Source organism: Coffea arabica, chromosome 4e (genome assembly GCF_036785885.1).
Source record: "Coffea arabica cultivar ET-39 chromosome 4e, Coffea Arabica ET-39 HiFi, whole genome shotgun sequence".
NCBI classification, from domain to species: Eukaryota; Viridiplantae; Streptophyta; class Magnoliopsida; order Gentianales; family Rubiaceae; genus Coffea; species Coffea arabica.
Window position 1 is genome coordinate 6677052 of NC_092317.1, and position 237086 is coordinate 6914137.

Below are 237086 nucleotides of genomic sequence, written 5' to 3' on the forward strand. Positions count from 1 at the left end.
GTCAGAACTATCCGAACTGTAAGAAGACATAAAAGGAAAGGGGGACTTACTGGTGAAAGGATGATCTAAGGATTGCCCGGGCTGACTCTGGGCTCTTAAGGCGGGGCGACCCGATGTGTTCTTGAAGAGAAAGGAATGAAGGAGCGAGCTGGGGAGTGAAGGAGCGAACTGAAGAAATGAGAGGAGGAGAGTGAAAATGACGCTTGGAGGACCCTATTTATAGGCAGCGACAGCGCGGGAAAACGAAGAGGCGCGCATTTATTCGAGCAGTTATGGGGAACCGTTCCTAACCGCCATAATTGGCCGAGGCGACGATTGAGGTGACAGACGCGAACTGACGCGACGGTTGCTTGCACCACTCTCTGACGGCGGGTCCCACAAGGAGCTGACATGACCTCCTAGAATTCGGCCTAGATTCACGCGCACGATCGATGACTCTAGACTTGAGGGGGGGCTAGTGTAGTGGGGCCCACGAACACGTCGGCCTGGCCCATAAGCTCGGCTGGTAGGAGGTTCCCGGCCCAGCAGGTCGGCTTGGATGGGCCGCGCGGGCTGCAGAGCCCAAGCACGCCTTAACTAAGCTATGGAGCCCTAGGGAGAGTTATGCTCCCATAAGGACTCCCTGTTCTACTAGGAGACTACTACCTGTGACTCTATAAATACCATGCGTGGGGAAAACACAAGGTACGCTATTCACAGCACAAGCACTACTCTTTACTTACGAATCTTCTTCTGACTTGATCGTCGGAGTTGCCACAGGGGACCTAGCCCCGCAGCTCGCCTGTGTGCAGGTCAGACCGCTCAGCTCGCCCTCCACGCATCTGGCCAGGTCGGACCTTCTCCTCGGCAGTCGCATCAGTAATAAAAAGAAAATGGAAAATATCTCATAGATTCCTATTGCAACCTAATTACCCAATAAGTGAAAAGCAGTAGCCCAAAACCTATTACCATCGTTGCCATTGTTGAATTCCAACCAAACGGATGGTTAGTTTTTCTTTTCATTTAATTTTCTTCTTTCAGATTTTACCATTGACTGAGAAGTTATTTTGAACATTCTTTTTGATCGAAAATGACATGAATTCTGTGGAGTCGCTTGATTAGCTATCAGTAGTCGTATTAGACTTTAATTCTAATGTACAATAACAAGAACCAAATTTTCTTGACAACAATCGTGCATTGGCCCCAGGTCCATCAATTATTTGCCAACAACTCTTTTGTCCACAATTGAACATCTCGGTTTGAATAGTTATTTCTGAGAGTTTTTTTTTTTTTAAATTGTACCGTAATAACTTTATTTGGAAGAGTGTATCGAAAATGAAAAATGCTTGAGAGTACGTTATACAAACAAGGCCCGCAACCGCCCATGTCAAAATTGGAAAAAAGCCATTTCAAGATGGTCTCTGTCAGGAACAACAGCTCTAGTCACCAGTGGAACTCGCGGTATTGGCCGTGCAATAGTGGAGGAGCTAGCTCAACTAGGCGCCACAGTCCACACTTTTGCGAGAAAAGAAGCAGACCTGATGAACGCTTGAATGAATTCGACATATGCATGCGATATCGGACGTGGAGATAACAAAGAAACCGCAAGTTATTCTTCTTTCCAGTCTCGCACCTAATTTCCATGCATATGAAATTTCAGATGCTCTTAAATTGCCTGCAACATTGACTGAGGTGAAGAAAAAGAAAAGATGGTTCTATAAGTATTCCCTTCCCGCACTAACTAGCTTTGCCGTATTGCCCGGAAACTTGGGATGCAGGTTACTTGCAGCATGGAAGCGCCAAATGGAACGGAACACAAATAACAGCAGCCGTATGTGTATGGGTACGGGAAGTTGGGAACCATAAATCGCCACTAGTCTACCAATTTTACTTCATGCCAAATTGTTCTTTCGATTGAATTGAACCTGGACTTAATTTTTGGTGAGTGGAGAAGTCTAACATCTTTATCTGAAGGGTTCTGCAAACCCATGGGGATTTGTGTGGTTTAACATTTGCGTTTGGAACGCTACTTCGTCTGAAAATGGTATGAATTTGTACGGCCAGCCGTTATTCTTTTCTTTCTTCTTTTCAAGCCATACAATTCCTCAGACAAGCCTAATGTTAATATACAACCAACTAAAATTTGTAAATTTTATCACTGGTGAATTGGTAGTAGTTTTGATTCAGTATTGCATATCAAACCTAAAAGGTAAATAAAGGCCTCGTTTTTATTTTTAGTTGTACATCAATTACAAAATTATTAGGACATCTCATGTATTCTTGAAAGATACTTTTTAACATATATGATTGAAAGGTCAATGAGAAAAAATGACTCTCTTGAGCATCTATGAGTTATGACATTTAATATTTTAAATTACATAAAAATTAGTTTTTTTTTATAAAACATAGGTCAATATTAGTAATCATCTCGTTGGAAATCGTCCAGCATGATTTACTTGACAAAGTAATATGCACTAATGGCAAAAAATACATTGAACATGTCACAGATATATTTAATCTGAAAAATCATAAGATTTAACAGAGCTACAAAATATAAAAGATTACTCTGTGAATCTCCAATTATCAAATCTGATCAATTGAATGAACTGCTTCATAGATATCTGTGTATGTCTATTCTCTCAAATCTGCTATCCAACAGGTTCAAACTCAAAACTGATGTTGAGATCTGACGAGAAGATCCAAGAAATTTTAGATCTAACATATAAATTTAAAGAAATTCTTAAACTTGAGAAAATAAATAAATAAATAAAAACTAAACAAAACTCTCATCAGGATAATTTAGAAGAGAAGAAAACTCTCACTAGAATAGTCTAGCCTGAGAGAGAAGAAAATTCTCACTAGAATACCTTAGAAGAGACTTTATTAAATAAAAATAAGAATAAAGAAATAGGAAGATAGAACAAAAGAAGAGAAAGGGGGACCTTGGTCCTATGGAGGAAGAAGAGTGGAGAGAAGATTGAGCGTAGAGAGGGGGGAGAGAGAAAGTTTAGGGTTGAGTAATTTAGTTTATTACATTAAAATTAGTTTTATAACATCGTTTATGTATTGCGTTTATTAATTCACTAGATACAATATGTTTAGGATGCAATTGTTTGTGATAACACTTGATTTTATTTTTATCATTCACCCGTTTGCACTAGTTTCCTTTTTCCTTTTTCACTGGAATATTTTCTTCCCAATTACTACAATTATAATTTTTTTTGTTGGCCAACACCTAGTACAAAATTTAATTACTCTTAAAAACTCTCATAGATTACATTTGTCCCACATCGGGGTTGGGGTTGGGTTTGGGTTGGGATATAAGTCCCTGGGATTGCCTCAAGAGTTGCCGGCTTTTGAGGTTAATTCTGGGATTAGGTTTATAAAACAACAAAAGTCTGATTCAGGCTGTTGAAAAAAAATAAAAACTCTCATAGATTGATAATTGCATGGTTCATATTGGCAAAATTTTTCATTTTAAATAATATTTTAGACAACCGAGGTAGGATGGCATACATTCCGTAATATAAAAAAACTTCAAAGTTCTAGATTACCTTAAATGGAATTTCTCACTTATAAAAGGACCTTTTTTTATTTTAATCATGGCAAATAGGAGGCATTATCAAGAAAAAATCATAATGAGAGTAAATTATGGAAGTGCATTAAATGGGTAATATTTTTCGAAAAGAAAATTACTCTGGCCAAAAACTCGAGGGAGTCAGACTAAAACCTTCATGGTGACCCCATCAATGTACTACAAGCAAAGCTTAGTTTTGGGGAAAATAATAAATTTAGTTACCACAGTCCACAGAGAAAGAGGATCTTGAAAACTTCAGCCTTCACTTTGGCACATTAAAGATACCGAACATATGATTATTATTCGTTATCTAGTAGCTTGTTGAGATGATAATTTGTCCCAAGTAATTATTCGTTATCGTGTGATGCGATGAAGCTGCAGGATATGTGTGTGTTTCTCATAATGCTCTCTAGTTATGATTATTTGTTTATTTCCTCTTAATTGTGCCCGATGTTTATTTCCTCTTAATTGTTGTGCTTAATAACATCTACATGTGAATTAATGTTACTACTAAATTAAATAATAAATATCATTGCAAAAGTTATTAGTTGAAATTATGATGCATTACTTTGACACCATACACTTTGCTTTTTCAAAATGAAAAAAAAAAAAAAAATTCTTAGAATGATTCCTTTGATACAAATGACACTACACAACCCACCCTAGATGTCAATTTCTTGGGTGAAATGTACTTTGCCTCGCTATAGCCACCAGATATGTCAATGGGCCAAATATTGTCCAAACCTAACTCGGATCAATTATGTTTTTTGTGATTTGCATTCATATTGCTCAATTCGAATCCGGTAAAAGAATCATTGATTTGCACAGAGTTTAATTTTATATAATTCATACTCAAAATCAGACCCAGACCTGAACCCAAATCCGAATCCGAATCCAACCCATATATAGGGATGGCAACGGGGCGGGGTTGGGACGGGGGAGGGGTCCCCCGCCCCCCGCCCCGTTGCCTATTAATTCCCCCCGACCCCCGCCCCGTTCCCCGTCTCCCACTCCCCCCGCCCCGCTTCCCCCGCGGGGTTAATAAAATTTTCCCCGCGAGATTAATAAAATTTTATTATAGTTAAATTTTAATAAATAATCAAGTACTAAAATATCAACACATCACCAAGTTATTATTCATTGTAATTTTACAATTGAAACTCATAAAAATAATCAAATAAAAGTTATTTGAATACAATCCAACATGATGAAATAAATACAACTAAAATAGTCTAAGTTTTCACTTTTGGTACAAATACAATCACTAATTCATTATTGTGTTTGTGCTTTTTTTTGAGAAAAAAGTGTTATTCTATTAAGTGTAATTAGAAATTTAGTATAAATGTATTAGTAAATTTAGTATAACTAATTAATAAATTCTATTAGTAGACATGTCTAATTATTCGTATCATTGATAATATCAATTATATTACATACACTAATATACATTATATAATATCATTATTATAAGTTTATAACTAATTAAATTACATATTATATATAATTGTATATATATATTTATTTATATATATAAACTTTTTTTTTGCGGGTGGCGGGGCGAGGGTATACTCCCCCGCCCCCCGCCCCATTACTAAACGAGGGGAAAAAATTCCCTCCCCCCCCCCCCCCCCCCCGCCCCGAGAGCCCCCCGTGGGGCGAGCACCTGCCCCATTGCCATCCCTACCCATATATGCATTACTCCCAGATTTTTTTTTTTTTTTTTTGCGAAATTTTGGGGATAAATTCTTGATAGCCTTTATTTCTTGAAATCCTTTAACTGTATTAAATTGTGAAACTGATCCGTTACAAAACTTACAAAACACCAAAAAGTGATTTCGTCCTCTCTTGATCCTTTTTAAGTAGTTTGTTACTGCGATTTGTCATTATTAATGTTACCACCAAAAGGTATGTAACGCAGGTTTGCAGCTCCCAACTCCTTTATAATCCTTGGCAAGATCTAGTCCACTACCAGTTTACCGAGCTCAATTCTATCAAGTGCCTGAGTTATCTAAACAAACTACATCAATCATGGCACTGACTAGAGAAAACACCTCAACTTCAAGGTGGTCTCTGTTAGGCAAGACAGCTCTTGTCACCGGTGGAACTCGCGGAATCGGACGCGCAATTGTGGAGGAGCTAGCTCAACTTGGTGCCACTGTCCACACTCTCGCAAGAAAAGAAGCAGAGCTAAATCAACTCTTACAAGAATGGTCCTCAAAGGGGTACAAGATCACTGGCTCCATCTGCGATGCATCCTCAAGAGAGCAAAGAATTGAGATCATCGAAAAGGTCTCTTCCCTCTTTGATGGAAAGCTTAATATCCTAGTAAATAATGTTGGAACAGGCGTGAGGAAGCCAGCTGAAGATTTTACAGCTGAGGAATATCATATGATTATGTCTATGAACCTCGAATCTTGCTTCCATCTCTCCCAACTTGCTTATCCTCTTCTGAAGTCATCTGAGAATGGAAACATCGTATTCATCTCCTCCGTTGCAGGTTTGGTAGGTCTGCAATATTCAGCTGTTTATTCAGCAACTAAAGCTGCAATGAATCAACTCACAAGGAATTTGGCTTGTGAATGGGCTAAAGATAACATTCGGGTCAATTCTGTTGCACCTTGGTTCATCAGAACCCCACTGGTGGAAGATTGGATTGGGGCTAATGACAACTTGAAGAAAATAGAATCAAGAACTCCCATGAGGCGAATTGGAGAGCCTGAAGAAGTTTCATCCCTCGTGGCATTCCTTTGTCTCCCTGCTGCTTCATACATCACTGGACAAGTTGTGCCTGTCGATGGAGGAATGACTGTGAATGGATGTCAATGGGATTAATGTATTAGGGATTTAATCATCAATAAGTTTCTTGCCAAACTGCCAATGCTTTTGTTGATCGTGTAATATAAACATGTTGCTTGTGTTATATGTATGTGTTTATCATAGTACTCGACTGGCATTATCAGATTAGTGTATGTGTTGCTTATTAAATTGCATTTATGTGTGTGTGTGTGTGTGGGTGTGTTGCTTGTTAATGACATTATTGTGTTCTCAACCACTTACTGCATTCTGATTTTAGATTGTTTTCCTTTTTGTCCAGAAAAGAAAAATAAAACCAGAAGCAATTGTTAACCCAGAGGGTAGTGTTGTAATCTTAATAATAGTTTAGGCACATATCTGTCAGCTTAGTCAATATAAGAGCCAGGTGGAGTGCCTAAAACTTTGTGTGGAGTGACAACAATATTTTTGCCATAATCTAAGTACACATGAGTATTATATGCGAAATTTGAGTTTTAATAAATCAATTCTACAAAATCAATTATAGAATCAGAAATAGTTGTTTTCTTCTTTTTTTTTAATAAAACAGAAAACAATATTATTAATAAACTAGTTGAAAATCATCCAACACGATTTACTTGACAAATACACTGCACTAATGACAAAAAATATATAAAACATGTCACAGATATACCTAATGTAAAAAATCTTTAAATTTAACAGAGTTATAAAATATAAAATAAATAATTGTCAATCAGAAGAAGTTGACAACATGCCCCAAAAATTAAACATGTCTGACCAACCTCCCTCCGTCCCTCCCTCCCTCCTTCCTAGACATGAGCTCCACATGGACATTGAGATGTTAAAAAAACCCATTATGACTTTTGGGTTGCACAAGCAATGGTCCATATGAATCCCATAAAATCCACCACTTTCACAGGTTTCAATTGGGGAAGAGAGGACTTCGGCCCGTCTGGGCAAGAAGCCCATGAATTACCTCCAAAGTGGATCCTTTGGAAATAGTACTTCACCCAGAGTTGTCGATGATCTCGCCGAAGACCTTATCAAGAAAAAAATATGACGAAAGTTTAGATTATACCACGTCCAATACTCCAATGTGGTGTGCAATTGCGATTGGCACCATCCCATTATAAAATCAGATAATTAATTGCTAATCCTTCCCACTATTTCTTGTCGTACTAGTTTGTACCCGGAGCTCCGCTAGAAGAGGAGAAATATCAAATCTGATCTTTTTTCAACCATGGAAAATAGTGGGACAAACCAGAGCTCAAGGTGGTCTCTGTTGGGAATGACGGCTCTGGTCACAGGCGGTTCTCGCGGGATAGGCCGCGCAATCGTGGAGGAACTAGCTGAACTAGGTGCAACAGTCCACACCTTTTCAAGAAACGAAGCAGAGCTCAATCAAGTCTTGCAGGAGTGGTCGTCAAAGGGATTCAAAGTCACTGGTTCAATCTGTGAAGCATCTTCAAGAGATCAAAGAAGCCAGCTCATGGAGAAGGTTTCCTCCACCTTCAATGGGAAGCTCAACATCCTGGTAAACAATGTTGGGACTTGCATAGGAAAGCCTGCAGCTGATTTTACTGCTGAAGAGTATAATCTGATTATGTCCACGAATCTTGAATCCGGTTACCATTTCTCCCAACTTGCTCATCCTCTCTTGAAAGCATCTGGGGTGGGAAATATTGTGTTCATTTCCTCTGTTGCAGGTCTAGTGAATGTGCAGTATTCATCTATTTATGGTGCAACTAAAGGTGCAATGAATCAACTGACGAGAAATTTGGCTTGTGAATGGGCTAAGGATAACATCCGCGTCAATTGTGTTGCTCCTTGGATGGTCAGAACATCCCTAGTGGAATTTGCCCTAAACGATGTGGAATTCTCAAGGAGAATTGAAGCAAGAACTCCAATGAGGCGCCCTGGAGAGCCAGAAGAAGTTTCAGCAGTGGTAGCTTTCCTTTGTCTTCCAGCTGCTTCCTATGTTACTGGACAGGTAATTGCTGTTGACGGAGGACTGACTGTTAATGGATTCGAGTAGAAGAATCAGGGCCATTCAGAGAAGCTTTTTTTTTTTTGAGAGTTTGAGATTATATGTGTTGTTATCAAGTTCTACTAGTCTTTGTCAATTTTTATTTTTTTTTTGGTTGATAAGGAATCCGCAATCACTATTCGAGAACATGCGCTGGGTAAATCCCGCAAGCCTTTGTCAACTTTGTTTTCACAGACAAAGCTATCTGTCATTATCGTCCGTTTGCAAATTGGAATTTACCGCAACACGTATAATGGGCCATAGTTTGTTCTGTAAGCAGACGGCCAGAAGCAACTGGTTGGAGTTTCGCCTTTGCATTTTAGGCAATTCTTGTAATTTTCTAATCTGTCATCATAGACGAAACTTTTCAAGGATTGGTCGACACTGGCCAAGATCTGCCTATTTGTTTATGGTTTATAACTTAACTTTTAGAGCCATTAGCATCCTCTTGTTTTATTCATTGGGGTGCTTCAATTTTTTTTTTTTTTTTTTTGCAACACAAGAGAGAGAGAGAGAGAGAGAGAGGGAGGTAGGAATTAAGAATTGTCGAGAGAACAGGAGTATTTAAATCCAAAATCTCTAATTTTTAGAGTCTCAGCGTAAACTACTAAATCAAAACCTCTTCAACTATTTAAGCTTTGGCGTTTAGTCGAAACATAAAAGCCAATCAAGGATGGTAAATCAATTTACAACCAATTCTGCAATCAATCCGGAACTTGTATTCAGATGTTTGAACTGCTAAGAAAGGATCATGTTTTGAATATCAAGAGCATTCAAAAATGTGTACTGTTAAAATGCTTATTTCAAGAGGATTAAATAATTTGTGATTTGCTAGATGGATTATATCCAACTGCATGATATGCTAGAAAGAAAAAGAAACATGTGACATTCTGTATTCTACAGTAGAGGCATTTCCACCTCAAAAAAAGCACCAAAAGATTTGTCATTTTATATAGTCCACACTAGGGGCATTTAAAATTCTTTTAAAAAAATCGATTAATCAGCCAATCCAATTTGAATGCGACATCAAACATCATTAAAATGGAATTGAATTAACTTCTAATTTTAAATTCTATAAAACAGTTTGGAAATAGATATTAAAATTCAATCTCTCAATTTCCCATTACCAATCGAATTACTAAATTTCATATTTTAATTAAATATTGTATACTTATTGATATATTAAATTACATATTAATGTATCAGTAAATAGTGTTATAATTTATAATTTGTGCTACTATACAAAAATGTGAGGTTAAAAACGTATTAATTAATATATTAATAATCTTTATATTGCTAATTACATATTAAATATACTTAATTAATCTACATTTGGAAATCCAGTTTAAAAGTTTGGATATTATGGAAATAGTGACTATCTATCCAATATCTAATTACCAATATCCAAATCTAGTTAGAGGATTTTTATTTTTGCACAATATGAAGGGACAGAGTAAGCTATTGAGCTCAATGAGCTGTCCAAAAATTTCTTCTGTTGACATCAAAGAAGGCCGGTTAGGCGGCCATAGAATGCATGTCCAAAATCTTACTGTCGTCGTACCAGTGATGCAGCACTTGTAAATAACAGGTCTCTTCCACAAACAAAACCTGTAAATTTTTTTAGAACCTTCAAATATGTACAGATCCACTACAAAGGAATTCAGATGCTTTGAATTCTTAGATACAAAGGTAGAATACATGACGAACCTAATCAATTGGCTCAGCAACATACAACAGCATTTTCCGTATCATACACAGGACAGGTTGAAATCGAAAACAAAATCTTTAGATAAGCTTACAAAAATATTGTTACCTCTTACCTGTTGCATCCGTCTTCATCTTCTTTATGGAGTCAAACAAGGACGAATGTTCTTGTCTGTTTGATTTTTTAGCAAATGGATTAGATGGACGATTGAAGCTTACAGGAATCTCTTCTGGCTGCTTCTTAACTGGATTTATTGCTTCTTTAACATCCTTCGCTTCGCCTGCATTCTTCACTTCCACTGTCTTCCCTACTCTCAAGGCTCGAGTTGGTTCAACTATGCCATTTCCAGCATTAGGAGGCTGCTCGGTTTTTTCCTCTTTTGGGAAGGAAGGGGTTGATGATCTTTGGGGTGGAAATGGTAAAACAGCTTTTTCTGTGCTGCTTTCTGGCAGACTAGGCCTTTGAAACACGTCATCCGCTTGGACAGGAGCATCGAATTTAAAGTTGCCATGGAGGACTGTGCTCCCCATTGCTTCATTTGACATTCTTTCCTGCAAGTAGGCCAAATGATGAAAATCAACATGAGAAAAACTATAATAGCTTTCCTTGGGGATTTAGTTCCAATGTTGCAATTTTTGGAATGTGCAGGATGACATTTAATAAATGTACTCCACCTCCAATATGGTACTAAAGCGTTCTGCCAGGTTTGGTAATTTTAGTGCGGTAACTAGCTTTATCGCCCCTTTTACTGATTTTTCCATCGAAAGAAGCTTCACAAGTTCAGTGGCTCTCACAAGCTTGTCACCTGATGAAAATAAAAGCAAGCAGCTGACTTGAAGATAATTTTGGAAAGCTTTTCTATTAATTCATATCAAATAACCCAATTTGCCTGGTGGAGAAAAGTTTCCACCCAAGCTGCCTCTAATGAAAGACTCACCATTGCAGCATGATGCAATAAGCCTCAAGATGCACCTATCAAGAGCTGCTTCAATAGTGAATGCCTCATCATCGATTGAAGCTGTGTCCCTGCCAGCAGCTGCATTTTCTTCAATTCTTTTCTGAATCTGAAACATTAGCCAGAAATTCATTGAGAGCTGAGCATTTTGTTTCTGTGGTTGAAATGAACTGATGGGGAGATTGAATACCAGAACAAAGAAACAAAATATTCTTACACACATGCAGACACTGTCATTTGATATTTAAAAAGTGTAATTTAGTCACACTACCTATAAATGGAAGCAGATCAAATGGACGCCTACAGTTTAGCAGATCAAATGGACGCCTACAGTTTAGTCATGGTACACTGAAGAAAGCACGAGACACATTAGGAAGAGTACCTGGTGCAGATGCATGTTATTCAATATAAATTCATTCTCCAGGTTTTCAGCTCCAAGGTCAGAAGCAGCAAGTGGAAATGAAAGATCTAACAGCGTGAGAATTGGTTTGGGAGTGGCCTGGGAGAGGTCAAGAGAAGGATAAAATCAAAATTTTGACATAATAGCAAAACATCAAGGAAATAAATTGCAGATCACCCCATACCTGTGGGAATGAATAAGGTGATTTGCAAACCACGCAAAACAGCTTTGTTGCGTTTAATCCAACAACCCAATAGTTTTCATCTGGCTTCTTCAATTTACTGGAACTACAGTTTTATAATTTTAAGTCAAACACACCATTCTAACATCTGTGGCCCATAGATAGTAATTCATATTTGAAGTATTCATACCTAAAAACTGGAAACCAACTTCCTCCATATTGATTTGTATAAACTCTCAAGACACCCTGAACATTCAATACAAAGATTGTTCAATTTGGATTAAATTGATTCTCAACGACAAATATTTTACAGCAAGGATGCTGGAAATAAGGTGCACCTTAGAATCAAAAGAACCAAGTTGGCCTTCTTCACTGAAACCAAACCACGTTAGGTATGATCCGGGAGTCAACGGAAGTCGCCCTCTGAGAGACTCTGTTGCACTACGAACGTTCAATACCCTGAACTCAAGCATCTGCTTGGCAAAATCATTACCATGAAACTCACGACCACTGTTGCAATGACATCATGCAACTAAACAAAAAGTCAAATTTGTACCTGTCCATCTGAGGGAAGTGCAGGAGAAGAATGTGTAACAACAGCAAGTTCATCCTTAAGTCCAACTAAGGTCACCACTGGTCCATCAAGTGAAAGGATATACCTCTACACATAATTGGAAGTAGAAAAAGATAATTTGTTGCAAGTTTTGATATCATAAAAGCACGAATTACCCTAGACATACTTAATGTGTAAAAAAAGGTGACACAGTAGAGTTGTTGAAGCATGAAGTTTGAAGCTAGCTGGCTCAAGTAGTGACAGACCTGCAAGCCACTGTCACTGAAGATACGAAGAAAATTAAGACTAGTAGCAGCAGCAACCCAAGTAGTTCCAAGAGCCACTGCCCTTACTTCTTCTTCTTCAAGTCTCATAGACCACTGAAGTTGAGGAAACGATATTAAATGTCACAGAAAAAGATAAAATTACTGACTGGGAGTGATGAGTGAAGAATAAGATGCAAGTAATAGTGTATACAAGTGAGGCACAAAGCATATTTACCTCACTATTACTGGCCCAGCTACTGAATGGGCGATACATAAGTGTGCTCATATTCTTCTCGCCCTTGCATGGATTTGCAAAAACACTTCCGTTCTCATTTAAAGATGCCATTGTGAAGCCAAAGTAATCAGTCATTGCAGGCACTCGAGGACCACTACTTGTATCATGAAAGTCAATCTGCAGTTGCATCATAGTTTAATGAACTGGTAGTGGAAATGACAACTGAAGCCCTTCACATGAATGATGCGCAAAACTATGTATCATGCAGAACCAGAAATTCAATACTGATCAGCACTTGTTAGCAATGCCACTAAACCACATTGGCAAACACACGATATCTAAACTAACAATTTACAAATATCAAAACAGAATTAATAATAACTCGTTTTTGCTTGATCATATGTGATGGTTGAGGGTGTGTAGCTGGTAACAGACTCCAAGAATAAATACTTTGACAAAATACCTCATCTACTAGACCACCATGAAATGTTACAAGAAGCATATTACTTCATGTTTATTGCACCAAACTGATTACAATCAAGTAACATATAAAGTCTTTGACCAGGAATTGTTTCAGTAGGTCTAATTGCAATCTTTCACTAGATAATTCAAGAATTGTATATAGATAATCTAGAGATTCTTCAGAATCAATTCCTAATAGCCCAAAGCTTCCTAATATTATTGCTTCATGTCTTTGTAGCAGTTGCAACAATTATTTGCAGCCACTGAAATGAAATTAAAAACTTTCAAAAAATAATAGATGCATCTGCTGATTTTTTTCATTTGGAGTTTTGTATGTTGTCATATTAGTACAAAGTGTGCAAAGTATTTTGTCTGTTAGCTATATGGTAACAATTAACAAAAACACCCTACTTTTGTCAGCAGTAATACATCGCAGCCAGAGGCGCAGAGTACAAAAGAGTTTATTACACCAAAAGATTGATAAAAAGAGAGAAATAGTAGTTAAAATCATGAGCTTCGAAATATAAACTGAAATACCTCTATGTGGGAATACCCATCATGATCCATTGAGGTCACACTGCCTAACATGTTATAACACAGGAAACGCCTTTTTCCAGGCTGCACAGGTGTAGCTCCGGGTTGAAAAGCTTCTTGCATTTTAGGTGCAGAATAGGTCATACTATTTTTTATTTCATGCTTCTCGTGATCAATGCTATCCTTTTTGCTTTTAGAAGCCTTTTTGTGAGATTCCACCTTTGGATGCAAATCCAACTCATCATTGATGTCTTCTCCCCAACTATCATCAAGTGTAGAATTTTTGCGCAACCTTTTTCTGCTTGATAATTCAGGTTCACCAAGACTGTCCTCACCAAGATCACTCAAACTACCAGATGCACTAGCTTCTTCCTCGTCTTCATCAAACAGAAGAAGGCCATTGGAACGCACATTGGGTATGTCTTCAGTTGGGGATTTCATTGATGATGGTACTGGTGATTCCCATACTCCATACTTTCCCTTACTGTCAATTACTGCCAAAGCATTACCATGTGGTTTCCAAGCCATACAAGATATCCTATCACTGAATTTCTGCCGATCAATGTCCTGCTTTTTGTCAACATCCCAAATGATAATCTGTCTATCTGAACCAGAGGTAGCCATGTATCGCCCATTAGGCGACCAGGACAAGAAACAAATTGGTTGCACATGATCACCTCTCAGTGAAAAAAGTTTTTCAGCAGTGTCCCTATCATACATCACCACATCGTTTTTCAAACCTGGGACAGCCAACAGGTCCCCATCTGGACTCCAGCTAAGCATATTCATAGCAGATTGATCAGAAAAAGTGGCAGGCGCTATGCCCTTGAGCGTGTTAAGTATTGTTCCAGGCTGGAGTTCCCAGTGTATGACAGTCCCTGTTGAATCAACTGAAGCAAAATATTCACTCTTAGGATCAAAAGCTAAGCCAGTAATAGATCCTTTATGCCCTTTAAGAACTCTTGCTATTGAACCATCAATTGTGTTGATAAGTTTGATCCCTTCATCATCACCAGCAGCTGCCAGCATGGTACCCGATTTATTGAAAGCAAGTGCCCGTATTGGCAATGTGAATCTAGTGATATTAGTCTCAAACTCCCCACCTGATTTACAAGAATCAGCCAAAACAGTAAAAACTTATAAAAATCTGGACAATAGATAAATTAGTTTAAATTAACTAAATTGCACTCAATTGAAGTTTCAGCTTTGCCGCCAACTATCCACCAAGATTTTTACTTTTCAATGAAGATACATAATTAAGGTGTGCGAATACAGCTGAAACAGAACTCCCATGTATTAACTGCTTAGTCCCAATGTAATTGAAACATTCATGTAGCTCGTTGGATAAAACGTGGAACTGACCTCAAGCAAAAAAAAAGGGACGCTCCTCCCTATTCCTGGTCCAAATCTTGAAGTTCAAATTAAATCATACAATTGCATATGAGATGAATCTTGCTGCTCTTGCTGAGAGCAGCAAGAATCATCCACAGTTAATACCAAAAACGCAGGAATATACAATCAAGATAACTTCCATAGTTCCATAAAGCCTGAACAGCATTGCCTTAGCTTATGCACATTTATTTTCAAGGATAATTAAAATTAACAGATTTTCAAAAAAATTCCCAAAATAAAATTGGCAATAATAGATCCCAAAGAAAACCATAACATTTCCCTAACCCTGGTGGGGCCAAGGAGGCCCTAAATGAGTTGTTCATTTTTGTTACCAGGAAATTTGTAGAGCTTAACGGAATGGTCAATAGATCCGGAAGCCAGGCAGGTGAAATTGGGGCTAAGAGCCAAAGCGGTGACGCCGTCGCGGTGGTGTTTGATAGATTTAGGGTTAACCGACGGAAATTGGGCGTCGTGAACCCAGATTGACGGATCGGAAGACGACGCCGTTACAATGCGGTCCCCCTGCTGGTCCCACAAAATCGAGCAGAATGAGTTGCCGCCATTTTCGCCGTTCTTGTGAGCTTCTCTGAGCTTAATAGTTCGGATCTTCATGGTCCGGTTTGATTTTTCCCCGGTCGGCTGTCTTCTTCTCACTTGGTTTTTTGGGTTTCTGTTGATATGAGAATTTTGGGAATTTCTTTCAGCGACTGAGGTAAAGGGTTTCGGGTTTGGCGGGAAAGTTTTGGAGGGTGAGGGGAAATTTGGATTTTTCCGCGGCACAATAAACTTTTGAGAATTTAACAAATGGGAGCTTCATTCTTGGCTATTTTTGAAAATATCCCTTTTTTTCCCTCTTTCTTCCCCTTGTTTATCTTTTTCCCACCATTTCTGGAATTTACATTTTTAGGATCGCTATGCTAAATGAGTTTAAGAAAAGGTAGACAAAATTGACATTCAAACTTGACTTTGTCACAATTATTGATAATAATTAGAATCCCAACTCATTGTTTATAAAAAAAATGAAAAAGATGTTCAAACTCGACTCAATTATAATTGTTGAGATGATTTATAATTTGAATTAAACCACCAACTTGTGCTCTCAAATTTATCTACTCAAAATGGGTGAAATAATCTTTACTTAACAATTTGTGAATCATTTTTTTCTCTTTTGTATTGAGACGATTTATAGTTTGAAATTCAATTACCAACTCATTATTTATTTAAAAAAAACGAAGAAGAACGATAAAGGTACTCAAACTTGACTCAATTTATAATTGTTGAGATGATTTATAATTGAATTAAACTACCAACTTGTGCTTTCAAATCTATCTACTAAAAATGGGCGACACAATCTTCACTTAACAATTTGTAAACCCTTTTTTCTTTATTTCCCTCCCTATATTAATTAAATCCCAAGATCTATGTGGACAAGTGCATTGATGATTAATTTTGGTCACTGCTGAGGCCACTATCTGTGTTTGGATAGTTTTTTTTAAAATATATATATATTCCGCTTGCATCATAAATATATTATCCAATCAAACTTTTTATATTTTCAATTATCTTTTTATCTCATATATATCACATCACAAAAAATACTATAATAATTACTCTGTCTTTATCTTTCCTTTTGTATTTCATTCGTAGTTAGTTGATGTAATTCTATTTCTAAGAACAAAATAATTTAGAAAAAGAACGATCAAAGATTGAAGCCCGAAGGCAAAAGAACAATGTATAGATTGAATGAGTGCCTGTGCAAGATACAAACTACTAATTGACATTCAGTAATACAATCAGCCGTAGGATAGACAGAACTCTCGTTGTAGTCCTGGCTCCTGAGTAATGTTTCTCCAGTAAAACACTCCAATTCACGCCCTATAAAGTTTATCCATGCACTAAAGCGCGGCTTTTTCTGAAGTACAAAATATAATGCATGGGCGTTGGATTGGCAAAAACTCATGATGCTTTAACCTCAATGGCCACTTCTCAAGGTTTAAACAACTTTACAATCAAACCCATTCAACAATCTACAGTAAAACTCTTTGTTCTAAACATGTGGCTGTGTCTCAATCTCCTGCTACCCCTTTCTCAAGGTTTCTGTCCTCCAGCCAACCTGGAAACCTCGCTTCATTCTAAAAGATTTGTCAAAAGAAAAAGATTCATGCGAAAGAGCAATAAAACGTTGTTGTGACTGTAAAAGTCGAGACATTTTTGGAAAACCAAACCCATTGACATGGCTTTCTTTAGACACTCCACGTTCCCATTAACTTCTTTTTGTGGAAAGAGTCTTATGACTACAAAAAGTCATTGCTAGTTTGACCATAACCACAGGGTTCAAACTTCAAACTGGAGCAGATTCTTTAAATCAGCTGAGGTTATTAATTAATTCAAAGCTGACTGACAAAAATACTTGCTTCCTGCCAGCATTACATGACTCCTGGAAGTATCCCATGTCTTAACTGTTAAAACTTAGCAGACTTGAAATAAAAATTCGCAAAGTAGAGATGTCATACACAGTCTATTTTGCAAGTAATAACAAAAAGGTTAAAGGAGAGATCTTTGGAGAATTTTATCTTATCCTCTGAATTTCTGATTCCACTCAAATAACTACATATATAGCAAAAGGCACCTGTTCGGCCTCCAAGGAAGTAGTAGTACCAATTGTCTAACCCTTTGTCTTTTTTTTTTTTTCTGGTTTATAAACACTAGTCATTGAAGCTGATGAGACTTTGATTTAATGATCGATTAAGGTTGAGTCCCCTCAAACATAAAGATTTTAAATTCAATTTCCCTTTCTTCCTCCTCCTCACATCTTAAATCCTACTCTTCCCTATTAGAAAAAAGTCCAAAAAAAAAGAAAGAAAGAAAAGTCATTGAAGCTAATATCTGCAAGATGAGCATTCATGCATGATTCAACAATATACACATTTTGATGGAAAACGTTTTCTTGAATACCAAGGTTGATGCCTGTGGGTGGCTTTCATGTGATGATGTCTAGAAAAGGCAAACAAACAGTCCCTTTTCTTGAAACCCTAAGTTTGAAAACAAAAAATCTCTAAAAAACCAAAAGCAACATTGATCAACTCGCTAGCTCCATGTGCCTTAAAATGTGGATACAAACTAACAATGGCAAAACCATAAAAAGCTTTGCTTTCCGTACTGAGGGGGGTACAAATCCTTAGACAGTTGATACTTTGAAAGTTAAACCAAGGAAAAGCACACAGCCACCGCCAGTAAGTTCATGCTAATCCCCATTCTCTTGTCTCTTTAACGGAAAAGCAATTCTCACTTCTCAATAGTTAAACATTTGAAAACGAAAAAGGAATACTTGCTTACCCCTGTTTTAGTCAAAATCAGTCATACTTGGAACTTGAAATCTAGTGACATATGGAACTAAATTTCTAAAAAATAAAAAACTAAGGAAAAACATAGTGATTCTTGTGTTTAGACTATAATGAAACGACAAATTACATGTACTTTGACCGGAGGGGAGCCAAATTTTCTTATTGTAGTCCTATTTATAACTTGGAGATTTCACTATCTTTGTTGCATGGGAGAAAATATAAAAACAAAAGTGTTCTTTTCACATTTTTGCCTTCAAAAGATCAAAAGCCACCAATTAAAAGTTAAAACATTTCTATCGAGAGCAAATTTCTTAATGTCGATTATTCAAGTTTTGGTTACTCAACCACAATTTGGAAAAGGACCGAAAGTGTTTTCTTGCGGTTTAGATTTGTGTGAACCGACGAATGAGCATGGCACTTTGCACCGGATGTGATTTATATATTCTTACTTTTGTCCTTTCCAATACTTGGAAACCTTTGATTTTGACTTCATTGCGTGAGAGAAAATTAGAAAACAAAAGTGCTACTTTTACATTTTTTGCTTCCAAAAAAATCCTCAATGTTTATTCACATTGTGGCTAACTAACCATAGGACAAGACTGATGATTTACCACGGTCACAATTTTAATGTCATACCAAATTTTTTCTCATATTACCATCATGTGCCAATTGTAATCCAAGACTATTGGCGTATCAAATCAAGGATCAGAAATTACTAAATTATTATTTAGTTGTATTTTAATCAAGTTAAGGTTTTAATAACTTTATTGGAATCAAGTTATGGTTGTTTTATTATTTAAAAATAAATATTTTTTAGAAAATTTCTCGCGAATATAAAACTTATTTACCAAGTCCTGTAGGGAGTCCCTATTCTAGTCATAAGTTGAAAAGAATGAAAGTTTGATAGATTTGTTATTATGGTATTATTGATATTATATCGTTGATTGTTCCTCTTCTTTTATACTTATTCTTATATGTATAAATTGCCTTTCCCACACACATTGATTATATGAAATTTCTCACCTATATCTTTTTGGTGAAATATTTTGGCATCTACAGAGACTAGAAAAGTTAATTGAAAGAGTAAATTTGATAATTAACACCGAGATTACTCTAACATTAAAATTTTACGCAAGACAAATTCTCCGGTGATGTGCCCACAATTTCCTATGTTGATGGAAGTGTGAAAATAAGGGATTCCGGCATAACGTGTCCAGACCAGTGGACATCGCAGGCAGACGAGTTTGAGTTGAAACTTGAAAAATGACACAAAAATCAAGGGCCACCCACTGATTTAAAGTTGGAGAGCTCGCCCTCGTGTTCGTAAACATAACTGTAAAGTTAAAACTGTTGTTTTAGATGATAGTAGTTAATTAGTAGTACTTAATAATAATCATCATGTGGCTAGTGATTCGATGCATTTTAGTTTACCACCTGCCTGCCCATGCATGTTCTTCAACGTTTCGATCTTCGTAATTACTCTGTTAAATGCAGAGTTCCCAATCACCAGGTTTTTGTTTTTACTAGTATTTGAATAATGGTAACTATCATGCTAGTGTATTCTGCAGTCAAAGGAGGAATTTCAATATTTAATTCGGTTTTCTTGTATGAGAAAAATAAAGAATTCTTTAGAGATTCATGTTCTATTCTATAACAGAAACGGTATAGTGTGAATTTTTTTGGTCAATATATAATGTGAATCATTTGAACAGGGCATTTGTACTTGGATAGATTTTTCCTTATTTTCCTTCTTTTTTTAATTCGGGGTAGAGGGCTTTCACTTAAAATCAAGTGTTCAATTGACATTTGTTAAAATAGAGTGTAAGCGATAATATTTTCAAAAAATAGCATTAAGTTGGGAAAGTGTATAAATAGAAAGAAGACAAAAATTAAAAGTGTGCATATTATATATGGGGTTACGAGTGATTTTAGTATGCTAAGTAGACATTCGCACGGATTAAGAACCGATGATTCCAATTTTTTTGAAAGGTGTAATCTAAATCGGCCCTTATAGAGATGGTTAGGGTTATGGTTCTTGAACCTCCGATTCCGGTTATGGTTTCGATTTCTTCTGATTATGGTTCCAATCCTTTTAGTTATGTTTAAAAACTTGTTGTTATAAATTTATTCTAAGAAAATAGGACAATGAATGTTAAAAAATTTTTTTATTGTATTATCTAGTGCAAGGAAAAAGAAAAGATGATGCAAAATTTGTGAAAAAGTATCTCATTGTTGATGAGATTAGATTGGTCTTGGATTTAAATTAGATATGAAGTATAAATTTACTAATGAAATGGGACAATGGGTTGTCGGGTTAGAATTGGAATTGCTAGTATTAGATGCTGATTATTGATATTAAACTCTAAATTGGCTAAATAGATTTAAGTAGCAAATGTTTTTTTTAGATGATTTGAACCGATTGTAAACCGTTAGTTTCGATTCCAATTTAAAATTTTGGTAAATTTGAACTTAAATCTTTAGTCACAGTTATGGTTCCGGTTCCAATTTCTAAAACCCAATTTCAATTCCTGTTCAATAAACCGCCAAATAAACTTCGATCCGATTCTAGTTCAAACTTAAACGGTGGCCACCTCTAAAACTAATGCCCTTAAAATAACCCTTCCACTTATGTTGTACACATGGATTGCTTTATTCCATGGAGTGATGGTTGAAGTAAATTTCTATAGGTCTTTCAATTGCTGTACAAATAACAAATATTCTTTAACAACTTAAACCCTCATTTCCCATGGATGTGTTACAAGATATTTACCAACTTCTCCTTGTTATAATCATGAGAATTCTACGGAAACTTTCATTGGACCGTTTTATTGGTGTCTTATTTGTTGCGAGTTGTAGTTCAAAATTATGTTATTCCTATTTGTCATACTGTAATTTAGTTGTCACTCTATGTTAGTTGTGATACTCTTGTTACCACACTAATACTCCACAAAAAAAAAAAAAAAATTTAATTATTTGCTTTTGATAATGAGAGTCTTTAGCTGTATTCAATCAAATTAAAATTTAACTGAAAAAAAGGGGAAATAAAAGAAGATTCTTGGCCACCAAGAACAATCTTTGTCATGCATGCATGGCGGCAGACAGGCCCAAAACACCCGTATCTTCCATTTCACAGGTCTTTCATCTAATATTGTGACTCAACAAAGAGAACCATATTCAACCTTTTAACTGTAACTTTGGATACTACAGTCTTTAGCTTATAAATTTGAGTTTCCCTAAGCACTGGTTCCTCTGAGTAACTACATTGTTTTTTAACCACGAATAAAAAAAAAAAGGTGCTTGTTGGAACCTTATCTTTGACTTGGTTTGGACTTCGGACTGTCTATAAAGCCAGAGTTCTTTCACATGCTTCCTCTCCGTTCTTTTTGCTCAACGACAACATCCAAAAAGCTAGAAAAGAAACAAGAAATGGTGTCAACAAGTTTCAGGCATTTTGTGCTTGCAATCATGGTCCTTCTGCTAGCCACGAAGGCTTGTGATGCAAATAGTGATGAAGGTATTTTTCCTCCTTGTCCTTCATTAATCTAATTTCCATTTATCAAGTTCTCTTGCACAAGAAAGTTTACGCATTTTTTTTCACTTTTTTTTGGCACTTTATAGGTTTCAAGAAAGTTGAAGCTGAGGCTGGAAATGGAATTATGCCGCCAGGAGGAAAAGAAATGCACAATGCAAAGGTAATTATTATACTAGAAATTGTTTTATGTCCAAATTTGGTTACTTGTTTAATTGTCTACAAGAAAATTTGGGTTTGGAACTTGTTGAACTTAGGATTCTATCATAATCTTTTTCAGGAAATTTACAACGCTGGTCCCAGAGTTGCTGCAGATACTAGTGGTAAATTTGGAGGAAGAAAAATGATGCTTGAGATAAAGGGATTGAGTAATGAAGTGAAGAAAGAGGAAACCAAGAAGACCAGTGAAGAAGCTTCAAAGATTTCAGGTGCAAGTTCCGTTGGAAATAGTAAGCATACATGGAAGGGGAAGTTGAGCATGCAAAGTAAATTGAGTAGTAGAAGTGTCAATCATCATTTGAAGGTTAACATGGGTGGTTTTATGGCTCTCAATGCCGATTATCATATGGCAAAAACGCATCCACCTAGGAATAACTGAGGATACTGAAGATACTGAGGATAGGGAAATTTTGCCTTTTATCCCCCTCATGTTGCAATTTTGTTGACAAATTAGTAGATGCAGTACCGATAGGAAATGAAAGTATACTTGTATGTATTTGCCAATAGAATTTTAACCCCTTCTCAAATTAATGAATTTTTTCTTCTCCTTCGCAAGATAATTCTTGTTGCACTTATGAAATGATAAAGGTTATCTCCAGCCTCTTTATTTCCTTGTAAACTCATGAATGGATCTTATATACTTAATTGCTTTCTTGAATGAAACTAAGGGGTAGAAATGGATGTCTTGATTGTCACTGCCACTGTGTGTGCCTCAATCTTACAAAGCAAAACATACAAAAAACAACAATAAAGGCATCACATGACTGCTTATCTATGCACCAAGTAGTATACAAGATGCATGTAGAGCTAAAAAGAGTTACCTATATTCAGCTGAAGTAGCTGTCTTGTTATCTGCAGGAAGAAATGACAGGAGCAAAAACTTAAAGAAGTCGGCTGAGCGTTCTTTAACACAATCTTATAACCAGGTTTCAATCCTTCCATCGTGCAGTATAAAATTATCCATGGTTTTGTGTTCTTTATATCTACGAACGATGCTCGTCTTCTTTTTCACATGAACGTCTTTGCAGTATGACAGAAGACATTTGAAGGCCAATTCCAAGAATGAAGCAAGCTCAGAGACTGCAGTGACAAGGCCAAGTGATCTCCCTAAACCTGACCAACTCTGCTCCCAAGAATGTGCAACTGACTCAATTAGTTGCAGCTCAAAATGCTCATCAGTATCTAAAAGTTCAGTTTCAAAGAAATCAGATCAAGATCAAGATTCATTTCAGAATCTTGACTCTGAAAAACTGCTGAAGGCTGCAAGTCAGATTGTAAATTTGATGAATAAAGACTACCGAGGAGATGGAGGTCCTCGTCACAGATCCCCAATTAATAATCGTGAGCCTTTGCATTGAGGAATACTAGTGTCAGTGTAACAATATGCCATAGATTGGCTATGTGCATCATCTATACACACACAACTAACCCAGTTTTGTTTAGCTAATCTAGGGGACAAATACGTAGAAGGATATATTATTGTTCTGTTTTTTATACCATGTAACCAAGGATAGAGTAGCAACTCTCAGTACCAGTTTTAGACATGAAATGGTGTTTTAGCTTCTTCTTTTTTCTGCCTTTGTATCCTTATCAGTAACGCAAAAGGTGGTATGTGTCTGAAAAGTTTTATCAATTGTAGCATCTGGAATTTGGGGTGACCCCAGTTGCAAATTATAATTCTGCTGAAAAATTTGCAGAAACTAAAGAGACATCAAGCAAAGCAGCAATGCAGATAGTAACAGAATATATATATATATGTATATATATACAGAAATAGACATCTGTCTTTCACTCCTACTTTACATATAGTTCAAGTAGGAGAAGCCCTATCAGCAATTGAAGATGCCAGTTAGACATTTCTGTTGGAACCATAAAAAGCTATCCACTCAAAAATTGCATGGCTGTAACAGATCAATAATTCAAAACCAACCTGCTGCTTTTAAGTATTGACATGCTTCGGCCTTCGTGAAATCTTTGCAACAGTCAAAGTTTCTCAAGCATGAACCATTTGAGACTAGATGAAATCCTGAGGAACAAGAGCAATATCCATACGAATATCAAGACCATGTCATGAAAATCCCTATGAAGTTTCAGCTTATTGAACAATTCCTCTAAATGTGACTTGAACAAACTTTACAACTCTGCCTGAACCCATGGTTTTCATGATTTGTTCTGTTATAACTGTATTAGAACTTAGAAGAGGGATATGAAGAATCACTATCCAAACTAGCCATCCTGTCCGATTTTGTTGTGCTGTTTGAATATTTCTCTTTGCGTTGCAACATCAGAACCCTACATGGCTAGATCCCTTTTACTGCCACAGCTAAGTACTTTCTTGGCCACGTCTAGGATAGGTGTTGTTTGCCCTGACATAGGCACGGGAAAGAGGAAATGATGTTCTCCATCGCCTTTGTAGTGGTATCCCTTTTCCAAGATATGGTGGGAATAGCTATGTTGTATCCAGTAGAGAGATTGCCTTTTGTTGTGGGGCAAATTTTTCTGAAGGATAGTGCTTATGCACGAAGTTATTCAAAGATTGATTTCCTAACATTCATGAAGGCCTAAGCACCTTTGTACATGAAAGCAGGTGCATTGCTATTCAATTTTTGGTGTAAGGAGCTGTTGTGATCCACACGGGCTAGGTCTCACAGTTTCAACAGGTACGGCATATCTTTGTTATCTTCAATTGCAGACAGGACCTTACTTGAACTGCTTAATTTCCCTTTCAAAGAAAATTATCTGTTCCAAGATGCTGTTACTAATGCATTGCTGCATTGCATGACTCATTCCTGGTAAGGGGAGATGCTCTTCTAGTCTCTTCAGTTTCTATGATGTTGCCACAGAATTACGAGTAGCAATCTGGGGTCAGTCTACATACATACCAGTTGCTACGGTTGACAACTTCTCATGAAGCATACAGACTTTTGCCTTACTGGATTGCAGGTTTCTCCTGATTCAATTCCAACAAATTAAAGTGAATCACGTTTACCCTGAAGCTAATGGAAGTCCTGATCTTTTGGCAAAAATGGGCATCACATTTCAAGCTGCTTTTGTAATATCTAATTGTTGCCCTTTGGATTTATGTAATGTGTTGGATGAAGCCTTTAGGGGTGTTCATTACTGATTCTCGAATAAGATGTCACTGGAATAGTGTAGTGAACTAGTGATTTCATGTCAACTGATTTATGTTGTAAATGTTGTTGAGACCAGCTCTGGAAAGGACTCGAGGATAGATAAATGGTCACTCTAATATTGACCCGAGTTGTCACGGTATATATATATATATATATATATATATATATAAAACAAAAATTTGAAAAAAAAAAAAACCTTCACATTGTTCTTATAATCATTATGAACCAGCACCAGCTTTGTGATCCTCCGGCCCAATAATAGAGTCATTTTTTTTCTTGTAATGCAACTTTTATGGAACACATGATAATCATTATGTTTAGATTGAACGATATTCATGAGTTTATATATGTACCTTTTGAATTCAAATATTCTAAAGATAAATGTGTATTGGGATTTTAAAAAGTTATTTTTTCAAATGACAAAAGTTAATAGTAAGTGTTAAATTTGAAATGATGAATCTTATTTTGAAATATTAATAAAGTGAAAACATGATATAACAATGGGACGAAATGAGCATTTTTTTTTTTATCGTATATTGATATAAAAACAACAAAGACAAAACAAAGGTCAAAAAACTTTGGCCATGATGAAGAAATATCGACTGTGTTTGTGTTTGGACAAGAGTTTATTGAAAATATATTCAATGTATATGAAACAAAAAAGTTATTAAAAACATAAAAGATATATTTAAAAATATAAATGTGATGCAAATAAAAAATTTTTATGTAAATCCCAATACACCCTATCCCTTTTTCTAAATCCAAAAAAAAAAAAGGAAAAGGAAAACAGGGGTGCTCTTTATCCCTTGACAAAGTTACACGCAACCACCGGAGTTATCAATGCCGTGTGCTCTCGTAGAGCGTAAGGCCTGACGTTAATTGTTGAGACTGGATCATGAAGCCTACAAGTTGTCCTCTTCTTCCGCCCCAAAAAAGAAAGATACCTAAAGGATATCTATTTGTCGTCTCCGGAGCGACCTCAACGCATCCAGATCATTTAACCCAAATCGGCACAATACTGCAATTACTAAGCTAAGCTTCAAGAGGGAGATGTCCATCTCACCGAACCAAAGCCCCCATGTTCTCCTCTTTCCATATCCTACCGCAGGCCATATTATCCCCCTTCTTGATTTGGCCAACTTGCTCCTCACCAAGGGCTTAACCATCACCATTTTAGTCACACTACCTAATCTTGCCCTGCTTGATCCCCTCCTCTCTACTCATCCTTCCACTTCTATACAGCCCTTGGTTCTCTCTTTGCCAGAACTCGTTAATTCCTCAGGCGTCAACCTCGCTACTCAACTTCGGGCGACTACCCAACTCCGCGACCCCGTCCTTGAGTGGTTCCAGTCCCAGCAATCACCCCCAGTTGCTATCATATCTGATTTCTTCCTAGGTTGGACCCATCACCTTGCAGCTCAGCTCGGCGTGCCCCGCGTCGTATTTTGGCCATCGGGTGCCCATCATGCTTTAATCTTGCACCATCTGTGGCATAACCTGTCGGAAAAAATCAGCTCCATGAATGAAGATTCTATGATTTCCTTCCCCAATCTTCCAAATTCACCGGCGTATCCTCTCTGGCAAGTCGCCCAAATTATCACTGAATCGAAACCAGGAGAGCCCAACTGGGAATTCTTCAGGGATAATTTCTTGTCCAATGCAAGAAGTTGGGGCATAATTATCAATTCCTTCAGGGAACTGGAAGATACTTACATAAATCTGGTGAAAACGGAAATTCGTCACGATGAGGTTTGGGCGATGGGGCCGTTAGTCTTATCTTCTTCTTCTACTGCTACTGCGGGTGACACGTCAGCATTGTCGAACCGTGGTGGGTCCAGTGCGGTCCCACTCGACGAGGTGATGACCTGGCTTGATGACAAGGCGGATGACTCAGTTGTCTACGTGTGCTTCGGGAGTCGTGCTGTATTGACGAGTCAGCAAACGGATGCCCTGGCGGCTGCACTCGAGTGCAGTGGAGTCCATTTCATATGGTGCGCGAGGGAAGCACCCCAGAATAAAGGCCAAGTGTCGAGTGTTGATCAGAACAGTGCATTATTGCCTATGGAGTATGAAGATCGTGTGGCTGGGAAGGGGTTGATAATCAGAGGCTGGGCTCCACAGGTGGCAATCCTCAAACACAGAGCAGTAGGTGCTTTCTTGACGCACTGTGGGTGGAATTCAGTGTTGGAAGGTGTAGCTACTGGGGTGGTCTTGCTTACGTGGCCAATGGGTGCTGACCAATTTGCAAATGCTGGACTATTGGTTGATGAGCTTGGTTTAGCAATTCCAGCATGTTTGGGTGGACCGAAGGTGGTTCCGGACTCGACCAAATTGGCTCAGGTTTTTGTGGAATCGGTGAGTTTGGGTGGTCAGCCTAAGAGGGCTAAAGTTGTAGAGATGCGGGATGCTGCCTCCAGAGCAGTCCAAAATGGAGGAAGCTCGAGTAAAGATTTGGATGCTTTAGTTGAGCATTTGAGGGACCTTAGGCAGGAAAAATCATGATTGTTTGTTTCTTCAGAACAGAAATATAATGAGGGATGAGGTGCTGTAACATGACGTAGAAAAAAAGAAAAAAATAAAGTGCTTAGCATGGTTCTTGAAATATGCATATTCGAATCTTGGGCATTAAATCCAACCTCTCATATCGTAGTTCTGCATTTGCCATGTTGTCAACCAAATTTCACCATACCACTTTAGCAGGGTCGTGCCAGAAACGCAAATTATGAGCTAGTACAAATCAAACCCAATCGGGTTTAATTTGAACTCAATCAAGTTTAGTGGAGTCTAATCAAGTTTAAAAATTTTTAATTTATATAATTTTAAATGAGGGACAAAATAGACATTTTATACTAATATGTGTGTTTTAAGCTCGATTGAACGCGACAAATTCTTGAACTTCACATATTAGGTTCAAATTTGACTCATCAAGCAGTTTTTCAAACTGTTCAAATTCAAGCTCGAATTTGATTAATGCAAGAGCAAACTCGTGAGTTATTTGATTAAAGTCGACTCATTTGCACCTGTAATCGGAGAATCAATAAATGTTAGTATGTGCGCTTGTATAGTTCGCCGCGCATAGGGACTCAAAGAGGAGAACTTTACTCAAAAAACGAAAATGAAAAAAACAGCTGGAGTTACTGGAGATGGAGGACACGACTTGAAGTTGAAGGAAGCCCATGACTAATTTGCAGGAGAAAACCTTCCAACAATAGAAGGGAATGACCAGTAACGGATGCTTTCCGTTTGTTGGAGTTCCGAGTATATCGTCGCTTCGGGCATGGCCCTGCTAATTACTGGTACTAATAAAAGTTTGGTTTGATAACGTGAAAAAAAAATGCAGAACTCCAATTCAAGTAGTTGGTTTTAAATGTTAATGCGGAAGATTTGAGTTCACCTAACTCACTCACCACTTGAAGTTTGAACGCATGCAATGCCTTTTCTTGAATGGTCCTCCCCTTATCAATTATCATGATTCTTGGCCAACTACCCAATACCTTCCAAACAATAATGTACCCAGGAATGCAAGTCCATGTGTAGATTGTACCATTCCATTTTGAAATGAATGCCGGGGATTGAATTTTGTCTGTCAACCGCACCTACACAAATGTCCTTTGAACTCAATTTATTGTTCCAATTCGTATAAAATAGCACAGCCAAACTTTCACTATAGTACCTACTATTGATGAATCCCATGCATTACATTAGGCTTGCAAAGACATGAATGATAATACTATTTTTTTTAGGTATAATCCACATGCGTTCGCATTCATTTTACGGTCTGCAACTAATTCTGTTCGAGCCGGGTTGGATCCTTTGTAGGAGAAAGCTCTCCCAATAAATTTCAAACTCGAGATCTCATGATTAAGTGATGCAAACTCCTTTCACTTGCATCAACATCCATTGGCATGAATGATAATACTGTATGATTATGTGTGCCATCGTCAATGCATTGTAAACAATGAGTCTGTTTGGACAAAGGAAATTTAGAAAAAAAAAATTTGCCTCACAAATTCCAATCACCTTTTTATCTTCCCAACCACCTTTTTATCTCACATACATCACATCACAAAAATACTACAGTAAATATCTCAAATAAATCATCCAAATAAACTCTTTTCCAAACAAACTCAATGTCTATAGCCCTATTAAGCCGGTTGAATCGATTTGAATAATAAATCACAAGTCATTCGATTCATTTAACGGTCTGAATTTAAAAACACATTGTATATGAAAAGACTTTTTAGTCGATCAAACATAAGAATCGATTAAGCAGACCATCTCCAAATTGATCAATATATTGGTTTCTCGTATTCACAAGATAACATACTATATATATAAATATATTAGTAATGTGAATCAGCCCACCTACCACACCAAATGGGTTCCCAAAATAGGGAGTAAACAATATTGTTGAAGGACGGTGTGAAATTGCTGCCCCGGTTTACGCTTCAAATAACCATGTAGTTTGGACTCCCTCCTCTTTTTTTTTTTTTTTTTTTTGTTTTTAATGCAGGGCTCATTATTGTTGTTGGAAAAGAGTTTCTTTAACACCAATATGATGCAAGCAAAAGTCTGCAACACAAAAGTATGACTAGTAGTACATAATTAGCCAAGCCACAACTATAAGAAATGCATAAGCAGAAACTAAATCATCAAATTCAATTGCAAGCCTGAGCTACAGTTAAACTCCATCTCGCCACATTTTCTGAAAGAATGTTTGATCAAAAACCAACTTTCAATACCGGCTTTTCCATGTCAACAACTTTGTCTCTTTGAAGCCTCTTCAGAAAAATGCAACGCCAGATTGTCCAAATTCTTGAACGAACTCCCACCTTCTTGTACGGCATCAAAAGCTGCCTTCTGCAACTCCTTGGCCCTTTTCCTCTCTTCTTGAAATCCACAGATAGCTTTAGCCAGAACACCTGCCAATTCATCCGAATCTGGCACATTTTCATCACCCTCACAAGCTCTAACCCCAACCTCAAGCTCATTGACAATCAAAGTAGCATTAGAATATTGATCAGCACCCATAGGCCAAGCCAACATAGGCACTCCAGCCCCAATTCCTTCGAGAACAGAATTCCACCCACAATGTGTCAAAAATGCACCAACTGCAGAATGCCTCAAAATCAAAACTTGTGGAGCCCAACCCTTAATCACAAGTCCCCTCCCAGCCACTCTTTCTTCAAATCCTGGTGGAATTAGACCATACTTTTCACTTTCCTCATGACCCTGCGTAGCTCCCTTAACAGACAAAATAAATTTCGCCCCGCTCTTCTCCAAACCCAAAGTCAAGGCCTCCATTTGCTCGTTTGTCAAAACAGCCTGACTCCCAAAACACACGTAAATCACGGAATGATCCTCCTCAATTTGATCCAGCCATGTTAAAATTTCACTAGCCGAAATTGAGCTTGCCCCGCCTCTCTCAGCCGGGCCAGATGCATCACCACTAGCACTAGGTGGCAACACTGGCCCCACAGACCACACCCTGGGATGCCCCAAAAAGTCCTTTAGATGATCCATATAAACCCCTTCCAGCTCGGAAACTGAATTGATCACCAACCCAAAACTGGCCATGTCCCCATCCAAATTTTCTTTAATAGTTTTCGATATGAGGTCAGTCTCATTATCGGCAAAACTACGATAAACAGGGGATAATTGCCACCAAGGATAAGATGGGCAATTTGGGACCGGAAGAGGAACATTTTCTTCATCGCTGGAGGGATCTTTCCTTTTTGGCATGTGACGCCAAAGAGAGTAAATAACAGACAAAGCCAAGCCACCAGAGGGAGAAAAAACGTACCCGGGAATACTCAGCTCATCAGCAAGCCGATTAGCCGAACCCAGGAACATATCAAAAATGATAGCTGTTGGTGGAGAAACATGATTCTTGAACCATTCTTTAAGGGGATTGTGGAGGTTTCTGAGGGTGTACATCATGGTCCGAAAACCCCCAACGGGGAGGTCCTTGACATTTTCAACACCAGGTGGGATGGAAGGGTGGGATGGAAATGGCAAAACAAGAGTTTGGATGGAGGGGTCCCTGCAGAGAAGAGGGTTTAAGAGAGGGAGGTTTTTCGGAGTGACTAAAATGGTAATGTCCAGGCCGCGGATGGATAATTGATGAGCCAAGTCTAGGAGGGGTAACATGTGGCCTTGGGCGGGGTAGGGGAAGATCAAGATGTGAGCTTTTTCCTGGGACATATTTTTGTTTTTTTGGGTTGATGAATGAAGAATGAGTTTCTGGTTAATTTTTGGTGCCGACAAGGAGATGGAGAAGAAAGTCTGGGGTGGGTGGCCTATTATTTTTCTCGTGCAAGATGGGAGATGAAATTGGGACAGGGATTTTTATTTTGTTTCATGTTAATCTTTGGTAAGATATACAAGACCGGCATATTGTCTCGAAGGGGACAAGGGGCAGGTGCAACCGTTCGTGCCGGTTGTATTCATTTTTCACAGCGCGTAACTTCCATTGCACACGATGTAACTTACTTTGCACACAACGTAATTTTACAACACTTTTTTACGGGCCCTACACATAGTGTGAAAATCGAATTACATGTTGTAATTTGAGCCGCACAAATTTTTGAGGCCACATCGTGACCGTGAACCTTCAGGACGGTTTGAGACAGAGGTCCAAGGACGGTTTGAAAGCAGCCGCCAACATATCGAATATTTGTTCGAGTTCCACTGACGTATATGTTTATGTAAGAGTCTTAAAATTTTATTGGAGAGGCCAAATTGCGGCTAATTGCTTAGAATATATGTAAAAAAAAAAAAAAAAATCACACAAATGTTTTTCTGATACACATTATTTCTCATTCTATACCTGCAGAACTAATTGTCAGAAACTCTGCAAAAAGTCAGTGGGTCAGTGGCCCACAATTTTTTTTTTATTAGCCTCTCCTCGACCCTGCTGACTGGACAAGGCTGGGGACAAGCGGTAAAAAAAAAAAAAAAAAATGGACCAGGGGTCAAATATATCCCATGAGGTTGCAATAATTTCAGCAATCAGAATGGTCCCCTCATGTCCAAAGCCAGAGGTTGCAATAATTTCACCTGACTGCTCATCAAAGGGGAACGAAGAGAATAAGAATAACCAGTCATGCATTTGTCAATGATATAGGCTCCGTTTGAATTAGTTATTTTTTGAGATATTTTTTAAAAATTTTACTGTAATTGTATATATGAAAAATTTTTACTATAAATTTTTTTGAATTGTTTTTAGAGGTATTTTTAAAATATATTTTTGAGTATTTTTATAATTTATAATTTTTTTAAAATTTTTTGAAATATATACTGGCACTGTTTCTATATATTAATATTTATTTATTTATATATATAATATTTTTTATTTCAATTTTGTTTTATAATATGTATATTAATATACATTAATATATATATTTATATATATGTAATATAATGTACATAATTGAAATATACATGTTAATATATATTAATATACATATTATAAAACAAAATTGAAATAAATATATTTATATAAATATATATAAATAAATATGTGAATGAATATATTTATATATGTATATAAATATAAATATAAATATATATATTTATAAATATATATGAATATATTTTAAACAAAATATTAATATTTATTTCAATTGATATAATATACATAATTGAAATATACATATTAATATATATATTAATATACATATTATGAAACAAAATTGAAATATACATATTAATATATATTAATATATATTAATATACATATTATGAAATAAATATATTTATATATTTTATTAATTTTATATATTTTATATATTTTATATATTTTTGTATATATATTTTATTAATTATATTTTTTGAAATAAATATAATTATAAATTTATATAAATATATATAAATAAATATATTTATATATTTACATAAATATATATATGTAAATATATTTATAAATATATACAAATATATTATAAACAAAATATATTAATATTTATATATAAATATATTTATTTATTTTTTGGTATATGTATTTTATTAATTTTATAAGTATATATATTTATTTTAAAAATATTAATATTTATTTTTGTATTAATATTTATATATATATATATATTTATTAAGCAAAATATATTTTTTTGTATATAATATTTATATATAAATATATATTTTATTATATTTTTTGTATATTTGGAGTTGTTTTTGATATATTGTTTGGATATGGTGTTGTTGGAGTTGTTTTTGTTTGTATATTACTGTAGTATTGTAGATGAAAAATAAGTATTTCAAAAACTCTCAAATTCAAACGGAGCCATAATTATTGTGTTCCTTCAAAAATTTACTTATATAACTCCCATCATAATTCATAACCCAATAAGATAATAAAGGTCTGGTCTTGTTTCTGGCAATGAGAAATAGATTATTGCAAGAGAGGCACATTAAATACCTGGTTGTCAGCTGCCCTGTAAAATTCAAGCAGAAAGCTTTCAGAAATTTTTTTTAAAAAATGATGGGGTGATAGATGAAAAGAATGGCACTGGAGAAAAAATAATGAATTTCAGTTCTTTATTATCTTCAAAGCAAAGAAAGTGCATGCCAAGTCATTTGAACACTTCTAAATTTTGCCAGTGTTCATAAAATGGTTGTGTTGTAAAAAATAACTTTGCACGTTGATAAAGACAGATACTTCCCTAGCTCTTTGCTCCAATTCCCACAACATTTCTCCTATACTCTCATGTTGAAGGCCCTTTTTTTTTAACCTCCTGTTCCAGCCATGTCCAGTCAGCACGGCTGGGGACAGGCTAATTAAAAAAAAAATTATGGGCCGCTGACCCACTGATTTTTTCAGAGTTTCTGACACGCCTGTCCCCATCCGTGTCCAGTCAGCACGGTTGGCGACAGGCTAATTAAAAAAAAATTGTGGGTCGTTGACCCACTGACTTTTTGCATAGTTTCTGACCAATGTTTTAAAACCTGAACCGTCAATTGAACCGGTGAGGTGAAAGGATCGAGATTCAACCGGTCGGACCGGTTCAACCTCGGTTCAATGAATTTTTTTAAAAATAATTTATATAAATATATATATGCACAAAATAAGACATGCAATGGACTAATTTAAAACTTTACATGGTGAAAAGTTCACTATTTTTGAATAATTTGGATTTTCAAAAATAAAATTTTTAAATTATAAGTTAAAACAAATAAATTTCATCTCAATTTCAATTATATCTACCAAAAAAATCTTAAATCCAACCCAAAAATATCACAATATTTTGAAATTATACAAAATTCACGTCTATGAGAATTTGATATTGTGAACTTAAATTTTAATTTACATCTTTGAGATTTAAAGATTGTAATTTAAAAAAGAAAGTTTGGAGTTCAAAAGAAGTTAAGAGAATTGAAAATAGAAATGCAAACTTGATAAGAAACAAAAAATGAGATAAAAGTGAGTGGTTGTGGCATTAAATAATTTGGGTTAAAGAAAAATAAATCTTTTTTAACTTTTTCCAATTTAATGGACAAAAACAAAATTAAAAGATAGAAGAAAACAAAGTTTAAAAAGTTTAAAATTATAATTATTGAGTTCGAATCTTGATAGAAGCATTTTGCAAAAAGTTTTAAAAAAGGAAACTCAAAAACCGGTTCAATCCGGTTCAACACGGTTCACCAGTTTTCACGGTTTTGACCGGGTTTGACCGGTTCTCTAGCAAAGTCAACCAAAGCATAGAACCGGACCGGTGTCATGGCCGATTCGTGGTTCAGCCGGTCGAACTGGCCGGTACGGTCCGATTTTCAAAACATTGGTTCTGACTCAGCACGGCTGGTATAGAATGAGAAATGGTGTGTGTCAAAAATACATTTGTGCGATGTTTTTTTTTTTTACATATATTCTAAGCCATTAGCCCAAATTCAGCCGCTTTTTATATCAAATTTACAATTTTTAAATATATGATGACTTGTACTATTATTATTAAAACTTATAGAAAATGTATATATGATGAAAAGTGTTTGATTTAGCTTTTTTTTGTTTTTATATTACTTATTAGAAAATTGGGTTTGGCTATCAGTAACTGAGTGGCCACGAGTGCTATTTTTATTTTTATTTGTTGGAAAATCGAAGTTAGTCCATAAAAATATGTAAATATAATGGGTGTAATACATGTTAATACAAGCATTCACATACTAAAATTAGGTATCATTTGAGCGCATTAACAACGGCAGACTGGTAACGAATAAGATATTGAGGTCATGTTTTAATCGCTTTTTTTACAGAAAATTTTTTATGTTTTTTGTGAACAAGTTTTTCAGAAAAATATTTATACTTTTTGTGAATATATTTTTTTAACCACCATTTTACTTTACATACGTCAAATCGTTAAAGTTAAATTTTTTATAAAAACTCTTAAAAATAAATAGCAATTCAAATTAGGCTCTAAAGCTTTTCCTTTAATGCCAAAAGACTGTGACTGGTTAACAAATTGAAATATTTAAAGTGAGAATGTAGCTAACTCAGTCGATGACCTCGACCTCGAGAGCTCGTGTTACGTTAGTCCTTCATATTTCAATAAGCAGCCGAATTCTTGAAGATTGTTTTTAAGTTCATTTGCTCACAATTTTCCTAGTTGAATTTATTTATTCCATATTTACCTTTCTCATTAGAATTTGATGTGAAAGATAATATTCTTTTACTACCAAAAAATCAGTAGTATTTTATGCCTTGTTTGGATTGTAATTTTCTAAAAAAAAAAATGTACACTTTTCGTGAACACATTTTTCAATTATCTTTTTATCGCATATATATAAAATTATTATAGTGTTTTTTCTATAAAAAAAACTCTTAAAAATAATAATACAATCGGGACCTTAGTTTGCAAAATTGCCACAACATATACAATGAGCACAAGATCAATCGGTCCACTTTTAGCTGTCTAATTTCTGTTTAAAAGAGTTGCAACTTACATGAGAGTAAGTTTTGTAAATTTGGAAGAATGAGACTTAAAAGTAAAATTGCAATCGTTTAAACAGCAGGTTTACAATTTTTTCCATTTACATCTGTAAGTTTCCGGTCATTAAACTGAATCACTAAACGATCCAACGGAATCACCCAGAAAAAAAAAATTAAATTGTGTAAACTTTTTCTTTCTCCCCTTCTTACAACAATTGGTACTGTCACTAACTGGAAAATGGGCTTACAATCATGATGACAGCAGTAGCACTGTGACAAAATTTTGGAAAATTGTTATTAGGGATGTAATCAAGTCGAACCAAATAATAGTATCGTGGTACTTGAGCTTGACTCAACACTAGGAAGGTACTATTCGAGATCGAGCAAGCAGTAGAAATGGAGCTCCAAGAACTGTTTGAAAACTCGAGATCGACTTGATTATGCTCGATTTTCTAGTGATTATGATCAAACTCGCGTCCTAAGATCCTTGTCCAATTCAAGAAATGCACAATTTTGTTTTTTACCTATTAAATTATTTTTTTCATGCGAAATGACTATATGACCTATAATTGTTTTAAAGTCATAGTCAATATTCTAGTAATTTATACAACTCTCAAATCTAAAGGACTAAAAATGTAATAATTAAATATTTGATTTTTAATTAATTACTTGATGCTCGGTAAGATTCGACGAATATTCGAGTCTAAAAAAATAATACTTGAATTCAAATCGAAATACTATCGAATCACTGGAACTCAGCTCGTACTCGGTTGAAGCTGAGTGCGAGTCAAGTTTTTGACCGAGTTTAATAATTTTAATTTCACAAGTAGTTTGAATCGATTACATGCCTAATTGTTATACAACTTAATAGTTGAATATATGGGAAAAAGAAGAATAAATGAATCTCGACCTTTAATTTGCTAGGCACCTAATGTTGCTAAACTCACACTCGAAAACATGTTTAATGGTTAATTCAAGTCAATCCTCCATGGTATACGAGGATTAGTTTTGGAAAATATTTCACAAAATTTTGACAATATATTTCCAAACACAAATTATCATATACATGTATGTATGTGTGAAAAAAGGAGTGCTGTAATTAATTGACATGCAAACTAAACATTAACAATCATATAAATGCATCCATACAAATTTATTACTTATCCTTTGCTTTTAGTCTTTTTTTTTTTGTCATCTTTTCAGTGCAACTTCCACTTCTTTTTTTTTATTTTAAGGAAAGTACTTTCTAATTTATACTTTTTTCCATATAAAACTGACGGAGTTTCATTTCTCTACCAAAAAGAAAAGAAAATAAAAGAAAGGAAAAAGGAATTATAATCTCAAATCTCTGTGCTTGTAGTGCAATTCCATACACAGCTGAAATGGCGACCGACTGCCAAGAAGATTCTGACTCCGAAAATCCCACCAAGCGCATCAAAACCCAAAGCCCAACCCCAGAAAATTCTTCCCCACCACCCCTTTTCAGCTCCAAAGGCAAAACCAAGCTCGAATTGGAAACAAATTGTTGTGGGATTTGCTTATCAGAAGCTGCTCGAGATGACAACAGTGTCAGCAGAGGCTATATTGATAGCTGCGACCATTATTTCTGCTTTGTTTGCATTATGGAATGGGCCAAGGTCGAATCCAAATGCCCTTTATGTAAACGTCGATTCTCCACCATTCGCCGCCCAGCTAAGCCTCCCATTTTCCCCGCAGACCGCCTCGTTCATGTCCCCGTGCGCGATCAGGTAGTGATGAAGGCGGAATTTCTTTTGGATGTGAATTTTTTCATATTTGGTATGGGTTGGTGAAAAAATGAAATGGGTTTTGATTATTTTAGAGAAATAAAGTCAAGAAATTGCTTTAGTCCTTGTGTAATTAAGGCTTTTCTTAAAATTTTGTTGATTGGCTGTTTTTTATTTTAATTTTGGTCATTGTTGTTTATGATGGTAATTTGGTGAGGATACCTTATGAAACTTTTCGAATTTGATCTTCACTGGATTAATGAAGAATTGGATATGGTGTAGTGATTGAGCGCATTCGTCGTAGTCTTCTACCAATAAAATCGATTTCAAATGACAAAGGGGGACTAAAATTTTAGTATGGTATCTACCTTTTACGTTTGAAGTTTGCAACGATTGTTATTGGGCTGAAGTAGATTGATTGTGGTCTTTTCATCTTCGTGTATATTTTGTTACTGCTTTTGAGCTGCACTGGATGAATTTATGGTCTAATCCTATAGGTGTACTATTACTACAAGAATGCTACAGTAGGTGGCAACTCCTCTAATGGTACTCGGATTTGTCTGCATGTAGGTGTACTATTACGACGGGAATGCTACAGTTGGACCACTTGATCCGTATTCAGAAGTCAAATGTAGCGTGTGTCAGAGCTCGGTCGACGACAGGCTCCTTCTCTTGTGTGATCTTTGTGACTCTGCGGCTCATACTTACTGTCTTGGTTTAGGTGCAACAGTTCCTGAGGGTGATTGGTTTTGCCATGATTGTACACTTTTGAGGGATGAACGTAACAAGAGTGAGATAGATTCTGTTAACAATAACAATGATGGAAATCCGCCAAGCTATGAACATGTATCAATATTTGATGTTGTGCGAGAACCTAAAACCAGATGTGTTGGAAGATCTTCTGAAAGTTGCTTGTCGGTTGATCAAGTTAGAGATCTGGAAACGAGATTGGGAGATAATGTGAACGTGTTGGATTCAAGGAGACAGGCAGACATTATGCAAGGCGCAGCTCAGCTGACTGGCAGAACATTGAGCAGATGCCGCAATGTCCATAATCGTATACAAGCATTGCGTGATAATTGGAACAGTTTTCGATCTGGATCCTTGAGCTTCTCATCCGGCAAAAGAAATTATCGTTGTAGTGCTGATAGGAAGCCTGAAATTGGTGTTGATTCAGTTCAACCAAGCTCAACATCTTCCTTGAGTTTGAAATCAAGACTGGATGATAGTAATCCTGGTGCAAGTCAGAACAAAGATTCCCGTGAAATAGACAGAGCTTGGAAAATGTTGGATATGGCGAAGTCAATAGAAAAAAGAAAGAGCACTAGTTGTCAATCGTCAAAATTTATAAGATGCAAGTATCATTCATCAGATAGCAAACAGAGGAGCTCTGAAAATCTTGGAGGCTTTAAGAAAGAACAGCGTCAAGATTGTCATTCTGTTTGGAAGGACAGCAATAAGCACAAGCCGTTGATGGTTGAAAGACAGAATTGTCATGACCAAGGGTTTGGAAATGATGGCATAGGTTTTGCAATTGCTCCTTTACCATTATACTATCAGTTGATATCCTCTCAGGATGTAAGGTGCCCCGTTCAACATGATGTTCCTCATGGAAATGTCAAAAAGCCATCTGAGAAAATATCACTTGGATCGACTTTTACTGTTTCTGATAGCTGTAGCAGGCCTATTTGCACTGGTTCTCCAGTTGAGCCTGCACCAGTGTCTTCAAATTTGGTTTGTCCCAGTGTTGAGCTTAACTTCCCTTCCTCTTGCAAGAAAGAACCTTGGGTACAGAAAGGAGAAAGGCAGAAATTTCCAGCTGACTCAAAGGCCAAGGAAAACTATGATGCCAAGAGTGAGATTCAATCTCTTGTCAAGCTCAACTTAAAGCTTCTAACGAAAGATAAAAAGTTAGGTATGACCAACATGCCTTTTCTTTATGTTGTACCGCTCTATTGGTAATTGTTACAAAAAAAAAAGAGAAAAGAATGTCCTGCTTTAAACGTTCTTCTTTTCGTAAAATTCATCGAGATTGACACTCCAGATTCAGAAGTTTACAAATTTGTTTTTGTAAAAGCACAAGAAATCTCATAATACTGCCGGAGCCAAGAGTCAGAGGTTGGGGTGGGGATGGAAGGATGGTGGTGAGCATTCATGTCAGCGACGAATGCAAATGCAATAATTTATATCCATCACTGAACTTAAAAAATTTCCAGATTCACAGTCTGTTCTCATGGTGATTTTTAAAATCTTCATAGGATAGAGGTAAGAACTTTATTTATCTAGTGGGAAATGTGAATGATGAAGGAAATTTGATCGATTAAACCTATTATTGGAGAGCATCCGATGGGTGTAATGTAAAAGATAAAGATGGTGTTATAAAAACCGGTGGTGAGAATGCAAGGCCAATTAATAAATTTGAGAATTTTCACTGGCCAAATTTGCAATTTTTCGAAGTGAGGTGGCTCCATTGACAACTGGACATTTCTTTTCTTCTAGTAAAAAACGTATGAGGAAACAACTGAGGTAATGGATGCAGCATTTGTGCTGCAAATGTTCTTATGCTGGATGGCAGCTTGATGACATATTGAACAACTGGTTCAAGCACATGTTTAACTTTGCCTTGATTAACCAGTCTCCTTTTAATTGCAGAGGCTAATGTTTTCAAGGAAGTTGCAAGGCTTGCCACCCACACCATCTTAGGTGCTTGCGGTCTGGAGCAGCCAAAGCACGGAATTCATCCCTCCCAAAGTTCTGTGTGCTGCCATGAAAAGGACAATCAACACTTCCGAAAATCTACTCTGATGCCTAATTCTTGCAGAGAATGTTTTTATGTGTTTGTAAAGGATGTGGTGAGTGCCATTATGTATGAGAGAATAAGGCATGTGAATACATAGTGACGAGACGTGAATCTTTGTACAAGTCCATTGGATGGTGATGCAGGGGAATGTTGTGCCCACCTTACCATCCAGCCATTTGAAGTCCGGGAGGTGCATTTTTACAGCTTCCTGGCTGTAAGTTTTAGGCATTCATTTGTCTGATCAAGTTGTATAAATTCATCCTCGACCAATTCTTATCATTTTTCCTGACAATGAAATGTATTAGGATCAAGGAGCTCATTTATTTAGTCAACTATAAAGAAGTAGCCATTTCAATCTCTCTTGCTTTTTATGAAATTGAATTCAAACGTGCGTAGCAAAGCCCATTGATGGTTGCATCTGATGCCCATGCATATAGATGGCAACCGACATGTTAAGAGAGCTAGTTTAGCGCAATTCTGGCTCATCTGGACCGATCCAGACCTTAGCGATTAAGTACGCAAGCAGAATAACAAGCCAGCCAACAAAATGATATATACGTACCTATAATTTTCATATTAGCCAGCCAACAAGCTGATATATACATAGCTGTAATTTTCATAGTAGTCAGCCAACAAGCTGATCGTTTCTTATGAACAGCTGATCGTTGATGCCTAATCCCAAAACTATTTACATCTTTTTCTCGCATCACTATTACAACGCTTCTTGATGTGAAGGCTCGGAATCCAACCCTAAAAAACAGATCTCAAGCTCTCACATGCTTCGAAAGGTTTGCTTCATCTTGTACTAACTACAACTATACATTCAGTATGTTTAAAGGTCATCTCAAGTCACTCACTCAAAACTCGCCTGCAGTTCCCTGCCTTTGCCTCTGTTTCAGTGCAATGCTTGACGATTTAAGATTAGCAAATGCAGATCCAAGAAGCTCCTGGAATTTAGAAAGAAATAGGATCCATTCTTCCTCACTTAGGTCTGCCAAATTGACAAAGCCAATTGTTATTGGAAGCAACTCTTTGCCACTTCTTCTTTGTGCACATGTAGTGCCAGCCAAACAAGCAAGTTTGGGTTTCTGCCTGCTACTTTTCACCAAGCCAATTTTCTTTAGAGACTTCGAAAGCTTTACAGCATTAGAAAAGTAGTTAAGATCCAGCTCATGTCCAGAGTAGTCTGTGCAAGTTCTCTCATCATGAATCTCAGCGTCTTCCTTTCCAAGGAACTGCAGTTTGGAAACAGCATTCAGGCCATTTACAGAGTTGCGCTGTAACAAAGATGGCAATTTGGGGGTTAAGTCTTCCTGTATTTCTTGGCAAAGGCTTGTATCCTCATTATCCATGTCAAACTGATACTCTTGATCTCTTAATTCATTATCAATAGGCAATGAAGCTTCTCTAAGTGTCCCCCTTGCCTCCAAGCAAACACTCTCGAGCTCACTTGGCTCTTCCCCATGACCACTGTACTCCCTAGACATCATCTCACCAATCTCAGCAAGACAGAGCCCAAACTTTGTTGCTTCCTTGAGGAAAGTAGTGCTAAGTACCAACATCCTAAGACATGCCTCTCGCATCATGGGCAACTCAGCACGCAGCATCTCACAATCACGAATAGGATCAAGGTTCCTTATATACTCTCGCTCTTCCTCAGAAAAGGGAATTGAAGCCTGTGGCCAGTGTATCCATTCAAAATATGGATCCTCCAAACCTTCTGGCAGGCAAAGGCCATGATCAATGGGGATGAGCTCAACTTGACCAAACTTTCCAAAACCATCAAGCTTCCTGACCAGAAGATTTCCTGCATGCCTGTCAGTGTTAAAAATCCTAACATCTAGTATACCGATCCTATGTACGGCAGAAACTGGAAAACTAGTGGTCCCAAGATCACTAGCATCAAAGTCATGGCGAACAAAATGCTGAAGAGACGCAATCTTGCTGACCACTCCCATATTGTGAGGCTTGTTCCCATTTACACAGTCATTTACGTTGAAAACTGAATGAGAAATCTTGACGAGAGCAGTAGGAGGCACATTTGCAAAGTGATCATAGTCCAAAAGATAGGCTGCCACTTCTCGATAACCTGTTTCTCCAACCCTCACAGACCACTTAAGGCCAGGCTGTCCAAGAGAATTCCCTGAGAACCCCTTGGGGTTATTTGGCGCAAAAGGCTCCTCATCAGTTGGCTTAACAATGGCAACAGATTCTCCTTTACAGTTTCGAAAATAATAAACACCTCCTAGTCCACTATTGACAGGAATTGGATCAACCCCACTCTTGATAGCCCTTACAATCTCTTTAACCACTTTACTTGTTCTACCAAAGCAATTAGACTGACCAAGAATCTCAACAATACCACTTTTATCTCTTCGTTGATCAGCCTTCCCAGTAGGTGATAGGCATGGAGTTGATGAGCTTCTATGCATCATGTTTCTGGTGAGAAGCAATGGGCAATCCTTTCGAACAGCTGTAAGATCATTGTTCAGTATCATATCTCCAAATGTCAAAGAGCTTCCATCAGTGGGAACATCAAGGGCAAGCTGCAACCTTTTCTTCACCATACTAGCATTGTCCCTACGATCCAGCTCCATTCCCAAAACATGGCCTCTTTCAGTTTGGACAAAGATACGCCTACGCGGGGAAGGGGGTAAGGACAGTTTTCCTTCAGTTGACTTATTCCCATGGCAGTTACTACTGCTAGGGCTGTTGCTGAGCATGTCAACAGCCATTTGTACTTGAACAGGACCATCCAACTTTGGAGACATGATTTTCAGCATTAAAGGCAGCAGTGAGGTGTTTGATCTTCTCTCTCAAGTAGATGCCAATTGAGTACGGATTGTAAAGCTAGACCCAAGGTTCAAACCAGTCTACCATTTATGATATTACATTGTATCATCTTCAGACTTGTATTTCAAGACACAAAGATATACACCACAGCTACATATATATTATGAAGGTCGCTACATAGTGGAATTTGCTTTTGGTTTATGACAACCCAAAGATCCAAAATCTGCAATGCAAAAGAAATTCGATTATGCCAAACTCAAATACACAAATGACTACCTTTTTAGCATCAAGATGCCTTTACATAAACGCATTTCCAGTATTATGAAACACAAACAGACAGAGAAACTGAATACACCAGGCAAAAACTCCCATTGACTCAAGAATGAAGAGAGTTTATTCCTTTTATTGGGTTAATTTGATATTATAAACTTTCATAATATACATGACCAGGTATATAAGTATCTCAAAGGCTTAGTAAATGTTACAACCACATGGCATTCATGATCAACAGAAATTCTTACTCGCATCCATTATGTAAGAAGATATTTCTGACTTCTTATTGACTAAAATTTGAATTCACGAAATTGATGCATCCTATTGTTGCTCCTGTCCTGGATGGAGAAACAGGATCAAGTATAAAGAGAAATCACATTCCATACAGAGAAGACATAAATATCATCTCAAGACTCTTACTTATCAATTTTAAAAGAACAAGCAAAACAGGAAACTACACAAGACACGTAACGCACAATATTTTATAGCTTCATCAAAATTTAAAAATTAAATTGAACAAAAGGAGTCATTAATAAATGCATAACATAAAAACAGGACAATACTAAATTTACTCTCGTTTCAAGACGCGATCTACTCAAGTTAGAGAACTACATACGGAGTTTCAAGAACCAAAAATTCGAAAGAAAATCAAACTTTTTTAACCTTTTCTCTTCCATTATTTTCCTTTCAATCTTTTAACTCGATCTCACAATTCATGTCCATTTTAAAAAAAATTTGTTCGACTATAATTCGCAATGCAGATAAAATTTCTCTAAACCTGCACAAATCTCCTAAGAAAACTTCAATTTTTCCAAAATTTCAAGTTGATCGGAAACTTAGAGGTCCTCTAATCATCATTCTACACTTCTACTTTCATTTTTCTTTTCTTTTCTTTTTTTAAACATTTTACAGAGCAAAAACTTCAGATAACTGTCAAGAACATCAAACATTTGACCAAAAAAAAAAGGAAATAATCAAGCAAATGAGCCAAACGAAAAAACAGAAAAGAACAAATTATGGACGAAAATCGGAGAATGTAATGGAAATGGCGAAAGCTCACAGGAGAGAGAAGATGATCACGGCCGCTGAAGAAAGAGACGACGAGGAAAATCAACGGCGGGGGATCATCCTGTTCATCAACATCATTATCGTCGTCAAAATCTTCAGAACCTGAGATCTTCTCTCTCTATATTTGTCCCATTTGGAGTAGACCAGCTTCACGCAAGTACTTTAAGGGTACCGGATCATGGGAACGTGTTTAACCGTGGCGGTAAAAACTACAGACTGGCGGTAAAAACTCCATTCCAGATAAGTCTGCACCCTCTTATCTTTTTTATTCAAATAAGCAAAAAGTAATTTACTACCACTAGTACTTTAAAGATTATCCATTCTACCCATATTATTGGAGTACATTTTTCAATGATTGTATATTATACATCTTTTTCTAAAAAAATTTATGAACAGATTCAATAAAATATCAATGAAAATATACTCCATTTTCTTTCAACAAGCTAGAACATCAAAATGAATCTAGTGAACCAGGAAGTAGTTTTGATCTTTTTCTATTTTTACTATTTTTTTATACTACATGAAATTCGAGTCTTTAGGTGACGTCGTACAAAATGTCCAAGTTCCGCTACGATTTCCGATAGGGGCTGGATCATTGGTAACCAGATTCGAATTTACTGTTGGGGTGAAAAAAAATTTTCTATGGGCAAAATACGCAAGGAAATTAAACAAAAAAAAAATTAACGATACGTGGTAATTGGAGGATGGTCGTTGGACTGGGGGCTCTTTCCTGGCACTTAAGACAGTGCCACTTGTTGCCCGCCACCTCCCATGACACACACTATCTGTCACTTTGTCAGTTGATTTGTCGAACAACAAACTTGACCCTTTGCAGTACTGATAAATAGTCCTCTCTAATTACTAAGTCAATAAGATAAGAAGATGCCAAAAAGGTGCAGACAAGTTTATACATGAGCAGAACATGACAAGGGTACTATTTCCAGATTACTCGGTTGTGAGTCCCTAATTTGGAGGTGCAAACCAACATAATCATGCTAGACAATTAGGACGTTTAAATTTGTTTGATTATTTTAATAAATTTAAAATTTTGATTTTGAGTTTATTTATTTTGCCGAACCAAGATTGAATGATTTCTTTTTTGTCGAATTTAAATGTTATTAAATATAAAACGCTATTCAAATTTATCTTGACCAGTTAACGAATTAAAATGGAATGAACTTTTAATAAATCGATATTAATTTAAGTATCGATTAGCCCTAATCCATTTTATGAAGTTGTTATTCACATAATCTCCAGAGAGAGTGAGTGTGTGTGTTCTTATTCATATAGACCCAGTAAGGCTTCATTCTTATGTTCTCATTGCTTCTGAGTATACACTGAAGAATCACACTTCACACTGTGAACCTATGCGAATTTAAAATAATAACCGAGTATTTGTCAAAATTTATATGTGTGCGTGTATTATAATTTTTATGATGAAAAATCGGACGTTAATTTGTTTATTGTGCACCCCAAAATGAGAAATCCAATTTGAACAAGGAAGGGCAAAAAATCAAATTACCCGATGAGCAAACAAGGGGAAAAGACAATGGGTGTGTTTGGACAGGAGATTATTTTTTAAAAAATTATTTCAAATAATATTGTAACATTTTTTTATAATGTGATATATATGTAATATAAAAAAGTAATTAGAAGTTTTGTTTATTATGAAAGTTGAGTAATATTTGAGATTTTTTTTTTTTTTGGCAAATTATGCTTATCAAATGGACCCAGTGACACCAATCCAAAACACACCATCCACCATTTAGGTTTAGTAGCTTGGAATCTTGGGCCACACTGCCTGGGTTACCCCACGGCCCATTACTCATTTGCACGGCACATAAATTTAGATAAGGTACCCACACGAAGCAAATAGGTGAGTGAAAGTAAAAATGGACCCAACTGAAATTGATGCCATTCCTCAGCCGCATCCCAAAATAGGCCTCACTTGCTATTATAGCTTATTATATAAGGGATCAAAAACCTAATGGATTTAAAAGAAGAAAAAAAATAGAATTCATGCTACAATCTTGATCCGGTTTTGTATGCATTGTTCAATGGTTGTGCTGTTTTGGATTCTTCAATGGTTGTGCTGTTTTGGATTCCTTTAGAATGACGAATTCTCCATACAGCTACTCATCAAAGTTTTCACAAAGTCTAGAGTCATTTATTCAAGCATGAGGGTATGAATCTAAGCTAAGTCCAACCACAAAAAACATACTTCCCTACTCCCTTTCCTCCTCTTTGACCTTACAACGAGGGACATCGATGAAGTGTCTTGACGGACTCAAAAGAGTCTCTACCAAAATAGTTCAAAAGTAATTCCTTGCATGAATGAGTTGTGGTCAAATGGGAATTTGAATTTCAACCGCATGGATAGAAATATTTTGGAAATGTGAAATATTATGTAGTTTTTTTAAAACTACGGGTACAATTGAGGATACACATGTGTTTAGGTACATTTATCGAAATGCCCTCATTTTGGTACATTTAAAACTTTGATTTATGCAGACATCTAGGTATTTCTGAAATATAGAATTATTTTAAAACTATTTTTGCATCAAGTACAACTCATATAAACTTATATGTTGGTATAATTATTGAAATGGTGTTGTAAACACATTTAATTGAAGTGTGGTTTTTGTTGTGCAATTAACACAAAAGACATATTAACACGTTTTTATAACTAACCGTTGGAAAATATTCTTTTGTTTGAAACAAGTTATGTTTGCTTTTGGACGATTTTCAACTAACATCTGTAGGGATCTTCTAGGAATGGTAAAATTATAAAAGTATTGATAAAATAAAATGTACAAGTACGTGTTGTAATTAGAATATACTATGATTGGATTTGGCATATATGATGATTATTTTTTTTTAAAATGTACCATTATTTGTTTAATAAAAAATCTTCTTTAATCACAAGTACCAAACACCCGCGCTATGCGCAAGCACTCCCCCTAATAATTTCAATAACAGTGACTATCGAGACATAATCAATCAACAGTATTGATAATCGTCTCTTTAATAATTACTGCTCAAAATTGACTCGACTCGACAGAATTAAGAAACTCACTCATCATCAATTTGTTAGACCTAACAAAAACCTCGTGGCCCAAGTTGGAGGTGCCCACCAAGAAACCAGAAAAAGCAAGAAGAAGAAGAAGGCAAAGTTAGCAAAGGAAAGGTAAATGGGGGGTGAAAGGTGACCCTTAGCAAAGTAGTTGTGGGACCACGTTACTCCTATAAGGACCAGCCAAAAGGCACGAGACTTGAAGCACGTGAGTTTGCCACGTGAGCATGGATTTTACAACGTCAAATGACCCATCAACCACACGTCATTTCCTCAACTAGTGCACATGGCCCCCCACGTCTATAGCCCTTTGCCCTTTGCTTGCTTTCGACGGGTTTCTTTTCTTGTTTTTTGTGTTTTTTTTTAATATATATATATTTTTCGTTTTGAGAAAAAAAAAAAGGAGGAAGAATAGGAGTGGGTCCCGTAATTTCCCTAATCCTAACCCCACGTGATGCCGTCACGAGAAAGAGAGCGACGCACCGATTAAGTCCGTCAAGCACGTGCCCTCACGTCCCCTCAATCTTCATTGGTTTTCTTGATGATGTCCTATGTCGGTGGAGCCCACCCCCTTAAGGCCCCCAAATTTTTTGGTCATTTGGGCCCATTTTACTGTCTTCGCCTTCTCTCTTGTTGCTCAAACTAGCCCCACCCCCACGTTGAGATCATTCGTTGGTGGAGAATGCAAAGATCAAGAGACGTAAAATGCCAGATCCAACTTTTTTGTTTTTGGTCCCAAAATCCAACTTTTTTTGTTACCAAAATCCAACTTTTTTATTACCAAAATCAACAGATGCATATTGCATTGACAATTTAGATGCATCTTATTTGCATTTACATTTTTTTCCCCTTGAATTCACTCCTTAATCAATCTTTTCTACGTTATCATTGTAATAAATATTTTGCATTGACAATTTAGATGCACGACACATACTAATAGTTATTTGAATTATAAATTCTCCTTTTGCATTTAAGATGAGCATCTAATCCCGCTCACATAACACAATCTCGCATTGATAGTATAAACAAAAAGGACTGATGTTTTGATTTTAACGTGTTTTACTAGATAATATGTTAACTTGGAGTAATTAGCAAAGTAGATTTATATTTAGGGTTCTTTTATTTAAGGCACAAGATAAAAAGTGAGTCAAGTACTTAGTTGTTTGCAAAAGTTTATATAATTTCTTGAGCTAAAGCTTGTAAAAGTTCATTTGAAATTTACAGTAGACTCACCGTCTATGTTTTGTGTGCTTGTTTAATACTGCGAGGGCACATAATAAAAATAACCTTACATTTATAGCAACGAGATTTATATATCCTTTCGCTTGTGAAAGTTGATCGTCATCTTTGTAGGAAAAGAAGATGCACAATTAGTTCATAAGATTTTCTTCCTCATTGAACTTCAATTGCAAGAAAATTAGTAGCTAGTCCTTTCTTAACGCAAATATCTTTAAAGAGGAGGCAGGGCTGCTCTTGTTCATAGAGTTGAACTAGACATGAGCCTGTTTGATAATAAGTTTTTGAATAACTTTAGTTACAGTAATTTTAAAAATTTATTAAAATTTTTAAATTATACATTTCAAAATATCTAAAAAATTATACACTTCAAAAATTTTTCTACAATTTCTATAGTAAACTACAGTAAAATTTTAGACAAACACTCAAAAAACTCATTTGCTAAACAGGACCATGATTTCGGAGCTCTATAACCTGGACACTTAACTCGCTGATAGGCTTGGCCAAACCATTTTTATTGGAGACAAAAGGTTTTGTCGATGTTTACCAAAAACAAAACATTCGACAGTGGCTTTGGGACTAGTTTGGCGATTGTAAGGAAAATCCAGTATCAAAGATTCCATTATTGTAAAGTATCAAACTTCCATTATTGTAAAGTATCAAACTTCCATTATTCCTAAGTGACTTCTGTAGTAATTTATCACTTTTGTACAAAGTTGGATGATACAATCACAAGAGTTCTAAATGCCATCTCTTCATTTCTGTAATGATTTAGTGTACCAAGAAGGCACTAAGAAAATTCTTGTCCTCCTCACACGCATATTAACAAATGTAGCTCAAAGATAAGTCGAATGGTATCATGATCTTTTTCGAATCAAAAGGTTCTTCGATTCCCATTTGGATTGCTATTTCTTGAAATTTTTGTAGAAAAATATATTGTAACAATTTAGTATACGTGAAATAAAAATATGATTGAAAAATATGTTCACGAAAACGTATAAATTTTGTGGAGGAGAGGGGGGAATGGCTTTTCAAACAAAACCTTAAAGCTTCAACGCACCGGCTTTGGATCAAAACTCCATCCCAAATTCATCAACAACCCAAAAAAATTTTTTTTTATTAAACTACCATGGCAAGGGCAAGTGATTGAACGTACAAGCTTCGTGTATTCTTTAGCGGATAAATTAAGAGCGCTCCTATTTTCAAATGTTTACCAAGAAAAAACAAAGGAGCAGCTAGCTACTTCAAATGCATTTCACAAATAGTATTAAGGTTTAAACTCTGCAAATAGATACTGCCATGGGATTCTCCACAAGAATGAAAACAGAACAAAAAGAAGAAAGTTCTGCAGTGGAAATGGAATTTGTGAAGAATATTTAGACACGTCACATGATGTTAAACATGCTCATGTACCATTCTTTTTATATTTGCCACGAAAATCAACTCGAAGAAGTAACAGCTGTTATTTATTCTTTGCAGACCAGACACTTCCAAAGATCATTATATGAATTTATTCTAACTGTGTATTAGCTTTGTCATTGTTCTAGTTTGGTCCTTTAATATCTCGAGCTGTATGTGTTTGGAATGAGACCTTCATGAAGACTTTGCCCATAACTTGCATCCAAAGATCAAACCTTTATATTTGTAGTCCGTGTTTTCGGATTTGACTCCTTTCCTGTAAAATCTCTTTGTTACTCACGATGCACGTCTCGATGCATGGCATGTTTTTATTTATTAATAAAAATTAGGATTAATCCAACTTAAAATGATCATCATGTTCCTTCCTAATAAATAAAAATAAATGTCATACATCTGCATGTGCATCGTGAGAAATAAAGAGAGAATTCACTGAAAAGGAGCCAAATTTCATGTTGTCATTATTAAAATTCCATGGTCATAATGTGATACATGATGCATTAATATTAATCACATTTAATTATATAAATAAAATCAATTTTCACTACTTTCTGGTTAGTAAATATTAAGAACTCTTCTTACTCATTTAGTAGGATATTGACATTGGTACACTACGTGCCACATTGTGTGAATTGATCGTTTCATATTTTTGATAAGAAAAAGACACCATCACTGCTCTACTTCTTAAGAAGTATATTTTGTTTTTTTCCAGCAACATATCCGAGGAAACTTTCATCGAACAGGACTCATGGGCCCTTCCTTGTTAGGGACATTTTTGTCATTTCATTCCTTCACTATAACCAACATTAACGACTTAGAAAAAGAGTTAACGCCGTTACCACAATACAGACACAGCCGGCAGATCACCGCCGTTACGTTAGCAGTTAGCACAGGAAATGCAAAGACAAGAGAGAGGGAGGCGGGGGTGGCGGAAGAGGAGGTGGTCCCCACCGCACGCGAGCCGGCAAGCAGTATGGCAGATGAACGGCAGGGGATGGGCGCACGTGAGCGGCTGGTTGCTTCTCTGAGCTCACGTGCGTTGCTTATGTATCCACGTAATTCCCTCTCTCTCTCTCTCTTCTTTTTTTTTTTTTCCAATTTTTGCTATTTTGGAATTAAATTCTTGGGCAATTAATAATTCCATCCTCCCCTTTTCCCTTCTCTACCCACCCTATGTCTTGTTTTGGACCCGTCACATCAATTTTATAAGTAAACAGAAGTATGCATCACAAAGATCAGTTCATCCAGGATCACATGCCATCCATCTTCAGAAATATCCCTCAAAATTTTACCAGTCCTATTGGGAAATTAAAGTATGAAGTGCAAAAATTGTGGCAGATTTGCATTGGGCAGATATGGGATATATTCTCCTTCCACTAGCTTTATGATTATCATCTTACTCCGTTCGTGTGAATGTTTTGGAATTTAATTCAATTGAGGTAATTGGTGAGAGCAAGTGAAGAACTACGTTTGAAAAGTGACTTTCCCATCTTCTATCAACCTCCTCATTCATTTCAACAAACTTATTTTACAGACGATTGCAAGATTAATATAATAACCTACAATTTGTCAATCAACATTAACCAAAGAAACTTTAATCGGTTTGCAACAAAAGTTGATACTTGAAATTTCAGAACCCGATTGAACTGATATTTTTTTAAAATTTTTGTAAAAAAAAAAATACTGTAGTAATTTGATGTTTATGAAAGAACAAGATGATTGACCAACAAATTTTTGTTTAGAAAACTACAAGCAAGGCCAAGTCTTCCAACAAATGCTATAAGTTTTCATCTCCTAGAAGACCAGCGTACCAAATTACTTTCTTTCTATTTGATCACACGATGCTTTCTAATTCTTTTAGTAAAAAAAGAAAAAGGGGGACAGAGAGAGAGAGAAAAACAACGGTAAAGATGATTACGGAATAACCACCCTCTACAAAAGAAAAAATGGGCCAAATCCTATGTATGGTTTCTTTATGACTCGTAGCTAAATCATATTTATACTATACATGCAGACCAATAATATCTTTGCATCACCTCCCAAGATCTTGATGGAGGAAGGCACAAACCACCGCCTAACATTTTATTTATCCATGATCTTTCAATCTCTACTTCTTGGCTTTCCTCATTGTAGAATAATGCAAAATTGGGGATCCAATAAATGGATTCCAAGCTCGAACTAGCAGTAATTTTTTTAATATCGGACCGTGTATAAATTAATGACTTGATAATCAAGACTGAGAGGGGACCCCAAAGTCACAAATCCCTTCTTTGATTTTTTATATTCAACAAAACTGGATCGCGTATAATGGAAGTTGGGACCACCGCATCTCTCCCTGAGTTGGCCACGTGATTCGGGAGGCGGGCGATGTGGTAGGCAGACATTTTTTATCACGTGACTTTCCCCGTCTTCCACGGACTATCCGCCACGTGTACCCCTAACTTAGTAGTACGAGTATTATTTTAGTCTCCATCTCTCACTCCTCAGCTTTGATTTGATTAAATAAAGTGAGGAGAGCGAGAGCATCCGTATTATCCTAATCCCAAGACACAATGAAGGGAAATTGATTGTTAACTGATCCCTAAATTGATACCCTAAGCAGGGAATGTCCTTGTTACACGGAACCTTCTTAAATTGATTGTTTATTAATCATCATTTGAAACAACACATCAACTCTCACTCACTTGATCAAATGATTGAATCTTGGAGTACTAGCCTCCAATTGTTTGGATTTCAATTTTTTTTTTACAGAAAAATTTTTACGTTTTTCGTAAATATATATTTCAATCACTTTTTTACCTGACATATTTCAAATCGTTATACTCCCTCCGTCTCACTTTGATAGTCCTGTTTTCCTTTTTCGTCTGTCTCAAATTGTAGTCTAATTTCCAATTGAAGAATGTAGTTGTATTTTAATTTTCCTAAAATACCCTTATTCAATGTAAGTTGTTGTTACTATAAACCTACCCCATTTAATGAGAGTTGATTATTTTTTCACCATCAATTCAAGTTCCCATAAAGTTGTACCATATTTAATGTGAGGGTATTTTAGGAAAATAACAATCTAAATTTACTTTTCTAACAAAGTTAACTACTTTTTCTTAAACTGTATGAAAAAAGAAACAGGACTATCAAAGTGGGACGGAGCGAGTAATATATTTTTCTATAAAAACTCTTAAAATAGCAATTCAAACAGACTATTAAAGAAAATTATTTACTAGTGCTTGTAGACTCAACCTATGAAATTACTTCATCCGTCCCACTTTAATAATTCCGTTTTCCTTTTTCGTCTGTCCCAAATTGTAGTCCACTTTCCAATTGAAGGATGTAATTGTCTTTTAATTTCTCTAAAATACCCTTATTTAATGTAAGTTATTATTACTATAAACTACCTTATTTAATATAGATTGTTAGTATTGAATATAATCTAACCCCATTTAATGCATTTAGATTTTCCAAAACATATGATATATGAAAAGCCAACTTTATTTAATGTAAGGTATTTTTGAAAAATAGCAATCTAAATTTGTTTTTCCAACAAAATTAATTACTTTTTCTTAAACTGTGTGAAAAAAAAACTAGTACTATCAAAATGGGACAGAGGGAGTGTTACACTTACTATGATTCCAAAACGAAAGTGATTTATAGTAATTAGTAGAATCATGAAATTGCCTTCACAGGGATATGTTGAGAATTATTGTATAGTAGTACTAATAAGGTTCCGTTTGATAAAACTGAATCTGAATTCTGAAGTCTGAATTCTGAAATCTGAATACTGAAACAATTAATTTGTTGAATTTTAAGTACTGAAAAAAATATATGAATGTCTGAATTTTAATGCTAAACCTATTTATGCTGTTTGATAAATATTTATAGCTGAATGTTTAATAAGTTTAATTTGACAATTTTGCCCTTATATCCTTTCATTCAAAAAAGAAATAGAATCTATAATTTAATTAGTTTAAAATTGTTAGGTATGAAAATGACAATATTTATTTTTAAATCAAATTAATACAAAAGATGAAATATATTATATTAGGAGTATGGAGAAGATGTGAAAGTCATTAAAAAGGGAGAAAAGAGAAACTAAAAATCGTTAGATAGATAATATTATGTTGTTTAATTAGATAAGAATTTTGAACCTAATTAACAAACAAGGGTAGATTTGGTAGATAAGATAAGGTAGTTGAAGTAATTCTATTGATTCTTATCAGAATTAAGCATTCAGTTATGATTCTTGTACTGAAAAAAATACACACAGGTTCAGCACTGCTTAACAAGTTCAGCAAATAGATTTTCATTTATCAAACACTCAAAACATCTGAATGTCTGAAAAATTCAGATTCAGCACTTTTTTATGTTATCCAACAGGTAAAAGCAGTGGAATTTTGACATGTTGTTTTTGTAGTCAAAGTAAAATGTTCGTAACAAAAAGCTTGCCGACTGGTTACATCAAAGTTGTTGAACTTGGCTACCGTGCTGAACTGATATATTCTTTTTATTGCTTAAACAATTTGTGAACAAGATTGCATGATCTTGGGGGCGAACAAGTCTTCCCCATTAATTGTTTCCTCACGAGCTATTATTACTTAAAAGTAGAACATCAAGGAAAAAAGCTAATATATGTACAAGTACCGTTCATGAACCTAATGTGCTGTCTTAATGTATTGGAATATTTACTTTCATTGTCATTTGTTTTTGCAAAGTCAGGTTAGTACGTATATACATATAAATATAATAGCTGTTGAAGTTGGTGTTTGTACGTTTCCAAGCTACGAGAGCTTACTTATTGCTTGCCAAATATATTGATATCTAATGGTTGCTTAAACAATTAAATGTCTCGACTGATATGCCTGGATAAAGAGCAATGTTGAGGGGCTTTCCTGTATCTTCTCATTGAATAATTATGTGTTTCTTTGTGCTAATTCTCTCTCAGATCAAGAGTGACAACTAATCAACAATGCCAAGCAGATGAACAAGTCCCCAAAGATAATCTTTACGACTAGCTAGTTTTATATTCGTTCACTTTGCAGTAGGGTAGATTTTTCTTTGCTGAGTTAAGTTTGTATACACCGAAAATGTACATTAAGAGTTTTTATGCTAGCAGGTGCAGATGTATATCACGAGAACATAAAAATGAATTTTAAAATTGAATTAAAATTACGTGACATGCAGTTTAATCTCATTAACGTATGAAATTTTTACATTAACGGTGCATAAATAATTAATTCTGACTTTTTTTTTTTTAACGAAAAGGCCGCTTAATGCACTTTATACTATCACGATAGAAAGTAGCTGATCAAACATCTCTCTCAATTCACTGATCACGTATTGGCATTCATCATGAGAGTTGAGTCTTGTCAACCTCTTTTGTGTAAACCAGAAAGTAGTCGTGCTTTTAATTTTGTTGTTGATGCATTAGGCAAAGCACCGACCAACCAACGACGATTTAGAAGTCTTTGTCAACGTGCAATTTGATGATCTTTAACCAAAACCGACGGCGGGAGCACCCGTATTTAGCTGGAAGATGTTTAGTCAAATATATATCATGCCTGTTCAAACCCGTATTTAGCTGGAAGATGTTTAGTCAAATATATATCATGCCTGTTCAAACCATGGTTTACCTTCTTGACGTCCTTGAATTCCACGATTAATATTGGCTCTATTACTCTTCAAGGTGAACGAACTTCCACCCAAGGAGCCAACAAGTCGAAATCTACTAAAATTTACACCTAAGGAGCCAACAAGCCGGCAAACACAAGAAGTTTTTTTTTAAAAAAAAAAATCAATTAAAATGAATATTCATGAGCTTCAAATATTGAGTAATTTTTATTAGATTTTCTCTAATAATTTCTACTGAACGCTTCGTTAATACACCTAAATTACACTTATCTTAGTATATGGATGTACAATATTTGTAATTATTACACCCTTGTATTTAGATATCTTTACAAATTAATTTCATTTTTGGGAAAATTTAACACTCTTAACAAGTGTCCACCATTTGCCAAATTTTTTTTTTTTGAGATTACAGTTAACTCGCAACGGTGGTATGAGGTATTAGCAAAAGTATGATACTCATATAATTCAACAACATTACAATATTTTACCCAACAATGGTGGATCAAACTAGTAATAAATAATTTACCTAAGTGAAAGTTAAACTTAAGAGTTAAGACACTTAGGCACCGTCTGGAGTTGTGGTGCATTTACCAAAAAAAAAAAACAGTATGAAGTAGTAAAAGTCTTTTAGGGTTTTTGGCAACTAATTTTCTGGAATTCAAGGAGCCCGGTATTTATTAATTTGTAGGCACTTTTTTGTTGAAAGTATTTGCGTCAAAAGTATTTCTTTATAAATCATCAGTTTTGTTTGGATAGAGTATTATTCTAAATAATTATTTGAAATAATTTCTGTGACACTTTTTGTGATTTGATGTATATGAGATAAAAAAATAATTAAAAATATAAAAAAAGAATTAAAAAATATGTTTATAATACAAGGAAACAATTTTTTTGAAAAATTTTGCTCTTCAAACATATTCACCGTAACTCCAATCGGGAACTAAAGTAACTTACCGCAACCCTACTTATACCCGTGAATGAGACACTATCAGCGACCAGTGCAACAAGTTCAAGTTCAAGTACAAAATTCAAATGAAGTAAGTTGCAGAAACCCGACCCTAAGGAGTCAGTAGTATAAGTTTTGTATGGTGGGCTTGAAGCTATTGGAGGAGGGGGACCCCAAAGGAGAAAAATAGCTGGGGCTGTTAGTTGGCCCGTCCAAAGTGTGTACTGTGTTACTGTTGTTACATGTCATTTGTGGAATTGCACGTGAGTTGCTGGGTCAAACTCCGCTGGCCCCCACCCCCACTTTTCATGCGTCTATGTGATCACACGACGAAATTGAAGGTCACTGCCTCGCAGAATTTTTTTTTTAGGTGCAAGCAGTGATAGATTTAAATTCGAGATCTCTTATTTATATTTTTTTTTTGAATCATTCAATTCATTTTATTACTATATTATTTCATCATTTATATGTCTCTGTTGGAGAATTTTTTGAAAATTTCCATAGAATAAGATTGGAATAAATTTATTAGTATATGCTAAGAATGAGGTTAATTAAGATAAATTTTTGCCCAAAAAGGATATAACTATTTCTGAGTGCAGGACTTCTTTAAAGCATATAAGAGCAGTGACGACCATTACTGTATATGTACATCCCAACTTGTAAAATGAAAGCCTTAGGATGGCAAAACACCATTTTAGAGAAGAAATAGGAAATTTTTTTTAAAAAGAAAACAGATTTCTACAACTGATTGTTCGGGAACACAAAATTGCCTGTACAACCACATACACAAATATGGTATTGTAGAAATTTTTTGAATCAAAAAATTATTTTATTTTGAAAGAGTTTTTAGAATAATGCTGTAACACTTTTTGAGATGTGATGTATGTGAGATAAAAATATATTCTATATCTATATGTATTGGAGAAGGGGTTTTTAGCAGAGACCCTTTCAATGGCTTCCAAACTTCTCATTCTTTTTTCTAGAATTTTGTATTTATTTTAATACATAAAAAGTAGTGGGTTATAACCAACTCTATCACCAATCAAATTTAAAATTTAAAACATTCTCACTATCTACTTCATAAACCGTTTATAGTTTATTATTTATACTTTAAATCTTTTTTACTCCTTAATTAAAGACAAATGTTCATTCCTATGCTATTGTAATACAATGTTGCATTTTTATAATTAAGAAATATTTGTTACCATACTAACCCTATAACCACCCCTACAAATGAGCTTTGCAAATTACAATCATGTTTCAAAAAAATCACAAATGTGCAACTAAATGTAAAGTTGAGGGGGTAAAGTACAGTTAAATATAAAGTTAAGGGGTTTACTATATTTAACCCTAAAAAAAATCTCAAGAACGGAACAAGTAGTGGGTTATAAATTTTTGTATTTATTTTAATACATAAAAAGTAGTTGGTTATAACCAACCCTTTTACCAATCAAATTTAAAATTTAAAACATTTTCACTATCTACTTCATAAACCGTTTATAGTTTGTTATTTATACTTTAAATCTTTTTTACTCCTTAATTAAAGACAAATGTTCATTCCTATGCTATTGTAATACAATGTTACATTTTTATAATTAAGAAATATTTTTTACCATACTAACCCTATAACTACCCCTACAATGAGCTTTGCAAATTACAATCACGTTTCAAAAAAATCACAAATGTGCAACTAAATGTAAAGTTGAGGGGGTAAAGTACAATTAAATATAAAGTTAAGGGGTTAACTATATTTAAGCCTAAAAAAAATCTCAAGAACGGAACAAGTAGTGGGTTATAAATTTTTGTCTAGATTTTTGTATTTATTTTAATACATAAAAAGTAGTGAGTTATAACCAACCCTATCACCAGTCAATTTTAAAATTTAAAACTTTCCCATAATCTACTTCATAAACCGTTTATAGTTTGTTTTTTATACTTTAAATCATTTTTACTCCTTAATTAAAGATAAATGCTCATTTACATACTATTTTAATACAATTTTAATTCGGAAGCATACAACATGATCAAGAAACAGCAGAACCAATTGGACTAGATTTTGACCCAAAAAAAATTAGGCTTATATGCCACTGGCACGTTGCCGTAACTTGCAATGCCAATTAGGACTATTTAGCCTTTTTTTTTTTTTTTTGCAAGGAGTTAGGAAACTGTAAAGCTTATTTAGGCAAATTTTGACTCATCGGTGATTTGAATATCAAGTTATTGAATATACTACAAATCCTATAATATCAGTCTACTACAAAAAATAATATTTTACTAGAATGTGGTATTTGCGTACGAAATTTCAGAGGTAAATCAAATGCTTTTACTTATACTCTATATAATTTGAATAGTTTTTTAGCGAATATAACTATACTATGCAGGAGCATCATTTTGTACAATTAAATCTAGCAAATTGTATACAATCACAATTTAGATTTTGCTCGATACCTGTGCAGTTGGTGAGTTCCATCAGTAATACTACATCAAACTTTTAATGTTGTTTCATACTCTTATAAACATGTATTTCAAAAAATTGTAGGTTTGAAAATGATACATGTGCTCAAAAGATAGTTACCTGATTGAGGTCAAGCAATTTTACAACATCACAAGCATTATTGATAGCAAATTCAAAGAGAATGTGGATATCCGAATATACAATCATGCATATGGTAAACTTATTCTATTTAATTTAATTACTGCACAAATTTTTTAAATTTATAATCATAACATATACCTTCTTTCATTCTTACTAGATTAAATATTTTCGAATACTTGCTTACATTCGGAGCATTAACATAGAAAACATGTTCTATGAGCTATGCAAAAATTGTGGACAACTATGTGAAGGTCATTTTTCAAAAACAGTGTGTATGCATTGTAATGACGTGGTCGACACTGTTGTTAGGTAATTAATTTTATTTACCTTTAATTTCAACAAATTTTTCTGTATTGTATATAACATTTTATTTGTCAAACAGGTACAATGTTAACATACAAATCAAAGACTCCAGTGGTAACATGGATCTTAATCTACAAGACAGACATGCACGATTTGTATTTGGTTGTGATGCTTCTTATTTTGAAAATTACAAAGGAAGGTAGAATTTCTTGATATATGTTTATTTTTTATAATGCTATTTATAAACTATGTAAAAACAATACACTAATTTTGAATTTCGCACGTATTTAATTCTCAGGACAATGGTGATAGGTTGTTCAACCAACGAATCAATTCATGCAAAAATCATGCATTTTCATTTGTAGTACGCATTCCATAAAATTTAACAGAAATAATTAAATCACCAATTTTGACTTTTGTACTAAAAGTTGATTGGTGTGAAGAGTATTCGCACTTTCATGCAATATTATCAAATCGAATACAAAATATTTGTAAGTATTTCATTTTAACAACATTTAATTACATTCATTTTTATTCATATATTCATTTTCTAATATAAATTTCTATTATTTTTTCAGGATATATCTTCCAAAAAAAGGTAATTTTTGAATAATATACACATTCTATCATATTTCAAACTATTGTTAGACAGATATTATATTTTAATTGTGTTGGTACAATTTTTTAACCTTTTTTAATTCACCCTTTTATTTTCATTTTTTCAATATTGTCAGCACCGTGCGTAGCACGGGTATTCACACTAGTTAAGAAACGTATTTATGATGCACCAAAATAATGACTATCCAAACAAGGCCAAATCTCTTCAAAGAATGTCTCTATTTAAGTTAACTTAATGATGAAACCTAGAAAATGCAATTACCGAAAAGATGTAGTACATCATACGAGTTAAAGGCTGCAGATTCTCGAGGTACTACTGGTCATTTTTGGTTACATAATAAACATTTTCTAGAAGAGGGTTGTTATTGTAAAGTGGATATTTCCAATCCCGATCCATAACATCAATGACGGAGCCAAGGGGGGCAGAGGGGGGCCATGGCCCCCCTAAGTTTTGAGAATTTTAATTCATAATATGTAAATATGTGTGTAAAATAAAATTGGCCCCCCCCTAAATTTTTTCAATTTTAGTTTATATTATGAGAGTTGATATATATATATATATATATATATATATATATATATATGAATTAGTCATCTTTGAATGGAATTTCAATTTTGGCCCCCCAAAAAAAAAAATCCTGGCTCCGTCACTGCATAACATCAAGGTAATGCCAAAGCTTTTTATTTTTTATTTTTTGGGTTTTACAAATTTAGTAAAAAAAATGAAAGAAAATAAAGTGTCTAACAAACCTAATGTTGCAATGGAACAAGGCTTTGTTGATATCATGTGACTTGATATACAGCACCATAATCCTATTGCTTGTACCATGCTGCTCAGCTCTTTACGTGCCAAATTGCGGTGCATGTTCCTAAACATTATTCTATAGTTTATACTCTGTTTCAAACCCTAATAAATTAATCAAAGAAGCCAAAAGATAATCTAATGAGCGATGAGGGATTAGGGTTCCAAAGAATATTGCAAAGCATGCACAGATGTGTCCAAATTGGAGAGAAAAGTGAGGAAAAGAGAAGGTATTAATAATGTTAATGAATCATGGTACAACCTGTGTGTGCATGGATGGCCATGTTCTTGAGCCTAACTTTATAATCTTATTATTCAAGAAATGATATTGAGAAAAGACGACACCATATTATGCCAACCTGTTCGGTTGTAACGACGCACCTTAATGTGAATGGCTGCCTTGATTGTCGGAGCTAAACTACCAGTTTTGAAGCATGCTTTGCTTCACTAAGATAAAAGATTCATGCCTATATTAATTGACACAAATGTACTTTAACCATATATATAGTTTCAATTAAACATTGGATATTGAATTCGATCTTTTTATTGTTCCTTATTTTCTCTTTTTCCTTCGTGGAGTAGAGGTGTTCTTGGGAACGGGCGACGGTTCAGTGCTTAAACCTCAAAACTCGTAGTATAGAGCATGTTCTTGTTTGATTACTTTACCTGATTTTAAGTTACTATTATTTTTTTTACGAGCTCGATTATTTTTTTTCATCTAGATTTTAGATTTCTTCAATAGTTGAACGAAAGAATCTAGAAAATACATCCAAGAGTAACTAACTATTCTTGACCCTGATTTTCTATAATAATGACTTTCCAACTTTTACAATCAACTTGCTCAAAATCTACCGCAAACGATAAGGAGGGTGCATATTAAGTATTAATTAAGAATACAATAAATTATAACTAAGTTTATTTATAGAATTAAGCTCAAATCTTCTACTATTAAGTACCCATTAATGGGTACATTCCCTAAACCACACACACCACTTTGTGAACACAATTCCCCAAATTAACTTGTAGTACACAAAACTTTTTTAAGCAAAAATTAAGATTAATATCATCCTCAAAGTAAGGACATAATGTGGAATATTTTTGTTTCGACATACAGGATAGTGCTAGTAGATAAATTCATGGTACATGTGTGTTTGGGAAAGGGCAAGAATCTCTGTAGTGAGAGCACATGGGGAGTTCGGGCATTGGAGGCCCCGCGTTTCCCGGTACAGCTGAAACCCGAAAGGTCATAACTCAAAACGGAAGAGAACGGGAGAGAAGAGACCAGGAAGCAGGATACACAGGAGGAGACTGGGGAGTGAGGACCGGGAAAGGGGTCTCAGCCATGCACGTGACTTTTCTTCCTTTACCTCCAACATCCTCTCTGCTCTCTCGCTTTTCCATCTGGGAAAACGTTAAAAAAGCGACCAATCCTCTTCTTCTTACGTTAAAAACCTCCAACAACATCTGCAACAGTAAATTACAACTATATATACTAGCATAATTAATCGGGATCTGTGCACTAATCATAGCTTCAATTTTGTTAATCTTCCTTTGGAGTCAACGGGTAAACTGTAGGGCAAGTCATCTAATGAGCTCTTGGTTCACTCTCACGTGAAAGCCGCTCCGAAGCCTCCTTTTTTACTCTTTTTTTTTTTTGTTTTATGCTCGAATAATTAGCAAATATTACCCAATATAATCACACTTGTCTTGTTTCGTCGTTAACTAATCTTCCACTAATCATATACTATAGCTTGAAAAGAAAAAGATTTTTTTTTTCTGACCTAAATGATGTGCCAGACTGAACTATTCTGTGCAGTGCATTTTTGTCTTGATTTTGACAAACTTGTTTCAGCACCAACTATTGAAGACATTATTCTTTGGACTATGTATGCATGCATTGTTCGTCCTTGTAATGCTTGCTATATGCTTATAGTTTAGCTAGAAATGATAATTCGTCAAAGCTTACAAATATTGCCATTTGAAGGAAAAAAATGATGCAATAAATACTAATAGGTAAAGTTCGATGCTAATCAACTAAAACTCACTTAACCACCAGCCCGGCCATCACTAAAGACTTTAAATTTTGGTGGATGGGAGGTCAAGGGTTTAAACCTTGACTCCTATCATTTGCCGCAATATGTGATTTTTTAAAATTCATACGTATGCGTAGTGCATTCGTCTAATCTAATGGTGGTTCAATCCCCATTAACTCCCCTATAGGTCCAGTTGGGTCTTCTTTAAATTAGGATAGAGTAGAAATAGAGTAAATAAATGACGAATGACAAACAAAAAAAAAACTAAAACTCACTTGGAAAGTATAACATCCATCTAACATAATTTGGAAAAAGCAAATTCTAATATTGTGATTGAAACTTCTTATTTGAAAATATGGAACATAAATTCAGCAAAACATTAAATTTGAAGTGAACTTAAGTTGTAGTTTACAAGATTCAAGTAAGTTGGTTGAAACACAAGCAATCACAAGCTCTTAAATTTGACTCTCAAATCGTTTCCTCATTCCTTTCCGGTGTGAGGTTAAATATCTACCTTGAATTGTGTACTTCATGGTTTGTGTACTTCATGGTGGCAATACAACTCACAAATGTAGCGAAAGATAAAATCTTTTCTATACTAACAGTGTATACACTATTCGTATTGAATGAATGATAACTATGCAAAATTTGAATTTGAAATCCAACTTTCGTACATGTGTCATGAATCAAATGGTGATAATTTATACACTGTCAGTGTATATAAGATTTACTCTATACATATTACCTACTTCTTCTACAATTTTCAGTGTCATTTTGAAGATATAAATAATCTCCTATTCCTCGTCACATATTAAAGTTGGAAGGAGGAATGAACAAAGTCAAGAATCTTTTCGAAAAAAAAAAAAACAGAGTCAAGAATCGACAATCATGTGATTCATACCTTTTCTTTATTTGGATCAAAAGTTCACATACATGCATTATATCCTGGTGATCACTATTTTCTTGAAGAAAATTTGGTGGCACCTCTTTTCTTGACCATTCTTTTTCTTCTCTTACCAAACAAAAATTTGATCTAATATCATGGACAAGAAAAATTTTGGAATTAATGAACTAAAATATTTTGGTTCATGTATCCATCAATAAAGATTACATAATAGACTATATGATGTGGAATTAATTTAGCACACAACTAAACTAAGATAGAAAAATTGAAAAAATGAAAGATAGAAGCTAGCAAATGCAATCAAATTTACTTATGGAAGGCTTAAAATGGTGAAGCTATATATGAATTTAGTAATTTTGCCACAAATGAAGTTGTTGTAAATTCCATTACTAAAGTTTTAAATGATCAAACAAAATATCTCAAATTTTGAATCTCTTTGAAATTTTCTCCAAATTTTATCAAGCAATTTGTGCTGGACGATTTCCACCAATCTCATTGATAAAGTTCTATTTGTCTTTCTTATTAAAAAAATCCCAAAATATTAAAGGCAAACAGTAAAAAAAATCGGATACATGTGATTATTAGTTAAATAGTTTAATCTTCTTCGATGGTAAAATATATCACAAAAAACTAAAGTATAATTGAATTGCAAAAATAAATTAATAATAAGCCCGTAAACAAATAGTAGTAAATATTAACATCGGTACATAATAATACTAGCACATAAAGAAACCGAAGCACAAACTCCAAAAGGATTTTGTTGCTCAGTAATCTTAATCAAGAATATTAATTGGGATCATAAAAAAACATTAAAAAAAAACCTCTTACTTGACAAAATAATATTATTGTAATAACGTCCCATCAAGCAAACGCCGTTAACCTCACCACATTGCCGTTAACATAACGGCGTTTTACCTAACGGAGCCTCGCCAGAGCACAAGAGAAAATTGAAAAGATTAAAAGCACAAGCAGAAACAAATTTACGCATATTACTCGGAAAAACGAAAACGAAGAAGAAGAAGAAGAAGGCCACTGTTTTGTGTATGTATAAAAAGTCCTTTTTCCAAAGCTAGCCCACAGAAAAAAAGCGAAGAAGCAGAGAGAGAGAGATAGAGAGAGGGAGAGAGAAATTTAAGAAGAAGAAAACTTCTCCTCTCTTAAACATTCATCAAGTCCTTGAAACTTCTCCTCTCTTAAACATTCATTTCTTCTTCTGCTTCTTCTTCATCATCTCATAAAATAAAAAAGTAGCAAGAAAACCATTTTACAGCAGCAGGAGTTTCATCTAAACTCGTGTCTGTTTCTTGTCTTAATGTATGTGTTAGTGCGTGGCTCCGTGGGTGTAGAATTGTGTGTGTTCGGAAGTTAGCTGGCTCTACAAGTAATCTTGAAGGTGACTGTTGGGATCACTTGATTATCACGTCTGGAAATCCGGGTTCTAAATTTTGGGTTCCTTTCAGCGGAATCCGAGCTGAATTATGCAATATTCACCGTAAAATTCGGTATGGCAAGAGTATGCTTCGAGTTAGCTTTGTTTATTGATTTTCTTTCCTTTTCTTCTGTGGTGCATTATGGGTGATTTCAACCTTACCTCTCGTTTTCAGGAGATTTCAAGTTGAATTATGCATAATTCTGTCGAATTTTGATTTCAAGTGCTCGCAGAAGCCTGAAACGTATTTTCTTGGAGCAGCCTGATTGTATTCTCGGTTGAGTTGTGGGTTTCCCCACGTGAATTTTCCACCATTGTTCCGCTGCCGAATTATATATCGGGTGAAGAGTTTGTTCAGGCTGGTTTTTGAATTTTAGTGCTGCTACTGTCTGAAGCTGATGGTGGATCTGGGATGAACTTGAAGAATTTGAATCTTGTTTGGAGATTTCACTGGTTTTAAGGTTGGAATTCATCATATACTGCTGTAATTCGATCTGAGTTCTGGAGAAATTTTGCAGAAGAGCTGATTTTTGTCAGGTGTTAATGGAGCTGCGCCAACCCAGGCCTTTTGGGACTGAAGGTAACCATGAATTCTGGTCAGCAAATGCATATGTGAATTCTGGAAGTTTTCTGTGTTTACAACTCACGGGAAGAATCAAAGCAGTATTCTGAATTCTAAAATGTTAGGTTTGAGGTTGTGAACCATGATTTAATGTGGTTTTTTCTTGTAAAAATGATACAGGAAGGAAAACCACCCATGACTTTCTTTCACTGTACTCGCCAGTCCAACAAGATCCCAGACCCCCACAAGGTAAATTCTCTTTCATGCAATGCAAACATGGTGCTTTTTTACCTCCAGAAGGAAGAGGTTTTACTTTTTCTTTTCTTCTAATCTTTTTATTTTCCTTTTCCTTTTTAAGCCTTCAAATTTCCATTTTGCCGTCATAATGGCTTGAAGAGAGACACAAATTCTTCTTTCCCATTTCTTCTTCTTTGAGAAAAATTTAAAAGCTTAGAGAAAGTCCAATTTTTTTTTCCCTTGATCCCCCCCCCCCCACCCACCTCCCTTTCCCCCCGGAAAAAAGCCCAATTTTTGTAAAATGAGAGTAGTTGGAGCACGTTTAGACATGATTTGAGTCATTAGCAATCTGGAATATGATTTCAATTATTTTTTTTTAACTTAACAGTTGTTCATGACCTAATATTTTGATTCCCATGTTTCATGTGGAAGATCAAATTGATACTTCAAAATAAATTCAAAAGTACATGTACCACCTTTTTAATTTTTTATCTTTTCCTCAAGGGTAAAAATCATTCCTTGGAACCATGAAAATTTTATTCTACTATTAACCTAATACCAAAAAATCGGGGTCTCCAAATTTAATTAAAAAGGGTAGAATTTTACAGACTTTTTTTTAATTTTTATTGTTGCTTTTTTTTTTTAATTGTGAGTGTGGTAGGCCCAGGTAGGGGAAATATCCAGGCGAAGCAAAGCAGGAGAGAGAGAGAGAGAGAGAGAGAGAGAGAGAGAGAGAGAGAGAGAGAGAGAGAGAGAGAGAGTAGGCTGAGGCTTGGCAATATAGCACCCACGAGTGGTGTAGTAAAAGTACCCGTGACCCCATGTTGATTGTTTGAATATATGTGGGATCTGGGCCATATGTTAGAGCCTGATAGGGTGGGTCATCACCTGGGATAGGCTGACAATTGCCGGATCCGAAAAGGGAGGGGTTGGGACTTTGCTGTTAAAACCCCCTCTCAGATTGGGTAATTTTGGTTTGGGACACCTGATTTTGGCCTGACTTTTCTTGGGTAGGACCCATTTTGCAAAGGTTGAGGAGGAGGAGAGAGGAGAGGAGAGGAGAGAGTAGCAGCTGGAGTTTCATTTCAGGACATGCGACATCATCATCATCATTGATTGATTCAAAAAAAAAAAACTCCTCATCACTGCTTCCCGTGTAGGTGCTTACATAATTTTACATTGATTTCAGTAATTCTTTTGTCATGCAAGCAACGATCCATTCAATTATAGGGTGAGTACAGTGAAAATTGTGCTGTGAATGATCTTAAATGGTTGCAGAAGATTCATTGTTCCTGTTCCCTGTTTCGGCTACACTTCCAACGTGGGATTTATAGGAATCAAGAAAACATCTGAGTGATTGTTCTTGGTCCTTGTTCCTAGCCTACCCTTTTTACCCTGTTCGCTCTTGTACCTTTTTCTTGTATTTTCCTTGGAAATTTTCATTTGTATTGAGTCTGCACTTGATATCATATGGTAAATTATCGATGAAATAATTTTTTATTTTGCTAGAGTAGCACTTATCTTTTTTTTAGCCAAAAACAAAGGGAAGAAGAAGACGAAGAAGAAAAATAGAAGGGAAGGAATGGAAAAATGGGGTGCAATTGTTTCCCAGTAATTTGTTGCGAAAGTTAATGTTTGGAAAAGGCAGTAGGAATGGCATAAAAGACCATTAATTGCACTCTTACGAGAATAAGTTAATGAGTCCAGCATTCATACTGTGTCTTTGTTGGAACGAACTTGTTGATGCTGCTGCTCTGTCAAAGTTCCTATGTCGAATTATTAAGGGACTTCGCATTCTGATATTGTCAATAATTTGTGATGGGTTTTCTGAGCCTTTTTCCTATCGTTTCTTTTCAACCTCCAAATGCAGGTGGCTTCCTTAAAACGCAGGACTTCTTGCAACCACTGGAGCAAGGATGTAAGAATGATGCCAAGGAGGAAGACAAAGTAGAAATAAATGATTTGGAAAAGCCTCCACCAGCAGCTTCTCCATCTAACATAGAGCATCTTCTTCCTGGTGGTATTGGGACCTACAGCATTACTTATTTCAATCAGAGGTTCCTAAAACCGGAGGGGAATGTATACATGATGGCACAAGCAAGTAGTACCAACATAAATGACGAAAACTCAAACTGCAGTTCTTACGCAGGTGGTGGTTTCACTTTGTGGGATGAATCTGCAGTGAAAAAGGGAAAGACAGGGAAGGAGAATAATGCTGGAGATAGAGCTGTTCTTAAAGGTAACTTCTTTGAGACTTGATACTTCCGGATTATTCCCTATCAATAGAGTTGCTCTCATTGAGTACTCACACATTTAAAATCATATAAAGATGCACTTCCTGTAGTCGGGGCAGTGCTGCCATCTATATAAATGCTTGCTCAAATTGAATAACCAGCAGGTTTACTGCTATCAATATTAAAAATGCAAGTTCTGATTCTTCTGCTCTTCATGTTTTTTCAGTTGATTGACAGCAATCAATTTAATACTTCCACACTAAAATCCTTCAACACTTTGAATTTCATGTATCTGACAGAAGCAGAAGCAAATGTTGGGGCAGGGCAGTGGAGAGCATCAGCAGAACGGCCCTCACAGTCCTCGTCCAACCATAAGCTTAATGCTGCAACATTCAGCTCTCTCTCAACCTCTAAGTCAGTGACATTTCTCTCCATTCATCTTCAGACCTCAGTTTTCTGTGCACCAAATATTGTGTAGCTGCTTATAACTCTTTACTAATTTTTCCAGGCCATCTTTGGCCCAGAGGAACCAGAGTTTTGTAAATATGATAACATCGGCTAAGAGTTTTCAAGAAGAGGATGATGATGATGATGACGAGGAAGAGTTTGTCATCAAGAAAGAGCCATCGTCACATCCCAAAGGTACCCTTCTTCAACCTTGTGTATCCATTAACAGCTTGGTTCTTATCCTTTTTTTGTACCTAGGAACGCAAATAACATCCATCTTGACAGGCAATTTGTCAGTTAAAGTTGATGGAAAAAGCACCGATCAGAAACCTAGTACTCCACGTTCAAAACACTCAGCTACAGAGCAACGTAGAAGGAGCAAGATTAATGACAGGCATGTGTACCTTCCCTTAGTGGAAGTCAAGTCTCTTACTGATCATATAAATCTCTAATTTCTCTGATATGCTTGTTGTCTTCTAACAATGACAGTACTGCTGAAGTCTTGCTTTTTTCTTCTCATGCAAAATTCCACTTCCCACCTTGAACTCGTGCAGTTCCTTATGTTGCCACTGTATATTATTAAATACCATTTTTAACTTGCAAAAATAGATGGAAGTTGGTTCTGTTTTAAAGCTTGGAGCTGCAAATGTGCTTGTCCAAGTTTTGAATGCTATACTTTGTCATTATGCATGAAAACAATGTCTATATATTGAACTAACGGGAGTAAAGAAATGGAATCAGTCAGTCAACTGTTAGTTTTGGGACTGTTCCTAATCTTGCTGTTTCATAAGCAAACGAAAATTGGAAACTTTACTGAAGTTTTCTCAATAATGTTTGATTTGCAATAATAGAGAAGCTTTACTCAGGATTTTAATGTATACTCGAGTCAAAATAATTTCATTTTTGAAGAGTAAACTTTAAATCTTTAGTCTTGAACTTTGTCATGCAGATTTCAGAAGTTAAGAGAGATCATCCCTCATAGCGACCAAAAAAGAGATAAGGCGTCATTTTTGTTAGAGGTATATATGTATGTTTTGAAATATTTTATCTACTTTTATCTCATAATTAATCATAGAAATGACAAGTTATCAATGTCTATGCAGGTTATTGAGTATATTCAATTTCTACAAGACAAAGTGCAGAAATATGAAGGGCCATACCCAGGATGGAACCAGGAACTATCTAAGCCAATGCCATGGGTAAACTACAATCTCTTATTTGTTTCTGTATGCATCATTGCAGTATTCACATGACTTTCTAAATGTTTCTTTGAGATATTGAACCTAAGCTTTGGATACTTCTTGTCAGTAGTTATTGCTGCTTATGAATAAAAGACAGGTCTCAAAGAAATAAGTTGAATTAAAAATTGATGCTGGATTGAAAATCACTGGCTTAACTGAAGCATGCTAGATACGTTAATGGAAATCTAGTTGAGGTCTTAATTCTGACCCAAGTATGTAGGTCGGGCATACTTCATGGAAAGATTGGAAATTGCAGATATTCTACATTTGAGAATGCTTTAGTACTTCATTTGGTGATTCTTTCTGCTTCTATTGAACAGAGAAATCTCAGAGGTCCTGAAGACTTTATCAATTCTACTCAAGTCACGAATATTGGGTCAAATCCACTAATTCATGCAGCAAAACTTAATGAGAGCAAAGTTACTAGCTCTTCTGCACTAGCTATCAATGGGCAGCACCTAGAATCAGATGTAAGCAGTGCAGCAGCTTTTGGAGAAAAGGATCATCAGCCTGATATAACAGATAAAGCAGCATCAGTTCCTATGGCGCTGAGGCATGGAATATTTCCATTTGGAGGAACCAGCACTGCATCTGTACCACTCTCATCTACGCCTGCATCTGATATAGACAAAACGGCATCTCACCCGCAACATCAGTTTTGGCCCAGAGGATCATGTACGGCCGATAGCAATATAACTGATAAGCTGAAAGACCAAGAACTAACTATTGAGAGTGGTACAATTAGCATCTCCAGCATATATTCACAAGGGTTAGTATTCTTTCTTCATTTTCCTTTAGTTCTCTAAGATGGTTCAGACTTGCTGTTAGTTTTTATCTTAGCAAATGAGAAAATCAAGGGAAAAGCTTCTCATATGCTTTCTTCTAAAACTTGTAGAATCGAATAATATATGACTTCCTATCTTCTCTCATTTAACTGGAAGGAACTCCATATTTTCTATCATCCTCATTGTGGAATCAGTTTACCATCATAGCCTGATTGTATCATAAAAACTCATGAACAGGTTGTTGAGTACTCTGACACAAGCATTGCAGAGTTCTGGAATAGATCTGTCTCAGGCCAACATTTCTGTTCAAATTGATCTTGGAAAAAGAGCTAATGGCAGAGTAAATTCTTCAGCTTCGGTTATCAAGGTACTTTGCCCATTTGCTATACTTGCTTCCCAGTAATTCTTTTGCAATGCTGTTTCTGAGGAACTTCATTCCAAAGTTTCCATGTTTCTTTGTGCTGCATTGCAAAATTTTCTTGAGACTTGCGTCTTACACTTCCTGTAGGATGTTGATGTACCGAGTTGCAACCAAGCAATGCCAAGGTCTATAGTTACAAGAGCAGGGGAGGATTCTCCTGGACAAGCATTGAAGAGGCTCAAAACAAGCAGAAGCTAGCATGTCATTAGACTGGATCATATTCTTCTTTTGTAACTGATTTATCCAATTTTTGATGCCCCTTCTTATTTTAAGGGGAATGTTCTTGCCTTTGATTATGGACCCATTGTAAATGCTGTTTCAAATTCTTTTGGGATGCACATAATTACCTGACATATTGTATTATTTACCACTTATTTTTTGTTAATTATTATATACAATTAGAGGCTTCCATGCCAACTCAAAGAAGCCGCCTTACTAAATCAAGGCTTATCTTTTTGTGCAAATATCACAGCAACTTTTCTAGTGTTCTCCAGTGAGATGCAGCAAGGCTGCTCTTTTATTGACAATGAACCCTTTGGATAGGCATTGCTATCTTAATTTTTTTAATCACAGTTATTTTTGCAAATAAATTAGTCATTTATTCAATGTCCACAATATGTATACAACTATTAGCCCAAACCTCCACGTGAGCTGGTTGCAACTAAGGGAAACGGGGGGAAAACAAAAAAGATGAAATGGAAAGTTCTTACACTTTAGGGTGAAGAATTCATTTGAATTTGTATGACCCCCAGCTTTTGGGGTAACCAAAATCAGCAATTACAGAAATATGGTGCTAGATTGGTGACTGGTGAATCAGATACATTCTGATGGTCATGATTTTATGAAGTCTTTTCTATTCTGCGTGCAAAGGGTCCGTTTGGTTCATGGGATGACATAGGATTGGATTAATCATTCTGTGTCTTTCTATGTTTAGTTGCATTTTGTACATGGGATGACACATCCTACCTAACTAAATAAATCCCTATTCATGGGATAAAATAATCCCATAGAGGAGATGGTATTAGTCATCCCAGGATGACTGACATAAAGGATGATAAAATTTTATACTAATTTACCTTTATAAAAATACAAATTTATACTCTTATAATTATATAACCCTACTCCCACACGATAAAATAATATGAATTGACTAATTTGCCCCTACTAATTAATTTTAAAGCTTTTTGACTAATTTGATGTTGCCATCAACATAAAAATATTTGAACTAATTTACCTTATGAATGATTCAAATTCATACTGACTATTAAACAACCATACTCTCACATAATAATATGATAATAAATGGACTAATTAGCCCCTACTAATTATATTAAAATTTTTGACGAATTTGCCCCTATTCATTATTTGAAAATTTTTGACTTGCCCAATTAATTAATGTAAATTTTTTTGACTAATTTGTCATACTAACATCATACTAGAATAACTATTAGGAGGGGAGTACCCGCGTATCGGGAGGTATTTGGTGCTTGTGATTAAAGAGGATTTTACACAAAAAAACTCACACACATTTAGTAATAATATGGAGTAACAAAATATCTAATGTATACTGGGAGATGGAGAAGGAAATTATGCATGCTATCTTGCTCGGTTCATATATTTTGAAACAAACATTTGTATATGAGTTTTTCATTAACAAGACTAAATGAACTTCAAATAGGTACACAAACGATTTAGAGAACGACGATAAACAAAGTGATTATCCACTTAAACATGCATCTACACAACATTCTTATTGATGAAAGTTGCCAACTTTTTCAGCAACAACAAAGCATTCTCTCCCTTGAGAAAAAACAAATTGAAGACATGATCTTCCCCTGCAACCTCCACACTTCTATCCCACTCACTCTTCTCTAAAACCTCTTTATAAAGCCACCCCCTATCTTTTAGAATATCCTTTTCAGCAACATAAATGATAAATCAACACCTTTTTCCAGCCTAGCCTCGAAAGGTTTAGTTCTATCAGAGGATTTAACATTGGATCATCAATCCCCGTAGATTTTGAGTGAACATAATGCCGGATGCCCTCAACATAGGCCTTTGCCTGTAATTTCGTTAACTCAATACCGATTAGCTCTTTCCTCCGAAAATAAGGACAATTGAAAATAGTTTCGCCAGAGAACTATATTGAAATCCAGAGTACAATGGCAATACAAGTAACTATTTACCGGAAGACAAAAGAAACATAACGAAAGAATGTGAAGGAGCGGACATCTGAAGAATTGAAGCTAAAACTGATACTCAATCATAAATTCCTTAATAAACCACGTTGTTCTTGCTTTAATTGAGACGAAAATGATGTTTGAAGGTTTTCAAGTTATAATAGTAAAGTAATAGTAATAATTGATACAAGCCAAAATGAATGTCTCTACAAGGACATTTAAGTAATTACATTAATAAAGAAGCTATTATGGGTTGTATTCATTGTAGAAAAGATAATCAAATAATCTCACATTCCCAAAATACCCAAACCTTTGAACAAATCATCACTGCATCTTTTAAAATACAAGGACGTTTCGGTAAACACAAGAATACACATGCTATCTCAAGTAGTATCCAACGCTATAACTCCACTCAAAACAATCTCACAATCCCAAAATACCCCTACTCTTGCGATTGAAATTCAAAATCATTCTTTGATCCAAACTCATTCTTATATAGTATAAAGATATTGCCTTTGGACTAAATTACCTTTAATAAGCTTACTTTCTAAATCAAATTTTATATAAATACATAATCTTATCAATTAGGTTTTATGAATGAGAACTTCGATAAATTCAAATTCTGTCCAAAGAAAAATCTTATATATTAGCTTGAGTTCGACTCATTTAAAGCTCTTAAATGAGTTGGGTTTTAATTGATTTAACTCTAAATTAGCTAAAACTCGGCCCATTATTTAATTGGATTTCAAATTTATATTCAAAAACTTGGTCAAAATCTAGGGCCCAAATGGGCTAAGTTTAAGTGAATGCAAATTTTTATATATCAAAATCCTTAATTTACTTTATAATTCTAAAGTTTCAAAGTACTCTATTTTAATAAAAGTTATAAATATTAATTTTTATTAAAAATATTAAATTATTTTATTAATATTTTATAAAATATTTAAATTATTTTATGAAAAAGAATCTACAAATTGAGGGTTGCTTTGGTCATTAAAGTAGTAATCTTACCTCATCCAATCTCCAACCAAACACGGGATAAGATTATTCCCTAACATATCATATCCAATTCAGAACCAACCAAATACTAGATAATTTGGATTATTTATCCAGGGATGACTCAACCCAAAATTAATAATCCGAGAATGAGTTATCTTATCTCATCTGGTCTATGAACCAAACGGACCCTAAAAGGACCCAAAAATAATAATAATTTGAGAATAAGTCATCTCATCTCATCTAGTCCATGACCGATACAAACCCCAAGAGTATAGAATAAGCATACAAAATGGAAACGGTGGGTCTATCATAAAATTCAATATTATTATGCACCTCATGAAATCACGGCACTTCTGCCTACAAAATGTGAACTTTTAGAGTGAACTAAACACTTGGCCTAAAATAACCCTTCTATGAAAACTAACACAAATATGCTTTGAAATTGTTATTTAATTATTTAATCATAGCTTAATCTGCAGCGATGTTTGTTTATATCAGAGCTTAGAGGGATCGAAAAAGATTAGCAACTTCTTTATCTATTGGGCCCTGTATAATCTGACGCTCTGTTATATCCGACGGTCATCCCCCCATTACAATTTGGAGAGTTTATGGGCTCTCTTTCACGGGGCACAGGCCGAATGTCCAGCCCCACCCACTTTCACAACCGGCGTGAGCCCAATAGTTTGTTGGATTTCTTGACCAAATTGTTCATCTTCTATAATTTTCCCTCGATTTTTGGTCCTTTTTTTTTTTTTTTTCAAGTTTCAATATCTTTCTTTCCAACCTCTCTTAGGCTCTAGCAATCCAATCAATCAATTTTTCTTCTTCAATCTATTCAATTATGTTTGGCCAGTCCTTAAATGGTTAAATATTTTACTTTATAGTAATTACTTCTTTTTTGTAGTAATTTGCAGTTAACACCAATTTGTTTATTATGTGAAAGAAAAACCCTTGTCAAGTTCTGAAACTCAATTCATAGTGTCATGATTGCTTTTTATGTAAACCACACTTAGTCACGTTTTTTCATTTTTCAATTGTCAATTCCAAATCAACTTCCTAGAGACTGCATGATGCAGGTTTTCATGGGAAAGGAAGAGATTAGTCCTCTGCTTAGAGACATTCTTTTACTCTATTTGTCTCTCACTCTCAGCTGTATCCTTCTTTCCTATTTTTTTTGAACTAAAGAAATTCAAATATGACACTAACAATTATCCTCCCTCGATTTATATACTCTTCCTATTTAATTTTACCTACTCTCCATTGTATTTATTTACTTTACCTAATTAATCCTATATTTTCAACAATATAGTACCTGAAATATATCTTAATAAATGCCCTATGGGCACCCCGTTAGACACAGACCGTTTTAAAATCGTCTATTTGCATTAAAATAGTTTGAGAGTCTTAAATAGCTCTTTTAACTCCTTGTAGAAATAGAACGACTAGACATTTTTGAACGACTAGAAGTTTCTTTAAAAGGTTTCACATAAGTAACTAACCATAAAACCACTAATGTCAACCTTCCAATATTATTAAGTTCCTTAGTCAGATTCCTAATGTTGTTGTTTTCCTAAACTCAGCAAACCAAATTAACCATATAAAAAAGGCATGCTAGTAACCTAGGACAATTGCAGTTAAGCTTTCTTTGTTGGCGGAAGCTTCTGTTGACCATGCTTCCCCTTTATTCAATGCATGCACCTAATAATCACATACCAACATAGTACTAGAAATTACTACTATAAAATATGAGATACGGCAATGCATTATTCCAAGTAATCCACCATCGGCTGCTAAATCAATAATGTCATTAAGGCATACTTTGACAAATGGGTTTTTGAAGTAATTTAATGTATAGTCACTCTCAATTTGATGAAATTGCCTCTTTGAAGTAAAACAAAAGGTATAAAGAATATCTTGCTAAGTTAAGTTACCTTCACCAAACAGCAACTTCATCCGCATATCGCAGATGAAAATGATCCGCTGACATAGATGCTGCGAGTCATAAGCCTCAACCACTTATTTACAAATGAAGAAATTGACTCCATAACGCTTTAACTAATTGGTTTAGTACATAGAAGATTAGTCTTTGTTTATTCAAGAGTTACAACTACTATGCATTTGCCTATTGTTTATATTTTTCCCTTACCATTCAAAATCAAAGTATATAAAATACTTAATTCTACTTTAGTTATTATCAATGGAGTTGCTCTTCGTTTTCCGATACACTTAATGCAGATGGAGAAGATAAGAATCATTATTGGCTCCACTCTCGAGGGGTCGCTTCTTGGATCATTCAACCAGATAACAGTCACACTGAATCCGAAGTAAAGTTGAGGATTGTCTTGGGATCTCCCTTTCTTGATTCCTCCGATCCCACCAAATTTCCAATTGCAAAAAAGTTCAATAAAAACTCTTACTGGATCATGGGATTGGTGGTAGGGAAGGGTTTAAACTGCCCTTGTCACAACAATCCATTTTCTTTGCCACTTGTTGGATGGATCATCAGCAAAATGCCTAGATGGAAGCAGCCAAATATGACCCTTTTCTTTCATGGGAAAAGAGACCGCACTAATCACTAAGCGCTATATATTCATTGGCGGCATCGGTATAATATTGGCAGTTGCCAAAAAAAAAAAAAATAAATGGTTGGAATTAAACATCTACAAAGTGGGCAATTATTTAATCATTTTGAGCCCCCAAATCCACTTCCATTGGTACGTGGGAGCTCTCAATCACATCAATTATTTTTACTTCTTGTTAATCAAACAATTATTAGCCGACTTTCACAGAATTAATAGGGTATAGACCCCATTATGATGCAGACCATCTTATACTACTACTGGGTTAATTCCACTTTGTCCCCCCAAACTTTGGACGATTATCCACTTAAGTCCCTAAACTTCAAAATGGGACACTTAAGTCCCTAAACTTATAAATACCTCCCACTTAAGTCCCAGAACTTATAAAATGGGACACTTAAAACCCTAAACCCTTATAAAATGGGACACTTTGACCACCCACGACATTCAGGATTTGTTAACAATTTTCCTTAAGTGGGAGGTACTTATAAGTTTAGGGACTTAAGTGTCCCATTTTGAAATTTAGGGACTTAAGTGGATAATCGTCCAAAGTTTGGGGGGGCAAAGTGGAATTAACCCACTACTACTAGTATATAGTAGCGTGTACCTAATGCTCATTCTCCCAACTGCCAATGTTTCATTCTTAACCAATTGGATAATGTTTCATTCTTAACCAATCTCTGTTCTCCAATGAGTTAGGTGCATAACAATTTGCCACATATGATAAAATATTCTTTAGTACTTTCTACGTTTGTCACTTTTGAAAGAAATATTGCTGATTTTCTTTGTCTAGATTCCAGGCATGAGGAATAATACTACTAGAATACCGGTTGACAAGGAATATTAGAGTAGACAACTCATATCAGGCCTCCCCAAAAATGATATTGAATGTGATGAACGTGGGATGAATTTAACCAATTGGTTCCAAATCTGTTAATTTTTTACCATAAATGAGGTTCTTTTATTCTGTACTTAATTATGGTTGATAACTGGATGCTGTATTAATTATATATTGTCGACCGACAGATGACATACATTATCATGATCAGAACAGAAGGGTGGTCAAACATTAGTGATAAAAACAAGTCAAGTTAATTTAATGGACTTTCAAGATTTCAACTTCATAACTTAAAAAAGAGAAAGAAAAAAAAAGGTGGGCTTTAACCTCTGATGTAGGCATGGCCACGGTTCCAGAACCAACGGTTCTGGTTCCAGAACCGCCGGTTCTGGTTCTTCAAAGAGGTAGAACCAGAACCGCACCATATAAGATGGTTCTGGTTCTGGTTCCAGAACCGGCGGTTCTGGTTCTTCAAAAAGGTAGAACCAGAACCGCATAGTTCTGATTTCGATTCCTTATGGTTCTGGTTCTGGTTCTGGTTCCGGTTCCGGTTCCGTATGGTTATATACAATTTTATTTAATTTCTTATCCTTACCAATTTTAATACGAATATAACAATATATTTAAAATTTTAAATAAAATGTAAAAAAATAAATACAAAATAAATATCATATTTTAATTTTATTATTATTCTACAAAGTACGAAATAATAAATAGATAATAGATGAAGAAATTGAGAGTAGTTTAGAGATGGAAGAGAGAAGATTGATTTTGGTGTAGTAGAAAATAAAATTTCAAGTCTTATTTATAGGACAAAATGAAATTAAAAATTTGGAACGTTGTATTGTAACGTTCCAAATTTGTAACGTTGTATTGAAAATTTGGATAAAATTACAACGTTGAATTGTAACGTTGTAAACTTGTAATTCACCCTAACCCCCAATTTGTCAAATTTAGCAGGCAGCCACCTTTCTTGTTTTTTTTCTATCCTTTGCTTTGTTTCTTTCTTCCGTTGAGAGCCTGAGGACCTTTGTGCAAGTCAGGAGGAGCCCCCGAGAGCAAAAATTGAGAGCAAAAATTGTGGTGGCATCATGATGACCTTGGTCATCATGATGCCTCTACTTTTATTATTTTTTATATTAATTATTTTTAAATTTTTTAACGGTTCTGGAACCGGCGGTTCTGGTTCTGGTTCTATTTTTTAGAGAACCAGAACCGGAACCTTTATCCAAGGTTCTACTACGGTTCTGGTTCCACGGTTCTGGTTCCGGTTCTGGTCCGGTTCCAAACGGTTCGGTTCCGGTCCGGTTCCCGGTTCCAAGTGGAACCATGGCCATGCCTACTCTGATGGACAGTACTGCATTGTAATCTTCAATAAAAAAGAAAAAAGACTTTAACTGACAGTGCATTGGTCATTTGGCCAGCAGACAACTAGCGATGGAATTGGTATAAGGATCCTTTAGGCTCTGGCAAAGCAAAATATTTCGAACATCTCTATTTGACAGAGAATTTGACCTTAACTTGTTGATTAGCAGTTTGATAACTCATATAAGGTCTTTTTTTTTTGGGGGTTTAATTTGGAGAATATCATTGTCAGGGAAACTTTGTGCTAGAATCCTAAGTTGCAATTACATTTCAACTCAGCATGGAATTTGAGGTGCAACGGATCCTCTGTCCCACTTTTTGTATCACTCCCTATCTCACTTTTTATTATATTGTTATTTCTCATTCATAAACATCATGTTTTAGTTCTTATTTGTTTTCTTAAGATCTAATAATTATTAATTGAGTAAAACACAAAATTTAATGAATACAAAAAATCAAAATGCATAAAACATAAGATTTTTTTATGAATTTTCTGTTGTATTTTTTAATTCTCTTCTCTATTATATATTAATTTTTTGAGACTGTTGTATCTATTTTTTACTCAATTAATAGATATTGGATCTTAAGGAAACAAATAAGAACTAAAACATGATGTTTATGAATGAGAAATAGTAATATAATAAAAAGTGGCACAGAAAATGAGACAGAAGATCGGTTGCGAATTGAGGAGCAAGATCCATTTTGGGTTTGTTTATGCATTTGATGAAACCACCACCCTTTTTTTTCTGAATTGGATTAGGGTGAAAGCCGTTTGTCAAAAAGAAATTTGATTATTTGCTAAGCATGATGACGCTGTGATTTGATCATTTGTTTACCTTATTACTCAAACGGCTACTTCTCACCAAATCCTTTCTAGTTCCCTCGTTGGTTTTGCTGTAAAACTTTTCAGTTTTCAGGTACAGAACATGATCATTGGATGTTATGTTTGACCATCATCATCACAAGATGGCCGCCACCACCACACTCTGCACATTCATTCATTATTCTTTTCTCTTTTCAGACTTTGGTGATCGGTTGGACAGATTCATCACCCTAATTCTTGATCTTAAATTAATGTCATGACGTCCACAACACCCCCAACTGATCAGAAATCCTACCAAAAACATACCCAGAGGAATATGTCTTTCTTCTTTTTCGTACATCTGTTTTGTTACTAAACCATAACAGCTGTCTTGAACCCCGAAACTGTGTTGAAGATCCATATTTGGTTTGTTTTAACATCGTCGATCATTTCCTGGAAGGGAAAGATGCTCTGGAATCCCACCGGCACATACGGAGCACTTCCTCTCATGTTCAAGAAAACACCAGCTACGTGAAAGACTAAAAACTTCTTCTTCGTCTAATGAGAACAAACTAAAATCAATGGACGGAAAGAAGGCAAGAGACGGCAACTGATGGACTTGGAATTTAAAAGCTGCTTTTATAGATTTTTCAAGTATAAATGAGGGTTGTAGACAATTTTAGAAAAAGAAGAATAAATAAAAGAAATATGATGTTCAAAGCTAACCTTTGGCAAAACCGTGGTTTCCAATAAAACAAATCTATATTTGCATTCCCTCTTGTGTACACTGCAGCTGATTTGACGTAAACACCCTGTAATGGCAGGGTGACTTCTATACATGGAGTTGGATTATTAGACTCTATATAAAATACTAAGTACTCTGGCACCTTCCGTTCCTGAGACAATCTCTCGAGACTTTGCTCAAGTCCATTCTCCCCTATAAACTTCAATATGCCTCCTTTCAAACAAAATTCTCCTCAAACTTTTAGCTCTGGAGAACTTCGTTGAAGATCTGCTTAGCAAGAATGAAATCACATGCTGCTGCCAAAATACGGGTCACATGTTACTTAACAGATCATCTTCTTTTGGTTGCTGCAAACACTCCCATGGGTTTGCGTAGAAGTAATCCTCTTCTTTAGGTCTATCTGGAATCACTACCCTTTTGACAGGATTGCCCATTCTCTCAGAATGGGATTCCTTAACAGCAGCAGAGAACTCATCCCATGTTAGCGATCCCATATTGTACTGGTCTATCAAATCAACTAGAAGCTTTCTGTCCAACAGTATTGTCTTCTTGTATTCGAGATATCTGAGGACATTTCACAACAAAGCACCCATTTGATATGCAAGGACAAAAAACTCAAAGAAAGATGACAGAAATGCTTTGCATCGGATTATCACCACGATTCCAACTACATGACATTCTTCAGCTAGTTAAAAGCACTATACTTCAACAACAAAAATTACTTGAACAGCAATCTTTGAAAGACATGGCACAAAGTAATCAGGCACCAAAAGCACTCCAAACTTTAGTAACTGACATTTTCCTGAAAGTAATTTGAAGCCAGAAAAATATACCTGCGGTGGCCTTCAACAACTTTTGCCATGTTTCCATCATATGTTGGAACAAATATATCACTTTCAAGAGAAACAAGATAGTCTAGTGCTGCCATCTGAGATGAATGATTCTGGAAGAATCTAAGATCCGAAGGATCCAACAGTGTCTCCTTTCTGACCTGTTTACCAGACACACCCAAAGCAAGTGGTGAAAACATGCTGACATAAAACAGTTGCATTTTATGATTAAATGATGAAATGGAATAGCTATTTCATAATGTACTTACCAAATTTGGATAAGCTGCTGCAAGACTAGCCAATCTCCTCTCTCCACCATATATTTCTCCAGCAGCAATGTAAATTTGGATGTTATGATCAATGTCCAAGGCCCTCAGGGTAAGAGCAGTTTCCTCAGGTGTCAAGGGACACAGGCCATCTTTTCTTTTCAAATCGGAGTTTATAATTTTCTCCTTCCACCAGGGATAAGCATATCTGCATAACCACAAATTAGCAACATGAGAATAATTACCCCTTGTATTGCTGACTGACTAATTAAATTTGAATACCAATATGTGCTAGCTCACCTCATTCTTGTCAACTCATCCACCTCCTCCTGGTTGCACCCCTGAGTGCAGCCTGAAAAAGCCAGCATGTCCATTTCATATCTGAGATGAAGTACTATGAAAGGCCCCTTTCGACGAAGGAGTTTGATGACCTTTCTACCCAACTCTTCTATCTGAGGTGTAAATTTGAGAGCACTAAAATTGACTCGACAACGTAGCTTCTGAAGCTCCAAGGGCTGGCCATTGTTTGCAAGTCGAGTGTCAGTTCTATTTAGGTGCACAACTTTGTATTTGCGTATAAGAGGAAGAATCTGCACATCCAAAAAAATGTACACGGTTATAACCATAAACAGGGCAGTGAAACAAACCAAACAGAAGAACATTATGGGAATACTATATACCTGATTTTCATAGTAAGATATATCAGACCAACTAATAGGCGGCATAGTATAAAATAACCCTCTCTCCACTCTCTCCTTGAGCCTAGGGGGTAGCTCTTTCAATATCCGAACTTCATCTCTCAAGGATGTAATAAAATGATCAACGTCAAATATGTCTTGAAACTCACTGCAACATCAAACAACAAAGATCCAGTACAGAGGAGGGAAAAAAAGGATAGCCCTCCGTCATAATAAAAGAACAAAGCCATAATTTTGTGCAAGGAAAGAGACCTTGGATCTGCCCAGAAAGAAGCTTTATCCAACTCAGGAACTATAAGCGTCACATTCAAATGTCTGGCAATTGCTACCATGTCACATATCTGTACCCCGATAACATATAGAAAAAGTACAGGTTATCAAAAATTGCTGTCATAAGCCAGTTCAAACATGCAAGCCACATTATTAAGAAAGCTACTAACCGCCGCCCGCATTTGGTTAAGGCCTCCGTTGCATGAAACCATCAGATAACCATTGTTCTTGTAAACTCCTACATCAAAAGGTGCAAATTTCAAATCTGATTGTAGGTGGGGGAAAATAGTAGTCAAAATACCAAATACAATTCCAAGAAGAGACAAATTAATGATCCATGCTTATCCCAAAAAAAACAAACAACACATTTATGATTAACCGCAGCAAATAGAGAAAGCAGCAAAATCCACTGATGCAGTAAAACAACCTAAGAGGTTTGTTATACCAATTACTTCATTTCAAAACAAAACAAAAGATCAACAACCACCGCAAACTCTCAATTCTGCAAGTGCTTGGAGCAACCAAATCTCTCAGGAACATGCCGGATGCTTCTCAACTTTTCAATAATCAACCAGCAGTCCAAGTCAATCGTTTCATCCAAGGGTGTGTGAAATTAAACCCCACTTTCCTAAATTCAAAGACCCTTAGATTCTACATTATAAAGCACCCTTAACACCACAAATACACCCTCCTCATATCCACCATCCTTTCCGCTTACATTCACCAAAATATGAGCTTCTACTCCCCATCTTTTAAAGCGATCAACATCAACCATCAAAACAGAAAATTCATTACAGCGCCCAAAAATAAAAATCAAAGAGCAAAAACAGAATCAATCAAGTAGTAATACTCACTCTTGGGAGGAAGAACTCGAGCAGGGACATCTTCAGGGGCAGATTTAACATCCAAAGCGGAAGCAGAACCAGTAACAGTGGCAGAAGAACCAGAACCAGAATCCTGAGAAAAGCAAGATGGCCATCCCTTCAAAACTCTAGGACCAAAACTTTCACCCAATGCCGTTAACTGAACCAAGCAAATCCACAACATCACAGATGTAGTAGCCCTTATCATCCATAGCTTCATTTTCGACCGCGAAACCATGGAATTTTTAAACTTCTCTACTCTACTATGTTGAATAATATTTCCACCTTTCAACCCCATCACCCCACCTAATCCTAACCCTAACCCTAGCCCCCTTAAACCCCAGTTCTTCCTCCTCCTCCAAACACTCTCCTCACTCTTCTCTTCCTCTATTCTGCACATATCCCCCATACATCAAAAATCCCCGCCTCCCCTTTTCTTCAAAAAAATCAACAACTTCTCATTAAATTCTGCAGAAACTATTACGTTTAATCTGTGAATGAAAAAAAAAATCCCTGATCTTAATTTACACGATAAATGAATATAAATATGCCGTAAAATTATAGCATCAAAATTTATTCGTCATACAGCTTCGACAGGACATCTTTTACAGCTAAATAGCAGTAAAAATCCAATCTTTCACCCACATTTACAGAAACAATTTGAGCCAAAGTTTCGATCTTTAGCGATCAGAGGAAGAGAAAAAAAAAACCCTTGATTGAAATGAAATTTTCTTCTTCTTCTCTTTTCTGGGATGGAAAAAAATGGTGGGATGATATGAATGATAATGTGGAATGTATGAGAGATCTAACGGATTTTCCGGCAAGATATCTAAAGGGTCGCCGGAATCTGGCGCGCCGGAGCTGCTCGCCGGTGGTGGATGGGGAGAGATAAGAATAGAAAACCGTGGTAGTGGATTGGTGGCGCACAAACGCACGACCCGGGCGAGTGGGGAGTTTTGATGAAATGGGCAACTTAAACCAGTTGCTTATGTTCCGGGGTGGTCGGATTGTTAGTGATTTTGTGTGTGAAGTTCTACATTTATATTATTATGACCCTTCTTTTTTCTCCTTTTTTTTTTGGGGGGTGTAAGTGTTGCCTTCACGAAATTGGTCTAGGGAGAAAATTTTATGAGAGACTGAGTTGGTAATGTTACGTTTTTAGGTAGCAATAAAATGAACCTACAATGTCAAGAAATTAAATTTAAGAGGTGTTTATGGATATTAACTTTGATACTAGAATTGGTATGCAAAGATATTATGATATATTATGACCTTTCTTTCCTTTTTTTTGGAGTATTTTGTTGTCCACGTGAAATTGTTTGTGGAAGAAAATTTTATGAGAGATTGAGTTTGTAATGTATTTAAGTAGCAATAGATTGAACATAGGAAGTTATGAATTTAACCTTAAAAAGAGGTGTTTATGAATATTAAATTTGGTACTAAATTGAAATCCATAAATCTATAGCTGATAGTGTAAACAAATCACTATACTGTTAATTATTTGAGTAAATCATTCCTACACTGACGGTGTATACACTATCATCGTTATATTCATGACATGTGTGCAAAAGTTAAATTTTAAATTCAAATTTTGTATAGTTGTCATTCATCTAACGCTGATAGTGTATACAATGTTAATGTAGAAAAGATTAATCATGATTATTTATGTACAAAAAGTTAATCCATATTATAATATCTTCTCAATTATAAGCACGTAATAGTATATTTTTATCAATAAGCAATTAAATACTTTTCTTGCAAATGTTTTATGTGCTTAATAGTTACTATTTAAATGATATAATCCCTACAAAGTTGATGGTCTTAAAATTTTGTCTCTCTTTTCTTTTATTTTTTTTGGGTAAAATAGTTCTAAAGTTCTTTACAACAAAATGTAAATACAAATTACTAAATAATGGAAATATTCTATTAACATAGATTCATGCATGAACATATATATGTATGGATTGCTATTTTTTAGAGTTTTTATAGAAAAATATGTTATAGCAATTTAATGTATGTGAAGTAAAAAAGTAATTTGAAAATGTGCTTATGCAAAACAATTAGTTTCTTTTGTATGAAATGTATAACTTTCCTTTTATGTTTTATGTTTTTCCTTTTTTCAAAGAGCATCAAAGGTTCGATGTTCTTTTACCTCTTTCAATTGGAAATTTTCGTATCTCATGCTTTTGCTTATTTCACAATTAAAAGGAAAAGAGCAAATGGCAAGTGAAGGGTCTTTTTCTCAATACATTTCACTTCTCACTAAAACCATCCATCGAGTACATTCAGGTGCATGAACAATATCAAATTCCCATGGCTAAATGGAATGTACAGTGTTATATTTTTTCCTCCTCTTAGCTTGTCCAAAAATGTTTTAGTGTTCTCTTTCAGTTGAGTTGCTGTAGTACCATTTTCAATTTCTAAGGCTAATTAATGACACGCTTAATTATATCTTTGCAACTGAAAAGCAAAATAAAGAAGGCAATTGATTATAGTTTTCCTTTTCATTTATTCATTTAACTACCATTGTTAATACGTCCTGATATTTATTTTTTTCTGAAAAAATTATTATAATTTTGAAATATATGATTTAGTTGTCTTTTTTGTTTTTCCAACTACTTTCCAGTCTCACACATGCACAAAAAATGAAATTTTAATTGTTTTTAAAATATATAAAAAATTAATTATTTTTCAAAATTTTATAATCCCCGTGCATAGCACCACCGATTATAAAGCTCGTACTACATTACACGTAAAAGTAGTATCTTTTCAAAAAGAACTTTCTAAATTGTCTTCCATCCAAACACCTTCATTATTGAATGCCTCCAACTCAAATGGAATTTTTCCCAAATTTATGGTAAGAGTTTAAAGAACAACGAAATATAATAGCAAAATTATAGGAACAGTTAGTTCTTTCTTAGAATATGGAGTCTAGAATGATTCAAAGCAGGATGTACCGCATAATTCCCTCTAATTGGAGTTTAGATCCAAGGCCACCTCCATATTAGGAGAAAACAGCCAATAAATGCAAGCCAGCTAAACCGAAAGCCGTCTGGGCCCGCTACTATTAATTTACAATCAGACGTGTCAATAATCGGAGGCCCGATGCACACTTGGCATCACAAGATCGTTCTAAAGCATATTTCTCGGTATCGCTGAATTGTACGGCTGAAGATCTTGCAGCCCATTTTGGCATCTTTCCTGTCGAGAGACGCCGACAATATCTCGCGAAATTATGCCGGCTCGTTTTATATTAATTATATATCGATTTTTGCTTTTAATTCTTGTTGTGATAACTTATCACTCTTAGGGTCTGTTTGATAACATAAAAAAGTGCTGAATCTGAATTGTTTCAAACATTCAGATGTTTTGAGTGTTTGATAAATGAAAATCAATTTGCTGAACTTGTTAAGCAGTGTTGAACCTGTGTGTATTTTTTTCAGCACAAGAATCCTAACTGAATGCTTAATTCTGATAAGAATCAATAGAATTACTTCAACTACCTTATCTTATCTACCAAATCTACCCTTGTTTGTTAATTATGTTCAAAATTCTTATTTAATTAAATAACCTAATATTCTCTATCTAACTATTTTTAGTTTCTCTTTCTCCCTTTTTAATGACTTTCAGATCTTCTCCATACTCCTCATATAATATATTTCATCTTTTATATTAATTTGATTTAAAAATAAATATTGTCATTTTCATACCTAACAAATTTAAACTAATTAAATCATAGATTTTATTTTATTTTTGAATGAAAGGATATAAGGGCAAAATTGTCAAATTAAACTTATTAAGCATTCAGCTATAAATATTTATCAAACAATATAAATAGGTTTAGCATTAAAATTCAGACATTCATATATTTTTTTCAGTGCTTAAAATTCAGCAAATTAATTGTTTCAGTATTCAGATTTCAGAATTCAGACTTCAGAATTCAGATTCAGTTTTATCAAACGGAACCTTAGAACAATTACAATTTCGCATCATAATACAATACAAGGGAGTATTCAGGAAATGGGAATGAGAGTCAGTAATGGATATTAAAGTTAATTTTTACTTAAAATTCAACCTTGTTTAGATTGCCATTTTTCTTTAAAACAAATTTATGTTTGTTGTGAACAAATTTTTCAATCATTTTTTTACTTCACACATATCAAATCTTTATAATATATTTTTCTATAAAAATTTTAAAAAATAGTAATTCAAACAACGTACTCTTAACATTTCTTTTTTCCATTTCAGTGTTAGAATCTTTCCAAGCAAAACATATGTTCTTTCTAGAGTTGAATGGAATCAAATACTAAGACATTTCACAAGTGGACCAAAATTAGGATACAGTCACCGGTAGTTTCCTAGACATATATCATCATGTTGTAGCGATTATACGACTAAGTGGTTAGTTGAAATAGGATCTCTCAATACAAACAATCAAAACGTAACATAACATCATCCGTTGTTTAACATGTCTATAATAGAGGTTATATTTGCTTGAAGCAAGAAAGAAAATTATCCCTCTCAACAAACAATTCTCTTCCACCAAGTGGCATATTTATACATCAAAAGTATACCATCCATTGTTAAGCTGGTGTGTAGGACAAGAAACCATGAAGAGTTGTAAAATTTGAAAATTATGAATTTCTTGACTATACCTGAATATCAATTCCCAAGAAAGATACACATTATTAGTTTTGTAGTTATTTGCCATCAAATTTGGACATGGAAGGGGCAAAATGAGAATAGAAACAAAAGAACGTAAAGCCAAGATGAAGATGATTTTATTACTTCTTGACCTTTTTTAACTGAAGTTAGAAATTCGGTTTTTATAAATCTAATTCCAGAAGAAACCTCAAAAGCCGGCAACTCTTGAAGTCCTCCCAGGGATTTATAAACCCAAACCCAACCCCCCCCCAGAACCGATGTGGGATGGCAACCCCACAAGGGCAAGCCAATAAGGCCGCTGCTACTAATAAATAAAGACCCCTCACGACACTCAGATGTGTTGAAATTAGCTCATGATGTGAAAACAAGTTATTGATGATATTCAGCAAGTTTACAAGAGTAGGTTTACTTTTACAAATAGAAGAGAAAATTAACTCATAAAATTGAACCTAATTATGCGAGAATTATGTCTCCAACTTTTGATGTGATATAAATTTTGGTCATAGAGGTCGACAATAAAAGAAAAGTATGAGGGGCGGCGTTAATTTACCAATAAATGATCTTCATTTGTTAAGTTTTACAAGAAATCTGCAATTCAAACCAAATCTCTATTTCATGCCTTTTGATGAAAGTTGATGTATATAAAGACTACAACGAGGTTAGTCACAATTAGTCCAATCACTTTTAGAGCATAATAACTATCGAAATTAATCAAAGACAATGACTTTGCAATGATCCAATCTGATGCACCATTTCCACTTTGAAGCTCCAATCAGAGTGGAAATTTAATGCCCAACTCAATGGTGGTATCAAATCTGAAAAGAATGTTGGGCCGAGGATTTAGAGATTGACTACCACAACTTTAACCGTACATTCTTAAATGTCATTCTAAGGATAGCTTTCTTATTTTTAATAGACTTTCCGCATACAATTTTTTTTTTAATGCTAGTAGATTTAGATTTGGTACGTAACATAAATTTAAATTTGAAATTCAAATCACGTATATGCATGCTACATTCAAAGTTGTTAGTATAAAAAAATCATCACACTATCAGTATATAAAATATTAACTCTTTGTCTTATTGTAAACCTTATATATTTTTTTTAACAATGTCAAGCACATTTTCTTTGCTTTGTTTAGAAAAAGATTAGGATCCCTTCATCTATTTTTGAAAACTTCATGTACTTAGGATGCAACATTCTTGATTTTATATCTTGTGAACATGAGCTTTCTTATTTCCCCCCCCCCCCTAATATGTGTCATGTGTGGTTGAGAATTTATTAAACTTTTGGTCATACATATTTTTTTTGTGAAAGTGATTAATAATTTTTTTGATAAATTACATTTAATATCTTTCGAGTTTTCTAATAAGAAACAAGAACACAAATCCCTACAGTTTTGTTTATAAAAACAATACTGGCTTCCCATTAGGTTCATTTTTATATTACTCAAATATTTTATTAGCCCTTTTTTTAATTCTTATTATTAGTTAAATATGATCATAAGTTCCACTTGAAACACATTATTGTGACAATTGTGAAAAATGGGTACTTGAGAATCACTGCATCTTTGTTTTAATTTTTGGAAAGGAACAAACAACTCAATGAACGGCATAAGACCGTCACTTTAATTTTAAGGGTAAAAAATCTCAACAAACATTAAGCTATTGCTCACATCGACTTTTGACCATCAAACAATTTTTCGTCACAAATTAGCCATTAAACTAACTAATCAGCATACTCATGATCATTTCGTCGATGATTGCTCTTAATCTATTAAATAATTAGAATCGTGTTTTGATAAATAAAAAAAATCATGGTAGACAAATATATCCTTGCATTTTAACACGTGTTTTGATTATTTTGTAGATTTAGAGCAATAATTAACGAAATGACCATAAGTGAATTGATTTGTTAGTTTAGTAACTAATTTGTGATGAAAAATTGTATGATGATCAAAAGTCGAAGCAAGCAATAGTTGAATGACTGGTGAAGATTTTTGCTCTAATTTTAATTTTTAATTTAATCTTATTATTGCTGTCCCTCTCTTTCTCTTTCTTTTTTATTTTTCGATCAACCCTACTATTCTTGTTATAGATTGGTTGGACATTGAGGTCCGTACCAAAAAAAAACAAAAAAACTGTCGGTTGAGATGTCCTAACGGCACTTGGCGGAAAGCATATCATAAGTGGCGCATCTGCGACTGGGTTTGGGTGATAAAGAGAATGGTGGGGTCAGGCCGTCAGGTCGAATTTAGCCTTCTCTTACCTCAGCTCCGCGGTGTCAGAACGGTCTGTTGAATGAAATGAATGACGACAGAGACAGTGTGAGCTGTGCGAATTGAGGCTGAAATTGGGAAAGTGGGGTGGCGCGTGAGATGCAGGGTCACTGCATGTAGCCAAAGCAATGAAGTGTATAAGTAACTGTATGCTCGTAGACTGGGTGTATATGCGAACACCGAAATACTACATGTGTGTTTAGGTCGGTGACTATTTAGAATGATTTTCTGCGGCATTTTTAATAATATGATATACGTGAAATAAAAACGTAATTGAATAACATATCTATGATATAAGTAAAATAGGATTTCAAAAAAAAAAAATTGTTTGAGATAGGATATAATATCCACGTAACTTTATTTGATATTTTCTGTACTTCTTTAAATTGAAAATTGAAAATAGTAAGTTGAGAAATATCAACTAGGGGTGTGTGAATATCAATTCTCATACGAGGTAAATATATAAACCAGGGAAATAGATATGTATGCTCAAGCATTGAAATTGTCTTTGTCATACCAATATGTTTTCAGGGGTTGTATGTGTACCCTCATTTACTTCTACTATTTGATAGCTATATATATATTTATCACAGTTTTCATTGTGTCTTAAGTCAATTAAAGTGGGAAGATTGTGAAGATATTAACCAAGGGTGTCAAAATTCCAGTTCTCTACAACATAATATATGAACCAAAGGAGTAGATGTGTTATATATGTGCATGCTTAAACAATATGAATTTGTACATTCGGATAACAAACGTGCATGGATTTAGGGTTTCAAATGTAAACCTTACAATTTTTTGAGAAGTATATTAAAAAAAACTATTTGAATAACACAAGAATAAAATTCAACTGGATAGGGTTGCCTTCAAGCTATTTCCCCTACCATAGTTAGGAGTTCGAGTTCTAACCATGACATGTTAGCCGATATTTCTCTCATGGTCTGTCTAACGAATGCTCATTGGACATTATTTAAAATATATTTTAGATGTCATATATTTCTTTAAAATATAATATTAATTAGAAAAAAATAAATATAAGAGATGATGGCTGTTAGAAAAACCCCTTCTCTCATTGCATGTGAGTTATCATTCCCATCAATTGTAATAACAACTAGATATAGTTTGTTGTTTGTGCTCATTTCAATTGTGCTAACATATCATCTTATTGGGAAGAAAAAAGAAATAGAAAAATTTTATTTTAGACAATATACAACATATACGCGACACATACATGTCAATTGATGGCCCATTTTCTTTTCTTTTTTTTTAAAGATTTTTTATATTTATATCTATCATTTTGACATGTTGTTGATCTTCAATATTTTTTAGGTGAGCTCCAAAAAAAAAAAAAGAAAGAAAAAAATTCAAACGGACCCATCTTCTCCATTGACCGTCTTCTAAGTGCAAAGATTGCCTCTCAATCACCAACCCGTGAGAGGTGGGTCAGGTGCGCTGTGTTTTCTGGGATAAACTGTCCTCTTTGTATGTGGGATTGCTTTCACATTTTACCCGCATAACACACAATGATATGGCGAGCGTCCTTCTCATCAGTTGAGTAGAAGGAGGAGGAGTTGGGTGATCTGGGCTTGTGAATGTTGAGGTGACTCAGGTGATGTGGATGATCATCAACAACGTACAAGTCAGTAATGGCCAAAAGAGAGTCAAATAAAAATGAAAAAGGAGGTGAAAAAAGTGCATATAGTTTTATAATGAAGTGACAAAAAGGTGCCACTATTTTCTCCCATGACACACTAATCACGCCAAAGGAATTACTCTCGTCCTTTTTAAGTTTCTCTCCTTTCTTTTGCGGTTTTGGACCTACGGTGGAGGGCAATCCATAGTGCCAAAATAGCAAAACTTTCTACCATATGCTTTAATACTTAGATTTACATCACACTCAACTAAGGTCTTAATTCATTTTTATCACATGTAAATATTATACATCAAAACTTCACCTCAATAGCTGCCTGTCTCTCTCTACTATTGGAGCGACCTAATAAGTAAATATTACTTTGTCACAAGGGAAAATCGTTTAAAACTTTCTTTACATTTCGTTAGATGAATTTTTTCGTTATTCATTTTTAAATTGTCAACTTTACGTCCCCTACATGTTTTTTTTTTTTTTTTTTTTTAAAAAAAAGTGTTCCTTACATATTCAAATTAGTAAACTTTGATTTCAACCTAAGTTTTCGATCACTTTATAGCTTAAAATTACCGCATGACCCACATACAGTTTTTTTTTATGTGCAAAAACATCATATCCCACTTTTTTTAGTGACAAAAATGAATATTAATTAGATCAGATTTCACTTTTTCAGAAGAGAAAATGAATATAGTTCAGGTTAGATCCTAATTTTTTTTAAGGACAAATATGAATAAGAATCAAGCCACTTGTTTAATTACAAATAAGATGTAATGTTTTTGCCCCAAAAAGAATGGTCATGTATAGATTACGTAATGGATTCAGGATAAAATGTTATCAAAAATCTAGAATGGAACTAAATTTTACCGACTTGATTTTGTAAAAAGATGTAAAGTTAATATTTCAGAAGTGAAAAATGAAAAAACTCATTTGGCGAAATGAGGGATGCTTAAAGGAATTTCCATTGTCACGAATCAAACCAAGCCTGCCTTTGAGTTCATCTAACAACATGCACACAAGTACACAAGTTTTACATCGTATTGAACTTCACACAGAAGTAGTTATTGCAGTAATTCTTTCTTGTAAAAACTTCTCATAAAATTGCATGTGCAGCAGGGCGCAGGCGCGCAGCTGTCCCTGTCAAAACTTCAATAGCGCGTCGGAGCTTTGGACCTGTGGATGAATGTTTGTTGTCTCTACTGAGGAACTCGTATCGGGTCCTGTTTGGCATCTCCTTTTCAATTTTTCTTATATTAGGCCTTTGGGCTGATGACCACTATCAATGCATTAAGATTTGGTGGGGTGGGAGGCAGGGTGTGTACCAATTTGCCACAATTAAATGTGGCATTGCTTAAAAAAAGGTACGCAGTGCACCCGTTTTGTCCGATAGTGGTTCAGTCTCTTTCGAGTTACCTCAGAACTTCTTCAGGCCCTCCCCTCCCTATAGTGTATGAAGCTATCGTATCGACATATATATATATATATATATATATATATATATATATATATATATATATACTAGGCAGGTGATCAAGTGCTACGACACTACTCAGCCATTTTTCTTCGTTCTAGTCTGTCTTTTTTTTCCCTCTCCTTTTCTTTCTCAGGTCTTGCAGGAAACAACTTTTTTAAGGATTAGTGGGCAGCTAGAAGTAAATGGCAATGGGCCAAATTTAACTATGTAGAAGTAGTTGTCACGCGGTATTTGAAGTCTAGATAGCGGATATTGTCCATATCACACATACGAGAAAAATCACAATTCTAGGAAAAGTCATAGAGTTCTCTTGGCTGGCATTGGGTGTTGCTGTTGACTTTAACTTCGCCAAAGGTTTTCGTAGGAGAAGGAAGAATAATACTAAATATGTTCAAGTTTTTTATTCCTTTTTTTATTTTTAAAAAAATTTCTACCAATTTAAAGGAACCATATACTATATGATTTATGACTAAGTTTATAGACGAAGCCTATACAAGTATATAAAGTATATTTAGCAGCATTGGTAGATAGTAGTATTTTTGAAATAAAATTTGTGTTTCTTGTTGGGGCAATGGCCAATGGCAGTCTGCATGGGTTCTCGTTCCAAATGAATGCTGCTAGCATGTAGGCAATTTCTAGTTCTAAAAATAAAACATCAATTAACAAGTCCTATTTTTGATATAAACAGCTAAGAAATTCATTTCATTTTGCGAAAGAAGAAATCGATTTCTATCATTGAGGAGGTAAAAGTGTTCCTATAGTAGTTGAGCTAACCATTCCATTCGTTTGGTTGGAGGGTTTTCAAGTATTCGATGATAGTCATTGATAGTGTGTTTGGTATTCTAATCTTGGTGTAATGCAAGATCTAAAATCCTTCGATCATTATTCCAGAGTAATTTGGGCACTTTTGCCTGCCATTACCGACCAAACAAGAAAAAAAAAACACAAAGGAAAAGATATTCTCCAATTTGATCTCCTCCATCTTCTCTTTCTACTCGTGCTTCTCAGTTCTCCATCATCACCAACGGGCCCTCACTTATTTCTACCACTTGCCTTGCCCTCTCTTCTACCTATAGTTTCTTCCTTCAAAATGGATCAGCAACGGACCACCGGAGCCAAGCTAGAGAGATAGTTGAAGTTTCTTCTTTTTTCTTGTTTTTCTTTTCTTGTTTACTTGGATTGTTGCTAACGGGATTCATACGGGGTTCTAAAAACTGGAACTAATGGCATAGGAAGTGTTGGTGGATGGTGCACTATCATGGTGGATTGGATTGACTTCTTTGAGTTGGAGTTGGTGAAGATGGTGGTGCATTTATTTGCATATTTGTACAATTTGAGACAAATAATTTGTTCAATTTCAATTGATATTTTGGTTTTACTGAAATTGATGGAAATGATTACAAGAACTCGAGAGGAATCTTTGAAGCTAGAAAGTATTATGAGTCCGTGAGAAATCTTTGCTGCTGCAACTGCAAGACAGATCCGAGCCTTGTTTTGGAGCAAGAAAGGATAATTGAGGAAGAAAAATGGGAATCAATAGTTGACATCAAACAAAAAAAAAATTAAAAATATTCAATAGATACTCATTTTTTGCAGTACAATTACCAAACAAATGAAAAGGAAATGTCAAAAACCTATTACGATTGAAGCCCTTTTGATTCTCGTTGCCATTGTCATTCCACATCCCTTACCAAACGGATGGTAAGATTCATACAGGAAGTCCCCGGGGCCCCTGTACCTATATATTATGCCCTGACATTCTAGTCTCAAAACTCAAGTTTGTCCCATAAAAGTCTTCTCTGTGTTGCATTTTCAGAACCATTTATCTATAAACATGTAGGGCATAACTTAGCAAAGAAGGGCAGCGAAGTTGTTCTGACAATCAGAGCCAGTCATCAATATTGACAAGCAAATTAAATTGACAAATGATATAATGCATTTCACAACTATCTTCACATCTTCAACACTGAATCATTGGTAACTCTTGGTTGTGATTTTTCAGTATGAATGCTAGCTAGGGGGATGGGTAGTATACAGCTACTCCAACAAATTTGAGAGTTACAAATATAAATACTTTTTTGCCCCAACCTATAAGGAAAGGCGTGGTAGGTGGCAATATACTTTTCCTTTTTATTTCATCGCGAAAGTTTTTTTTTTTTTTTTGACATAGTAACTTAAACTCATAGCTCACTCTTTCCATTGGATATTTATACACCACATATAGGGGAAAAAAAAAGAAGAAACTGCATCTTCTACCTATTTCTTCACATTTTAATTAGATAATAATACAAGGGCTCTTGAATACTCTCATTATCCCCTTATAATTGTTTATAGGGCTTGAATTGTGAAATTTTTGTAAACAATTCTTTTGTTGTAGCTTAAATACATTTGTTAATCTTTTTTTTTTTTCAACTATCTTTTTATCTCATATATATATTGCATCATAAAAAGTGTAACAACAGTATTTTAATTTTTTTTAAAAATAATCCTCTACCCAAACAAATTACAGTCATCAGTCCTTAACGTCAATATCGCCCGTTTCCCATTCCCTCGAAGCTTTCTTCCTTCCACTCCCCCCCTCCCCTTTTGAGTTCTGATAGGCTGGGGAAGTAAAAATGCACCATGTCATCTTCCCTTGACATTTTGCCTTTGGTAGAAAGGGAGAACTGAGAAGTGAAAACTAGAACTATATAATGGGCTGTCATTAACTGATATATAGTAGTAGGTTTTAAATTGAAGCATGAAAGTCGGAGCCTTGGCTGTGCATTTATACATTCTCTAATCTCTCGGCGTTGAATGTCAAGGGCAAAAAGCCAACCCATGAAGGACAGAGTGACTGAACGCGCAATTGGATGCAGAATGTGACACTATGTTCCCAGACCATAATGTCAATTTACTCAATCCGTACATTGTTTATTCCTGCCATTTCCTCCGTACCGTACTCAACTTCGTTATTAATTAATTGTATAACTTATTTTATCTTAGATTACAGGGAAGAGGAAGCCTAAAGAGATTTATTGGTAAGATTTGTATACCTGTTAGTCCCCGACGTTCAAGAAGTACACAGAATTGGCTATACTAGTCGAGCAATGTCGAGTGGCATGAAAAAGGATACTGCCTACTAGCCATAGCCCAGAAAAGATCAAGTAGGAATCTATAAATTGGTGAATCTGTATTCCAAGAAAGGCATGGGTTTCATTGCCCTTTTGTCCGAGGGTTCGACTAACGGATGCTCACTACTCGTTAACAGCGTGTTTAAGTATATGATGTATTGAGAACTAAGAAGCGCCCATTGAGTACTCTTTTGGAAAGTCCTTTCGCTAGGCTTTTAAGAGGAGGGCCCCTCTCTGTTGTTTGATTTGCTATAGAGGTTCATTACGTGAAGAAAGAGAAAATGGATTAATTCAATTGGTTCGTTTAAATCAATACGATTTGGACTTGGTCTTTGAGTTGAGTTAAATTGAGGCAGTTGGAACGATTTCATGTATTCAATGGGACCCCTTGAAGTTTTTCCAATCAAGCATCAAAGATTATGACTTTAACACGACGGGTGATGAAGGGGCAGAATTGGATGGTTAATGAATCTAAAAATTGGAGGATCAAAAGTATTCAAAGGTATATATAAAAGTATGCAAAAGTGAGTGAGAAATGATGGAGGCCTAGATGAATTTGCAGACTGCCAACGTTCATGCCAATCAGGATCCACATCACCAATGACCTCAAAATCTTCAGGATGCTTAAAGTATATGTGGAAAGCATATAAAGAATTGACTAACTCCATTGTCAACTGTAATCATGGGGGAAAAATATGATTACTTCAAAGGGTTAACTACTACAGTTACAATCCTGTACAAAGTTTTCAAAAGATGATCCATTAAATTATCGAAGAACTTAATGAATTGGGAAAGGAGATTAGTGTTTTGACTCTGCCAAATACCAATAGTAAACCATAATTAGTTGCGCTATCAATTCCAACTTCATAAATTGGAATTAAAACCGTAGACCATAGTAAGGTGGGCTAAGGCCACAGATTTTTTTTTTCTTTTAATTGGAATTAAAACCGTAGACCACGGTAAGGTGGACTGAGACCCCAGATTATGATAATGGAGCAAATGTAAGTCTGCCTGCATTAGAGAATGAGGTGTGAAAACCGTAAATATCATTTCCATTTCCACTAGGAAGAAAATGCTTTTTTTTTTCCGTGTAATCGATGAAAAGGGAATTTCATGGTGCATAGCTTTTGTGAACGTAGAAACATTAATCAGTTGATCGTGCGATTCCTGTTCAATTTTCAGGTTCTCCCTATTCTCTCTTTCTTTTATAACGTTTAGAGTCTCTCCTCGAACAAAATTGAAATGAAAAACTGTATGTGGTTTACTCTGATAAAGATGTTCTTGAGTAGACCATTGGTTTCCATCCAACACATCACGTCAGCTTGTGCCTGATCTTATTTAGACCAACATTAATTTGTGGAGATCAGATGGGTCAGCGGAAATTTGACTAATTAACTTACCAAAGAATATAAATTTGATAACTTTTAACGAAAAATGTCTAAGCACCACCAATCAAGTTTTAATCTTGTTGTAATTAAGGATAGCGAAAAGACAGTAGTATCAGTATGCCTTGCATCTGGAAAAAAATGTTGTTCGAAAATTACTTGAAGATTGACTAGAATTGAGGACGCCCACTTCTTTATAACTGTGTTTTTAAATTCGGACCGGATAGGACGGTCCGATCGATCGAACCAAGAATCGGCCAAATATTCGGTTCGATTTACTCTAAAAAATTGGGTGTATAAAAATCCCGTTGATGTCAAGTTTTTTTTTTTTTAAAAAAGGTCAAAGCATTTTCAATATTATGTTTTGGCCTCTAGGTTGTTAAAAATTATTAATATGTCTCAAATATTTCATACTTTATAAATGTTGTCCGAAAGTTTGGTGTTATTTTTCAATCAAATCCATAATTTTAATTCTAAACTTGTTAGTGTTCATTTAATAATATAAATTGCTACTTGCTCATTCTAATTTCTTTGTATTTTCTTATTAAATATATTTGAAACATCAAATATATATGAATATACATTTATTAATATTAACATGCTCTTAAGTATTTTACATACAATATTTTAATTTTTAAATAATTTTTATTTATGACATCATCCGATTCAATCCCGATCGAATTCGGTCGAACCCATTGACCCGTGACCCCTGAACTCGTGCTCGGCTCGAGTCTGAAAACATAGCTTTATATGACATAGATTTTGGTAGTGTTTGAAATGTTTTGTCAAAATTGTATATTGGAATTACAAATATTCATTAAAACGCAAAAGAAAAAGAAAAGGAGGTCTATATATAAAAGAGATAACCATTGAATCACTTTCTTTTCCATAAGAAAAGAGAACACAAGGCAACCGACAAGGTAAAATCCCAGAAAAGGAAAGAACTGTACAGACGTGCAGAGGTGAGGCTGAGCAATGGTAGCCACATCTTTATTCTGCAGGGGCCAAAAAAATTGAAAGAAACATCAAAATCAATCTCATGATTCGTGTCGTGTCAACTTGTAATTATTTTAAGCGACAATTATATTGAAACGATTGAAAAGGAATTAAGAATTAATGGGTCAGTAGCAGTGACCAAGATATTGAGATGTCATGCCTAAGCACTAATAAGACAATCCAATGACAGTTATGGCTCCATATTTGAAGCCATACAAACTTATTCAACGGTATATCTATGTTACTTATTGCTAATATACTGCTTAAAAAACTCAACCTCTTCCAATTTCGACATCGTAATACTCAGCTCGGCTGCTCAATCAAATACATCCAGAGTGATTAAGCCTGAGGAACTACAATGACGGGTTTTTTTTTTCTTTTCCTTTGTTTGCAAAACACAAAAAATTTAAATCAAGATTAGCCAACATATTCAACTGCTTTTTGTCCATAAATATACCACTAGTGAGAGGGTCTTATAAACGTCTATGAATGATGGATCATAAATCGAATCATTTGATCGAAAAAATTGTCGTCCTATCATATAATTTTGTATCAACTAAATTTACTAGTTGAAGATAAGCGGACTCAAACTACTGATATCCGTCGCAGCCTCGCAAGATAAATTATCGCTTCTCGAGCCCCGGACTAATTTTATCATAGAGGCTAACGATAGACAGTAACTCCCTCGAGCACAATTTACAACCTTCTTCTTCGAACTGTGGTCTCCAAAGGGCAAGAGGCAACAGTGAATGCGTGATCATATGCAATCCCAACGCCAGCCAATCATCATAAGATTTCCTGAAATGTGGTTTGGCTCCCAGAGCTAGTGGAGGGAATGGCCACCCTATGCCGGCAATTTAGTTGAAACTTCAAAATCATTGGTGCACGTGCACGTTGAAGCTGATGTTATACATTAGATAGACCAGAGCAAACCGCGTGGCCGCCTAGCTTTATATCTCAAGATTACTCGTTTGGGTTGCCAATTAAATTGTTCAGATTTCAGACTTGCGAGCGTCGGTGGAAAAAATCCCAAAGATCTCGTTGACTTTAAATAAAGAAAATATATTGTTGACTCGCACCTACATGAACCATTAGGTGTTCAAATCATTCTACCTATCATGATAACAGTGGCGGAGTTAGGAAGGTCAAACTCCATTAGCCCAAGAATTGTAATAATATAATAGAGTTTGAAACCTATAAATACGTCTATCTTAAACATTCATTTTTTTATGTTAAATATGTTTTTAAAACTAAATTGTGCTTGAATTTTTTTTGTGAAAATTACATCTAAATTGACGTTCATATTTAACTTTTGGTAGGTCTAACCCTCTTATGAAGGTAATGGTTACGAACTTATAATAATTTAGGGGGGCAATGCATGATAGGAAATAGAATTCTAAAATTTATGGGGGAGGGGGGCAAATAAGGAACAATATTGAAAATTTTAAACTTTCTTAACCTAGAGCATAATTTTCTCAAAATTGAGGGGGTGCAAGCAAACATGTGGCTCCGCCACTGCATGATAAGCATAAAAGCCACCCGAAAACCCAAAGAAAAGGAACAAAAAATACAAGTTAAATCATTCTGCAGGTGATGAAGAGTTTTCGTCGCAAAGTTTCAAAAGAATTTTTGTCAAAATTTTAACGATGAATCAAGAGAACTGGTAAAAATAACAAAGTTATAGAGCTTCAGCACCAGAGGCCGCAATTCCAATAACCTTCAGGCTGGTGAGGCTTTGTCTTGCAAGAAATTCAATTACCTTAGCCTGTTCTATGCTAGCAGTGATCTTGAATCCTCCCAGTTTTACAACTACAGCCCGCTGTAGCGCACAGCGGCTTCAATGGACGGTGGCGGGCGGGTCAGAGATGAGTGGGATTAAGAGTTTAGTGTCCTTTCCATAGAAAAGGAGAGGAATCCAATTCCCTTTTTTGGAGATTTATGACAAAGGTGAATCCCTGAAATTCACCCAGGAAGAAGCTCTCTTTGATTACTCAAAATCTACTATAGAAGCAATAATCCACCCTTAACAGAAAATGTCTGTAATAATTGGAGTTAATAAGGAGAAATAAATACAACAATGTGAAAGGTGGCAGATATAAAAATTAACCAAAATTTACAGCACCAAATGCAAGCCAGTTACACCAACCGTCCAGCTCCACAATCTCCCCGACCCCAGCTCCACCAGCTCTCCGCGCATTCTCCTCTCTCTCCCCCTTCCCAAGGCAGGCGGCAAAAGAAAAAGCAACATACATTTGAAACAATGAGCAATTGAAAACACAGAATTTATAAACAGGGGAGAAGATATAGTTCACAACTACTGGCCACTTTGATGCAACTTGAATACCAACTTCATGCAGATATCCCTTTCTTCAAGACAACTCTGTGATTTAACTCTGATCTCTTTGTAAAACTTTTTTGCCCTTCCAGAGTCATTCTTTTACGTACTCCTACACATATATGCAAGTATGTGTTAGAGACCCCCGCTACAGTATCATTGCAGTCTGAAAAACTCTAGCCTCCTAAAATTGGATGTTTTACTTTTCTATGCAGTCTCTGTGCGAACATGTTGTGACACTTGTCTAAAGCTAAGTGCATGTTAAATTCCAACACCAACAACTGTGCCACCACATTTTCCTGTTTTCTATTTAACATGATTTACATAACCTAAATTACATCGCTTTCCAGTCTCTTTAAACAGTTGTTTTCAATCTCCCTTGCAATATGCATATACGTGGTCAAACGATCATATCTCTTTCCAAATAAAAAAAATAAATAAATAAATAAAAGAGATTGAACTATACACTCTGTAGTTCCTTAAGCAACTTATATATATCTAAATTGACTTGACAGCACTACAGATAGCATGTATAAAAAAAGAAAATGGTGCAAGAGTACAAGCAAAAACATTTATCTTGAACTCACCAATCTATATCTTGTCAAAATCATCATCAAAGCCATCATCTCCATCATCTAGCAAAACAGAGAAGACCATTAGTGTGCCACAACTTGGCAATATCAACAGAAAAGTTACATTCGCTTGCCCTGGGGGGTGGGGAGTTGGCAATATCCAGCAAAGAGGAAAAGGACTCAAAGCAGCATGTGCATCAACTTTCAAATCTTTACCTGGGCCTTCATCACTGTCTCCCGTATCTCCCAATAGAAATACATCCAAATCCTGCTCAGAGGTTGCATTTTTACTTTTCTGATTTGCTCCTCCTAAAGCTGCTCCAGAAGTAGTTCCAGCTGATGAAATTTCCTGCTGCACATTTTCTTCTTTTTCTCCAGTCTTTAGTTTCTCTTCCATGTATCGCTTTTCATAACTGTATCAAATCATACAAATTAAAATGGTCAGCAAAATATCCTATCTCCTTGTCTCAGAAGAGGGTGGCATTAGGGAGGTGGGAAGAGAGAGAGTTTATAATGATGTCCCAAGATGCTTGGAAGTTTTATTAGTCAGCATTAGCTAATTTTTGTCATACACTTTGAAAACCCTAAGATTCTGTCCTGTTCATGGGTAAAAGGACAAATGCTACATATAATGGGGGAAAAAAACGAAAATGAAAAATTCAGATCAGGATTGGTACAAATTACTAGACAGAGTTGAATTACTATGCTTCCCTCCCATTGCCTATTGCTGCCATAAAGCAATGGACCTCTTAAAAGCTTAGAAAAGGATAACTTCCATCCAAGGAAGGAATGTAAAGTGTTATTTTTGTTTCAATTATATTTACCCCAATTGGATCTGATGTCTTCTCCACCAAAACATCGAAGGGGATGATAGCCTATTTGAATTCCTTGACCAGTAAGTCAAAAGTTACAAGCAGTTTAGTTGTCAAAACATAACTTTGTCAATATGGAAAGGTAAAATAACACACACATAGACATACTTGGGATAACTAAACTCATCATGTTGGGAAAGTCATTTATCTAAAATTTCAAGGAATACCACTCTTAATAAACTTATTCTGACAAACTAGCAACAATTTACTCCTGCAATCTACTTCATGACAAAACAATTTACACATGGAAACATTGAATATCTTGAATGTGACCACTTGAGAAACTGGACATGAAAAGCAAAGCCCACAGGTTAAAACAATCCAGAACATAATGAATCACAAGCCAACAGATCTCTTTGCTGTGTATGCTCTGAGAAGACCATGTTTTAAGTAGCACAAAAGGGGAACTTTGATTCGGAACAAGAAATACTTACGGGTCCACATGACTATTTACTAGAATAAAGTAGATACGCCAAAACTTCCTCTCTTTCATGACACGTGGGCACAGCTCATATCTTAAACTTTTGATTTCCTGCAAGACAGCAGCATTAACCACAGTAGATCAGCTTAAGATAGGGCTGAATTCAATACCAACCCAGACAGGTTCTATGTTAAACAATGCTCACTTAATTTCGTTGCCCTTTACCTCTTTGCCAAGAATAATTCTTTACTGATTTATGAAACAAGTACAGAACACTAATACACACATGAAACCAATCCACCATTTCCAGCGACAGATATGCCATGCCTGGAAGCAATAGCTTGTTTAAAGTTTTTCCCCATTTAGAAAGCAAATTTTAACTTCTAATAAATGTGAACATCTGAAATAATATAGCAACTTATATCACATCCAGTACCAACTTGGTACAAACTTGCCTACATTTTAAACAAGTTGAAACAAACAAGTGCTAAATGAGAATTAAAATCCGTTGTCTTATCTTCGAACAACCATCTAGTTCCTGCTAATAAGTGGAAATGTCCAACTAAAAGAGAAATACTATATCTAACAGCAGTGATGTCATACAACAACATGAAGAAGTTAATGAAGTGCGATGTCATATTTTCTGAGGCAGGAAAGTAAAGAGAGATATTAATCCGGAATGTGCACCAATAACCAAAGTGGATAAAAACATTTCTTCTTCACTTTTTATGTGCTCAACCATGACGCAGAAAATTAAGGAAAAAGGCTAGTTAGAAGGGCATTAATATCAAGAAACAACCTGCTCATCGCAATGAACAATGTTCTATAGTCAAGTACTTCCGGTATCAAAGAATCGCAACAAATAACCAGAACAACAGTGTACCAAGCAGCTAAATATTTTGCTTGCAGTCAACTTGGCAAGATGTTTTAGATAGCCACAAGCCTAATCTCATTTAGCTTTTCAAGCCAAAGGAGAGCACTAAATTACTTCCAAAATTGAGCAGTCTAATTTGGCAGGGGAATATAATGTTAAGCCTATTTCTTTATCTCTTCCTTAAATACCTTCAGCAAACCTATTTCTTTATCTCTTTCAAATGCCTTGATCAACGATACTTTGAGAACAGAGACATCTACCTTTACAGTAGCAAGTACGAGATTGGCATGCTTCTCTTGCCATTCAGTGAGATCCTGTCTAACATTTGAGACTGCAGGAATATCAGACACTTCTGAATCATCTGCAGGAGACACCAACTAAGATTAGCTTTTTTTTTTTTTTGGTTAAGGCAACAAAAGACAATTGTGCGAAGAACAAGACATAATTGATAACCATAAGTTAATTATGATACATGACAAGCATAAATATAACAGTAAAACAAGAAGGGGCCAAATAATTTGGCATTAAATTACAAAAAACCACTAGCAGAGACTAAACAATCAAAATAACAGACTCATAGAACTGTCATTGCAGCAAAATAAACAGAATCGGGAAGAAATGTCGAGAAGATCAAGCGTGCTAACTACAATGCTGGCGTGAGTTTCAACCTCCACACTTTCCTTCTACAGATATGCCTTTGGTAATTGAACAAGAATTTACACGCTGTACCCAAGTTTGTTCTTCAAAGAAACCACATGATACTTCTACCATAACAGCTAAACCCAATTCAACCACATGCGTAAGTTAACTAAATCAATGACAAATAAGCTACTTCAAAATCAAGATAAGAATAACTGCCTAATTGTCACAAAGGAAAAAAGAAAAAAAATAAAAAAATATATAATAAAATCGATACTTCTTGATTAGAAAGCTGATATATTCTAACAACCTTTTTCAGTAAACATTGTCCTGAATCAAAACCGGTATTAGCACTTATATGCCAATCATTGCCACAAATTACCTAACATTTTTTTTGCATTCACAAATTTGTTATTCACTACAAAAATATGCATGAAATACAAGCAACCAAACACCAGAAAAAAACACTTCTTTTTATTAAAGCAATCTCCGATTCAAATATTCAGAAGAATTACCACAAATAAACTCAATAATTAGAAACAAAAACAATTATTAACCGGCATTATCGAATTGGAGTATATAACAATCTCTACAGAAAAATCCTAAATTCTCAAAAGCTGAATCTGCAACAAGAAAACCGCAACTCTCAATCCACATTCTCCATTTCCCTGATTCCCACAACCAGCAAAGATCAAAGAAACAAAAAGAGAAGCAATTTCGTCAAAATTCACTGACCTTCGAGCGGAAAATCGCGAAAAGTATTCATCGTAATGCTTTGTACAAACTCTCTCAACTCATCGGTAACTCCAAACTTCTCCAGATCAGCGGCCGAAACCGCCGGAGGAGTCGCCGCCTGAGAACTTGTATCGACGAGGTTCGACAGCGCGACGGCTGCCGGAGGAAGTTGAGACTTGATCTGGTCGGCGCGTTTTAGGGCTTCAGCGGCGATCTCCTTAGACTTCTTCGAAGCTTCGGCGGCGATCTCCATAGACCGCTTCGAAGCTTCCGAAACGACGTCGGAGAGCTTGGAGGAGCTAATTCCATTAGTCAGTTCCTGCGAACGCTTCGCAGCTTCCTCGGCGAAGCTCCGAGCTCTTTGCCAGAAATCCATTATTCAAGCCAAAAATTTTCAGTAGGTTAAGAGATTTTTATTTTTTTTTTATTCAATTTGTGATATGAGTTTGGATTCTGAATCTATTGACGATGATCGTACGACGACCTTTTCTTCCTACTATAAGGCGATTTTAAGATGAGCAAATTTGCAAAATAGTCCCTCATATTTGTTATAATCTCTCTTAATTTGTCACAATCAAAATAATTGTTTTTTGAGTCCGTCATGTACTCAACATTTTGCTATTTTCATCCCATTCCTCATATAAAAGCTACCTTTTGGTAGGATTGCTTTTAAAATGAAACACAAAACCAAATGCATGTTAACCTCAATAAGAAAGGTGTATATAACATCAAATGTTTCTCATGATTTCCTTTCTATTAATAGTTAAAAGATAAAATAAACTACTTTGCATCAAGCTCGGTTAAATGAGAGTTTTTCCAACGTTAGTTAGTTTGTTAAATAAGTATTAGAATCATTGCAAACAGGAAACATCAACGTTCACAAAAGTTTATTAATTTTTTCAATAAGTATAAAATATGAATTTGCGTATAATTATTTCAAGTTATATTTGAAATTTCACAAAAATTAAGACTCGTGAGAGCAGTCATGTCAGATAATTTTCGATAGACTAAAGTAACGCATACATGCCTTTTTCTTTGAAGAAATGTGATGTATGTTTGCAGCTCAAACTAGGCATGATTACAAGTAGGTAAAGTGATGTGAAAAGGAGTTTTGAACTATTTTTAGTTTTAAACCTATGAAAGTGTTTTCGAGACCAATATGCAGTCTCAAGTCACTTATAGCAATCGACTAAAACAGAATAATTCACAAATGTGAGGACATTTTTGCATAACTCCTTACACATCGATTCTGAAAAGGTCAAATTACAGTGGAGTGGGGCGTACGGTACGGCTAGGGTCTTGGAAGAGTGTGACGGGATGCAACTGCGTGGGGACACATGGGCCATCTAGTCCAATACGAAGTTAGTCAATTGGGCATTAAAGAGTAACCAAAACTCTACTTGGGGTGCACGTGATGGATCAAATTCTCTGATCTATATTATAAACTAGGAGGCTTCCCTGCGCAATGCGCAGGCGCCAGGTGTTTTATTAAAAAATTTTGATCGTTTATATTTTGGTGGACAATTTTTCCGCATATGGATCATAAGACTGTATGGCTAATGGAAAATGAGTGCGTGAACTCCATCAGGCGCCTTTTTTTATGCCCTTTATTTTTTTTGTTTGCCAGCAGAGCTAGGAGCAAACCCGATTCTGATATTCCTAGGCAAAATAAATTAAGAGAAAAAACTTCGTAAACAGTAGCAAGGAACACATAACCAACTGTGCAAAATAAGATTAAACTGATGATATTATATGCAATAGCCCTCAAACAAATGTGATTTACTATCATCAAATCAAAGAAAGTTTTCAATCGCAAAATAAGAACAAAGATCAAAAAAAGTTCTTCTGGACAAGCTTTTACAAGATCAGCTCATTTGACGGAAATGAACTTTGTGATCTTCCTTATTTTTTCAAGATACTTCGGTGTACCCATTCTTTCCTCAAGCTTTTCATCCAGAATCTTATGAGTTTCACTGAAACTCCTCCTCGCCAAGAACACCCCTTCTTCAAGCTTCTGTAATTTGGATTTTGCCACTCATAGAGGCAGGTCTCCTGCAGCGTTTAACTTCTTGCATTGTTTTTCCCATTGCATTTGCACACCAACTCCAATTTTTACCTTCATTTCCTCATTACACAATCATTTAAGATTCAAAAATGCAGTTCAATATGGTATGCAAACTATCTTGTCAACTACCATTAAAGTACAAGTTCACAGCAGAAGTACAAGCAAGCTATAGAAAAACTTCCACTTGATTCTTGCAGCAAATGAGATCAAAGCTTTCAACTTCATTACCAAAGTGTGTGTACTACAATCCTCATGCTAAAGTGTAGCTGAATTTGTTAAATAAACTAAAATATTTTAGTGAGAAAGAAAATTTGGGGACCGAAAAAAGACAATAAGTTAGGAATTTTACTTCTTTCGCTATAGCAGCAAAAACCCATTGCTTGGATGTGATTGGGATCAAGGGCTGGCAAACATTCTCTCTGAAACCAGCCAATCAGTTATTCTGGATCACAGTAATGTGTAGAAGTTGATTTAGGGATAGTCACATTGAATCACTCAAACAGAAAGATCTAGAAGCTGCACAAGTGTGATATTCCTATATCAACAGACTTCAATGATAATGTATAAGAGTAGATAATAGAACCGGAAACAATGTGAATTAATTTACAACGATCCATGTGGAAATCCTACAATGTCAATCTCTATTTAGAAGTCTTCAAACAACATGATAAAGATGAGAAATGATATCAGATAAGAAGCGTTTGGTAACTTCAAATTCTACGATGACAAACTTTCTAATTAGTAATACTGCACAGACATGGAAGCACTACAAAAGACATTGACAGATAACAATGAAAGAATACAAATATAGATGTAAATGCAAAAATACTTGGAGACCAAATTCAACCTAATGATCAAACAGGAATCGTGAACAAGATTATAATCTCTGCAATTTCCAAGCACTAATCAAATAGTAGTTTATGATTACATCCTCACAATTTTCACAACATCGCACAACTTGTAGATCAGATTATTCTTACATGACATCACCTTAGGATCCTGCATTGCAAGTCTGGTTCACTCTCTAGTCCTCCGTAAATTTTCTGCAAGGGATTCACCGGGTTGTTTGACACAATTAATAGCTTAAAATAAGCACATGTTGTACATCCAAAAGGCCAGTAGAAGAACCACCTGAACTGTGGTTCCTTGCTTTGTTCCTGGAGGTGTTCCCTTCGTTAGCTTTCGAAAATGCTCATCCTTCTCAACAATTACACGGAATACCCAAAAATTAACAAATACATATGAAATTGGAGTAAAAATTTCAGGGTTTATTTAGAACATAAGATTAAGACAATGAAACCTCTACCTCTATCACTGGACTTCTTTTCATCCAGAAATGGGAGTATCAAAACCACCAGCTCCTGGCTGAGGCATAAGATGCTTCGTGACACTTGCAAAAATAATAAGACCTAAAAAGTTGTACCAAAACTAACTATTGTCAGCACTATATTTAAAAAAAATACACAAAAGCGTTACCATCACATATAGATATATTTGCTGAAAATCCACAACCTCCATGAAGGAATCCCACCTGATCAAAAGTTTAAATTCAAGGAAAAAAGATGAACAAAATATGAGAATAGATAACAATATAATTGCTGGGCAAAGAAGTCTTCACAAAAAAAAAGGTGAAAGAAAAGTAGAAGCACAAAAATCCTAAGGAAAATAGATACATAAGGATGTAGCAATAAGAATTACTTGAACAAAACAAACAGCAAGAAAGGGGGGTAAAAGAGCAAGACCAAGAACCACAAGAGGAAACAAAGAAGCAGGAGACAAAGCAGAAATATTTTCTCAAGTTCTGGCACAAGAAGCCGTCGCTTGTGAATATAATCATGACAAGCGGTTTCTCGGGGAGTGAGATGATCACGCATACTCCAAAAGCAAGAGTTGCAGGCTATGTGGATCAAAGGGTAAAACAGATTTTGAAAACCAGATCCCCAAAACTTAACATACTAAGCATGCCTGTGAAGAAAGTGAACTATACGTAAAAAGGAGCAGAATACCTCCATTGATATACCAAACCAAGACAACAAAAGCAAATCCACTGGCACCTAAGATAAGAAAGTTGAGCACAGTATGCACGTGGGTATTAGAGAGTTGAATACCAAAAATTCTACATGAACATAAATAGATAAACCTGAAACAAGAGAGCAAAAAACCAGCAAGGAAAAACCAGGAGGAGAAGTGAAAAAAATTTCTGGAAAACAAAAGAATACCTGATTCTTCTCCTAAACAAGCGAAGGAAAACCCCTGGGAGTTCTTCTTCTTGAATATATACAGAAATTTGCAAGTAACTTGATCCTTGAATATACAGAGGAACTTGCACGAAACTTCATTTGTCTATCAAATACACACCATCGCATCAATGCATCATTATCAGTAAGATGCAAGAAGTAGTGGCGTCCAAAGACCAACAAGTATGAAATTACAAAAATGGTTAAGGTCAGGTATTAAGGATCCACATAATCAGCATCTAGAAGGGCAACACGGTAACAAAGTTTTGGTAATGGCAGACAATGATTTAACCGTGCTGTCAAATCTAATTGAAAGGTTAAAACTATCATTGGTGCGACGACCAATTTGACCAAAAGGCTTTTGCAGATAGTGTATATGCCTGATCATTAATAAATTGGAGTGCATGAACTCCATCGATAGCTTGGTTACCTATAAAATTAGCAATTAGTTCAGCCAAACTAAAGGTTAGAAGTGAAAATAAGAAGGTAGAAGAGGAACAACCAGTGGTTTCTAATGTATACCCCTACTTTTTTTCTTTTTGTTCTTAATAGCTTTCACTTGTTTTGCTGATGAATGACTTCTGCCTGGATGATTCAACTATATATAATCAGAAGCAGAAGCCATAAGCTTCATATACATAGTGGTACGAATATGATCAAGGTATTTGGAGGAACAGAAGTGGCTTGAGATTATATAATGGAACTATTTCTTATGCATGTCAGCGTGATATTATGAACCAGTCAGAGAAGCTGATTTTGCAGCTTTGAAAGCCTGCCATAAGAAATACTGGAGCATTTTCAGTCATATCAGAAGCAATTAAAGAGTTTAGTATGTTTCAATGAGCTGATTATTTAATCAATTGTTAATCTGAAATTAGTTTACAGATGGTTTATTGCAAAACATGAGAGTGAAATAGAGTCTATGAGCATGGAACAAAAATAACAAATTTGTAGGTATACAACTAAATTGAGAATAAAATGACAATCTTATGACAGTTGTTAAGTAGGTGATATGCTAATTTGAGCTCTTCTACACAGAAGGTAGTAATTTCACATCAAAGCTAGTAACCTGCACTTCCTTCTTGTTTTAGCAGAGGGATTATGAGGAAGTTCATACACCTGGTATGTTGGCAGCAGAGCTGACAAACCTATTAAAAATAAAGTCCATCAGATTGTTAGAGACAATGGTACCAGGACTTTTTTGAAAAAGTTGAAAGAAGATTTATCACCTGAAGTTTTTTCTGCTATTTCTGTCAAGAATTTGTAGCAGTTCATACATATGAATGATTTATCTAAGAATCAAAGAAGAATACTAATATAGCTGGTAATAATAATGTTCATGGTTGTATATAATGAACAACAATCAATGATTAATTTTAAAGCTTAAATCACATGCATTGTGTGTATTATCAGTGGCTACACATGTATGTTGTGTCACAGAGTTAGAAGTAGACCCTGCGTATGAAAGTTGGAAATAGATCATTGTATCAATAGAATAGTGTTTATAATATCAGTATCAAGAATACATTGAAAACAAAGTATGACATGTACCTTTCTCATAGCTTGAGAATGAAGAAATCTGGTCCTTCAATTTTTTACCCGACTCAGTATAAGGTAGTTCACCACTATTGTTTGAAGACTGAGAAATTCGGATACCAGGTTTTGAAGCACCTATTACAATAAATAGAGTTGGGACTGGTGCCATGGATATTATAAAAAAGGAAATGCAAATTGAAATAGGATAAGAAACAATGGACAGCCTAAATCACTACAATGTAGCAGGAAACAAACAAACATATACAGCTAAGTTGAGGTGGATTTATTGATTCATGGTAGATAGAAATAGTACCTTTGAAGTGTTCTGTAAAATCAGAGCATGAGAACTGACTGCGTGAATCAGCTGAAGGTCATGGAGAAAAATACCAAGTTTAGTATACGTAAACATAGTGGTTAAAATTGTAAGAAAAGTTGGCAAAGAAGAATAAATATTGTCACTAACCTTGATTACAACCAATATTTCCAAGAACGTTTCCCTTGTCTTTGAAGGTTGGAGAAAGAACGAGTCTGGTAACTTTATTATTCAAAGCTAACCATAATTGAAGCAAGAGAAATAGACAGATTATCATGAGCAGACCATGAAGAGACAGATTATGAGAATATAATAAGAGTTTTTGGATTAGCATGTACCATGGGAACATTGTTCAGCAGGAAGGGTACGTATAATAGATGCAAAAGGTGGTGAGTTAGAAGCCTGTTGAAATTGCTGTGGCAAGGACTTGGAAAGGATTTTTTCCAATTAGAAGCCTCTCTATTCAAGGATTTTTTCCAATTAGAAGCCTCTCTATTCTTTTTGCGTCGAGCCTCTTTCTTTTCGACAGATAGAGCAGCAAATTTTTCTCTCTTTTTACGATTTCGGTTATCCTTTTACGATCATCCCTTATCCATAGCTTAGAGCAGCTCATGTTTTTTATACGCGCAGACGAAGGCAAAAACAAAGACAGACAAAGAAGAATGTAGGCATACAGACAGATATATATATTCTTTGTATATATATTATATATTCTTTGTATATATATGCGTAAACAGGTATATCCGGTGATGCGTAAGGGACAAATTATTTACGTAAAATGCGGCAAGGGTAACAGTACAGAAGGAGCGAGGTATGAACTAAATATATTCAGGCAGAACAGAAAAGTAGTTAAACAAACGGGAAAGAGTACAAAACCTCCATGGAGAGAGCAGATGAAGCTGATTTAACCACCTCTGCTACTGCGTATTATAAGAAACTTCGAACACCTGAGTAGAGATTGAGATGAAAGAAATATACACTATCATGAAAAAAACGAACAGCTCATCTAAATTAAGTTTGGATGAGGATAAAACAATACCTGATCTCAAGGAAGCTGTAAGATGTACTATAATTTCCAGGTAAACTGGTTCTGTGAATGTAGGAAACTATTTGCACGAAATCTGTCTTTGCTATGTATCCAGTCGTCCATTAGTAAGAAACAAGAAATATGGAAAACCGAGGCAAAGGAATTCCAAATGACAAAAAGAGCCAACCTTGGGAGGAAACTGGTCCATAAAATAGGCATCTGAAAGGCCAAAACAGTAAAAAACAAAAGGTGGTGGCAGACAACTGATTTAACCCTTATGACACATGATTCAGCTCCTTGGTCAAGATTCAGGAGTAGAGTATATCTCATGTTTATCACAAATCTAAAAATATCTGAATCTATATATTATCTAAATCTACATATTATCACTTACATACATTTCTATATAAAAAATTTATTTAATATTTCTCTAATCTCTAAATCTATAGGCTCCAATTATTATGTCAACCATAATTCTTGATTTGTTTTCATGGTTTAATAAATATACATGTTCATATTAGAAATGTATGTAATATCTCTACATCCATGAGCTCCAATTCTAATGTCCATCATAATTCTTGATTTTTCCATGATTTTAATGGCTTTTATCTAATATTTAATGGTTTTTTCCATGATTTTAATGGTTTTATCATAATTCTGATGGTTTTTTTTTTTTGGATTTTAATTCAGTAGTTTGATTAAATTCCTGGTTTTTTTCCATATTGCAGATTTTAAACATGGTTTTTTTCCATGATTGTTAAGTCTATGAATTTAACTTCTGGTCTGAACTTAAATTCCTTTTTTTTTTTTTTACATTTCAATTGAGTAATTTAATAAAATTCCTGGTTTTTTTTCCGCATTTCGCATTTTAAACATTGATTTATCATTTAAGTGAAGTTATAATTTCAAGAGAAGAGGCATTTTTTTCTTTCCCATCCGCACAGCTCTGGAGTACAACAGAAGCCATCTATCTATACAAATAATAATCAAGGCGGGGTCCACCGCCCACAGCCAATAAACCAGCAGTCCAAATGCGCTGAAGCAGGAGTGGGAGCACTCAATGAGTCAATGTACAAACCAGCACTGCAACGTACAATAGCCTGGAGCAGGCGGATAGCGTCGAAATCTGAGCAACGGTAGAAACACCAAGTGCTTCAGTCCAACGTACAAACCAGCATTGCAACGTACAAGAGCCCGAAGCACCCGATGCACTCGAAATTCCAGCAACAGTAGAAGGGCCAAGTGCTTCTTATATATATAAAGGAAATTCGGGCTTTCTTGAAATTGTTGTTAACGGGTGCGTAGACATCCGTCTGAATCGAAGGTGATTTAATTTTCTTTGAATTCTTTTTGGTCTCTTTAGGTTCTCCCTAATATAGAGTAAATGTATGTCTATTGTGTCCGGAAAAAAAAAAAGGCGTTAAAGAGTGAATACTGCATTCTGCTATAGCCTACAGAATTTAAGAAATCATTCTACAATTTTTTGTTTATTTTTCCATCTTTCTTGTGAGAAGTTTGAAAATTTATAATGTTTATTTAGAGAAGTGATATTCTCAGTCCTAAATCTTGCACTTCTCGGTGGTATTTTATTCAATAGGTAAATTGGAGTGCGAGACAGCGAGAGGCTAATTTAAAAGTGCAAATATCAATTCTCATGTATTTATTTGTTAAAATTGCAAAATCTGATTGTGATGGTACTCTATAATAGGCGTGTATATAGTTTTGGGCTTCCTGGGGGTTAAGTGTTAATGGTATAGAGAAAAGTCTTTGGCGCCTTAAATATCTTGCTGTATTTATTTGTTAAAATTGCAAAATCTGATTGTGATGGTACTCTATAATAGGGGTGGAGCTGATTCAAGCTCCTCGACTCGAGCTCGATATGTACTCGATCAGAAGCTCGAGCTCGAACTCGCTTCATCGAGCTCGAGCTCGATCTCGAGCTGTTCGTTAGAGCTATCGAGTCGAGCTCGAGCTCAGAAATTTGATACTCGAGAGCTCGACGAGCTCTATCGAGTATCACATAAAAATTTTTTTAAAAAAATTATATATAAAATTACTAATATAGGTAAATAAATTCTGAGAAATTACCGGTGAATACCCTTATCGAGTCGAGCTCGAGCTTTTTAAGGACTCGATCGAGCTCAAGCTCAAGCTCGAATATAATTATATTATAGCCGAGTCGAGCTCGAGTATAGCGGTACTCGAGCTCAACTCGGCTCGAATACACCCCTACAGTCTATAATAGGCGTGTATATAGTTTTGGGCTTCCTGGGGGTTAAGTGTTAATGGTATAGAGAAAAGTCTTTGGCGCCTTAAATATCTTGCTGCAATAATTAACTCTTGTAAGAATTGAGGTGCATCTTCATTATTCTGTTTGTGCTATTGCCTGATAGTGGACAGGCAGAGCTGTAAAACAAAGTGGGGATTCCTAGTCTACACCAAGTTAATGGAATTAGTTACACCTAGACGTATAGTACAGGGTTGGTCCTCTACTAATGTCTCATCTCATCTCACGCAAAACAAACTACTACTAAGAGAGGTTATTGTTAAAGATTAATATTTTTATTCTTAATAACCAATGGAGTTTCCCCAGTAATTAGCGAAGGGCTTTTAGAGTTTTTTTTCTGCTACTAAGTTTATGATTTATATACGTGATAGTTGATAGTGGAAAGGGTAGAAAAAGGAGTGGGAGGATTAAAAAGAAAAAAAATTCCAACTCTGAATAAGAAAACGTAAAACTAAAATGCAGCAATTATGCCCAGCTAAAGATGCAGCTCAATCTGGTTTATTTTTACAAGGGAAAAAAGGGACAACCAAGGAAGTGGATGCAGAAGGAAACAAATATAATCAAACAAATGCAGCAATTAAGGCTGCACACGGGTCGAGCTGGTCGAGAACTGATCGCAAGCAGCTCGAGTCAAAACGATTCAAAACTCCATTTGAGCTCAGTCAATACCAAAATCGAGTCAAGTTCAATCTGAGCAAGTCAAGATCAAAGATATTTAGCTCATTAGTTCGCGAGTCTGTTAGATTTTATATATTTTTTTATTTTAATACTAAAATTACATATATATTTTTAATATTTTATTATTCATTAAGAAAAATTACTGTTTTATTTATTTATTTTAAAAAATAAATAATTAAATTTTTATATTTTAAAACTCGAGTTCAAACTCGACTCGATTTAAATTTGAAGTTCAGCTCGAGGTCGAGTTTTACATTAAGTGCTCATCGAACTCAAGTTTAATAAAATTAAATTGAAACTCGACTTGATAAAATCAAAGTTGGATTTGATTCAATTGTTTGTGATCCTAGCAGCAACTTTGCAAGACGGAATATGTTGCATTTGGTACGAGACTAGCAACTTAGGAATCCTCCATCGATATGCCCATTAGTTAAGCCCATGCCCATGTCCAATATCCATTTCAAAACTAAGTCAAAATTAGAATACACACATGAACCGCGCTTAGAGGTCTGCTGCCTTAAGAGGTCCAATATGACTAAGTCCATATGCTACGGAGCGGTCTATGGGCGCCTCCGAATACATTAGCATCGAGGACCATGGGATATGAAGAGTGAAAACCATATGGGCAAAAGGCCCATTACTCAAATTTTACATCTCAATTGTCAGTTAAAGGCCGAAAGGTAGTTAAAGAACATTACTCAAATTTCACATCTCAATTGTCAGACTGTGTTTACAAATGGGACTGTAGATTGCTAGATAGTCAGTTGGACAAAGGCACCACACAATATTCTCAATTCTAGAGGCACCTGATTTTTCTGATCTGACATCATCTCTTCCTGAATAAAAGTGTTAAACTCAGAAAAAGGGAATGAATTTTCCTTACCTTTTATTCATCAATCATAACGGTATATATACAAGTATAGACATATCTAGTTCCTATTATTTAGCCTACAGATCAGCCTACAATCTGTAACTTATCTAATCCCTACAAATCAGCTATCTAATCCCTACAAATCAGCCTACATCTGTAACTATCTAATCCCCACAAATCAGCTATCTAATCCCTACAAATCAGCCTACAATCTGTAACACTCCCCCTCAAGTTGGAGCATAGATATCAATCATGCCCAACTTGTTACATAGATAATCAGTACGGACCCTGTTAAGAGATTTTGTGAATATATCACCTAATTGTTCCCCAGTCTTCACATAACCTGTAGTGATCAAACCCTGTTGGATCTTTTCACGAATGAAGTGACAATCAATCTCAATATGTTTCGTTCGTTCATGAAAGACTGGATTAGAAGCAATGTGAAGTGCAGCTTGATTATCACATCGTAGCTTTGCAGGTACCGAGACCTTAATTCCTACTTCACTCAGGAGCTGATATACCCATATGATTTCACACACAGACTTTGCCATAGCTCTGTATTCAGCTTCTGCACTTGATCGTGAGACTACATTCTGTTTCTTACTCTTCCATGAAACCAAATTTCCCCCAACAAAAACACAATATCCTGAAGTAGATCTCCTATCTTCCTTACACCCTGCCCAATCAGAATCTGAGAAACATTCGATCCTAGTATGACCATAATTGCCATATAGGATACCACGTCCAGGAGCACCTTTTAAATAGTGTAAAACTTGTTCTGCTGCTTTCCAATGGTCAATAGTTGGTGATGACATGTACTGGCTCAGCACACTCACTGAATAAGCAATATCAGGACGTGTCACAGTAAGATAATTCAACTTTCCAATAAGTCTTCTATACCTCTCAGGATCTGCAAACAACTCACCTTCTTTGGTTAACTGTAAATTAGGAACCATTGGGGTACTACATGGTTTAGCACCCAATTTTCCCGACTCCATCAGTAAATCAAGCACATACTTCCTCTGAGATAGGAAGATTCCTTTCTTACTCCTGCTAACTTCAACTCCCAAGAAATACTTTAACATCCCCAAGTCTTGGGTATGGAACTGAGTAGTAAGAAAGGACTTCAGAGACGAAATTCCTCTAGGGTCACTACCTGTGATGACAATATCATCCACATATACAACTAACAGAATAATACCCCCATGAGATTGTTTATAGAAAACAGAATGATCGGACTTGCTCTTTTGCATCCCAAACTTTTCAAGAGCTTGGCTAAATTTTCCAAACCAAGCCCGAGGACTCTGTTTCAAACCATATAGAGATTTGTTCAGACGACAGACTTTCCCATACTCCCCTGGAGCAACAAAACCTGGTGGTTGCTCCATATAGACCTCCTCCTGAAGATCACCATGAAGAAAGGCATTCTTGATGTCTAATTGATGCAGAGGCCAGTCATAAGCTGCTGCAAGGGAGATAAATAACCTGATAGAAGCAAGTTTAGCTACAGGAGAAAAAGTATCATGATAGTCCACGCCATAAGTCTGAGCATATCCTTTAGCAACAAGTCTAGCTTTCAATCGAGAAATGGAACCATCAGGATTCATTTTGACCGTAAACACCCATTTACATCCAATAGCTCGTTTACCTGCAGGTAGGGTAACTAAAGTCCACGTACCATTGACATCTAGAGCATTCATTTCCTCAATCATAGCATTCCGCCATCCGGAATGAGCTAATGCCTCTTGAACAGTTTTGGGTACAGAAATAGTGTCTAGGGATGTAAGAAAAGCACGAGAAGAGGAAGACAAATGATTGTAGGAAACAACTGAAGAGATTGGATAAGTACATGCACGTTTACCTTTTCTTTGAGCAATAGGGAGATCAAGATCATCATTGGTAGTCGGATCTGATGACGAAGATACTGGTTCATCAGGACATGATGTTGGAGACTCCAGGACCAAGTCAGAACTGGGCAGATGTGGGCGACGCGAGTAGGTGTATTTGATGGGAGGCTTAACTGGTGTAGAGGGAGGCGAATCCAAATTTGGTATGACACTATAGATTAACAAATCATCATCCTCCCCCGGACTCACAGAACCTGAAGATGAGGAGAAAGGTGTTTGTTCCAAAAAAGTGACATCGGCAGACACAAGATACTTACCAAGACTAGGACAATAACAACGATACCCTTTTTGTACACGGGAATAACCCAGGAATATACACTTTAAGGACTTAGGATCAAGTTTTGTAACTTGAGGACGAACATCCCGAACAAAACAAGTACACCCGAATATCTTTGGTTCTATAGGAAACAATTGTCTATTCGGGAATAGAGTGTGTAAAGGAGTATTACCAGATAAAACAGAGGAAGGCATACGATTGATTAGAAAACAAGCAGTAGATACAGCATCAGCCCAGAAGCATTTAGAAACCTTCATTTGAAATAACAAGGCTCGAGAAGTTTCAAGAAGATGTCTATTCTTTCTCTCAGCAACCCCATTTTGAGAAGGGGTGTCAACGCAAGAAGTTTGATGGAGAATACCCTGCTCAAGCATGTATTTCTGAAAATTTCCTGAAACATATTCTTTTGCATTATCACTTCTTAAAATTTGTACTGGTTTACCAAATTGGGTTCGTATTTCAGCACAAAAGGAAGAAAAGTGAAAGAATAATTCTGAGCGATTTTTCATCAAATAAAGCCATGTCATTCTAGAATAATCATCAACAAAGGTAACAAAATATCTGAAACCAGTTTTAGAAGTCACCGGACAAGGACCCCAAACATCGGAATGGACTAACTCAAAGGGAGCAGTAGCTCGTTTATTGATTCTAGGACTAGAACTAAGACGATGGTGTTTAGCAAACTGACACGACTCACAATCTAATGAAGTAATGTTCGAAAGCTGAGGACAAAGTTGCTTTAACATAGAAAGCGAAGGATGACCCAATCGACAGTGTTCTTCAAGAGGAGAGACTGTTCCAGCACAGGCTATAGACCCTGGTTTCTGTGTATCAAGAATGTAGAGACCGTCAGACTCATGTCCCTTACCAATAATCTTCTTCGTCATGAGATCCTGAAATACACAAGAACCAGGAAAAAATGAGACACAACAATTAAGGGCACGAGTAAGTTTGCTGACAGAAATCAGATTAAACGATAGTCGTGGTAGACTCAGAACAGATGACAAATGGAGAGATGATGTAGGTTTAGTGGTTCCAGACCCAATAACACTGGATGTTGAACCATCGGCTAAAGTAACAGGAGTGATAGATTTATGTGGCTGAAAGTTAGAAAGTAAATTGGGATTACCTGTCATGTGATCTGTAGCACCAGAATCAATGACCCATTTTGGAGAAGAGGAAACAAGGCATGTATTGGGTTTACCTGTCTCAACAAGTGCAGTAACACGACCGGATGGCTGTTTCACTGTTTCGTGAAACTGAGTCAATCTGGCATACTCATCTGCAGAGATTGTAACAGACTTTTCAGAGGTCTCAGAACTAGATGCAACATGTGCAAATTGAGCTTTCTTATACTGTAGCTTTCGACAGTCCCGCTTGATATGTCCTGGTTTATGACAGTAGTGACATACAATTTCTCCTTGCTCCTTTCCACGATTTTCAGTAATTTTATCAGAGTTGTTGGACCCCGACCCCATGCTCTTACTGTTGCCACTACTCTTGTAGTGTTGTCTTCCTGAATCAAATGTGGTAGTACGGCTAATAAGAACACTGTTAGGCTGAGTGGATAGAACAGGTAACGTATTCTCTGTACGAAGAATCCTTCGAAAAGCATCTTCTAGACAGGAAATTTCTGATCCGGAAAGAATTTGAGATTTGGCAGTCTCAAATTCAGACGGAAGACCGGCGAGAAAACTCATAACAGCCATCTTCTCTCGCTGATTCCGTTGTTCCTCCACATTGATACTGAAGGGAAGCAGCATATTGAGCTCTTCATATGTTTTCTTGAAGTCCATAAAATAACTGGTGAGAGACTTATCTCCTTTATCTGCCCTGTAAAAATCCTTGCAAACATCATAGATACGAGAGAAGTTTCCTTTTCCCGAATATAAGAACTGCAAATAGTTCATTAACTGTTTCACTGTCTTACAATGGGTAACCAGGCCCACCACCTCACTATCAATAGAATTACGAATTTGTATATACAAGCGAGCATCTTCTCTCACCCAAGACAGTCTAGAGTCATCCGTAGGTGGATCATCGGTCAGATGACCATCCATAGAAATACTGAGTAGATATAATTCAATAGTATGGTTCCAATCAAGAAAATTAATTCCATTTAATTTGTGTTCCGTGATTTTTGAAACCAACGGAACTATATCAGAAACTCCAGTCTTTTTGTCAGACATAATTGCTAAGAAAATTCAACAAGATAACAGATTACCCACAAGAGAACCTGTCGTAGCCAGGTCCCACACCTAGATCGATGTTGACCCAAAAACGTACCTCCCTGAGTTGGCGGTGTCTTTAGAGGAACCTTTAACGCCTGCACCTTGAATATGGCAGCAGCCTCCCTCACGCCCAACAGCCCAGAAAATTTTTTTTTTTTTTTTTCTCAAAAAAAACTTATGAACAGAACTGCTCTACACAGAACTGCGCTGATACCATGTTAAACTCAGAAAAAGGGAATGAATTTTCCTTACCTTTTATTCATCAATCATAACGGTATATATACAAGTATAGACATATCTAGTTCCTATTATTTAGCCTACAGATCAGCCTACAATCTGTAACTTATCTAATCCCTACAAATCAGCCTACATCTGTAACTATCTAATCCCCACAAATCAGCTATCTAATCCCTACAAATCAGCCTACAATCTGTAACAAAAAGAAAGAAAAGTATGTGGTTACTTTAATGTCTAAAAGTTACTTGTAAGCAACTTTTGAATATTCGATCACGTTCCCATATATATAAAGTGATGCGGATAGAGACATGAAATAAATCACCATCAAGAACCGGGGGAAAAAGGAAAAAAAGTCACAATGCAATGCATTTGTTTTATCTAGAATTGTAAATGAATCGAACTGTTCATGAGCGAACATAAAATAAATCACCAAGAACTGAGGGAAAAGGAAAAGAAAGTGACCATGCAATACATTTATTTTGTGACTTTTGTTCCTGAGTAATGTAAAATTATAAAATCCCAATTGCCATGTGTACTCAAATATTATGCAAAATTCACTCCTCTAGAAAATCTTCCGCTTCAAATGTGAACTGCCATGGACTAAAGTTGAAAAAAATTGCTCCTGCTGTCAGTTTAAGTGCCCATAGTCTTCAATATAAATTAAACAAAAGTAAAATGCCTTTTATGGAACACGAGTACAGAGTACTCAACATCCTGTCCCAAGAAAAACATAACCAAGATTAAAGTTGTCGACTTTGTCAGAAAACTGCCACTTGGATGATGCCAATGGTATGTTGCACTAAAAGGGTAGCCTAAACTTTTTCCTTGCTGACAGCAACACTTCCTTGATCTCATTAAATTATTTCAGACTTCCCAGATGTCCACCGACTTTCTCCAGATTCAATAAAAGAGCTCAACTCCTGTCTGTTACCTAAGATTTTGCCAAGTGTATGTCGTTTTGTCACTCTGTGATTGAGGAAACTTAGAAGCCCTGTTGAGTCTTAACTTCTCTCCTCGCTTGAGTGTTCGCAGAATCAGAAAAGGCTCTCTGTTTTTCAGCAGTTTATTTTGGAAAGAGTCTCTGTTTGAGCTACTCTACCACTGTGCGAGAAAGGTATTAGTAACACGTACGAGACGAGCCTTATTCTTAAGCTCTTTTAGGTACTATCTGAGTAAATGGATTCTGTGATTACTTTGATTTTCCTGTCTTATAATTGAGGGCCTGATTCCTGTTAAATTTGCCATCTTTTATGTTGCTTTTGATGGTTTTGTTGAATTACCTGGCTCATTTCTGATGCTGAAGTTGTTTTTAAATTCTTGAATTCTCTGTTTGTGTTCGCTTGATTCTAGTACTGAATTTGATGCATTCAATTGTATCCATAGTTGTGCCTTGTGATGATTTGGGATTTCCTAATTTGGATAGCTTATATCCGAATGTTATGTTTATCTTGGGATTTTGCTGAGATTCTTGAAGTTTTGGTGTCGTTAAATTCAACCATTGAGGTTGATTTACCCCGTAGTGGTTCTGAGATTTCATTGCGTTGGATTGTGTTTTCAGGGGTTTCGGTTTCTGGGTCTTAGGATATGTGAAAATGGTGATATTTAGCATGAATTCAAAGAGGATAAGAAGACCAAATGTTAGGTTATGGGAAATAGGTGATCTACCTGCAGCCTTCGCACGTGCGAGTTATCATAGAAGTGGTGCAAGTTTAGGGCAGAAGAGATGGAAAAGAAAGTTTTCTGAAGTTGGGGAGTCAGAATACCTCCAGGTTTCTACTGAAAAACAACCTGAGCATACAATCTTGGATCCTAGTGTTTCTCCAAGGATTATCAATGATATCCAACATAACAGAGAGAACAAGGACCCTAACTCTTTAAAAGTAGCATCTGAATTTGTCAATTCAGATGAAAGAAATATGACCAATTGTAATCTGGATTTTGGAACCATAACTCGGAGGTCTAGGCTCATGAAGCGAAGAAAACGGAACCCTAATAGCACTTCTAGTCTATTTGGTGATCCTTGGAACTCAAAAACTGGTGGGCAGAAAACTGTTCAAGATGAGAAAGGTTATGGGTGGAATCAAAATGTTGCATGCACATCAGCTGCTGATTTGGACATCTTTCCTGTTAATGGCTTTAAGGATTCTTCGCAGAATGAAACATCAGCAATGAGCAAAGAAGCTTGGGAGAACGAGATTGATGACCTGAATAGTAGGGGGATGCTGCAGAAGCCCAGAGGCTTCTCGATTGAGGGTGCTTGCTATGAAGAGAATGCAACCTTTCTGCAATTTGCGAGAGGACACAATGATAAAGAATCCAGTGGTTGTGATGTAAATGGTGTCAGCCAATGGCTGGAAGAGCTTGGTCTTGGTAAGTTTGCTGAATTGTTTGAAATGCATGAAGTTGATGAAGAAACTCTGCCTTTTCTTACTTTTGAAGATTTGAAAGACATGGGAATTGTTTCTGTTGGGCCTCGTCGGAAGTTGTTTAATGCAATTCAGCAGCTAAAAGGAGGCAGGTAAAGGTATCCACATAACAAATGGCTCTGAAGAACCCTTCTGTTGTGTGTTCTTATTAGCTCTTCTGTAAATGTCAATCATGTTCATATTAGCTCTTCTGCAAATGACAATCTTGTAAATTGTAGGTTTGGAACCTTGTATATACTTTTGACTAATCTTTGCCAGCCCTGCTATGGCTTAAATAACTAGGTCACTTTTTGTGTTAGACCTTCACTTTACTATGTAAAGCAATAAATAAAGAGGCAAAGAAGTTGAGCCGTGCATTTGCTTCCATTTTTCTGTTTCAAAAAGCATTCCCAGTGCAGTCAATGGATGATCGTAAAACGCTTCAGTGATTACTTAAAGTTGATAATCATGCAAATGGTATAATCAATATCTTCTCTCTTTCAATAGCAATGAAGTCACCTATACGTCTCAGCTACAATGCAACCTTAACCAAGTTTATCTAAAGCTTTTCTTATTGCGTCTGACCGATCGTCTGAATTCAGTTCATAACAAGACTGCTCTGGTTCAAGAATGTTAGAATGTGGGATATTAAGTCTCGTCTCAAATTCTTCTGCTTTTAATGGTTTGACTCATGTGTTAAAATAATTGTCCATATAGTTAAAAGCAGTCTTCTGTTTTCAAAACAGCTCGTATGACCATATTCGTTCTTGATATTCTTTCTTATTCATAAAAGCCTCATACCAGGTTCCCCATGAATTCTCTGTCGGGAAGAAGTGGAGAAAAGGACAGGATAATAGGTTTACATGAATCTTCGTTGAGGCAAATATGTGCAGCATCTCTACTGTTGTTCTCCTTTTCACTTGCATCTTTTCGCATCAAATAACATGATGGTTGCTTGTATCACAGTGGCTCAAAGTTCTCAATGTCTAAATATGCATAGATGAGAGAACTCTCTTGTTTGAATACAGATACATTGTTCCATCTTTGAGAATGCTCGTTAACACACTGTAATACTACTTTGGAAATTAATGTGCAAAATTCAGCTCCAAAGTCGGTATTGGAGGAATAATACATGAAGACGGGGTTGGTGGTGGGAGCTAACTTAGTTTTGTTTTTTTTGTGCACAATTTCTGATTTTGTAAGCAACTCAATTTTCTTTAGGCATGTTGGTGTTTGCATAAAGCTCATGAGTTTCAAAATCAAAGGTAATATGAGTTGTCCTTTTGATGTTTGTTGGCATCATCTTATTGTGGTTATGGTTGGAAGGACATCCAGTTTCATGTTTGGCATGCTAGTTTTCAGGAAGTTATGGGGTTATACAGCCTAAGGGAGTGCTCAATGTCAATTGAGGAAAGCTCCGTCTGCTGAATACAGGAGGAGATTTCAAACTAATTGCGGAAGTGTTACTTTTACCTCCTTTTAAAGCATATTGTTTCATCTTATGGCCAGTTGTTTATGTCCCAAAATTTTTGAATGTGACAAGATGCGTCTCAATAAAACTGTATCAGTGGGGTATCAGTTGCAAGAGTTTGAAGATTAAACTATGCAACGAGGTATCTAGTATGCTGTTTTCAGTGTCTCATGAATTGGGATTCAGCCGGAAACGGCTTGAATTGCCTTGATAGTACAAAATCCAGTGAAATCTTTCCAATACCATATAGCTTTTGGCTGAGCCTGATTGTTGCCGTTAATATGGCAGAGCTGTTGAATCTTTGTGATTGGAAAATCTTCCAACTGGAGATGAATAAATTGATGTAATGTTTTGGCTATTCACTCAGGCAAGGTGTCATTAGTTCTGGATGAGCTCTTGCTGCTTTCGAGAACTGCAGAAGCACATGTTATTCAACTTACACGTCTGCAATGATTTTAGTTGCTTGTACAGACGGGTTAAGGATTAATATGTTTGCTTTTCTTTCATGATGATGAGATAAAATGCAGGGTATTTGATGTTTGATGATTCATTCTCATGCATTTCGATGTTGAATCATTAGCCTGCAGATTTGATCTTCTTTCACCAATACTACTTTTACTGTGGTTTTTCTCTTTCAAATTTTAGTCAGTTTTTCATAGAAAATTTTTTTACATTTTTCGTGAACATATTTTTTTCGTGAAATTAGATCTTAATTTTTTGCTTCAAAGAATTCCAAGGGTGGGAAATTCTTCCAACATGATCTCTGTAACTTTGGTGAAATCGACAGCCGAATCTCTACAATAATAGAAGAATAGAAGTTTAACTTTGTTAAGTTGGACTTTTGTAAAGCGTAATCTCCCGAAGAATGTTTTCATTTGATTGATTGCACTAATCTGCATTGACTTCACTATCACTTTCATATGTTACCTTACCTCGCTCTCTGGGTTACAGTTCTTTTTTCGAGCCTTAGATCTTAATTTTATTTATTTGCCATCCAAATTTATGTAGTAGTGCTCATTCAAGCAAAAAGTAAATTTCATTAACGGATTGTTAGAAGCCATTCAGTTATATTTAGGGATGTCAATGGGGGCGGGTGCCCGCGGGTGCCCGCCCCGCGAGGGACTCTCGGGGCGGGGACGGGGGGAATTTTTTCCGCCCGTTTAGTAACGGGGCGGGGGACGGGGGAGTATACCCCCGCCCCCCGCAAAAGAAAAAGTGTATATATATAAATATATATAATTATATATAATATGTAATTTAATTAGTTATAAACTTATGATAATAATATTATTAGTTAGATGTATTATATAATGTATATTAGTGTATGTAATATAATTGATATTATCAATGATACGAATAATTAGACATGTCTACTAATTGAATTTATTAATTAGTTATACTAAATTTACTAATACATTTATACTAAATTTCTAATTACACTTAATAGAATAACACTTTTTTCTCAAAAAAAAAGCACAAACACAATAATGAATTAGTGATTGTATTTGTACCAAAAGTGAAAACTTGACTATTTTAGTTGTATTTATTTCATCATATTGGATTGTATTCAAATAACTTTTGTTTGATTGTTTTTATGAGTTTCAATTGTAAAATTACAATGAATAATAACTTGATGAAGTGTTGATATTTTAGTACTTGATTATTTATTAAAATTTAACTATAATAAAATTTTATTAATCCCGCAGGAAAAATTTTATTAACCCCGCGGGGGAAGCGGGGCGGGGCGGGGGGGAGTGGGAGGCGGGGGACGGGGGGAATTAATAGGCAACGGGGCGGGGGGGCGGGGGAGGGGTCCCCCGCCCCAACCCCGCCCCGTTGCCATCCCTAGTTATATTACTACTGTCATGATAACAGGTTCACGCAATCTGGTGCTTTACCTTTTTAGCATCTATTAGGATAGCAAATTTCTCCAAAGCATATTTCACTTGCGTCATAAACACATTTTTCAACTCATTTTTTTATATTTTTAATTACGTTTTTATTTTACATACATCACATTACAAAAAATATTACAGTAATTATTTCAAATAATACTATATCCAAACAAATCATTGCGCAAATTTCATTTTTCAAAAATAAATCCTATTTAAAAAAACTTTGGGTAATAAATCTCGAGCTGACATTATGTGGATATGACATAATAGCTAAAACACAAAAAAAAAAAAAAAAAATCTCTCATGATCGAAATCAAGCGCTACGTACCCTTGTCTTCCTAATAAAATGTAAATTTAATATGTTACATGGCATGTCACGTGAATAAATAAACAAAAAATAGGAAAAGAAAAAAAGAAGTTTTAAGAAAATTTGAGGGTCCTTTCGCAATTTTTTGGATTGTAACTTTTTTCAAAAAATTTTTTACATTTTTCATAAATACATATGTCAATCACCATTTTACCTGATGTGCATTAGATCGTTACAATACACCTTTCAACGAAACTCCAGAAAATAATAATCCAAACAGGCTAAATCTCTGCCGGGGGGCAGGATTTTTTCAGCAAGCATGTGGGCTGCTAAATGCGAGTAATTTCTTTGTGGGGTATATGACAAAGTACTACTCGAGCCGCCTCACGACAAAGGAAGTCCAATAGGATTAATTAAGGAAATGCATATCAATTAACTAAGGGTGGGGTTAGGAAGTCCAATTGATTGAGATGTGTGTTTAACCGAGATTAGTGGTGGTTCATGAAAATGACAGAGACAGTGCAATTAGAAAGTAAGTGTTTGGATGTAAGTATTTTTTGTTTATCAATGAAGAAATACCAAATTTTATACTACGAAATTTGGCAAGAAGTGACCACGAGATCCTGGAATTTGGATTTGTATTCTATGTGGTGGACGCCAACAAAAGAAAACCAACAAAACTGTCAGTTGGGCTGCAATTGTTTTGTTGTGGAGATAAATCAATTGTCATAAAACAAAATTTGTCCAGCAGCTTATTGGGTCAATCCCAACATCATTTGTGTTTTCTTGCCTAACACGTGCATAGCTGTCTGCATGCATCAACAAAGTTTCTTATGAAACCAAACATATTATTCAATGCTTAGAAAGAAGTAGATGTGTGAGACATATAAGTATCAAACCAACTTTGGAGAATCTTATTCCCCCTTGATTGCCGATTGGCAGTTTATTGCAAAAAATTTTGGCCAGTTTCATTGTTTTTTTTCTTGACGTGGTTTTTGAAAATTAGTTGTTCTACATTGGCATTTCTCTTGAAACGAAGGATAACTTGGTGGTACTACTTCTAGTGTTGTGTCATAATTATATAAGTGATAATCGCCTGAATATACATTTTTTCTTTACCCTCAAATATATTCCCTTCTCACGCCTTTTTTTATTCTCAATTATTAGATACATGATCCGAATCCTAAATTTCTCTAAGAGTTTTTTCCTAGCCAACCTAGATATACATCTTTTTTTTGTTTTAGTATAAGCGAGAAGGTTTGAACTTAGGATTTCTTAGTTACACTCCCTCCCTTGTCTCGAATCACCCGTCCCCAACTTAGATATACTTAACATGCTTTTCGAAGATGTAACGTAACTTGATCAAAGTTTGATGCAATTTTTGTTTCCAAACATCCAACTTAGCAAGTGTTGGATGCACCAATTTGCGACTATTTTTCATTAAACCATTATAACCATTCAAAAAGAGAGTATGTAACCATTTATGCAGAAGTATTATAGAAGAGGAACAAACTCTAAACTTGAACTAAGACTAGGATATACTTATAAAATTTTCTCTGGGATTTCTAATAATTTCACTTGGCACTCTTAATGTTTTCAAAATCAGTCTGTTTGCACGACGAATTAATATAAACTGCAAGTAAAACTGTTTTCACCTTAGCAAAACTCGTAAAGAATTGATATAGTAACAATTTAAGTGAAAAAAAAAAGACATGAAAAATGTTTAGAAAAAATGGAAAAATAGCTGAACTTGAAAACTTATGTACAACAGCCTAGAGAGAGCTATGCAATCATAACGAACCCGTAGAGAGAATTGAATATCTCAGTGGTCGATGCTTAGAAATATGTAGACATTGAAATTGGAATTCACAAAATTTGCAATAGAAAATAGGAGGGTTACAAATTCATCCTCATCAGGGAATGTGAAGTAGGTTACATGATCACATCTCACAGCATTAAAAATGAGTAAATATATTTACTCGGGCAGACTTTGTACTTTTACCATTACATTTCCAAGTATCATAATAACCAAGAATTTTTTGTGTTTGGATTGCATTTTCCATGATTTTTCATGGGAAAATTACTGTAGCGATTTGATGTATGTGAGGGAAAAAAGTAATAGGGAAATGTGATCACGGAAAACGACGTAATTTTCCGACGGAAAATCGCAATCCAAACAAGGTTAGATTTCTAGTTCCCTCAATGGTTTCATAATAACCGACCTCATCAAATTCTTTTTAGCTTGCTCAATAATTTATAGATCCATGATTGTCCTCTTCTTTTAAACATTTTCAAGTCCTTTCATTTGAGTTAAATTCCTCATGTTACTTTTTATGCAAGGATAAATTGGAAGAGTGAATAAATTCAGCTTTTCAAATGAATTTTTTCTTAATGTAAATGGGCTGCTTTTGTTACGTTAAAACGCAAAGCAAGGGAAGCACACATATGAACTCAAAACCTCAAGAGATTGTGCGAGTGAAATCATCAAAACCTTGAAATGAGGCAAGTTGAAGCTTTAGGGTGGTGCCAAACTATTAAATTCCAAAAGCGCCAATCCAACCTGGATTGTCAGGTTTGTGAGCCTATACTTGCTAGATCCCAAATTTTCTCGGCGCCGACCCACCCACCGTCTCATTCCTCAAGAGTCAAGATTTTCACAACTGAAGAATCACGAAATTGGAAGAACCTAGAATTTCTAAACTCTGTGCAAATCAGCAGTTGTTTTGAATGATGGGATTCGAAATCTAGAATCAGACCCCCCACCCTCAAGTTAAAATATAGGAATGAAAAATTTAATATAATGGAAACTCGTGAGTCACATTCAAATCTCAATTGACAACACTCTTGAAGGAGCAAGATCCTATACAAAACATGCAACCATATTTTTCTTGCTTCAATCTTTTCGGGGCATGCTTAAAATTATTTGATATGTTATTTGGATAGTAGTTTGTTTGAATTATTATTTGAAATGTGAATGAGCTTTTTTTTTTTTTTTTTTGTCAAACGAATGAGCTTATTTGAAATAACTATCGTGACATTTTTTATGATATGATGTATATGAAATAAAAAATATATTAAAAAATCTATTTGCAATGTGGAGAGGGAGCAATCCTTTACGGACACGTGTCGTAACCAAGAGACGCTGTTCAGATCTCACCAGGAATCCGAACGGGTCGAGGTTCGAACAGGCCAATGCTAGCTCTCATAGTAAGGATTGGCTGGGTCTTCGGATAAGGCAAAAGTTAGAGTTCAAGAAGGACTACGCCTCTAGTAGAACGCATATTCCGAATGGGATAACTACTAGTGGTAGGAGGATAACTACAGACTCCCTCGTAACTACTAAGGGGAAAGCCTTATAAATAGTGGTTCAGGGGATCAAGAAAAGGTACGCACACAAAATACGACACTCTTATTCTCCCATAATCTATTATTTGCCAAATTGACTTGAGCGTCGGAGTAACAAGTCGGAGTACAGTGGGAAATTAATCCCACTGTATGCCTCGTTGCAAGTCGGAGTAACAACGGAGAGCTAGTCCCACTGTACGCCTCATTACAGGTCGGCTCGCCCGCTCCTATTTGGCACGCCCTGTTTGGTCCGTGCTCCAGGTTGGTTCTACAGAGTGCAAATAAATAATTTTTGTGCAAATAATAACAATCCTGAAATATGACGCAGTTGTTCTTGAAATTTTTACTACCCTTGCCCACCCCCTCGTGAATGTTGAAGTCTGGCCAGTAAATAGTCCGATAGAAATGATGTACGGTCGACTGTTGAGATTGTACCACCACCTAATTCTTGAAGACAATCACCCATAATTGTAGGAAAACATAAAGTCGTGAGTTTTTTAAAGGTGCTTGTCCATACATGACAGTTTTCAACGTTTCATTCAATGTCTAGGCCACTCAAGTTCAAAACCTTTGATCTTAGGACAATGGATGAAGGTGACCCTTTTACTATAGAGACATGAGCTTAGATATAGATAGCTAGGTGGCATCCACTATTCAATTTGCATAGCTACGTATTTCCTTGATAGATTTTTGGTGGTCTATAATGGTACAAAGTTCAGTTAAACTGGACATTGGAATTTTTTTTTTTTTAGTCCTCCAAATAAGATTTGCTCGGACCATATGCCCTAAACCTCCTAAGAATCAAGTATCACGAACTGCCTTAGGATTGTAGTTGCATAAGTAAAACATCATCAAGAGAAAGTATTAATTCGACTACAAAAGTTAATTAGCTATGTTGGCCATTCCTTTCAAACCCTATTTTTCCAGACAAAAAGAGGGTACTACATAAAATAATGAAGTCGCCAGATTAGATTTTGGGTTAGGAATAGTTGTGGAGTAGGACCCAAATAGCACCATGCATGTAAGGGTAGGCATGAAGAAGAAGATGGAGATGGTGGGACATATATTGAAGGGGATGTCTCCACTCCAACCGACTGTGCCGTAAGGGCTGAGCTTGAAGGTTGGTGGGCTAAGGATGGTGACTTCCATTAAGCGTACAACCTCCGAAGAGGACTTGGCAAATGCAATATCTTTTCCAATCTCAAGGATTAGGATAGATGAGAGATACAATGGAATGGGATCAGTGGACTCCAAACTGAACCACTTATTCTATTCCGTTCCATCCTCCATTCGCTACTGCGAAAGATCGAGCTCAGACACAACCATTTATATGCATTTATGTAGGTTTGAGTATTTCATGCACTCTTCTGCACATACAAAAAGAGAACCCTAAAAAAAAAATAAGAAAAGAAAAGGAAAGATGGGAATGGTACCTGAATGCCTTATATAAGAGCCCCCTACTCGTCCCCTTGCAAGTGAGTAGCTGTGTGGGAAAGACTAGTGGTGGATGTGGATCCCTTGCTAGCAAGAACCTGCTCAGTCAAGCAATCTACGCATAATGATCGTAGGAGTCAATTTAACTTCACTTGATACTGGGGTGTTTCGCGAATCGAGCCGCTCGCGATCGGCTCGAATACGAGCTCGAGCTCGAGCTCAAAAACATTAAGCGCGTTGGCTCGCGAGTTCAATTATATATTTTTTTTTTTATTTTTTATTTTTTATTTTAATAATAAAATTACATATATATCCCTAATATTTTATTATTTGTTAAAAAAATTATTGTTTTATTCATTTTTTTTAAAAAAATTATTTTTTATTTTTTAAAAATAAAATAATAATAATTATTTTTTTTATTTTTTAAACACGAGCTCGAGCTCGAGCTCGACTCGAATTTGACTCGAGCTCGAGCTCGAGCTTGATATTTTGAGCTCGTCGAGCTCGAGCTCGAGTTCGAGCTTCACAAAATTAACTCGAGCTCGGCTCGATTAACCAAAGCTTGACTCGAGCTCGGCTCGTTTGCACCCCTACTTGGTACAATTGGATTATGCAGGGACCAGTACAGAACCTTACAGTGGCATGATTGAAAGTACTATAGGGTTTCCTTCTAGTAGCCTTGGATTCTGATTGATCGGAGAGGACATGTGCAGTTGAGGTGCAAACCCATAATGTAGTTAATGGTTATCATCGTATCACATCAGTTTGATTCAATTTGAACAGTTCATTTTAAAATAAAATAATAATAAAAAAAGCAGCTACACACGTACTTATTTGTTCTAGTATAAACTTTGTGCACAAGACTATCAAATGATAAGGGAGCTAGGATGGAAGTAAGGGGGCGGGTTGGAGGAGATTTTTCTCCCTCCATTTACCATTAAAATAAATTTTTAAAAATTTATATATCGATATATTTATACATATATACATTTACACATTATAACTATATATGAATAACATATGCATATATGTTATAACTTGAGAACTAAAAATATCACAATTCATCTAATAAAATGATAATTTCGTTACTTTTAGTTTAATGAAATTTGTTCATATATATCGTAAGTTGTTTGCCAAAAAACAAAAACAAATACGGCAATTAGTATAAGTTTAGATTTGCTATTACATGTGGAAAAACAAATTCAAAAGATCAAAGTGATTTTCAAACTTGATTTTACATTAAGTATTTAGTTAAGCAACTAAAAGAACGATTTACAAAGTTGTTGTCGATGTTATATATATATATATATATATATAGACAAACAATGTCAAAATAATAAATAACAATTATAATTAGCCAACCAACCACGGGGGCATTCGCAGAGGTACGGGATGAGGTGAGGTGGGGATGAGGGAAGCAGGAGACGGGACGGGAGCGGGAGGGGAGATTTTACAGCACTTGCGTTGCGGAGGACGGGAGAGGGTTTTCCTGCTCCAAATTCATCAGGCTGTCACTCCTACAATTTACCTCTAGTTACATCCTGTCAAGTGTCATGATCTACATAGCTCAACATTTTGCACGGATTTACGGTCGCCCGCCGTCTACTTCAAATCATCCATCAAACCAGCATGATATGCTCCATGTATTATATACCATCAAGCTTAGCATTTAAACTAGAAAACTCAGCCTTAACAATAGCATGATGGCCATGCTGAGAGTCTACCCTAAACACATTATCAATGGTACATATTATTGTTGGGCTCAGATAAGCTCAACTTTAAAACCCTTGTGAAACAATTAATTGCATACCTCTGGTGGATGTGTGAACTAAATATCATTTAAACATCATCAACTTTGCTTGCTTTGCTGTATATGCATAACAATGGCGGCGTACCTAAAATCTTTCCGCCTGATGAATATTGACCCTTTTTAACTGAAAAGTAAAATCATTGGTCAAATTAATCATCTTGCAAGTTTTTGGAGTTTTTGTAGAAAATATACTGTAGCGATTTGATATACGTGAGATAAAAAAATGATTGAAAAATGTGTTCACGAAAAAATGTAGAGATTTTTTTAGTGAAAAAATCCCTTTCCAAGCAAGAGTTTCCACACACACATGTTTAATGTAGATACCCTCTAGAGTGATGCCTAGCTAGTACTATAGTACGCAAGATTTTCTTGATCGAAGAATATAAACTTTTGCGTCAATGTTGTTATTAAATGAAGTTGGTTGCATGGTCACTATCGTGTTTGTCCCTGTACGCACAATTGTATTAGGAGCAGGACAAGGACCGGACACGATTAGGAAACGTTCTCTTCAATCTTCGTCAACCAGGAAAACAAGAGCCATAGTGGAGCTCCAGACCTTTGCATTTAGCAATTCCCATTCTTGGACATGAAGGGTAAATTCCAACATCTTTGTACAGAGAAAGAGTCGTTCAATTCCCAGGGACATGGCTTATCAAATCGAAGTAGCGGCCATTCAAATTGGACGACTTCTGGGCAAGTGGCCCAGCCAGCATATGACCATCGGCAATTGGGAAATTTCTTTCTTCTTTGACGTTTGCTTGGTTTTTGGATATTTAACTGTGGTCTATGAAAATGATATGTAAATGCTTGTGGTACTCTATTTATTGGTCCAAGTTTCGACACATCAATTTATAGTCTAGACATGGTATAAAATTTCCCATCAATTAGGTAAACAATAATTACTACTACTGTTATCACATAATCAGCTACTACTTTATGTTCTTGATTCAAGAAGAAAGAGTCAGCCACGTCTTATATTCAGTGCATTAGAAGCAATTAATTAGAAACCAAATGCTTTCTCCTTATTTGAAAAGTAACAAAAAATCAAGAAATAACATATTTCAACTAATTAATATTTTCAAATACCACCAAAATAACACAGTACAAGTACAGTGCTATCACATTTTAAACGCCCCATCTGTAATTAACATGAGGCAATTTCTCATTGAGGATTTACACAATACCTACCTCCATGTCAGTGTCTCAGCTGGTGGACTTAATCACCAGCTGGTTTAAACGTTTTTGAATTGATGACTTTGATCTAGGGAAGTATTTAGACCTTAATCTTTTTTCTACAAATGCTTTTTTCAAAATGAAAGAAAAATTTCACTTCTCTAAACTCAGTTTCGGTTTTCATTGAGTATTTAATTTCATCTTCACTGTCGTTTAAAAATGCAAGGAAGAATTTGATAGAGGTGACAAACAAACTCATTTAATTAAATTTACCCATACTCGCCCATGAATAAATGAGTGTGGGTATCTTAAGTTTTTGCATATTAGTATAAATTAGTTACCCAATAATACTCATTTAATAAATGGATATTATTGGGTAACCCATCAAATTCAATTAACCCATTTACAATTGTCTTTTTCCAAATCTCCTCTCTTCCCCAACCCAGTTTTTTTTTCTCAAATTTTTCATTTTGTCATGATGTTAAATACTACTTTTGCTTCATTATTATTATTATTATTATTTGTTAGTTTTATCTTATCATTTTATTTGCTCTTAGTTTGTTAATTTGCTCATTTTTCAACATTACCAATTTATGACAAATTTTAACCTCTTTTCCTACCTTTCAAAATGAAATTTTAAATTTACACACGAAAAAAATGCTAGAGGTTCAAAATTTTTTGATTAAGTTTTTATGTTAACTTTTATATTGCTTAGTTCAAAATTTTATATTCTTATTATTCAATTATCAAATAGTATGTAATTTTGCAACACAGAGTACGGATAAAAAAAAATTAGTAATTAGGCTCATTGAGTAGTATACGTAAATATTTAAAACTAATGATGGGTGCAAAGGGTGGGATAAATTGATAATTTAGTTTGCAAAAATGAATTTAAATGAGTTTACAAAAAGTTAAAATAAATGAGTTATAAATGGATAATTGAGTTACCCAATTCATTTTTTAACTTATCCATTTATACCCACTTAATTATATGGGTATAAATGGATTGACTCACTTATATTTATTACCTATTTTAATCAATCCAAACTCGTCCAAATCATCCATTTTGACACCTCTAGAATTTGCAAAAGAATGATTGGTTCTAACAAAATCTACACGTTCTCTTCCGTAAATCTCAATACTTAGTACTGACCTTCGAGATCCCTTAAAAGTATTATACATATTCTTTCTGGAATAGACGGAATCAACGTTATTAATTCAAACATTTGTTAAGAGTTCAGTTGACACTTGGGCGTAGAAACCATCATCGATTTGTACGTGGGTGGGTATACTAGCTCAAGTCTCCATCCTTTCGAGTTAAATGAGGAACTTAACGAACAAACTTCCTTTGACAATACAAGATGTTGCTACAATAAGATGAAACTAAAAATTATGCTTGATTTCGGCTGAGGCCGTCTTGCCAAACAAGAAGGAGATTGTTTGCCTTTGCCACCAAAGAACTCGAGGTCACGAAGGAAACCATCATGATTTAGAAGTTAAGCTAAATCCTGGACAGTTAATGTAGCTTCCCAACTAATACATTGACGTTGGTGCAATTTCTGCCTATATGTGAACATCTGGTATTCCATCACTTTTACCACGTCTTTTTTCTAGTCTGTTTGGATTGTGAATTATTAGAGATATTTTTACTGTAACACTTTTTGTGATGTGATGTATGTGAGATAAAAAGGTAATTGGGAAGGTAAAAAGGTGTATTGGAAATTGTAATGATGATGTAAGCAAATAAATTTGGGGAAATAAAACCCAATCCAAACAAGTAGAATACTACGTCATGTCCAACGTACCTATCTAACGAATGACTGAACAATACCAAAAGAAATCAAACAATAACTCACACAAATTATGCGAACAAACAAGCTCGTTTGGATTGCTATTTTTTTAGAGTTTTTATATAAAAATATATTGTAGCAATTTGATGTATGCAAAATAAAAAAATGATTGAAAAATGTGTTTACGAAAAATTCTCCAGTCCGTTAAGATAGGGTACATTCAACATAATTATCCCATTATAGCCTCCAAATCAATTGATTCCACATTAACATAAAATTTGTATAGCTATACTTTTCCCAAATATTATTTTAGTTACATCACAATTATAATTTCCGATCAATTGTTTATCTTCTTAACAACTTTTTTATCTCACATACATCATATTACAAAAAAATGCTATAATAATTATTTCAAATAATCTCCTATCCAAACGCTCGAACCAGCTTCATATACTTATTTGCTGTAGAAGAAATAAACAGTTGTCATTTGAAACATAAAAATTAAACTTGCCATTTGTTAATAATCCAAAAGAAAAACTTTAATACAAAAAAAAAATATTTCTGAATCAGAGATCAGATCAGATCTTCATCTTCCTAGTGAACACTTACCATATATTCTTCAAAAATAGTAAAATAATGTGAGTCCTGCAGTCAAGTCCCGTGTCAACAATATCAGCTGACGAATAGACCTGTGCATGACCGACGTGGCTCTTCATGGACCGGTGATAACTGACACCAAGATAGCACAGCAGATAATTGTGGTACTATTCCTACTGGCCGACAACTCGACAATCTCCCCCTGTTCCTGTGGACATCAATTTCTCCCTTCTCTCCGCCGTCCACGTGTCCTCTCCCGACGTCCTCGATCCCTCTTCCTTCCCTCGTACGGTCATGTCACGGCACAAACCATTCCCACGCTCGGCTACCAAATTACCGAGTTCCCCCCCTCCACTGCTCGCCTGTTTTGCATGCATTTCTCGAGCCTGTTTTGGTAAATTCACCAGGAGACGACAATCCACACTCTGTGAGGGGCCTCGATGCCAATTTGTGCCAATGCAGGTTATATCATCGTCGCGCATCGCACGTATCTTTTCCAAGCAAGTGAATTTAATTGGGGATGCGTGCGATTTTTTATTCTCGCTTTGGCGCAACGTGTGAAATTTATTTGTTGAAAACGCCATCTCAATAATCAAATAGAGTCAAGAACATTTAACGAATTGCTTAACAAATTGGAGTAATTTATTTGTTTTGAATGACGCATGATTTAGAACTGCCTGACAAATTTTATAGTTTAGGATTCTTAAAAAGTATCCTTCGTAAGATAGGGTTTAATCCATCTGAGTTTGGATCAACGTGATTTAAAATTTGTGAACAAAATTAGCCGAAAATTGAACCAAGTTATTCGATATTCGAATCGAATTTGATTCAATAAGAGTATTTTTTTTATTTCTGTTTACTAACTATTCAATCTAAACTTGAATAACATTTTTGATTGGTCTGCTTTTAAATTTGATCATAACTTGACTCGATTAGTATACAAATTAAAAATTTGCAAGTAAAAATCATAAGATATTCAAGTTTGAATTTAGTTTGACGCGAGAAAAGTTTGTTCGAGTTGGTCTCAATAAATAATCAAACCAAACTTCAGTACAATTTTAAATTCATTAAAATAATCAAATAAATTCGAATAATACTAGAGCGTTTATTTTGAGAGATTAAACTCATTTATACTCCCATTTGTTATCAACAAATTATTTGAGTATATTAATTATTAATTGTGGACAAATACAATAATAAATTTATGTAAAACTAGTGCAACTTTTAACATGTTGAGCTCTAATTCTAGAGTTTTGTAAGATGCCAAATAGGTCAGAAATATTGGAACATTTCTATATTGGAACTTGACCGCCACACATGAATGACATGCTAGGGAAGAGGTATATTTGTCATTCTATATTGTATTAATTTTTGTGATAAAATAATAATTAAAAATTATATTTATAATTTAAATTAAATATATTTGATTTTTTTTTTTATGAAATGTGATATGTATAAATTACAGTACCAATTGTAAGCCATTTATGATCTCAAAAATAGGTTCTGCTGCTGCTCATAGTTACTAGAGTTCGAAAATGCCGAAAATTTTTTATTATTAGAAGATAGAGAGATATGCGAGGGGATATTTGTCAGAGTGATCAGTGCATGTGCAGCGGAGAGCCCAAATAGCCAAACACAACACCATCAACATCCATTCTTCGTCATAATAACCATAACCCTCCCAATGTTGAAAATCTTCCCCTCCTTCTTCCCCTCTCGCTTTCCCATCAGTAGTCGGCAAATGTGAATTGTGAGCCCTTTTTCTCTCCAGCAGCGAAAAACCCAGAATTAAAACCCCCATCTTCTCCTAACTAAATTCTAGAAATGCAAGATATACATGCTATTAGTGGAGGTGGAGGAGTAGCAGGCGGAGGAAACAGGTTGTTTGCCGGTGGCAGCGGCGGTGGAGATAGAAGATTAAGGCCACACCACAACCAGAACCACCATCAAGCTCTAAAGTGCCCTCGTTGCGATTCTTTGAACACCAAATTTTGCTACTACAACAACTATAATCTTTCCCAGCCTAGACACTTCTGCAAGAGCTGCAGACGCTACTGGACTAAAGGTGGCGTTCTGCGTAACGTTCCCGTCGGCGGTGGCTGCCGCAAAACCAAGCGCTCCAAGCCTAAACAGGCCGCTTCTGCCGACGTTGCAGTTGCCGGGGCTCCGGCTCCCGGGGAACGGAAGTCCAATTCTCATTCTAGTAGCGAGAGTTCGAGTCTCACCGCGACTACAACGGCTGCGAAGAAAACTCCCGGAGCTGGCACAACCGGTGAGGTTGCGTCGGCCACGGTGAATTCGTCGAGTTCGGGAGCTTCGAATTTGATGAATTTCACCGACTCGAGGTTCTTTCTGGCGCAGATGAATCCAAGTACTAGTTTTGAGCATCCTCAGCCGTTGATTAATCCTGCAGTTACATCGGAGGGTCAGATTTTCACGGATATGGGGAGCTTTACGAGTCTGATGACTTCATCTAACGATCCGGCTATGCTAGGATTTGCTAACGTGACGGCAACCGACATTTCGGGTTACCGGTTGCAACAGAGCCATCAGGGTGCGGTTCTAGACGATCAGAGCTCGAATCAGATGGCGGGGACTGCTGGTGGCGGCGGTGGTGATCACGAATTGAAGATGGATCAGATCAATTGTGGGTTTTTGGATCAGACGGCCCAGATTGGGTTCCCCGGGTTGCAGCAGAACAGAATAAGCAATGGTGGACTGCAGGGTCTCGATTGGCATATTAACGGCGGAGGAGGTGGGGGTGATGATGGAGGAGGGGAGCAGGGATTGTTTGATTTCTCAGGGACCGTCGATCAAGCTTATTGGGGTCAAAATCAGTGGGCTGATAATGATCAATCCCTGAATTTTCCTCCCTTAGTATAGTAATTTTAAGAATTTTTAACTCTGAAAATATATAATTACTACATAATTTGACCCCGAAAATAAAAATATGAAATCAACAAGGGAAATGGCATTTTGGTTGACTGCAGTTGCTATGTAAATTTGTTTTGCTTACTTTGTTGTTCTCACCTTTTGAATTTTTTTTTGTCTCTTGGGCTTATTATTTTACTGCCGTTTGGGATTTGGATTTGGATTAAGTCCTGTAATTTCCTTAAGCCACTAACTATAAGGTGGGTTTTTCTTTTTTCTTTTATTTTATTGTCTACTGGGGGTTGGAATATACATCTGAACCCTTCTTCCCTCATGGGTTTTGGCTTTCAATGTACTGGGGGATTATGTTACTGAAATATGGAGAAGATATATGGATATCAGGTTTCTCCTACTATTTTCCATTTTCTTCCCGTAATTAAAATTTCTTGTCATTATTTTTGTTGGTTTCTATTGTTAATTCACATGTTAACCTCGTTCCAATGCAAACAATCAAAGTTCTTGAGAGTTAGGTTCATAAAAATATGTTCAAACTAATGGATGGTTTGGTTTTTTCGTTTTTAAAGTGTGTTGTTGAAGCAGTTGTTTTTTGGTTAAGTGTGCATGTGAGATAAAAGATGATCAGGCTCTCCAAAACAAATGTTAAATGAGTTATCTAGATTTTGAATTAGCTCATGCTAGCCTATAAGGTTATACGTAGTACTAATGAGTTGATGGTCTCCTCAAATGTAAAGGGAATTGGCTTTGCTCATATAAAAGCTTGTATGCAGCTTTTCCTTTTTCTTTTTTTTTTGAAAAAAAAATGAATGAAAGTGGAAGAGCCAGAGATCATTTGGTAGGCAGAAAATTAAATAATGGCTATGTTCGGTCCTGCTTCAGACTGGTGGTTTTTGTGTAGGGAGTTGGTAGCTGGGCTGGGCTACTTTGCCTGCAGCTGATTCTTGGGAGTTCATTTCTCCGCTGATTCTTAGGTTTAAGCAATACATTAGTACTAGTAATTAGTACTCTCATTAGTAGGCTTATGCGGTCCGAACAGATGGAAGAAACTCTGAATCTGTTTATTAGTCATCACGGTACTATGGTTTAATATCCCGACACTTATCTAGGACTAAAAGATGAATTAAATTATTCGACGGTGAAATCAAGTTTGGCGGTGAAATCAAGTTTGGCTTGACAAGAGTGCTGAAGGATGAATCGGATTATTCAATAGTTGAATTCAATTTGACTTGATAAAAGCTCGTTCGAATTTGGTTCGTCAATCAATCAAATCAAATTTGAATAATATTTTGTGTTCAATGACATTCAAATTCAATAAAAATTTCGTTTGAATTCAATTTGATAAATGAACAAATCAAGTTTGAACAAAATTTTAAATTTATTAAAGTAATCAAATAAATTTTAAACACCCAATTGTTCGACTTGATTCCGCTTATTTATACAGCTAATTACATTGATAAACCATCATGGTTCGATGCGAGTCTAACAACAAAATATTTTTCTTTTTCGAGTGAGAAGATCAGGTATTACTCGAGGACATTTCTTATTGTCCCACCAAATGAAGAAAAATTGCAAGGAATATGCCCTCCCAATTAAATGACTGCACTGCACAAATCGTTGTTTAGCAGTGGTACTTTTTTTTCTTTTTTTTTTTTGAAATGTTTCAGCAGTGGTACTTGAATAAGTACTTTTTTTTTTGAATAAGTACTTGAAAAATCTTGCAAACTTATAAAGAGTGAGAGGCCACAGGCACATGTAAAATGTAACGTCGTAGGGTAGGGTGGGGATTGGATATTTGGGCTGAGGGCGGAGGCAGAGGGGCGGCTATGTAATGCTAGCGTACGGAGGAGAGTAGGTAGCAACACTAGCATGGGAATGGGGAAGATAGAGGCATGTGGTCGGTTGGTGATTGCGGGACCTCCTGAATAGACAACTCCCATGCGCCATTACGATTCCACGTGGCTTCATTTAGGATCCGAACATTGAAGTCTCTTCTTTATTTTTGGATTTATATATACGATGTCAAATATCAGAATAATAATAGAATTAATCTTTTCTACGTTGACAGTATATACATTATCACTATTAGATTAGATGAATGATAGCTATACAAAATTTGAATTTAAAATTCAATTTCTGCATACATGTCACGAATCCAATGATGATAATATATACACTGTCAGTCAGTGTATATAAGATTTACTCATAATAGGACATGAATCTTTTCTACACTGATAGTACATACACTATAGGAGCTGGATGAATGATAGCTATCTAAAATTTAAATTTGAAATTTAATTTTTACACACATGTCATGAATCCAACGATGATAATGTATATATAAGATTTATTAATAATAATAATAAGAGGAGAAGTAGAGAGAAGTTTTTCGATTTTGATTCCTAATAAAGTAGGAGATCTTCTCCATGGAGCTAATTGGGCTTAATCCAAATGCAGCATGCAAGTGCAATTATAGAAATAGCTTAAGATTGCACAGCTTTTTTGGGAGTAGAGGCGAAATTTGACCTCTCCTAAATTCATATGTAGCAGAAAAATTACATCATCTTTACAATTTTCAATACACCTTTTTATCTTTTCAATATCTTTTTATCTCACATACATCACATCACAAAAAATGCTACAGTAAAAATATTCCAAATAATCCCAAATAACCTACAATCCAAACAGACTATCAGGGACTACAGCTGGACTGGAACTGGGGTGTTATCCCCTCCCAATGGCCGTTGATATTCTGCTACAACCACAACAATTTTAATCTAAATGGACTGTAATATACATATGTATGTATATATCCTTTCTAACTCACAATAAAAGTGTTGATCATTTGGGAAATTTTACCCTTTGGGTGTGAAATGTTGCTATGACACCTAAAAGTCAAAAACACACTACTCTGCCAATAACGTCGGCCCCTCCTAAGTCCTAACTCTCTATGCGTGAAAACTGAAAAATAAGTTCTTTCGGGTGCATTTAGGAGAAGGTTCTGCTGTTGCTAAAAATAAATAATAACAATTTGCTCTTAAAGAAGAAAAAGGCGAGATTGATATCTTGTTTTTTAATAAGTGAAAGGTTTTAAATCTAGAATTTTCTATTTATAATTTCTCTTATTTTATCATCTAATTTAATCATCTCCCAAGATTTATACCTTTATGTTAATGAGCTAGCAATTTTTGCCTTTTTTCAAAGAAAAGGAATGATGTTAATGGAAATTTTTTAATAAAAAAATGGAATGATTTTAATGGATTTTTTAAAGAAAAAGGAACGATTTTAATGGAATTTTCTGTGTCGATGGTCACGTGAGTTCCGTGATCAATTGGGTAGGCCCAGGGACGGCCTGTCGTCTGCACGCATCACTGAATCAGCATATAGCTCGTACATATAGTGAGGTGAAGAGCAACTGGCAAAAACAATGGATTAGAGTTGGACTCCTCTTTATTTCTCTCAAATTATTTTATTCACTTTTTTTAATAATTAAAATAGTCCGTATTCTGATGTTGATTAGTAAATCAACATGCTAGAACATGATATTCAAATGAGAATACTTGATTTGCACAAAATAAACGGTAACATTTAGTCAATTTATTTTTGTATTTTGTGTATAACTAAATTAACCAACACATTATTGTATAGAACAAGTTTCTCAAATTAAATATAAAAGGAGAACGGTACAAAATAACTAACGCATCAATTCCTCGATAAAGATCCTGTGTTTAAGTTCCGCTATTGTGTAAAATAGGCAGTTTGTAAAAATTTGCATAAGCAATTTGTGATTTCGGAAAGATGTCCATCGATGAGTAAGATTGCAAACAAATCGAATCGAGTCGAGTCTCAATTTAATTTTTATCAATCTCGAGCTCGACGAGTTTTGAATGTAAAACTCGAGTTCGAATTCAATTCAAATTCGAGTTAAATCGAATTCGAATTTTAAAAATAAAAAATAAATATTTAATTTAAAATAATAATTTTTAAAAATTAATAAAATATTTAAAATATATTATTTTATTAGTAAAATATGCATATATAAAATCGAATCCACTTGTAAACTAGTATCATTAAGACGCTGTTTGGCACTCGAGTTTTTTGTCAAGTTTGTCTGTTACAAGTTTTTTAAAAATTTTAGTTACAGTAATCTCAAAAAAAATTTTAAACTATACTCTTCAAAATATTCAAAAATTTACATATTTCAAAATTTTTTTTAAAAATTTCTATAGTAAATTACAGTAAAGTCTTGGATTGCTTGTTTCCGTCGGAAAATATTGTCGTTTTCCGTGATCACATTTTCCTATCACCTTTTTCCCTCACATATATCAAATCATTACAGTAATTTTTCCATGAAAAATGACGGAAAATGCAATCCAAACACAACCTAAGATAAATATTCACTTGCCAAATGGACCTAAGTTTAAGTTGGAATTTTGAGTCGAGCTGTTTGCGATCCGCACGACTCATGTGATGTGCAGCTCTGCTGTTGATGAGCACAATCGAAATCTTTATCGCAGGAGAAAGAATGAAAAAAAGCGATAGTAAATAGTCGTCTATCCACAACAGGTAGCTTTATACAGTGGGAAAACTGCAGTGTGGTTGGGGGGAGGGGGGGGACTTGGAGATAGGGAAGCAATGAGCAGGGCGGGAGGGGTAGTTTGATGGTGATGTGATGTGTGCGAACTTAAAATGATGGATGACGTGCGGTGCAATTGTAGTGCAGGGGAAGTGGGGGGGATTCTGATGGTCTAGTCGTCTAGAGACTTATGCGTGAGTGGAGACTGGAGAGTGGGACCAGTTTGTATTGGTTGGAAGTTACTGGCTCATGTAGGTCTATAGACTTCTGCTGCATGTGCACAAGTGGGTCTCTTTCTTGACATAGACTGCAGAGAGAGAGAGAGACCCCCCCCCCCCCCCCCCCCCCAAACAACAGCAAAAACTCTTGCTCCTGCGTTTGTTATGTTGCAGTTCTATATTTACTGCTGATAAGGACGCAACCTGCGTTTGTATCTGCTTAATTTAAGAAAAATTATGATTATTTTTTACATGAAATGAGTCGGTACGCATAAAACATTCATAACGAATTTATGCATTGGATTCCATTTACCTCATGGTTGGGAACTAATGCTTTGATCTTTTAAATGTTTTTGAATAAAATTTTAACGAATTTGGTAGTTACAAATAATATTTGTTTTGTGAGTAATTACAGGCGAAGAGAGTTTCATAGTACCTTTCGAGTACCGTACAGTAACGTATTAATTTACTGTTGGATGCATAAAAGGAAATATCAGCCTTTTCGTGATTTTTAGAATTTAAATTATTAAATGATGTGACGGGAATTTATTGAATTATAACCGCAAGCAGGATACTCAAAAGAAATACTACTGGTAGAACTTCCTGATAGTTGAATGTAGTTATCTGTTTGGATTGTAAGTTATTTGGGATTATTTGGGATATTTTTACTGTAGCACTTTTTGTGATGTGATGTATGTGAGATAAAAAGATATTGGGAAGATAAAAAGGTGTATTGGAAATTGTAAAGATGATGTAAGCAAATAAAATTGGGAAAATATGAACCAATCCAAACAAATTAAATTTGGCCGGTAACATAGGCAACGTATGATCGGATATTAAACGTTGTTAATTAAGTGATTATAAGGATAAAGTTGAAAAAATTGTCCCAAAAAAGAGGGTTAAAGCTAAAAAATGAAAAAAAAAAAAAAAGAAGCTTACTCCATACTAAAGTTTGGAAAAAAAACTCAATGCTGTCCAATCAAGGGAACGGTGTAGGATGGTCCACTCTCCGCTCAAGTTTTAACGTCACATAGAAGATGGAGGCGGAATTGCTTAGCAATTTAATAGAGTGTGACTTCGTAATTGAAGTTGGTTATTACTATACAGGTTCTTAATTTTAAATCCGTCATTAGAACAATTTGGACTTTTGGAATCAACAATAAAAGTGATTTTCTCGTAAAAGAGAAATTAATGATTGTCTCAAACGGTCAAATTTTGGTGCCTAGGTTTTACAAAGTTAACTTTAAATTGTAAATTAAGGATATCTCTAGAGCCAACATTTGATATGAAATACTACTTAGGGGTGCAATCAAGTCAAGCCGCTCGGGAGTAGCTTGCGAGCGGCATGGTAAAAAGCTTGGCTCGAGCTCGGTCAAATCGAGTTCGAGCTACTTGTTACATTCAACGAGTCGAGTTCGAGCTCCAAAAATAAATACTCGAGTGCTCGACGAGTTTAATCGAGTTTTTATATTATATATTTTGAGAAAAAAAATTATAAGTTTATTTTAAAACTCAAGCTCGAGTTCGAGTAGATCGGGATTGATATTTATTCGAGCTTAGTCGAGCTCGAGTCCAAATTTTTTTACTCGTTAGAGCTAGAGCTGGAGCTCGAGTAGCACTAATTCTGATCGAGTTCGAGCTCGAGTATGGTGCTGCTCGAGCTCGACTCGGCTCGATAGTACCTCTAATATTACTAAACTCAATTACTTGCTGTCATTAGTTTTTGGGTCTTTTTTTTTTTTTGTAATTGAGGGCTATCCTATAGAGATACTCAAATTTAATTTAAACTTAATTGTTTCTTCCAGTTAAAACTATTTGTTTTCTCAAGCAATTATTTCTTTCTCCTTCTTCTTCTTTTTATAATCAAATCAATAATAAATATAACTTACAACATTATAATGAATAATTCACAAATAATAGGATGAGTACTAATATATAATTAAACTAAAAATAGATCTTATATATGCCAACAGTATATACACTTTCATCATCGCGGGACTCAAAAACTCTAATTCATATTGCCTCAACCTTGGTTGTTTTATCACTTCAACCAAAGAAAGACGTTGGCTAACTTGGGCCGACGTAGACTTGGGCCTTGAATTTGGTGGTCTCCAGCTTCTGTGGAGATTAAGAAATAAAAAATCGACGCACATTGCATAACTGGCAAAAGAGATAAATTATTATTGAGCCCAATATGATATAAAAGCTCAAAACCCTAAACCAACGAAACCTGCAGTAGCGTTTTATCTTTTCGCACCGTCTATTCAGATCTCAGCTTGCCCAACTCTCCCTCCGGCAACCCAGTAAGCTTCTTTTTCAAATACACAGCTCATGTATAAATCGCTAATTATGAATGTTGCACATGTTTTTATAGTTTTGAACGAAGATTCGAACAATAGATTGGATAAATAAACAAATTATATGTCAGCTTTTTTTTTTACGGTTGAATTTGTCTGATATCATTCGTAATTCATGATTTTACTGAGTATTTTATGTGGTAATATTGGGATTTTTAGTTGGAATAATTAATATGTATCGTGGATTTCTGATAAAAAAATGGGCAAATATTTCGAGAAAGTAAGGTAAAGTCTGTAAAAAAGATGGATAATTCTGTTTTTATTTTAGTTAGAATCCTCGAATTTGGATTTCCAGCAGTAGCACAGTTTTTGGTCGAGGGATATTTGTTTACAAAGATGCTAAATTAGGAATTATTAGCAGTGGTGTTTCATCGGATGTCTGCTAGTGGGATTTGCTCGTAGCTTTAGCTGAAATAGTTGTCAGAATAGCAAGATGCAAATCGAAGGAAGAAGTGATAAGAGTTTCACGATATTCATCAATGGGCAAAGTATTTTGAATTGATGTTATACTTCTGTTCACAACCATTTATTGGGGAAAAAAAAAGCTCAAAATTCCAATTTTTCCCAAATTGAATTGTAATTTTCTCTCGCTTGAGCTACCTAATATTTCTTGTTTCATCCTTGGTAATCAAATGTCCTACCTAGATGCCCTTCTCTTTTGTTGATGTAATCATGTTTGGGAATTTCAAAGGAAAAAAATGTTAAATCTGTGCTTTTGGTTGCTTCCAGAGAGATCTACATTGAATTCTACCAATGGCTGTCGCATTCTACAACCTAACGTCAGAATCTGGCCTTAAGAAGCTTGATGAGTACCTTCTGACACGTAGTTATATCACAGGGTAAGTTGTTCTCTAGCTGCATGTAGAGCAGTCTTTATTTGACTCTGGCTAATGTCTCCGAGTTGTCGCCTTAGGTACCAGGCTTCTAAGGATGATATTACTGTGTATTCTGCTCTTTCAAAACCACCCTCATCTGAATTTGTGAATGTATCTCGGTGGTTCAAACACATTGATGCACTTTTAAGAATTTCGTAAGTTCTAATTGCTTCTTAGTATTGATTATGTACCCTTAACTTGGATATTTCTTTTTGGACTAATGTTGTTTGTCATTTATCATAGTTTAAGTTTCCTTTAAACATTCTGCAACCTGTTATTTTGCAGTGGTATATCTGGGGAAGGTTGCGGTGTCACTATTGAAGGATTTGCTGCAGCCACAGAGGAAGCTGTTGTTACTCCTCCTGCTGCTGATACAAAGGTGTATTAGGAATTTAATTCGTGTGTTGAGTTCAATATTAGTTCCTGTTTCTTTTTGTTTCTTGATCTTCTCCTTATTTATCATGTTCAAAAGTTTTTTATGACAACGAATAACCAAGAAAATGTGGACTGTGAATTGCCTCTTCCATGGATATGATACAAATGCACTGAAATCAAAAATTGATTCACAGGCAGCAGCTGCTGTGGATGATGACGATGATGATGTAGATCTATTTGGTGAAGAAACTGAAGAGGAAAAGAAGGCTGCCGAAGAACGTGCTGCTGCTGTAAAGGCATCTGCCAAAAAGAAAGAGTGTGAGTGTGACTATTCCCCTTGATATATGTGGCTAGGCCATCATCTAAGAGATTGAACCAGGACATGCTTTTATCTAGTTTGTGTGTTATGTTTTTGCTGTGTTTTTGAATGCTAGTTTTCACTGGTGTGGATTAGACTGCAAGAAGTTTGTCCACAAGGTCTTATTGCAGCTGGCGGTGTTTTTTTGGTGTGATGACCTATTTGATTAATCCTTGATCTTGTTTTCCTGTTCCAATTTTAATGGTTCATTCCCTTGTTGTCTTTTCAGCGGGGAAGTCTTCAGTTTTGATGGATGTCAAGCCATGGGATGATGAGACTGACATGAAAAAGCTTGAGGAAGCTGTCCGAAATGTTAAAATGGAGGGATTGCTTTGGGGAGCTTGTATGATTCTCTTCCCATCTTTTTTGGACTTTGTTTTTATACTGAATATAGCACAGACTTTTGGAACTGGTATCTTATTAATTGTGAGTTACGCTTACTGGTACTTAAATAAGGACCTCCTCTAAATCCCAACTTCTGTCTAGTGTTTTGAAGTTTACTTTTTCTATCCTTTTGTGTTCTGTGGGTGCCACTGTTTTGATAAAGGCAAGTATAATGATTCCGTCTGACTTCTACCTTTTCTGACTTGTAGCCAAGCTGGTACCTGTTGGATATGGCATAAAAAAATTACAAATCATGCTTACCATTGTGGATGACCTGGTGTCGGTTGATGATCTTATTGAGAACTATCTTACAGTTGAACCATGTGATGAGTTTATCCAGAGCTGTGATATTGTGGCTTTCAACAAGATATGTGAGTTCTGCTTCTGATGCTGCTCTTATTTATTTATTTATTTATTTTTGGTGGTGGTGGTTGTTATTGTAGAATCTAGAATGTTTTATTGATTGACATTATATTGAAGTGCATTTGTTTGCTGCTATTCTCCTTTGACTAAAGCTAATGGCAATATGCTGTATTCTTCTCACAGAAATGTCTGAATCTTCTCGGCACGAAAACAGTTATTGGAGGCGTAGCAGGCAGGAAGTTCCTATTGTTTGTATTCTGCTAAATTATGGTAGTTTGTGACTTTTTGACATTGTCTAGCTTAAAGAATTTTGGGTTATTTTTGTTGTCAAAGACTACAGTCTAGATATGCTGTCACCTTTGAATTGAAATTTTAAAACTTTGCTTTATAAGATTACAAAAAAATATTTGTTTTGTTTTGAAATATCGGTTTAGTCTGCTGTGTCCTTTTTTTCCTTCCCCATCTGCACGGATCAGCCTCATGAATTATCGGTTTACAAGCCCAGTGCCTTTCAGCTGGTGTCTATTTGCTGGGCGCAAATGAACCTTCGGATGTTTCCCAAGAAAGTAAAATCATACTCTGGATAATTTGCTCTCTTCTGACTCTTGCCTCTCTAAAGATTGTGTTGATTGTGAAGAGCTTCCAAGGAGGGGAATTTGGATCTTTACTCCCAACTATTCTATTTAATCGAATTTGTTGGATCTTTACAGAAATTGCTAAACGGTTCGTAATTCATATAAACATGATTGCCTAATGGTACAACTAATTGTCAATGGCTAAATCGTGGGTTAAACAAATCTCAACGACATGCTCAGTTATCGTATTCAGCAACAAATATTCAGTAAATTAGAGGGGACTGTGTTCTTTTGAAGATATATGAACTTCTAAATTAGTGTATTGGGGGACCAGAATAAGTAATGAAATTTCGAAGTAGTGAAGATCTAAATGAACCCTTTTTTTTGGGAACCGGAACTTCACGGGCCTTCAATGTCTGGATTTGAAGAAAATCAGTTGACGAGTTGCATGATCAGCCTTAGATTTGATGAAGAAAATCGGTATATATTGCCTCAGTGGGTATACTATAAAAGTGACAAAAAAAATTATAAAAATATGTGGCCTTTCACACTTGACAGGGTATATTAAGTTGATATCTGGATGATGTAGTATTTGGTAAAGATTTTACAGGACGAGATTTACAACACTCTAAAAATTCGAACATGTAAAACACATCCTCCAACATCCCCGCCTTTTGGGCTTTCTGTCAACTTCTGCCATTCTTATGGGACTTTCGTTCCATTCTGTTGCTAATCTGGTCAACCAACATTGATTCAATACAGATATCGTTAGTGATGCATATAATAAAATGTACATTCTACATTAATGGCATGAAATTTTCTGAGATTGGTTTGAGTCAGCAGCACAGCGAACGAGAGTTTTCTGGAGTTCAAGAGGGAAGAAGAAGAAGAAGAAGAAGAAGAAGAAGAGAAGATGGAACTTACGTGGGAAATGCAAAAGATCTTGTGCTCGCTGTGCTATTCGAGCGGAGGGAGATGTTGTCAGAAAATGGTATCAACCCAGAGAACGTTAATCGACCAGAGGCAGTGCTTGCTGCAGAGAAGCTAGAGCTTCCAAGTTCTCGATGATGCCCTGCGGTATTTTCATTTTGACGTGATGATGATGATGATGCTAATAATGGTACTTTTGACATGCAATCCGCCGCCTCGCAGGTGCTTTCGGTGCGTTTGTCTTCGGAGGTGCTTTCGTCCGTAATTGGTTGTGAACCAGAGTCATCTGTTATTCTTTGGGCTCCCAACTCAACCTCTGATCTTAGATCTACTCCATTGCAGTTTCTGCAATCTGCTTCCTTGCCAGCTGACCAAGTGTCCGCTATCATTGTTTCCGTCTTTGGATGCTCCTGAAAACCATTCCATGCAAATCAGGTATATTCTTGGTGATCATGATAGTCTGTAATTTATGACAGCCACTTTTAACCTGCATTGTCTCGTAGAAGTACTGGTATAAAAATGTTGGTGAACAAGATTGAGATTGATCGTCAAAGTTTGATTGTCATAGAACTAATTAACCTGATAAATAGTATGGCAATGTGAAAATAGCTGACAACATTACTAGAGACTGAGCAATGGAATTCCATTTTAAAAATCGAATCGAACAGGGAAACAACAAATTTGCCCATATAGACAATGATAAAGACCTTTGGGAACTGGAGGTGTTACAGCAGAGTATTGATGTAGAATTTGTACCTGATGATTCTGTTGTTGATCTAGTCTAAGATCTTCGCAATTAAACAAGTGAGAAAGAGAGGGACCGGTGATCTGCTCAGTATTACTCAAATTTCGTATATCTGATAATTCCTTCTCTGAAGAAGAACAAGCCTCTGTTGAAATATGAGCAGAAACTGTTTTATCTTCCATCAGCAGCTTCTTTTCAGCATCACAAAGCTTGGCATCATCATGAATGCAATCATGGTTAGAGAAAGATTCTTCTGCCCCAGTTGAAATGCTAGTATATAACAACATTTCTTCAGAAACCTCTCTGCTGTTTCTGGCCAGCTCATACTTCAACAGGTTGGATATATTATTGTGGTCCAACTCACAGTTTTCCACACAACATTTGTCATGACAAGGCACTTCCCCATCTATACACAAATCCTTGAAGATCTGGCAACCATTTTCTTTTAGGAAAACAACCACTTCTGGTACTTCGCACTCCATACTTCTCAAATCTCCATACTCAGGATCTCTGCTTTCCAATTGCATATAGTAGTGTGAATTTGTAAGTTCCTCAAATCCCAAATCTGCTGCTGCCTGAAAAGTCACAAATTTAAAGGCGAATGATTTGGTTGGCTCAACATCTACAGTTGGCAAGAAAAGGAAGGCCTTTGCCCACTGGACCTGATCTTTTATGCATCAAGTAGTTTGCATGACAATAACAGGTTTGCTTTTTTCTTTACTAGTCTTTAAATCAGATTAATTTTATTAAGCTTACTTTTCTCATCTTTGAAAGCTACAAGAAAGCTCAATTCCTCCAAGTCAAAATATTACGTTGCAGATCTACATTGAGTGCTTAAGTAAGATTTGAAATTTACATGTTGCTTTCTACAGAAATGTAAGAAATTCCTTGTAGAAATCAAAGTGTGAATCTCAGAAAAATATCAAGCACTTATGACAGCTCATCCCTTGCGTATTGCAGATGAGGGCTGCAAAAGTTTGAAGGTTCACAGCTACTGACATTGATAAAAACATCTATGGGACAACCTTTCTGGAAGGAAGATAAGAGTGTCAAAAGTGTCAAAAACCTTCCCGCTGGAAATCAAGTACTAATTGACTTTCGTTTTCATCAATTTCTTTTTCAGGAATTCAGAGGGCTCTATTCACCTAAGCAGAACTATAACAATCACGTTAGGCCTAATCAGACAGTCAAGAGGACTGATTTCATTTTCACATGTCTGTCCTCCATATCTTGCCACGCATCCTTAATCCTTTGTGAAGATAGTCTGTGATAAATAATAAACCAGTCATCTCCCCATTTCTATTTCTCTGCTGTGAAATCCTGCATATGATCTATCTAAGTGATTTTTTAAGTGGTGATGTTGATTAGTGCAAACTCCGAATCTCTTTTCTCAACACAATGTTCTTGAAAACAGCTGGTAGAAAGTCAAATCAGAAGGGTATCGATGTAGAAATCACAGATTTAACGACCCTTTTTTTCCTTCTTTTCATAGAGCAGATGCACATATATTCTGATCATAGTCAAACAGGCACAAGAAGAACAACAGCAGAAATGGGCTTTGTACTCGAAGAACTTCGCAAGACAACAGCTTTATTAGAGAACTCACAAAGTAGAGATCACAGGAATACATGCAGATAGATGGAGAAAGATCAAATGAATAAAAGCCTGTCAGTTCAAGGTGCTTTTGCTTTTTACTTACTATTTACGAGGTCTGCGATGAATTTCTTTCTGAGAGAAACCACTTAGTATGTGCTGAGCTCGACCAAGTGCAGCTTGTGTACTATTCTGGGAGCTAGGAATACAAATAAAGTTAGCACTCTAGGAGTTATCACCCGCAAAATTCCACCGGACCACTGGTATACTTTGTTGTTACTGGCAAAAATCGTCATCCATCCACCTTTTTAACCTCTAAAAGGTGTGGGAAAAGGTGAGGAATCGCTCAAGTACCAGCAAGTAGAAAGTTGATATAAAGGTGAAAATTAGCAAAAATAAAAGCTTTAAAGGGGGGGAGAATACAATGCAAAAGCAACAAAAGTAGCTCAGACTATCAATGGTCGGCTATCCATTACAGTAATAAAACTTTAGGCAAATAAAACCATCAAAGGGAAACTCATGGGGCACCCAAACCACCCCAAGTACAAAAGAAGGAGAAGAAAGAATTGGAAGGAAATGGAGGAATTCTTTGTTGACAGGTCTCAGCTGTCGCCATTGTCTCATCATTTAAGAAGTCATGACTTGATTGGGTAGAATACCTAACCTTTGATCAAATGTTAATGTTTATAAGCATTGAATTCTTCTGCTATTGCTCCAAAAAAAAAAACAGATCTTTTTTTAATTCTTTTCTAGTACAACTATTAAACATCCATATTGAGCTTCTAAACAAGTTCAAGAAATTCAGGGGGTATCAAGAAACAGGGAAGATCCCAACTCAGGTGGTGGTCGTGCTGAACTATTACTTTTTTTTTTTTTTTTTTAATTATATTAGTAACACAAGGATGCAGAAAGATCATAAAATCAGATTGTAAATAGGTATAAAAAAAAAATTTATATTTGTTACAGAGTTGGACAAAGATTCCAATATCTCTTCTACCAGTTACTCTCAACTACAACTTTAAGAATGCATAATCTATTAAAAGTGTAATAAAGTACTAAATATAAAAAATAATTAAGCCTGCGATAAAGTACCTTTTTCAATTAAGAACTGACAACAGCTGCCAACTGCTACAGGCAAGCATGGAGGAAGCAGTTAGTAGCTTGAGGAGAAGAACAAATTTGGACTAATCAACCCCCAAAAAAAAGAAAAAAATCAATTGCAAAATAGTTGATTAGACAAATAAAGGAACACGTTACATGCATAGGACCGACAAATACTAATTAACACCATTAAAACAAACTACAGTTGTTGGCAAAGCTTTTTTTTAATTTATATGGTAAGACTTGTAGAAGATTATTAAGGTGGTCAATAAATGAGTGCATTTAATCCTTTTCTTAAGATGGTTAGCAACAAAAGTTTCAATTGAATTGACAATTTTATCTCTAAGTTACCATATCATGCCATGTGTAATGTTTCATGTTGGCCATTCCTTTTCTTTTTCCATCTTTCCTTTTTTGAGAAGCAAAACAAACTTAAATCACGATGACAACCTCGCAACTCTAATATAAAAGCAGTAGTGTGATGGTGAGGAGAACAGGTTGGGGTCCTGTCTACAATTTCATGGAAAAAAAGGAAATCTATGCAAGTCTCAACTCTCAACATCCCATGGTTAGGATTGCAGCCATGTTATGAATGAAAAATAACTACTTATAATACAAAATCGAACATGGTAATTTTGTTAATTCTGTGATGCAATTATGTGAAGGGCAAGCTCTCTTAAATCCATATATGTCTCTTTTACAAGTCTTATCTGGGGTTGCGATGGCTAATAAAAAAGCACTTCTGTTACAAGTATTTTTTAAATTACGAAAAATTAGTTATCAAAAAATGGTAATTAAGCACTTCTGATACAGCAATTGCCTTTTGATTGTATCTTATGGGTTAATTTAGGTGTTGTTTATGAACTTCTTGTAAAAAAAAAAAAAAAAAAAGCCCTAAAAGTGCTCTTTTTGTAGACGCACTATCGTAAAAGCAAACAAACCTTAGTTATATTTCAACTCGTTTCAACCTTAGTTGGCTTTCAAAGGGCTCCAGATTATAAAGCATTGGATACAATATGTATGAATTTCTCTATTCTAACTCGGTTAAGCTCTCTCTCCAAGTATGACATCAAAATCCAGCTTTGAGTTATTAAAATTTCCAACTCTTCTTCTGCAATAAGAAAGAACAGATTGAAATGCAGCAATGTTGCTGTTATGCTAGGGTGTATGTGCACGTAGGATCTTGAACTTACAAAAATAATTCAGAGACATATTGCTCATTTTTATGTTATTATTATCTGATTGAAAGACAAAATTCAGAGATCTGATTTCTACAGATGTTAATCTGAATAATAATAATAATAATAATAATAAAAGAAAAAGGCCCTTTGATATTAATTGTTGAATATGTAAACCAGACAAGGGCTATGTCTTCTTGATTTAGAAAGCTAGTTAGAGGTGGCAAAATGGGCGGGATGGGCGGGATTTGCTTGGGTTTGAGATGGAACCGAGTCATATGGGTTTGGGCCCAACCTTACCCATATGTGTTTTGGGACTAACTTGGGCGGGATCATTTTGGGATGAGTTTAGATTGATCCCGCCCAATACCCAAATCCATTTTCTACATATTTTTTTTTCCTTTAATTCATTTTTTATTTTTATATAATTTTAATATTTTTGATTTATTAAATTTCTTTTAGTTTTATTAAATAAACATGCAAGTGCTTTATACTCAAGATTCCCACCAAAAATTGGATTAACAAATAAAGGAAAAGATATATATACAGCCATATTCCAACATATATCAAGATGGCCAAGGTCCTTAGGATGTTGAATATTTATCCTTATCATTGTCCAAGGATGACAGGTCTAAACTAACTGAAATGCTGGAAATTCTTGTGGATAATGACTAGGAAGACTACTAGATTATATTCGCTGGTATGACTATAAAAATTGTTAAAGATAATTTTTGAATCTAAGATTCCGTTTGGATTGACTTTTTTTTCAAAAAATAAGTTTTTCAAATACAATGTTACAGTAATATACAATAATTCAAGAAACATCCCATCCATATTAATATATCAAATATTTCAAAAAAATTTTATAGTAAAAATTTTTCATATACACTGCTACAATAAAATATTTCAAAAACACCTACCAAAAACAGCTAATCCAAACGGAGCCCTTGCCATTTGAGTCCAATGGGTACCCAAGTATTTTCCATCCTTTCCCATTCATTAATGGGTATAGTTGGGATGTGTCCCAACTTAAACCCAATACCAAATTATAATACCCATCCCGCCCAAAGTTCCTTTGGGCATGGGTAGCCCATTGGGACTTGGGACAAATTGCCAGCTCTAAAGCTAGTTCAACTCTCATTGCCTCTGTTTTCTAATTATTTCAAAAAAAAAAAAGGCAAAAATTTTGTGTCATATAAAGCCATAAAATATGTGTAGATGCAATCCTTTCAGCACTCACTATTGCTGAAGAGCAAGTCGCATGGAAAATCATTCAAAACGTTTCTTATATTTTACCAAATAAAATTTTTCGTCCTTTACTTTTAAAATATTAATTTTACGTCACTTACAATTCCAGTTAGCATAATTTTATTCCAGTCTAAGTTTCAGACCATTTTTAACTTAAAATCACCATATGACCCACATATAGTCATTTTTTATATACAAAAAAGTTAAATTTCATTTTTTAGAGGCAAAAATGAATATGAATTAGATCAAATCTCACATTTTTGAAGTAAAATGAATATAATTTAGGTTAGATCCTTCCTTTTTAGGGATAAAAATAATTATGTATCGGGTCACTTATTTAGCTAGAAATGAGATATTACTTTTTTGCCCAAAAAAAATGACCATGTATGGGTTACGTGATAGATTGATGGTAGAAAGTGGTCAAAAACCTAGATTTGGGCTAAATTTTACCAACTTAATGTTGTAAGAGACGTAGAGTTACTATTTCAAAAGTGAAGGACATTTTGAACTATTTTTCCTAAAATAAAATCAACAAAAATAAAAAAAATGAGCTTTGCCGCCCTGGTCATTCTAACTAGAGGCATTCTTGTCAGAAAGTGTTGCATTGTTTTGTTTTTACTCTATTTGTTTCTTTTTCTCAACAAACTCTTAAGCTCCATATGTTTCAATTTCAAAAGGGTGTCCGAAATAGAAATTGCCTTTGTTGAAATAAATCCTTTGAAACGGAATATAGGTGTTCCTAAATTCTTAATATGTTAAAATTATAATTAAATATGCTCTTATCTTTTATTCTTTTATTGTCAATAATTAACCTAAGAGCCCCTCTAAATTGAACAAAAGGAAAATTAAAAAGGATTGTCAACCTCCAGTGGCCCAATTTCAATTCACTCAGATCTAACTTACTAACTACTCCAACCAAAACTCAAGTACTAAATGTGATTGCCTTTTCTACTGTAGCTTTTTTTTTTTTTAAATGTGATTTATGTGAGTTAAAATGTAATTAAATAAATAGTCGAGAAGGCTTTGATCTAATAGTTAACATTGAAATCTTATGAATCGGGGAGGTTTTGATCTAATGGTTGAATTGAATGACCTGAGTTTTAATCTCCTTACTCTTGCCTACTAATTTTCTTTTTTTAAAAAAAATAAAAAATAAAAAAATAATTAAATAAACAAAAATCATTTAAAAATGTGTTAAGCAAATATTTACTATAGAATTTAAGCAAATATTCCCAAAAGAATGTTCAAAAAAAGTTTTCCTTAAGTAAATAAATAAAAATGAATTCAAAATGTGTTAAGCAAATATTCTCTCAAGAATTTTCAAAAAAAGTTTTCCTTATTTTAGTCGTGACGTTGGAGCCCACTAAATATTTGTCCTAAGATATCTTTGTGGGTTCTCTTCTTTTCCTTGACGCTTTGACGACAAAACGTGACGTAATAAACACCTTTGCTCTTCAAATAGAAAACGACACCGTAAGATAACGCTCAAATTGTCCGAAATCTCTCAAAATAAAAATTTGAAAGTCCCAAGTCTCTTTCTTTCACTCTTTCCTTCACTTTCTTCCCACTCTCTCTCTCCGGTCTTCTTCAAAGCAAAAAAACTGAAAATTTTCTCTCAACAACATTTGTTTCCCGAATTTTACTCCTCCAATTTTAATCTGAGGCTCGAATCTGTAATTACAATCGATCTGTAAAATTGTTAAAGTACCATTAAACAATATGTTTGAGCCCCAACATTTGGTAGATTTACAAGATAACCGCTCAGCAACTGCTGCCGCCGGCACGGCTGAACCTAACTCGTGGCTTTCCGGCGACGTTCGCCTCCATCATAGGGCGTCGTCCTCTCCTTCTTCTCTGCACCGTACGCTCTCTGCGCTCTCCAATGCCTCAGCCGCCGGCAGCTATGACCCTGTCCTCTTTAACGACCTCGTCGAAATGGTCCCCCTCGTTCAGTCACTCATTGTAAGTAATTTTTTGGTCTTTTATTCTTGTTTGAAGTTTAAATCTGTTTTTTTTTTCTTTTTTGCTAATAAATGTGAAGCGCGAGGGTTGAATTTGAAAATTTTGGTTTGGGAAATTATTGTGTAGGATCAGAAGGTGAACCCTTCGTTTACTCGGAGAGGTTCAATGATCTATACCAAGACACCGTCTAGAGAATCACTTGCTCGAAAGGTACTATTTGTTTACTTATTTATTTACTTTATTATATATATATATTTATATACTTGTATTTGTTATGCATAGTTTTTACTTGCTAGAAGATGATGGAAATGGAATTTGAACTTTAATTCACTTGTTCATCTGTTTTAGTTATGCGTATTTTTCTGCTTTATTGCACTAGTAACTCACTTATTTTGTTGGGGACGTCAAACAGTTGCCTGGTCTGATGGATAAAATTATGGAAGTTCATCATTCGAATTGAAATTAATGTGACTTTTGCATTATCAAGCATGTAGTGGGTTATAGATGTACTTACTGTTTAGTATTGTGGCTATGGACTCTGACTTGACCTGTGTTGTAACACATTGGGCAATGAGGTTCAATTATGAGAAGTGAACTGCGTTTATTAAGGATACTGCTAGCGGAGGATAAGCTGCCATATTTGCTGGAGAATAGGATGAGTGAAATTTTTGGTCAAGTGCACAACCAAGATTTTTTTTTGGGAACTAATTAGAAATACTTTGGAAAACACCAACATTTATCATCTAAAAATAAGATACACTTATTGGGGCTGTTTGAGTGCATGCCTCAGTTTTAATCCTTTGCAATTGGACAGACTAGAAGGTTCTCCAACCTTAGCTCTAGGAATTTTTACTTTTCTAGTTAATCCTACCTTGGAATTTTAGCTGCATAACTTCAGGCTTATCTTCGTAAATGGGCCTGGGGACTGTAAAACTCTTACCATTCCAGACTACTTGCTCGATGCTGAAAAATGCGTTCACTTAATTGTTCTCATTTTGCATAAAAATTTTTTACATCTCTTAATTTTGTTTGCTTAGGATAGTTTCGAGCTGGCAGCACATTAGGTTACGTTTAAAAACATGAAGTGTTAATTATCTTGTTCTTCTATTTATCTTATGGTGGTAGGTGCTCCAACCATGTTGTGAATGATTTCATGAACACCCTAACTGGGATTGGTCATGCCTGCTGATCAGCTTGAAGTCTTAGCACACACAACCCCCCACTTTCGTTTTCTTGGGACCCTAAAAGAAAAATTAAAATGCTTTCATTTTATATGAAGTTTCAAATCTTTGTATGTTCTTTTGTTCATTATACAGTTGGGTTCATGATAGCCTAGTTTTGCTTCATTTTAGTCGATTTCAGTGGTGATGTTTTATGTTTGGTGCAGACAGCTGAAGTAAAGGCGAGGAATGGAGTTCAATCTATTCCTATGAAAAGGAATAAGGACCACAGGAATAACCAAGACAGAATTGCTGACAACTCATCTATGCTTTCAAGGTTATCACCAACAGAAAAGGATATGGAAGAATTGTTGGTTTTGAGAGAACAAGTTCTGGATCTACAAAGGAAGTTATCAGAGAAAGATGAACTTCTGAAGTCAGCAGAGATCTCAAAAACTGAGATTCTGGCCAAGCTAAATGAATTGAAAACTGAAGCAGCAGAAAAGGAGTTTTTACTAAATTCCACCCAAGTACAACTTGCTGATACAAAGGTTTGTTTCTAATGCTAGCATGTGGTGCATAATTAGTTCTCTTATTTCGTTAAGTTTTTCATTTTTCCTTTCTATCGAGTATGGAATCTTTTACTTACCCACAAAAAAAGTATGGAAACTTTCTCATTATTGCCTCTGTAATTGGTATTTCATTGACTCTTGTTTGCCAAAGCAACCTCATAATGGAAGAATCCAGTATGTATATCTTTTTTCCGTTTACAGTAGCTAATTCTCATTTATTGTGGCGTAAATGTAATCTTTGTGGAAAATAATTGCCTTTCTGGGTTTCTTCCTTTTTGTATCAAGAATTTTAAAACGCTGCATGCTCGTAGTTTGTGTAGTTGCACTTTTGAGTACTTAGGTGTTTCTTGCACTCTAGTATCTGTGGTTTTGGTTGGTGTGTGTGGTTGACCCTGGCAAAGCATGTGATCGTCTGGTAAACCATTGCTGACTATACATCTCCTATACAGATTAAGCTAGCTGACAAACAAGCAGCTGTGGAGAAGTTACAATGGGAAGCAATGACATCCAATCAACGTGTTGAACAGCTACAGAAAGATCTTAAAGGGGTGCAAGGAGAAATTTCATCATTTATGCTGGTATTTGAAGGGTTGGCAAGAAACGTTTCTACCCTTTCTGCTAAAGATTATGATGCTGTATCTTGTGCTTCAGATCACAACCCTGATCTTGTAAGTCAATGCCACCTAGTGGTGCTCTCTTTAGTGAGGTTATTCTTCTTGTTGCTACGTGTTATTCAACTCTAATCGCTGTGGTTGTGTTGGGTTGGGAGGGTTGGCATCTTAGACATCTGTTGGTTGCTATGTTGTCTACAATTGAAATAAATTTCTTTTATACAGGATGACTTGGATGAAATTCAGATGCAAAAACTAGAGGCAGCAAGAGAAGCATATGCCACTGCTGTTGCGGCTGCAAAAGTGAAGCAGGATGATGAGTCTATTGCTGCAGCTGCAAGTGCGAGGATGCATCTGCAGTCGTTTGTTATGAGATCAAAGAGTTCCAGCGGTGGCAAAGGAAATCCAAATGATGGAGTTTCAAGAATTATTGCAGAAACAGTTTCTATTAGCTAATTTAGGTACACCTGCTTGAGGTGATGATTGTAGATTTGGCTGCTTGTTGATAATTAGGGGCATATCGTTCTTTACTAAAGTGTGAGTGAACTATTGCTCGTCATTTCCTTTTCTTCTTGTGCTTTTACTTGTTGAATGGAAACAAAAAATGAAATGTGTACTAATTTGTGGTCAATGTTACTTTCTTGAATAGTGGTTACAAGCCCATAATACATGGTATTATTCTTCTTAACTCTGAGGTGTTGTTCTTTATATACTTTGGAAAATAATTAGGCGCATTTCGAAAATGTTGCTTAATTTTTTTTTTTCGTTTAATTTTGTTCTGATCTTGATATAGGTCCTCATCCTTATAACTTTGCATTTGCAACTAATTCGGCAATAACATTTTTCAATTTTTTTTTTCAATGAAAGATCAGAGACTCGAGCATTCTTGTAGGACTCTCTAATGCGTCAAGTGCTACTCCATTCTTTTTTTTGGAATAATTCCACAAACCTCCCCTGAGGTTTATGATGATTGTAGGGAGTACCCTCTAGATTTAAAAAATTACATTAACCTCCCTTAAAAGGTACGTTGGCTCACTTTGCTGATGTAAGCAAAACATCCCCATTGATAATCCTGTATCTAACTTAGTTGATTTTTCTCCTTAGAAACAAAATTCGTATGTAATTTTGAACATGATATATTGCTACATACTTTAAAAAAATTATCTATCGAATTCATTTCTCTTCCCTTAAATAAAAAAAAAATTCACATGGACGAACCAAAAATTGAGTAAGCAACCCAATTTTGTAAGAATTTACAATTTGTTTTCAAATTAATACAATGTTATGTAATATTGGACTGAGGTCATTTGAGTGGTTAGGACAAGAAAGAATCTACTATTCTTCCTCTTCTTTATTTTTTCTCTCTTTTTTAACGATTTGTTAACTTTAATTTTAAAAGTGCATCACATCATGGAGGTGTTAAATTGAGCAAGTCATGAAGGTTACTTTTGTGATTTTAACACCATTAAGGTATGTAGGTGTAATTTTTTAAATAAAGGGTACAGCCTGCAATTATTATAAACCTCAGGGGAGATTTGTGAAATTATCCCTTTTTTTGTGATAAAAGTACAATTTCATTTCAATATTTGCACTAATAACAGAAAGTACATCATACACGACACAGATACATATACATAACATTTGAAAAATCAATAAACATAAATATTATGTTGAAGCTCCAAAAGATAAACTGGATTGCTATATTTAGGAATTTTTGTAGAAAAATATATTGTAGTGATTTGATGTATGTAAAATAAAAAATTATGTGTTCATGGAAAACGTAAAAATTTTCGCAAAAAACCACAATCCAAACAAGTTATTATGTTCAAGTATGTTCCCATGCTTTGGCGCTGTATTTTACTATGTTCTAAATACTAAACCTTGTTCAGATTCGTTCGTAGACTTACAAAATAAACACCAAGTTTAGTTATGAAATCAGTGACATCCAATGGACTTCATTTGTGCCATTACATGATTCAACCTCGCGTCCTTGCCGTCGTGAGCCAAAAGTCTACTCTGATGCTGTGATATTAGCCTATATATTCCAGTCAATAGACAGTTGAGCAGCTGATAAAGCTAAATAATAACTAAAGAAAATCTTGCCAAAACTTTGTAACATCACTAGCAAAGTTGGATAAATAGAATGTTAATGATTCAGCTACAGATAACATGGAAGACAAAGTTCTGCATTCATGAGGTCCATAGTGATTAATTTCTTTGATCTCATCAGGAATGCACTCTACTTCTACATCATTGCTTCCTTCTTCTTCAGCCTGCAGTCGTTTCTTGTTAAGAATTACTCTCACTCTTTGGGTTTAAGGATATTTCCCGAAGAAATTAATTACAGTTTTCAAGAATTCTGTGGGAGTAGGTTTATGTAAAAATCGCAGCATTTCAGCCTCCAGTAGCATACATCACATTCTTTCTTACAACAATGTGAGTACAAGATTTGGGTGATACATGGTATAACAAGATCAAATGATGAAAACTTTCAATATTAATTAAATGCTAAACATCATGCTTGTCAGTGCATTAACCATCAACAAATAAAATTTTATAAACATCCGGATGGATCAAGTGGTGAAGATTGAGATAATCTAATAATTACTTAATTGATGCAATTAAATATTCTTTATTCAAATTACATATTAGGATCCTGTCAAGTTGAACATTGATTTTGATTTGGAAGTAAGTTTGTAAAATGTGACAATTAGTCAGTATTTCGCTATTAATATCGTGTTCTGTACTATCAGTGATAAATAAATAAGCAAATCCATGGGGACAGAAGAAACCTTACATGTTCATCGCAGAGGGCAGTGTCTCCTGCAACATGGCTAGGGATGGAAGTTTCTTCAGCATTCGCACCACAATTCTGCGTCTTTTTTTTTTGTCTCGAAGTAAGAAGATAAGACAATTTAAGACTACTAATTAACTAATTAAAAAAAAAACAGCAAATGAAGCAACAGCAAAAAAAGAGGTCAATTGCTAACCGTATCATTTACCCTCCTTGAACGTCTCTTGGCAGGATTAATCGTGCCATGAGGTGCCTCTGATGACCTTTTCTCTTTAACCATCTGGATTTCTCCATCATCTGTAAAGCAGAAAACAATGTATTCTTCTTCAGCAAAACTTGACATGCTTGATTCACCCCTCCTATCTTCGCTTCTCCTGCTACTGCTTTTTTGCTTCGGATTTTCAGGGGATGCCCTCTCCTGATCTCGGTTCTTTCTTCTTAATTTTTGTCTGCTGGTCTCACTTCTTCTACCCTCTCCAATAGGGTCGAAAACCATTTTCTTTTCTGGCACTTCATCAGTCGATGTAGAGCAATCCGGTTCATCTTCACAAGATATACAAATAGCCACATCAACCATAAAACATGTCGACCAAAAAGAAACGAAGAAATAAACGAAGGTCCAAAGAAAGAAAAAAAAAAGAGTACCATGTACTATGAAACATGTACTAAATGTATCAAGAATTGGACTGAACTTTTTTGTCGGGATTTCTATACGGATTATTCCTATTGCTTAGGCAGGTGAAGTTGGGGTTGTTTAGCTCTATTTGCTTGTTACCTATAAGAGGAAGCCTGCATGCATACAAACATGCTGCCAAATGCCTTACTCGCCATCTCACAAGCTGTGTAATCGTGGTTGTGCTCATTCTCTGAACCCTTTTTCCTGTTGAAGATAAAATGGTTAGTGGCGAATGAGAAAGATCTATCTATGGAGGAAAGGTAGAGATAGAAGAAATGGTGATTTGAATTTGAAATATGGTGAGAAAATGAATTATGCATCAAGCGGAGTTGGTCTGTTTTATGACTCCTCCTACTGTGATTAATGACAGTGAGCCAGTTATGATTCCTTGCTATGGAAACCAGAGTAAAACGTGGAGCATTACTTGGCAACTGTCCATAAAGGAGCATTGAGCATGCAAAGCAAATTTTCTATCATTTGTCCTTCCATAATTTGGTTCTACTAATAACTTTCCTAAAAAATTTCCCACAAGTCATTCAATAGCCTACAACGTTAAAAATTTCAAAAGGGTTGTTCTTGACAAAAAAAAAAAAATATTATCCCTGCTTTGTAGCTGTCAGGGTAAATAAAGGCGAATTTCTCAGAATATTGTTGAAATAAAAAATTATCATAAAAGCGGTGTTGTGGTGGGAGGATGGATGATATAAGGGTCGTCGCAGGTGGAATATCGGTGCAACAAAAAATTCAATCCATTTTTTTTTTTTATGTTCTTAAGAATCGGTACAATTTTATATTTCAATCGGATATCACCGTTGATTAATATATTTCAACAGTCGTGATTTGGAGGAAAAAATTTCTCAATCCTATTGCCGCAGACAAAATTTGCGATGAAGGAATTTTTAGTTTTTTAATTAAATTTTAATTTTTAATGTCGCACAGGACTAAATTTGTGGACCGTTGATCTACTTGATCAACGGTTAGTGAACAATTGCCATTTGCGGAAACCAATTATGCTTTATGAAGATAGCGTCATCCAATATGAATGTTAATACAATTCATGCACCTGATCTTTACAGGACATATTAAAATGGTAAATTTGCAATAGGACACATGCAAAACCAAGCAAAATAAAAAATATAATTGATACATGGACATTTGTGAGGCTCCAAGAATTAGAGTTTTGAATATAAATTTCTTTGCATCCTCTTTGTTTCTCAAGTCCCACTATTTTCCTATTTTCTCAAGTCCCACTATTAGAGTATTGAACCCCTCCGTTGATGATGACGAGGAGCTAATGCCTGAGCAAGTGCAAGTACCACCTTGAAGGTCCGAATGATTACAATCGAGAAGAGATCCACTACATGAAAGGATACATTGGAAATATTTGTGTTTGGATTGCATTTTCCGTCATTTTTCATGGAAAAATTACTGTAGTGATTTGATATATGTGAGAAAAAAAGGTGATAGGAAAATGTGATCACGAAAAACGACAATATTTTCTGACGGAAACAAGCAATCCAAGCATGGTACCATTCCGCGCGATAAGGGCAAGAGGCATCTTGGTGGGTGATATTTAAATTTTATGAAATTTTCTTCTCAAATCTTCCGTTATTATCATTCAAGTTCATGTGCTAATTATTGCACTCATTTATCGTTTAAATGGTTGAATGCTACATTATTTATCATTAATTATATTAACATTAAAACTAAAATATTAAAAAAGGATGACTTGGGCATATTTTATTTTCATTTAACATCATGCATGATTAGTACAATTCTTATAGGTAAATTAAATTTTAGATTTCGTGGTTAGGATTTTTATTACATGTTAGGGTGTAGTGATTTCGAGTTTAAAGTTAAGTTTATGATTAGGATTAGGGTTAGGTTTTAGAAAAAAAAAAATTTAAACGAATCACCGCATATCAACTATGCAGCGATTCTTAATTGCATCATAATGCTTTGCCGCTCGTGAAGTAGTTTGATTAAATAATAATTTGGCCTTCGCCGCTTGTTTTTTTTTTTAAAATTGCTCCTTAGCTTTGCAGCGGAAAAAAAAAGAAAATTAAAACAATTTTTTAAACAAGCCTCCGTTGCTGTTTGCGGCGACCCTTAATGTAGAACAAACTTCCAACTTACACCACTTTTGTGAACTTTTTTTATTTTAACAATATTCGTAGAAATTCACCAGTAAATAAATGATATTTCATGTTTGAGATTATAAAAAATTTGGACACACAATTAAAAAAAAACAATTTATCATCAAATGACAGCAAACTTGTTGATTAGTCAAAAAAATTTGTCAAAAACAAGTCTTTTAATCAAATAAACTGCAAACATTCGAAATGCAAAATATCTGTCCAAACAGTAGTGTACAAAAGACTGACCTGTTTGTATATTTTGAGCAAAACAATTTGAACTTAGAAAAGAAAATTCTTGCGTATTCGAAATTTCGAATAATCGAGCAGAAATCCATCACGTGACTTGAGTTGGACATGCACGCGAGCAGCTGCAACGAGCAAACCTCCCTCCCCCGCCAAATCGTAGGTATTTCTGTCTCTGTCTGATTTAATGACTTTAACAATTTCTCCCTCATTTTCCTCAACATTCGAAAAATTGCTCAAAATCAAGAAATCAGAATCCCTGAATGTCAAATGCTAACGAAATACTGCTAGGGGGAATTGGATTTTGAAGCACAGGATTCTTCCCAGGTTGACAAGAATGGAAGAGAGTAGCGAAATTGAGGAAAGAGAAATCCAAGTTAGGAGCTTGACAGGTGAATCGATCAGTCTATCCGTGAAACCAAACAAGACCATTCAAGAACTCAAGCAACTTCTCAAGCAAAGTTTCCCTCCTGCTTCTAGTTCTCCCAATTTCCATCTCTTCCTCAAGGTTACCTCTGGTTCACAACCCCCCCCCCCCCCCCTTCCTCTTCCCCAAAACTACAAACCGCACAAACCCTGTCCCATTTTACTCGATAATGGTTCGAATGGTTATATGTCTATTTGTACTTCACTTTTGTCTACTTACTCTTTGAATACATGGGTTTTTTTTTCCTAATTTGTAACCTCTGGTAAAGATCAATACTTTGGTATGGTTCACTGTTTGAAAAAAGCATAGCTTAATAAATGGCATCGACCCAGGGAGAATACGGCACCTGTCTGTTTGGATTGCTTGTATATGGGAATGTGCAGACTTGTGTTTGTGTTGATTTTAATACTTGCGAATAAAGTTACAGAGAAATCTGCCTGTTAATTTTCTATGAAATGGCCGTTGTTTGTTCTACATATAATGGTAATATTTGTTTGTTCTAGTGCGCGTGCATGCGTGCTTTATAATTCTTTTGGTTTTATGTTTTAAGAGGTTAATGCAAATAACGTTCTAATGCATCACCTTTTTCCGCTACTGCATTTGGAAAAGATTTATTCTTGCATATCTCATTTTTTTACTGGAATTTATGCATCAGGCCAAAAAATTGAGCTTGCATAGTCAGATTGGTAGTTTTTCAATTGCTTCTGGGGAATTCTTTGTTCTGGTTCCATTTGCTAAAAAGGATAGGCAGCAAGCCCAGAACCTCGATGAATCTGCAGGGTCCTCAACAGTCCAAACTGAGAGCTTGGCATCAAAGTTAGCTGAGTCAGCATATTCTGACTTAATGCAAGACCTATCTTCTTTGCAGAATGGATCCAATCACAAAAATCATCCAAATGCTGAGGTGGAACCAGAACATATGAATGAAGAAACTTGGAACACATCTGATGCCCATTCACTACCAGTCAAACGCAAGAGGAGGTCCATTAATGATGAGAGCCTGGGACCTTCACGTGACATTGTACTGGATTTATTGCAATCATCCCGTACTAACATACTTGATGAAGAAAAATGCAAAATGTTTATACAGATTTTGGAGTCTGTAAATTGCTTAAGTGATCCAGCCACAGCAAAATGCATAGCAAAGAGAGGAAATGCCAGGGACCACGAAATGGATCCCTGTGTAAATGGGGCTTCTTTGTGTATGTGTCCATCATGGTTGAAGAACATTATGAAAGCTTTTGCTCTCTTGAACACCTATTCAGCTTTTCTTCAACTGTGGCATATAGGAATTACCTTAACTGGTCTGACTAAAGCACTGGACCACCTTAAGAAATTTGGAAGTCAAATTGGTATCACAGACATTGAACATCTTTCTTTGCTTTTCCCCAAGGTAATTCTCTAATTGAAGAAACAATATAGCTGTTGAAAGCACTGGTTTTTGTGTTCATTTACTTGATATGCCTTAGCTATGGAAGTCATTTTTTCATCTTTTTGTTTTGTTGTTCGGTAAGGCTCCCTTGTTTTCAACTTGACCTAAATGTGAAAAAAAAGCTTATAGGGATTGCTTCCAAATAAATGCTCATGTGTATATTGGACCCTTTGCCTCTGGGTTCATTGTTCCCTGTGTAGATGCTTTGGTTGCTGCTGAATTTCAGTGGTTTAATCTACACATAAATTTGAAAGCATTCACTTCCTGTTTCACTGCTTTGTTGTTTGAATGTTTACTTGCATGAGCCTGAGAATTACAGAACTTCTACTAAAGATCCATTTTCATAAGACCAAAACTCCTGATTTCAGAAATTGTTTGTTTGGCCCATTGATCACCTTCTAAAACTTGAAATGAAATAAGTAGCCTATAGCCGTACTTTCTTTCCTACTTATGCTACATGTTTTTGACTTAAATAGTTACCTTGCTAAACTTGTTGCCAATTAGAATTGGACAATTGATCTGATATGGAGGAATCATGATTCTAGCTATTTCAAGAAATCAATATTATGATGTTTACTGAATGGTATCCTATGATATCTTCTTTTAGTCTGCATATTTTGCCTTTAAATCGTTGTGACATATATTGCCTTTGGTTTCTCTATTGTCAATAGAGATATTTTCTTGTTGTTTGTAAGATTTTCTTATGACAGAAGTCTTTTCCTTTCAGGTTATAAAAATTGTTGATGAAGAAATAGAGGGTGCAAAAGCACGGAATTCTCTGTTAATCCTGAATGGTTCTGGAGATCAACATGAAAGTGAACTGCCTACTGGTAATAGTGAGTACCTTGTTTTGGACTGCCATATTTAAGGTATTTTTACATAACCATCTGAGATATTTTGTTGGATTTTTCTTTCTTCTGCTCCTTTAGAATCAGCTATAAAGCGTGCGCCTATATTCAAGATCCTTAATGCAATGAAGAAAAGGGAAGATTCTTTCACAGATCTTCTGTCAAGGGCTGTCAAGTCATTATTGGTGTGTAAACTTATTTAATTGTTGTACTTGTATAGTTTCTTGTATTACTTGTCTGTTAGAAGCCTGCTGATGTTTATTCTTGTGCAAGGATTGGTACTTACAGACAAGAAAATACTGTTTCAGAAGTAAGGTGTTGGTGAACTTTTCCTTGCATAATTGGACATATTGAGCAACTTGATGTTAAATTCAAACAAAGTCCAATTATCCATTTCATTATCTATTCTATTCTGGCTACAGAAATCATGATTGGCATATTAGCTACTTATTAAGAAAAATGACCTATTCAGCATTTGTTGTGGATGAACTTAAATTCATTTAGACACACGTCTTCCTTGTTTTTGGTTTCTTTTCTCTGACTTGATTGGAAGTATTTTGCAGCTGAAGAAAGAAAATGATAAGATTAAGTTCTTTTCCTTGGAAGAGCTTCTTATTTCTGCGAGGGAATGTGATACTACAGCAATTGGAAAGGAAGAAAAAAGAGCAGGTCGAAGCAGCTCCAGAAGTTTAAGTTCTCCATCATTTGAACCTCGGTGCCGTGTAAGTTATAGAATTTTCCCGTCATGAAGGATTGGCTATTGTTCTTCCTACATTTGTTGTGCTACAACTGTTTGTATGGGATAGAAGTATGTTTGCGTAATTGTGGAGGCATTAATATCTTTAGTAGATCACTCTTGTGTTGGTTATGTCCTTTCATTCATACTCATTTTAGTCAAAGATATGATTCAGTACCAGCCTGGTTTGCTGCATATTTTGGGGTTTATTACATTGAGGATCAAATATATTGCAATATTCTTACTTGCATGGATGAAAGTATATTCCCATTGTTATCCGTGAGACCTTAGATTTTGGAGCTTTTTGAATTATTTGTTTTTTTCTTTAGAATAGTTTCTGCTTGCCAGTAGAAGAGAAGTTACATACAATCTGTCTCCTAGAAGAGAAAGTTTTATTTCAGTAAGGTTCTGTGCATGGTGCTAGGGTCATCTTGGGATAGGATCTATACAGCATTAGATTGCAGGGCCTGGTCATGTAGTAAAGGCATCATTGTTGTACATCAAGTTGTCGCTATCCAGAATCATATTATAAAATAGCAGTCATTTAGTATTTATCACATGTATCACTTTTGATATCCCTTTCTTCTTCTTCATTTTGTATCTTTCTCAGATTATTTCATTTAACATGCATGTGCTGTCTAAAATTTGACATTTAAGTACGTTCAATTTATTACAAATAAGATAAAAAAGCATTTTGACTATCTTTTCACTTTGCAGGGGATGAATCCACTGCTTCCCGTGGAAATGGTGGAGCATTTGAAGCATGGCCTTGGATCTCATGGGCAGGTCATCTTTGCTTATTTTCAAGTGCTTATACTTTTCCTGTTTATAATAGTCTAGGAAAGGTGGATCAGTTTATGGTACTTGGGATTAAGGTAAAGGACAAGTATAAAATCTCTCAAGCTAAGTGGATCTGGTGGCATTAAATTTCTGTAACGTTCCTAATTATCATTGTAGACTATCATATCACAATAATCAAGATTCCTGCATATTTATTTCGTAGGGTAATTTCTACTGGAATATTGTAATAAGTGGTATTTCCTTTTCTTTTTTCCTGGTTCAGATTGTTCACATCGAAGAAATCCAAGCTCGGCATGCAAATTATGTGGAAATTCCCAGTCTACTTTCAGAAAGCACAACTTTTGCACTCAGACGAATTGGAATTAGTAGATTGTACAGCCATCAGGTAAAGACAATGACGTGCTGTTTGTTCTCTATCCAGTTCATAGCTGATGGACTGTGACATTCTCTATAGGCTGAGTCAATTCGGGCTTCTCTTGGTGGGGAGCATGTAGTTGTTGCAACCATGACATCCAGTGGAAAATCTCTTTGCTACAATGTACCAGTTCTGGAAGTATTGTCACACAATTTGTTGGCGTGTGCATTATATGTATTTCCCACCAAGGTTGTTGCTTAAGATCTGATTTCTAACAGATTTATTGATTCTGTAATTCGATATGCTTGTTCAGTTAATTTTATTTCGTGGTTCTATTTCAGTTGACATTGTCTACTGTGCAATCTTTACAAGATCCAAATTGTTTTTGCAGGCTTTAGCTCAAGATCAGCTAAGAACACTATTTGTTATGACAGAAGGGTTTCATGAGAGCTTAAATATTGGAATATATGATGGAGATACTTCTCAGCAGGATAGAATGTGGCTTCGCGATAATGCTAGAATGGTATTTCAGTAAGTTTTACTGTCTTTACGTTATTTTTATCTTGCCTAGAGTTCATTTGCTCAAGAGTTAATCCTGTTTGTGCAGCTGATTACAAATCCAGATATGTTACATGTATCAATATTGCCATCCCATGGACACTTCAGGAGGATATTGTCAAATCTTAGGTACATATTCTTTTGTTCGCTTTTCTATGTTCACCACTTAATCACTTCTGATTTTGTATGCATATGTTCTCTTTTGTAGATTGTTCAAAAGGTCTTGACAATTCCTTTTACAGGTTTGTTGTTGTTGATGAAGCTCATTATTATAAGGGTGCGTTTGGATGTCATACTGCCCTTATATTAAGACGACTTCGCCGAATCTGTACTCATGGTATCTTTGACAACTACATTTTGCTACTAGTGAGAGATTCTTCTCTTTCAAATTTCCTCTTCCTCTTATATGTGACAAATTAGCTTGGAACTGACTTTGTTTGCAGTCTATGGCAGTGACCCTTCCTTTGTATTTTCTACTGCAACTTCTGCAAACCCCAAGGAACATGCTATGGTAATTATTTACTTCCGGAGATATTGAAATTACATTTGTAGCAACTTATCTTTCTTGATAGCTTTGAAGGACCATGTATGGTCTAGAAACAATGAAGTTCAAGCATTTGGAGAGACTTCATCACCCTATGAGTCACGAATCTAAAAGTGGATATAGTGCCCATTTTGTGGTTTAGTTGTCTCCAAAGCATTGGTAAGAAAGAAGGAACTCAATTCCCCATGGTAATTGGATGAGCATCTCTTAATTGATTATTAGGGAGAGCGTCCTAGATGTGTAAACAAAAGGTCTGAGAATGGACTTTAGAGGTGTGGGGGTCTGCGATCTAGCCAACAATATCTTGCAGTTAGTGGAATATGTTAATTTCTTATGCAGAAAAAGCAGATTTATATATTTGTCAAATCCTCAAATTGGCAATAATATACTTGTGTGGTAATCCAGGAACTTGCAAATCTACCAGCAGCAAAGTTGGTTCAGAATGATGGTAGCCCTTCCAGTCTGAAGCTTTTTCTGCTCTGGAATCCACCTTTGTGCATGAAAACTGTAGGTGCTCTCAGTCCAAAACCTTTATGAAGTTTGGACTGATGGTCCTTAAATCGCTCATTTTTCTGTTCTGCTATTTGTGGAATTCTGCATTTCAGGTTGGGAAAAAAATGACCACCAACACGAAGGCAAACTTATCGAGTAGTAAGGATGTGGCTGCCAGACGGTCAAGGTATTCTCATCACAGAAGATGATGTGCTTTCTATTTGCTTTTCCTTTGACCCTCTATTTGTCTAGAAAGTATAAATCAAGTTTGCTGTAGTTACATATTATCCATTTTTTGCCATATATGTTGATGATCTTATGAAAATTTTCTTACCAAGTCCTGGGGTTATCAGGTCAAGAGCTGAGAAATATCCTCTCTGCTTACATCTAATGCAGCATAGACATAGCCCTCTTAGATCTCTGCTGTCAGCCGTGTCTGATGCCATCTTTGAATCAACATATAAGCACACAATCCAATATCATTAGGTTTGCAGGGGGTTCCAACTAAATTTGATTACCCACTTTTGATACTCGATTTTTCTGATGCTAAAAAGATTTTGATGCGTGCCAAAATCTCAATTTGTGACAATGTGATTAATGGTCTTCCAATTAAGTTGTGGACGGTGCATTAAAGCTCTGTGTCTTTTGGCAGCAAGAAGCTTAATATTTCTTTTTTTGGGTAGCTTGTATATCAAAAATTGATGACATTAATTATACTTGGCCAACTATAAGTTTTCATTACAGCTGTTAAGATGTGACCGTAATATGAAAATTTAGTTGACAACTACTTGTTTTATGGACAATAAAGTTCAGTTTTGTCTTGTGAATGCTAAAGTTGGTGTCATTTTTAACTTCATATACCTGGAAGATGGTTAAAATGTTTCCTTTTTCTTGTGACTTAAAGAATCAAAATATATACAAGAGTGTATCTGCTTCTTGAGTAATGTTAGAATGCCGTGATGGTATGTCTATTATACTCTTCTCGGATGCTATGACTGATAATTGAAAAATTCTCTGGTTCAGTCTTGTCAAGTCATAGAAATATACAATCACTTTACTACGAAAAGCTTGATGTCTTTGTCTTTACATGTTCATGATCTGTGTGTTAATTAGAATTGAAAAATCACTTTCACTTTTTGCATAGATATTTTGTAAAGTATAGTCTGGATATTTCCATTAGGTAAAAACGATTTAATTCTGATAAAATAGTTTTGACTTTGCAGCCCAATTTTCGAGCTTTCTCTACTCTTTGCAGAAATGATGCAGCATGGGCTTCGCTGTATTGCATTCTGTAAATCACGCAAACTTTGTGAACTTGTTCTATATTACACGTATGTGTAACCCTCTCAGCTAATTTTTATTTCTATTGTGAAGTATTTATCTTAAGTGAATAACATGATTTATTTGATCTTTGTGACTATGATAAGGCGTGAGATTCTTCAGGAAGCAGCATCCCACTTAGTTGACTGTATTTGTGCTTATCGAGGTGGCTATGTAGCTGAGGTTTGTTCTAAATTTCTTTTAATTCTGTGAAAGAGAATTAGTGCAAAGAGATAAATATATACCAATGTGTTTAGTTACTATCATAATGCAAATGCACCTCTAAAAGGTATTTGAGAGGGTAGAACCTTGAACCTTGTTTCAACTTTAGAAACATCTTGCTTTCTTGTGGATGGTGATACTTATACACCACATTCTTTGTTAATAATATAGGCAGCATTAATTCTATCATTTCTTTTCTTGTTTGATTTGCACCCACTTCCCTACCCTCACCCCCCAGCTTCCACTAGGGGGAAAGAAAGAGAAAAAGATCTTCTAATTTTGTACACAGACACCTCTATTGCACTTTCTTCATATGTGATATATTTCACGCTCAATTTGTTATAGGTTTACTAAGACTGTCTTAGCAATTAAGTTTACAGTTTTTTAATAGGCATGTCCTTCCCCAATCAGATTTTTTAAAGCCTTTCCCAATTAGATTTTTGCTCGGATGTCCATTTTCGTCAATTACCTAATTTTGACCATGTTTTACTAGAATTTGCTGCAATACTGGCAGCAGGTTTTAAGTTGAACTCTTTTCATATGACTGTTGGGATGGTGACTTGCTTGTTCTTGCAGTCTTCTTATCTTATAATATTCCTGATAAGAGAAAATTTATTTGCAAATACATGTATTGATTCTTTGCATCTCTGTGACTTTCAACTTATTAGTTTGCTATATTCACCATGAAAGCCTCCACTATGCTACTTCTAATTATTTAATAAGCCAGTGTGCTAAAAGTGGTTACACCCTCCCTTTTGGGGTATTACACCAATTTTTCTATTCCTTTTCCAAATTAAAGAAATGTGAAAGTTTTATTTGGTTTCCAGAAATATTACTTTGTTGATTTCTCAAAAATCAACTTTAAAGTTGATCTCTGAGAAATTGACTTTCAAGCCTTAAAGTTGACTACCGAGAGATTGACTTTCCTTTTTCTCCTTCCCCTGTTTATTTTTGTTCTCCTTCTTCTTTTGCAACCATACAACACTCTCACAGACAATCAAACATACATGAGATTGAAAACAGACGGCGTCCATGGATTACACCATGAATTCTCCATAATTTATCTCGATAACTGAGTAATCATGGACACCAGTGTTTTTCCAGCAATTCTCCAACACAAAACAGTTTGGAAAGCTTCAGATCTTTCATTGTATATGATGGTTATAAGGAATATGAGGTCAAGAACATACATTAGATCCATGGGTGAAGTACTGTAGGCACCGTTACCACACTAGCCCGTCCAATCCCATAAACTAGGAATAAATAAGGTTTATTGGTGGAAAAGGTATTGGGTTTTGGACCCCAAGGTCTATGTGGTTTGACTGTCATTCATTGTTTGAAAGGTTAAACCAGCTTTGGAGCTGCATCATTGAATCTTCATAAGCGTTTGGAAAGATTCTGTTCGATGATGATTGATGATATCTGATGTGTTTGAGATTTGAATTCCAAAGGAGAAGAAGAGGAAAAGTAATGTCAAGAGGCAAGATGGAGAAGTCAATTTCTTCAATATTGACTTTACAGTTAATTTCCATGAAATCAATTTATACATATATGGAAACCTAATGAAAGAATCAATATCTCTTTAATTTGGAATAGAATTAACAGTATTATTGTAAGGATTTGGCTAATGAGTGTCATTAAGATAGCTTCACATGTTAATTTTTTGGCAAGAGGGAAACTAATCAGGGAAAGTATCTAAATGTTGGGGGGGAGGGGGGCAATGAATGTGAGTGCGTGCATTCACATGATAAGTTAAGTGTAATTCGTTAGAAAAATTCTTATTGTAAATAGTAGATGAAATCCAGAGCTGACAAATATATGATATTTGGCTTTAGGGTTTCATTGGGAGTGAGGTGATCTTGTACCTCAAGAATTGTAGTCATAGTGTTGTGGTTAACTTCTGAGTTACCAAAACCATATGAAATAGCCCACTGCATAATGATAAAAGTTTCCAAGGGGAGATTAAGTCAACGTGCAGAATTTTGAAGGAAGATAAAATTTTTGAAGTGACATCTCTCAGCTGTTTTGTTTCCTAAAATAGTTGATTGGATTGAGCATCTACCTGAAGCTAAATTCACATTTCCTGATAAATGTTCTTATCATGTTGTACATAATATAAAAAATTCTTTAGTTTTTCATTCTTGTAATATTCATTTTCTGCTTAATGAAGCAGGATAGGAGACGAATTGAGAGGGACTTTTTCAGTGGTCGTATTTGTGGTATTGCAGCCACAAATGCTCTTGAGTTGGGCATTGATGTTGGACATATTGATGTAACCCTGCACCTAGGCTTTCCTGGTAGTATGGCTAGGTATGGCTATTGTTCTTTTCTGTTTTTGTTGTTGTAAGATTTCCTCGTCTGTCTTACTGTTGCCCCCATTCTTCTGTCTTACTGTTGCCCATTCTTTCTCTTTGTTCAGTCTTTGGCAACAAGCTGGAAGGTCAGGGAGGCGGGAAAAGCCATCAGTTGCTGTCTATGTTGCATTTGATGGGCCTCTCGATCAGTACTTCATGAAATTTCCACAAAAACTTTTCAGAAGTCCAATTGAGTGCTGTCACATTGATGCTAAAAACCAGCAGGTTCCTTTCACCGTAAATCTGTTTGGTTTATTCCTTTGCTTCTGAAACTTTTGTTTATCTATTTTCTTTTTTTTTGGTTCTTCATTGACCTTGTTTTCTTGGGAGAAGGGAGAGGGGGAGGCAAAAAGGATTTGTGATTGCTATCTTTTCTCTTCTGCTCCATCTCTACCTGGTCTTCTGCGTAGTAGGGAATTTACCTAAGTTTCTGCAGTTGATTATTTCCACAGGTACTTGGGAGAAGGGAGAGGGGGAGGCAAAACGATTTTGTGATTGCTATCTTTTCTTTATTCTGCTCCGTCTCTACCCGGTCTTCTGCTTAGTAGGAATTTACCTAAGTTTCTGCAGTTTATTATTTCCACAGGTACTTGAGCAGCACTTAGTGTGTGCTGCTGTAGAGCATCCACTGAGTTTGACATACGATGAAAATTATTTTGGCCCTGGCTTGGAGAGTGCTGTAATGAGGCTTAAAAACCAAGGGTTGCTAACCAGTGATCCATCACGAGATCCTTCTGCTAGAATATGGAACTACATTGGACATGCGGTATGAGGAACACCTCATTCTCAGTTTTGGTGTCAGGAAATAATTTAACAAGCCATTTACCAGATTTATTTTCAATCACGCGTCATTATTGTCAGAAAACCTTATATATTCGCTCTTTTTGGTCTCCAAGAAAGCGCCTTCAATTTCTGTTAGCATCCGAGCAATAGAAACTGAGAGATACAAAGTCATTGACAAGCAAAAAAATGAAGTTCTTGAGGAAATTGAAGAAAGCAGGGCATTTTTCCAGGTTACCACTGTGCATTGCTTGAGAAAATTGTAGTTATACATTCTGCACTTATCTATAATCTCATAGTACATGTATTGTAAAATGTACTCTCCATCTCCGTTGTCCCATGGTGGCAGTAATGTTTTATTTAATTAATGTGCAGGTGTATGAAGGTGCTGTTTATATGAACCAGGGCAAGAGCTATCTAGTAAAACATCTGGATTTGTCAAGTAAAATTGCTTGGTGCCAGCAAGCAGACTTGGAGTATTACACAAAAACTCGTGATTACACAGACATTCATGTCATTGGTGGTCAAATTGTAGGGTCAATTCCTTAAAATTTTCAATTTTTACCTCGCTTACAAATCTTGCCTAAGACTAGTAGCCAACACTTCTTAGCAAGTTATTGCAAAATTAGATTCATTACTGTGTTGACATTCCTTGAGCCCTTGTACTTAAAGATCTACGGAGCAGTAAGAAGTCCTAAGTTTAACAGTTGATGGCTGTTACTTTAGTCAGTTTTTCTATTCATCATGGAGTAACTGCAGATTTATTACCATTAAAGAGTTGAACTAGTTGATTAAACCAAAGCAGTGCATTGAGTAAACATGTTTTGTAATAAAAAATAGCTAGAATGAAGCAAGTATAAATGCCACAGAACTTTTCAATGGTTGAAGTACTTGAACCTGCTTCCTAAGAAAGTGGTGCAGATTGTTTACCCCATTGGTCATGTGCAAATGAGAAGTACTCCCTTGTCCTTTACCTCACACCACATTTCCTTTTCATAATCACATGCTGGGGAATGGGTGTAGTTTGGCTCCTTACTTTGTGGAAATAATTGCTAATCTCTTTTTGTTTCAGTATTAGTTGTTATATAATTTTGGGGCACAGTATGCTAACTTGTTGCTTGTTTGACCATGTCAGGCTTACCTTGCAAGAATTATTTCTAGGCCATTTCCGAGAACAACTGCTCAAGCTACTGCATGCGAAGTGACAACAACTTGGTTTGGTTTCCGTCGTATATGGAGAAGAAGCAACCGGGTTTTTGATACTGTTGATCTATCACTTCCTGATTACTCATATCATTCACAGGTGCATTCAGTGTGGATCGCATTTTATTGATCTTAGCATTCTCATATTGGTTTGACTCTTTCTTTTGATGTAATATATTGGCCCTGGTGTCATTAACCTTCCCCCCCCCCCCTCTTTTCTAAGGCATCCTTAACTTGTCATGGTTCAGGCTGTTTGGATTCGAGTTCCAGAATCCGTAAAGTTAGCTGTGGAGAGTTTAAATTATTCATTTCGTGGAGGTTTACATGCTGCTAGTCATGCTGTTCTCAATGTGGTTCCATTGTAAGTTTGTTAACCTTCGCAAAATCTGGAAACTGATGCTAAACTACTTTTTAATATTTAAAATCAAGAGTGGAGGTGGTTGGATTTGATCTTATAGTCCTATTATGCTGTCTTAGTCTGTCCTTTCTACTCCCCTGTGGGATGGCGTGTAGGTACATAATATGCAATTCTTCTGACTTGGCTTCGGAGTGTGTTAACCCTCATGATGCTCGCTATACTCCTGAAAGAATTCTACTTTATGATCCACGTCCTGGAGGGACGGGCATTTCAGTACAGGTTCTATTTTTGTGTTTTCACTACTTTAGTTTTTCCTTGTATTCTATTATATTGTGACTATATGTCTTTTATGTAGCAAGACTTTTAATGTCACCTTACCATATTTTTAAGAAGTTACTGTAAGTTAACAAGAGAAACTGTAATACTCATGTTTGATTTCTGACATAGAACTGGTTATGGACTGAAAAAAAAAAAAGAAAAGAAAATGCACTGTCAGATCTGATATATAAATTCTTGTGAGCTTGTCATTTATGTGCTCAAGTAACATGTTCATGAATGTCTATTTATGTTAGTTCTTAGACGTTTTTTATCCTCAAAATCAGTTCTGATCAAAATTTCGTTGTAATGACACAGAAAGCTCGCTATTTTCAGACTCTAGGTCAAACTTTCTTATCATGTAAAAGCTAAACCCTGAGCATCTTGCTTTAGAAACAGCCTGGTCCTCCCAGGCCTGTTTGACTTAACTAGATCAGTCATTGCATGTTCTATCTCTTGTAATAGACTTTATATCTTCTTTTTAATTGACAATGAAGCACTTCTTACTTATAAGAAACACTCTGCAACAGTGCAATTCTATGAGAAACGCTCCAAATCTCTGCAAATTTTTAATAGACATTGATTCTTTTCAGATCTGAGTGTCATTCCACCTATGCTTTCTTAGTGGTTGCATGAAAATCTTTGTTGCATTAGCATAATCCGGGGACCACTGTTCGATTTAGAAAAACTACAAAATGACATTTAAGTTTTGCTAGATTTTCATACTATTTACGTCGTTAATATCCTTTCCTACTTCAACTCTAAATTTTCATTCTTTATTGGAAAAGCTCCCGTATTGTCTTGTGAATGCACTAAACTATTTTTGCTCACCAAAAACTTAAAGAAAAGTCATGAAGTGGTTTTCCACCAGTTGACATCTAGTAAGGTAACATGGTCACACCTTGCAGGTTCAACCTCTCTTTACTGAGCTGTTAGCTGCAGCATTAGAACTTCTTACATCGTGCTCGTGCTTCGGTGATGCTGGATGCCCTAGTTGTGTGCAAGTAAGATTCATTCAAGCAAATGACATAATGTTTCTGTACTTCCTTTTCGCAAGGATGACATTATACTTTTGGCATGTCTCAGAATCTTGCTTGTAGCGAGTATAACGAGGTTCTACACAAGGATGCTGCCATCATGATCATCAAGGTTTTCCTCAAAATTTTTGCTCTGAAGTTTTTACTGCACTTTATTTTCTTTGCATCTTTGCTAGAGTTGAATTGGAATGGAATGTTTTTGCAGGCTGTTCTGGATTTGGAAAAGTCCTACTTTCCTGAAGTTCCAGAATGATCCAACTCCTCTGACCAGGGGCTCACCAATTTTTGTTAGATTATGTAGTAATTTATATCATAGAGCAAGGAACTTTCCTGGTTCAAGAGTGTAGATGAATGTAACACATATCCACTTTAGATTAAACCAGCTGCATTTTTTTTTTTTACTTTATTAAGGGCAGGACAGGAACTTTATTTATTTATTTATTTTTTGAAGGAAGGCAGGACAGGAACTCAATCAAATGTATGCAACTGAAGAAACAACCCTAAGTTGTCAAGGATCATGTTAAAATGTACCAATTTCTTCGACATTGGTTAACTTGCTGCCCTAAAATATTGGGTACATTGAAGCGTGAAAGATGGGGGGGCCAAAAAGGGTTTCATGGAGAAACAGAGAGGAATATTGTGCCATTTTCATCTAACAGCAAAAAAATTAAAAATTAAAAACATTATTTTCAAGAGAGGTAAGAACATTTATTGCCCTATAACAAGTATTGAGTTGCTGCATGCACCCCTACACAACCATCTTTTCACTTTGTACCTTAAAAGTATCAATTTTATTGTTTTAGTACCTCATTCCATTATTCTATTACGCATTATTCAAATCACTTAAAAATATTATTTTTATTAAAATTAACTAAAAAAATTCTTTAGTGCCCTTATTTCGCATCTACATGCTGGAAATTCTCTTACGACACTAAAATCACTTTTTTTCAAATATGGCAATGAGAATTTGTCGACTTTCATTTATCCGAATTTGGTGTGACAAATTTATGGGCAGGAAGTACAATTTGTGATAGTTTACAGGAGCAAATTGCAATTAATCCCCAGAAATATTTTCTATGCGACCAATCGCGGAATCTCAGGATTCCAAGAATCCCAACAACTCCCATCAATGTCCGAGCGAATGAACGGATTCCACTTCCAACGGCGGGCTCCCTTTGACTTCTCCCTTTCCTTCCAGCAATGAATGCAAGAAGGACAAAACCCAGACACACAAAACACCTTACGAACGACAAAGAAAAAACGCGCACAACACACACTGGCGCACCGAACATCCACTTAGCTTAGTTTGAGAGGCGGGTAGACTGTGGAGAAGCAGTGGCAATGGGGTGGGCAATAGCATTGCACGGCGGCGCCGGTGACATCCCAAAAGATTTGCCACCAGAACGACGTAAACCCCGCGAAGCCACCCTTCGCCGCTGCTTAGAGATCGGAGTTGCAGCTCTCAAAGCCCACAAATCTGCCTTGGATGTTGTTGAACTTGTGGTATCGTTATATTTATTCACTCGTTCATATATATTGATAATCATGAGCAAATCTTTTTGTCGGTTTAGTTTTTTGTCTTTGTTTGCTTTTCTTTTTTTTCTTTTGAAGTGGAGTGGCAACAAATTTTTGTTTAGTATCCATTTTAGATCACATTTCAACATTTCTTAGCATGAAAATTGCATCATGCTTTTTTCCTTGAGAGTTGATCTGAACTTAAGGATTGTTTATTTTTTTGCTATCTTTTGTTGTTTTAATAGGCATCTATGAAGCACCCAAGCTCCCCTAACAATGCCTTTTATGCGTTTGTTCTTCAGTTTATAGTGCATATCGACAACCTAATTTGTTGCAAAGGACAGAAGTGCCATGAGATGAGATGCTAGCTAGGTGTTTACTCTGTTTCATGTATTTTTATAACAATTGAGCTAGTGTGTGTCATTTTGTCTGCGTGTGTCCGCGTGGTGGTTCTGTTTGTAACTATTGAAAATCTGGGCTGTTTACGGGCTTTGCGTTGAACAATCTTGTTTTAGTAGCATAATTCGTATTCTATATGGTTATATTCATAGTGACTTTATAGAAATTTGTCTCATTCACTACGTTCTACCTATAGAATTTGGCAAATATGCCTCTGAACACAGGATGCTATGATAATGTAATGATTGGTTTTGAAAAAGTTAGAAGATAATGGTTTCTTAAAACCAACAAAGGATATTACTGTTTTATGGAATTACTGCTTCTCATGTAGTTTTGATTATCTTATTTACTGTTTCATGGATTTTTTTTTTCTTGACTTGGTGAACAGGTACGGGAACTGGAAAATTGTCCACACTTCAATGCTGGCAGAGGATCTGTACTGACAACAGATGGCACTGTGGAAATGGAAGCTTCTATCATGGATGGTAAAACGAAAAATTGTGGAGCTGTTTCTGGTCTTACCACGGTTGTCAATGCCATTTCTCTAGCCAGGCTGGTCATGGAGAAGACTCCTCATATATACCTTGCATTTGATGGAGCAGAGGCTTTCGCCCGGGAACAAGTATGTGAATCCTCGTAAAAATATCTGTATCTTTTTCTTTTTCTTGTTAACCATCCAGACACAAATGCTAGGGCTTTCCAGTTGTATAAACTCTGTGCCAGTTGCGATTTGCATACTTCTGCTATTGCTGAAAACTCATCCATAGAGGTGGCTCATTAGGATTAGATTTTGTTTCCACTTGATTCAGTAGATGGAATTGATATTACCAAATGAAAGAAAAAAAAGTAGACCACATTTATGGGTTTGCCTTCTCACAAATGTTTGCATTTTCGTCCTTGTATCCGTGTGACTTCTTTTAAAATAAAGATTCATTCTGTGGAGTAACTTCAATTTGACTCTATTGGATGTATGGTACTTTGAGATTAGAATATCTGGTGAGAATAATTCTACCTCATATTTTTCTTCTTATCTAATCTCACTTGCATTAACCCTCAGATATTAGCAGATTTGTAAACCATTTTTTATTCTGTTATGATGATCTTTATTGATGTTTGTCATTTGTTGTTTTATAGTCTTTTAGAGATTCTAACTTTGTGTTCTCTTCTACACTCATGGGTATGCAGGCGGGGAGGGACACAAAGATCTATATTTTTCCTCAAATAGTTCATATATAAACTGTAGATTATTCTTGGCTAAATAAAGGCAAATCTAGAAACGAAAGGAAGTATGAAATGATTTGTTTGCAACCATCATTGTCACCTCATTGTTTCTTGTAGTACTATGGATGCTTTACTAGCTGTAAAGTCTGGTGTATGTCACCCATTTTTCTGGACTTGAATTTGTCCTTCATGGTGAATATTCCTTACTGTTGCAGATATTAATTTTCTTTATGTCCAGTCTTAATGGTTCCTTATTATTGTTTTCCCGTTGGTTTTTTCAATTTCCCACCAACAATATTTATCCTTTTTCCATCATTAAGAGCAGTTGCTGAACAATTTCTTTTACATCATTGGATCTGTGATGAGTAGTTTAGTTGTACTTCTAGACAGTATCTTTCCTTTTCCAGTACTGTTTTTAACTGAAACAAAAATGGTTGCCTCAATTATATTAGTTTTGAAAAAATTGCAATATGCCTTTAGGGGGTTGAAACTGTAGACTCGAGCCATTTCATCACTCCTGAAAACATTGAGAGGCTGAAGCAGGCAAGAGAAGCTAACAGAGTTCAGGTATGGTTCTACAATCTTTTGGTCACAAATTTTGCCAGAAGTCCATAATTGATTTTAGCTCACAATATTCTGACTCTACATGCTTCAGATACATGATTTTCTGTGTCTTTGTATGTTCAATCATAAGGAATTTTCCTGCAACCACGGCCAAGTGGGGACAGTCAGTTCTATATTCTTGAAGTTGTGGTTTAATCTTGCTCTTCCTCCTGATGGACCCATGAACGAAAAATCTGAAAAAGACGATCTTATTTATGAAAGCTTCTTTTTAGGTTATGCGTTTACTTCTTATAGAATAAATATTGACATAGTTCTCATTCTGGTATCTAAGAACAGTGTGGAATCTGTTCTAACAGTAAAATATATGATGCTTGAAGTGCCTACTCATATGACTTCAAATTATCTTTTTGAGCGAGATTCCAGTGTAGTAGGTTTCTGCCAGGCCCTTGTGTACTGATTTACTGCCTTGGGCCCCATGCACCTTGTGTAGATGTATTAAGAAAGTGAATCAGAAGTATTTGGGTTTCAGTTTCTGAAAAGAATGTGGAAAGGTTCACTTCATAAATTACTTCTGGGCAAATATGTCGATATGGTGAAACTTAACCCCAAATTCTGTTGGTTTGTGAGGATACATGATAAAGGATTAGTACATTACTCCTAGGTTTGTTAAACCTAGTATTTTGGCATATAATGTATCCTATGATACCTTCTTATTTTGAATTAATTAACATACTAATGAAATGGCCCAAATACATCAAATGAAAGGTGAACATACTTGCAGAGTGGCAAACACATTAGCAAAGATTTATGCTTATATGCAATATGAATTTCACTTGGATTCTTATTGAAGCAATGGGTTTTTTAGTTAGAAAAGAGCTTCTAGGCATTGATCACCATACTTTTGGAGAATAAACCCATGGTCTTCATTCATGAATTGTTGGGTAGTCTTGTTTTGAGAATTGGTTAGCCAATTTAGCTCAAGATATCAGTTGTGCTTAAAGTTTTTGATTGCATACAATTCTTATTTCAAGGATAAAGAGAAATTTTGGACTCTTCTCCACTGATTGGTCTTAAGTGAGAAAGATTACATAAATGATGCTGTAGGACAATTTGGAATTTAAGATGACTTAAAAAGGAGAAACTAATAAGATAATATGGTATGCATAAATAACCAGTTTTATGTTCAAAGTTTACCTTTGCTTGAATTGAAACTGCTAATCCTTCTGCACATTCCCAGATAGACTATACCCAACCTATTAAAAAAGCTCCAAAGATAGCACCAGTTCCAGAGGGGGACCAAATTGGTACTGTTGGATGCGTGGCCATTGATACACAGGGGAATTTAGCTACTGCTACTTCTACTGGTGGGTTAGTCAACAAGATGGTGGGTAGAATTGGTGACACTCCCATCATTGGCACAGGGACATATGCCAACCATTTGTGTGCAGTTTCGGCTACTGGCAAAGGTGAATCCATAATTCGTGCTACTGTTGGTAGAGATGTGGCTGCTCTCATGGAGTATAAAGGGCTCTCACTCGAGGATGCTGCAGCTTATGTTGTTGAGGAAGGTGCACCAAAGGGCACTGTCGGCTTGGTTGCTGTGTCTGCCACAGGCGAAGTAACCATGCCATATAATACAACTGGTATGTTTAGAGCTTGTGCAACAGAAGCTGGTCATACTGAACTCGGAATTTGGAGTAGTGAGTCAAATGAGTAAATGATATTGAGTAATCGCTTTTGTTGGTGTTTGAGTTCCAACAACTTACTACAATGTAGACCTATTGTTGCGGATTGAGATGTGATGTTTGTGTCTGCTAAAATGTTTTTGCAGATTGATAGATTTTCATCCTGGCATATAATGGTGCTTCTTGTGATACTTTGCCTTCTGATAGGATATGGAATTCTGTTGTGCTGCTGTCAGTTTTCAATCTCCGGGGTCAAAAAATCAGTCTAGAAAACCTTCATGCCTCATCAGCTTCATGATTCTCAATTTTTACACCAAACCTCCGCCTCATCGAGTATTGCGAACGATTCTGCTCAAATTTGACGCTTTATTGAGGGTCGCCGCCTCAAATAACTACGATTAGGGGCACATTACATAGTCTGTTGACAGATCCATTCTGCACAGGCATTCATTGCCAACTCTAAACTATTTTATCACTGTCCTCATAGTCCAACTTCAAAGATTTTTTTGACCAATTTTTTTAGTTCTTAATATTTTTTACTTGCACCATGTCAATTATATATAAAATCAGTTTTCAATTCTTAAGCGGCTAAAATGATAACTTGATTAAGTTACTTCTCTATTCCCTTTTTTTTTTTTTTTGAGAGAAAGTAATGATCTATGAATTCAAAAGCCTGGCTGTCCTCTCTAGTCCTTTGAGCAGGTCCCTACTCCAGACTTCAGCTCTATATTTCTTGGACTTAATGACTTGATTTGGTGAACTCATCTGTCTCCTCAAATGAAGATTGAGAGTGAAAAGAAATGCTTGATGGTTTGCACTTTTTAGAGCTGGTTTCTCTGAAATGATCACTTCGAGAAAACAAGAAAAACATCCTAACGTGGGGGAGAAAAGTTGGAATTAATTAACCCTTCAAAAATTTTACGTTGTAATTGAAAGCATGCAGGAAAACCAATTAACTAACTCAAGTTTTTGTTGACGAACATCAAAAAGAAAAGGTAAAATTGGCAATTGTTCTCTGGATCCATCTTGCCAGACTTGTTCACTTCCATATTCTCAAGACTCTCAAACCTACACAGCTCAGCAATATCTTCAATCAACCCATTATTCTCTTCCTCACTGGGAAAAGGAAAATCTAGGAACTTAGCAATCTCTTTCAGACCCAATATTGTATCCCTTTTAAGACCCTCGTATTTGAGAAACAGTACCTTCTCAGGGTTCTTTGAACTTGCATTCCAATATCCCAGCCTTTGGTCCCAAAAGGGCCCAAAAAATTGTTTCCCCTGGAGAAATAACTCGAGAGCTTCATCAAATGCAATGCCTTTCTTTGCCGTAACCTCATTTTGTTGCATAAATTGCCATAAGGAGATAAACTGGTCCAAAGGGTTCCTACAAAGATATATAATCGAAAGCAGAACTTGGGAGGGCATGATATGGAATGTGAGTTGACAGAATTAAAGGACCAAAGAGAAGTAGTGTTACTTCTACTTCTACTTCTAAGATGATCAAGATCAATCTCACATTTTTTGAGATAGAGTTGCCACTCGAAAGGCACCAGTGCATGAGGGCTTGTGCTTTTAATCAAAGCATAACGGCTACGGTTAACAATGCTAAAAAAACAATGGCTTTCAACCATGTTGTGCCTGCTTTGGGCCAGGTTGCCAAGAGGATATCATTGTTCTTCGACTGGAAGGCTATTGCAGGTTGAAGCATAGATTCGGGGCACCAAAAGCCATTGAATTGCAGCATAAACCTACCATTAAAGCTTCTCTCTCTTGGAAGTGACACTTCTCGAGTTTGATCATCATCATCACATTCTTCTTTACGTTCGGAACTAATGTTGTGGACTGAAACCTGCGATTCATTCTCCATGAATAAGTTAATTAACAAAAGGCTAGTGACTCAAGCCTAAAGAGGAGAAGTCTATGCTTGAAAGGTGATTGGCAGCGAGAACTTAATTAGAAGTTCGTATGTCTCTTATATAAAAGTATATAATGCTAGAATACCTTTAAAAAAAAAAGACAAAAATCATAAATTTTGTCCGGAGATATTTCAGCTAAAGTTTTTGTCTTTTTGAAACTTTTGCAACCATTGTAACCGTCACACAATCAATTCAAGAAAAAGTCTTTTGACAATGGTAATGTTTATTACTTTTGTGACAATGTTAAAAAATGTGAAATTTAGCTGTCGGGGCAACTCTGGATGGTTCATGTGGAGGGAAGGCCATTGATGTAATGCCTCTTTCTGTTGTTGCTTTATAACGGGTGTCTAAGCCATCCAAAAGCACGTCCATTGGACCATTGCACAATTTTTCTCTCCCTCAGTTAATCTTCAATGAATTACCAAACGTGGGGTTGTGGCCCTTAACTCTTTCTCTGCTTTCCCCTTTTCAAGTGACTATACCAAAACATTCCTTTGGGCTGGATGTTTCTCAACCTGAGTTAAGCCGAACCAAATTCTTGTATTTCAGGATGCCCAGGGAGATCCAATCGTACCGACAGAATTCGCGGCAAACAATCACGAAATAAAAGATGAACCCCGGAAAAGAAAACTCGGAAAAAAAAAAAGATCATTCGTTACGATTTGATCTACATCACGACTCCAATAGCGTAGAAACTCGTACTAAAAATTACATATTTACAATTTAACAGATTCAATAGATTGGAAAAATTATAGACAAATCTGAAATTCAAAAAATTAAGAGTTGTACAGATCGTTGCAACTCCTTCTGTGCATGTTACAATCGCTAATCAACGGTTTTACACTTCAATAAGGGTTAATATCAGAAACCTCCCTTGAGGTTTCTTCTAATCACATCTAGCACCCCTCATGTTTTTGAAATCACACTTAGCACCCCTAGAATGACAACTTTGGTATCTTGTCAGCCCCTCTATTTGAAAATGGTAGTAAAAAATGAATTGTAGGAGAGAGACTTTATTTTTGTTCCACTTTTACCCAAAGCCCAAAATGATTAGTGAATTTTAGAAGATAAAAATAGAAATAAATAGGCATATGATATTAATTTAGAAGCTGTGGGTGTAAAAGTGTAATAAAAAGAATGTTATAACTAATTATCAGAGATTTTGGCGATATAGAGATGCATAACTAATTATGGACCTGGGGCCGGAACGGTTGCACTCCGGAAGCTTGTGTGCATTTTGCACACGGTGTAACATCATTTGTACACGTTGTAACACTAAAACAACAGCGAGTAATTATACTATCTTTAACAGCAGTAACCGTCCCTGCCCCTTCTCCACTAATTACATAGTCCATGATACTACATTGGATCAGTCTAGTAACATGATACGTAAGCCTTATATTGCAATCCAATTCTGAACAAAAACACCATCTACAACTAGTTGTTTAAATGGTGAGGATTGCAATGCACAAAACTATACACAAGTAGTTCTAAGATTAGTCAAACAGCACCATAAGTGGCAGGAAATATAAATCAGATGCACATTGCACCACTTATCAAAAAATTGTCCACAAAAGCTAACATTGCTTCAGTATTGCTGGGAGCTAAGAAAACTAGTACCTAAACTACTTCAGATACCAAAAGCAAGGATTGCGGGGAACCTTTAGCACTCTCAAAACATCATAGAGAAACTGCTGGTAATAGTGTTAGAGGCCACTATTGCAGCAGTATTAATGCTAACAGAAGTTTCGGCTTGAGATCCACCATTTAGAGTAGCTTGAGCATTTGGTACAAAGGGAATTATACCTTGCTTGTTTACAGCAGCATTGGTTTTCATTGAAGGTCTTCCTCTTTGCATCAGAAAAGAACAAATTTAAACTTTTTTGCAGCAAAACTTTAAATTACTCCAGTAGTGCACTACTTCTGAATTTTGCAGCAGCAATGTATGACATTATAATGCTTACCCTCTTAGTAGAAGTGCTTGTGCTAGCCTGCAAATTAACTTGCACATTGACAGCTGCATCTTGTTGGCGAAAACTTGGATTACTCCCCTGACTTGAAACAACCACTGGCACATTTCCTTGTACATGATCCTAGATCACAGAAGACATGATAAACAAGTTAATAATATGTGCAACATATATACTTTGGTACATGATCAGATTGAACTTAGTTACCCAAAGCACAGCCCCTGCCAATCCCGTGTTAGCTATGCCTCTACCAGGCATTCCTCTCCTTAGAGCACCCTGCAATGTAACAACTTCAAAATTGAGCATATAATTATCTAGCTCCCACAAGTTAGCTAATATTTTGTGATTATCAGGACAAATTTGGTCCCTTTTACATGTATACATAGTCAAGTAACTAACACCTAACGTGATGTATATTTTTGTAAACTAATTGTACCTCATAAATCACCCTGTGTAAAGTACTCACAGATAAGCAAGAACTACTCATACAAGTAAAATTACATATCTACTATAGGGAAATGCACAAATTGATCAAAGGGCTAAATAACCATTCGAAATTTATGCGTATACATGCACTACCTTTTATAGATATACACAGTCAAGTAACTAACATCTAACATAATGTACATTTTTGTAAACTGATCGTACATCATACATCACCCCTTGTAAAGTACTCATAAACAAACAAGGACTACTCATACGAGCAAAATTACACATCTACTATAGGGAAATGCATAAATTGATCAAAGGGCTAAATAACCATTCCAAATTATGCGTACCATTACACTACCTTTTATAGATATACATAATCAAGTAACTAAGATCTAACATAGTGTACATATTTGTAAATTGATTGTACCTCATAAATCACCTCGTGTAAGGTGTTTATAGGCAAATTGTGTGCCAAAACAATGGCATTTTTGTTATTTTCTGGTTTCCAATAATTTTTCTTATTCATTATTTTTTTCCAGCATTTCCCCGCTTAAAAATTTGCCTGGTGTTGGTGGTTTTTGGGTAATTTCTCACCTTTTGATTAGGACAACCTGTCACATCCTACTGCCAGGGGTGCTAAGTGTGATTTCAAAAACATGGGGGGTACTAGATGTGATTAGAAGAAACCTCAGGGGAGGTTTCTGATATTAACCCCTTCAATAATGATGATAAGCTCTGTCAAAATACATTCAAGAAAACTCTCCCTAAGCAAACTTGAGAGAAACTTTATTAGAAAAAATAGAATAAAATGAAAAGGAGAGACTTTATTAGAAAAAAACAGAATAAAACGAAACGAGATTCATGTGTATGGTCTTCCTCCTGAGGGAAGGCCTTTGAAAAGAGGGGAAAAGGCAGAAAGAAGTTGAAGAAGAGGAGGTTACGTTAAAGTTCTTGGTCAAGAAAGCATGGTATGGTTTCTACGTGCTGCCTGATTTTCAACAAGCTAGTCACCAAACGGTTGGTGATCTACATTAAACGCTCAAAGTCCGTCCAATTTTTTTTTTGGTCCAATTTTCTGATTTCATTTATGGACAACACTGTTAGATGCCAATGAGTACTACACAGCTAAGATCCAGCCAATTAAACGAAACTCAATATGATGAAGGGTTTGGCTAACAAGTGTCTCGGGGCATCTATTAAAATAGGTTCAGATGTCAATCATTTTGATAAGAATAAAATTAATTTAAAAAATATTTAAATATGGGGAAGATAATAAATATGAGTATATGTATTCATATGATAAATGAGATGTAATTTAATTATATTAATGAGTGTTTTAAGAGAAACTTGATAAAAAAAAAATTCTATGATTAATTAATGGAAGATGTCATGGCTTTCAAGAGCTATACTACATTTTAATTGTATGATAAATTTTATTATCGGTCAGTATAAAAATTATTTTACACTAGCGGATTTGAATATGTGTCACTTGTAAAAAGCGAATTTAAAGTTTGAGTGAATGTATGTCATACATTTGGATCAGTGAACAAACAAAAAATTTACCATAACAATGTAACAAGTTGATAGAATATGCAACAACTATTTTTTTTTTTTTTGTAACAAGAAAGAATACAACACACTAATAAAAAATTGTATATGAAGACATGATATTCTAATTGCTAGTTTTGGAACATAAAAGTTGGAATACTCAAAAGAAAAAGGAAAAAAAAAGGACTAAAAACCAGAACATGTAATTCAACGAATTTTATTTGTCATGTAATCGCCCTTCAAATTCCTAAGAACGACTATATTTTACAAAATCCAAAATAGAACTTATAGACTTGGAACGATGGAGCAAAACATCATGATTTCCTTTGTTATAGTAATCAACACTTGGTATCTTTGAGAAGAACATTCCTGTGGAAAAAAACTGTTTTTGTCGTGATTATTCAACTAATTATGTGATTTGGTCCCATACCACACCTAGTCAAAGACAGGGTGATAAGAATAGGCTAATCAGTTGGACTCTCATATGTAATTAAGAAGATCCTCGGCAGCCAATTCAAAATTTGAAACGAATCGATCACAATTATGGTCCATCATTATCGTAAAAGAGACAGCGAAAAAGCAACAGTAAAGTGAGGTTAAGAGGTGATTTCGCATTCATGCAACGTTAAAAGAGGTCTACAGGCATGTCTTATTGACAACAGCCTTTGTTCCCCCATGTTAGCAAAATAATGTGACATTGTCGTCATTTTCCACTATCTTCCATCCAAGCAACGATATAGCATGAGGTTCAAAGATTACCATTCCCACCTTCATTATCACTCTAATGAATTTTAGGTATGCTTGTTGGCATATGTCTTTAAAATTGTTTCAAAATATCATTTTGATACCCAATGTTTTTTTTTTTTTTTTTGTGCAGAGCCTTGCTCCAAGGATACACAGCAAGGTAGCACATGGGAATCAATCACGAGACCTGCTGATAACTACCAGATTATGAAATCAGTCGGACTCACCAGTTGGACTACCCGCGGAGGCTGATACCTAACGCTTGCAGGATAGAATTTTTGTAACGGGTATCTAATGGACATTTATTATTATACTAACTTTACATCTAACTTGCTATTTGATTGTACAAGTATACGTCTATTGCCTCCATTGCAGTCATGCACTTGTTCAATTTGTATTAGCCTAAAACATTCGTACCTGAAATCCAATATTTATGAATGGCTAGTGATCTCATGTTAGACAAGCACAATATTACTCTTGGCATACCACATAAACTAGGAATTACACAACTTGAAAGAAGAAACTTTTAATTTATTAATATTAATGGAGATTCTAAGGGGAAAAAGCCAACTTTTAATTACCCAAATCCACATAAGATTTTATAGAAGCTCCAACAACCTATCACCTCCTCGAGAGCTGATTCTGATTAGCATCAGGAGATGGGCTACAAAATTATTAGAATTGAAACAACTCTGCACCTAACTTATATTAATAGCAAACCAAACTTTTTCTTTACTATTAAAGTTCATAGAGAAATGAGAGGCTACCAAGTAGCACATCATGGGATTTAAGAAGGAAAAATGGATGAAGCCAACCACAAAAAAAACAAGAAACCACATACTTATTTTGGATAAACCGAAAGTGGCTAGTAGTATCTCAATGGGGGGCACATGGCTTGGTCCCTTTTTTTTAGACGAAAAAGGCTCATCTCTTATCTTAGCTTCACAATATGTCATCCGTGCCCTAAGTCGCTTACTATAATTCTTATAAATCGTCTATCAATTGTAATTTATTTAAACTCGAGTGCTTGTGTTGCCACAAGCACCAAGTCCTCACCACGGACTCAAGAACATGATAATACATTGTTTGCTCCCGTAGCAGGTGCATGCACTAAACTAACAATAAGGACTGTTCTTGGGGGGTGTCTTGTCCACAATTGTCTCGAATGCCCATAGAATAAAAGGGGGAAAAATAAACTAAAAAGAGAGGTAGTAGCTATCACAGTTTGAATTATTTCTCATGTTAGGAATCTTCAATTCACATTCACTCCTTGTCTGTCACAGAGTTGGTCTAAACTCACATGTTGTGTACAAGCATAAAGACAATTCTTGTGGGACAATACTCACATGTCCAGAGAAAGTAACCGTTGCACCAATTTCTCGATAGGAATAAATATAAACGGGTCGGTAGTACCAGCATCATCAGGTGAAATTGCAGCATGGGGCAGTATTCGAATACATTAATTTGCTAGTAGCAGGAGTAATGGACAGAATAATAAATTAGTACTTGCTCACTGATTTTAAGTATTAGAAATATTTTGCACTACTTGCTTACACCATTACATAGTTTTCACACATCTTCGTTAAGAACTCTTTGATAATAATGTTTATGATATCTTTAAATTGAAAAATACTTTTGATAGACATAAATGATATATCTCAAGAAGTTTGATGAATTTAAATTGTCAAGGTTTTCCAAGAATTCAAATAAACATTTTCTGTAGACTGCCCAGTTGCTGGGAGGACACCTCCTTGTTAGAACTGGACCGACAAAACACCATGACACGATTGAGTTGTTCTTCCTCATTCGAAGTAATCCAAAGGCTTCGCTTGGCTGGGTTCAGACGTTGCATAAAGAGAGCAAAGGCAAGCAATTTTATACGTGATTCTTGGGAATTGATGCTTCGGAGAATTATAACTTGGAGATTGGTTAGCTATTAATGATTTTATAACTTGGAGTTGGTTAGCTATTAATCAAATGTAGATTTTAGCAATTGAACGCTATATTTGTTTGAGATATTCAAGAGATAGAAACAAAGTTTGGACTTTGAATGTTATATGTATAGGACCTCTAATTTACGTTACTAGAGCAGTCGCCATGCAAATTAATTCACGTAATAAACTCGAAATCATTTTATGTTAGGGAAAATGACTTGTTTCATTCTTCACATTTCGCAAAAATATTCTTTTCGTCCCTCACTTTTAAAATGAAGCAAATTCGTCCCTGACATTTAAAAATTAAAATTATTACATCCCTGAACTTAATTTTCAATCTGAGTCAAACCATTCAATAACCTAGTAATAAATTTCGAAAATAGAATTGATAGATCACTCGGTCAATTTCATCATATTCACATGACATTTATTAAACCAAAAAAATAAAAATTATAATATAAAAGGCCATTCTTTGTCTTGGAATAGTAGAGTTTTTTTTGGATAAATCTTTTCATATGCCGTTAGTATATCCGCTTGCAAATCTAAATGTGTATCATAAATATAAAATTTAGCGTTTAAATTTAAATTGAAATGATATGGTTGTACATAAAACTGTCAGTGTATACAATGATAATGTAGGAAAGATTAATCTTTCTTTTTTATGTTATAATTTTTTATTTTTTATTTTTGGGTTCATTAAATTTTACATGAATATCAAGTTGAGTTAACCAAGTGATCTACCAATTACACTCCCAAAATTTCTAATCAGGTTGATTGGTGGTTTGATTCAGATTGAAATTTGGGTTCAGGGATGTAAGAACTTCAGTTTTTAAATGTCAAGGACGAAATTGCTTCGTTTTAAAAGTGAGGGACGAAAAGAATATTTTTGTAAAATGTGAAAGATGAAACCGATCATTTTCCCTTTATGTTACGATACGTATGTGTGTGTGTGTTTATATATATATATATATATATATATATATATCAAGAAGTTTGGAAAAACTACACGCCCGACCAAAAATTTCTAGACCTACGATCGAGAGAGAAGGCGTGATCCTCTTTAATCCATCTTCAACCAGCTAGGTTTAGTTGCTGACGGGTGTCGAGTCTGTGCAATAATAAATGCCTGCTCAAATAAAGTATAAATTTTGTATACAATGGTTAGTAGGGTCGAATCCATAGGAACTGGGAAAATTTGTTTCTTCTCAATTTCAAAGTATGGGGGATTTTATAAAAATATAAAAATAAATAATTAACTAAGTTAAAGCAATGCACGAAAATATATATGAATGAATCAATAATAGATACGACGACTCTAGCCAAAGGTGTAATTTTTCAGACATGGTTCATTCAACTGATCATCGATGCAAAGATAATTCAATTGCTGATTAATAGATTAGTTATAGTTGGCATACACACGATAAACAACTAACTTTTCCTTACTTTATTGATAGCCAAAGTACGACCGTTGACTATTTCTCTAATCAAGAAACAACTCTGGTACGATCGTAGGGTTTAATTTCTCGATTGCATTAAGAATTAGAAAAGTCCAATCCTAACCAACAAACACGCTACAAGTGTTTGTTTAAATTAGATCATACGTTTCCCTAACATAGGACCAATCACTCTAGTCACCACTGGTATTTACTAATCAAACAATTACAGATTTAATGGATTAATTTGGCAGTATATTATTAGGTTAATTCGAATATCGGGCTGTTGACATTCAAATAATAAAACAATAATAAGAAGTTAAACCAGAATACGTGCAAATACCTATGAATAAAAAGAAATAAATAAAATTAATTCGATCTCACAGATATTTGAAATCACGCCTTCAAATTGGTCTTTGACTAGAAAAAGAAATTCATCTACTTTCTATTGAGAATAACCCACGCAATTCCATTAGTGAGAATTGCATGAAGTTCCACAATGGAATAAAGAAAACTTAAGGAAAGACGAATAGAGAGGCCAAGCGGCCATCCTTCTCCTCGTAGCAAAAGAGTCATGACTCTCTTTTTATTGTTTCTATCCTACGAAGCACTAATCAAATGGGATTCCGGCTTCCCTTCTTCTTCTTGTTTTCTAATTAATCTCAACTACTAATACTACTACTTCTCCTAGTAGTCACGTGTTTCGAGGAAAAGAAAAGACAAGGTAAACAATAATGCCTTTCTGGTCTTGTTTCCTGCTATTAGTAGACTACTATTATTTAGCCAAATCAAATTGGTCTAACAAATCATTTTATCCAAAAATGAAAGATCAATAATGACCATCTGATGAAACATCCGTGATCAGACTTTCCAGACTTCGACTCATGACTGGAAATTCCGCTTCAACTTCCGAGCTCTCCGGACATGCAAAGATTAAACTTTCACATGTCTACGCCGAACAACAGATTCAGTGGAAAATCACGCCTTTTAATTACTTTTTGCTTTAAATCACTACAAACAACACAATTACCAAAAATGAGCGTAATATTTGGTAAAATAAACGAGGAAAATAATAATAAAATTAATGATAAAAATGAAACTTATCAATTGCACATTAGGTGGTATTATCATGATCTTTTCTTTTGCTGTAGCTAGAGGTGGCATAGTTTGGATGACCCAGAGAATAGCTATAAAGTTAATTCACTCAAATTATTAGAGTATTAAAACTTTCACTAAGGTTGTAAGAATCAAATATCAACGCAAATATATACATATATTGATATATGGCAGAACGACTACTGATGAGATTATAATGACATTCGACTTCTGGGCACCTGCATTTCCCTCGGTTATCTTATTTTTGTTTGGTGTGTGTTCTTACGGAGGTGGTTGGGAAAATAGAACCTGTTGAGGTTAGGCAGGAGGGACATAGATTTGATGTTGTAGTTATCTTATCTTCTTTGTTTCTCTTCTATTTCTTGACAGTATTTTCTTTTTGGATATTCGTTTGATGGATTCCAGACATTCATTTATTTGCACAACCTAACCTCTAACATTATACAGTCGCGTTTGTTGTCTATTTACATTGAGTCACTTTTCTAGATGTAATTCAGCTTTTTCTTTCTAAATTAGGTCTTTCTAAATGATACCTACATTCGAATACACTCTAACTTCCGTAACTATCATTTGTATACATACACTAATAAATACTATCATACTTTTTTATATTTATATATTTTTTCTAATTAATTTTACGTTTAAAAAAATTTATCACTTAATGTATATTCTAACGAGTGACCAATAACCACCCGTTATATAGACTTTTCTAAATTAACTCTTGTTTGGCACTTGAATTTTTTGCTAAGTTTGTCTGTTATAAGTTTTTTAAAAATTTTAGCTACAGTAACCTCAAAAAATTTCTTAAAGTTTTTAAACTATACTCTTCAAAATATTCAAAAATTTACACACTTCAAAATTTTTTTAAAAAATTTCTATAGTAAACTACAGTAAAATTTTAGACAAACACTCAAAAAACTCACTTGCCAAACGGGACCAGCCTAATTAATGAGATCTCTCACATATAGATTTCGTAAGATTGTTTATTAAAAAAAAAAAAAGGAAAAGAAACTTAGGCAAAAAGCCAGCTTTAAACTAAAGTTTTCCAAACTAATCATTGTTGATATATCGAATCACAGCTGTAAACAAGCAGCCGTTGAAATTCTTTTAAGGGATATATAGTTATAGTCAAAGCACATGAAATACTTGATGACTCTTTAAATCAAAGCCAACTAAAAGGGAGAGTCCAATTCAATTTTTTATACCTCCATGTGTGTGTGTAAGCTCCAAATTTATTGTGCAGGTTCATCAAAAAACTTCATACCCTACATAAAGTGGACATTCTTGCCAAAACCCCACACCTCTTTATTGCGTACTCATACCATATAAACAAAGAAATGGGAGTATCAATCTACAAGTCATTGATTCACATTCGTTGCCTTCACAATTAAGTATGTACATAATTAATTGTTTGATTAACTAGCTAATAACCAAGGTACATGAGGGGAGAGTTGAATTGAGTGATAGGAGAGATAATGTAAGCAAAAGATTTTGAATTCAAGATCTTCAAAAAAAATTATGGAACGGAGAGAATAATATGTTTTGGCAGATTACTTGATTTGCATTACCTTTAATCATCATCAAGCAACTTTACACAATTCAATGAAATTGGAAATCTTGCAGGTGAGTTGATTGGCACCTAGCAACAAGTTTTTAGCACCGTACATCTTTACATTTCTTTTTTCCCCATTGCTATCTTACAAAATCTTCCTTTTGAATATGTAAATTGTGGTGTGTATGCGTGTTTTCATAATTAAAATCAATAGTAATTGATCCATCCATCACGGAGATAGTAGATTTTTATGCACGTGTACAAGCAAATATGTAGTTTCACGAGTATTTATACAATATATAAAGTTAGGAGTACTAGTCATTGGTGTAAATAATTTTGATTATTTTTCAAACTTCAAACTTCACCCTTATAGAAAAATTAATTTTTATCACCTAATCACATATTGTCATTATAACTACTCATAACCACCTTAATCTAACTACCAAATTACTATAACATTATAAACCAAGGTCCTTTAACGAAAAATTTATATCAATTCAATTTATGTAAAAAAAAAAACAAAATTGGTATAAATTAATTCATTTTAATTATTTCTAAATTGCACACACATTGAGTGTGCCCTCAACACTAATAAGCATTGCTAATAAGTGCTCATTGCATAATAATAATAATAATAATAAATTAACACTTAATGTATACACCAATAAAAGATAATAAATTTTTATTATAAATTTGAAATTCAATTTTTGTACATGTGATATACATCAATAACTACTAATCTACTAGGTTGGCATATGGAAGATTAATTTATAGAGAAACTCATACTTGTCACAAAGTTTTGTATTTATAGAGTAAAAAAAATAAATTTAGCTAGTTACTATTAACTTTTGAATGACAATTAGAGATCTTCATTTGCAATTCTATCTTTATCAAATATTGACACATATAATTACTAGTAAACTATCAAATTCTTCATAGTATTTGTTTAACTATTGTTGGTCAAATTCGTCATAGTATTGTATAAAACCATACGCCTATTCAACTCATCTCTTGGAAGAAGGAAAAAAAAACCCCCAAAATGTGTAGTAGCATTAAAAAACAAAAAACTTAAGGAAGAAAGAATTATAGCCATAGGTCCTATTTCTTACTCGGTAATGTCATGATTCCATCAAGACCCTCCTCCATCCCCGGTCCCTTGTCTGTCGCGTCATTAAAAGTGGCAACCAGCCCCACTATTTTTTATTTTTTTATATTGCATGTAAACATTTTTCTCATATCATTTTCGTTCCACGTCTCATTCCCACTCCGTTCAGATTGAATATTATATAAAAATTTTCTTATTTGATTTAGCAGTTGGTATGGAAAAAATGTTCAAGAGACACAAAAGATAAATTTGAAAAAAAAGTGTGTACAGCATTTAAAAAAAAAAATCCCAAAATAATTCCTTTTCAAACAATTAAAATTTTTACACGAACTCCTTTTTTCTCTTTGGCATTTTACAGACATGAGATTTGTCAATAGAAACTACACTCCCTATTTTTTTAAAACTATTTTCACCTAACAAAATATGGATAGAGTATTATTTGAAATAATTACTGTAGCAATTTTTGTAATGTGATATATATAAGATAAAAATATAAAAATATAGATTAAAAAATATATTTATGATACAAGTAAAATGTTATTTAAAAAAATTTAGCTATCCAAACGTGTATGTATTAGATGGAAGTGAAATATATTATTAGATATAAACAAAATATTAGATACAAACTCTCTTATGTATGTATCACACAGCCTTTTTTCCCAAACAGGCCAAAAAAGAGTGAGACTCTTGTCAATTCACATCGGAATCGGGCATGATCGTAATCGCTGAGTTTATGATTTTCCCAAAATAAAAATAAATAGACTAAACAACCCTAACTACCTCCACTTCCCTCCCCTCCACCCCACTCCACTCTACAGTACAGTCCACTCTTTTCATCTCTCCCTCCTTAACCAACTGAGCTGAAAGGTCACTCTGAAAAACTCTCACTCAACACTACTCTTTTCAACTTTCTACTCACAGCCCATTTCTCCTCTCATCTCATTTCCCATTCTCATTCAGTTATGTAACAAATTTACCATCTGGGCTGTGGTTAAAGTGCTAAAAAAGTTGATGAACAAGTGCTAATAATAATAAATAGAGCCTGCCATTTATTTGGTTCTGGATTCTTTTCTTGGATCAATGTGAGTGGTAAAGATCACAGCTTTTCCTTTTACTCCATTTCCTACTACTTTTTTCTTGGTTGCATTTTTCAATTTTTTGGGAGTTTATTTTTCCGTTTTTTATTTTTCTTTTGTTTTTCTGATTCTTTGCTTGATTCTTCAGCTTCCTACTTGCATTTCTTGCTGGAAAAAAGTAAAGAAATAATCGTGCTGCACTTTTACAAATATTTAGTTCTATTCTAGTAGATTATACTAAGTGTACTATTTTCTTGGACTTTATCCTTCTCCACTTGCATCATCTGAAGACGCCCTTTTAGTCTTTTTGCAGGTTTGAACTTTATATCAGTGTTCTGTCTGTGTTTTATACGGTGCGTGCATATTTATGTGTACAAAGCCATTGTTTCGTTTTTTTTTTTCGTTTTACATGGCATTTTATTCTTGTTGTTCTTGCGACTTGTGGGGATGGGGTGGTGATAAATGATTGTGAAATTGTGTGCAGCTGATTGTTTGAGGTGACGCCGAGAAGATCAGCAAAATGGGAAAAATGGAGATTGGGATTATTATTGCAATAATGCTACTGGGATTCTCAACTCATAATGGAAAAGCTGAGATTTATATGGTAATGATCGAAGGAGAGCCTGTGATAAGTTATAAAGGTGGTGTCATTGGGTTTGAAGCCACTGCTGTAGATTCGGATTCTGATGAGAAAATTGATGTGACCAGGTACTGGAATCTTTTTGCTGATTTGGTTGGGGCGTCAAAATCAATGTTTCGTTCTACATTATCTTTTTTTTTCCTCATGTTTTGGTGATAAAATGTAAAATAGAAGAAGTGATGTTTGACTTCCGGACAATGTGATTATTTATTCTATGTGCCTGATTTATTCGTCAAAATTGATGCTAAAATAAGACGGTTTGGTGTGGCTTATATATTACTTCTCAAGTATTATGTTAGTTCGAGTGTTTAGTTATGACAAATATCAGTGCTGTCTTAATCTCTTACATTTTTTTTTTGAATCTACTTAAGAGAAATATTCTACTGATTTCAAGTAATGCGAAGTGCCTACCTGCAATTGTTTGGAATTTGAGAAGTGGACTTGGTATTGTAGAAGCATTAAACTTACTGGACAGACTGTGCCTATGTAGACAGACTCTGGTTATGTAACTTTTATCTTGTTATTAGACAGACTCTGATTATGCTGCTTCTATACGTGCACTTTTATGCAAACTATGTGAGAACTGATTGACTGCACATGTGCTGAGTGGTTTGGTCAAATTGATGCTGAGAGCAGTTGCTTGGCATAGCTGGTTTTATGTGTCAAAGTAGAAGCTGGTAGACAAGAGGTTGTGCTGGTAATTATTCCTTGAAGTTAACAAGGCTCATCTTCTTCTTGCAGTTTTTAAGTGAAAGCAAATGATTGTGTCCAATTTATGTAGCCAAAACAATGATAAAGGAACTTGAAAAGTAATTGAGAATCCTAATTTGTTACAATGCTAGAATTGCGGTTATCTTTAATCCTAATTGATTGGACACGTATAGCCGATTGCTTGTTTACCTTGTTTCTTATGGTTTTGCTTTCTTTCAGTGAGGCAGTTACATCATATGCGCATCACCTGGAGAAGAGACATGACATGCTTCTTGGTATGTTGTTTGACCGTGGGACCTACAAGAAAGTCTACAGCTATCGTCATCTTATAAATGGCTTTGCTGTTCACATTACACCTGAGCAGGTGATACTCTCTGCATTTTTCAACTCTTCTTTTCTTCACATTTCTCTGATGTTAGCTTGTCTAAACTGAGAAGAAATAACTTCTAATTCTTGGACTGTTTAAGGTTCAATTTGGTACCAGTTGTTTTTCCTTACACTGTCATTATATGAGTAGGCAGAAATTCTGAGACAAGCCCCTGGTGTGAAGTCTGTGGAGAGAGATTGGAAGGTGAGGAGACTTACAACCCACACCCCACAATTTTTGGGGCTTCCAACTGGAGTATGGCCAACAGGTGGTGGCTTTGACAGGGCTGGAGAAGATATTATATTAGGCTTTGTGGATTCTGGAATTCATCCAAATCATCCTAGCTTTTCTACCCACAACTCTGAACCCTATGGACCTGTGCCAAAGTACAGAGGAAAATGTGAAGTTAATCCAGACACAAAGAGGGACTTTTGCAATGGAAAGATTATTGGAGCCCAACATTTTGCAGAAGCTGCTAAAGCTGCTGGTGCATTTAATCCTTCAATTGACTTTGATTCTCCACTGGATGGCGATGGACATGGAAGGTTCTGCCACCATGCTTTGATATATTATCTTCATGTGAACACTTTGCTCACTTTTCCTGCTTACATTTATTCAGTGTGCTGGATTTACTTGAATGCTTGAAAACTTATATATTGGAAATCCAAGAAAACAAGATGCATGTTATGCATGTGGTAACTACATGAGGTATCAAATGATCTTTTTTCTGTCACCAAATACCAAAAGAGTTGCTGTGCAATCTATTGGTGACTTGCAATATTTTGGATTACAAGAAACTTCTGACAGAATAATCAAACCATTTGGACACAAAGAGCAGCATTGCCAAATTTTAGGTCCCAGGGTCAATTTCTTTTTCCTTCCTTACTTGTAAACAATCTTTTTTTTTCAAAAGCTAGTCTATACCCCCTCTTTTGCTGTGAGAGTTGCTCAGCCAATTTGCAGGGTCTGTCCGAGCACATGGGTGCTATTTGCATGTGTTTTTACGACTGTATGAGAAGAGAATGGGCAGTCTGATGCTCTTGTTATGTGATTTCATTGGTCAAGTGATTGCAAACAAAAAGAAACCTGATATTTTAGCCCTATGTTTGAAGATTGAACCTTGCGTTTTACCTACTATAGTGAATGCACTGTTGCAGGAAAATATCATGTCAGTGCGAATAATTGAAAACTGATTTGATGCTTCGGTTATTCATATATGGGCCATGTAGAAGAGCTAAAACCAAATGGGCCTTCCGTCTAGTGCATCTGCACATACTTTGTTCTTCACATGGATCAAAAGATTATGCACAAAAATGAAGAAGATTGCTAAGTGATTGTACAAATATTTGAAAGAGGCTAGCTCTTGCATTTAGCATTGATCTTTACTTCTATTGGAATCATGTCTTCATAGATATAGGTGTTTGAATCTTTATTTTCGTTTCTTGTCTTGTCCTGTTTATACAAATGTAGATCATCTTTATCACCATATATTCTCTTCTTGATTTTTTTCTTGCTGATTTAAGATGTTTTTGTTCAAGGAATATGCATGTTCTCCACTTTGTGATTTGCCTTCATTTATTGAGATTGCGTTATCTGGTTAGCATGCTTTTGCTATGGATTGACAAAAACATTTGGACATCTGTAATTTCAAAAATATGGTTGTGTTTCTTGAGCTGGTGCTTTTTAGTTGCTTCATTGCACCTTGATCTGCTTATTAACATTTATTCGTGCATACAATCTTCTGATCAGTCATATAGCAGCAATTGCAGCTGGAAACAATGGTATTCCAGTAAGAATGCATGGATTTGAATTTGGAAGAGCAAGTGGGATGGCACCCCGTGCAAGGTGTGGCTTTAATGAGAATTAGTATAAAAAACACTGTTAGCATATTTTGTGCTAAAATTTAACTTTCACAATAATTGCTTGTCCATTTGCTCAGGATTGCTGTATACAAGGCACTGTATAGGCTTTTTGGTGGATTTGTTGCAGATGTGGTTGCTGCCATTGATCAGGTATTATGATTTCCCAGTATTCCATCTAGTTTGAATGTCAAAAAGTGGAGGAAAGTAACAAAAGGAGTGGTAATATCATTGTTGTTTTACAGTCAAATGTTGCTGTATTCTGTGTACAGTTTAACCATTTTTAGCTCTTATATGCCTTCAACTACCGTTCCCCATCTTTTTGATGTTTAACCTAGGCAACTTGAAGTATGTATTTGCCTTTCAAAGCCCTGATTGTCCTTTAAATAAAAAATTTGGTCATTGCTCAGGGCTGATCTGTGATTTTATTGGTTCACCTTGTGGTTTGTTTGTTGGTGCTGTGGATCATCTTCTATTTGTTGTCTTCTTGTCTTTTTGTAACTAATGTTGACTGAGCCTGTAAAAGGGTTACTTTTCAAAGTTTTCGTGATCAGTCCCTCCACTCTAAACTTCATACTGTGATAACGTAGATTTTAGTTGCAGACATGTATAGGAATTTCGTTTCAAATGTTTGCTTTCATGAAATATTCTGGTCCTTAATTTTGACATCACTAGACCAAGTATTCTTTCCATGTCTAGTAAGCACATTGGTTTCCTCTCAGTTAATGTGTGGTGATTGTGAGAGATGTAAACGATGACCTTGATTTACTTTGTAAACGGCAGACCAATGATGAGGACTCCTCCAAGCAAAGCACCTATTTACTAAGGTGCTAAACATGAACCTCAGCTAGAAATACAATCCCCACGTGTGTATGGAATACTAAAAATGCTCAATGTACTGGAGTTATGAAAGGAATTTTAGAAACATAAGTCGCTTTGTGTTCTTTTGTCTTACTTCTTGGCGGTCAAGATTTATGTTAGCAAAATATTAAGGAACTGGGTTTTGGGATTTATATACGGAAAAAGACTGATTTCTTGCTACTTTTTGAAATCATTATGACATGACATTGAAAATGTCAAGGGAATTTCTTTATAGCTAGCAAATATACTTTGCGATTTCAGTTTGAATAACAGAAACAAATTATGCAAGGTGCATAATTAACCTATGCGTCTTGTAGACTAAGAAAGAGCTCATGTGTGAGATTTCTGATTTACTTGTTCTTCTTTGTAACCATCATGACATTGTGAAGTCAATCAATATCAAGCATATCCATCTTGCATATGTCAATCAATATCAAGCATATCCACCTTCATATGTGAATTGGCTCAGAGGTTCTGATTCAAGTTTCCTTTTTTCAATAGGCTGTGCATGATGGTGTGGACATCCTCAATCTCTCAGTGGGGCCAAACAGTCCCCCAGCAACCACAAAGACTACTTTCTTAAACCCTTTTGATGCTACACTTCTTTCAGCGGTTAAAGCTGGAGTATTTGTTGCACAGGCAGCAGGAAATGGAGGTCCTTTTCCTAAAACTTTGCTCTCTTATAGCCCATGGATTGCATCTGTTGCTGCTGCAGTTGATGACCGGAGATATAAGAACCATTTGACTTTGGGAAATGGGAAAATCTTAGCTGGACTTGGGTTGTCACGTAAGTAATACTGAATTATGTTGTTTGACAAATTTTGTAGAAGTTTGGATATGTGCTAATTGGTTGCATGAAGCCAGATGCTTTGTCTGGTTTTTGATCTTTTGTCCAGTTTTGCTGATTCTGTTTCATACCTTGACAAGTTACTTTATGGAAGTTGTGACATAACACTTAGGAGGTTGAGCTGTATGGTATATCATAACAAAGATGATGACAATTCAAGTTGAAATTCTCTTTAGTTGGAACCTTACCAAAATCTCCCTTTTGTTCCTCTTTTTATTGTTTTATTGGGTGAAAACCAGGGAGGAGAGTTGGAGTGTCAGCTTATCAAGTTTGGGTAGTATGGGTTCCCAGTGAAACAAGTTTACATCTTTTTGAGCCTCCTGCTGCCTTTTTCTATTTTCTTATCGGTCCTGTCAAGAAGCAGAAGTTTGATTCAACAGTAAATAGATTATAAACTCATCCTGTTACCCATTGTTTGCCTGCAGACATGAACAAGAATAGTAAGATTTGGGGGATAATAAATAACCAAATTAGAATCTCTATAATATTTTTGATCCTAAAGTAAAGCACACTGAATTCTAAGGTGTGATTGCAACTCTTGAACCCCTATCCATTAACTGGTTTCTAAGAGAATTATGTGCGTGGAAGTATTTCTGTTATCTTGAAATGACATAGCAATCTCCAAGGAAGAACATTATCACTTAGGAATGAGGATAGGGTGGCTAAGAGAAAAATCAATGCACGAGTTTCATATTTGTGTCTGTCCTAAGCCTGAGCTAGTCACAGCTTTGCAACTAAGGGAAGAGTCTCATGAACTTGTCACCTCTTGGCTCTTGCTGGATCTGTACCACATGAAAAGCTTAAAGTGTTCTCAGATGAGAGAAAATTATTCATTTCTGTTGTCTAACGTTAATGTCTACTATCCTGTTTGGGCTGAATTTCTATATTAGCGTGATACATGCTCACTTTGTAGTGGGTAGCTGTTGGGATTGAACATAGGATTTTGTTTGCTCTAATACAATGTGGAAACTAAGTTTGCAAGGACAGTTGCAAAGCATGCGACGGTGCTCGATTTCTTTCTCACTGCCACCTATTATTGTAGATTACGCATGTGTTTGGTATTATTCAGAGAAGTTCAAGTCATTCTTGAATGGGTTGTGCTGGAGTATGTAAGTGTATAACTCGTTCTGAGCTCTTAACAGCTTAAGCTTTTAATTAGGTGGAAATTTAAAAGGTCTTATGTACGTCAAAGGTGTAAATTCTTCAAGTTACTGTATCATTCTTAATACTAAAGCTAAATGGTGACACAGAAACTTGTATTCAACATATTTTCCTTCAAATTCCTAGGTTGGTGAAACGGGAGGTAGTGATCATTGGTTTTATTTCGTTGTCCATTCACTGTGGAGGAAAAGTAGTAGTTGTAATAGGAACTTGCTTACCAGGGTTTAAGTGCATAAATTGTCTAATCAGATTTCTTTTAGTATAAGTCAATTTTATTCAACTGAATGCAGACTTGAAATTGCCTTGATATATAAAGTATTACTAGGAGTAATTTTGGTTGCTGTCATCTCTATATCAATTGGACATGCTCTATTCAAGTGTAATCAGAGAGAATGGAAGGACAAGGATGTAGTCCAAATTAAAAGCCATGAATGACCACCCAATTTTAACTTCCAACTCATGTTGAGTTCCCAATAAGCTAGGGCTTTTGTTCTTTTGGGCTACTGGTCATAAATTTTGGAGTGCTCTGAGGTGAAGCATCTTTCTTTAACTAATACTTTGACCTTACTTGCCTTGCACAAAAAAATTCTTAATAGTTTTAATTGTTGGTGATTGATTAACTGTTTCCTTATAGAGCCTCTTCCTTCCTCATTCTGACCCATACTTAATGGCTTTCTGCAGCTGCTACCCTTGCAAATCGAACATATACCATGGTTGCTGCCAATGACGTGCTTTTGGATTCCTCTGTTGTGAAGTACAGTCCATCAGACTGCCAGAGGCCAGAAGTTTTGAACAAAAATTTAGTGGAGGGAAACATTCTTCTTTGTGGCTATTCCTTCAACTTTGTTATTGGTACTGCTTCAATTAAGAAGGTCTCAGAAACAGCTAGGAGCCTTGGTGCTATTGGCTTTGTCCTGGCAGTAGAAAATGTTTCTCCCGGAACAAAATTTGATCCTGTTCCTGTTGGTATTCCAGGAATTCTAATCGCAGATGTTAGCAAGTCAATGGTGAGTCCGTGTTTGGTTTCTTTCTTGTTAATTGTTATGACAAGCAGAATCTGGGAACTCATTGGTAGAAACAGATGATTGCCGGTCTTACTTTTGCAGGTGTAGCCATTTCATTTACTATTCTATTCTTTGTCTCCTTGTCTTATGACTATGAGGTTTAAGCAAAAATGTTTGCTTCGCCACCAGGATAATATGCTGGTTATTCAGTTGTTAAATCTTGAAATTTGTCAAAAGTTAATGTGAAGGATACTTAATATAACAGTTGAAAGTTTTCTGCATTTAAGTGCTTTGGTTTTTTTGTTGACATGTACTAGGCAAATTGTACCAGTAAACACTTTGAGGTGCATCTAGATATGCTCTGATGTGCTAATATTCTGGGGGGCTTGTTTCATTTTTTCCTCCCAAAGTCTGAATATGTTTTTCATCAACATTCAATTACTGTTCGCCACCTTCGTGTAACATCATGGCTAATCACTTAATGTAGGAGCTTATAGACTACTATAATGTTTCTACACCAAGGGATTGGACTGGGCGAGTGAAGAGCTTCAAAGCAGTAGGAAGCATAGGGGATGGATTGAATCCCATACTCCACAAATCAGCTCCACAAGTAGCACTTTTCTCATCTCGTGGGCCCAATATCAGAGATTATAGCTTTGAAGATGCAGACATCCTCAAGCCAGATATCCTGGCCCCTGGTTCTCTAATTTGGGCTGCATGGGCACCTAATGGAACCGATGAGGCGAATTACGTGGGTAAATATTTCACTGTTACTAGTCCTAAATACTTGAGGTCTTGGATCATTGCTTACATAAAGATGGAAAGACACTTGAAGAGCTCAAAAGGCGGATTCTATGTATATTCTGGATCAGATAGGAGTAGTTATGGCAAATATATATTTTTTTACCTGGAAAATAATACTTGATATAGATATTCAATACTTGTTTCACTAATTTATAGTGATAGCAGGATACAGTAGACATAAATTGAGTAGGTACTATGGAACTGGAGAATTTAAAAGATCAGGCAGCTCAAAAAATTCTTTGTTAACTGGAGCAGGTGAGGAATTTGCTATGGTATCTGGAACTAGCATGGCTGCTCCACACATTGCCGGAATAGCAGCTCTTGTGAAACAAAAGCACCCTCATTGGAGCCCTGCTGCAATTAAATCTGCCTTGATGACAACATCAACAACCATTGACAGAGCAGAGAGACCTCTGCAAGCTCAACAGTATTCTGGGTCAGAAACAATGACATTTGTCCAAGCAACTCCTTTTGATTATGGAAGTGGTCATGTCAATCCTAGAGCTGCTCTGGATCCTGGTCTTGTCTTTGATGCTGGTAATTTACCTGTTGTTCCTTCTTTTATAGCCATGACAAAAGCTTACATGACACTTAGCCAGCCCTCCCCAGCCCTTACCCCCACCAAAAGAAGAAAAGAAAATAGGGGTTTAACGATCTTGACATTTCTTTTTCTGATGCATCTTTTAGGTTATGAAGATTACTTGGGTTTCGTATGCACTGTGCCTGGTGTTGATGCTAATGAGATAAGAAAATTCTCACATTCCCCTTGTAACTATACTCTTGGTCGCCCATCAAATCTCAACAGCCCCTCAATCGCAATTTCACATCTTGTGGGAACTCAGACGGTTACACGCACCGTCACAAATGTTGCTGAAGAAGAAACATATGTAATTACAGCAAGAATGGCGCCAGAAATTGCCATTGAAACCAATCCTCCAGCAATGACTCTAAGACCTGGTGCATCAGGGAAGTTCACTGTTACTCTCACTGTTCGGTCAGTAACAGGATCCTATAGTTTTGGAGAGGTTTTATTGAAAGGAAGCAGAAGGCACAAGGTCAGGGTTCCTGTTGTAGCCATGGGTTACAATCGATAGTTTGGTCATGCAATCTTGAAAAACACTCCTATGCTTGTGGTATTCTTTGGGTTCTGGGGAATAAGAAGATGCATAAAAGTAGATTATGTATTTTGTCCAAAATATAAAGTAATAGATGTAAAGTTAACTAATATGAGGGAGAGATCCCTAGTTTCTTCCAGTCATGTAAGTTTCGCTAATTATTTTGTAATACGGCGGAATGCCTTGTATTCCCCTCTACTATTGTGAGAGAAGTAGCCTTGTTTGGTAGGTCAAATCTTCCTTGGCTGTATTTTTTACTCTTCATCATGTAAGAACTAAATAGCAGTTTGCCCAATTATTGTATTTTACTTGCTTTGAGTTTCCCAGCTTTAATGCTTTGGTGAATCACTATTCAAACGATAAAGAATAACATTTCACTGGGTAAATTGCTTAGTTAGATTTCAAGTCGAAAGAAAGTTTACCAATCCGATTAGTGGACAATTTTTGAAGATGCAATGTTCAACTAACCGACCTATATCTGAAAAAGTCTACCATTGTCTGTGATTAATATAGAGTCCATGATTGATCCCATTTAGTCTCAAGAAATCAAGGGAAAGAATTTCGTATCACATAATTACCACTGCTCGAAATTGAAACTAACTTCTCCGCTCAAGTTATTGATCATGGAAGAATCAAATCATCAGGTCTCTGTTTCACAGTACCACCACTTGTTTCACATTTAGTCTCTGTTTCAATTCGTTAAAGATGCTTGGGATGCTGAATTAAGATGTAGAAACATTAAAATAACTGGTGAAAGAGATTAATACCATTTCTGAAGATAAGGGATCATTGAAATCTGAACTTTACGAGAGAAGAATATGCACAAACTTCAACTCTTCATTGAGGCTCACAGCTACTCCACTTGGTTCTTCAAGGTCAAGAGTAATTAATATTGGAAACCATTCAATCCAGCTTTTTATTTTGTCGGTTTTAGGCAGATTCAATGGCTTTAGATGACAAAAAGACTACGTCAAATTGGAGATCAAGTTTCATGAAAGTCAAAATCTGTCCAATCAGAATAAACTTAATCTCCGCTTGATCAAATTTTTTCAAGTATAGCACACAATGTCGGCCACTTGTTGTCCCTATAAAAACTGCCCTTAGGCTTGAAGACTTGATCAAATGCATCCCTACATTATCTAAGAACAGCTCTAGTTACAATGAAGAACAAATTTCTCTTAACTTCCTTCCTTTTCTTCATAATCCATACAAATTTGATATTCTGCTCAGCAGCTCCTGAACCCCTTCCTCCGGTGCTAGATGTAGCAGGAAAGCTTCTCCGGGCTGGTGTAAATTATTACATCTTGCCTGCTATCATCATTGGCAATGATATTGGAGGCGGGCTAACACTAGCAAATGGAACTTGCCCTCCTGAGGTCATCCAAGACAATTATGAATTCACTGATGGAATCCCACTAGTCTTTTCTCCATTGGACCCCAAAAAAGGCATCGTTCGCGTTTCTTCTGATACGAATGTCAAGTTCTCTAGTACGTCAAAATGTGCTCAATCTAGCGTTTGGAAGCTCAGTGAGCTTGATGCATTGACGGGAAAGCACTTTGTTGGCATTGGAGGAGTTGAAGGTAACCCTGGTCCTAAAACTTTGGGCAGTTGGTTCAAGATTGAAACTTTTGATCGAAGCTATAAGCTAAAGTTCTGTCCTTCGGTCTGCAAGTTCTGTAAAGTGATATGCAAAGATATTGGAATTGTTTTCCAGAAGGGCAAGAGACGTTTGGCCCTGAGTGATGATCCCTTCAAGGTTATATTCAAGCGGGAGTGACGATTTGATCATCAAATGAACGAAAAGTATGTATACCCCACCCAAGACAAACTAACAAACCTTATTGCAACTTGCGAGCGCATGCTCAATTATTCCCAAGTTGGGGGGGGGAATGAGATTACAATATTTACAAGTTTGTTTTAGTTTCTGGCATTTTAATTTCCACAATTAAGTGTAGGATGCCCGGTTAGGGAATGATATTGGGATGATGAGATAACCCGTGATAAATATGATTTCTCTATTCAAAAAAAGGGGATTTTGTAGGACTGAATAAGGTAGTTAATTTGGAGCTCACAAAATAAAGTGCAATACAATTCAAAGAATTACTCGTATGACTCGATTCCTACCATGGATAGAAACGTTTTTCCCCGTACTCGTATGACGAATGAAGGAACGAAGGACTTCTAAGAAACTCTTCTGCTCCAAGAAGGCATTTTATCCAACCCAATCCATACGTTGTCGTGGAAGACGGTCACTTTTGTCCCAGTCTTTCAACAAAGAATTTGAGAAGCCAAATCTGCATCGACGGCTGTATGCTGTGTTATTGTTTATTCAAAGTAATCACCAGAGCATTCAACCTAAGCAAAACGTTACGTCTACGGTGAGAACGAGAAGAAGAACCTATCAACCAGTTGAAAAATCAGAAGTGAAGGAGATGGAGGCAGGTCACAGCCAAACATGGTTCAAAGTCGTGGTCGAGGTCGAGGCCCGGACCATTTCACATCGATTTCCGTATATCGGTTTTGATTTCGGCGAAACACAAATTTTGAAGTATTTAATATTCTAAAAATTGTGAATAATATTCAAAAATATGCTAAATAAAAATAATTAAAAAATTAGCAAAAGAAAATCTGTAAATGTAAATTTGCGAGTTGACTTGAGATGACTCGGCTCGACTCGATCAAGACTATCCGTATCGGAGACTTCTCGGCCGAAATTTCGGCTAGTCAAGTATTTCGGAGTCATCTCGACCTGATATCGTATCGGAGGGTCCGTTCCAATGACGACTCGGTCCAGTCATCTCGGTCTCGGCCAAGACTTTGAACCATGCCCAAACAGAGAATTCACATATAATGAAGGAAGAGACTTGTGTATCCTACCTTGGTTCAGTTTGTAATTTGCCACATTATCTATGTGCAAGACAGCAAGTCCAAACCCAAAAAAGCATAACAACTTTCGAAGTCAAGCGATGGTTGTAGAACAGAGATTACTACGTTATGCCATTTTTCTTGCTAGTCTGCTCCTGTTTTCCTCATCATTATCTCTCAGTGCCCAAAACGTGCATTATAATTCAACTGCCTATCTTCCCGCTTCGTGGATCAACCACATCTCTACTTCCATGGTCATCAACGACGCAGATGGAAGTCTAACAATGGCACCCATCCTCCTGACTGAGAGTGATGGACGAAGTTATGTGTGCGGCTTTTACTGTAACACGGGAGGTAGTGAATGCCTCTTTGGAGTCCTCATTTCCCCAGGTGGGCTTCATATTAATAGTGGAGATCTAGTTTGGTCTGCTAACAGGAATAATCCTGTTCAGAATAACGCAAAGTTGCAACTAAAGGAAGATGGAGATCTGGTTTTGGCAAACTCTGACGGCACCTTAATATGGTCCAGCAACACTAGAGGAAGGTCTGTTTCAGGCTTAAACTTGACAGAAATGGGAAACCTGGTCCTATTTGGCCCAAACAATGAATCCATTTGGCAGTCTTTCGATCATCCCACCGACTCGTTACTTCTGGGACAAAAGTTGGCTCCTGGGCAGAAGCTGATAGCTAGTGTTTCCGCATCCGACTGGAGTCAAGGTCGGCTTTCTCTTGCTGTTGGCTCTGATGGCTTGTCAGCTTACATAGAGTCTGATCCACCTCAAAGATACTATGTGTCTGGCATCAATAGTTATCGTTATTATGAGTTCAGGAACGGAAGCTTCAATGACTTTACCATTCCTCCAGCATTAGTAGCTCAATTCATGAAGTTTGGGCCCGATGGGCATTTAAAAGTGTATCAGTGGGGAGCAACGGATAAATTTATAGAGGTAATTGATCTTTTGAACCCGTATGTTGGTGATTGTGGATACCCTATTGTGTGCGGCAAATATGGGGTCTGTTCAAAAGGGCAATGTGGTTGTATTGAAACAACCAATGACCAGGAGGGCTATTTCAGCCAAATAATGTTCAGACAACCCGATCTTGGATGTTCGTTACTCACTCCAATTTCTTGTAATCACTCCCAAGAACATATTCTTCTAGAGCTAAATAATACATCTTACTTTGCATCTGATTCAAGCTTAGACAGCATAACGACGGTAGTGGAGGACTGCAAAAGTAGATGTCTAAGTAGCTGTTCATGCAAGGCAGCTCTGTTTTCTCACAATGGAAATCGATGGGATAGAGGCAATTGCTCATTACTAAATGAAGTTTTTTCTTTTATTGACAATGAGTATTATATCGGATCACCTTATAATACGACTCTCCTCGTTAAGGTGCAGAATACTCGTGTCAACACGTCAAGGCGTAAAACAGTTATACTGGCATCAACATTTGGGGCTTTCTTTGGTGTGGTATGTTTAATCGGCTCTTGCCTGGTTGTTTCAAGGAGAATATTCAAGGAATCCAATGAAATTGAGGGGGATTTTCTGAAGAAGGTACCGGGAATGCCTACAAGATACTCTTATCAGAACTTGAAAGCAATGACAGAAGATTTTAGCAAAAAACTTGGGGAAGGAGGATTTGGTTCTGTTTATGAAGGGACACTAATTAATGGCGCAAAGATAGCAGTCAAGTGTCTTGATGGTTCGGCTCAACTGAAGGACTCGTTTTTAGCGGAAGTGCAGATAATCGGGAGCATCCACCATGTTAACTTGGTAAAACTTATTGGTTTTTGTTTTGAGAAATCCCACCAGCTTTTGGTTTACGAACATATGGCTAGTGGTTCTTTGGATAAATGGATTTTTGGTGAAATGCAAAGCTATTCTCTTCCATGGAGGACGAGGAGAAAAATCATCTCGGACATTGCCAGGGGATTAGCTTATCTCCACGAAGATTGCAGTAAGAAAATAATTCATTTCGACATCAAACCCCAAAATATCCTTCTAGATAAAAATTTCAGAGCCAAAGTTGCTGATTTTGGGTTGCCAAAGCTGATTGAAAAGGATCAAAGCAGAGTTGTTACAAGGATGAGAGGAACACCAGGTTACTTGGCTCCTGAATGGTTGAGCTCCACTATCACAGAAAAAGTGGATGTTTATAGCTTTGGCATTGTGATATTGGAAATCCTTTGTGGACGAAAGAACTTTGATTCTTCGAAGATTGAGGAAGACAGGCATTTGCTTAGTATTTTCAAGAGAAAAGCTGAAGAAGAAAGACTTGAGGACATGGTTGACAGGAAAAGTGGCGATATGCTGATCCACGTCGAGGAAGCAGTGGAGATGATGAGGATTGCTGCATGGTGTCTGCAGGGAAATTTCAACAACAGGCCTTCAATGTCATTAGTAGTTAAGGCGCTGGAAGGTTTGCTAGTTCCTGAAACCAATCAGCTCGACTATGACTTCACGAATTCATCAACAGTTAGGACAGAGGCAGCTGGTGATCAGGGACAAGTGGTTGTTTATCTTGGTAGTCCGATACTGCCTTCAACTTTGTCTGGGCCGAGGTAGATGAAAGACATCAGTTTTTACGTTGGTAGTCTCTAAAATCCCAACGAATAATGTTACAAGTCTCAGAATTCTGAAATTATGTCAGTGTATTGCTGAATTATTCCGCCCTAAGTGCGTTGGCCTTTTGCTGAGAAATGCAAGTCCCTATGCATAACAATCAATAATCTTGATCTTACAACTTTCTGTAAAAGGCATTTCTTGTTTTGTCTTTGCGGGAATATCCGAAAGATATGTAGACATCTGCAGGCCTCCCAATTCCAAAAACATCAACACATTTACGTGCTATTACTATGGGATAAAACCAATCTAATGTGGAGTACAGAGATATATATTATATTTTTTTATTATTAGTGTGAAATATCTATTTTGTCTCTTATTTAAAATTATACACAATATAAATTTATATTTCTTAAATTCGATTAAACTCAATTAAGTTCGATTGGGCTCGATTTGCACAAGGTCAAACTTTAGCTAGAGTAAGTAAAAAAAAATAAAAAATCAAACTTGACTTTCAAGAGTTCGACGAACTCGAGTCTGAATATTTTAATTTGAATCAAGATAGCGCACTATTTGAGCTCGACTGCACCTCCAATACTGTCCATGTATTGAATTTAGGGATAATTTCAAACACCTTCCTTGAAGTTTTTAATAATTTCATTTAGCTCCCTCGAAGTTTATAAAATTACACACACCTCCCTTGCCATTTAAACTGACAATCATATCCTTAAATATGTTAATGAAATTCCCTTGTTTGGTATGCTTATACTTAGAATGATTTTTAAAATTATTTATTTTATTCTTTTTAATTTTATTTTTTTGTCAATAAAATGGTAGAACTACCATTATTACCTCTAGTTTATATTGTAATGAAATGTTAAACTAGTGATTTTTTGATGAGTTAACTTTATATGTAATCCAACATTTTTTTCCTAATCTTTGTTTTCTATTTTTTGGTATCAAAATTAACAAAAAATAAAAAAGAAATGGTCCAAAACCACTACTAAATTATGATAATCCCACTGCTAGAAAAATTCATAAACTCTAGATCAATTATTTCAACATTTTCTTTTCTATCTTATAAATCTAAATTCATAATAAAATGCCATCAAAAGTATCCTATCATAGTGATAAAATTATTATTATTATAGTTGTTTATCAAATAATAGCTATGGACATAGAAAATTTGGCACCTTTTCTTTATAATTACACTAGATAATCTTATAATTATATAGAGTAGTAAATTAAAACTCATTACACAAGGGCATTTTTGGATATTCATTGAAAAATTTGGCCAAGTGAATAATTATTTTAAGGTTTTGTTACTATAACTATCAAATCAAGGGAGGTAGGTGTAATTTTTTAAACTTTAGGGGAGCATAGTGAAATTGTTAGAAATCTCAGGGGAGGTTTCTGAAATTATCCTTTGAATTTAAGTACTTGGCTTGACTTTAGTTCTCTTCTTCTTGTTCACGTAAGTCGAAAATGAAAACTTGTAGCAGTTCCAGCCTCCCCTAGTAAGAAAGATGAAGTAAAAAAGATGCGCACCAAATTAAAATCATTTTCTTTGACTTGATGCAGCACTTCTTTCCAGAGCACTCCATACAACCGTTGGCGGCAGTACAAAGATTAGGACCAACGTAAAAAGATAGATTCACATATTACTTGGGACTTGTTTTTAACTGTTTTTGAATTTATAAAATTGATTTTATAATTCTGGAAAATCGGCTTTTCAGTATAACAAATGTTTTCTCATGTTTTTGCTTAAAAATCTATTTGGATAGATGTGTGGATGTTCTGTAAAAAGGCATAAAAACGGATTTTGACTAATTAATTTCCAAAATGCTCTTATACATACGTTTGTGCCAATTAAATAATTTTTCTATACGATTAATTGTTTTCTTTGTAGAGATTGAATTATTATTAATTGAAATTGCGTGTAGACTGAACTAAATAATTCATTTAATACGTCAAGATAGGGATAAATCGAAGTGGTCTAAAGATTAAGACTCCAAGAGTTAGATGTCCGGTTCAAATCTCCCTTTCCACCTCTTAAATTCTAGGCCTTCCTCACTAATTTTTATTTTTTTTGAAAAAAGTGAGATAAGAATAAATAAGAACAAAGACAAAGATGAGGAGAGACATACGGCAAATAGAGATAGAAGAGTGCATTTTGAAAACCAAGTTGATAGTAAGGCCTCACTGTACTATCACTCCCAAGTTAAGGCAAGGAAAGATGTTAACCATGAGTGCTGGCATACCTAAAGCACTACAAATTGTTTTCTGAAGAAGTTAATAAGAAGTAATTAAAGCCCGCCAATAGCTTTAAATTGGTATCATGTCCACCTTTGTGTTCTGACAAATTTTGATAGGATTTGCGCTTCAAAGCACCAAAATGAAGTCAAAATATATCCAATCAAAATGGAAATGGAACAAATGTATTTCCAAAGTCAGTTTCAGGCAGCCCACAGCTCCATCATCACATGGTGCATGGCATTAGCTATTTAAGTAGAAGATGGAAGCCGTTATCTACATCCTCAAACACTGCAACCTTTAGTTGGTTAAGTGATATGCCAAGAAGTATCAAATTAAATGAAGACATCACTATTTTTCATCATTTCATTCCTTGCCTTTTCCATTTCCTTAAACTCCTCCTCCTCATCAGCTGGTGAATTAGCACCTGAGCCGGTGCTAGATACAGCTGGAAATGTGCTTCGAACTGACCGCGACTACTACATATTACCTGCCAAAGTCCGCGGTAGGTTCAGAGGTGGAGGGCTTACATTATCGAGCATTGGCAATGACACCTGCCCAGTTGGCGTGTTTCAAGAAATGTCTGAGCAAAGAAATGGCATCCCCTTGACATTTTCGCCTGTGAAACAGAGATATGGTGTTGTTCGTACCTCGACAGATTTAAACATCCAATTTGCTTATCCAGAAACCTGTGGCGAATCTCCAGTTTGGAGGGTTGATAATTATCTTGATCCATCTGCTGATAGCTTTGTATCCATCGGTGGAGTTGTTGGAAATCCTGGTCCTGCGACTTTAGGCAGTTGGTTCAAAATCCAAAAATTTGGCTATGACTACAAGCTTGTTTATTGTCCCGCAGTCTGCAGCTATTGTGATGCTATTTGCAAAGATGTTGGCATATTGTACCAGAATGGGGAAAGACGTTTGTTTCTGAACGATTATCCACTCAGGGTCGTATTCAAGCTGGCATGAAAATCACGAGATTCGAGATCAGTTGATTTTCTTGGATGTATTCTATGTAATGCTATAAGCTTGTGACAAAAAATATAAAATAATACTGGTAATAAGGAAATCTCCCTGGAAAATGGGGGAAAACCATGTAATAAGGAAGCATTCTAAGTGCTTAATTTTTTTGTTTGTTTAAGTACTAGTTTCATAGCATGTGCGTTAGTGTTACATATTGCATACGTGCATTGTAACTCTTATTATTAGCTATGTTACTTTTTAACGATAAATAAAGCGAGTGAAATATAATCTACATTTTTTATTTCGCTTCAAATCATGTGTTCCTTTCTTTCTTTTTTTCCTTTTTTGGGGTGAAATAAAAATTTTCCACAAAATACAAATATTCAAAGAAAAAGTTCTGCTTCCCATAACACGTGCACGAGCAGCACGACAATATATGCAGTAGTAGTACAAATAGAAGTTCTCGAATTTATAGCAAAAGTACCATGTTATTTCTTTACACTATTTAATTCTGGTAGTTTTTATATATTTTTTTTCTTTTCAACATAAGTAGATAACATGGCAACTCCATTCAGCCAGAATTTTCGTCGTCCTCTCACGTGCCCGGCATGTGGATTGGAATCATCATGTTGTTCGCGCATCGCGCGTTAGTTTTCCCATCTGGCCTCGCCTGCCAGTGTCCCATGTGCCCGTGCTTCCGTCTTTCTGATCTTCTGCTGCATTTGCTCTCTTCCCGCTGCATTCTCTCTCCCACTACATTCTCTTTCTTTCTTTTTTTGGTTTTTTTTTGGGATAATGTTGCTCTATCACTTATCCGCATCCTCTGGAACCTGGTACAAAATTTTGTTGACCTCCTCCTTTGTTGTAATAGGCTTTCTTCTTCATCTCCGGTGAGGTCAGATCTTCTCTTCAGGTTGCCTCTGCTCTGCCCCTCTTTTTTTTTTTTTGCTAAAGTTCGTATTTCTTTTGTCCCTTGTCCACTGACGTGCAGTTTTCTGCTTTTTTTTCTCATCCACGGGCTTGTTACCGCCCAAGGACGTGCCATCTTCACTGTTGGTTGCAGATCTTGTGCTTTCTTCTTTCTCTCCAGTGAGGTCGGGTCTTCTCTTCAGGTTGCTCTGTATTCATGTTTTTCTCCTTCTCTGTAAAAACTTGTTTGATGCTAATGGTTCTTGTGTTTTGTTGTGCAAGCATTTTTTTCATTGCTTTTAGGAGACTGGTTTGTGATTTCTTTGGTAGCTGGGATTTGGACTCTCGAAGCCGTTTGTTTGGCTGCCCCTCTTTACTTGTCTTTCCCTCTCCTCCCCATCATCAAATTCCAGCCACATCTTCTAATGTAGCTCTCTACTACTTACAGACGGAATCCGCAGTAGAAGTTTTTGAACTGAAAAAGGAAAGCTAATCTCAGGGAGATAGACAGAAGAGAAGGTACGAGTACGACGGCGTCCAAGATGCAGAGTATCGCGGTTCTTCAGACCGAGAATAACCTTGCAACCGGAGGTATACTTTCTTCAACTTTCTTCCTTCTCTCAATATCTCAATCTCTCTCTTTCGCGCTCTTTTTTCTTTTGTTTCAATTAATCTGAATTTCTATCTACATTTCAACGGAGTAGTAGTATATCGTCCTTAATTGGTGCACAACATTAGGAAATCTTGTTCTCTTTCGTTGTTTCCCCTCTTTAATAATCGAACCACTTCAAGAAAAAAACCGACCTTGGGAATTATTTTGCCCTAATACCCATTGTGGGTTTCGTAAATTTTGGTAATTTATTATATTTAGCTAAGAGAATTGGAGGTTTTGGTATAATTTGTGTAAAATTCCACGATTTTTCGGCTAGCAGTTTGGGTTTTAGAATTGCTGGCTTTGTCTGAATTGTTATCTCTTCTATATTTAATGGATATCTGAGGATCATTTAGTATCTGAAACTAATAAATCTACCAACGCTTACAGTCATGAGTGTAGAGTTAACTAAATATGTTAACCTCTTTATGAATAACTTTTTAAGGACTTTTATGCTAATTCTTCGCATTCAAAAAGGAGATAAATGGAAGAAACATTATTTTCTGATATTAGAGACACCTGCGGGAAAGAAGATGATAGCAAGTTACTGACCCCAGGTAGTATGAGATGAGATTGTATTGTAATTGAGCAGGGTTCACTTATCATAATAGATTGAATTTTGTAGTTTTGAACTGATACATTGTTCTTTTGATTGACTGAGTGGCAATTTGGGAGCCATGCAGTTTGTTTTTCTTGTTTTTATTTTCTTATAATCCAAACCTGAAAAGGATTTGTTTTTTCTCTTCCGAGTGATTGTTTGGTTTTCCAAAGATTTAAATTTTCCAGAGATTGATTGTTTGGTTTTCCGAAGGTCAATCTCTTTAACCCAAGAAAATAATAATATTAAACTGAAAAACAACAAAAATGTTGTCTTGGGAAACTATTGTTTATTTACATGGCTTGGAAGTTGAAATTGTCAGAAACAAGAAGCTCACTTTCTCTGATGGTCATATTTCTTCATCAGGTTGACCATTGCCAAATAGAAGAGCTTAGCCACAAGACATCTCATAGCAATATCACGTCTTATTGTTGAAAAATTTGATTTTATGGTAGTGTTTGTAGGTTGAGTTATGACCCATGATTTATGCTCAGGCCCTTAAAATGGAGATATATAGTTAAGAAAAGTATAAAGGATTGGGGTGGCTTCAACATTTACCTTCAACTAATTTTCCCTTGTGTTTTTCCTTTTTGAATTCAGCTTTGTGGAAATTGTGGCTCCTGTTTTCTCGCGGGATGCTTGGCGATGTGTTTGGCATATGATTCAGGTTCCCTTCTCTAACTTTGTCATTTGTATACGTATGTTTTAAGCCTTGTTGTACCTCCAACTATTTTTGCTTTTAGCTGCTCTCATTAGCCTTGGTTCTTTCCAGCTTAGAGCTCACACTGATTTTTTACTTTCAATAACATTTCTAGAATGATTTGGTGCATGGTTGGGGATTGGATTTTGCGCTAAGGAGATGTGTGGAGGTCAGTGGTTTTATTTGTTTCTTATCACTGTATTATTTGAAAGATTTAGAAAAGAAGGCTTGTCTACCTGCTTTTCATATTCCTGTTGGAAGGAGAGATCTGCGGGACAGTGGCATGTAAAACAGATAAAATTGGAAAACATGTATTTATTTCAAATGGATGTCTGCGTATTATCAGTTTCATTGTAAGTGTATTTTGCCTGTGCAGCCTGCACATGAGAAAATTGATGTGGTTGACTCTCAGTGGATAGTTCATCAAGTTATTCCTTCTCTGGGAAGTCAGGTCAGTTAACTACTTTATTACAACCATCGGGACTTGTTTTTCCTTTTCCTAGAGGTGATTAAAATAATGAAGTTTAGTTGTTTGCAAATGTTGTTCTGTTCAACTTTAATTTCCATTTTTGAGCAAATGGTTCTTCATTTATAATATAAGCAACTTTTTAGCAGCAACCCCCTTATTTACATTTTTTTCTTCCACGTCAGTTATCCTACTTGTCCCTTGATCTGGTTTCCCCTCATTTAGATTTGTTTTGTTGATAATGATGCTAACAGCTTCAGCTTCGTTGATTCCAGGGTCAATCTGAAAATGGAAAAGCTCCTTGGCAAGGGGTATGTAAGCTGTTACTTGTTCGGTTTCCATTTCAACCTTTCTGTATATTTTTTTATTGAGGCCTTTTCTTTGTCCTTCGTTTTTTTTGCAAAAGTCAACTCTGAAAGCTTCTTCATCCAATTTTATGGTAATCTGAGTTATTCTATATCACCTACATTCTAACAATCATGTTTAAATTAGGATTCATAGGTCTTATATCTGCACTCTGTTTGAATTGCATGATTTTGCATTGAACTGAATTTCATTAGATTTGTCCAAACATCAAGTAACTAGCTTGAATTCTTTTCTATCTAATTTGGTAGGTAAGAGAGAGGTGCAGAAGTGAGTGGGTGCAGTTTCAAGATCGCCTAGCCAATGCAGATAAGAAATATATTGAACAGTTTGGGAGGACTTTGAATTAGCTAATTTCTGGTTATTACCTGTAACTTTCTTCATTTTCTTTTGTCCTTTTTCCATCTTTGTATCATTGTACGGAAGGGTGTTTTGGAGCCCAATTCTCTCACTCGATGTCTTTAAATTTTTTTTTTTTTTAGCTTCTAGCGGGCGGTAGCTGAACTTCCTGTAGTAGTGAAAACTAACGATCTGAAACTGGAAGAGAGTGATCCTTTTTTGTGTATAAATAGATTAGACTTTGCTTCATTTGACTCCCATATTGCCAATATTCATTTCCTTTTCTTTCTTTTTTCTTTTCCTTCTGTTTTTTTTCGCCCTTTTTTCCTTTTTCTATTTTCTTGAGGCGGGGAGGTGTGGGTGGGAATCCGTTGGTTGCCTCATACTGAACTCACCCGCTTACAGTTGTTATTTGGAGAACCATCCCCTGTTACCACTTTATTGAGCTTATTACCATCAGCAGTGGGATTATATGAGTTGGAGTACTTACCTACTTTCTGTTTAATATTTCACTATTAAGTTGCGAATTTGGAGACGGAATTTCTGTTATATGCCAAATTTCTAATATTCTGGGTATCTCTTTTGCAGGAACGAGGTATTTGAACAACAGAAAGTTTTGTATCCTTTTAAGTTTTCTTGCATTTGGGTATTGATACTACTCACCTTTATTGCTCTGACTCCTACTTCTTTGCACAAGTTCCCTTTGACCTGCAATGCTTCTTTACTTTTTTTTTCTCTTAACTTCTTGTAGCTCTGATTGGAAAAGAAATATAGAGACATTGGAGAAAAATAGTGTAACCAGTCTGAGGACATTGATCAATCTTGGTTCTGAAGTGTACATGCAAGCTGATGTTTATGTCTCTTCATACCATATCAATGTCATTTTACTTGGTTGTACATAGGATTAGTATACATTTGAAGTGTTTATCAAGATATGAAAGAATTCATTTCTCTTTTGTTTGAGGTGTGTGTGATTTATTATAACTCTATATGTTTGTGTCTGCCTATGCACTGAAAAAAAAAAGAAAGTATATGGTACCTTAGTTGTTCCAAGTATGTCTTCAGCTATGGTGAACAAAGTGTTGTAGGTTCTTTGGGCTACGAGCTTGGGTTTTGGTAGTCTCAGTACCAGATGGAATCATGTCAGATTGATATAGGGTGCAAGAGAAGTGTTCTTTACTTGATGTGATGGTGCTTACTGTAAACAAATATGAGAGATAATTGCAGAAACAAGGCAAAAACAATCAATTATGGGGACAGTTCAAAACTTTAACAGCTTACGAATAAGCGATCGAACCTGAATTTATCTTTCCTGATTTCCAATTTTCAACTCTAGATATTCCCCAGGCAATCATGACCTTCAAGCTTCTCATCATAACTATGCGTCTTTAGGAAACATCTGTTTTTTTGAACTTGATAAGTGGAGCCGATCCATGTATTCTTAAGGTAGCTATGTCAATGATTGAGTTGGAATGGAACAAACAAAAGAGAATGATTTATAATGTCAATGTATCTATGAATGATTTATAAGCCTATGTGCTTGATTTATCAACTCTAGATATATTGAGTGATTGAGTTGGATCTATTACAATTATCTATTGATTGAATACCTTGAGCTTTTTGCCAAAATCTGTCTCAAAACTGATTTTGATTTGTAGCTATGGTACATTTGCTACTTGAGGTTGTGATGGTTATGTTGATGTGTGGGATGGAAACAATAAAAAAAGGCTGTATCAGTTATTTTTCCTTAACTGAATTTGAAATGTCTTCCGCTCCATGACGACATTTGTCAGTTTTTTATCATACTTGTTATATTTGTCAAAACAAGGGTTCTTTTTTTTTTTTTTGTTTTTTGCCTCTGAATTTGAGATTATGATTTCTTTGTTATACTAACTTATTCTATTGTTCGTGGAAATTTATTACTTTAGCTCATTTTTCTGAAAGTGATCAATTGGAATGCTAAAGCAAGATGAATTGTATTAGAGATTTCTTTTTTGTTTCAGACTTTGACAAATGCTGTTTTATATCCTGTAAATGATGTTCTTCTGTGTTTGGTTCTTTCTGCGAGATGTTACTTTTGCTTCGGTGCGTTGTGTATAAAGGCATCTTCATAAGTTACTTGTGTGAGTGCTGTTTTGAATGATTACACTTATTCTTCTTGAATGATTTTGAATGCTTTTGACTGAATAAATAGTGTGTGCAGACTAGGAATTCATTGGTTATTTTGAATGATTTTGAATGCTTCTGATTTTTTGCTGCAGAATGCTGAACTGACTGCTCATGTGGCTAAGCAGTAAAGAGGAAGGAATCTGCTGTCCTATGTTAGGCATTGTCGTTTGATTATGAGTGCAGTTTCATTGGATGTTTTTTAGTTAATGTGTATTATGTAGTTATAGTTGTTAGAGGACTCAAGCACAGAAATTTTGTAATAGCTAGGTTGTTGCCATTTCAGTTTGTTGCCATTCTGTAATAGCTAGGTATGTATTGATCATATAATTTCTGAAGCATTCTTGATGGGAGAAAAAGACTTTGGGGTAAAGAATCAAGAAATCATATAGAGAACAAAGTTGAAATTAATGTAAGACGAGACCATACAGCTTTCCTAAGATTGATTCTTTATTTGGTTCATTATTTCTGAAATAAGTTCAATTCTTTGACCACCTTTTTTTTGCACATTACTTTTTCATTTTTTTGTGTTCATCCTAGATTAGATTAATAGTTTAAATATACTTTCCACAGTAATTAATTTATAATCAGTTCCACAATTTAGGTCTTGGTTTTCTTTTTATGACGTTTGTATAATAACCTATAAAAATATTGGGTATATCATAATTGTTAATGTGTCTAAAACAAAATGACTTCTTATATACAAAACAATTAATGTCATTCTTATATACAAAACAAGTAATGTCATTTTTAGTGTGAAGTGTCTTATTGAATTTCACTTTGTGTATTTCAAGCTTCTCTGGCCTCCAAAGACGAAAATTCGCTGAGAAGACGAGCAACAGCCATGATGAAATGATTGTTTTACTACCATTACTTCCTTACAAGGACTAAGGACAATTCATGAGGTCCTAGAATCCGGTATTTATTACTACCATTATATATATATTTTTTGCTTAGACGGTATTTATTATGGCTGATATGGTTTCTTTTGTTACTTTATAAACAAATCATGAAACCTCAGAATCAGTTCTCCATCGTATTGTCTCATCTATGAATCCATTCCTAAAACATGACTGGACTACATTCAATTGCTTCTATCAATTTTATCTATCAAAGTACAAGTACAAGCTGGTATAGTTTTGCATTCTCTAACCTTATTAACTCTCTTTCTTTTGTACATATGTGTATTTACTTATCACAATTTTTTTTCATACATTTATAGGATCTGCCAGAATTTGCGAATCTAAGGCTAAATGAAGATAGTACGACGACTATAACTCTTACAAATAGTCATAAATATTTTCATGTTGGTATGACCGGCAGATGTTTTGATCAAAACTGGAACCGTTTTGTTATTGATCATGATCTAAAAAATGGCCAGATATTGCTTTTTATTCCACAATCCAAGACTCCCTTTGCTGTGCTGGTGTTTGACCGCAAAGGAATAGAGAAGTTGTTTCTATGGCAGTTTGCATTTTCCATTTGATGGCACATCTGATTTACGCTGATTCTGCTTCAACGCAATGCACGGCATTTGTTGTATTTATGTTCTTAATGGAAAAAAGTTCTGGTTAGAAAAATGCTTCCAAAGCACTGCAAATTTAATGTTTAGCAAGTTCCTACTGTTGTAAACAACAATTGAAGCTTTCATAATGGATGTTCCAACGGCATTACTTATTAAACTTTGATGTTTAGCAATAAAGTTGATCCTACCTTTGGTTACAAAAAACAAATGGCTGGTATATATTAAATTTAGAAAAATGCTCCATTAAATTTGCATTAACAAAACTTCAGAGTTTGGAAGTTCCTATTAAAAATTTAGAAATTTAAATTTGCATTTCAGACTTTGGAAGTTTAGCAAAGTTTAGCAAATTTAGAAATTCAGGCTTTGGAAGTTCCAAAGCACTTTCATTAAATTTAGAAATTTAGCAACTTCCATGAAAGTTCGTAGCCAAGAAATATCAACAAACCTTCAGACTCATGGTATATATATACTAAAAAATGTACATTTCTAAATAAAATGTTATTTTTCTTACTTCAGAAATGGAATGGGCATTTTACATTACTATCGCGCGAAGCGCGTTATTGCCTCCTAGTTCCACTTAAAGAGTGAATTTTCACTTACATTCTTGAACATCAGTTAGTGTATATAATATCAATGTAGGAATGATTAATTCTTTACACAAATGTTGAGAAAATACTTAATTTACAACGAAAGGCTAGTAATGTTGCCTAAACTCTAAAGGGTAAAGCAGCAAGTTGTGAAGCCGAGGACCGACGTCTTTGACTAAATGCAGCTCCTTGGGACGCGTTCCCCAAATACTATTGGCTGAAGTACAAAGGGCCTCTTTGGGACTTGAGTTTTTATCCAAGTTTGTTACTTACTAATTTTTTTTTTATCAATTTTAATTACAGTAATCTAAAAAAGCTTCTAAAAGTTTTTTATCTACACACTTTAAAATACTTAAAATACAAAAAAAAAAAAAAAATTTCCCTTCTCCTTTTTCTTCTTCTTTCTCCCCCACCCCAACCCACCACCACCTCCGTCGCCGGCCACCATCTCCGCTGCCGGTTCCGATGCCGATCATCTCTTCTGGTGCCAGTCTTTTTTTTTTTTTTTTTCCTTTCTCGCTCTCCCCCTCTTCCTTCCCTGCCATCCTCCTCCTTTGCCCGGTTTGGTCCCCACTCCTCCCTCACCACCCTTCTCCTCTCCCTTTGGCTGATCTGGTCGCGAGACCAGATCGCACTGGGGGAGGGTGAGGGTGGCGGGGGAAGGGGAGGAGAGGGGGAGAGGGACAATTGCAAAAAAAAAAAAAGGTTTATATTGCTGCTTTGTCCGGCAAGAGAAGGAGAGGAGAGGGGAGGAGAGGGAAGGAGAGGGAGAGGAAAAATTGGAAAAAAAAAAGTTTAGATACAGTACATGCAACCTGAATGTTTTTTGAACAGGCAGTAGCTATATAAGCAGAAGGTAGGAGCCATTTTCTACATCATCAAACACTCAAATCATTACTTGGTTAAGTGATAAGCTAAGAAGTGCTACTAATGATGAAGGCATCACTACTCTTTATCCTTTCATTCCTTGTCTTTTCCATTTCCACAAACTCCTCCATTACTTCAGCTGCTGAAGCACCCGAGCCAGTGCTCGATGTAGCTGGAAAGATGCTGCGAACTGACCGCCAATACTACATATTACCAGCAGCCAATGTCTTTGGCAAATTCAGAGGTGGAGGTCTTACACTATCCGGCATTGGCAAGAACACTTGCCCAACGGCTGTGTTTCAAGAAATGTCTGAGCAAACAATGGCATCCCCTTGTCATTTTTGCCTGTGAACCCGAAAAAAGGTGTGGTTCGAGTCTCCACAGATTTAAACATCAAATTTGCTTATCCAAATACCTGTGGCCAATCTCCAGTTTGGAGCATTGATAATTATGTTTATCCATCCGGTGACAGCTTTGTCAACATCGGTGGAGTTGTTGGAAATCCTGGTCCTAAGACTTTAAGCAGCTGGTTCAAGATTGAAAAATTTGGCTATCAGGATTACAAGCTCGTTTATTGTCCCGCGGTATGCAGCTATTGTAAAGTTATTTGCAAAGATGTTGGCATAGAGTACCAGAATGGCAAAAGACGTTTGCATCTCACGACTGATTATCCACTCAGGGTCGTATTCAAGCAGGCATAAAGATGAGATTTTAGATGCGCTACATACATACATACATAAAACACTGGTAATAAAGAAGCCTCCCTGGAAAAATGGGAAAAAACCATGTAATAAGGAAGCATTCAATTGCTTTTGTTGATGTATAAAATATGCAAGTAAACTATCTGAAGTTGCTTGCTCTTTCTTGTTTCGTAAGTTCATAATAAGGCAATAATTGTAACTACAGAAAATGTTGAAAATTATCACTAAACTATTTAAATTTTTTTTATTTTGGACATTAAAGTTTATATTTAGCCGAAAGTGGCATTCAATTAATTGGAACATACATTTTGCAGCCGAAAAGTATATGTTTTTATTACTTTAGTGACTAAATATGAAAGTTATCACTATTGTAAGGTTCTTGAAACATCATTTTGCTACTTATATTTGGTTTCCTAGTCAATTCAATTTAAACTTCTTGTTTGATAATTTCTTGAGAAAAATTTTGTATTACTCGGGTGCCTTTTAGAAATTAAATATATAGGGGGAAGTATTGAAGCAAAAAAAAAAAAAAAAGAAAAGGTTGGTAGGAAATCAGTAACTATTCCATTGCGGCTTACCAGAGTTAAAAAATGATGATCATATTCTAACGGGTCACGGCCTCATGGGTCCATTCTTTATTCTTCATAACGATGACTGTATGGAATTAAGAAGGGATAATTTCAGAAATCTCCCCGGAGGTTTCTAACAATTTCACTAATCTCCCTTGAGGTATAAAAAATTACACTGATCTCCCTTGGTAGAATAAGGGGCCCATTTGCTGACATCACTTAGCGTGAAATTACTCATGTACCCAAATACGTTATCTGAGATTAGAAACTAAAATCTAAGAATTAAGTAATTATGGCAAAAATCAACTAATTAACATAATTATCTGCTAATAGCATAAAAAGTATTGTGGAAGATATAAAATGGTGCGAATTTGCTATACCAATTGGCTCCATTTTGTGATTGACAGGACTTGACATGACCACATTTCAATGGTATACAAGAAAGACTCGGGCAAAACAAAAGAAGCACAGAGGAAACAAAATTTTTATTTCTCTTTTGGAAGTAATTTTTTAATCATACTTTTTCGTAGATGGACTGATTTTTTTACCAAATCATAAACTTCAAGGAAGGTTAATGTAATTTTTCAAATTTTAGAAGAGGTCGGTGAAATTGTTAGAAATCTCAGGGGAGGTTTCGAAATGTTAGAAATTTTTGTCTCAAAGGGCAGTTATCCTTCATAAGTGAATTGCAAAGACATTGCCCTAGTTTGTTTAGATTACACATTATTTGCACATTATTTACATATATTGACTTGCTTGCATTATCATCAAATTTTTCAATTACATTTTTATCTCACATACATCATATAAAAAAAAAAAGTTACAATATTTTTTCACAAAATTATTTCAAATAATCTACCATCCAAACACATAAGAGAGTTTGGCTCCGAGTGATCATAATCCTTTCAAACACCCTTTTACTCCGAGTAGCTACAAGTAATCTACTATCCAAACACCTTATTCTTTTCAGGAACGGCAAGAGAGTTTCGCTCTGAGTGATCATGATCCTTTCAAGGTTCCATTCAAGAAGGCATGATGGATTGATCATTGAATGCAGAAAAACGGCACATGCACAGAAGAGATGTTGTCACAGTTTGATGCTTTGTGGTTTAGTTTTTGAGGTTTTTGAAGCATGATTTTGTTACTTTTACCTGGTTTTCTTGTCAAATAATATCTTGGGAAAATTTTTGTACTATTTGGCTATTTCTTATTTATAAATTAAAATGTAGTAGGAAGTATCAATTGAAGCTAAAAAAGTCGGTAGGAAATCCACTAACTATTCCATCTTAGCTTACAAGAGTAAAAGACCTATATATTCGTTATCCTTCGTAACGTTGACTTGATACACAATTTGCTCTTGATATAATTATAACAAACCTTATTGGCTATTGCAACTTGCAAATGCGTACCCAATTATTTCTAATTTGGGGGAGGAAAAAATTTTAATATTTAAAAGTTTGTTTTAGTTTCTGAAATTTAAATTTCTGCAATCAAGCATAAGATGTCTGCTTAGGGAGCGAGATTCTGGTGATGAACTTAATGGTGCTTAGACCGTACACTTTCTTTCTTTATTTTCCCCAATTCTTCTATGTCTGCATAGCATGTTGAGGGAATGGTGAGAATATGACCAAGCTGGTACAAACTTGTAGTGGTAGATTTTGCTGCTGAGTCCACGAACTTGAACTTAGTTTCAGAAGGTTGATCATAATTCGATAACTCTTGTGCAATAGTTAGCAAATTTTTATGAGCCACTCACTCTATTGTTAATCATCCATGTCCAAGACTTCAAATGTTGTTGTATGGTTGCTGCCACTGGCATTAAAAGTAATGAAATTGTATCACCTTTCATTGTTCAAAAATGTTGATTGCCTTGGCATTTGCAATTTGCAATTTGGACAAACTTAGAGGACACTATGCACTTTCCAGGTATGATACAAGAAATAAATCTTATTATGGATGTTAGTTAGCATCCTCTATAAAAAATTGCTGGGGCTCATGACTTTGACTGGTGCCATGGGAGTTTTCTTCAAACACGCATTATTACTTTTTTTTTTTTTAGTTTTGTTTGACCATGGTGTTGTTAAACACGCATTATTAGTTATTATAGTTATTCTTTTCCCTGTCCTCATATGAATCAAAGTCTACAAGGAAATTAAAGAAAAGAAGGATTTCTTTGAAGTTTGTGTTTCAAAAGAAGAAAAAAATGGTTTGAAGATTCGGCCGAGACGGAGACGACTCGGCCCCGAGACGAGACCACGATGAAACAATACCGAGAAATGTGACTCGTCAAGAAATCGGCCGACACGTTACTGCTACGGGTTGAAACGGCCGAGTCACACCGAGTTATCCCGAATCAAATTGAATTTAATAAAAAATCTTTAGAAAAAAAGGAAAAAAGAATTAAAAAAGGGAAATCCGGGGACCTCTCTACTGTCTGTGTCAATCTCCTGTCAAATATGCAAGTACTGATACTCCTTCATACAGGGAAAGAGATGCGAGTGATGGACACGTTACAAAAGACTTCGTGGAACCTTCTTTAGATTAATCATAGTGTTCCTATTCTATTACCTTTACTTTAAGTGGGCAGTACCTTCACTTTAATTGGAACCAGCTCATGGTACAGTACCTTCACTTTAATCCCGCAGCTCACCCTATTTTGCTTTGTTTTCAAACTTTTAGGCTGATTTGGTTCTTATCTGTTAATTTTTTTTGTGATGCCATTATCTTAAATAATTGAAAGTACTTATTGTGTTTAATATGTATAAAAATAGTACATTTTACAAATTTTCTTTTGCTATTTTTTTATTATTTTTGTTTAACATACTTTTTTTATATTATTAACAATTTTTAGAATATTAAATGCTTTAAAATTTGCGTCTCACCGAGACCGCGACCGATATGTCGAGACCGATGTGGAATGTTCCGGGCCACGACCGCGACTTTGAACCATGGGTGGGAGGGAAGTAAGTATCAAACCAGCTGAAAAATGAAGATGAAGACAAGTCACAGCCAAATAGAGAATTCACATATGATGAAGAAGACCGTCTAATCCTAGCTGGGCTTGGCTTGTATTTTTAAGCGAAGACAAATGTTACCACATTATGCTCAAAAGCTAGAACAACCTTTCTAAGCAAGCTATGGTAGTAGAGCAGAGATTCTTACGTTATGCCATTTTTCTTGCTAGTCTGCTTCTGTCTTCCTTATCATCTCTGAATGCCCAAAAAGGAAATTATAATTCAACTGCCTATCTTCCTGCTTCGTGGATCAACCAGGCCTCCAAGTCCCAGGAGATCAATGGCACGGATGAGACAACAGTGTTAGTCTTACCCATCCTCCTGAGAGGAAGTGATGGGCCAAGGTATGTGTGCGGCTTCTATTGTAACAAGGTAGAAGATCAATGCCTCTTTGGAGTCCTAATTTCCCAATATACACCTAACACTGATAATTATCTGCAGTCCCCCAAATTGGTCTGGTCTGCTAACAGGAATAATCCTGTTCAAAGTAATGCAATGTTGCAACTTAAGGAAGACGGAGATCTGGTCTTGGCAAATTCTGACGGCACCTTAATATGGTCCAGCAATACGAGAGGAAAGTCTGTTTCAGGCTTAAACTTGACAGAAATGGGAAACCTCGTACTGTTTGGGCCCAACAATGAACCCATTTGGCAGTCTTTTGATCATCCCACCGACTCGTTACTTCTGGGACAGAAGCTGGCTCGTGGGCAGAAGCTGACGGCTAGTGTTTCAGCATCCAATTGGAGTCAAGGTCGGCTTTCTCTTGCTGTTGGCTCTGATAGCTTGTCAGCTTACACAGAGTCTGATCCACCTCAAATATATTATCTGTCCGGCGTTACGAATCCATATTGTGAGTTCAGAAACGGAAGCTTCAATGGTTTCACTATTCCTCTTGCATCAGTAACTCAATTCATAAGGTTTGAGCCTGATGGGCATTTAAAGTTATATCAGTGGGGGGCGGACGATGAATTTACAGAAGTTGTTGATCTTTTGACTTTTCTTAATGATTGTGATTACCCTATGGTGTGTGGCAACTACGGAATCTGTTCAAGGGGTCAATGTGGTTGTATTGAAACAACCAACGGCCAAGAGAGATATTTCAACGAAATAAAATCCAGACAACCTAATCTTGGATGTTCACTGGTCACTCCAATTTCCTGTGATCACTCCCAAGATCATACCCTTCTGGAACTAAAGAATACATCTTACTTTGCATATCATCAAAGCTCAGATAAAATAGAAACGCTAATGGAGGAATGCAAAAGTAAGTGTATGAGTAACTGTTCATGCAAAGCTGCTGTGTTTTATTATACAGATCAACCGCACCGAGATTTAGCAAGCAAGGGCTATTGCTTACTATTAAATGAAGTATTTTCTATTACTAACAATGAAAGATCACTTGATGATACAATTCTCCTTGTTAAGGTGCAAAATACTCGTGTCAATAAGTCAAGGCGTAAAACAGTTATACTGGCATCAACATTTGGTGCTTTCTTTGGTGTGGTATGTGTAGTCGGTTCTTGTCTGGTTCTTTTAATGAGAGTGTTCAGGGAATCCAATGAAACTGAGGGGGATTTTCTGAGCAAGGTACCAGGAATGCTTGCAAGATACTCTTATGAGAACTTGAAAGCTGTGACAGAAGATTTTAGTAAAAAACTTGGCGAAGGAGGATTTGGTTCTGTTTATGAAGGGGCACTAAGTAATGGCACGAAGATAGCAGTCAAGTGTCTTGATGGTTTCGCTCAACTGAAGGACTCCTTTATAGCGGAAGTGCAGATAATTGGTAGCATCCACCATGTTAACTTGGTAAAACTTATTGGTTTTTGTTTTGAGAAATCACACCGCCTTTTGGTTTATGAGTACATGGCTAATGGATCTTTGGATAAATGGATCTATGGTGGAAAGGAGAAACAATCTCTTCCATGGAGTGCAAGGAGAAGAATCATAACAGACATTGCTAAGGGATTAGCTTATCTCCATGAAGACTGCAGTCATAAAATAATTCATTTTGACATCAAGCCCCAAAACATCCTCTTAGATCAAAACTTCAATGCAAAAGTAGCTGATTTTGGATTGTCAAAGCTGGTTGAAAAGGATCAGAGCAGAGTTATTACAAGGATGAGAGGAACACCCGGGTATTTGGCCCCTGAATGGTTGAGCTCCGTGATCACAGAAAAAGTGGATGTGTACAGCTTTGGCATCGTGATGTTGGAAATCCTTTGTGGGCGGAAGAATTTGGATTGGTCTCAGATCGAGGAAGACAGGCACTTGCTGAGTGTCTTCAAGAGAAAAGCAGAAGAAGCAAGACTTGAAGACATGGTTGACAAAAATAATTTGGACATGCAGGTCCACGTTCTGGAAGCTGTGGAGATGATGCAGATTGCTGCATGGTGTCTGCAGAGCAATTTCACCAAGAGGCCTTCAATGTCATTAGCGGTTAAAGTCCTTGATGGTCTGGTGGCACCTGAAACCAATCTGGATTATGACTTCACAAAGCCATCAGCAGTTGAAACAGGGGCAGCTGGTGATCAAGAAAGAGAAGCTTTTCATATTGCCAGTCCGCTGTTGCCTTCAACTTTATCTGGACCCAGGTAGATGGAAAGATTCAATGTGTATTTTCAGGTGATCATGATTTACTTTTTCTGAATGACTCCTAGACAAATAATTTGCTAGTATACCGGTTCCGCTAGTATCAGCAACATGGTTCATTTTGATGAGTGTATCTACAAATTAATATCTAAAATGAATGATGAATGATGGATTTTGATAGGATTTTGGTACTGCTGTTCATATGTCATTCCCTGGGCTACTAATTCTCATATTAATTGAGAAAGAGTAAAGGATTGTGGAAACACGAGTTCTACAATTCAAACAAGCACATAACCAGTGGCCACTGGGAGTGCCTTTCAAGTCCCTCTCGAGGTGCTGGTTGAGGGATCAAATCCATTTATCAGCATCAAACAAGAAAAGGATTTCTTGACTTCTCAAATCCAATGGGTGCCTTAGGATAGCCGTTTGATCCAGAGGTGGTTTTTGAATTCTCAATGATTCACTAGGCCGCATGTTCCCTTCTCCTATGGTATTGGAGTAGATGTAAATGTTGACGTCTGACCCAAAAAAAAGAAAAATACCAAGCAGTCATCGGAGCATGCATCCTTCTTTAAGTTTAACTATGGAGAGGGTCTCTCGTAGACCGGGTCCATTATGTCACTAAATGCTTTTGAGATGATGGTCAAATGAGTGGATCTATTCTATAACAGGGAAAAAAAATGACATGCTCAAACACTTAATAGTACTTCAAAAAAAATCTCAATTTTCATGATTATATTTACTAGAGCTACAAGCTCGATCAAAATGAGTACAAGAATAGCGAATTTTTTTTAAATCTATGATTAGTACTATCTGTTTTTTAATCAGTATAATGATTTATGATGACCTAATTTAAGTCCATATGTTAAAACAGGACAAATCTTTTTACATAAAAGTAGAAATAAAAGAAGAGTGTTGAGAAGCAGCGCAATTTAGACTGTGCGGCCATTCAAGAACCTGCATCTCTTGAATTACGAAAATTACTAATAAGTAACTTTG

At 35.6% G+C, this 237086-nt stretch overlaps 23 protein-coding genes, 3 long non-coding RNA genes and 1 pseudogene across 59 annotated transcripts; 19 read left to right on the forward strand and 8 right to left on the reverse strand.

Moving 5' to 3' along the window:
* Window positions 1-5393: 5393 nt before the first annotated feature.
* Window positions 5394-8777, forward strand: LOC113741379 (tropinone reductase homolog At2g29150-like). Its single transcript, XM_027268898.2, has 2 exons — window positions 5394-6364; window positions 7614-8777. Exons 1-2 carry the CDS (start codon window positions 5585-5587, stop codon window positions 8382-8384), a joined length of 1551 nt encoding a protein of 516 aa, XP_027124699.1. The 5' UTR covers window positions 5394-5584; the 3' UTR covers window positions 8385-8777.
* A 1337-nt stretch (window positions 8778-10114) lies between these two features.
* On the reverse strand, window positions 10115-15807 carry LOC113741766 (protein ENHANCER OF LHP1 1). Its single transcript, XM_027269387.2, has 12 exons — window positions 15391-15807; window positions 13670-14769; window positions 12671-12847; window positions 12436-12549; window positions 12173-12277; window positions 11955-12089; window positions 11807-11862; window positions 11620-11722; window positions 11418-11534; window positions 11018-11144; window positions 10755-10885; window positions 10115-10631 (listed from the first exon to the last, which is right to left on the reverse strand). Exons 1-12 carry the CDS (start codon window positions 15668-15670, stop codon window positions 10185-10187), a joined length of 2892 nt encoding a protein of 963 aa, XP_027125188.1. The 5' UTR covers window positions 15671-15807; the 3' UTR covers window positions 10115-10184.
* A 5990-nt stretch (window positions 15808-21797) lies between these two features.
* Window positions 21798-22605, forward strand: LOC113740626 (uncharacterized). The gene is made up of 3 exons (XM_027268171.2): window positions 21798-21916; window positions 22021-22094; window positions 22212-22605. Exons 1-3 carry the CDS (start codon window positions 21829-21831, stop codon window positions 22527-22529), a joined length of 480 nt encoding a protein of 159 aa, XP_027123972.2. The 5' UTR covers window positions 21798-21828; the 3' UTR covers window positions 22530-22605.
* Window positions 22606-26334: 3729 nt separating this feature from the next.
* On the forward strand, window positions 26335-27786 carry LOC113740561 (flavonol 3-O-glucosyltransferase UGT89B1). The gene has a single exon (XM_027268107.2). The coding sequence runs from the start codon at window positions 26335-26337 to the stop codon at window positions 27784-27786; it is 1452 nt and encodes a 483-aa protein (XP_027123908.2).
* A 2057-nt stretch (window positions 27787-29843) lies between these two features.
* On the reverse strand, window positions 29844-31670 carry LOC113741819 (UDP-glycosyltransferase 89B2-like). The gene has a single exon (XM_027269462.2). It carries the CDS (start codon window positions 31486-31488, stop codon window positions 30040-30042), a length of 1449 nt encoding a protein of 482 aa, XP_027125263.2. The 5' UTR covers window positions 31489-31670; the 3' UTR covers window positions 29844-30039.
* A 5814-nt stretch (window positions 31671-37484) lies between these two features.
* LOC113741664 (uncharacterized) lies at window positions 37485-41104 on the forward strand. Its single transcript, XM_027269248.2, has 3 exons — window positions 37485-37950; window positions 38518-39862; window positions 40600-41104. Exons 1-3 carry the CDS (start codon window positions 37585-37587, stop codon window positions 40842-40844), a joined length of 1956 nt encoding a protein of 651 aa, XP_027125049.2. The 5' UTR covers window positions 37485-37584; the 3' UTR covers window positions 40845-41104.
* Window positions 41105-41295: 191 nt separating this feature from the next.
* Window positions 41296-45022, reverse strand: LOC113741702 (phosphatidylinositol 4-kinase gamma 7). 2 transcript variants are annotated; one of them, XM_027269298.2, is made up of 3 exons: window positions 44874-45022; window positions 44062-44151; window positions 41296-43763 (listed from the first exon to the last, which is right to left on the reverse strand). In XM_027269298.2, exon 3 carries the CDS (start codon window positions 43528-43530, stop codon window positions 41605-41607), a length of 1926 nt encoding a protein of 641 aa, XP_027125099.2. In that variant the 5' UTR covers window positions 43531-43763; window positions 44062-44151; window positions 44874-45022; the 3' UTR covers window positions 41296-41604. The 2 variants fall into 2 exon arrangements, with proteins under 2 accessions (XP_027125099.2, XP_027125098.2); XM_027269297.2 differs by lacking the exon at window positions 44062-44151.
* A 20397-nt stretch (window positions 45023-65419) lies between these two features.
* Window positions 65420-72203, forward strand: LOC113742818 (transcription factor BIM1-like). Its single transcript, XM_027270808.2, has 12 exons — window positions 65420-65932; window positions 66035-66439; window positions 66602-66670; window positions 68529-68897; window positions 69192-69306; window positions 69401-69534; window positions 69625-69733; window positions 70289-70358; window positions 70443-70538; window positions 70901-71349; window positions 71603-71732; window positions 71874-72203. Exons 2-12 carry the CDS (start codon window positions 66403-66405, stop codon window positions 71982-71984), a joined length of 1689 nt encoding a protein of 562 aa, XP_027126609.2. The 5' UTR covers window positions 65420-65932; window positions 66035-66402; the 3' UTR covers window positions 71985-72203.
* An 8960-nt stretch (window positions 72204-81163) lies between these two features.
* Window positions 81164-85211, reverse strand: LOC113742469 (rhamnogalacturonan I rhamnosyltransferase 1). The gene is made up of 8 exons (XM_027270303.2): window positions 84213-85211; window positions 83529-83596; window positions 83341-83429; window positions 83071-83236; window positions 82691-82980; window positions 82394-82598; window positions 82128-82285; window positions 81164-81858 (listed from the first exon to the last, which is right to left on the reverse strand). Exons 1-8 carry the CDS (start codon window positions 84628-84630, stop codon window positions 81606-81608), a joined length of 1647 nt encoding a protein of 548 aa, XP_027126104.1. The 5' UTR covers window positions 84631-85211; the 3' UTR covers window positions 81164-81605.
* A 16586-nt stretch (window positions 85212-101797) lies between these two features.
* LOC113743006 (uncharacterized) lies at window positions 101798-106708 on the reverse strand. Of its 2 annotated transcripts, XM_027271059.2 has the most exons (6): window positions 106223-106706; window positions 105109-105209; window positions 103988-104085; window positions 102898-103094; window positions 102697-102744; window positions 101798-102221 (listed from the first exon to the last, which is right to left on the reverse strand). In XM_027271059.2, the coding sequence occupies exons 1-5, from the start codon at window positions 106596-106598 to the stop codon at window positions 102701-102703; spliced, it is 816 nt and encodes a 271-aa protein (XP_027126860.1). In that variant the 5' UTR covers window positions 106599-106706; the 3' UTR covers window positions 101798-102221; window positions 102697-102700. The 2 variants fall into 2 exon arrangements, with proteins under 2 accessions (XP_027126860.1, XP_027126862.1); XM_027271061.2 differs by lacking the exons at window positions 101798-102221; window positions 102697-102744; window positions 102898-103094 and having other exon boundaries at window positions 103984-104085; window positions 106223-106708.
* A 2710-nt stretch (window positions 106709-109418) lies between these two features.
* LOC140005831 (uncharacterized) lies at window positions 109419-109646 on the reverse strand. The gene is made up of 2 exons (XR_011813379.1): window positions 109594-109646; window positions 109419-109484 (listed from the first exon to the last, which is right to left on the reverse strand). It is a non-coding gene; the product is annotated as an uncharacterized lncRNA (long non-coding RNA).
* Window positions 109647-122552: 12906 nt separating this feature from the next.
* On the forward strand, window positions 122553-126371 carry LOC113741844 (uncharacterized). Of its 3 annotated transcripts, none has more exons than XM_027269486.2 (3): window positions 122553-123049; window positions 123447-124406; window positions 125515-126371. In XM_027269486.2, exons 2-3 carry the CDS (start codon window positions 123481-123483, stop codon window positions 125678-125680), a joined length of 1092 nt encoding a protein of 363 aa, XP_027125287.1. In that variant the 5' UTR covers window positions 122553-123049; window positions 123447-123480; the 3' UTR covers window positions 125681-126371. The 3 variants fall into 3 exon arrangements, with proteins under 3 accessions (XP_027125287.1, XP_071903510.1, XP_027125286.1); XM_072047409.1 differs by having other exon boundaries at window positions 122553-123015; XM_027269485.2 differs by having other exon boundaries at window positions 122555-123002.
* Window positions 126372-131196: 4825 nt separating this feature from the next.
* On the forward strand, window positions 131197-135403 carry LOC113742064 (uncharacterized). The gene is made up of 2 exons (XR_003460789.2): window positions 131197-131572; window positions 135024-135403. It is a non-coding gene; the product is annotated as an uncharacterized lncRNA (long non-coding RNA).
* Window positions 135404-139648: 4245 nt separating this feature from the next.
* On the forward strand, window positions 139649-141401 carry LOC113742882 (dof zinc finger protein DOF5.4-like). Its single transcript, XM_027270895.2, has one exon. The coding sequence runs from the start codon at window positions 139940-139942 to the stop codon at window positions 140996-140998; it is 1059 nt and encodes a 352-aa protein (XP_027126696.1). The 5' UTR covers window positions 139649-139939; the 3' UTR covers window positions 140999-141401.
* Window positions 141402-147938: 6537 nt separating this feature from the next.
* LOC113742582 (elongation factor 1-delta 2-like) lies at window positions 147939-150930 on the forward strand. Its single transcript, XM_027270450.2, has 8 exons — window positions 147939-148098; window positions 148882-148991; window positions 149066-149182; window positions 149313-149406; window positions 149597-149720; window positions 149990-150103; window positions 150354-150515; window positions 150691-150930. Coding segments are annotated over exons 2-8 (699 nt in total). The 5' UTR covers window positions 147939-148098; window positions 148882-148905; the 3' UTR covers window positions 150693-150930.
* Window positions 150931-151633: 703 nt separating this feature from the next.
* LOC113742581 (uncharacterized) lies at window positions 151634-155054 on the reverse strand. The gene is made up of 4 exons (XM_027270447.2): window positions 154457-155054; window positions 152769-153332; window positions 152007-152422; window positions 151634-151816 (listed from the first exon to the last, which is right to left on the reverse strand). Exons 2-4 carry the CDS (start codon window positions 153282-153284, stop codon window positions 151711-151713), a joined length of 1038 nt encoding a protein of 345 aa, XP_027126248.1. The 5' UTR covers window positions 153285-153332; window positions 154457-155054; the 3' UTR covers window positions 151634-151710.
* Window positions 155055-159383: 4329 nt separating this feature from the next.
* On the forward strand, window positions 159384-162870 carry LOC113741515 (protein MICROTUBULE BINDING PROTEIN 2C-like). Its single transcript, XM_027269045.2, has 5 exons — window positions 159384-159839; window positions 159966-160049; window positions 161227-161550; window positions 162021-162239; window positions 162408-162870. The coding sequence occupies exons 1-5, from the start codon at window positions 159597-159599 to the stop codon at window positions 162636-162638; spliced, it is 1101 nt and encodes a 366-aa protein (XP_027124846.1). The 5' UTR covers window positions 159384-159596; the 3' UTR covers window positions 162639-162870.
* Window positions 162871-168058: 5188 nt separating this feature from the next.
* Window positions 168059-182360, forward strand: LOC113741197 (uncharacterized). 8 transcript variants are annotated; one of them, XM_072047410.1, is made up of 28 exons: window positions 168059-168192; window positions 168325-168541; window positions 169116-169853; window positions 170620-170728; window positions 170822-170925; window positions 171304-171462; window positions 172194-172262; window positions 172540-172662; window positions 172732-172881; window positions 173024-173155; window positions 173240-173319; window positions 173433-173527; window positions 173634-173701; window positions 174140-174241; window positions 174340-174413; window positions 175450-175557; window positions 175654-175729; window positions 177939-178078; window positions 178188-178347; window positions 178709-178888; window positions 179019-179135; window positions 179278-179433; window positions 180038-180205; window positions 180354-180466; window positions 180619-180742; window positions 181687-181782; window positions 181865-181927; window positions 182021-182360. In XM_072047410.1, exons 2-28 carry the CDS (start codon window positions 168371-168373, stop codon window positions 182066-182068), a joined length of 3723 nt encoding a protein of 1240 aa, XP_071903511.1. In that variant the 5' UTR covers window positions 168059-168192; window positions 168325-168370; the 3' UTR covers window positions 182069-182360. The 8 variants fall into 8 exon arrangements, with proteins under 8 accessions (XP_071903511.1, XP_071903512.1, XP_027124485.1 ...); XM_072047411.1 differs by having other exon boundaries at window positions 168071-168196; XM_027268684.2 differs by lacking the exon at window positions 168059-168192 and having other exon boundaries at window positions 168203-168541.
* A 587-nt stretch (window positions 182361-182947) lies between these two features.
* Window positions 182948-187442, forward strand: LOC113741507 (isoaspartyl peptidase/L-asparaginase 1-like). Its single transcript, XM_027269039.2, has 4 exons — window positions 182948-183318; window positions 184118-184351; window positions 185431-185517; window positions 186752-187442. The coding sequence occupies exons 1-4, from the start codon at window positions 183157-183159 to the stop codon at window positions 187229-187231; spliced, it is 963 nt and encodes a 320-aa protein (XP_027124840.1). The 5' UTR covers window positions 182948-183156; the 3' UTR covers window positions 187232-187442.
* A 713-nt stretch (window positions 187443-188155) lies between these two features.
* LOC140005433 (cytosolic sulfotransferase 14-like) lies at window positions 188156-188626 on the reverse strand. The gene has a single exon (XM_072046414.1). The coding sequence runs from the start codon at window positions 188624-188626 to the stop codon at window positions 188156-188158; it is 471 nt and encodes a 156-aa protein (XP_071902515.1).
* Window positions 188627-201746: 13120 nt separating this feature from the next.
* Window positions 201747-211729, forward strand: LOC113742772 (subtilisin-like protease SBT2.5). Of its 4 annotated transcripts, none has more exons than XM_027270726.2 (12): window positions 201747-202033; window positions 202330-202380; window positions 202512-202735; window positions 203598-203742; window positions 203896-204290; window positions 205495-205590; window positions 205685-205757; window positions 206967-207252; window positions 209155-209480; window positions 209965-210232; window positions 210537-210818; window positions 210969-211729. In XM_027270726.2, the coding sequence occupies exons 3-12, from the start codon at window positions 202548-202550 to the stop codon at window positions 211373-211375; spliced, it is 2466 nt and encodes an 821-aa protein (XP_027126527.1). In that variant the 5' UTR covers window positions 201747-202033; window positions 202330-202380; window positions 202512-202547; the 3' UTR covers window positions 211376-211729. The 4 variants fall into 4 exon arrangements, with proteins under 4 accessions (XP_027126527.1, XP_027126523.1, XP_027126525.1 ...); XM_027270723.2 differs by having other exon boundaries at window positions 201960-202033; window positions 202341-202380; XM_027270722.2 differs by lacking the exon at window positions 202330-202380 and having other exon boundaries at window positions 201795-202033.
* Window positions 211730-212491: 762 nt separating this feature from the next.
* On the forward strand, window positions 212492-213317 carry LOC113742861 (kunitz trypsin inhibitor 5-like). The gene has a single exon (XM_027270872.2). The coding sequence runs from the start codon at window positions 212557-212559 to the stop codon at window positions 213172-213174; it is 618 nt and encodes a 205-aa protein (XP_027126673.1). The 5' UTR covers window positions 212492-212556; the 3' UTR covers window positions 213175-213317.
* Window positions 213318-214443: 1126 nt separating this feature from the next.
* LOC113740628 (G-type lectin S-receptor-like serine/threonine-protein kinase SD2-5) lies at window positions 214444-216999 on the forward strand. Its single transcript, XM_027268172.2, has one exon. The coding sequence runs from the start codon at window positions 214514-214516 to the stop codon at window positions 216827-216829; it is 2316 nt and encodes a 771-aa protein (XP_027123973.1). The 5' UTR covers window positions 214444-214513; the 3' UTR covers window positions 216830-216999.
* A 2378-nt stretch (window positions 217000-219377) lies between these two features.
* On the forward strand, window positions 219378-220293 carry LOC113740629 (kunitz trypsin inhibitor 5-like). Its single transcript, XM_027268173.2, has one exon. The coding sequence runs from the start codon at window positions 219419-219421 to the stop codon at window positions 220046-220048; it is 630 nt and encodes a 209-aa protein (XP_027123974.1). The 5' UTR covers window positions 219378-219418; the 3' UTR covers window positions 220049-220293.
* Window positions 220294-220607: 314 nt separating this feature from the next.
* LOC113740557 (uncharacterized) lies at window positions 220608-227835 on the forward strand. 19 transcript variants are annotated; one of them, XR_011813528.1, is made up of 12 exons: window positions 220608-220955; window positions 221106-221542; window positions 222802-222868; window positions 223017-223070; window positions 223278-223352; window positions 223643-223678; window positions 223982-224090; window positions 224658-224715; window positions 226331-226647; window positions 227030-227153; window positions 227257-227366; window positions 227458-227835. It is a non-coding gene; the product is annotated as an uncharacterized lncRNA (long non-coding RNA). The 19 variants fall into 19 exon arrangements; XR_011813529.1 differs by lacking the exon at window positions 227257-227366 and having other exon boundaries at window positions 220609-220955; XR_011813538.1 differs by lacking the exons at window positions 227030-227153; window positions 227257-227366; window positions 227458-227835 and adding an exon at window positions 224821-224926 and having other exon boundaries at window positions 223982-224100; window positions 226331-226675.
* Window positions 227836-229280: 1445 nt separating this feature from the next.
* Window positions 229281-229916, forward strand: LOC113742097 (kunitz trypsin inhibitor 5-like; annotated as a pseudogene).
* A 3617-nt stretch (window positions 229917-233533) lies between these two features.
* LOC113741947 (G-type lectin S-receptor-like serine/threonine-protein kinase SD2-5) lies at window positions 233534-236515 on the forward strand. 2 transcript variants are annotated; one of them, XM_072047417.1, is made up of 2 exons: window positions 233743-233842; window positions 233940-236515. In XM_072047417.1, exon 2 carries the CDS (start codon window positions 233994-233996, stop codon window positions 236091-236093), a length of 2100 nt encoding a protein of 699 aa, XP_071903518.1. In that variant the 5' UTR covers window positions 233743-233842; window positions 233940-233993; the 3' UTR covers window positions 236094-236515. The 2 variants fall into 2 exon arrangements, with proteins under 2 accessions (XP_027125421.1, XP_071903518.1); XM_027269620.2 differs by having other exon boundaries at window positions 233534-236515.
* Window positions 236516-237086: the final 571 nt, after the last annotated feature.

Excerpts from the sequence above, each read along its gene's own strand:
- LOC113741844 (XM_027269486.2), top strand. The coding sequence starts at position 123,481 with ATGGTGATATTTAGCATGAATTCAAAGAGGATAAGAAGACCAAATGTT. Across the intron at positions 124,407-125,514 it reads CAGCAGCTAAAAGGAGGCAG|GCATGTTGGTGTTTGCATAA; the intron begins GTAAAGGTATCC and ends AATTTTCTTTAG.
- LOC113741379 (XM_027268898.2), top strand. The coding sequence starts at position 5,585 with ATGGCACTGACTAGAGAAAACACCTCAACTTCAAGGTGGTCTCTGTTA. Across the intron at positions 6,365-7,613 it reads CTGTCGATGGAGGAATGACT|AGCTCAAGGTGGTCTCTGTT; the intron begins GTGAATGGATGT and ends GGGACAAACCAG.
- LOC113741515 (XM_027269045.2), top strand. The coding sequence starts at position 159,597 with ATGTTTGAGCCCCAACATTTGGTAGATTTACAAGATAACCGCTCAGCA. Across the intron at positions 160,050-161,226 it reads GAGAATCACTTGCTCGAAAG|ACAGCTGAAGTAAAGGCGAG; the intron begins GTACTATTTGTT and ends TGTTTGGTGCAG. Across the intron at positions 161,551-162,020 it reads TACAACTTGCTGATACAAAG|ATTAAGCTAGCTGACAAACA; the intron begins GTTTGTTTCTAA and ends TCTCCTATACAG.
- LOC113742882 (XM_027270895.2), top strand. The coding sequence starts at position 139,940 with ATGCAAGATATACATGCTATTAGTGGAGGTGGAGGAGTAGCAGGCGGA.
- LOC113741702 (XM_027269297.2), bottom strand. The coding sequence starts at position 43,530 with ATGCTGAAAATCATGTCTCCAAAGTTGGATGGTCCTGTTCAAGTACAA.
- LOC113741507 (XM_027269039.2), top strand. The coding sequence starts at position 183,157 with ATGGGGTGGGCAATAGCATTGCACGGCGGCGCCGGTGACATCCCAAAA. Across the intron at positions 183,319-184,117 it reads TGGATGTTGTTGAACTTGTG|GTACGGGAACTGGAAAATTG; the intron begins GTATCGTTATAT and ends CTTGGTGAACAG. Across the intron at positions 184,352-185,430 it reads AGGCTTTCGCCCGGGAACAA|GGGGTTGAAACTGTAGACTC; the intron begins GTATGTGAATCC and ends ATATGCCTTTAG.
- LOC113741766 (XM_027269387.2), bottom strand. The coding sequence starts at position 15,670 with ATGAAGATCCGAACTATTAAGCTCAGAGAAGCTCACAAGAACGGCGAA. Across the intron at positions 10,886-11,017 it reads TATTGCATCATGCTGCAATG|GTGACAAGCTTGTGAGAGCC; the intron begins GTGAGTCTTTCA and ends TATTTTCATCAG. Across the intron at positions 10,632-10,754 it reads GCTTTAGTACCATATTGGAG|GAAAGAATGTCAAATGAAGC; the intron begins GTGGAGTACATT and ends GCCTACTTGCAG.
- LOC113742469 (XM_027270303.2), bottom strand. The coding sequence starts at position 84,630 with ATGGGGGATATGTGCAGAATAGAGGAAGAGAAGAGTGAGGAGAGTGTT. Across the intron at positions 82,599-82,690 it reads GATGAGTTGACAAGAATGAG|ATATGCTTATCCCTGGTGGA; the intron begins GTGAGCTAGCAC and ends GTGGTTATGCAG. Across the intron at positions 82,286-82,393 it reads CAGCAGCTTATCCAAATTTG|GTCAGAAAGGAGACACTGTT; the intron begins GTAAGTACATTA and ends TCTGGTAAACAG.
- LOC113740629 (XM_027268173.2), top strand. The coding sequence starts at position 219,419 with ATGAAGACATCACTATTTTTCATCATTTCATTCCTTGCCTTTTCCATT.
- LOC113740561 (XM_027268107.2), top strand. The coding sequence starts at position 26,335 with ATGTCCATCTCACCGAACCAAAGCCCCCATGTTCTCCTCTTTCCATAT.
- LOC113740628 (XM_027268172.2), top strand. The coding sequence starts at position 214,514 with ATGGTCATCAACGACGCAGATGGAAGTCTAACAATGGCACCCATCCTC.
- LOC113742582 (XM_027270450.2), top strand. The coding sequence starts at position 148,906 with ATGGCTGTCGCATTCTACAACCTAACGTCAGAATCTGGCCTTAAGAAG. Across the intron at positions 149,183-149,312 it reads GATGCACTTTTAAGAATTTC|TGGTATATCTGGGGAAGGTT; the intron begins GTAAGTTCTAAT and ends GTTATTTTGCAG. Across the intron at positions 149,407-149,596 it reads CTCCTGCTGCTGATACAAAG|GCAGCAGCTGCTGTGGATGA; the intron begins GTGTATTAGGAA and ends ATTGATTCACAG.
- LOC140005433 (XM_072046414.1), bottom strand. The coding sequence starts at position 188,626 with ATGCCCTCCCAAGTTCTGCTTTCGATTATATATCTTTGTAGGAACCCT.
- LOC113741819 (XM_027269462.2), bottom strand. The coding sequence starts at position 31,488 with ATGTCCCAGGAAAAAGCTCACATCTTGATCTTCCCCTACCCCGCCCAA.
- LOC113742861 (XM_027270872.2), top strand. The coding sequence starts at position 212,557 with ATGAAGAACAAATTTCTCTTAACTTCCTTCCTTTTCTTCATAATCCAT.
- LOC113742581 (XM_027270447.2), bottom strand. The coding sequence starts at position 153,284 with ATGCAATTGGAAAGCAGAGATCCTGAGTATGGAGATTTGAGAAGTATG. Across the intron at positions 152,423-152,768 it reads ATCAACAACAGAATCATCAG|GAGCATCCAAAGACGGAAAC; the intron begins GTACAAATTCTA and ends AATGGTTTTCAG. Across the intron at positions 151,817-152,006 it reads AGATCTTTTGCATTTCCCAC|ATTAGCAACAGAATGGAACG; the intron begins GTAAGTTCCATC and ends TTGGTTGACCAG.
- LOC113740626 (XM_027268171.2), top strand. The coding sequence starts at position 21,829 with ATGGTGTCAACAAGTTTCAGGCATTTTGTGCTTGCAATCATGGTCCTT. Across the intron at positions 21,917-22,020 it reads TGATGCAAATAGTGATGAAG|GTTTCAAGAAAGTTGAAGCT; the intron begins GTATTTTTCCTC and ends GGCACTTTATAG. Across the intron at positions 22,095-22,211 it reads AAGAAATGCACAATGCAAAG|GAAATTTACAACGCTGGTCC; the intron begins GTAATTATTATA and ends AATCTTTTTCAG.
- LOC113741947 (XM_027269620.2), top strand. The coding sequence starts at position 233,622 with ATGGTAGTAGAGCAGAGATTCTTACGTTATGCCATTTTTCTTGCTAGT.
- LOC113742772 (XM_027270726.2), top strand. The coding sequence starts at position 202,548 with ATGGGAAAAATGGAGATTGGGATTATTATTGCAATAATGCTACTGGGA. Across the intron at positions 203,743-203,895 it reads TTCACATTACACCTGAGCAG|GCAGAAATTCTGAGACAAGC; the intron begins GTGATACTCTCT and ends TTATATGAGTAG. Across the intron at positions 210,233-210,536 it reads CGATGAGGCGAATTACGTGG|GTGAGGAATTTGCTATGGTA; the intron begins GTAAATATTTCA and ends TAACTGGAGCAG.
- LOC113743006 (XM_027271059.2), bottom strand. The coding sequence starts at position 106,598 with ATGGATTTCTGGCAAAGAGCTCGGAGCTTCGCCGAGGAAGCTGCGAAG. Across the intron at positions 105,210-106,222 it reads TCGCGATTTTCCGCTCGAAG|ATGATTCAGAAGTGTCTGAT; the intron begins GTCAGTGAATTT and ends TGTCTCCTGCAG. Across the intron at positions 104,086-105,108 it reads TCGTACTTGCTACTGTAAAG|GAAATCAAAAGTTTAAGATA; the intron begins GTAGATGTCTCT and ends GCTGTCTTGCAG.
- LOC113742818 (XM_027270808.2), top strand. The coding sequence starts at position 66,403 with ATGGAGCTGCGCCAACCCAGGCCTTTTGGGACTGAAG. Across the intron at positions 68,898-69,191 it reads AGATAGAGCTGTTCTTAAAG|AAGCAGAAGCAAATGTTGGG; the intron begins GTAACTTCTTTG and ends TGTATCTGACAG. Across the intron at positions 70,359-70,442 it reads AGGCGTCATTTTTGTTAGAG|GTTATTGAGTATATTCAATT; the intron begins GTATATATGTAT and ends ATGTCTATGCAG.
- LOC113741197 (XM_072047410.1), top strand. The coding sequence starts at position 168,371 with ATGGAAGAGAGTAGCGAAATTGAGGAAAGAGAAATCCAAGTTAGGAGC. Across the intron at positions 170,729-170,821 it reads TGAACTGCCTACTGGTAATA|AATCAGCTATAAAGCGTGCG; the intron begins GTGAGTACCTTG and ends CTGCTCCTTTAG. Across the intron at positions 180,467-180,618 it reads GTTCTCAATGTGGTTCCATT|GTACATAATATGCAATTCTT; the intron begins GTAAGTTTGTTA and ends GATGGCGTGTAG.
- LOC113741664 (XM_027269248.2), top strand. The coding sequence starts at position 37,585 with ATGGCGACCGACTGCCAAGAAGATTCTGACTCCGAAAATCCCACCAAG. Across the intron at positions 37,951-38,517 it reads ATGTCCCCGTGCGCGATCAG|GTGTACTATTACGACGGGAA; the intron begins GTAGTGATGAAG and ends GTCTGCATGTAG. Across the intron at positions 39,863-40,599 it reads AACGAAAGATAAAAAGTTAG|AGGCTAATGTTTTCAAGGAA; the intron begins GTATGACCAACA and ends TTTTAATTGCAG.